This window comes from Tachyglossus aculeatus, chromosome 10, assembly GCF_015852505.1.
Source record: "Tachyglossus aculeatus isolate mTacAcu1 chromosome 10, mTacAcu1.pri, whole genome shotgun sequence".
Lineage (NCBI taxonomy): Eukaryota > Metazoa > Chordata > Mammalia > Monotremata > Tachyglossidae > Tachyglossus > Tachyglossus aculeatus.
The window spans coordinates 17931044-18199023 of NC_052075.1; the positions used below are offsets into that span (position 1 = coordinate 17931044).

The 267980-nt window shown below is 46.2% G+C and overlaps 2 protein-coding genes and 6 gene segments (V, D, J or C); 7 read left to right on the forward strand and 1 right to left on the reverse strand.

The window, feature by feature from the left end:
- Positions 1-5680, forward strand: part of CHRNA9 (cholinergic receptor nicotinic alpha 9 subunit) — a 13847-nt gene extending 8167 nt beyond the window's left edge. Inside the window, exons 4-6 of the mRNA XM_038751951.1 lie at positions 2533-2687; positions 3454-3485; positions 5114-5680. Coding sequence (XP_038607879.1) covers positions 2533-2687; positions 3454-3485; positions 5114-5646 — 720 coding nt within the window. The 3' untranslated portion in view covers positions 5647-5680. The remainder of the gene's footprint in view (positions 1-2532; positions 2688-3453; positions 3486-5113) is intronic.
- An 11534-nt stretch (positions 5681-17214) lies between these two features.
- RBM47 (RNA binding motif protein 47) lies at positions 17215-173294 on the reverse strand. 5 transcript variants are annotated; one of them, XM_038752392.1, is made up of 6 exons: positions 172918-173294; positions 71371-71486; positions 29216-30384; positions 27064-27267; positions 22813-22997; positions 17215-20005 (listed from the first exon to the last, which is right to left on the reverse strand). In XM_038752392.1, exons 3-6 carry the CDS (start codon positions 30351-30353, stop codon positions 19769-19771), a joined length of 1764 nt encoding a protein of 587 aa, XP_038608320.1. In that variant the 5' UTR covers positions 30354-30384; positions 71371-71486; positions 172918-173294; the 3' UTR covers positions 17215-19768. The 5 variants fall into 5 exon arrangements, with proteins under 5 accessions (XP_038608320.1, XP_038608316.1, XP_038608318.1 ...); XM_038752388.1 differs by having other exon boundaries at positions 27064-27270; positions 172918-173293; XM_038752390.1 differs by lacking the exon at positions 172918-173294 and adding an exon at positions 110730-110834 and having other exon boundaries at positions 27064-27270.
- A 39969-nt stretch (positions 173295-213263) lies between these two features.
- On the forward strand, positions 213264-213930 carry LOC119932813. The segment is given in 2 exon segments: positions 213264-213312; positions 213608-213930. Coding segments are annotated over 2 exon segments (372 nt in total).
- A 13704-nt stretch (positions 213931-227634) lies between these two features.
- Positions 227635-230391, forward strand: LOC119932814. The segment is given in 3 exon segments: positions 227635-227720; positions 227940-228286; positions 230251-230391. Coding segments are annotated over 3 exon segments (537 nt in total).
- A 5181-nt stretch (positions 230392-235572) lies between these two features.
- LOC119932815 lies at positions 235573-236161 on the forward strand. The segment is given in 2 exon segments: positions 235573-235621; positions 235821-236161. Coding segments are annotated over 2 exon segments (390 nt in total).
- An 11568-nt stretch (positions 236162-247729) lies between these two features.
- On the forward strand, positions 247730-248955 carry LOC119932816. The segment is given in 2 exon segments: positions 247730-247791; positions 248513-248955. Coding segments are annotated over 2 exon segments (492 nt in total).
- Positions 248956-253198: 4243 nt separating this feature from the next.
- On the forward strand, positions 253199-254995 carry LOC119932817. The segment is given in 3 exon segments: positions 253199-253247; positions 253479-253862; positions 254895-254995. Coding segments are annotated over 3 exon segments (534 nt in total).
- Positions 254996-263626: 8631 nt separating this feature from the next.
- On the forward strand, positions 263627-264501 carry LOC119932818. The segment is given in 2 exon segments: positions 263627-263701; positions 264038-264501. Coding segments are annotated over 2 exon segments (513 nt in total).
- The last annotated feature ends 3479 nt before the right edge of the window (positions 264502-267980 follow it).

The window sequence follows — 267980 nt, forward strand, 5'->3', positions numbered from 1 at the left end:
GATGATGATGGTATTTGTTAAGCATTTACTATGTGCAAAGCACTGTTCTAAGCGCTGGGGAGGTTACAGGTCCCACAGGGGGCTCACAGTTTTAATCCCCATTTTACAGATGAGGTAACTGAGGCCCAGAGAAGTTAAGTGACTTGCCCAAAGTCACACAGCTGACAGTTGGCGGAGTCAGGATTTGAACCCATGACCTCTGACTCCAAAGCCTGTGCTCTTTCCACTGAACCACACTGCTTCGCAGTGCTTCACACTGCTGATCCCCATTTTACAGAGAGAAAACAGGTGCAGAGGAAATGAAATGACTTACCCAAAGTCACCCAGCAGGCAAGTGACAGAGCTGGGATTTGAACCCAGGTCCTCTGACTTCCTGCCCTGTGCCTGGCATTTAGCAAATGCTTAAATACCACAATTATTATTATTATTACTATCCCAGCACTTAGTACAGTGCTTGGCACTAAGCGCTTAACAAATAACACGATGATAATCGTTATATGTATTTATAGGGTGTGCATGTGAGGGATTTGTCTTTTGTGAGGAGTAGTAGAAGTAATGATATTTATTAAGTGCCGAGTGAAGTGCACTGTACTAAACCATAACTCATATCTACCCCAGTTCTGAGCACACTGCTTGGCTTAATGCTTGACTCATAGTGTTTAGTTAATGCCATAATTATATTGCATGCAGAAGCAGAAGGCATGTTTTCTGTTCACAAGAAGCTTAGAACAGTGCTTTGCACATAGTAAGCGCTTAACAAATACCATCATTATTATTATAAATGCAATCAATATTATTATAATAGAATGATGGAGACAAACATACAAAATTACTTCTAAATAACGGGAATAGTAGTGTTTGGTTTGGGTGAGTATATAACGTGTGTATGTGTGAGACTGAAAATGTTTATGTGGGTGTGGTGTTTGTGGATATGAATTGAGTCCTTGAGTGTGGTTTTGTGTATTTTTGCGCCATGTGTATTGTGAGTCTCACACGGGACAGGGACTGTGTCCAACCCGATTTGCTTTCATCCATCCCAGTGCTTAGAGTGCTCATTCATTCAGTCGTATTTATTGAGCGCTTACTGTGCACAGAGCACTGTACTAAGCATTTGGGAAGTACAAGTCGGCAACATACACACGGTCCCTACCCAACAACGGGCTCGCAGTCTAGAAGGGGGAGACGGACAACGAAACGAAACATGGGGACGGGTGTCAAGTTGTCAGAATAAATAGAAATAAAGGTAGATGCGGAAAAGAGGGGCTTAAGTTTGCTCTGAATGAGAGCAGCCTGTCCTTCCTTCTTGTGCTGGCCACCTGAATGAAGTTTGTTCATTCAATCGTATTTGTTGAGCGCTTATTGCCTGCAGAGAACTATGCTGAACAGATGCCACTATTATCATTATATCTTGTGAGTGTTTGTGGGTTATGTTTTTTATGTTTTGGTGTTTGTCAATATGATGCAAATCCTGCGTGTGTTTATGTGATTTGTATATGCATTTGTGTTTCTATGTCTTGTGAGAGCTTATCTGTTTTATGTGTTTGTGAAGTGTGTGTTTCTGTTGAGCGTGTGGGATATTCGATTTTTAGGGGTAGATTTGGCTTGTGGCCCACTGGCGGGATCTGAAGAGGGAGCTTAGCTCGTTGGTTCTTATGCACACGGTGAGGCAGGGGAGAAGGCAGGGGTCTTGTGGGGAGGGGGATCTTTTTGGGGACTCTGCAAGGTAACCCACTGGCCCTGCACCAGGGGTGAAGGGGCATCTGATCGGTCAGCCCTGCGGAGCCTGCTGCCCGCACTGGGGGTTGAGTTCTGCCCAATCAATCAATTGTATTTATTGAGTGCTTACTGTGTGCAGAGCACTGTACTAAGCGCTTGGGAAGTACAAGTTGGCAACATATAGAGACAGTCCCTACCCAACAGTGGGCTCACAGTCTAGAAGGACTGTGCCCTGATACTATCCCTCCCCCTGCACATCCGCCAAGCTAGCTCTCTTCCTCCCTTCAAGGCCCTACTGAGAGCTCATCTCCTCCAGGAGGCCTTCCCACACCGAGCCCCCTCCTTCCTCTCCCCCTCCTCCCCCTCCCCATCCCCCCTGCCTTACCTCCTTCCCCTCCCCTCAGCACCTATATATATGTATATATGTTTGTACGGATTTATTACTCTATTTGTACATGTTTACTCTATTTTATTTTGTGAATATGTTTTGTTGTCTGTCTCCCCCTTCTAGACTGTGAGCCCACTGTTGGGTAGGGACCATCTCTATATGTTGCCAACTTGGACTTCCCAAGCACTTAGTCCAGCGCTCTGCACACAGTAAGTGCTCAATAAATAATAATAATGGCATTTATTAAGCACTTACTATGTGCAAAGCACTGTTCTAAGTGCTGGGGAGGTTACAAGGTTATCAGGTTGGCCCACAAGGGGCTCACAGTCTTAATCCCAATTTTACAGAATTGAATACAATTGAATGAATACCCCTCCTTCCTCTGTTCATCCTCCATTGACCCTCCATCCAACCGTTCCTTCCCCCAGGATGAAAGGAACCAGATTCTGACGGCCTACCTGTGGATTCGCCAACTGTGGCACGATGCCTATCTGTGCTGGGACCGCGAGCGGTACGACGGGCTGGACTCCATCCGGATTCCCAGCAGGCTGGTGTGGCGCCCCGACATTGTCCTATACAACAAGTGAGAACAGCCGGGCCTCTTGGGCCTGCTCCACTGCTGTACAGTCCTCCCCGTGCCATTCTAGCCTCCCCCTGCCCCACCCTGGCCTCCCCCACTGTACTGAGCTCCCTGGCCTCCTTGGTTGCCTGGACCTCCCTGCCTCCCCCAACTATCCCGGCCTCCCCGGCTTCCATGCTCTCCCAAACTTCCACAGCCTCCCGGGCCTCCATGGCCACCTCAGCCTCCCTATCTCAGCTGCTAGAGAAGCAGCGTGGCTCAGTGGAGAAGCAGCGTGGCTCAGTGGAAAAAGCCCGGGCTTTGGAGTCAGAGGTCATGGGTTCAAATCCCAACTCCGCCAATTGTCAGCTGGGTGACTTTGGGCAAACCACTTCACTTCTCTGTGCCTCCGTTACCTCATCTGGAAAATGGGGATTAAAACTGTGAGCCCCCCGTGGGACAACCTGATCACATTGTAACCTCCCCAGTGCTTAGAAAAGTGTTTTGCACATAGTAAGCGCTTAACAAATGCCATTATTATTAATCAATCAATCATATTTATTGAGCGCTTACTGTGTGCAGAGCACTGTACTAAGCGCTTGGGAAGTACAAGATGGCAACATATAGAGATGGAACCTAACCAACAGTGGGCTCACTGTCTAGAAGTGAAAATAATAATTATTATTATTATTATCTCCCCCACCACCCCAGCCTCCTCACCCCTCTGGCCTCCCCAATCTGACCACTTTCCCACCACGCCAGCCTCTCTGGCCCTCTGCCCTCCCCTCAGAGCCCAGTCTGAGCAGCTTCCCTGGAAATGTGGTCAGAGAACTGGCTGCAGACCTGACCGGGAACAAGGCCAGATATCTGGGCAGAGCCCCGGGCCAGAAACCTGACAGGAGGACATATATACCTGTATATATGTTTGTACATATTTATTACTCTATTTTACTTGTACATATCTATTCTATTTATTTTATTTTGTTAATATGTTTGGTTTTGTTCTCTGTCTCCCCCTTCTAGACTGTGAGCCCACTGTTGGGTAGGGACCGTCTCTATATGTTGCCAACTTGGACTTCCCAAGTGCTTAGTACAGTGCTCTGCACACAGTAAGCGCTCAATAAATACGATTGATTGAGGAGGAGGAGGAGGGACCAGCAGGATTGGAGGTGCCGGGAGGGCTCCCAACTGGCAGGACTCTGATCTGGGCTTCTCCCCAGGGCCCAGAGCAGCTCACCACCCAACAATTCCCAGTCTTGACGGCTGGCTGACTCATCTGGGAAGCTGCTGGGTGTGGCTGAGTCTGGAGAGAGATGAGGAGGAGGAGGATGGGGAGGAGGAGAAGCAAGAAGCAATCTTGGTAGCTGTCCTGGCCCTTCCCAGGCTGTTTGGGAGTATTGGCTACGGGTAGGTGTCCACTTGGGCCAGATCTGCTGACAGCATTCCTTCATTCAATTCCTTCATTCATTCAATCATATTTATTGAGCGCTTACTGTGTGCAGAACACTGGACTAAGCGCTTGGGAAGTACAACTTAGCAACATAATAATAATAATAATAATGATGGCATTTATTACTGCCATTATAGATATTGCAATTACTGCAATTATAGATAGGTACATAAGTGTTGAGGGGGTGAGTTGAGGGGGGATGAATAAAGGGACCACTCTAGGCCCTCTCCTCCCATTCCCATCAAGGAGGCTTCTGGGTACATGGGGAATGAGAAGCATTAATTCATTCATTCAATCGTATTTATTGAGCGCTTACTGTGTGCGGAGCACTGTACTAAGCGCTTGGGAAATACAAGTTGGCAACATATAGAGACGGTCCCTACCCAACTGTGGGCTCACAGTCTAGAAGGGGGAGGCAGAGAATCAAAACAAAACATGCTAACAAAATAAATAGAATAAATATGTAAAAATAAAATAGAGTAATAGAGAAGTAGCATTGCCTAGTGATAGGACACTGGCCTGGGACTCAGAAGAACCTGGGTTCTAATTCCTCTCCACCACTTCAATCAGTAATATTTATTGGGTGTTTACTGTGTCCAGAGCACTGTACTAAACACTTGGAAGAGTACAATATAACAGACACAATCCCTGCCCACAGAGAGCTTACAATCTATAGAGGGAGACCTGCTGCGTGGCCTTGGGCAAGTCACTTCACTTCTCTGTGACTCGGTTCCCTCGTCTGTAAAATGGGGCTTAAGACTGTGAGCCTCATGTAGGACAGAGACTGTGTCCAACCTGATTAGCTTGTATCTACCCCAGCACTTGAATATAGTAAGTGTTTAACAAATATATTAAAAAAACAAAAATGTGGGCCTGACCTGACAGTATCCATGCTCGGTCCGGCCCCTCAGCTTGCACCCGCAGAGTGGGGGAAGTGTGGCAGAGGGGAGGCGGTGAAGATTCCCAGGGGCTGATTTCAACCGGATTCCTTCTTTTCCAGGCAAGAACTATATCGCCAAGATGGCCCTGATCACGGCCTCCACAGTGCTGACCATCATGGTGATGAACATCCACTTCTGCGGGGAGGAAGCCAAGCCTGTCCCACGTTGGGTCCGGCTCGTCATCCTGGACTACATGTCCAAAATCTTGCTCGTCTATGATGTGGGGGAGAGCTGCGTGTCTCCCCAGCGAGGCAGGGCCCGGGACCACCCCCTCTGCCAGGACCTGGACTGGGGCAGACCCCCGAGAGGGGACACGGAGGTCTCCTACGACCAGGAGGAGGACAAGCTGGTGATGGCCGAGAGCGGCCTTCTGGATGACGGGCTGGCAGCAAGAGACAGGCACTGTCCCCAGTGGCACACACTGGCGAGGGACATCGAGTACATAGCCTCCTGCCTGAAGGCCCACAGGGCCCAAAGTGCCAAGGACAGCAAGTGGAAGAAGGTGGCCCGCGTGATGGACAGGTTCTTCATGTGGCTCTTCTTCTTGATGGTGTTCGGCATGAGTGTCCTGATCGTTGCCAACGCTGTGTGACCTGGGCGAGAGTTACTCATCGGACCCGGTGCTTCCAGCCTGACATTACCAGGGAGAAGGCAGGTATGCGGGGGTCCAACACAATGAAATTACTGCATTCCCAAACTGCCTGCACATCTTCCTTGGGGGAAATTGGCTCTCGGGAGGCTGGGTATTTTGGGCGATATTTTGGGGCCCATTCAAACAAGGAGAGGTTCCCCCCAGGTCGTCTTCTGTTGGGGGCATAAAGTCCTATATGGGGGCTTTGGGTACAGGGGGTGGGGAGAATGGATAAGATTTGTGTTGGATCTCATGGCTCTGATAAAGCTGCTTACCACAGGAAAGAGACCGTGTTGCAATGGTATTGGGAGAGGGAGAGGTGGAGCTGTAGAAATATAATAATACTAATAACAGTTGTGGAATATGTTAAGCATTTACTACGTACTTACTACTATACTAAGATCGGACCCAATCCGTGTCCCACGCGGGGCTCACAGTCGAAGGTTGAGGGAAAACGGAAATTGAATCCTCATTTTACAGATGAGGAAACTGAGGCGCAAAGCTGCTAAATGACTTGCCTGAGGTCACAGAGAAGGCAAGTGGGGGAGCTCAGATCGGAACTCAGGGCTGGGGCCCAAAGGGAGGGAGGGATCAGACCACAGCCCCTCTCTATGGGCTCAGCCACCAGAGGTATCCAGGAGCAGAGGGAAGGCAGAGTCTACCCTTAGCCGGAGGCAAGGGTCCGGGGGTCAGGGACGGAGCTGGGGAAAGTAAAAATGTGTTGGCAGGGAAGAAAAGAGGGTTGAGGGGAGTTTAGTTTGGTTCAAAGAAAAGGATAGTGAAACAGGGACAGGGAAGACACATACTCACCGACATACAATCTCAGCCCAAGGGCTCTCTCTCTCCCTCCCTCTCTCCCTCCCTCCCTCTCTCCCTCCCTCCCTCTCTCCCTCCCTCTCTCTTTCCCTCTCTCCCTCTCTCTTTCCCTCTCTCCCTCTCTCTTTTCCTCTCTCCCTCTCTCTTTCCCTCTCTCCCTCTCTCTTTCCCTCTCTCCCTCTCTCTTTCCCTCTCTCCCTCTCTCTTTCCCTCTCTCCCTCTCTCTTTCCCTCTCTCCCTCTCTCTTTCCCTCTCTCTTTCCCTCTCTCTTTCCCTCTCTCTTTCCCTCTCCCTCTCCCTCTCCCTCTCCCTCTCCCTCTCCCTCTCCCTCTCTCTCTCTCTCTCTCTCTCTCTCTCTCTCTCTCTCTCTCTCTCTCTCTCTTTCTTTCTTTCTTTCTTCCCCCGACCCAGACTCCCACCCCATCAGACTGTCCTTTGAGTTAGAAGATATCACTCCTGGCAGTGAGGTCTTATCAGTGTGTGAGAATATGTCTGAGATACCTAATGTGGGATCAACCCACCCTCCCGCAACAATCTTTTTTAAGGGTTTTATGGGGTTTTTTAAATTCTTTTTTATTTAATGGCATTTAAGTGCTTACTATCTTGTATCTAGCCCAGCACTTAGTACAGTGCCTGGTACATAGTAAGTGCTTAAGAAATACCATAAAAAAATAAGGTTGAGAGCAGCAGGGTCCAGCTAGGAAGTTGGCTTGGGAGGAACAGAGAGTGACCTGGAAGTGGCTCAATGTTCTTTCCCCTTATGCAGGCCGGAATCATCCCTGTGATCCGGCATTAGCCCCCTGACACTTCCCAAGGCACTGTCTCTGAACATCCCAAGTGGCTGACTCTCTGTCTTCTTCCACCCCTACTCCCCGCTCCTTCTGATAGCCCTTGGTCCCTTTGGCTAAGGAGGGCAAGCGCTTAGTACAGTGCTCTGCACACAGTAAGCACTCAATAAATATGATTGACTGATTGACAAGTCCAGCTTCAGGCCAGGGTGCCCTGGGGCCAGGAGCCAGTCGTGGGGCTGACTTCAACTGTCACAGTTCTGAAGCCCACTGTTGGGTAGGGACTGTCTCTATATGTTGCCAACTTGGACTTCCCAAGCGCTTAGTACAGTGCTCTGCACACAGTAAGCACTCAATAAATACCACTGAATGAATGAAGCCTCCGAAGGCTCAGAACATCCTCATCATAAGGAGGTTAGTCAGTCAATTGTATTTATTGAGCTCTTACTGTGTGCAGAGCTCTGTACTGAGCACTTAGGAGAGTACAATATAACAGACACTATCCCTGACCACAACGAGCTTTCAGTCTAGAGGTTAGCCAGTTGACTCCGCTGCATCGTTACGTGGCCCAGGCAGGTACCTTTGCTCTTGGAAGAGATAAAAAATAAATAAATAAACGATGGTATTTATTAAGCACTTACTATGTGCAAAGCACTGTACTAAGCGCTGGGGAGGTTACAAGGTGATCAGGTTGTCCCATGAGGGGGCTCACAGTCTTAATCCCCGTTTTACAGATGCGTTAACTGAGGCCCAGAGAAGTGAAGTGACTTGCCCAAAGTCACACAGCTGACAATTGGTGGAGCCGGGATTTGAACCCATGACCTCTGACTCCAAAGCCCGGGCTCTTTCCACTGCGCCACGCTGCTTCTCTTATGAAAACTACTTTTTTATGGTATCTGTTAAGCACTTACTATATGCCAGGCATTGTTCTGTTGAACCCATGACTCCGACTCCAAAGCCCGTGCTCTTTCCACTGAGCCACGCTGCTTCTCAGTTGGTAGAGTTGGTAGCTACGTTCTCTGCCCACAACAAGCTTACAGTCTAGAGGTCAACCTAATAATAATAATGATGGTAATAATAATTGTGGTACTTGTTAAGCACTTACTTTGTGCCAAGAACTGTTCTAAGCACTAGGGTAGACACAAGTTAATCAGGTTGGACACAGTCCCTGTCCCACATGGGGCACACAGTCTCAATCCCCATTTTTATAGATGAGGTATCTGAGGCACAGAGAAGTAAAGTGACTTGCCCAGTGTCACATAGCAGACAAGAGGTGGAGTCGGGATTGGTCGATCAGTCGATCGTATTTATTGAACGCTTACTGTGTGCAGAGCACTGTACTAAGAGCTTCGGAAAGTACAATATCACCTCTTTCCTGCTGTTAGAAACCAGGTCCTTCTGGCTCCCATGCCCAAACATTAGGCCACAATGCTTCTTCTATAATATAATTTATAGGTGTAATAGTAGTAGTAGCTGTAATACTATTAATAGAACTAGTTGTAGTAGTACAACTCGGCTCTGCCAATTGCCAGTTGTGTGACTTTGGGCAAGTCACTTAACTTCTCTGTGCCTCAGTTATCTCAGCTGTAAAATGGGGATTAAGCCTGTGAGCCCCATGTGGGACAACCTGATCACCTTGTAGCCTCCCCAGCGCTCAGAACAGTGCTTTGCACGTAGTAAGCACTTAATAAATGCCATTATTAGTAGTAGTGGTACTACCAGAGGTGAATAACTGGCCTCTGACAAACCAAATTATGAACTTCACCCTAGTTCTGACCAAAAGTAGCTCAGAGCTGGACTTCTGGGGAGGGATTCTGCTGGCACCAGGCAGCAGAACCGAGGGGAAAATCGGGGGCCTTCCTTTGCCCAGGGCCAGATCTCTGCTCTTCCCAGTAGCCCGTGGCTGGTTTCCGAGTTCCAACAGTGCTTGGCACATAATAAACGCTTAACAAAAACCATAATTATTATTGTTATTATTAAACCCACCAAGACAGCTGGATGAGAGGAGGCCCTGATTAGAAGAAGGTGTGCACTGTCACTGTTTTCAAAGGGAAGTAAGAGCCTCAGGATCAGTGAAAGAATCCTCCGCTTGCAAGCTGGAGCCAAGGCAGATCCCGGCTCCGCCACATGTCTGCTGTGCGACCTTGGGCAAGTCACTTAACTTCTCTGAGCCTCAGTTACCGCATCTGTAAAATGGGGATGAAGACTGTGAGCCCTAAGTGGGACAACTTGATCACCTTGTATCCCCCCAGCGCTTAGAACGGTGCTCTGCACATAGTAAGCGCTTAACAAATGCCATTATTATTATTATTATTATTATTATTATTATTACCTTCTACACAGCCTCAGGAGTGGCTTCTCATCTCTCATTGTCTGGCGAGGGCAACGGTGCCCCCTTTCCCAAAGTTCACCACCCCCTCCCGCAGAAAGGATTAACAGGTGCCACTTCTCTCCACGGGGCGCCAACTAACTCAGACCAAGTTACTTACAAAATGTTGAAAAACAAGCTAGGTGGGGCTGGATGGGAGCAGAGGCCACTGCAGTGAGGAGGAAGTGATTTTTCTCATGGATTGAAATGGAAAGAGGCTGAGCCTGAATCAGGCATAGATCCAGTCCCCAAGGGTGAGGAGAGGGTGGGCAGGACTCCACTGCACCATCTGCCAGTACTGAAATTCCAGGAAGATCCGTGCCTACTGCCCGGGGAGCAATGTATTTTGCTTCTGGCGTGGGAAAAATAGGAATCAAAATCAGATTTCTATGCCAGGGCCCAGAGGGCTTCTAGACTGTGAGCCCACTGTTGGGTAGGGACCGTCTCTATATGTTGCCAACTTGTACTTCCCAGGCGCTTAGTACAGTGCTCTACACACAGTAAGCGCTCAATAAATACGATTTATTGGCATAGAGGGGCAATATGGCATCATAGGATGGTCTGAGCCATTCAGTCCCCGACCAGCCAGCTAGCCAAGGACCTTACTAGCAGTCACCAGTGCCCACTGCCCCACATGCCGGACAGAGACCAAGACCCTAACGTCCAGTGAGGTAGCCCGGAGAAAGAGCCCGAGCTTTGGAGACAGAGGTCATGGGTTCAAATTCTGCCTCCGCCACTTGTCAGCTGTGTGACTTTGGGCAAGTCACTTAACTTCTCTGTGCCTCAGTTCCCTCATCTGTAATATGGGGATTAAGTCTGTGAGCTCCACGTGGGACAACTTGATTACCTTGTATTCTCCCCAGCGCTTAGAACAGTGCTTTGTGCATAGTAAGTGCTTAACAAATGCCATTATTATTATTCTTATTATTATTATGTACATGTGGACACAGACAACACCCACAGACATGCACACATAGATACAATCAATCTATACCATATGGTATTTGTTAAACACTTATGATGTGCCAAGCACTGTACTATGCACTGCGGTATATATAAGTTCATCGGGACCCAACGGGGGCTCACAATCTAAGTAGCAGGGAAAACGAGTACTGAATCTCCATTTCTCAGATGAGGGAACTGAGGCACAGGGAAGTTAACTGACTTGCCCCAGGTCACGGAGCAGGTGGCTCAGTGGAAAGAGCCTGGGCTTTGGAGTCAGAGGTCATGGGTTCAAATCCCTGCTTTGCCAATTGTCAGCTGTGTGACTTTGGGCAAGTCACTTAACTTCTCTGGGCCTCAATTACCTCATCTGTAAAATGGGGATTAAGGCTGTGAGCCCCCCATGGGACAACCTGATCACCTCGTAACCTCCCCAGTGCTTAGAACAGTGCTTTGCACATAGTAAGTGCTTAATAAATGTCATTATTATTATTATTATTATTATTATTAAGTGGCGGAGCCAGGATTAGAACCTAGGTCCTCTGACTCCCAGGACCGCTAATTCTCTGAGTATGTAGATATGGTACTCACTGAGTGCATACTACGGGCTGAGCAGTGTATTAAGTACCAGATGCTGCCCCTTCCCTCGAGGAGCTTTTAATCTGATGGGTTATACATCAGTCAAATTGCAAACAAATATAGAGTCTAGAAACAAGATTAAATAAGTAACTCCAATGGCTGTCCATCCATCTCTGCATCAGGCAGAAACTTCTATCGTCTTTAAGGCTCTCAATCAGCTCTCTTCCGCCTATTTGTCCTTACTCGTCTCCCACTACAACCTAGCAGAGGCCAATGATGTGGGGTTCAAAGAAAGGTACTTTGGGAGGGAAGATGGAAGGGGCAAAAACATCTTAATAGAGCAAGAAGGAGGCTGATTCTTCCCTGTTTCCTTGTGAGAGAGGGGAACTAGGATAAGATGAAGCCCCCAGCAGGAAAGAGTGAGGGGATGACAGTATCATCTGCAGTGAGCTGAGTCTCGGTGATGGTAAGCAGGAGCAGCCCCTGAGTTAGGAACAGGCTGAGGATGAAAGAGTTTTCCCCTGGGGGATCAAGGTTTCCCCAACCTGCATGTAAGCGGGAATTTCAGTCAACCAGTCATATTTATTGAGTGCTTACTGTGTGCAGAGCATTGTACTAAGTGCTTGGGAGAGTATAATGTGATAAGACACATTCCCTGCTCACAATGATCTTACAGTCTAGAGCGGGAGACAGACATTAATATAAACATAAAATTACAGATTTGGACATAAGTGCTGTGGGGCTGGGAAGGGCAGTGTGAATAAAGGAAGCAAGTCAGGGTGACACAGAAGGGAGTGGGAGAAGAGGAAAGGAGGGTTTAGTCAGGGAGGCCTTCCAAGAGAGTAATTGTCTGTCAGATATGAGGAGGGAGGGCATTCCAGGCCAGGGGCAGGTTGCGGGAAAGAGGCTGGTAGCGAGATAGATGAGATTGAGGTACAGTGAGTAGTTTAGCATTAGAGGAGCGATGTGTGTGGGCTGGGTTGCTGTAAGAGAGTAGTGAGGCGAGTTAGGAGGGGGCAAGGGGATTGAGGTGGAGTGGGAAAGACTGGAGATTGTGGCGTGAGGGTTGGAGAGGTGTGAACTGTAGGAGGGCATTGTTGGGGAGGGCTGGCTTGCAGTGGTGATGCGAGAGGCAGGAATGGGATGAACAAAGGGTCAGGGGGAAGTCCTGGGACCCCAACGATTGGTCCAGAGTCCCCTGGTCCTGAGAGCGTGCAGCTTCCTAGAGTTCTGAAATTCATGAACGTACAGCCCAATTCAAAAGGCCAGGAGTAACTAGTAGGGAAGAAATCCATTCCTTTGCATCATCAGCCCTAAATTGGCTTCCCCCATCCTTCTCTCAACAAGGACGTCTAATTTTAAGGAATTGTGGTCACCATTTCAGGGCATCTCTCCTGCTTACAGCTCTGAAATGTGCTTTTTCTTCTTTTTTAATGGTATTTGTTAAGTGCTTAATGTGTACCAGGCACCATACTAAGCCCTGGGGTAGATGCAAGATAATCAGGTTGGACACATTCCATGGCCCACATGGGGCTCACAGCCTTAATCACCATTTTATAGATGAAGTAACTGAGGCACAGGGAAGTAAAGTGACTTGCCCAAGGTCCTGACCATTTCTCAGAATTGAATCCAAGATATCATCTTTCCTTATTGTTCTTGGATGAACTGTTCCAGGAAACAGTCATTTATCCTGTTCAGAGACCTCACCTTCACTTTCCCGACTGAGGAATTCACACTGGTAATCTTTGCGAGGTTAACTGCAGGCTTTCTCTATTGCTTCTGCCCTAGTATTTCAGCTTCTCTGATTTCATGGCCCTGACTATTTTCCTTTCCAAACAATCAATCAATCAATGGCAGTTATTGAGTGCTTACTGTGTGCAGAGCACTGCACTAAATACTTGGGAGAGTACAATAGAGTTGATGGGCGTGATCTTTTCCTTAAAGGGTTAGAATTTAAAGGCGGGAGACAGATGTTAATATAAGTAAATTACAGATATGTAAATGTGCTTTGCAAATGCTTGGAAGGAGTACAAAAGAAGCTAGGCATACATTCCCCCCACATTGAGTTTACAATCTAATGGGGAAGACTCATAAAATGTAATTTTACATTTTGGGAGCAAGAGGAAGCATGGGAAACAGGACACATACACACCCGCTCATCAACATGTGCATATTCATATTTTAGATAAATAATAATAATAATAATAGCATTTATTAAGCACTTCCATTACTATGTGCAAAGCACTGTTCTAAGTGCTGGGGAGGTTATAAGGTGATCAGGTTGTCCCACAAGGGGCTCACAGTCTTAATCCTCATTTTACAGATGAAGGAACTGAGGCACAGAGATGTTAAGTGACTTGCCCGAAGTCACACAGCTGACAAGTGGCGGAGCCAGGATTTGAACCCATGACCTCTGAATCCAAAGGCTGTGCTCTTTCCACTGAGCCACACTCCTTTTCTAGATAAATTGGTAGACTGGAGCATGTTTGAAAGCAGAGGGTACGGGGGCCAAAAGAGTGAGAGGCTCAAGGGATTATAGACTGTAGGCTCCTTGTGGACAGGGAATGTGTCCACCAACTCTTGTATTATACTCTCCCAGGTGCTTAATCTACAGTAATGGAGTAAATACCATTGATTGATTGATTAGCTGGAGAGAGAAGTATTTGAGGGATGGCCCTTTGCCTAGAGGGAGAAGCAGACCATCTGTAACTCAAGAAAGGTTTGGGCAGTCAGATGGGGTCAAGAGATTGGAGGAGGTGGAGGGCAGGGAATGTGTCTACCAACTGTATTGTATTCTACTCGTCCAAGTGCTTAGTACAGTGCTCTGCACCCAATAAGCGTGGCTCAGTGGAAAGAGCACGAGCTTTGGAGTCAGAGGTCATGGGTTCAAATCCCAGCTCCGCCACTTGTCAGCTGTGTGACTTTGGGCAAGTCACTTAACTTCTCTGTCCCTCAGTTCCCTCATCTGTAAACTGGGGATTCATTCATTCAATCGTATTTATTGAGCGCTTACTGTGTGCAGAGCACTGTACTAAGTGCTTGGGAAGTACAAGTTGCCAACATATAGAGACAGTCCCTACCCAATAGTGGGCTCGCAGTCTAGAAGGGGGATGAAGACTGTGAGCCCCACGGAGGACAACCTGATCACCTTGTAACCTCCCCAGCGTTTAGAACAGTGCTTTGCACATGGTAAGCACTTAATAAATGCCATCATTATTATTAACAAAGAAGCAGCACTCAATAAAGCTCTCAATAGAGAAGTAATGTGGCATAGTGGATAGAGCACGGGCCTGGGAATCAGAAGGATCTAGGTTCTAATGCTGGCTTTCCCACTTGGCTGCTGTATGACCTAGGCCAACTCACTGAGGCATAGAAAAGTGAAGTGGGACATAGACTGTGTCCAATCTGATTACCTTGTATTTACTCCAGCAGTTTTACAGTGCCCGACATAATAAGTACTTAACAAATACCACGAAAAATACCAATAATTGACTGTTTAGGGATAGATAATAATAATGATGGCATTTATTAAGCGCTTACTATGTGCAAAGCACTGTTCTAAGCGCTGGGGAGGTTACAAGGTGATCAGGTTGCTCCACGGGGGGCTCACAGTCTTAATCCCCATTTTACAGTTGAGGTAGCTGAGGCACAGAGAAGTCAAGTGACTTGCCCAAAGTCACACAGCTGACAATTGGCAGAGCTGGGATTTGAACCCATGACTTCTGACTCCAAAGCCAGGGCTCTTTCCACTGAGCCAAGCTGCTTCTCCAATATGCTTCTTCTCGATAGATATGGGTGGCCTAGTGGAACGTGAGCCTAGAAGATAGAAGACCTGAGTTCTAATTCTGGTTCTGCCTGCTGTAGGAACTTGGGCAAGTCACTTCACTTCTCTACAGCTCAGTTTCTTCAACTGCAAAGTGGAGATTCAATACCCATTATCCCTCCTGCTTAGGCCGGGCGCCTTCTATGGGACAGGGACTGTGTCCAATCTACTATTTTGAAACTACGTCCACACTTAGTACAGTGCTTGGCACATTGTAAATGCTAAACAAATACCACAGTTACTATTTTTATTATTAGGTGGCATGTTGGGAGGTGATAGTAAGAATGCAGAAATTCAGAGTTGAATGGAAGGGATGGAGCTTGGGATATGAGAGGTAATGCAGCTTTAGGGGGACCATGATATGCAGGAGCCAGTGGTCAGCAGAGTGCGGGGGTCAGCAGGAGGGGATGGGGTCAGCAGGATCCAGGATCAGAAAGGGAGCCTGAAGGAGAGAGGCCTAAGAGTCACTCAGCGGGGCCGAGGGACCAGGAAGGTGATAGAAGGTGATAACCGGTAGCCAAATAGGTGGCAGGGTTGGAATAAAGTGCAGGTGAGTGGATCAGGCAGTGTGGAAGTGGCAGGGGGGTGAAGAGTTAGTTGACCCTGGCCCCTTTTCCTAGGATTTGAGAGGAGTTTGAGGAGCGACACCCAGCGAGAAAGGTTCGGAGATAGATGCTGTCCAAATGACGCCCCCCCCGCAGGTGAGTCCAAGCCAGAGGTTAACGTGGTTCGATGTCATTGAGTCGGTGACGCTGCTGGAACTGTCATCCTTGACCACCTTTCTGCTGCCCAAAATGGGCCCAGCCAAATCTACACTCTCACCCCCAGCCTTCTCTGCCCTGTCAGGGGTACAGTAGGCGGTGGCCTTATCTTATGATAGGCAATTGGGGCTGTTGGGTGGGAGGGGAGGATTCTGAGCCTAAAACTGCTTCCAAACCCTCTGGTTCGCTCCCCTAAAACTCTCCAAACAGACCTACAGGTCTTGGATAGTTACTCCCCTTGCCTCCTCAACTGCCAACCTTCTGCCCATATCCAACCCCCAGGAAGGGGCCGTTGAACCCATGCCTGCTGGCCATGGGTGCCAGCTAAGTGGCAGAGACCAGCCTCTCATCTTCCCACCATACTGACCCTCCCTCCTGCATCACTTATGCATTTGGGTCTGTACTCACCCCTCACCATCAGCTCTTATAAACATATTCTTACTTTCTCCTGCTTCTATCTGTGATTTATTTTAATATCTGTCTCCCCCCCCCCACAACTAGATTGCAAAGTCCTTTCATCAATTAATCAATGGTATTTATTGAGCGCTTACTGTGTGCTGAGCACTTTACTAAATGCTTGAGAAGCTACAAGAGGTGGTAGACGAATACCCAGTAAGGAAGACAGACATTAAAATAAGTTACACATAGGGGAAACGGCAACGTGAAAGGCTGGATACATATGTGCTGTGGGGTGAATATCAGGTCCTTAAGTGTAGTAATAATAATAATGATAGCATTTATTAAGCGCTTACTATGTGCAAGGCACTGTTCTAAGCACTAGGGAGGTTACAAGGTGATTAGGTTGTCCTACAGGGGGCTCACAGTCTTCATCCCCATTTTACAGATGAGGTAACTGAGGCCCAGAGAAGTGAAGTGACTTGCCCAAAGTCACACAGCTGACAAGTGGTGGAGCTGGGATTTGAACCCATGACCTCTGACTCCAAAGCCCGGGTTCTTTCCACTGAGCCACGCTGCTTCTCCGGATCAGATCTTGTACAGCTCTTAACACACAGGTGATGCAGAGGGGAGGGCGGGTATGGGAAATGAAGATCACTCAGGGAAGATGTGATTTTTAGAAGGGCTTTGAAGGTGAGAGTGGTGGTCTAACAGATGCGAAGGGGGAGGGAGGTCCAGGCCGGAGGGAGGACGTGGGTCAGGGTTGGCATGATAGACAAGATTGAAGTAGAGAGAGGAGATTGACATCAGGATAGTGGACTGGAAGGATTGGGTTGTATGGGACAGGGCAGGGATTGTATCAACCAACTCTACTGTAATAACTCTTCCAAGTGATTAGAACAGTGCTCTGCCCCCAATAAGCGCTCAATCAATATACTGATAGATTGTAGACCAGACCAACTCCAACCTCAACCCCACCCCCACACAAATGGGTAGGAGGGGGTTCTGGCAGCTGCCCCCTTGAGAAGGAAATGATGCACAGGACAGAGAGAGAGCGGTTTTTTGGACAATGCTTTATTTCCTACTCGCTAAGAGGAAGACCTAAATCCATTTTAAAGCTTTCCGCAGAGACAGAACCAAACTAGAGAAAAGAGAAGAGCTAGAGTATCAGCGTTTGAAAACAGGGCACACAAAAGAGTCTTTCTCGTGTGTGTGTGTACAGTTTGTTCTTAACCTAAAAAAATAAAGCGTTCACATTTCCAGTTATAACTTACCTCAGTAGTGTACATGAAATGGTTCTGAAACAACAGGGCAGGAGGGCAGGGAGGCCCTGGCCCCAGGGGAGGGAAAAGAGGAGGGTGCGGGGGGTGGGGGGTTTCCCCTTCCCCAGTGCTAGGTTAAGGTAGTTTGGCAATCGGCCAGGGCGGGATCCTGGCCTCACAGATGCTACGCCCACGTACGTACGATACAAAAAGGGCCGGGAGCATCCTGTCCAGCGGCAGCGGCTCCTCCCAGGGTCACCCTGGGAAAGGTCCAGCCCCCGGGTCCTAAGGTTGGACAGGCCGCCGCTTAACGGCTCCAGCGGTCCTTGACGGGGAAAAATGGCCACCCCCTCGTCCCCATAGCCAACACCCCAGACGTCCGAGGCCCGAACGCGAGTACCAGGGCTCGGCCCCCTCTGGAAATTAAGCACCGACTCACCGGGGATGCGTCTCCCTGGGCTTTTCCAGGAACATTGCACAACTTCTCGAGGCCACCGAAGGTTCTTGGGGTGGTGGACAAGGTATGTTTAAAGGCCTCAGAGGCTCTTAATTATCTTAAAGAACAGTTAAATAAATATTGCTTACTATATAAAAAACCCTCCCTTATAAAAGGTGAGAAGGTAAGAATTTGGGTAAGTAAATCTCTTAATTTATAATCTTTCAACAAAATCTAAAATATTTGCTAAGGACTCGACCCTGCTCTCAGTCCACATCCGCACACAGACATTCCCTTCAGCCCCCAGTTTGGGGAAGAAACCCGGGATCTGGTTAAATCCCGACGGGACCCGAAGTTGCCAGCTCAATCCCTAGGGTGCACCTCACTGTCTACACAGATTGCTTGGCCTGAGTTGGTCCAGTGGGTGAGAATCGTACATTTCACTACTCTAAACAGGCCTTGAAACAGGCCACAGAACACTGCAATCCTATTTCCCTCCTAAGAAAGCAAACCTGCTGAACCACGTCCAAATTCAATGATTTCACTTTGTGGCAAACCACATACCTTGTACTTTTAACACAGAATGCCTTAAAAAACGGTGTATTCAAAGATATTTACAAACAGGACTTCTAAAGTCTTCCCGGAAGGCAGGCTGCAGTCTACGCTCGGAGGGTATTTCCGAAGCTCCAACCCTGTAACTGCTGAGGGGATATTGCCCGAAGCCACGAGGAAGTCGGGAGGTTGACGAGGCCGCTTTTGTCATCGGACGCATCAACTACGGTCCCACTACGACTTCCACGCCCAAGTTGGTTCAGTAAGGAGGTCTTGGGGAGGGAGGTTCGTCTCTCCTGGGGGAACTCTAAACCAGTTATTTGGTCCAGGCTGGATCGGATTTACACTCTAACCCCACGAGACGCTATAGAAAGCATCATCAAATCGGTGGTGATCCTAAAGCCAACAACTCCTCTGTTATTTAAAGTAACTTACATGATACCAGAAGAGCCAAGGTGGTGCCAGGGCCAGTTTGAAGAGGGGAAAGTCCAGGGTAGGAGAAGGGGGAAGATGTGGGTCGGGGATAGTCATGGGGGGAAGAGAGGGGGAAGTTGAGGCAGGGCAGAGAGCAGGAATGGGAAGGGTAAGGGAGGGGATAGAGAGGTGATGCTCGTAGGAGCAAAGAGGTGGTTACGGACGATCGTGGGGGGTAGCTGGGGGGCAGAGCCGGGATGAGAGAGGGCAGAGCAGCATAATCCTTGAATGGGGAATAAGAGAACTATTAGTGTTCTCACTCCCAAGTAATAAAATCATTTGGATGTTTCACTTCTTTCCTGATCACTGTCAAACCAGGACAATGCCAGTCTGCCTACACTGCAGTTTGCGGCAGGACTCTTTAAAAAAAAGGACTTGAGGGCTTTTCAAAGCACAATTAGTGGTTTAAAACAAAACAAAACAAAAACCACTGAACAGATATCAAAATATATCGTTTGAACTTTCCCTATCTGCTCAGTCGTGCTTTCTAATAGAAAGTTGATGTAGTTTTAAAGGCACTGCAAAATAGAAATCTCTGGAGTGCAGAAGTTAAGAAAATAACCTTCATACCACAAATATATTGAAAATATAATTGCTAGAAAACCTATACAACCTGCTACTGCATCCCGATTTCTAGAGGTGGTAGAGTAAAACCCATGTAAGTCTCTTAGAATTGCGTGAATACAGGCCTGCCACTTTTCAAAGACTCTAAAAAAAATGAGTGAAAACTTCATATGTATAAAATATTTCAAGAGATCATCTGCTAACATTCTCCACGCTCAGGGGTTTCTATATTCACTAAGTTCCAAGAGGGCTGTTGCAGTAGAGTTGTTCTTCATAAATAGTAAAAGTTCCTTCGGGGCTCGGTTCCAGCGGGGGCCGGGCATTAGTATGTCTGGTACACGTCGTGGATGGGCACCTGGATGGTCGCCGCGGGAAACGCCTGCGACATGTAGCCGGCGTAACCCCCATACACCGCTGCCGCGTTTTTCTGCAGGGTGGCTATTGTGGCCGTGGCAGCGGCCGGGGCGGCGAATGGGACGTAACTGGCCCCGTAGATGCCAGCAGTAGGAATTCTCTGGACGTTTGGGGCCATGGTGTACACCGGGGTGATCGGACGGCCCTGAGGAACAGAAGGAAGGTTGGTGAAGACATCCCGGCCCCGGCCCAGCCCCACTCCAGCCCTAGCATCGTCCAATTCCCACTCGGTCTTGCCCTCGGTTTTAAAGCACTCAATCATCTCACCCCCTCCTTCCTCACCTTGCTACTCTCCTACTACAACCCAGTCTGCACGCTTCGGTCCTCTAATACCTTCTCACTGAAGCTCGATCTCATCTATCTCCCCGCCAACCTCTTGCCCACATCCTGCCTCTGGCCTAGAATGCCCTCCTTCCTCATATCCGACAGACAGTTACTCTCCCCGCTTCAAAGCCTTATTGAAGGCCCATCTCCTCCCCTCCCTGAGGAATCCCTCCTTTCCTTTTCTCCCACTCCCTTCTGCATCGCCTTGACTTGCTCCCTTTATTCATCCCCCTTCCCAGCCCTACGGCACTAATGTACATCTCTGTGATTTAATTTATTTATAGTGGCGTCTTGTCTCCCCCTCTAGACAGTAAGCTCAGGGTCAGTGAAGTGTCTGTTATATTGTACTCTTCCAAGTGTTTAGTACAGTGCTCTGCAAACAGTAAGTGTTCAAAAAATGTGATTGATTGATGGACTGACGCAGCCCCAGCCCCAGTCCAGACCAGTCCCAGCTCAGCCCAGTCCAGATCCAATCCAGCCCGGAGTGGGTGGGTTTGGAAATGAGTGAGTGTGACAACAGTCTGAAAGAGCAGGAGGATATGAGAATGATTGGACCTTTTAGACTGTGAGCCCACTGTTGGGTAGGGACTGTCTCTATATGTTGCCAATTTGTACTTCCCAAGCACTTAGTACAGTGCTCTTCACATAGTAAGCGCTCAATAAATACGATTGATGATGATGATGATTGGGTTTGAGCATGGGTACATGTGAGTGTGTGGCTGTATATGTATGTGAGGGATAATAATAATAATGGCATTTATTAAGCGCTTTAACCTGATCACCTTGTAACCATCCCAGCGCTTAGAACAGTGCTTTTCACATAGTTGGTGCTTAATAAATGCTGTTATTATTATTATTACTGTTCTAAGCGCTGGGGAGGTTACAAGGTGATCAAGTTGTCCCACGAGGGGCTCACAGTCTTAATCCCCATTTTACAGATGAGGGAACTGAGGTCCAGAGAAGTTAAGTGCCTTGCCCAAAGTCACATAACTGACAATTGGCGGAGCCGGGATTTGAACCCATGACCTCTGACTCCAAAGCCTGCGCTCTTTCCACTCAGACACGCTGCTTCTCTAGGGATCAGTTTGCCTTCCTTCTATCCAGCACTCAGCTGGCCTGGGGAATAACCATCATCGGTGCTCCTTATTGCCCTGCCACCTCTGTCCTTTCTACTTGCCTCATCCCCGGGCTGGGACCGGACCCTCCTGGTCCAAGCAAATATCTCCAACGACCTGCATGTTGCCAGGGAGCAGTGAATCTGTGGTGGGAACAGCATGGCTCAGGGGTGGAGCTGGGGGGGGATCAGTGTGGGGTCAGTTTGCTGCTACGGCTGCCCTAGAGAGAAACTCTCCTCTCCCCTCTCAAGTCAGTCTGGGTCAGAGAGAACCATGTGGGTGGGCAACTACAACAGAGGTAGGACTACTGGGATACTGGGAGCTGGTCTACCTCCCGGAGCACATTGTCCTCCTCCTCCTCCTGCAGATTGACAGTCACCAGGAGGCGAGGCAGGAGAAAACATGCGTGGTACGTATGTGGGTACGGCTTACGGGACTGGGGATTTGACCTCAGCAATATAGCGAGGCAATATGGACTAATGGAAAGAGCGCGTGACTGGAAGTTGGAGCTACAGATTCTAGTTCCAGCTACGCGACCTTGGGTAAGTCACTTAATCTTTCTGTGCTTCGGTTCCTCCTCTGTACAATGGGGTTAAAATACCTAATCTCCCTCCCTTTTAGACTGTGAACCCTGTGACAGCACCAACTGATTAGCTGATATCTACTCTAGTGCTTGATACAGTGTAAGCACTCTATATATTAATAATAATGATAATTTAAAAGATTATCCAAACTGTGGGTCACTTCTCCGCTCATTCATGCTTCCATGTGGCAGGAAGGAGAGGTCAGCCAACAGTTTGGGCTATTCTGGTAAAGTCCTAGGTAGGACTGAGAGAGAATATGGAATTTGGGAAAATCTGCAGTTTATCCACTAGCCACCTAGGAATCACCCCCTTCTCTCCCTGTCACAAAGGATATTTGTTCACTGTTCCCCTTATTCTTCACTGTTTTCTCTTTGGTTCCTGCTTCCCACTCTCTCTGGCCCACGAATCTCCGCTGCTCTGATCCACAAACCCACAGTAAGGAAGTTCTACATTATGATTTCGGCTGTCAAGCAATATTAATCTAAGCAATATTTAGAAAGTCCTGAATGCTGGGTGGTGCTTGCCTTCCATATTCACCCCAATCTACCTCATCTTTCCAGAGCTTTCTGGCATTCGCGTTTTACCTTTCTGTTCCTGTTGCAACGTCCACAGACGTGTGTGCCCAGAGTCCTCTGTGTCCTGCCCCCAGGCCCAGCCCGGTGTGGGAAGTTGGTAGATTTGGACCCAAGAAAGGAGAATCTTTGGGGGCAGGGATGGTGTCTACCCATGCTATCGCACTGTAATGTCCCACAGTAAATGTTCATTAAATGCCAGTCACTGAGCACTTATGGTGTGCAGAGCACTATACTAAGCTCTTGGGAAGAGTACAGCATAACAATATGACACATTCACTGCCCACAACGAGCTTACCGTCGACTGATTGATTGATTGATTGAGACCCTTCATAAGTAAACCGGCGCAAAACCCACCTGGAACGGGGGAGGTGTGGAGACGGCCGGAAGGACGGCAGCAGCGGCGGCGACAGCAGCATCGGGCTGCACGGTAATGGGGTTGAGCATGTGCTCCATGGTGTGGATTTTGCCGTCCTCCAGCATCTTGGGAGCTGGGGCCGGCTGGAACATGGAGTACTGGGCCCCGATGGCAGGAATGGCCACTAGAGAGATAGGTGCGGCAACGGAAAATAGGGTCAGTACAGTTGGTAGAGGCACGCAGACTTTCTCTACGTGTGCGAGGGTAGGGTACAGCCACGGTATTTGTTACATGCTTACGATGTGCCGAGCACTTTTCTAAGCATCGGGGTAGATGCAACGTTGTCAGATCTCATACATAGGCCTCACAGTCTTATTTCCCATTTTACAGATGAGGTAAGTGAGGAGCAGAATAATAATAATAATTATGGTGCTTGTTAAGCACTTACTATGTGCCAAGCACTGTTCTAAATGCTGCAGTTGATACAAGTTAACCAGGTGGAATACATTCCCTTGTCCTTCATGGGGCTCACACTCTTAATCCCCATTTTACAGATGAGGTAACTGAGGCCCTGAGAAGTGACTTGTCCAAGTTCACACAGCAGACATGATGATGATGATGATGGCATTTATTAAGTGCTTACTATATGTATTGCACTGTTCTAAGCACTGGGGAGGTTACAAGGTGATCAGGTTGTCCCACGGGGGCTCACATTCTTAACCCTCTTTTTACAGATGAGGTAACTGAGGCCCAGAGAAGTGACTTGCCCAAGTTCACACAGCAGACATATGGTACAGCCGGGACTAGAACCCATGACCTTTCATTCATTCATTCAATCGTATTTATTGAGCACTTACTGTGTGCAGAGCATTGTACTAAGCGCTTGGAAAGTACAAGTTGGCAACATATAGAGACAGTCCCTACCCAACAGTGGGCTCACAGTCCAGAAGGGGGAGACAGACAACAAAACAAAACATATTAACAAAATAAAATAAATTGAATATGTACAAGTAAATTAAATACAGTAATAAATATGTACAAACATACATATATACAGGTGCTGTGGGGAGGGGAAGGAGGTAAGGTGGGGGAGAGGAAGGAGGGGGCTCAGTCTAGAAGGCCTCCTGGAGGAGGTGAGCTCTCAGTAGGGCTTTGAAGGGAAGTAGGGCTTTGAAGGGAATACGATTCGTTCAATCATTTATTGAGTGCTTACTGTGTGCAGAGCACTGTACTAAGCGCTTGGGAAGTACAAGTTGGCAACAAATAGAGACGGTCCCTACCCAACAATGGGCTCACAGTCTAGAAGGGGGAGACAGACAACAAAACAAAACATGTGGACAGGTGTCAAGTCATCAGAACAAATAGAATTAAAGCCCGTGCTCTATCCACTAAGCCACGCTGCAGAAGTGAAGAGACCTGTCCAAGATCACACAGCAGACATGTGGCAGAGTCAGGATTAGAATCCAAATCCTCTCACTTCCAGGCCCGCGCTCTTTCCATTAGGTAATGCTGCTTCACAGGGTGGATATGGATCTTGTCTCCGGCCATCTCTACTGTCAGTCATTCAATCGTATTTACTGAGTACTTACTGTGCGTAGAGCATTGTAGTAAGAGCTTGAGAGAATACAATATAACAATAAACAGACACATTCCCTGCCCACACTTAGCTTACAATCTAGATGGAGAGAGTCTTGGACAAGGCTGAGGGGACCTAGTCCCCTTTCAGCCTCAAAACCAGGCATCTTGTACCTGCAGTCCGCTCGCACCCTGGCCTAACCCAATCCCCACCCCATCTATGGCTGTACCTCAGCCCGAGCCTGGCCTCACCCCCTCCATAAGACACTTTCATTCCTTCCTGTCTGTCCCTGCTCCCCCATCCAGCCTCATAGCAGACCATGACCCATTGTTCCCGGACTCTCATTAGGGTTTGGGAATCAGAGGACCTGGGTTTTAATCTTGGCTCTGCCATGTGTATGTTGAGTGACCTCGGGCAAATTCCTCGGTGTTTGTTACTTCATTTGTAAAATGGGAATTCAATCCTAATCCCTCTTAATTAGACTGTAAACCCCAGGTGGGACAGGGTCTGTGTCCAATCCGACTGGCTTGTTTGTATACCAGCACTCAGAACAGTGCTTGGCATATAGTAAGCACTTAACAAGTACTATTGTTATTTAATTCTGCCTTTTTTTAAACATATAATTATAGTAATAATAATAATGCTACTTGTTAAGCACTTACTATATGCCAGGCACTGTTCTAAGCACTGGGGTGGATACAAGCAAATAGGGTTGGACACAGTCCCTGTCCCAAGTGGGGCTACCACAGTCTCAATCCCTACTTTACAGGAGGGAACTGAGGCACAGAGAAGTAAAGTGACTAGCCCAAGGTCACACATCAGGCAAGCTGTGGAGTCAGGATTAGAACCCATGACCTTCTCATTCCCCGGCCCATGCTCTATTCACTACGCTATGCTGCTTCTCATCTCCAAGGACCCTGAGGGTAGGTCCTCTACTTAGATTAGGAGCCCCTTGAGGGTTAGGGATGGAGTCTAATTCTCACTTGTGTATCTCTCTCAGAGCTTAAAACAGTATTCTACATACTGTAAGCACTCAGTAAGTACTATTACTACTATTACAGGAAAGACCAGCTTATTGCGGGAATGAGGCTGGTGGCCTGCTCAAACACGAAACTGAATTCTGGACACTTTTGAGTAGGATCTCAGAAGGTTGAAGCGAGAGAGGAATAGAGAATGGAGAGGGACAGAGAGAGAGAGAGAGAGAGAGAGAGGAAAGGGGGAGAAGAAAGAAAGGGAGGAGGGACAGGGTATGTGCCTCACTGCCATGACAACTTCTTCTGTCTTCCAAACTGCTGCGAAAGTTATTACAGGCTCGGGATGATTTGGTAGAGCTGTGGCCAGTGCTACTTAGGCTTAGGTGATGGTGGCAGCACAGGAAGTGAGTGGTGGCAGTCGAGGCAGAAGGTGACAGTGGGAGAGGTAGAGACAGATGGTGGTGGCCCTGTCTTATACCTGGACCCATGGGGCTCAGCGGCAGGATAACGATTCCCCCATTTCTTTTCTTAAATTGTGTTCATTAAGCGCTTACGATGTGGGATAGATACAAGCTAATCAGGTTGAACACCACCCCTTTCCCACATGGGACTCATAGTCTTAATCCCCATTTTACAGATGAGGTAGCTGAGGCACAGAGAAGTTAGATGACTAGCCTAAGGTCACATGGCAGTTAAGCGGCAGAGCAGCGATTAGAACTCAGGTCCTGACCTCCAGACCTGAGCTTTCCACTGGGCCATGTTGCTTCTCCCTGCTTGTGCCCACCTAATGCAGGGAGGGAGTTGGTTCTGATGTGAGGGATTTTTTCCATCCCTCTGTCATTCTTACATCTCAGCTGCCCATTTTATTTTTTTAAAGGACTGGTGTCCTGGCAACCTTTAGATTTTGGGTACATAAGCATTTCCCAAGAGACCTAAAGTGGGCGGACTGTCCCACTGAAATCAGAATGCCCATCCACCACAGTCTGGCTCCATTCTCTGGGCCAGGCCCTGGGGTTGGGGTGGTAGATGAAGGATCTGGGGCACCAGGCTGAGAGCCAAGTCTGCCCTCGAGGTCCCAGGAAGGGCAGGGACCCAGGAAGACTTCCCTGACTAATCTCACACCTGCCCCCTTAGCCCCACGCCACCTTCTGTGGCCTCTGTGTACTTTAATATTCACCTCATCTCCAGCCCCACAGCACTTATGCACATATCCTTATCCTCTACCGCTCACCTGGTCGGTAATTTATTTAAATGTCGGTCTACCTCACTAGACCGTAGGCTCCTTGAAGGCAGGGACCGTGCATACCAAGTCTATTGTATTGTACTCTCCCAAGCACTTAATGCACTGCTCTTGCACGCAGTTAGCGCTCAAGAAGAAGCAGGATGATGTATTAGAGTCAGGTCTGGGTTCTAATCCCAGTTCCGCCACTTGTCTGCTGGTTGACCTTGTGTCTTCACTTCTCTCTCTGAACCTCAGTTTCTTCATTTATAAAATGGGGATTCAAACTCTGAGCCCCTTGTGGGACAGGGGCTGTGTACGACACTGTTTGCTTGTATCCACCCCAGTGCTTATTACAGTTCCTGGCACGTAATAAGCTCTTAACAAATACCATAAGTACCATTAATTATTATTTAATAAATACCACTGATCAGTTGATCGACTGAGCCACCCCATCGGCACCTGGTCTTCCGATACTGACCTGTCCCAGGTTTGATGGCCACGGGGTTGACGGCGGACAATTCCAAACTGGGGACCAGCTCGTAGCCTTTATCCTGCTGCTTTCCCTTCCCCTCGTGGTAGCGGCTGTAGATGCCACGTCCAGCTGAGTAGCCCCCCAGGTAGGAGCCCCTGGGGCCCGGGGCTCTGCTGCCGGCCGCTCCTCGACCTCGGCCCCGCACGCTGCCTGCTAGGAACGACAACACAAAAGGGGTGAGTGGCAGCAGAACGGATCTCCCCCCTGCTCATCCCCACCGCCCCCTCCTCCTGAACCACAGCAGACCCTGAATGGCTCCATGCCGACAATTCCCGGGACAAGTCAACCCTCCGCGCTTAGAACATAGTAAGCACTTAACAAATGCCATCATTATTACTATTCTGGGGCTTAGGCGGGGGGAGGAGGATTCGTGTTCATGTTCCTTTCTCCCTTCCCCAAAATGGGAGCCCCAGGCCCCCAGGGTGACCATGGCCTGGGTGGGGGTAATAATGGCTTTCATTCTATATGACAAGCACTGTGGTAACTGCTGAGATCCATACAAAAGAGCCGTATCGGACAAGCCTCTGACCTACATGGCACAAGCTCTCTAAGAATGAGAGAGAGCAGGTATGTTTTTCCCCATTTTTCAGAAGAGGAAACAGAGGCATAGAAGTTAAGTGACTTGCGGACCAGTGATGGAACTTGGATTAGAACCCATGTCTTGCGATTCCCAGTTATGAGTTCTTTCCATTAGCCCACACAAGTAGCAGTAACAGCAGCAGTAGTAGTAGTAATAGCACTAACAACATTTATTGACTGCCCACTCTAGGTGCTTGGGAAATACAGAATAACGAAGTAGCATATTCCCCGCACACAAGGAGCCAACACTCTGAGGGATAAATACTGCCCTTGCCCAAAGTAATAATAGCAATGATATTTATTGGAAATCAATTGGGGAAGGCCTGTGGGAGGAGGTGGGCTTTCATGGGGGCTTTGAACGTGGAGAGAGTGTGGCCTGTTTGATGCAGGAGGCTTCAGGGGGCAGAGGGAAGAGGTGGACCCATGTGATGTGGCCAACTCGTACTTCCCAAGCACTTAGTACAGTGCTCTGCACACAGTAAGCGCTAAATAAATACGATTGAATGAATGAATGTAGGATCTTCCTCCACTGCTAGACTGTAAGCACCTTGAGGGCAGGGATCACATTTACTAACTCTATTGCATCGTACCCTTCCGAATACTTCCTATAGTGCTTGTCACAAAGAAAGCACTCAATAAATAACATTGATTGATTTTTTTTTAAACCCTTTTATGTTCCAGGCACTGTACTAAGTGCTGGGGTAGATACAAGATAATCAGGCTGGACACAGCTTCTGACTCACAATATTGTACTCTCCCAAGCATTTACTACAGTGCTCTGGACACGGTAGCAGTGTGGCCTAGTGTTTACAGCAAGAGCCTGGGAATCAAAAGGACCTGGGTTCTAATCCTCACTCTGCCACTGTGTGACCTATAGGCAAGTCACTTAATTTCTCTGTGACTCAGTTACCTCTGCTGTAAAATGAGGATTAAGACTGTGAGCCCCCCGTGGGGCAACCTGATCACCTTGTACCCTCCCCAGCGCTTAGAAGAGTGCCTGGCACATAATAAGTCCTTAACAAATGCAACAGTTATTATTATTACTTTATTATACTAGTAATAGATACCCCCGACGATGAGAGGGCTCACAGTCTTAATCCCCATTTTGCAGATGAGATAACTGAGGCACAGAGAAGTTAAATGACAAGCATTTAGCTTTAATTCTATTTGTTCTGACAACTTGACACCTGTCCACATGTTCTGTTTTGTTGTCTCTCTCCCCGTTCTAGACCGTGAGCCTGTTGTTGGGTAGGGACCGTCTCTATATGTTGCCGACTTGTACTTCCCAAGCGCTTAGTACAGTGCTCTGCACACAGTAAGCGCTCAATAAATACGATTGAATGAATGAATGAAGTGGCAGAGCTGGAATTAGAACCCAGTCCTCTGTCTGCCAGGCCCTTGGTCTTTCCACGAGGCCCCGCTGCTTCTCTTGACCAGGTTGCGCACCACACCCCAGAGCTAGGGACAGACAGAAGTCCAGTCCCGCGGGGAGACGGGAAGGGGACACGGGCAAACTGACCTTTGACAAAGTAATCTCGGTTGGGCCCAACAAGGGCACTGTAGGGGTAGCCGTAGTATGCCAGGGTGTAGGGGTCACACGGGTAAACATAGTTGGGCTGCTGAGTGGTCACCTCAGAGGCGGCACCCCCTTTGGCTGCCTTCTGGTAGCGAGTATACTGCTCCTTGTCAACCGGCTTGGCCAGCGTGACCTCCAGGCAGGAGCCCTCCAGCTCGGTGCCGTTGAGGCTGTTCATGGCCCGGACGGCGTCCTCCCGGCTGACGAAGTGCACGAAGGCGTAGTCGCGGATCTTCTTGACGCGCTCCACGCAGCCGGGGTTGAACTGGCCGAAGCTCTTCTTGATGGCCTCCTCCGTCGTCTCGATCATCAGGTTCCGCACGTACAGGATCTTGACGGTCTCCATGACGTCCTCGTCCACGTCGATCTCCGGCTCGGCCCAGTCCACGGCGATCTGGTGGCCCCACAGCTGGATCCGGCCGGGCATCAGCTTCCGGCGGGCCATGGCGGCCGCCCGGTGGCTCTCGTACTCCACGAAGGCGAAGCCGCGGTTCTTCATCTTGTCCGCCGCGCTGGCGTAGACGATGACGTCCAGCACGCCCTCGGTCACCTTGGAGATCTCCTCCAGGATCTCTTCCCGCTTCTTCATCTTGGGGATGCCCCCGATGAAGAGCCTGCAGTTGTCCACGCTGCAGCACACGCCCAGCAGGCGGCCCGGCCGCACCTCGTAGTTGTTCAGCTCCCGCACGGCCCGCTTGGCTTCGTGCTTGTGCGTGTACGTGACAAAGGCGTAGCCGCGGTTCTTGCCGTCGAAGTCCATCATGAGGCGCATCTCGTAGATGCGCCCGACGGACTCGAACACGGGAACCAGCTCGTCCTCGTACACGTCCCGGGGGATCTTGCCCACGAAGACCTCGCAGCCGCGGGGCGGGTGCAGCCCCTCCCAGCCGGGGGGCGGGCCCCCGTATTTGCGCTGGCCGTTCTCCTGAAGCATGCTGTAGCCCGTGCGCTCCATGAGGGCCAGCAGGGCCGCCTCGTTCGGGGCCCCGGCCACCCCCTCGGGCACTTTGCCCGCCGCCGCCGCCGCCGCCATGCCGGAAGACTCGGTGTTCATCATCGTGGCGGAATCCTCTGCGGTCATGCTGTCCCACTCATCCACACCTCGGAGGCCCCTGGGGAGGAACAGAACAGAAAAGAACAGAACGGCCGTTGGTCACTGCTGAACCAAACCGGGCATCGCCTGCGACGGCTTCTCCCGGAGACCGGAAGCCGGGAGCAACACCAGGTGGGCCTGCGGTTGTCAGAGAGAGGCCCTTGGGCTAGCAGGAGACAGCAGGAAGTGTTTGGAAAGTGACTGTAGTGAAACTCTGCTGGACCCTCGGGACACCGGGGAGGTTACAAGGTGATCAGATTGTCCCACGGGGGGCTCACGGTCTTCATCCCCATTTTACAGATGAGGGAACTGAGGCACAGAGAAGTTAAGTGACTTTTGGTGTGTAGGGCCTTGAATTGAGTTCATATCCTGGCTCCACCACTTGTCTGCTGTGTGACCTTCAGCAAACCACTTCACCTCTCTGGGCCTCAGTTACCTCATCTATAAAATGGGTATTAAGACTGTGAAACTGTGAGACTGTGAAACAGTTACCTCATCTATAAAATGGGTATTAAGACTGTGAAACTGTGAGACTGTGAAACTGTGTGAAAGTCACACAGCTGACAGTGGGCGGAGTCGGGATTTGAACCCATGACCTCCGACTCCAAAGCCCGTGCTCTTTCCGTTAAGCCATGCTGCTTCTGTATATATGTATATCACCTGTATATATGTATATATGTTTGTACATATTTATTACTCTATTTATCTTACTTGTACATATCTATTCTATTTATTTTATTTTGTTAGTATGTTTGGTTCTGTTCTCCGTCTCCCCCTTCTAGACTGTGAGCCCGCTGTTGGGTAGGGACTGTCTCTATGTGTTGCTGACTTGTACTTCCCAAGCACTTAGTACAGTGCTCTGCGCACAGTAAGTGCTCAATAAATAAGATTGACTGATTGATTGATTGACCCCCGAGCAAAATAGAACAACTCAAGCCCCTAAACCAGCTCTCCGTCCCTCTATTTGGGCTTTAGGGCTATGAGGAGTAGGGCCGATTGGTGAGGCCTCACAGGGGGATGTGGGCTTTCCGGGCAGGGCTACTGGCAAACTGCCAAGGCCGAGCTGTTCCCTGGAAGACACGGACCAAGGCCGAGAGCTGTTGCCTGGGCCGCCATTCCCAGTTAGTGCCCCCTGGGATACCTCATCGAGGGGGTTATCTCCCAGGCAGAATTCCTGACTAGTCTCCTGATTCTGACTGAAATTCAGGACCAGACTTTGAGACAGAATTCCTGACAAGTTTCCTACCTCTGACTAGAATTCCCAACTAGCTTCCTGGTTCTGGAGAAGCAGCGAGGCCTAGCGGATAGAACATGAGCCTGGAAGTCAGATGGACCTAGGTTCTAATCCCGGCTCTGCCACTTGTCTGCTGTGTGACCTTCTCTGGGCCTCAGTTATCTCATCTGTAAAATGGGGGTTAATGCTGGGACCTCAAAGTGGGACAGGAACTGTGTCCAACTCAATTTGCTTGTTTTATCACTGTGCTTAGTACAGTGCCCGGCACATAGTAAGCACTTAACAAATGCCATTATTATCATTACTATTATTATTATTATTCTGACCAGAATTCCTGACATCTCCTGGTTTTGACTACAATTCCTGACTAGTATTCCAGGCAGAACTCCTGATTAATCTTCTAGGAAACATTTCTGACTAGCTTCCTAGTTTGACTATAATTTCTGACAGGTCTTTCAGGCAGAATTCCTGCCTTGTCAAGTTGCCCTGACTCAAATTCCTGACTAGATGAATTCCGGACTAGTATTCCAGGCAGAACTCATGATTAATCTTCTAGGAAAAATTTCTGACTAGCTTTCTAGTTTGACTATAATTTCTGACAGGTCTTTCAGACAGAATTCCCGCCTTGTCATTCATTCATTCATTCAATCGTATTTATTGAGCGCTTACTGTGTGCAGAGCACTGGACTAAGTGCTTAGCACTGTACTAAGCTCTTAGCACTGTAGTTGTCCTGACTCAAATTCCTGACTAGATGAATTCCTGACTAGTATTTCAGGCAGAACTCATGATCAATCTTCTAGGAAAAATTTCTGACTAGCTTTCTAGTTTGACTATAATTTCTGACAGGTCTTTCAGGCAGAATTCCTGACTAGTCAAGTTGTCCTGACCCAAATTCCTGACTAGACAAATTCCTGACTAGTCTCCTAGTCCTGACTAGAATTACTGACTAGTCTCATCAAAGTAGCTTTAAAGTGAGGCCTTCGCACTACGGTTCCTCACACTCCTTAACACCTACCTGTGCCCGGGCCCACGAAGCTGTGTCCACTTTCCTCTCCGCAATCCCTAGCCATTTGCACACTGACCTTTCTAAATCGAACAATTGGCCTAGTCCTCCATCGGGACCTGGTCCCGCCCTGGTTGGTGGCAAGTAGCAGCTCCAGACCCACAAACCCTGTATACCTGGATTACAATCTCAGATCTGCTCCAGAAAGGGCTGGGGCCAACATAGGCCAGGTCAGTGCTTCCTAACAAACCAGGCCTCTCAAATTCAACCTTTTCTCATGGTTTAGAAGAAAGCTTTCCAAAAGAAGTTTCAGTCCAGATCAACTTCCCCAAAGGCCTTGCCTGACTTTGAGCCAGTGTGAACAGCGGAAATCCCCCACCCTCTCTCTTTCTCTCTCTCTCTCTCTCTCTCTCTCTCATATTTGTTAAGTGCTTACTGTGCACCAGGCATTGTACTAAGTGCTGAGGTACAGGCAAGCCAAGCAGTGTGGACACAGTCCCTATCCCACATAAACTCACAGTCTTCATCCCCATTTTACAGATGAGGTAACTGAGGCCCAGAGAAGTTAAGTGACTTGCCCAAGGTCACACAGCAGACAAGTGGCATAGCGGGGATTAGAAACCAGGTCCTTCTGACACCTGGGTCCATGCATTATCCACTAGGCTATGCCACTTCTCTCTGCCTTCTGCTTTTATACAACTCGAAAACACACTGCTCTGCTCATTCAGGGGCCTCTCTGGGCTCAGCTGGTCTTTCACTCATTCATTCAATCATATTTATTGAGCACTTACTGTGTGCAGAGCACTGTACTAAGCACTTGGGAAGTACAAGTTGGCAACATATATATAATATACATGCATATACATATACATATAAGTCCCCTCCCCTAACCTGCCCTGGATCTCCTGCTGCTCAACTGGAGTGGTAGCAGAAGCTTCTGAGCCTTGGGTCCTGTAATGATGATGACGATGCCCTACTGAGAGCTCACCTCCTCCAGGAGGCCTTCCCAGACTGAGCCCACCCTTCCTCTCCCCCTCCTTCCCCTCCCCATCCTCCCCGCCTTACCTCCTTCCCCTCCCCACAGCACCTGTATATGTTTGTACATATTTATTACTCTATTTTACTTGTACATATTTATTCTACTTATTTTATTTTGTTAATATGTTTTGTTCTGTTGTCTGTCTCCCCCTTCTAGACTGTGAGCCTGCCGTTGCCAACTTGTACTTCCCAAGCGCTTAGTACAGTGCTCTGCACACAGTAAGTGCTCAATAAATACGATTGATGATAAGTACTTACTGTATACCAAGCACTGTAGTAGGCACTGGGTTAGATACCAGATACTCAGGTCCCACCAGGGGTTCGCAGTCTTAAGTAGGAGGGAGAACAGATATTGAACCCCCATTTTGTAGATGAGGGAACTGAGACACAGAAGTTAAGTAACTTTTCCAAAGTTGCAGAGCAGATAAATGGCAGCGCCAGGATTAGAATTTAGGGCCTCTGACTCTTAGGCCTGTACTTTTTCCACTAGGCAACTCTGCTTCCTGTAATTGTGGATTCAGGCAGGTAAGGTGACCCTGATGCCGAGGTTTCAGGATTCATGCCTCCTGCCAGCGTGGCTTAGTGACAAGAGCCCGGGCTTGGGAGTTGGAGGATGTGGGTTCTAATCCCTGCTCCGCCACTTGTCTGCTGGGTGACTTTGGGCAAGTCACTTAACTTCTCTGTGCCCTCAGTTACCTCACCTGGAAAATGGGGATGAAGACTGCCCCATGTGGGTCAGTTTGATTACCTTGTATCTACCCCAGCGCCTAGAATAATGCTTGGCACATAGTAAGAGCTTCACAAATACCATAAAATATTTTTAAGAGAAGCAGCATGGCTTAGTGGAAACAGCATGGACTTTGGAGTCAGAGGTCATGGGTTCAAATCCTGACTCCACCACATGTCTGCTATGTGACCTTGGGCAAGTCACTTAACTTCTCAGAGCCTCAGTTACCTCATCTGTAAAATGGGGATGATGACTGTGAGCCCCACGTAGGTCAACCTGATCACCTTGTAACCCCCCAGTGCTTACAGCAGTGCTTTGCACATAGTAAGTGCTTAACAAATGCCATTATTATTATTATTATTATTATTATTATTATCTTTCCCTTCTCCCCATCCATTATTGTCATCATCATTATCGTCACCATCATCATAATTGCAGCATTTGTTAAGCATTTCTATACGCCAACCACTGAACTAAGCTCTGGATAGGTATAAGTCAATCTGGTTGGATACAGGGCTGACTCACCTGGGGCTCACAGCCCAAGTAGGAGGGAGAATTTGCATTCAATCCAAATTTTACAGTTCAGGAAACTGAGGCACCGAGAAGTTAACTGACTTGCCAAAGATCATACAGCAGGTAAGTCAGAGCTGGGATTAGAACCCAGGTCCTCTGACTCACAGGCCTGTGCTCTTTAATCCTGGCTCCGCCACTTCTCTGCTGCTTCTTCCTCTCCCCCTCGTCCCCCTCTCCATCCCCCCGTCTTATCTCCTTCCCTTCCCCACAGCACCTGTATATATGTATATATGTTTGTACATATTTATTACTCTATTTATTTATTTTACTTGTACATATCTATTCTATTTATTTTATTTTGTTAATATGTTTGGTTTTGTTCTCTGTCTCCCCCTTCTAGACTGTGAGCCCACTGTTGGGTAGGGACTGTCTCTATATGTTGCCAACTTGTACTTCCCAAGCGCTTAGTACAGTGCTCTGCACACAGTAAGCACTCAATAAATACGATTGATTGATTGATTGATTTCCACCTCTCTCCATGGGACCTTCCAGTGGGTTGAGATTAGCAAACTCCTCAGATGACCCCTTCCCTTCCCTTTTTCGCAGGGGGGGGACAAGAACATTTCCTGATGAACCTCAAGGTCCAGGTAGATCAGAGTCCAAAATTTCAGGATTGCCATTTTAAATCAGATTATCTGGTCACTCTTCGGACTCAGGGTGCAAGAACTGGGGGCCCCAGGAGAGCCAAGGGCTTGCAGGCATGAGCAGACGAGGGGATGTGCAGGAAACAGGATCTACCCAACTCCAGCCCACCCCAGCCAACCCACCATGCGGGGGTAGGGTGTGGGGGGCAATAAATGAGGATAAGAGAAGCAGGGGAAAGCACCCCTGCCATTCTCTCTTGGGGACCCCCAGTCCCCAGGTGTGACTAGCTTTAAGTTCAGCTGGGACCTTGGTGGAGGAGAGCAGGACGGCCTCGCTGGGCTGAATGGACAGTTACGATGCTGTAACGTAGCAAATGATGGCTGGACTTTATACTTCATCTGAAAGCTCACCGGACACTTTTGGGGCATAATGATCAATCTGGTCCCATGCACCAGCAAAGATATTGGTTGTAATGGCCAGACCTGCCTAGACACGGCACACGAACAGTCCCGGATCTGCATCAGGGCCCCTAGGCACTGAGGCTCAAAGACACACAACTGCCCAGCTATTCCTTGGGCAAATCACTGCACATATGTTGACACATCACCAAGGCACCAAAGTACCAAGGCACCGAGGCATCAGCCCTCCACAAACCTGGGCACCGGACACCGCTTCTTTCGACCATCACATTGCATGGAGGCTTCCCAACTGATCCAGTGCAGGCAGGGTACTGTCTGTGAGCAAGGTCTCTGACTGACTAAAGTCTGCTTGATTTACAGCTGTCATCTGGGAGTGCTGGGCCCACCTATCCTTCTGCTGGCCTACCCTGGATGACAGGTAAACTCACTGCCATGGACAGAGTATGACCAAGGGTTTGTCCTGGAGCCCTGGTGCCAGTGGGGCAAGACAGGCCGAGGCTAATGTCGAGGGGGTTTATCGCCTTCGGCAGGGAGGGACCCCAGGCCTTTCCCTCCCTCTGCCGGGAAGAAAGCGGCCAGGGTTCGGACAGCCCAGGAATCCCGTGAAGGCGTAAGCGAGGAAATGAGCAAGTTTGACCTCATTCATTTGGGATTCCTACTAGTGAAATCTAAGCGCACCTAACTGGAGCTGTTGGAATCTGGATGAAGAAGAAGACATACGTACACATATCACCGATACACATCTATGCACACCTGTTCACATATCAACAATGCACTTTACTGCACACCTATCCTTTGGGCAAATCACTGCACATATGTTGACACATCACCAGAGCACTAGCATGCACACACACACATCAGTCTTTTGCACTTGCATGCACACACACAGTTTGTATAGCTAACTCAGCACTGCTTAAATCCTTCATTAACATTGGGGAGGGACAAATATAAAACCATGGGGCCTCTGATAAGGTTTTCTATAGTGGGAGTGGGGTGGGGAGGAATTCCAGAATCCAGCCCCTAACTCTTCCCTAAGGGAAGAGCTCTGTGTCTTGCTGGGTCAGTTAGAATGGATTATCTCACTTGGCAGGCATCACTAGTGCCCACATGAAGTACCCACTGATTCTGAAAAGAAACCCCAGCCCAGTGTGATATTTTTTTTGTGTGTGTATGTGTATGTAAATAGAAATGGTGAGCCAACCATCAGATTGGGGCTGAATCAAACAATCAATCATATTTATTGAGTGCTTACTATGTGCAGAGCACTGTATTAAGCACTTGAGAGAGTACAATACAACAGAATGAGCAGCCAAGTTCCCTGCCTATAATGAGGTTACAGTCTACAAAAAGTGGAGCTAAAGGGAAAGGGGTTTTGAAAACTGCTAGTGAGGCTTGGGGATCAGCAATTTCCTATGTTTAGAGGTCTTGGGACAAAAAAAGGAAGTGAAAAATTCAATAGGAAACTTGGTTTCAAGTGAAACATTCAAACTGAAAATGCAACAGCATTTGGGTTTGCATGCGTTAAAATGTCTATCCTTTATCGGATCCTGTTCTTAGGCTGTGAGCCTCTTGAGGGATAAGGATCCTATCTAATCATTACCCTTATATTCTTTTCTGGTGCTAATCGCAGGGTTTTGAACACAGTGAATGCTTAATAATTATCATTCCTCCTCCTCCTCACCCGATTGTGTCTGTATAAACAGCCAGCCTGTATCCCTATAGCAGACTATGTCAGTGATATGGATTGAGTCAAGGTAGCAGATTTCATCAGGGAACCTGACAGCATCAGGAATCTAGACTCTGCCGGGTATCCAGGCTGTGTTAGCATGCCTTATTAAGAATGAAAAAATAATAATTGTTGTATTTGTTAAGTGCTTACTATGTGCCAGGCACTGCTCTAAGCCCTGGCGTAGATACAAGATAATTGCATTGGGCACAGTCCCTTCCCCACGTGGGGCTCACAGTCTTAATCCCCATGTTACAGATGAAGCAACTGAGGCCCAGAGAAGTGTTGCCCAAGGTCGCACAGCAGACAAGTGGCAGAGCCAGGATTAGAACCCATATCCTTCTGACACCCAGGCCGGTGCTCTTTCCGCTAGGCTACACTGCTACCTGAATCAAAGTACTGGACCATATTCGTTGATCAGGCGGCATTATTATACTGGACTATATCACAGCTCTTGATCGTATCACTGCATCAGACTGTCCATCCATTGGCCTGGGTCAGCTTGTACCAGGCTGTATCGGCGTTCTAGTCAGGACTCGCATTCCAGTGTGAAGCAGCATACAAAATTGCCAGCATCCTAGATGGTGCCTGTGTTCCCATCTGCGCCACCATGCCGGCTATTGGGGATTCACACGGTTCTCCGTGTACCAGAATGAATCAATGCCATAGAGATGTTCCAGGTAGCCATCTGAATCACTGGACCAGGCTGAATCAGCGACCACATACCGGTCTGTAGCGGTGAACCAAAGCGAGCCCGTCTGTTTTTTTGCAAATTCTAGTTCAAATAGCTACATTCCTTCGGTCGTGGTCCGTCCCTCCCTGAACCAAGCCCTGCCTGGTGGAGGGAAAGGCACGCTATGTACCCCGGAAATTACGCTGGATTGCACAAGTGCAGGAGGCGAGTTCCTAAAACAGCCTTTGAGTTTTGATCCAAATAGAAAGAGAAAGGTCTTAATAGCTCAAACACCTCTGCGTTGCCAATATCTAGTGTCTCTGTTATCTCTACAGTGCTTCCAATGTCTAAATGTCTCTGCTGTCTTTAGAATAATAATAATAATGATAGCATTTATTAAGCACTTACTATATGCAAAGCACTGTTCTAAGCCCTGGGGAGGTTACAAGGTGATCAGTTTGTCCCACGGGGGGCTCACAGTCTTAATCCCCATTTTACAGATGAGGTAACTGAGGCGCAGAGAAGTGAAGTGACTTGCCCAAAGTCACACAGCTGACAAGTGGCGCAGCCGGGATTTGAACCCATGACCTCTGACTTCAAAGAATGTCACCAATAGGGCTGAGGTCATTGTCATCAATGGTATTTATTGAGTACTTACTATGCGTAGAGCACTGTACTGTAATCGTTAAGGAGAGTACAATACAATAAAGTTTGCAGACACTTTTTTATGGTATTTGTTAAGTGCTTACTATGTGTCAAACACTGTTGTAAGCACTGGGAAAGGTACAGTTTAATTAGTTCAGACATAGCACCTGTTCCACATGGCGCTCACGGTCTAAGTAGAGGGGAGAACAGGTACCCCATTTTACAGGTGAGGAAACTGAGGCACAGAGAAGTGAAGTAACTTGCCCAAGGTCACACAGTAAGCAATTCCTGCGATAGATACAAGCTAATCATGTTGGACACAGTCCATGTCCCACATGAGGCTCCCAACTCTTAATCCCCATCTTACAGATGAGGGAACTGAGGCACAGAGAAGTGAAGCGACTTGCCCAAGGTCACAGAGCAAACAAGTGGAGGAGCCAGGACTAAAACCCAGGTTCCTCTGTCTCCCAGGCCCATGCACTCTCTCTACTAGGCCACACTGTTTCCCTACCCACGTTTCCTGTCCACAGTGAGGTTATAGATTGGTGGTCCTGGGAGATTCTCCCCAACAATGCTGAGGTGTGATGTGATGATCTGACTTCTTGTTGGTGATGTCCCCTGTCCTTGGGGTGGGGGATAATAATAATAATGATGGCATTTGTTAAGCGCTTACTATGTGCAAAGCACCGTTCTATGTGCTGGGGAAGGCCGAGAGGAGGAGGGCAAAAGGGAAAGGCATGCTTACCCTGAACTGCCGTTGTCACCTGCAGCCTAGTTATGGCAGCTCTGATGCTGGCACAGGACCTATCAGATACCACTCATGCAGCAGTGGCTGTGGTTGTAGCTAGTGACTTTGGGCCAGAGAGAGCCCCTGGGGTTTGCATGGCTGCTGCAGCAGCTCCAAAGCCCCAATGCCCACCACATCCCAGCAGGATCCCCCAGGCTGCCTGTGGGAGACCGGAGTGGGGCCGATGTGCAGATCATCCCCGTTAACCTGATCAACTCTAGCGCTTAGAACAGTGCTCGGCACAAAACAAGTGCTTAACAAGTACCATAATTATTAATTATTATTGCATTCTGGGGCTGGGGGGAGAGATGCTTCTGGCCCAGAAAGATGACAGTGGCAGCACCTTTAGGGGCTGTGTCAATGGCTGGTGGCCATGCCAGCCGGCAGGGAGCAATCAATCGATATATTGATTGTCAAGGAATGGAGTGTTATCTTGGCTCCATTTCTGGCCCCTTTCTGGTTCTAAGGCAGGTGAGCTAAGGCTTATTTCCCTGCTCCAAAATCAGCAGGGGGTGGGAAGGAGGTTATATATGTGGACAGAGCAACATTAAGACCATGGCAGGGTGCTTTAGTTATTTCAAAAGCGTTTGATGCTATCAGTGCACCTGGGAACCGGCCACCTCTGTCCTGAGAAATTGATCAAGAGGCCAGGATTACTCCACCAAGACAGGTCCGGGTACGTCAAAATTATTTGATTCTTTCTCCATCATCGTTGAGGTGAAAATTCTAACAGGGTTCGGCTTCGGCCTGTTCCAACTAATACAAGCTGCCACACGTAAGGATGAAAAAGGGATCTGGAAGTTGGTATCAAAATGTAATTTGGGTATATGGTTTCATCTTAATAGGCTGAGAACATCATCAAACATCTTTAAATCTCTTGGACAGGAATTCCTCTATGCTAACTGTGCTCCAGCAAAATTCCACCACTAGCTGGTTGTCATGTGAATGGCAGAAGTTGTGGTAATAATAGTAGTAACAGTAATGGTGTAATAGTAATAGTACTACTACTATCGTAGTAGTAGTTTTAGTTGGATGGTAATAGTAATAGTGAAGAAAACTACGGTGATGAATCATCCTGCACCAGAGAACCCTTATACACAACCAAAAATTTTTATTGGCAATACAGAGCTAAAGTTTGCGACAGAATACTGCTACTTAGGCAGCATACAGACCAACTATGCAATGACAGACAGGGAAATAGAAATCCAGCACATCTGATCGGAAAATGTCAAGGGTGTGGCAACACCGTGGTAACAGATTCCAGACCAAACAAAAGGTTCAACAGCATTGTAGTGCTGTCCAACCTTCTCTAACTCTGTGAGACCAGAAACACACAAAGGCACCACATCTGGCTCCTTGAACAGTTCTACCAGCATCACTTACAAGCCAGACTCAAAACAAATGGCAAAACCACGATCCATGAACTTCTGTAATCTTGTCAGTCTCCTAGCATCAAAGCTATGCTACCTGAACACAAGGACATCCAAGTAGAGATGTCTTGAAGCAGAGTGGCTCAGTGGAAAGAGCACAGGCTTTGGAGTCAGAGGTCATGGGTTCAAATCCCGGCTCCACCACTTGTCAGCTGTGTGACTTTGGGAAAGTCACTTAATTTCTCTATGCCTCAGTTACCTCATCTGATAAATGGGGATTAAAACTGTGAGCCCCCCCGGGGGACAACCTGATCACCTTGTAACCTCCCCAGCACTTAGAATAGTGCTTTGCATGTAGTAAGCACTTAATAAATGCCATTATTATTATTATTATTATTATTATTGAAGGCAAGATGAAATGTGAGACTGCAGAGAGAGAGAGAGAGAGAGAGAGATCAGGGCCAGAGATGCAGATTTGGGTATCATCCGCATGGAGGTGGAAGTTGAAGCCATGGGAGCGAACAAGTTCTCCAAGGGAGTGGGTGTAGATGAAGAATAGAAGGAGATTCAGAACTGAACCTTGAGGGACCCCCGCAGTTAGGGGGTGGGAGGCAGAGGAGGAGTCAATGAAGGAAACTGGGAATGAATGGCCAGAAAGATAGGCGGAGAACTAAGAGAGTCAGTTTAGCCAAGGTTGGATAATATTTTCAGAAGGGTGTGGTCCACAGTGTCAAAAGTACCTGAGAGGTTGAGGAGGATTAGAAAGGAGTAGAGGCCATTGGATTTGGCAAGAAGGAGGTCATTGGTGACCTTAGAGAGGAAAAGCGCTCTGCACACAGTAAGCGCTCAATAAATATGAGTGAATGAATTTTCTGTGGAGTGAAGGGGACAGAAGCAAGATTGGAGGGGGTCAAGGAGAGAATTGGAAGAGAGGAATTTGAGACAGTGGGTGTAGGCAACACACTCAAGGAGTCTGGAGAGGAATGGTAGGAGGGAGATGGGGTGATAATTGGAGGGAGACATGGAATCAAGGGATGGTTTTTTAAGGACAGGGGAGAAGTGAGCACTTTTGAAAGCAGTGGGGAAGAAGCCATTGGAGAGTGAACAGTTGAAGATGGCTGTTAGGGAGGGAAGCAAGACTTTTGATAAGGTGTGAAGGAACCCAAGCAACTGCTGAAATGGAGTTGAAACTGAGAAACTGAAAGCAAGAAGAGCAGAGGAAATATTTTAGGGATACGATAAAACAAAGCTTCAGATGATATTGCAACCCAGCTGAAAACCGGGAGTCAATTGCCAAGGACAGGCCTACATGGAACACTGCCATCAAGAAAGGACTAGCTCTCTTTGGGGAAAAAGTTTCCTATGGGAAGAGAGCAAAGGAGGCAAAAAAGCAGCACCAGGCACTACAAAGATTAAATACAAGAAGGGAAAAACCTTTTTGTGGCTGGGACTATGGATCCTGCATTGGCCTTTTCAGTCACATAGGCACTTTTAAGTGAACTTCACCATCAGTGGTGTCTTCTTTCAATATGAATTTTATATAAAGTAGTAGCAGCAATGATAATTAATCAAGCCATGGTACTTACTATGTTCAGAGCACTGTACTAAGTGCTTGGGAGAGTATAATGCCATAGAATTGGTAGACATGATCCCTGCCCACAAGGAGCTTGCTGTCTAGAGAGGGGGAAAGACATTAGGGAAAATGGCAGAGTATAAGGATATGGACCTAAGTATTGTGGGGTACAGGCCCAAATGCATGGGTGATGCAGAAGGGAAGGCAAATGGGGTGTGGAAATGAGGAGTTAAGTCAGGCAAGGCCTATTGGTGGAAATGTGATCTCACTAGGGTTTTGAAGATAGGAAGAGCGGAAATATTTCAGATGTGATAGGGATGCAGTTCCAGGCCGGAAGGAGGATATGGGCAAGGGATCATCTGTGAGAGAGATGAGGCTGAGGTACAGTGAATAAGTTGGAGCTGAAGGATTGAAATGTGCAAATCAGCAAGATAAGGTAGGAGGAAGGGATCTAGTTGCTTGACTGCTTTGACACCGATAGTAAGGTGTTTTTTTTTTTATGCAGGGATGGTGAGCCCGTTGTTGTGTACGGGTTGCTGAACTGTACCTTCCAAGGGTTTGGTACAGTGCTCTGCACATAGTAAGTGCTCAATACGATTGAATAAATGAATGAATGAGGAACCACTGGAGATTTCTGAAGAGTGGGGAGAGAATATATTAATTATAAGGATACGTCCATAAGTGCTATCCCAAGCACTTAGCATAGTGCTCTGCACACAGTAAGCAATCAATAAATATGATTGATTGATCAATGCACAGATGGATGAGTAACAACTGGTGGATTTTAAGGAGAGAGGAGTTGTGGACTGAATGTTTTTTTTTAGAAAAATGGAATACGGGCTGGAGTGGAGAGAACTGGGAGGCAGGCAGGTTGGCGAGGAGACTAATCCAGTAGTCAAGGCAGGATATAGTAAGCACTTTTTTATGGTATTTGTTAAGTACTTATTAAGCACTGAGGTAGATACAAACTAATCAGATTGGACACAATCCATGTCCAACATGGGGATGACAGCCTAAATAGGAGGGAGTAGGATTTAATCCCCATTTTACAGTTGAGGAAAGTGAAGCAAAGAGAAGTTGTCAGTTGCCCAAGGTCACATAGCAAGTAATTGGCAGAGGTGGGGCTAGAACACAAGTCTTCTTACTCCCAGAGCCATGCTCTTTCCTGCAGGGCCATCCCAGTGTTTGGATTAGCATGGTAGTAATTTGGGTAGAGAGTAAGTGGCAGATTTTACAGATGTTGTAAAAATAGAACCGATAGGATTTGCTAACTGATTGAATATGTGGGTTGAATGAAAGAGAGGAGCCAAGGATAGCGTCAACGTTTTGGGCTTGTGAGACAGAGATGATTGGTGGCAGTGGTGTCTAAAATGACGGGAGAGTCTTGGGGAGGGTGGGTCAGGTGGGAAGACATTGTTAAGTTTGAGGTGTCGGTAGGACATTCAAGTAGAGATGTCCTGAAGGCAAGAGGAAATGCAGACTGCAAGAGAGAGGTCTGAGCTGTAGAAGTAGATTTCAGTTTCATCCATGTAGAGATTGAAGTTGAATCCATGGGAGCGAATAATTTATCCAAGGGAGGGGGTGTAAATGGAGAATAGAAGGGGACCAGGAACTGAGCCTTGAGGGACTCACATAGTTAGTGGTGGGAAAGAGAGGACGAGACATTGAAAAGAGACTGAAAATGATTGGCCAGAGAGATAGGAGGAGAACTGGGAGAGAACAGTGTCAGTCAAGCCAAGTTGGATAGTATTTCTAGAAGGAGGTGGTCCTACAGTATCGAAGGAAGATGAGGATGGAGTAGAGGCCAGTGGATTTGGTAAGAAGGAGGTGACTGGTGAGCGTAGAGAGGGAAGTTTTAGTGGAGGGCCAAGGGAAAGAATTTGAAGAGAGAAAGTGGAGGCAGTGGGCGTAAACATCTCATGAGGAGTTTGGAAAGGAAAGGTAGAAGGGAAACGGGATGAGAACTGGAGAATGCTGTGGAGCTAAGGGAGAGTTGTTTACAGGACAGGGGATACATAAGCAAGTTTGAAAGTAGTGGGGAAGTGGGGAAGGAGCCATTCTGTGTGTGTGTGTGTGTGTGTGTGTGTGTGTGTGTGTGTGTGTGTGTGTGTGTGTGTTTTCCTGAATAAGTTTGGCAAATTGGGCAAGTGGCCCCTCCAGTCAAAATATTGTCCATCCCTACTGGGCACTCACCAAGGGAGACTGGCAGATGATGGAATTTCATTTTAGAATTAGCATAGAAGTGCTAAGGACTGACAGCTTGAGGAAAAATAAAATTCTCCTGGGAAACCCTTCTTACCTGCCTAGGTCTCCAGCAGCTAGCCAGAACAGAATACGGTCACGATTCTGCTGCTTAGGCAGCACGTGGTTGGTGGGCAGACCTAGAGATAAAAAGCCCATTCACAAAGGCCAGCATGTCCTTTGGGAAACTGCCACATTGAGTATTATGCCATGTGGTCATCAAGACTCAGACCAGATTGGAGATCCGTAGACCTATTTTAAGGGGTCACTCTATATGGCTCCGAAACCCGGACCCACAAACGACACACATGTGACTTGAAGAGCAGTTCTATCATCACCATATATATGAGACAGGATCACAGACAAAGGGGTCTCAGTCCATCACCAATCAAGCAATATTTGCCATAGCTCCCCTTCGCTGGGTGGACCATAATATCAGCAGGATACCCAGACAGGTGCTGTGTGGGAAGCTAGAAGAAGGTGGAAAGAGAAACCAATTAAAGATGTGGTGAAGCAAACCAAGTCGCACGGGCTAGCGGTGGGAGCAAAGGACTGGGAGTTAGGAAACTGAGGTTCTAATTTTGGCTCTGCCACTTGCTGTTGTATGACTTGGGACAAGTCACTTCACTCCCCTGTGCCTCAGTTTTCTCATCTGTAAAATGGGGACTGAATACCTGCTCTCCCCTCCCCTTTAGACTGTGAGGAATTGTGTCTGATCTGTGTCTGTACATACTTGGATTGATCAATTGTATTCATTGAGCGTGTACTGTGTGCAGAGCATTGAACTAAGCACATGGGAGAGTACAATATAACAGATCTGTTAGACGCATTCTGTGCCCCCAAGGAGCTTTCAGTCTAGTGGGTAAGACAGACATTAAAATCAATGTCTGATTTACCCCAGCTCCTGGAATGTATAAGTGCTTTACAAATACTAGTTATTATTAAGATGGGACATATCCATGGAGTGAGTAGACAAACCAGCTTGGCTCGCTACCACCAATACTGGGGAGACTGGCCTGGAGTAGGGCTTTAAGATTGTGGCACTGAGAGGGAAGGCGGAAACAGCAAGCACTGAGGGTAACAAATACGAAAAAGAAGCTACAGTCACATCTTTCTATGAACGTGGTAAGGAATTGACTGTCATTCGCCTCCATACATAGCTGGAATCTCACCGTCAGTTAGCTTCATGTTCAGCTGAAGGATGGCTCTTTCTTGCTCTATAAATGTATATTGACCAAAATCTGGTTTCCTCTATGGGTTGTCCCATACTTGGAGTGGCCAGGAAAACAAAAATCAAACCAGAATACGGGCGTTCTCATTTGGAGAGTTGGTCCGCACTACGGAAAGGCCAGATGGTAGAGAACTCATCCACAGTCTGACCTTTCCACTCTGGTTTGGGGCTTTTATTACTTCTGTTTCCATTCAGTCTCGGGAACTCTTGACAAACTGATCACTGCTGGGTTCTCATTCCCCACTTCCCTCCATTTTTTTCTGCTTCCTTTTCTCAGGCTGGGAAGCCAAAGGAGAAATTTAGAGTGAACCTTGGCAGACATTTAGGTTGAGAGCACAAATAATGCTAAAGCTAAATATTGTGCTCAGTGCTGGGATAGGTGCAAGATACTCAAATTGGACACGTCCCTGTCTCATATGGTGCTCAAAGGGAGGAAGAGAGAACAGGTATTTTATCTCCATTTTACTACTAAGGAAATTGAGCTCCATAAATTAAATGACTTGACCAAGGTCACACAGTAGATCAGAAACAGAGGCGGGACTAGAATCCAAGTATCCTGATTCCCATTCCCATGCTCTTTTCACAAGTGTCTGCTGCCTCTCTCCTCTCTGTCTCTGTCTCTTCAGAGAAACATGTCATATAACGGGTCCTGCTAAAAATATTTGGGTGTAGCTATGAGAAGAAGGGATACACTTCCCTGTCTTGAGCCTGTTGTGGGTTAGATGACAGGTTTCATTCATTCAATCATATTTATTGAGCGCTTACTGTGTGCAGAGCACTGTACTAAGCGCTTGGGAAGTACAAGTCGGCAACATATAGAGACAGTCCCTACCCAACAATGGGCTCACGGTCTAGAAGGGAGAGACAGACAACAAAACATGTAGACAGGTGTCAAAACTGTCAGAATAAATAGAATTATGCACATCATTAATAAACTAGAGTAGTAAATATGTACAAGTGAAATTAATAGAGTAATAAATCTGTACAAATATATACAAGTGCTGTGGGGAGGGGAAGGAGGTAGGGCAGGGGGGCAATGGGGAGGAGGAGAGGAAAAAGGGGGCTCAGCCTGGGAAGGCCTCCTGGAGGAGGTGAGCTCTCGGTAGGGCTTTGAAGGGAGGAAGAGAGCTAGTTTGGCGGATGTGTGGAGGGAGGGCATTCCAGGCCAGGGGAAGGACGTCGTGGACCAGGGGTCGATGGTGGGACAGGCAAGAATGAGGCACAGTGAGGAGGTTAGTGGCAGAGGAGCGGAGGGTGCGGGCTGGGCTGGAGAAGGAGAGACGGGAGATGAGCACGGCCAGAGCTCTCAATTGAAGGGTTCTGCGCTAATTCTAAGGAAATAGCCAAGATGGATGAGTTGGGTTCGGACACTTGGGAATGAATGATCTTGGGGCCTAGCTGAAGTCTGGTGGGTGGGTTCTTTGTGGCCAAGATGGGAGTGAGCACTGGTTACAGAGTTTGAAACAGCCAGCCCCACCCCAACTACTGGAGCTGTTCTCTGGCCCTTTTCCACCCTGTGGTCTGGGTGTGGTAGAGGAGTGGGCAGGGCAGGAGCAAAGTCCAAGGGAGGGCCCTTTGTCAGCCATTTTGTGGTCTTTCCCTGCCACCACCTGCCCCGAGATAATCACATGTTCTCAGGGAGGTGAGGCGGGGGGAGAGGCCTTTCCCCCAGCATCCCAACATGACCCAGAACACACACACTACAGCCTCAGGACACACCAGGAATCTCGGACTCAATCCCAGAAAGAACCACCCATTCCCACCGAATCCACTTTCCCACTCTGATCGCCCTCTCCTTGGCTCCTGGCTGTGAGGGGAAATTTCTATCGATTTGGGCAAGCTGCTGAAGAGACCTATGTATCCTGGACTATGGGTTTTGGGCTCAGCCCCAACTCTGATAACACCTTCAAACTCCATGTCCAGTGCCTCAGATGGTGGGGAAAGAGGTTGGCCTCTGAGAGGGGTTGTCCACCAAAACACAGCTGAACTCTGCCTGCTCAGGGCAAGATCATGGGGGCAGGAAACCCAGGCCCGTCGAAGTTGTCAGCTTGCCTGCTTTTAGTCTTTCAGGGACTAATTCCAAAGGGAAGATCCCTAGGGGAAGCCTACAGATAGGATTTCCTCTGGACATATTACAGTCGCTTTTCTCAGGAGAATTCTGCAAGTAGATGGCTGTCAAAGCTGTCAAAGAAATTCACCTTGGCACTTGCTTCGTCCTAACTTTTGGGGACTAAGAGTCAGAATGGAAATGACCGATTCCTTCCATCAAGTGATCACATTAAGAGACAAAAAAACTGTTGACAGCCTAATTCCCTTTCTTGCCAGACAGATTCAGAGCTTTCTTTCCCATGCAGTGTTTCTATGGCGGCTAGGGGAGCCCTTATGTGCATTACTGAATGTGAACACCCCCTCCCCACTTGCCTGCAGATATGGCCTGATGCGATGATAGTTATACTCTCCCCCTACTATGTCCTCCTCACCATTTTCTCCATTCCCACCTTTCTGGAAGCTTGTAAAGCTCACCGACTCATCTAATCCAGATGTCTAGTAGCTGCAATGACTGTCTAAATCGGGGCTTTTTTTGAGCAAATTTTGTAATCCGCCACCGGAATGAAAATTCCCGCCATCTTTCCACTCAACTGGAGGCTTGTTACCTACATCCAAAGCTACTTAATGATCCTTCCAAAAAGATTTCCTCTTCAATTGCAGTCTGTGTGCAAAGGATGGCTTTATTCACACTGTCTTTAAACTAGTCAATACAGAATCAACAATTAACAACCATTCGACGCAGAGCACACAAAACGCAGAAGCTAGCACTGCTGAGGACCAATTCAGCAATGGACTAATGTGACCATGGATTCAAGATAATAATAATAATAATAATAATAATAATAATAATCACATTTATTAAGCACTTACTATATGCAAAGCACTGTTAAGGTTAAGTGCTGGGGGGATTCAAGGTGATCAGGTTGTCCCACGGGGGGGCTCACAGTCAATCCCCTAATAGCTGATTCTTCAGAACAGACAAATCATTCAACCCTTCGTTCCCATTCTCTGTCCACTCTTTTTTCTTCCAGGTCCCCTGCAGCTGATCACCTTTTCCCCATTGTGTCCTTGTGGTTTAGCAGACGGTGAAATACAGAGAAGCCCAAAGAGGTAGAAATAGACACTCTCACTCACTCAATAAATTGATGCTATTTATTGAGCGCTTACTGTGGGCAGAGAGACTGACACTGAAAAGGAAAGGGAACAATTTTTCCATAGAAAAACAAAGATCCATCTATATAAAAATTATGGTATTGGTTAAGTGCTTACTATCTGCCAAGGACTATACTAGGTGCTGTTTAGAAACAGAACAAGAGCAGCGTGGCCTAGTGGAAAGAGCATGGGCCTGGGAATCAGAGGACCTGGGTTCTAATCCCAGCTCTGCCAATTGTTTGCTGTGAGATCTTGGGAAAGTCACTTAACTTCTCTGTACCCTCATTTCCTCATTTGCAAAATAGGAATTCAATACCTGTTCTCCCTCCTATTTAGATTGTGAGTCCAATGTGCGACCTGAACTTCTCTGTACCTTCGTTTCCTCATTTGCAAAATGGGAATCCAATACCTGTTCTCCCTCCTATTTAGATTGTGAGCCCAGTGTGCGACCTGATCATCTTGTATCTACCCTGGCACTTAGTACAGTGCTTGACACACAGTAAACACTTATCAAATACCACCAATATAATTACCATTTTTATTATTATTCATAAGATTGGACACACATGGGGCTCACAGGGGATGAGAGAACAGGTGTTTAAATCATTTTACAGATGAGGAAAATGAGGTACAGAAGTTGAGTGACTTGCCCCAGGTGGCACAGCAGGAAAGTGACAGAGCAGGATTAGAACCCAGGTCTCTTGGCTCCCAGTATTGTGCTCTTGTCAACTAATAGATATTTTGCCTTTTCACCCATGTACACAGATGTGTGTGCACACACATACGTGCACACAAAAACTCACCACATACACATAAATCAATCAATTGCAGAGAAGCAGCGTGGCTGCAGGGAAGCAGTGTTGCTCAATGGAAAGAACACAGGCTTGGGAGTCAGGTCATGGGTACAAATCCTGGCTCTGCCAATTGTCAGCTGTGTGACCTTGGGCAAGTCACAACTTCTCTGTGCCTCAGTTCCCTCATCTGTAAAATGGGGATTAAGACTGTGAACCCCCCGTGGGAAAACCTGATCACCTTGTATCCTCCCCTGTGCTTAGAACAGTGCTTTGCACATAGCAAGCGCTTAACAAATGCCATCATTATTATTATTTATTGAGCGCTTACTATGTTCCCTGCCCATAACGAACATGTGAACATACACCTATATACATCACACACACACACACACTCTCTCTCTCTCTCTCTCTCTCTCTCTCTCTCTCTCTCTCACCTAAGATTTACATTTAGAGGAAAGTGGTTTTCTCACTTGACAGTCTAATCTAATCTAATTTAATGATTCTTAGGGTGAAAAGGTTCAAAATTTTTCTCCAGTTTATAAGCTATCTTTTGGGGCCCAGGGCAAGATTAAGCTGAATGTAGACTCCCACCTTCTCTGCCCTTGTCATCTTAACCTTCAGTCCCCCGCTCCCCACTATTATTATTATTACTACTAATAATATAGTAACAATGGTAATTGTCCAGCAAATTCTGGATTAAATACAGTACAATCAAAGAAGCAACATGGCCTGAGGGAAACAGCATAGACCTGGAAATCAGGAAACCTGGGTTCTAAACCCTGCTCTGCCGCCTACCTGCCGTGTGACTTTGGGCCAGTCACTTAACTTCTATGGGACTCAGTTTCCTAATCTGTAAACTAAGGATTAAATTTCCCATTTTCCCTCCCCTTTAGACTGAAAGCCCCACGTGGAACAGGGAATATGTCCAGTCTACTTACATTTATATACCCCAGAGCTTGGCACAGAGTAAGTACTTAACAAATACCACAATTCTTATTAGTATGATTGGATCAGACATAGTTCCCATCCTATGTGGAACTCACAGTCTAAGGGGAAGAACGGATATTTTATTTCCATTTTCCAGATGAGGAAACTGACTTGCCCATGTCACAGAGTAGGCAATAGGAGGAACCAGAACTAGAACCCTGGGTCTCTGGGTGTCTATCCACTAAGCTAGGTATGCTGCTCCTCACGGAAAATGTACATAAAAATTATTTGTAAAAGCCACATTTCTTTTAATGTTTTTTGTTAAGCACCTACTATGAGCCAGGCACTGTACAAAGCTCTGGGCTGGATACAAGATAATCAGGTTGGGCACAGTCCCTGTCCAACATAATAATAATAATAATAACATTTATAAAGCACTTACTATGTGCAAAGCACTGTTCTATGTGCTGGGGAGGTTACAAGGTGATCGGATTGTCCCACAGCAGGGGCTCACAGTCTTCATCCCTATTTTCCAGATGAGGTAACTGAGGCCCAGAGAAATTAAGTGACTTACCCAAAGTCAACAGCTGACAATTGGCGGAACTGGGATTTGAACCCCTGACCTCTGACTCCAAAGCCCGGGCTCTTTCCACTGAGCCACGCTGTTACACATGGACTTACAAGCCTTAACCCCCATTTTTCAGATGAGGTAACTGAGGCACAGAGAAGTGAAGTGACTTGCCCAAGGTCACACAGCAGAGACGAGGAGGGGCCGGGATGAGACTCAGGTCTTCCTGAATCCTAGACCTGTGATCTGTACAATAGGCTAGGCTGCTTTTCTTGTTCATGAAAACTTTTGAGCCATGATTAAAACCCAGAACTCCTGATTCCTACTTCTACTCATGGGGCCTGGATGCTTTTCCATCCTCAGCAGAGGATTTAAGCCCAAATTCTTGTGGGAATTCCATTTCAAGGAAGAACGAGGACACATGGCTCAAAATGAAGGCTGGCTGGCTAGCTGGCTGACTGGCTAGCTAGCTGACTGACTGGCTGTCTGTCTTATTGGTTCTCTGAATAGCTAGCTACCTGGCTGGGGAATGGCTTGGCATTTCTTTTTTTTTTAATGGTATTTGTGAAGCACTTACCGTGTGCCAGGCACTGCACTAAGCACTGGAGTAGATACAGGTTAATTGGGCTGAATGCAGTCCATATCCCACATGGGTCTCACTTGTACAGATGAGGGAACTGAGGCACAGAAGTGAAGTGACTTGCCCAAGTCATACAGCTAACAACTGGTGGAGCTGGGATTAGAACCCAGGTCCACACTCTACCCACTAGACAAGACTGTTTCTCTTGGAGATTGACTCCTTGCCCTTGACTTTCAGAGTACCAGGAATCTCCCAGAAAAGTCTAAGAACCCAGGCCCTTGAGACTGCAGCCTCCGCGCTTCCTGAGGCCAATCCCAAGTATGTTTTGCGGATTTTACAGATGAGGAAACTGAGGCACAGAACTGAAGTGACTTGCCCAAGTCATGCAGCTAACAACTGGTGGAGCTGGGATTAGAACCCAGGTCCATACTCTAACCACTAGACAAGACTGTTTCTCTTGGAAATTGACTCCTTGCCATTGATTTTCAGAGTACCGGGAATCTCCCAGAAAAGTCTAAGAACCCAGGCCTTTGAGACTGCAGCCTCCGCGCTTCCTGAGGCCAGTCCCAAATATGTTTTTCAGTTGCCTCTTGCTGAGGGTTGACAGAATCGGCCCACAGATCTTTCCCAGCCGAAGTCAGTGACCTCAACTAAGTCAATGAACCCCAAGCCGGAGTAACCTGGGGGTGGGATTATGATTTCCACCATTCCCCCAAGAGTCCAACTGCCACGGTGCTGGTGGTGGTCGTAGTGGGAGTACAGTACGTACTTCTTTCTTTGTGGATTGACTTTTGACCCCTTCTATAAAATGCACCTTGCACCAGGGAAATTTAAGGCTCCAGCTAGTTACTCATTACATCCAGCCATGAACGGCCTGCAGACTCCTAGCTGCCTGTTCCGACCGAGGTGCAGATGGGAAAAAAAGCAGTCATTAGAGCTGTGAAATTCTGTCATATCGGCAGAATTGGACTGCAACGGGCAGCAATTCATGCTTGACCTCTGATCTGTGAAGTCTGTGTGAACCTTTGACCCCTGGATTGGAATTGAGAAATAGGGTTCACTGATGCAAGGAGGAGCAGAAAGAGGAGGTGGAGGAGGAGGAGAAGGTAATTTGTTATAGGGCAAATGGCCACAAAGAGTTCACTATTCTGGGGACAGAGGAGGGAGCCCAAGAAAAAATATCTTCCCAAATCTGGGTAGGAGCCAATGTTAGCAGGCCCAGGGGCTGAGATTTGAAGACTAAACATCCCTCTTCACGGGAGGTCACAGAATTAAATCCCTCAGACCACTGGGACTCTGAGCCCTAGAACTTGAAGCTCCTGGGACTCTGAGTTCCGGGATTTAAGGCCTCTGGCACTCTGGGTCTCTGAAATCCGCAATTTAAGTCTCTTGGCTGGGACTTGGCTTTCAGCAGCATTTGTTTCTGTGTGGTTTGTGTGGCTCAGTGGAAAGAGCCCGGGCTTGGGAGTCAGAGGTCATGGGTTCGAATCCCAGCTCCGCCACGTGTCTGCTGTGTGACCTTGGGGAAGTCACTTAACTTCTCTGAGCCTCAGTTACCTCATCTGTAAAATGGGGATGAAGACTGTGAGCCCCACATGGGACAACCTGATCACCTTGTATCCCACCCAGCGCTTAGAACGGTACTTTGCACATAGTAAGCACTTAACAAATGTCATCATTATTAGAGAAGCAGCGTGGCTCGGTGGACAGAGCATGGACTTTGGAGTCAGAGGTCATGGGTTCAAATCCCAGCTCTACCAATTGTCATCTGTGTGACTTTGGGCAAGTCACTTAACTTCCCTGTGCCTCATTTCCCTCATCCGTAAAATGGGGATTAAGATTGTGAGCCCCCTGTGGGACAACCTGATCCCCTTGTAACCTCGCCAGTGCTTAGAACAGTGCTTTGCACATAGTAAGCACTTAATAAATGCCATTATTATTATTATTATTATTATTATTATTATTATTACTACAGCAGAACACGGTTCAGCCAGCAGTAGCTTACAAAGAGTTAAGGCCAGTCCCTGAAACAGGAACATGAAGCAATTCCACCTTTGATATGCTGTAGTTTTTATCCAACGCGTTATCTAATCTTGGTTATAAAGTGCAAAACCGAACAAGCCCCTTATGGGGAAAAGCAGTGAAGTGGCCCATGGGAAACTTTCTGTCTTTGAAACCAAAACTATCACCACCTCCCAACACCCCTTACTCCTCTGCCCCAGCAAACATTAGATCCGGGCCCTGTAATATCGCCAAAACTCTCAGGCTTGTTCTCAAGCCAGATCCCCGCCTGTTCTGCTACGATGAACTCGCTGGCTTGGGACGCCCTTCCAACTTACACTCTCTCCTTCTCTATCCAAACAGAAAGGAACAGCCACGAGTCCCACCCTCAAGCACTGCTAACCCAATATTACTAACAGTAGAATCGGGAGGAGGACCCACGCAGACTCTCAAGGGCAAAGACTATGTTCGAAACTACTCTGCTTCAGATTCCGACCTGGTTGCTGCGCAATAAACACTGTCGGTGGTAAAAGATTATGGCACTATACTAAGCGCTGGGGTAGGTATAAGAAAATCTGGTTGGGCACAGGTCTGTCCCACATGGGGCTCACATACTTAATCCCTATTATACAGATGAGGTCACTGAGGCACAGAGTAGTGAAGTGATTTGCCCAACGTCACATAGACAAGAGGAGGAGCCGGGATCAGAACCCAGATCCTTCTAACTCCCAGGCCACACTTTTGAATCTATCCATTAGGCCACACTGCTTCTCAAGGCTACCAACGTAGTCCGTCACAATATATCCTCCATTGGACCATCTGCTTTCTTGTGGAACGGATTAGGTTTGGAGATAAGGTTAGCCTCCCCCTCTGACATCAAACCCTCCTTGCTGGTGAAGGAAATGCACTGAAACAACCAACAGCCACACCTAATCACACAGACCCACAACCTTCTGTCCCAGTCCTAATTTTAAAATCGCAAAATTGATTCTGAACCGATAATGAACTAGCCGGGAGGGGACGGTCAACTCAAATCGGCATTTTCTTGGGCCCAAATCCTAGCAAATCCCTGATCTCTCTGGTCTCCATTTCCGGGATGTGGGGTGGGTTGGAGGGTTGAGGGTCGGGATTCTGGCCCGGAGCCTCCGGACTCTACGGGTGGAAGGGTTTTGTGTCCCGTCTGGTGGAGTTTGGGCTGGGCTGGACTGAAGTTCCCGACGTTTCCCTTCCCCGAGGTTTTTATCCTATTTAAATGGGAAAGTAAACATATTTGGTCACTGGCTCATTTACCCCATCAATCAAAAGTCCCCGGCAGAACCCAATCTTTTTCCCACAGCTCGGCTCTGCCCAGGAGCTACGGTTCCCTTACCTTTCCAGTGCCGAAATCCGGGCCCGGCCGAAAGCACCTGCGCCTTTCCTTAAAGGACTTTTCGCTTCCGTCCGAATCCCCAGGGCTGCGGGAACCGCCCCCCGGCCCCCAGCTCTCTATTGGTCTGCTGCTTGGGTCGTTTCGATTCCTGGGGAGTCACTAGCTCGGAATACCTGTAATGAGGCTCGGTGGGTGGGTCGGAGGAAGGTGGGCGGGGGCATCTCTCAGATGCTCAACAGCGGCTTGAAAATTAATGGAAACTCAGCTGGAACAAATGGCTTTCTGGAGGGCCAGGCTTCAGGGAAGAAGAATGCAAGGGGGAAAGGCTGATATTTTCTTAGGGAATGGAGGGTCTAGAGGGACTGTTTTATTTGGAGGTGCTGGGGGCCAGAGGGAGAAGATTGGGATAAGCCACAAACTGCACTTCTCAGCCAAAGGGGTTAGGAAGATACTTTGCTTCCTTAAAACTGAGGAACTGAAGCAAGGAATAAATATTACTCTATTTATTTATTTATTTTATTTGTACATATTTATTCTATTTATTTTATTTTGTTAATATTCAGTCATTCATTCAATTGTATTTATTGAGCGCTTACTGTGTGCAGAGCACTGTACTAAGCGCTTGGGAAGTACAAGCTGGCAACATAGAGAGACGGTCCCTACCCAACAGGGGGCTCACAGTCTAGAAGGGGGAGATAGAGAACAAAACAAAACATAGTAACAAAATAAAATAAATAGAATGAATATGTACAAATAAAATAAATAAATAAATAAACGGAGTAATAAATATGTACAAACATATACATATATACAGGTGCTGTGGGGAGGGGAAGGAGGTAAGGCTGGGGGGATGGAGAGGGGGAGGAGGGGGGTTTGGTTTTGTTCTCTGTCTCCCCCTTCTAGACTGTGAGCCCACTGTTGGGTAGGGACCGTCTCTATATGTTGCCAACTTGTACTTCCCAAGCACTTAGTACAGTGCTCTGCACACAGTAAGTGCTCAATAAATACGATTGAATGAATGAATGAATGAAAAGGACAAGGGTTCAGACACCTCTTGGTTCAACAAATGAATGTGGAGCTCTGCTTTACTTGGAGCTGAGGCTGGCTTAAAGTGTCACTATTACTACTAATTGTGGCATTTGTTAAGTGCCAAGTACTGTGGATGATACAATATAGGGCGCTTAGTACAGTGCTCTGCACACAGTAAGCGCTCAATAAATACGATTGATGATGATGAATAATAATGATGGCATTTATTAAGTGCTTACTATGTGCAAAGCACTGTTCTAAGCACTGGGGAGGTTACAAGGTGATCAGGTTGTCCCACGGTGTGTGTGTGGGGGGGGGTTCACAGTCTTCATCCCCATTTTAAGAATAATAATAATAATAATGATGGTGGCATTTATTAAGCGCTTACTATGTGCAAAGCACTGTTCTAAGCACTGGGGAAGTTACAAGGTGGCTGGGGAGGTTACAAGGTTACAAGCAGTGTGGCTCAGTGGAAAAGAGCACGGGCTTTGGAGTCAGAGGTCATGGGTTCAAATCCCTGCTCAGCCAATTGTCAGCTATGTGACTTTGGGCAAGTTACTTCACTTCTCTGGGCCTCAGTTACCTCATCTGTAAAATGGGGATTAAGACTCTGAGCCCCACGTGGGACAACCTGATCACCTTGTAACCTCCCCAGCACTTAGAACAGTGCTTTGCACATAGGAAGCGCTTAATAAATGCCATTATTATTATTATTAGGGTACTGCCCTAGCTGCCCTTCCCACCTTGGGAGCCGTAGGCCTTAACTTTGAGCAGCAGCAGGGTCCCTGGTCCAGACGTTTGGGGGTCCAGGCAAGGGTGGGGTGAGGCAAAGGAGGATAGGACAGTGCGACTCAATGAAAAGAGCACTGACTGGTAGCCAGGAGACCTGGGTTCTAGTCCAGGATCTAATTCTTGCCCGCTTTGTGACCTTGGGCAAGTTATTTAACTACTTTGCCTGTTTCCTCATGGGGCAAGTGGGGATAAAACACCAATTCTACTTCCCTTTTATACTGTAAACTCAATATGGCATAGGAGCTTTGCCTGATCTCTATTTATTTATTTATTTATTTTGCTTGTACATGCCTATTCTATTTATTTTATTTTGTCAATATGTTTTGTTTTGTTGTCTGTCTCCCCCTTCTAGACTGTGAGCCCACTGTTGGGTAGGGACTGTCTCTATATGTTGCCAATTTGTACTTCCCAAGCACTTAGTACAGTGCTCTGCACACAGTAAGCGTTCAATAAATATGATTGATTGATTGATTGGTTGATCTGATCATTCTGCAACTATCCCAGTGTTCTTTCTTTAATGGTATTTATCAATCCATTAATTAATTAATTAACTGTTAATTAATTATTAATCACCTGTATATATGTTTGTACATATTTATTACTCTATTCATTTATTTATTTTACTTGTACATATTTATTCTATTTATTTTATTTGGTTTATATGTTTTGTTTTGTTGTCTGTCTCCCCATTCTAGACTGTGAGCCCGCTGTTGGGTAGGGACTGTCTCTATATGTTGCCAACTTGTACTTCCCAAGTGCTCTGCACACAGTAAGCGCTCAATAAATACAACTGAATGAATGAATTAATTAATTTATCGCTTACTCTATGTCAAGTGTTGTTCTAAGCCCTGGGCTAAATAATAATAATAATGATGGTATTTGTTAAGTACTTACTATGTGCAAAGCACTGTTCTAAGCACTGGGGGGATACAAGGTGATCACATGGGGCTCACAATCTTAATCCCCATTTTACAGATGAGGGAACTGAGGATCAGAAATTTTAAGTGACCTGCCCAAAGTTACACAGCTGGGATTTGAACCCAGGACCTCTGACTCCAAAGCCCGGGCTCTTTCCACTGAGCCACGCTGCTTCTCAATACAAGTTTATTGTATTGGACAAGGTCCCTGGTTCACATGGGGCTCACATTCTAAATTGGAGGGAGGCAGATTTAATTTTTTTTCTTTTTTTGGGGCATTTGTTAAGTGCTTACTATGTGCAAAGCACTGTTCTAAGCGCTGGGGGGATACAAGGTGATCAGGTTGTCCTGCGCGGGGCTCACACTCATCATCCCCACTTTACAGATGAGGTAATTGAGGCTCCGAGAAGTTAACTGATTTGCCCAAGGTCACACAGCAGACATGTGACGGAGCAGGGATTCGAACCCACAACCTCTGACTCCAAAGCCCGGGCTCTTTCCACTGAGCCACACTGCTTCTCTATGATAACAAATGATATTTTTTAAGCACTTACTGTATGGCAGGCACTGTTCTAAGTGCTGGGGTAAGATACAAGATAAGCAGGTTGGACACAGTCCACTCCCACATGGGGCTTGCAGTCTTACTCACAGATTAAGATGAGGTAACTCAGGCACAGAGAAATGGACTTGCCCAGGGTCACACAGCAGACAAGATAGGGAGTCAGAATTAGAACCCTGGTCCTTCGGAATCCTAGGCCCATGCTCTTTTCATTAGACCACACTGCTCTTGATGATGGCATTTATTAAGCGCTTACTACGTGCAAAGCACTGTTCTAAGCGCTGGGAAGGTTACAAGGTGATCAGGTTGTCCCATGGGGGGCTCACAGTCTTCATCCCCATTTTACAGATGAGGGAACTGAGGCCCAGAGAAGTGAAGTGACTTGCCCAAAGTCACACAGCTGACAATTGGCAGAGCCGGGATTGGAACCCATGACCTCTGACTCTTTTCCACTGAGCCACGTTGCTTCTCTGATGTGTACTTAGAACAGTTTTTGACATATACTAAGTGCCTTACTAAATCTCATCATTTTTGTAATAATAATAATGATGGTATTTGTTAAGCACTTACTATATGCCACTTACTATATAATCACTGTTTATATGTATAAACATACACATGTATGTATAAACATACATACATGCTTATGTCTGCTTATGCAAACATATGTTTATGTAAACATATGTATGTTTATGTGCGTGCATATGTATAAATACCCTGTATATATGTTTGTACGTATTTATTACTCTATTTATTCTACTTGTACATATCTATTCTATTTATTTTATTTTGTTAATATGTTTTGTTTTGTTCTCTATCTCGCCCTTCTAGACTGTGAGCCCGCTGTTGGGTAGGGACCGTCTCTATATGTTGCCAACTTGGACTTCCCAAGTGCTTAGTCCAGTGCTCTGCACACAGTAAGTGCTCAATAAATATGATTGATTAATTGATTGATTGATTGATTCTAAGCGCTGGGGTAGTTATGGGATATTCAGGTTGGACACGGTCCCTGTCCCACACGAGGCTCACAGTCTTAATACCCATTCTACAGTTGAAGTAACTGAGGCATAGAAATAAAGGCTTAGAGAAGCAGCGTGGCTCAGTGGAAAGAGCCCAGGCTTTGGAGTCAGAGGTCATGGGTTCGAATCCCAGCTCTGCCCATTGTCAGCTGTGTGACTTTGGGCAAGTCACTTCACTCCTCTGTGCCTCAGTTCCCTCATCTGTAAAATGGGGATTAAGATTGTGAACCCCCTGTGGGGCAACCTGATCGCTTTGTAACCTCCCCAGCGCTTAGAACAGCGCTTTACACAGAGTAAGTGCTTAATAAATGCCATTATTATTATTATTATTATTAAGTGACTTGCCCAAAGTCATACAGCAGACAAGTGGCAGAGCCAGGATTAGAACCCAAGTCCTCTGATTCCCAAGCCCATGCTCTCGCCACTAGGCCATTGTAGGATGGGGCAAGTCATCTATCAGTTGTATTTATTGAGGGTATTCTATTTATTTTATTTTGTTAATATGTTTTGTTGTCTGTCTCCCCCTTCTAGAATGCGAACCCACTGTTGGGTAGGGACCGTCTCTATATGTTGCCAACTTGTACTTCCCAAGCGCTTAGTACAGTGCTCTGCACACAGTAAGCGCTCAATAAATACGATTGAATGAATGAATGAATGAGAGCTTACTGAAAGCAAAGCACTACACCTAGCACTTGGGAGAGTAAGACAAAAGCAAAACACACATTCTTTCACCTCATGGAACTTACCGTTTAATAGGCAGGGCTGGAGCAGGACAGGGACAAAGGGATAAAGGCAGTTCTATTTATTGAGCACAGATTTATCTAATACAAAGTACTGTATTGAGTGTTTGGGAGCATACATATGCCTTGCCCTCGGGGAGCTTGGTATCTAAAGTGTAGGGCAGAAAGAAGACAGATATGCCTGTCCTGAGAAGGAGCATGGCTCAGTGGAAAGAGCACGGACTTTGGAGTCAGAGGTCATGGGTTCAAATCCCAGCTCCGCCACTTGTCAGCTGTGTGACTTTGGGCAAGTCACTTAACTTCTCTGGGCCTCAGTTCCCTTATCTGTAAAACGGGGATTAAGAATGTGAGACCCATGTGGGACAACCTGATCACCTTGCATCCCCCCAGTGTTTAAAACAGTGCTTTGCACAATGTAAGTGTTTAACAAATACCATCATTATTATTATTTGCAGGAAATAGAAATATTTGCAGGAGTCAGAGGTCATGGGTTCAAATCCCGGCTCCGTCACGTGTCAGCTGTGTGACTTTGGGCAAGTCACTTCACTTCTCTGGGCCTCAGTTCCCTTATCTGTAAAATGGGGATTAAGACTGTGAGCCCCACGTGGGACAACCTGATCACCTTGCATCCCCCCAGCGCTTAGAACAGTGCTTTGCACAAGGTAAGTGTTTAACAAATACCATCGTTATTATCATTATTATTATTTGCAGGAAATGGGAGGTTGGAGCTGGGGCTGGGGTGGGGTGGGGGGCTATGGGGCTTAATTTGAGCCAGGGCTGGTGGGATTTAGCTCCAGCAATTGAGGGCAGAACCCTGGCACCTCTCCCAGGCAGGATTATTCCTGCCAAGGTGCAAACAGCCTTGCCCCAGTGCAGTCCTGAAAGAATAAGGGAAACTTTGCCTCATTTTCAATCTCCTAGCATCCTCTGCTGCAACACCCACTCCCCGAAGCAGAATACCAGCCACTCTTCATACCATCCTCCACCCTTGCCTGAAGGGGAGGCAATCGGAGAGGAGCTGGTGGCTCTCCCGGGACCAGATAAGAACCATAGCCAGGATCACAGGTTCAGGAGTCCTGCTGTGGGGACAATGTCAAGGGGTGGGGCTATTGCCAATAATAATGATAATAATAGTAATATGCATTTGTTTAGCGTTTACTTTGTGCCAGGCACTGTACTAAGCGCTGGGGTGGATACAAGCAAATCCAGCCGGACACAGTCCCTGTCCCACACTGGGCTCACAGTCTCAATCCCCATTTTATAGATGAAATAACTGAGGCATAGACAAGTGATGTGACTTGCTCAAGGTCACATAGCAGACAAGTGGCAGAGCCAAGATTAGAACCCACAACCTTCTAACTCCCAAGCCTGCGCACTATCCACTAGGCCACACTGCTTCTCTGCCGAGGTTGGAGTAGGAGGAAGGGGAGGAATGAGGGGGATGTCTGGAGCAAGGGAACTTAACATAGGGTGGGGGCTAGTGGCCAGTATGGAACCAAAGACTGATGAGATTCTCAGACCCAAGAAAGGGCAAAGAACAAGGAAAAGGGGTGGGACCAGGGCAGGGACTGGGTTTGCTGGAAAGGGCAGGAGCAGGAAGTTATTAAATGACAGTGGCATTTGTTAAGTGCTTACTATGTGCCAGGCACTGTGCTAAGTGCTAGGATACGTACAATAGAATCAAATCAGACACACACAATCCCTTTCCTACATGAGGCTTAGAAAAAGCCAGCATGGCCCAGGAGATACAGCAAGTCCCCCTCCCCATCCCCCCGCCTTACCTCCTTCCCCTCCACACAGCACCTGTATATATGTTTGTACAGATTTAATACTCTATTTATTTCTTTATTTTACTTGTACATATTTATTGTATTTATTTTATTTGGTTAATATGTTTTGTTTTGTTCTCTGTCTCCCCCTTCTAGACTGTGAGCCCGCTGTTGGGTAGGGACCGTCTCTACAAGTTGCCAACTTGGACTTCCCAAGCGCTTAGCTCCTTCCCCTCCCCACAGCACCTGTATATATGTTTGTACATATTTATTCCTCTATTTATTTCTTTATTTTACTTGTACATATTTATTCTATTTATTTTATTTGGTTAATATGTTCTGTTTTGTTGTCTGTCTTCCCCTTCTAGACCGTGAGCCCACTGTTGGGTAGGGACCGTCTCTACATATTGCCAACTTGGACTTCCCAAGCGCTTAGTACAGTGCTCTGCACACAGTAAGCGCTCAATAAATACGACTGAATGAATGAATGAATGATTGAATGAAAGGGAAGGGGGCCTGGGTTCTGTTCATTCTATTCCAGCTCCATTTCTTGAGCTCTATTTCTTGCTAGCTGTATGACCTTGGACAAATTGCTTAATTTCTCAGGGCCTCAGCTTCCTCATCTGTAAAATAGGGACAAGATACCTCTTTTCCTTTCCCATTAAACTCTGAGCCCCGTGTGGGATACAGGAACTGTGCCTGACCTCATTGTATCAAGCGCTTGGTACAGTGTTCTGCACACAGTAAGCGCTCAATAAATATAATCGAATGAATGGATCGTACCTACTTCAGTGCTTAGTGCAGTGCATATATTAACAATCATTGTGGTATTTGTTAGGGGTATTTGTTAGGGGGGACTGGGGTAGATACAAGATATTCATGTCCCATGTGGGGCTCACAGTCTGAATAAGAAGAAGGGCAAGCATTAAACCCCCATTAGGCAGATGAGATAACTAAGGTACCGAGAAATTAACTGACTTGCCCAAGGTCAACTTGCCCAACTGACTTGCTTGGCGGCCCCAAGGCTTAGAACCCAGATTTTCAGATTCCCAGGCCTGTGCTCTTTCTGCTAGGCCTCACTGCTTCTCAGGCACTTAACAAAAACCACAATTAAGAGCCCGGGCTTTGGAATCAGAGGTCATGGGTTCAAATCCCAGCTCCGCCACTTGTCAGCTGTGTGATTTTGGGCAAGTCACGTCACTTCTCTGGGCCTCAGTTACCTCATCTGCAAAATGAGGATGAAGACTGTGAGCCCCCCGTGGGACAACCTGATCACCCTGTAACCTCCCCAGTGCTTAGAACAGGGCTTTGCACATAGTAAGCATTTAATAAATGTCATCATTATTATTGTTAAATCCCAGCTCTGCCACTTGTCAGCTGTGTGACTTTGGGCAAATCACTTCACTTCTCTGTGTCTCAGTTACCTCATCTGTAAAATGGGGATGAAGACTGTGAGGCCCCCCATGGGACAACCTGATCACCCTGTGACCTCCCCAGAGCTTAGAACAGTGCATTGCACATAGTAAGCGCTTAATAAATGCCGTTGTTATTATTATTATGGCTAGTAAGGGATAGAGGGAGCAGATGTTACAGTGGAGGAGACTGAGGTTGAGGTAAAGTGACTTGCTCAAGGTCACACAACGACAAGAGTCAGGCTAGCTCTCTTCCTCCCTTCAAAGCCCTACTGAGAGCTCACCTCCTCCAGGAGGCATTCCCAGGATGAGCCCCCTTTTTCCTCTCCTTCTCCCCATCACCCCCCTGCCCTACCTCCTTCCCCTCCCCACAACATTTGTATATATTTGTACAGATTTATTACTCTATTTCACTTGTACATAGTTACTACTCTAGTTTATTAATGATGTGCATATAGCTATAATTCTATTTATTCTGATGGCTTTGACACCTGTCTACATGTTTTGTTGTCTGTCTCCCCCTTCTAGACTGTGAGCCATTGTTGGGTAGGGACCATCTCTATATGTTGCCGACTTGTACTTCCCAAGCGCTTAGTACAGTGGCTCTGCACACAGTAAGTGCTCAATAAATGACTGAATGAATGAATGATTAAATCCTGGATCTCCTAACTTTGAGGCTTCTGTTCTTCTCATGGGGCGACACTGTTTGACTCTACTTTTGTTTGGTTGCAAGATGCATTTCAGCTCTAGAACTCAGTGTTCCCTGGCCAAAACCTCTTTTTTGTCCCCTAGATATGGTCAGGATCATCCTATTAACTCAACCCCTCCTGGGTTTCACTTTGCTTCCTGGTGGAAACCCGACACGGATTTACATAGATTACCCAGTCCAGGATTCAGGACAATGCAAACGGTCTGTACATAACAACTGGCTTGGAGGCCCTTTAGCACTTAAGCAAAGTAAACACCACTCCTTCCCCAAACTAGAGTAGAAGGAGCCAGGTGAGACTCCCTGGACACTGCATCCGTCAAGTCAGGGGGCCTGGAAACCAGTCGGCGGGGGAAAGAGGCAGGAAGACATGTTTCCTGATGAGGATTAATGTCTGGGCCTGTATACCTATAATAATAATAATAATAATAATAATAATAATAATAATGACATTTGTTAAGCGCTTACTATGTGCAGAGCACTGTTCTAAGCACTGGAGGGGACACAAGGTGATCAAGTTGTCCCACGTGCGGCTCACAGTCTTAATCCCCATTTTACAGATGAGGTAACTGAGGCTCAGAGAAGTTAAGTGACTTGCCCAAGGTCACACAGCAGACATGTGGCAGAGTCGGGATTCAAACCCATGACCTCTGACTCCCAAAGCCCGTGCTCTTTTCAATGAGCCACGCTGCTTCTCTCTATATATGTATATATGTTTGTACGTATTTATTACTCTATTTTATTTTGTTAATATGTTTTGTTTTGTTCTCTGTCTCCCCCTTCTAGACTGTGAGCCCACTGTTGGATAGGGACCGTCTCTATATGTTGCCAACTTGTACTTCCCAAGCGCTTAGTACAGTGCTCTGCACACAGTAAGCGCTCAATAAATACGACTGAATGAATAAATGAATGAATGGGCCCGAGGAAAGCAAACACAAGGCAGCAGCTGAGGGGCCCAAATTGGCAGGCTACATCCTCCCTGGAGCTTGGGTAGCAATGATTCATGCCCTTCTGCACGCCCCAGCCTAGGTGAGAGTCCGGGCCCTTCCCAGACAGGCACCAAGGGCTGGAAAGAGTCTGGGAGGGAGGGGTTTCGGGAAGAGACGCTCACAGATGGGAAAGAAGCACCGTGTCTGGGGCATTTGTCGATGGGTTTGAAGCAAGAGAAGGGCAGGATGGGCCATTCCACTTGAATAAGCCTGGATGGGCCCCGTAGGCAGAACCGGTTCCCCTTGGTTACTAAGGCCCCATGGTAACTTCCCGCATCGGTCACCAAGGAGAGGAAGAGGAAGGACCGGAGAGACTTCCAGCCGGAGACAGTCTCCTTTGCGTTTCATCCTTCCCCTCAAGCTGGAAAGCCTGTAGGAGGCTTTGCCCCAGCTCTGCCTCAGGTCAGTATGCCAACGGGCCCCCTCCCCAAACTGTCCCGGTGAGGCGAGGCTACTCCTCAATCCACCTCTGCACCCCTCTAGGTTTGGAGCTGGGTGCAATCACAATAGCAACAGCAATATTAAATATCATCATTAATAGCATTAAAACTGGAGCAAGGAAGCCTGTGGGGTGTGGGCTGGGAAAAAAGCAATAAAGCAGAAAGTGGAGGAGGAAGAAGAAGGATGGGAGGGATGGGGATCCCCTAAGGAGAATGTAGCTGGTGGAGAGAAGACAGCGGGAGTGGTTGTGTTCAGGAAGTGGGCACTGTTCCAATGAACAGGGCTCCCCAGGAGTTTCTGCCTGTATTTTCAAATTTTATTCTTTTAATGGCATTTAAGTGCTTACTATGTTCCAGGCTCTGTACTAAGAGCTGGGGTAGATACAAACTAACCAGGTTGGACACAGTCTATGTCCCACATGGGGCTCACAGTCTCAGTATCCATATGTTGCCAACTTGTACTTCCCAAGCGCTTAGTACAGTGCTCTGCGCATAGTAAGTGCTCAATAAATATGATTGAATGAATGAATGAATCCCCATTTTATAGATGAGGTCACTGAGGCACAGAGAAGTGAAGGGACTTGCCCAAGGTCATACAGCAAATGGCTAATCCCTGGAGCCAGGATTAGAACCCAGGCTGCTGTGACTCTGAGGCCCATGTTCTGTCTACTAGGCCACAATGCTTCTCCTGCCATGGACATGACTTTTTTTCTGCATTCAAACTCTCAAATGGTACCCATTTCCTTCCATCATCATCATCAATCGTATTTATTGAGCGCTTACTGTGTGCAGAGCACTGTACTAAGCGCTTGGGAAGTACAAGTTGGCAACATATAGGGACAGAGTGAACGCCCTCTTCTTCCTACACACTTATGGCGTAGGAAGTTCCTATTTTCTCTAGTGGTTAGAAACTCGATGCTACAGTTACAGCCTAAACCATTTTCCAATCAATCAAATCAATCAATCAGTGGTATTTATTGAGCGCTTATTGGGTGCAGAGAGCTGTACTAAGTGTTTGGAAGAACACAGTACAATAAGTGGTATGCACCATCCCTCCCCTCAAGGAGTTTACAGTCTAGTGGGGGAAACAACAATCGTGTTTCTGTCAGGAAACAGAATCTAACCCTCCATGGTCAGTTTTGTTTTATTTTTTTTTAATAGCATTTGTTAAGCACTTACTATGTACCAAACACTTTTCTAAGTGCTGGGGTAGATACGAGTTGATTAGCTCGGACACAATTACAGTTCCACATGGGGCTCACAGTCTAAGTAGGAGGGAGAACAGGTATCGCCGTTTTACAGTTGAGGCAGCTGAGGCCCAGAGAAGTTAAGTGACTTTCCCAAGGTCGCAAAGCAAGCAATTGGCAGAGCCGGGATTAGAACCCGGGTCCTTCTGACTCCGAGGCCCATGCTTTCTCTACTAGGACACAGTGAAATCCAGACTAAGAATTGAGCAAAGAAGCTACCCAAGGAGCAACCCACCAGTTGCCACCAGATGCCACCATGAGAAGCAGCGTGGCTCAGTGGAAAGAGCCCGGGCTTTGGAGTCGGAAGTCTGGGTTCAAATCCCGACTCTGCCAATTGTCAGCTGTGTGACTTTGGGCAAGTCACTTAACTTCTCTGGGCCTCAGTTACCTCATCTGTAAAATGAGGATTAAGACTGTGAGCGCTTAATAAATAACATCACCATCATCATGCTGCTTTTACCCACGTTCCTCCACCCATCTCCTGAAGGACTCCCTGTCCACTGGAAACCCTCAACCCAGCTCGCATATTTCGCTCCTCTAATATCAATCAATCAATCATATTTATTGAGCACTTACTGTGTGCAGAGCACTGTACTAAGCACTTGGGAAGTACAAGTTGGCAACATATAGAGACCGTCCCTACCCAACAGTGGGCTCACAGTCTAAAAGACTCTAATACTAACCTATTTACAGTACCTTGTTCTAGCCCATCAGTCAGTCAATCAATCATATTTATTGAGTGTTTACAGTGTAAAGAGCACTGTGCTAAGCACTTGGGAGAGTACCATATTGTTATAATAATAATAATAATAATGATGGCATTTATTAAGCGCCTACTATGTGCAAAGCACTGCTCTAAGCGCTGAGGTGGTTACAAGGTGATCAGGTTGCCCCATGGGGGCGCTCACAGTCTTCATCCCCATTTGACAGATGAGGGAACTGAGGCCCAGAGAAGTGAAGTGACTTGCCCAAATAATAATAATAATAATAAGAATAATAATAATAATAATGGCATTTATTAAGTGCCTACTATGTGCGAAGCACTGTTCTAAGCGCTGGGGTGCTTACAAGGTAATCAGGTTGTCCCACGGGGGGCTCCCAGTCTTCATCCCCATTTTACAGATGAGGGAACTGAGGCGCGGAGAAGTGAAGTGACTTGCCCAAAGTCACCCAGCTGACAAGTGGCGGAGGCGGGACCTGAACCCATATTACAGACACATTCCCTGCCCACAATACACTTACAGTCTAGAGGTCTCACTTTTCCTGCCCTTCTTCCTGCCTTCATATCTGCTTACATACCCAGCAGACCAGCACTCTCCTCATCTTCAAAGCTCTACTGAAATCATATCGCCTCCAGGAAGCCTTCCTGGACTAAACTCTCTAACTCCAACCCTATTTTCTCTTCAATGCACTTAGTCCCATCTTGTAAACACTTAGGTATATACACGTCCCGCAACCCCCCTGCAGCCTGTATATTTATATCCTTATACTCAGTTGCTTCCATTACCTGAAGTGTATTTTAATGCCTTTCTCCCTTGTTAGACTATAAGCTCCTTGTGGGCCAGGACCATGTTTGTTTTGTTTTATGGTATTTGTTACGCGCGTTCTATGTGTCAAGCACTGATCTAAGTGCTGGAGTAAATGCAAGTTTCAGGTTGGACACAGTCCCTGTCCCATATGGTGTTCACAGTCTAAGTAGAAAGGCGTAGGATTTATTCCCCATTTTACAATTGAGGAAACAAGCACAGAGAAATTACGTGACTTGCCCAACGTCACACAGCAAGCAATTGGCAGAACTGGGATTAGAACCGAGATCCTCTGACTCTCAGCTCCTGTCCTTTCCACTAGACCACTGCTTCTCATCTCTACCGACTATACTGTACTCGCCCAAAGGCTAAACCCAAACCACTTCTTTCACCTCCCATGGGCAAAATCCCTTTTCAGTGGAATTCATTCATTCATTCAATCGTATTTATTGAGCGCTGTGTGCAGAGCACTGTACTAAGTGCTTGGGAAGTACAAGTTTTCAACATATAGAGACAGTACCTACCCAACAGTGGGCGAATCTACATGGGGCTGATGAGGATAAGTGTGGCCCTACTTTGCTAACCCAGGAGATTATGGTTGAGGAAATAGCAGGGCAATCCATCATGCCAACTCACCCTGACCCAGCTAGGCAGGGGCACAACACTCTCCCCTAATAATAATAATGATGATGATGGCGTTTGTTAAGTGCTTACTATGTGCAAAGCACTGTTCTAAGCGCTGGGGAGGATACAAGGTGATCAGGTTGTCCCATGTGGGGCTCACAATCTTAATCCCCATTTTACAGATGAGGTAACTGAGGCACTGAGAAGTTAAGAGACTTGCCCCAAGACACACAGCTGACAAGTGGTGGAGTCGGGATTTGAACCCATGACCTCTGACTCCAAAGCCCGGGCTCTTTCCACTGAGCCACGCTGCTTCACTCCTTCGCAGGCCCCTCTGGACACTCTAATAATAATTATGATACTTGTTAAGGGCTTACTATGTGCCAAGCACTGCCCTAAGCACTAGGGTAGTTACAAGTTAAGGAGGTTGGACACAGTCCCTGATCATCATCATCATCATCAATCGTATTTATTGAGCGCTTACTATGTGCAGAGCACTGTACTAAGCGCTTGGGAAGTACAAATTGGCAACATATAGAGACAGTCCCTACCCAACAGTGGGCTCACAGTCTAAAAGGGGGAGACAGAGAACAAAACCAAACATACTAACAAAATAAAATAAATAGAATAGATATGTACAAGTAAAATAAATAGAGTAATAAATATGTACAAACATATATACATATATACAGGTATATATGTATCCACATGGGGCTCAAAGTCTTAATCCCCATTTTACAGAGTAGGTAACTGAGGCCCAGAGAAATGAAGTGATTTGCCTAAGGTCACACAGCATACACGCGGTGGAGCCGGGAATAAAACCCAGGTCCTCTGACTCACAGGACTCTGGCCATGAGGCCAAGTTGTTTCTCCCGCTCTTCAGTGGGAGGCTGGGATCGACATGGTCAGTGGAGGTCGTTTCTGACTGGTTCCGTCTAAACCACCGGTCATGAGATGTTTGGGCTTCAAAGAGCTTTCATTCAGGGATCCAATATATAGGTAGGCCAGCACAACTGGAATTTTGGAAACATTTCATGGGTGTCCTGTGGACTCTAAGCTCCTTGTGGGCAAAGAGTATGCCCACCAACTCTGTGTTGTGTTCTCCCAAACGCTTAGTACAGTGCTCTGTGCACACTAAGTGCTCAATAAATACCATCATTCGAATGACTGAGCGTTTCTTTTAAATTAGATTGCTTTCATTTCAGCTAAGCTAATAATAATGATGGCATTTATTAAGCACTTACTACATGCAAAGCACTGTTCTAAGCGCTGGGGAGGTTACAAGGTGATCAGGTTGTCCCACGGGGGGCTCACAGTCTTAATTAAGCTAACTTGTGCTCCTTTCAGTGAAAGAAGGGGGGAAGCAGAGGTTAAGAAGTTAAATGTTCTAGCATTTGGGGCCAGTCATACCACAAGTCGCAGAATGCTGTGTGTGGCCTAAAGTGAGACTGACTTTGCTGCAGCCCACAGAGAAGCCGCAGCATTTACATTGAGTGAGAGAAGCTGGGTTATCCATCAATCAGATTTTTGGAGCACTTGCTATATTCAGTGCTTGGGAGAGTACAATATAACAGAGTTGGCAGTCCTGTTCACTGCCCACAAGGAGCTTACGGTCTACAGGGAGCTTACAGTCTGGAGAGATTAGTGCTCGGCAGGCTGGCCAGGCTAGAGGGTCAGTCTTAAATCTATTTTTTTTTAGAGTGCCTGGGTCATTCACTAGCTCAGCTAAACAAGGAGGTCTGGTCCACATTATCTCTGTGAAATTTCATCAGTGGAAGACTGGTGGATTTCAGATCACTTGTTTATGGGCTGAGGGCATCTTTTGATGCAGATTTAGAAACCATCAAAAATGTACCTGCCCTCAAATTGTGGCCCCACCTTGACCCTTCCCTCCCCAAAATACCATTCCCTCTGCAGCCACTCCCACACCCCTATCTTGAGAGTACCAAATGCCTAAATTTAAATTTCACCTTCAATTCTTGCCTCAGCCTTGGTGACAGATGTGCTGAGAGCGACGGAACGGCTGGATTAGCAGCAGCAGGAGAGCAGGAGGTGCAGCAGAGGGCCTGGATCAGTGATGTGGGGCCTGGAAAAAAGGAAGATTGGAGGGGGGGAAAAAAAAAGAAAAACATGGGTTTCCTGTTTTTTCCCCTTTCTTTTCCCTTGTGGAAAAATACATGAATTTCTTAAAAAAAAAAGTATGGAACATTTTCTGTTCCAAACAGGCTCAGGATTGGGAGATGCCTGGTGGTTGGGGGTCCCGGGGCTGATATAGGCTATGCAAATTGAAAATTTGACAGAGGCTGGTGGCAGGAATAGACATCAGGGCAGACCAGTGCACCTGGGCTTGCTTCTGAAAGACGTTGGGAGAGCGCACTACACCCAAATTTTTCCCTGACTGGCAATTCAGGGGAATTCCAAATCCCCTACTATCCCAATCTAATGACATATTAACTGTGGTATTATTTTATAGTATCTGTTAAGCATCTACTATGTGTCAAGCACTGTTCTGAGGATAAGGTGTAAGCGAGATAATCAGGTTGGAGGACCCAGCCCATGTCCCACGTGGGGCTCACAGTCTTAGTCCCCATTTTATGTTTGAGGTACAGAGAAGTTAAATGAGTTGCTCAAGGTCACACAGCAGGCAAGGGGTGGGGCCGGAATTAGAACCCAGGTCCTTCTGGGTCCTGGGCCCGTGCTCTATCCATTTGGCCACACCACTTCTCACGAAGTGCTTTGTTAAAGCATTTATTGTGGGCAGGGACTATGTCCACTAATTCTGTTGTACTTTCCCGGGCACTTAGTACATTGTTCTGCACATAGTAACCACTCAATAAATACCATTGATTGATTGATTATGTGCTAACCAATGTACTGAACACTGGGATAGATACAATCACCAACCTGACTAGATAATATCTACCCCAGCACTTGGTACAATGCCTGGCACATAGTAAGCGCGTAACAAATATCATTTTAAAAACTCAATCAATCCAACAATGGTATTTATTGAGTGATTACCTTGTGCAGGGCACTGTACTAAGTGCTTGGGAGAAAACAGCACAGTTTGTAGACATATTCCCTGACCACAACAAGCTTACAGTTTAGACACAAGATAAAAAAGTCTGATTGTCTCTGGCTCACAGTTTAAGGCAGGGGAAAGAATGGGTACTGAATCCCCATCTTACAGATGAGGAAGATGAGGCCCAGAGAAGTTAAGTGACTTGCCCAAATCCACTCAGCAGGTAAGCAGCAGGGTCAGGATTAGATCTCAGGTTCTCTGACTCCCAAGCCCTTGCACTTTTCACTAGGACACCATTAATTCATTCATTTGATTGTATTTACTGAGCACTTACTTATGCAGAGCACTGTACTGAGCACTTGGGAGAGTTCAATATGATAATAAACACATTCCCTTGCCCACACGAGTTTACAGTCTCAAGGGGGAGACAGATATTAATAAAAATAAATAAATTACAGATATGTACATAAGTCCTGTGGGTCTGGGATAGGGGGATGAATAAAGGGAGCAAGTCGGGTAATGAAGAAGGGCGTGGGACAAGAGGAAAGGAGGACTTAGTCTGGGAAGGCCTCTTGGAGGAGCTGCGTGTTCAATAAAGCTTTGAAGAGGGGGAGAGTAATTATCTTTCGGATTTGAGGAGGGAAGGCATTCCAAGCCAGAGGCAGGACATGGGTGAGAGGTAAGTGGTCAGATAGATGAGAACGAGGTACAGTGGGAAGGTTAGCGTTAGAGGAGCAAAGTGTGCGGGAGAGTAGGAGAGTAGCAAGGTGAGGTAGAAAGAGGCAGGTGACTGAGTGCTTTAAAGCCAATGGTGAGGAGTTTTTGTCTGATGCAGAGGTGGATGGGCAACCACTGGAGTTTCTTGAGCAGTGAGAACGCATGGCCTAAACGTCTTTGTAGGAAAATGACCCGGGAAGCAGAGGGAAGTATGGACTGGAGTGGGGAGAGACAGGAAGTTGGGAGGTCAGCAAGGGGGCTAATACAGGAATCAAGACAGGATAGGAGGACTGGATTAACGTGGAAGCAGTTTGGATGGAGAGAAAAGGGCAGATTTTCATGAACTTGTATAGGTGGAACCGACAGGAATTAGTGATGGATTGAAGTGTAGTCTAAAGGGTTAGAAACAGAAATGACTGCTTCCTCCAGTTTCCGAAACACATGAGACCATTTTCCAGTCTCAGGTTGTTTCCAGGGTTGGTTCAGCAAAGAGCTTGCTTCTTCCGAGTCAGCTGCCCAGTAATAATCATAATTCTAATAATAATTGTAGTATGTCTTACGCGCTTACTATGTGGCAAGCACTATACTAAGTCCTGGGCGTAGATACAAGTTAGGTCCCATGTGGGGCTCACAGTCTAAGTGAGAGGGAGAACAGGAAACTGTAACAAGTATTCAATGCTTAGAACAGTGCTTCGCACATAGTAAGCGCTTAACAAATGCTATCATTATTATTTCTTCTTGCTGGACACAGCTTGTTGACTGAATAGACCACTTCTTTTCATTTACTTTTGATTTGATGAGTTCTATTTTTTCCTGTTTCTTCTGAACTGGGAAAGAAGGGAGAGGGGATCAGGAAAAGGGAACTTAATTGGGGAAGGCCAAAGTAGAAGAGAGCCACTGATAAGTTGACCACTACTATTCATGTCCTACTCTGGCCTTGAGGAAGAATTTTGATAGCTCTCCACTTACCATAAGGAGGGAATTTTTCACACTTCAGTGAGGCAGAGGCCTTTGCAATGAGCCAAAAAGTATAGGCACAACCTTCCCACTTCTGATGAAGTCACAGTCCAAGCCATTAAAAGTGTTCAGATGATAATTAAGGTATTTGTTGAGTGCTTACTATGTGGCAGGCACTGTACTAGGCACTGGGGTGAATAAAGCAAATCAGGTTGGACACAGTCCCGAGGGGCTCACAGTCTCAGTCCCCAATTAGGTGACTTGCCCAAGGTCACACTGCAGACAAGTGGAGGAGCCAGGATTAGAACCCATGACCTTCCGACTTCCAGCTCCTTACTCTGACTACACCACGCTGCTTCACAACCTGCTAGCATTTCTGCAGAAATCTACAAGGGAGGGGGAACTTTACTCCTCAGAGGTCGACACATCCTCTTCCTCAATTTGTTTTTTAATGGTATTTGTTAAGTGCTTACTATGTGCCAGGCATTGTGCTAAGCGCTGGGTTAGAGTCAAGTTAATCAGGTTGGACACAGTCCATGTCCCACATGAGGCTCACAGTCTTTATCTCCACTATATAGAGAAGCGGAGTGACTTGCTCACAGCAGACAAGTGGCAGAGCCAGTATTAGAACCCAGGTCCTTCTGACTTGCGGGCCTCTGATCTCTCCATTAGGCCACACTGCTTCTCAATGTGTAAAATACTGAAGAGCCGCCACAGGGCTTCCAAGATGCCACTCTAAACATGATATTCATGAAAAGAGGGGGATAAACAGATTATGGACATCCCCAGGGCATCACCTTGCTTCCCTGTTTTCCATCGCTAGCAAGAAACTGGGAGAAACCTTCTGGACAGGGCTGCTGAACAAAGTAGTGTATGCTTTGTGGTACCATGTAGTATCAAAGCACACACCACTCTAAACACGATATTCACGAAAAGAGGGGGATAATTGGATTATGGAAATCCCCGGGGCATCGCCTTGCTTCCCTGTTTTCCATCGCTAGCAAGAAACTGGGAGAAACCTTCTAGACAGGCTGTTGAACAAACCTTCTAGACAGGCTGTTGTATGCTTTGTGGTGCCATGTAGTATCAAAGCACACACTAGTTGAATCCCAATAAGCCTTCTTCATCATCACTGTCAATGATATTTATTGTGCGCTTAATATGTGCAGAGCACTGTAAACTCCTCTCAGACCATAAACTGCCTGTGGGCAGAGACTGTGTCTACCAAATCTGTTGCATTGTACTCTCTCAAGCTCCTAGTACAGTGCTCAATAAATACGATTGATTGATTGATTCACTCTATTGCCAAAAACTACTGGTTTTTCCTCCACATCATTTCCCAGATCTACCCATCCTTCACTACCTAATCAGCTACTTCCTTGGTCCAAGTTTTGGTCATACAGTGGATAAACTGTTGCATTGGCCTCCTCACAGATTTCCTTTTCTCCAGCCTTTCCCCTCTCTAAATCTATATTACATGCTGCTACACAGGGCATCTTGAAGCATAATTCAGCACACAACCTGCAACTCTTCAAAAATCTCCTTTGGCTTTCCATTTTCCTCTGCATCTGGAAAAAATGCACGGTTGGCTCCAACAATTATTGAGGCTGAGGGTGGGGTGAACATCAAATTATTAGCGGGTATATATCCAAGTTAACAGGTGATGTGGAAGGATGTGGGAGCAGGGGAAATGAAGGTTTAGCTGAGGAAGGCCTCCTGAAGATATGATTTTAGGAGGGTTTTAAGGTGGGGAGAGTGGTGGTCTGTGGTATATGAATGGAGATGGGAGCTCCATTCATTCATTCATTCATTCAATAGTATTTATTGAGTGCTTACTGTGTGCAGAGCACTGTACTAAGTACTTGGGAAGTACAAGTTGGCAACATATAGAGATGGTCCCTACCCAACAGTGGGCTCACAGTCTAGAAGGGGGAGACAGAAAACAAAACAAAACATATTAACAAAATAAAATAAATAGAATAAATATGTACAAATAAATAAATAGAGTAATAAATACGTACAAATATATATATATATATATATATATATATATATATATATACAGGTGCTGTGGGGAGGGGAAGGAGGTAAGGTGGGAGGGGGATGGGGAGGGGGAGGAGGGGGAGAGGCCAGTGGGAGGATGTAGACAAGGGGTTGGCAGTGAGATAGACGAGATCATTCATTCATTCATTCATTCAATCATATTTATTGAGCGCTTACTGTGTGCAGAACACTGTACTAAGCGCTTGGGAAGTACAAGTTGGTAACATATAGAGACAGTCCCTTCCCAACAGTGTGCTCACAGTCTAGAAGGGGGAAACAGACAACAAAACAAAACTTGTGAACAGGTGTCAAGTCATCAGAATAAATAGAAGTATAGCTTGATGTACATCATTAACAAAATAAAATAAATAGAATAGCAAATGTGTACAAGTAAAATAAATAGAGTAATAAATCTGTACAAACATATATACAGGTGCTGTGGGGAGGGGACGGAGGTGGGGTGGGGGGGTGGGGACGGGGAGAGGAAGGAGGGGGCTCAGTCTGAGAAGGCCTTCTGGACAATGGAGATAGAGGTGCAGTGAGTAGGGTGGCAATAGAGGAGCAAAATATGTGGACTGGGTTGTAGCTCAAAATCAACAAGGTGAGGTAGCAGAGGGAGGGCTGACTGAGTGCTTTAAAGCTGATGGTAAAGAGTTTCTGGTTGATGCAGAGGTGAATGGGCAACCACTAGAGGTTCTTGAGGGGTGGGGAGATTTGGATTGAACATCTTTTTACCTGCATATATATATATATGTTTGTACGTATTTATTACTCTATTTATTTGTACATATTTATTCTATTTATTTTATTTTGTTAATATGTTTTGTTTCATTCTCCGTCTCCCCCTTCTAGACTGTGAGCCCACTGTTGGGTAGGGACCGTCTCTATATGTTGCCAACTTGGACTTCCCAAGCACTTAGTACAGTGCTCTGCACACAGTAAGCGCTCAATAAATATGATTGAATGAATGAATGAATGAATCTTTTTAAAAAATGATTCTCAATATCACGAATCCTTTCAAACCATCCACTATCTGTGGCATTCAATTGTCTATTTCTTCCTCCAAATGTAAATTTACATTTAATTGTTTATTCTGATTACTGCATTTGTGAATATTTTCATGTGCCCTTATAGACAGGAATGTGCTTCATTTTTGTTGTACTTTCCCGAGTGCTTAGTAGAGACGCTTCTATATGGAGAAGGCTTCTATAAAAAAGGGACTCCCTTGAAGCAATCCAACAAGCCTAGTAAGACAGGGTTCTGTAAAGGCCTCTGACAAGGTTCCACACCAAAGGATGTCAGGAAATCAATCAATCAATCAATCGTATTTATTGAGCGCTTACTATGTGCAGAGCACTGTACTAAGCGCTTGGAAAGTACAAATTGGCATCACATAGAGACAGTCCCTACCCGATAGTGGGCTCACAGTCTAAAAGGGGGAGACAGAGAACAGAACCAAACATACCAACAAAATAAAATAAGTAGGATAGAAATGTACAAGTAAAATAAATAAATAAATAAATAAACAGAGTAATAAATATGTACAACCATAACAGAGGGAAACAGAGGGACCATTGGATGGGAGGACTAGACTAAGACTAGACTAGATTGTAAGCTCGCTGTGGGCAGGGAATGTGTCTACTTTCTCTGTTATGTTGTTATATTGTACTCTCGCATGTGCTTAGAACAGTGCTCTGCACACAGTAAGTGCTCCATAAATATGATCGATTGATTAATTACACAAGACTGCTTTGTCAAGGACAAGAAATTAAGTAAAGGATAAGAAATGAGGTAGGGCTGAAAGGGCACTTTCCAAGGAGAAGTATAAAGAATGGGGCCACCAGAGATCTGTGCTAGGATTAGCTCACCTCCTCCAGGAAGCCTTCCCAGACTGAGCCCCCTTTTTCCTCTCCTCCTCCCCATCTTCCCCGCCTTACCTCCTTCCCCTCCCCAAAGCACCTGCATATATGTTTGTACAGATTTATTACTCTATTTATTTTACTTGTACATATTTACTACTCTACTTCTTTTCTTAATGATGTGCATCTAGCTTTATTTTTATTTATTCTGATGACTTGACACCTGTCCACATGTTTTGTTTTGTTGTCTGTCTCCCCCTTCTAGACTGTGAGCCTGTTATTGGGTAGGGACTGTCTCCATATGTTGCCAACTTGTACTTCCCAAGCACTTAGTACAGCACTCTGCACACAGTAAGTGCTCAATAAATATGATTGAATGAATGAATAAATACAATTGAATGAATGAATAAGCTTAACATCAAATGAACTTTGAAGTGCTGTGATGATTCTAAACTCTTCTGGTGATGTAAAACCCAGATAGGAAAGAAGATTGTGAGCTGGGCTATGGTAGAAAAGAAAGTAGATAAATTATTAGGAAGAGAACTGATTGAGTGCCTTAAGACCAATGATTAAGAATTTATGCTTATTGGGAAGAGGAATGAACAAGCACTGGGGGTTCTAGAGGGCGGGGAGATGTGTACAGAATGATGTTTTAGAAAGATGATCTGGGAAGTGGAGTGAAGCACAGACTGGAGAGGGGAGAGACTGGAGGCAAGGAGGTCCATAAGGAGGCTGATGCAATAATACCATTGATTGATGGATTGTTCAAACCAGGATACAATAAGGTCTTGGACCACCAGGAAGGGAAGAATTCTGGAAATGTTAAGGATGAACAACTGATCGGATTTGGTGACATTGAATATGGGGATTGAAAGAGAGGAGTCAAGGATAGTATCAAGATTGTTGGCATCAAAGAAGGGGAAAATTGGTGGCAGGTGTGATGAGAAAGCTAAATGGAGGAGATTTGGGAGGGAAGATGTTCGACTTGAAACATACTGAGCTTGAAGTGCTAGCCCCAAGTGGGACAACCTGATAACCTTGTATCTAACCCAGTGCTTAGAACAGTGCTTGGCACATAGTAAGAGCTTAACAAATATCATTATTATTATTATTATTATTATTATTATGTCCACTGACCCCTCGCCCACATCCTGCCTCTGGCCTGAAATGCCCTCCCTCTTCAAATGTTACAGACAATTACTCTCCCACTTCAAAGCCTTATTGAAGGCACATCTCCTCCAGGAGGCCTTCCCTGACTAAGCCCACCTTTCCTCTTCTCCTACTCCCTTCTGCATCGCCCTGACTTGCTCCCTTTGTTCTTCCCCCACTCCCAGACCCACAGCAATTACATACATATCTGTCATTTATTTATCTATATTAATGTCGGTCTCCCCCACTCTCTAGACTGTAGGCTCATTGTGAGCAGGAAATGCATCTGTTTATTGTCATATTGCACTCCCCCAGGTGCTTAGTACAGTGCTCTGCATCCAGTGTGCATAACTGAATGAATGAATGAGGCAGGAGGAAGTGCAAGATAACTTAGCCTTGCACCTAGATTTGCTCTTTTTATTCACCTCTCCCTCAGCCCCACAGCACTTATGTTCATACCTGTAATTTATTTATTTATATTATTGTCTGTCTCCCCCTCCAGACTGAAGGCTTGTTGAGGGCAGGGAACGCATCTACCAACTCTGTTGTATTGTACTCTCCCAAACACTTATTACAGTGCTCTGCACACAGTAAGCATTTAATAAATATGATCTGTTGATTGATAGGAATGAGAGATCAGGGCTAGCATGAAAGTAGTTGAAGCCATGGGAATGGATGACATACCCAAGGAAGCAAATGTACAGTGAGAAGCAAAGGGAAACTAGAGCAGAGCTTTAAGGGACACGCACAGTTAGAGGGTGGGAAATACAGGTAGAGCAGCAGGAAAAAGGGACTGAGAAGGAGCAACTGGAGAGGAAAGAGGCGAACAGGAGGGAACTGTGACAGAAAAATCATGTTTGGTAGTATTTCCAGAAGGGAGTAGTCCACAATGCCAAAACCAGCCAAGAGACATTAGATTTGATGTGGAGGAGGTGAATGGTGCTCTTGGAAGGCGCATTCCCAGTGGAGTGAAGTGGATGGAAGCAGGATTAAGGAGGGTCAAGAAGGGAGCTGGAGGAGGTGAAGTGGAGGCAGCCCTAAATGCCATATATCTAATGTGGATAACCTCTCAACTAGGCAGGAAATTGAACCTGACCAGAGACCCGATCAGATGACAAATCACTAATCAACTTTTAGGCATCCTCCCAGCCCTGGAAAGGGAATACCGGCTAAAGGGATTTCCTGTGGCTGAGTCCTGGTTGACCTGGATTCTTGCGAGTCGCAGAGAGCAAGCACCTCCTTGACTAAAGGCAGCAACACTTTGGAGTCTGGCTATGGGATGGGGGTAGTTTGCTGTTCTTCGTAACTGAACCCCTGTGGGACACCCCCTCACCTCCAGCCTTGTGAGCTGGAGGTTTTGTTCAGGGGGTCTGCAGGGCATGCCCAGTTCCCATCCCTTGGGGCAAAATGGAACCCAAGTGTGTCCAATCAATTAATCAATCAACAGTGGTATTTATTGAGTGCTTATTGTGTGCTGTACACTTGACTAAGTCCTTGGGAGAATACAATACAATCAGTAAGCATGATCCTCAGAGATGCTTACAATCAAAGAGACAGACATTAAAATAAATTACAGTTAAGGGAGGCAACTGGTGGTAAGAATGGAGTGAGTACCTAAATGCTCTGGGGATATGGACCCAGGGCATAATACATTTCTGTAATTTATTTACTGATATTAATGTCTGTCTCCCCCTCTAGACTGCTAGCTCATTGTGGGCAGGAAATGTGTCTTTACACTGTACCACCCCAAGCGCTTAGTACAGTGCTCTGCATATAGTAAGCACTCAATAAATACAATTGATTGACTAACATAGGCATAGTAAATACCACAAGTATTATTATTATGATTGTTATTATTGTTGTTATTATTGAGAATAAGAGCTACAGCAGGAAGGTATGGGAGGTGCTTTGCCTTTCTCAGTCCTCCTCTCCCTCTCCAACAACTTCCAGCACTTAGAACAGTGCTTTGCACATAGTAAGCGCTTAACAAATACATTATTATTATTATTATTTCTAGTGCTACTTCCTGGGAACAAGCTGTCTGGGGAAAGGGAGTCCATTCCCCAGCCTGAGAAAGGCCCCTGCCTGCCAAGGGCCAACACATTTCAGTTGAGCCCTGAAGCACTCTCGTCCAAAGTAGACAGCACTGACCGAATTCCAACGATGGGACATCCCTGGTCCAATCCATTTTGGAAGCCTCGTTAGCTAGTTTCCGCCCAGGAGCTATCTGGGACAAAAAAGAAAGGCCAAATGCAGCCAGGAAAGAATAGCTATTGCACAGATTCCTAGGATCCTGCAGGAATTGGTGGATTTTTCTCCAGGGCCATTAGCTAGTTTTCTGAAAACTCGTGGAGGACAAGAGAAAGCCTCGTAACTGATGGTGTTTCCTATCAGGAACAATAGGTGGGCCTCAGTTAATAATAACTGTGGTATTGTTAAGCTTTTTCTATGTGCCAACACTGTACTAAGCACTGGGGTAGACACAGATAACCAAGTAAGAGACAGGACCTGTCCCACGTGGGGCTCACAATCCAATGGGGTGGAAGAACAGGATTCTCACCTGTCCCGCCATCAACCCCTGGCTCATGTCCTTCCCCTGGCCTGGAATGCCCTCCCTCCACACATCCGCCAAGCTAGTTCTCGTCCTCCCTTCAAAGCCCTACTGAGAGCTCACCTCCTCCAGGAGGCCTTCCCACACTGAGCCCCCTTTTCCTCTCCTCCTCCCCATACCCGATGCCCTACCTCCTTCCCCTCCCCACAACACTTGTATACATATATTTGCACAGATTTATTACTCCATTTATTTTACTTGTACGCATTTACTACTCTATTTATTTTGTTAATGATGTGCATATAGCTTTAATTCTATTTGTTCTGACGATTTTGACACCTGTCTACATGCTTTGTTTCACTGTCTGTCTCCCCCTTCTAGACTGTGAGCCCGTTGTTGGGTAGGGACCGTCTCTATGTGTTGCCGACTTGCACTTCCCGAGTGCTTAGTACAGTGCTCTGCACACAGTAAGCGCTCAATAAATACGACTGAATGAATGAATGAATGAACAGGATTGAATTCCCATTTTAAAGATGAGGAAATTTGAGGCACAGATAAGTTGCGTGACCTGCTCAAGTCCACCTCAATCCTGGCATCCAACGATTGAAGGGGGGGTGAACGAGGTGAACTTGAACCTTCAGTTATTGAGGCCGGGGGCCAGGTGAAAAGTCACCCTGCAGGGCACTCCCCTTTTGTCAGAGGCCCCAGGTCTTTGACATGCTGTGATCTGACTCAGCAGCCCTGGGCCATCCAGATTTATTTTATTTATTTATAATGGCATTTATTAAGTGCTTATCTACCGCCTCTGTCCCAGAGGAGTAGGGGACCCAGCGCATGCAGGGGCTCCAGGCTCCATGGCACCAAGGTGGTTGTTGACTCTTTCCCTGAAGGACGAAGAGTAATTTCTGGCAGTACGCACAGTTGGATTAATGCAAACAATCAGGCAATCCTCCATGTCCCTCGTGGTCACGGAGAACGGTATTTTTTGACTCCTGAACTCTCTCCGAAAGGATCACATAAACATTTGCTCATTTCCGCCAAGAAGACACTAAGGAAGGATTCGGAATGAACATATTACATCCAAACAAAAGAGATTTTTCTCCTTTCTTATTATCATCATTATTATTGTATTATATATATCAAGCACTGTTCTAAGCACAGGGGTAGACACAAGTTAAGGAGGTTGGTCTCAGGTCCTGTCCCACATGAGGCTCACAGTTTACGTAGGAGGGAGAAGAGGTATTTAATCCCCATTTTACAGTTGAGGAAACTGAGGCATGGAGAAGTTAAGTGACTTGCCCAAGGTCCTTTTTCCCATTAGTATCTTACCAACTCTCCCCTCCAATTCCAGTGGACTCCAACATCTGCTTCACGTCAAGAGAGGTTCCCCATAGCAGGTTTTGGGGGCAGCTATGGGGAGGCCTTCCCATTCAGTGGGTGGTCAGATTGGACCACGGAACTGTGGCCATATTCACCAGGACAGGGAGGGTCTGGGTTGGGCAGATCAAACCAAACCCAGCCCTCTGGGCTGTTCTGGTGGAACGAAATGCTAGTCAACATTAATTCACTCATTTGATAATGTTTACTGAGTGTTTACTGTGTACAGAGCACTGTACTAAGCGCTTGGGAGAGTATAATATGGCAATAAACAGAAACATTCTCTGCCCACAATGAGAAGACTTAATTAAGTTCAGGATGATAATAGTAAAACAATAATAATAACAGTGTTTGTTAAGCACTTACTACGGGCCAAGTAATGTATTAAACACTGAAGTAAATGCAAGGTAATCAGATCCCATATGGGGATCACAATCTACATAGGAGGGAGAGCAGGTATTGAATTCCCATTTTGTAGATGAGAGAACAGAGGCACAGAGTAAAGTGACACAGCAGACGAGTGGCGGAGCTGGACTAGAACCCAGGTCCTCTGTCTCTCGGGCCAGGGTTCTTTCCATTAAGCCATGCTGCTTCTCTGTCAAAGCTGAGTGCACCCCAAATCTGCTCCTCTGGCTGAACTGTTGGCTCCAATCTTGGATAGCAGATAAAGGAGAACCTGGATGGGCTAGATCATTTCACTAGCCAATTTTTGTCCAAGCGGGTCCTTGGGTGGCTGCCTCCAGACATGCTCTCTGGCCCCTACCTACTCCTTGCTACATTTCTGCCCTTTCTTCGGCCCAACAACTTTATTTCTCCTTCCTCAATTGTATTTATTGAGCACTTGTGTGCAGACACATAGTAAATGTTTCAAACAAATAGCATTTGAGCACTTACTGTGTGCAGAGCACTATACTAAGCGCTTGGGAGGCACAAGTCGGTAACATATAGAGACAGTCCCTACCCAACAGCGGGCTCACAGTCTAGAAGGAGGAGAAATCAGTGGCTGCCTGTCAACCTGTATATATGTATATATGTTTGTATGTATTTATTACTCTATTTTATTTGTACATATTTATTCTATTTATTTTATTTGGTTAATAGGTTTTATTTTGTTGTCTGTCTCCCCCTTCTAGACTGTGAGCCCGCTGTTGGGTAGGGACTGTCTCTATGTGGTGCCAATTTGGACTTCCCAAGTGCTTAGTACAGTGCTCTGCACACAGTAACTGCTCAATAAATACAGTTGAATGAATGAATGAATAAAAAATAGCATGCTGTCAGTAGTGGACATAATGATGTAGGCACTTCTATTGAAAAACATTATGATGGTGGAATTTTTGAACCTGCTACTCCATAACCCATTCATTCCCATTGAATCAGTGGTTACTGTAATATGATTTCCCTATGCCAAGAGCTTCTTCCAGAATACAATGATTTTGCTACAGTAGAAAGGAATGTATGTTAAATAACATTTCCTCCAGCATGCCTTCCCTAACTGTTCATCTCCCTGCCCTATTTCTCTCTCTAATTCATCACCTGTACACTCGGGTCAGTAACCCCTAACCACTTTGGTATTTAGGTACATAGCTTTATACTTGGCTGCTTCCCCTACTTGAAACTTATTTTAATGTCTCTCTTCCAGGATAGATTGTAAGTTCCTTGAGGGCAGGGATCGGGGTTTCACCACTTGCCCAATATGTGACCTGTGCGACCACTTGACCAATGTGAGAAGCAGTGTGGCTTGGTGGAAAGAGCCTGGGCTTGGGACTCAAAGGACGTGGGTTCTAATTCTGGCTCCACCACTTATCTGCTGTGTGACCTTGGGCAAGCCACTTCACGCCTCTGTGCCTCAATTACCTCATCTGTAAAATGGGGATTAACACTGTGAGTCCCATGTGGGTCAACCTGATTACCTTGCATCTACCCCAGCACTTAGGACAGTGCTTGGCAAATACCATTATTATTATTATTGTTACTTAACTTCCCTGAGCTTCGATTTTCTCATCTATAAAATGGGGATTCAATACGTGTTCTCCTTCCCACTTAGACCGTGTCATTCACTCATTCATTCAATCACATTTATTGAGCACTTACTGTGTGTAGAGCACTGTACTAAGGGCTTGGGAAGTACAACGTGGTAAAGGGACTATGTCTGATCTGATTGAGTTGTATCTACCCCAGCAAGACACATAGTAAGTGCTTAACAAATACCACAATTATCCTCTAGACTGTAACCTCACTGTGGGCAGGGAACATGTCTGCCAACCCTGTTTTACTGTACTCTCCCAGGTGCTTAGTACAGGCTCTGCACACAGTAAGCACTCAATAAATACAATTGATGGATTGATTGATGTTTACTCACTTTATTGTATCTCCCAAGTGCTTAGTACACAGTATATATGTATATATACATATATATATATACATATATGTATATATGTTTGTACATATTTATTACTCTACTTATTTATTTATTTTACTTGTACATATCTATTCTATTTATTTTTGTTAATATGCTTTGTTTTGTTCTCTGTCTCCCCCTTCTAGACTGTGAGCCCACTGTTGGGTAGGGACTGTCTCTAAATGTTGCCAACTTGGACTTCCCAAGTGCTTAGTACAGTGCTCTGCACACAGTAAGTGCTCAATAAATACGATTGATTGATTGATTACAATGCTCTTCATAGAATAAGCACTCAATAAATAGCAAGATTAATTGACCGATTATATGCTTTTTATGAATGGTTTTCCTTCATTCTACAAAAGACTAGACAGTGACCCCAGTAAATGAAAACCAATATAAGTAGGAATGTGGTAGGACAATTCTTCCACCATGTACAACTGACTCAGACCAAATCTAGCTGGGACCAGACATCTGTAGGCTACCAGCTGGAAGCTGGGGCCTACAGATCTATTTCCTGACTGAAAGCTGCCTTTGGCAGCAAAGTAGAAGAAATCCCAGCATGAAGTCACGGAGTAGAAGAGAGCTGAGGAGGCCATGGGGTGTGTCTTCACTAAGAATCATTTCCATTGCCGCAGGTTTTATTCCACAGGAAATCACCTGACTGTAGGATTTAACCAGGAACAAAGGAGTCTTCTCAATCAATAATAATAATAATGATGGCATTTGTTAAGCGCTTACTATGTGCAAAGCACTGTTCTAAGCGCTGGGGAGGATACAAGGTGATCAGTTTGTCCCCCATGGGGCATCCCCATTTTACAGATGAGGTAACTGAGGCCCAGAGAAGTTAAGTGACTTGCCCAAAGTCACACAGCTGACAAGTGGCAGAGCTGGGATTTGAACCCGTGACCTCTGACTCCAAAGCCCATGCCCTTTCCACTAAGCCACGCTGCTTCTCCATTAGTATAGTATTTATTGAGCATGTACTATGTGCAGAAAACTGTACTAAATGCTTGGAAGAGTGCAATACAACAAAGTTGGTAGATATGTTCCCTGCCCACAACAAGCTCTAGATTGTAACCTCACTGTGGGGAGGGAATATGTCTGTTTACTGTTATATCTTACTCTCCCAAGTGCTTAATACAGGGCTTTGCACACAGTTAGTGCTCAATAAATACGATTGAATGAATGAATGGACTCTTATCTGCTATGCTGGTCTCTATTGGTTACCCCAGCACTTCCTATCCTCTATGGACTTTCCATTTCTCCACCTATTTACCCTTCCTTCAATATTGCCTGTGGTATCAACCCCTTAAACACTTCAAAAATCACCCCACTGGCAGCCCCACAGCACTTATGTACATATCCTTTCACTCTACCATCTCCTCTCTCTGTACTCTATTTTAATGTCTCTCTCCCGGTCTAATCAATAAGCTCCTTGTGGGCTGGGATCATGTCTACTAATTAATAATAATAATAATGATAATGATGGCATTTGTTAAACACTTACTATGTGCAGAGCACTGTTCTAAGCGCTGGCTCTATTGTATTGTCTTCTCCCAGGTACTTAGTACAATAAATAGCATCGATTCCCTCACAGATGAACTTGTTTAATAGCACGGACAAAGGAGAGATTGGGTCCACAGGGAGTCCTGCCTGTATATTTATTTTATTTTGTTAGTATGTTTGGTTTTGTTCTCTGTCTCCCCCCTTTTAGACTGTGAGCCCACTGTTGGGTAGGGACTGTCTCTATATGTTGCCAATTTGTACTTCCCAAGCGCTTAGTACAGTGCTCTGCACACAATAAGTGCTCAATAAATATGATTGATGATGATGATGGTGTATATCCTATCTCAGACAGGAGGTTTGTGGACCTGTGGAAGTGTCAGGACCACACTGCGTATTTATAGCTTCCACTGGGGTGGGGGAATCTCTCAAAACTGACAGCTAGAAGAAAGGGAAATGTATCCACCTTGCATTGCATCCTCATAGGAAATATATCCTAGCACTGGGGTAGATCCAAGTCAATCAGACGGAACACAGCCCTTGTCTCACATGGGACTCACAGTCCAAGCAGGAGGGAGAAGCGGTATTGAATCCCCATTTTATAGGTGAGATAACTGAGGCACAGAAAAGTTCAGTGATTTGCCCAAGTTCCCAGAGTAGAAAAGACAAGGAGCAGGGTTTAGAACCCAGGTCCCCGACTTCTCAGCCCATGATCTTCACAGAAGGCCATGCTTCTTCCTGATATTATACACCCTTTCTCCTCATCGGTATTTTACTGTATTCAATTTCGCAAAGTTATAAAAACACAAAAAAACACCAAATGCTGCTTCCACTGGCGGGGGAGCTCTCAAAACTGACAGCTAGAAGAAAGGGAAATGCAACCTCAGTGGGTGAGAGACAAGCAGCCTGGCCTAGTGATAAGAGCACAGTCCTGGGAGTCCAAGGACCTGGGTTCTAATTCCAGCTTTGCCAGGATTGGGCAACTCACTTGATGTCTCTGTGCCTCAGTTTCCTCATTCATAAAATGGGGATTCATTACCTGCTCTCCCTCCTAGACTGTGAGCTCCACATGGGGCAGGGACCGTATCCAATCTGATTAGCTTGTATCGAACCCAGCACTTAGTATAGTGCTTGACACATAGTATGCACTTGACAAATACCACAATTATTTTTAGGATAATCTTCCTCTGCGTCAAAAATCTCTGGTCAGACGCTGGCACATATGGTTCAGCCTATCCTTAGAGGATTGCAGCCATAGGGTGGATTGGCTCAAGGTGATATTTCTATGGCTCCATTTTTTTATGGTGTTTGTTAAGCACTTACTATGTGCCAAACACTGTTCTAAGTGCTGGGGTAGGTACAAGTTAATTGCATCAGACACAGTTCCCGTCTCACACGGGGCTCACAGTCTAAGTAGGAAGGAGAACAGATATTGACTCCCCATTTTACAGATGAGGTAACTGAGGAACTGAAAACTTAAGTGACTTGCCCAAGGTTGCACAGTAAGCAATTGGCAGAGCCAGCATTAGAATTCAGGCCTTCTGATTTCCAGACCTGTGTTCTTTACACTGCTATAATCCATATTTTTGAATAACAGGTTATACTTCTCCACAGCTGTCTGTTTAAAAAAAAAAAAGCCTGTGGCCCATAAACAGGGATTTCTGGTCATATGGCTCACTGTTGAAAAAAAATCTGGTTTTTCTACTCTAGGCCCCCACCATCCCCAGGGAGTCTGAACTTTGCTCTGAGGCTTTGAACTTTGGTTAGCAACCTGCTCTCCCCCTCTCATCTTCAGCCGACATTTCCTGTGTTCCCTCAGGTCCACGTCCTACCAGGCATGGCCACATTCAGCACCTCAAATCAAGTAACACTTGAACCGCTGCTTGCACAAAGTCACCCTCAAAAACAACCTTTTTGGAAAATAAAGCCTATCCGGTCTGCTGTTCCATAAGCATCTTGGAGGAACTTTCTCTAAGGGAGAGAAGGGTTAAGGGAATCTGATTTATACAAATCTGGGTATTTTCCAACTCCTTTTGGATTTAACCAGAAATCAAGCTGCCTGCTTATTTGTGAACTCCCTACTGAGCACTCCGACCTAGCCAGCGTGTCCATGTGGGGATTAGAACCCAGTTCCTCGGACTTGCAGGCCTGTGTAGTTGCCACTAGACCACACTGCCGCCTCCCTGGAAACTGAGTGCCCAAGAGTCCACCGGATAGAAAGCTATTGGCATTCTTCTTCCAGCCCCATCCTTCTCCCTTTCACCCTTCCCTCCAACCAAACCAGAGATCCCAGGTGGGTAACATAATCTCAAGGAAGCCGGCATGGACCCTGACAGATCGATAAGGGACAGAAACGTACACAGGCTATGAAACTAATTCTCCTTGCCCCCCTCCTACCCTCAGCACTCTCCTACTACAATCCAGCCCACACACTTTGCTCCTTTAATGCTAAACTTCTCACTGTACCTCCATCTCGTCTATCTCGCCGCCTACCTCTTGGGCACGTACTGCCTCTGACCTGAAACCCTCTCTCCTCACATCTGACAATTACTCTACTCTCCCTTCAAAGTCTTACTGAAGGCACATCTCCTCCAAGAAGCCTTCCCTGATTAGGCCCTCTTTTCCTCTTCTCCCACTCCCTTCTGTGTTGCCCTGACTTGCTCCCTTTATTTATCCCCCTCCTTCCAGCCCCACAGCACTTATGTACATATCTGTAATTTATTTATTTATACGAATATCCGTCTCTCCCTCTAGACTGTAAGCTTGTTGTGGGCAAGCTTACTCTATTTTATTTGTACATATTTATTCTATTTATTTTGTTAATATGTTTTGTTTTGTTGTCTGTTTTCCCCCTTCTAGACTGTGAGCCCACTGTTGGGTAGGGACCGTCTCTATATGTTGCCAACTTGTACTTCCCAAACGCTTAGTACAGTGCTCTGCACACAGTAAGCGCTCAATAAATATGATTGAATGAATGAATGAATGGGCAGGGAATGTGTCTGTTTATTGTTATATTGTGTTCTCCCAAGCACTTAGTACAGTGCCCTGCACATAGTAAGCACTCAATAGGATTGACTAACAATAATAATAATAATGATGACATTTGTTAAGCGCTTACTATGTGCAAAGCACTGTTCTAAGAGCTGGGGAGGTTACAAGGTGATCAGGTTGTCCCACAGAGGGCTTACAGTCTTTATCTCCATTTTACAGATGAGGTCACTGAGGCACAGAGAAGTTAAGTGACTTGCCCAAAGTCACACAGCCGACAGTTGGCGGAGCCGGAATTTGAACCCACGACCTCTGACTCCAAAGCCCGGGCTCTTTCCACTGAGCCACACTGTGTCTGGGTCCTCTGATTCCACTTTCAGAAAAATGCCAGCTACCGGCTCCCCATGTTTCCCAGGCCCCATCAGAGCTCAGGTGCCAGAGGGAGGCAAGAGTGACCTCTGTTGCTAACCTATGACTGGCCTCCTCTGTAGATGGGAAAAACAATCTCTGTTTGGTTTTCAGTCAGAGCAAGTGAGGTGCGTGCACCGATCGGTGGAAGGCTTGGTGTAAACAGCCTTGCTTTTTTCCTGTTGAATCTCACAGGGAGCAGGAGTCCTTGGCTGCCCGGTTCTGGTTCCCCAGGGGGTTCTGCTAGCTGCAGACCCCCATTGATTCACTCATTCCTTCAATCATATTTATTAAGCACTTACTGTGCCCAGAGCACTGTACTAAGCGCTTGGGTTTGGGCCCGAAAGCCGCCTCCCCTCCCTGCCACCAGTCGGGGTGAGGGAACTGAGTGAGCAGTAAGCAGTTTACTTTATGCAGAACACTGACCTAAGTGAATTATTATTATTATTATTATTGTTACTAGAGTAGCTATTTCATTGGAAATAAGCTGGCCTCGTCATCCCTCCCTGGTGATGCTGCCTAGAGATTCAGTAACTTCCATTTTCCAGGGCTCCACTCTTCCCACCTTATTTAGACTTCCCCCTTCTTTCCCTCCCCATCAGGACTTCGAAATGGTTAACATTTCACCCTGACTCCTGTGATCCATGCCCTCTTCTGCTCTACCAATCCATGTCTGAGTGATACAGTCCCTGTCACTCAGGGAGCTCGCGATCTAAGGATATAAGGAGGGAGAAGGGACTGGAAGGAAATATGAAGAGCGATGAAGTCATAAAAGAAAAAAGAACATAAGAAGCAGTGTGAAAAGCGACATGAGAAGCAGCGTGGCCTAGTAGATAGAGCCCAGGCCTGGGAATCAGAAGGGCCTGGGTTCTAATCCCGACTCCATCATTTGTCTGCTGTGTGACCCAGGGCAAATCACTTCACTTCTCTGTGTCTCAGTCACCTCATCTGTAAAACGGGGATTAAGACTGTGAGCCCCATGTAGGAAGTGGACTGTGTCCAACCTGATTAGCTTGTATCTATCCCAAGGCATAGAACAGCCGGGCAGTGGTATTTATTGAGTGCTTACTGTGTGCAGAGCAGTGTACTAAGCACTTGAGAGAATACAAAAGACACATTCTCTGCCTACAACAAACTTCAGTGTCTGGCACATAGTAAGCGCTTGATAAATATCATTAAAAACAAACAAAAAAACCCCCATAAGGACAAATGCACAAAATAAAAACAAAAATCAGTGGGGTGCTGTGGGTAGAGGAAGGTGGGAGCAGGAACTGGCAGTGATGATGGAAACTGAATTCCCTGGAACCTGGGCACTTGACATTCTCTACAGCAGGGGAATTACCAATCCCAGGATGGCTGTTCTGAGTACCCCCACTCCCTCTTCCCAATCCTCAACTTAATTCCTCTCAGCTGCCCTATATGTGCCTGAGGGATAATGAACTGTAAAGACCAATACAGGCCTGATATGTTCTCCCACCTCATGAGCACAGAAGGATACAAGCCTCAACTTACAACACTCACAGTTGAGACGGAAGGCATTTTGGCTAAATTTATACATTGTTTTAGCATTCCGATACATCTTCCGACACTTCCCCTAGTGATCAGATAACCTTGCTCTCTCCTCACCCCTTCCCAATCCCTTCCTGCTTCCTTCCCCTTTCATTGCCACGGTGGGACCATGGGGATTTGGGATAGATTTGGTGGGGATTGGTAGAGAAGAAGGGGGGCACAGATCACAGGAATCAGAGTGAAATGTGAATCTTTTCAAAGTCCTGATGGGGAGGGAAAGAAGGGGGAAGTCTAAATAAGGTGGGAAGAGTGGAGCCCTGAAAAATGGAAGTTACTGAATCTCTAGGCAGCATCACCAGCGAGGGATGACAAGGCCAGCTTATTTCCAGTGAAATAGCTACTCTAATAACAGTACTATTGATGATAATAATGGATAATTATGGTACCTGTTAAGCATGTTCTAAGCACTGGAGTGATACAAGTTAATCAGATTGGACACATTCCCTGTCCTACATGGGTTCCAGTCTAAGTAGGAGGAGGATTTGATCCCCATTTTATAGATGAGGTAACTGAGGCAGAGACAAGTTAAATGACTTGCCCAATGTCATACAGCAAACACACGGTGGAGTTGGGAATAGAATCCAGGTCCTCTGACTCCCAGGCATGTGATCTTTCCAGTAGACCAAACTGCTTCTATCATGGCTCCTCTCTGATTCATTTTGGATGCATCAAAATATAGCTGCATTATTCACTTAGAATTGATGGGGTGGGGGGTGATTTGGGTAAAAATGTGGTCTCCAACTCTGGTACAAAAACCAATCCTCTATTATACTGTTACTAACATAAAACTGGTTCTAATTTACCATGTATTGACTTAAGATTTGGGTAAAAATGTGGTCTCCAACTCTGGTACAAAAACCAATCCCCCATTATATGGTTACTAAGAAAAAACTGGTTCTAATTTACCATGTATTGACTTAAGATGCAGTTTCCAGGAAACAATTGTGTTATGTGACTATGGTTCACTGCTAGGCCGGCGCGTTTGTCTCCAGCAAAGCCTGTCTCTGTATTAAAACTTGCCTCTTGTTATGCTAGTCTTCATGAAAGCCTTTACTTGAGGACAGCAACTTCTCCCTCAAACGCTGTCCTCCAGGCGGGTCTCTCGGGGCCGAGGACTCAAAAGCCCATTGCTACTGGACTGTTGGAAATGTTTTCCCCCCACCCGGTGTCTTTAATCGTTCATTCTGCCATGCCATTTTCTGTACCCCTCCACCCTCTTTTTAAAATGATATTTCAATCAATCAATCGTATTTATTGAGCGCTTACTGTATGCAGAGCACTGTGTAAGTGCTTGGGAAGTAGAAGTCGGCAACATATAGAGACGGTCCCTACCCAACAACAGGCTCACAGTCTAGAAGGGAGAAGCGCTAGCTATGTGCCAGACTGTGTTCTAAGCACTGGGGTAGATACAAGGTAATCAGTTGGACAGAGTTCATATTCATTCCTTCATTCAATCGTATTTATTGAGCACTTACTTTTTTATTTATAATGACATTTATTAAGCCCTTACTATATGCAAAGCACTGTTCTAAGCCCTGGGGAGGTTACAAGTTGATCAGGTTGTCCCACGTGGGGCTCACAGTCTTAATCCCCATTTTACAGATGAGGTAATTGAGGCACAGACAGGTTAAGTGACTTGCCCAAAGTCACACAGCTGACAATTGGCGGAGCTGTTCTAAGAGCTTGGGAGAGTACAATAACAAGACACATTCCTTGCCCACAATGAGCTTATGAGTCATTCATTCATTCAATCGTATTTATTGAGCGCTTGTGTGCAGAGCACTGTACTAAGCACTTGGGAAGTACAAGTTGGCAACATACAGAGATGGTCCCTACCCAACAATGGGCTCACAGTCTAGAAGGGGAGTCCCACATGAGGCTCCCAGTCGTAATCCCCACTTGACAGATGAGGTAACAGGCCCAGAGAAGTGAAGTGACTTGCCCATGGTCACACAGCAGACAAGTGCAGAGCTGGGATTATAACTCAGGTCCTTCAAACTCCCAGGCCCTACCTTTGGTCACACTGCTTCTCTGCCTATTTCATACAGTAGCTGCTTGGGAATCCGTTCCCTTTCCTCACCCATCCCGCCCAGCTGAGTTGAGCTGCTGTGAACACTACCTCCATGCCCGCCAGCTGACTATATTCCAGGTCTCTGGTGTTGGCAATGTGGCCCTGGCATTTGGGGGCTTTTTGGTGGTATTTGTTAAGTACTTACTATGTGCCAAGTATTGGTCTAAACGCTGGAATAGATACAAGCTAATCAGGTTGGACGCAGCCCCTGTCCCACATGGGGCTCACAGTCTTAATCCCCACTTTACAGATGAGGTAACTAAGGCACAGAAATTGTGACTTTCATTTATTCGTTCATTCATTCAATCGTATTTACTGAGTGCTTACTGTGTGCTTAGCACTGTACTAAGTGCTTGGGAAGTACAAGTCGGCAACATATAGAGACGGTCCCTCCCCAACAACAGGCTCACAGTCTAGAAGGGGGAGACAGACAACAAAACAAAACATGTAGACAGGTGTCAAAATCGTCAAATAGAATTAAAGCTATGCCCAAGGTCACCCAGCAGAAAAATGGCAGAATGGGGATCAGAAACCAAGTCCTTCTAACTTCCAGCCCCGTGCTCTATCCACTAGGCTCTGCTACTTCTCCACAGGCCACGCTGCTTCTCCAGTGTTTTCAGTACAGTTCAGCCACGGCACTGAGGGAAACTTCATGAAGCTAGGTCTATCTCCTGTGGCAGGTTCAGAACTCACGGCCATAGGAGGTTGGATATTACACCATACCAGCTTTATAGACCTTCTACTTGGTATAAACCGAGCTGCCCTTTTATCACCCTTTTAGAGAAGCAGCGTGGCTCAGTGGAAAGAGCCCGGGCTTTGGAGTCAGAGGTGATGGGTTCAAATCCCAGCTCTGCCACTTGTCAGCTGTGTGACTTTGGGCAAGTCACTTCACTTCTCTGGGCCTCAGTTCCCCAACTGTAAAATGGGGATTATGACTGTGAGCCCCCCGTGGGACAACCTGATCACCATGTAACCTCCCCAGCGCTTAGAACAGTGCTTTGCACATAGTAAGCGCTTAATAAATGCCCATCATTATTATTATTGTCACCACACAGCCATTCTGCCTGAATCCAGCTAGCCTTTTAAATTCTGTTTTCTATTTCTACTACTAGAAATAAAATTAAATTACATCTCCTTCTAGACTGTGAGCCCACTGTTGGGTAGGGACCGTCTCTATATGTTGCCAACTTATACTTCCCAAGCGCTTAGTACAGTGCTCTGCACACTGTAAGTGCTCAATAAATATGATTGATTGATTGATTGATCTCCTCCAGGAAGTCTTCCCTGACTAACTCTCATCTCCCCACCCTATTTCTGCCCCTTGTATTGCCAAAGGTTAGGGAATCCCCTGACCCAGTATGCTCCTACTCTCTTGACAGCTTTTCCATCTGGCCCTTGTGCTTGCCCCTCCTCTCAGGCTCCTGCTGTTTTCAGGGCCAGCGGTGGGGTGTGTGTGAAGAATTCCCATTTTACAGATGAGGAAACTGAGGCGTAGAGAGGCTAAGTGACTTTCTCAAGGTCACACAGCAGACAAGGAAGAGAGTCACAGATCATCTAACCCCCAGGCCCATGCTCTTTCCACTAGGCCATGCTGCTTCTTTATGGTAAAAGCTGCCATTTCTTGTGACAGTCTGTAGCCCAACATGTTAGTTGCGTTAAAGGCCGATCGTTCCTCACTGGTTGTGGCAACTCTTGACTGATTTGGTGAAGAATCCTCAGCTCCTACCCAAGAGAGGGCATTGGCCCATCCTTCCCGCTCCTGGTTCCTGTGGCCAGAGAACCTAGCTTGGCAGCCAGATCATGAAGCTAAGTGTTAATCAGTCTCCCCTTCGCCTCAATCCATCCTTTGGAGAAACCAAAAGCCTTGTCGTTCTTTGTCAAGATACCTGAGACTCCAAACTCTCCCAGGCCCTATCGTTGATAGGATAATCCCCTCTGGATTGGTTTAGCGTGAACCCAAGGCCATTAGTGGGGTGCAGCATGTTACCTGATCTTACCCTGCTGGAGAAATTAACTGATGGATCCAAACCCACAGTCACAGGGGCAGAACCAGCACGTTGCTGTGCATAGAGTAGCAGCGGGGCTAAATGGAAAGAGCATGGGCTTGGGGGTCAGAGATCATGAGTTCAAATCCCAGCTCCGCCAACTGTCAGCTCTGTGACTTTGGGCAAGTCACTTCACTTCTCTGTGCCTCAGTTTCCTCATCTGTAAAATGAGGATTAAGACTGTGAGCCCCCCATGGGACAACCTGATCACCTTGTATCCTCCCCAGCGCTTAGAACAGTGCTTTGCACATAGTAAGTGCTTAACAAATGCCATCATTATTATTATTATTATACAGTATGTGCTCAATACTTATCTTTGATTGATCACCACCCCTGCCTTCCAGAGCCTGGACTTGGCTATATTCATAATAATAATGGTACTTATTAAATAATTGGCTATGTGCCAAGTTACTGTGCTAAATACAGGTAAAGGTGTAAAGGTACAAGATAATCCGATTGGACATAGTATCTGCCCTACCCTGGGGTCACAGTCTAAGTGGGAGGGAGAACAGGATGTGGTCCCCATTTTACAGTCATGGAAACTGAGACACGCTGTTAAGTGACTTGCCCAGGATCACATAATAATAATAATAATGGCATTTATTAAGTGCTTACTATGTGCAAAGCACTGTTCTAAGCACTGGGGAGGTTACAAGGTGATCAGGTTGTCCCACAGGGGGCTCATAGTCTTCAGCCCCATTTTGCAGATGAGGGAACTGAGGCCCAGAGAAGTGAAGTGACTTGCCCAAAGTCACACAGCTGACAAGCAGCAGAGGCAGGATTTGAACCCATGACCTCTGACTCCAAAGCCTGGGCTCTTTCTACTGAGCCACGCTGCTTCTCTTCTTCTGCTTCACATAGCGACCAAGGGGTGGAACACAACTCTGTCTCTCAACTCTGTTCTTTCCATTGGGCAATGCTTAATACCCTTTTCCATCTCCACTTTCCACTCACTACCACCTGCAGCTATTGCTTTGTCTCCATCCTTACTGCTCCTCACCAACATTGCCATTATTTTCAAAGTCACATGTCTTCTCCAGGGCTTTTTTTTGGTGGGGGGATGGTATTTGATAAGCGCTTACCATGTGCCAGGCACTGTACTAAATGCTGGGGTAGCTACAAGCTAATCAGGTTGGACACAGTCGACATCCCACACGGGGCTCACAGTATCAATCCCCATTTTACAGATAAGGTAACTGAGGCATGAGCCTTGGAGTCAGGAGGGCCTGGGTTCTAATCCCAGCTCCTCCACATATCCGCTGTGTAATTTTGGGCAAGTCACTTCACTTCTCAGTGCCCTAGTTACCCCATCTGTCAAATGAGGATGAAGACTGTCGGACCACAGAGAGGAGAGGTGAACTGCAGGTGAGTACTCAAGAGGTCAATTGTGTCAATGTGCAACCATTCTGATTAGCTTGTATCTGCCCTAGCGCTTAGTACAGTGCCTGGCACATAGTAAGCACCTAACAAACACCATTAAAAAAGGAAGTGGTCAATAAATACCTTTGAGTGATTTTTTTTATGGTATTTGTTAAGCATATGATAGCACTATTCTAAGCATTGGGGTAAATACAAATTAATCAGATTGGTTGCACGTTGACGCAATCAGCCTCTGAGTCCTTGTCCGCAGTTCACTGTGACCCCATATTCCACCATCCCTCTTGGAGTCCAGGACCAGGCTCACCTTTTCCAAGAAGCCTTGGCCCCTGCTAGTGGAGTCGGTACCACCCTGCAGGAGGGCTGATCACATGCTCAGCTCATCCTCCAGTTACAGGTGATGCTCCCTAAGGATAGGGTCAGGGATAATAATATTCATTTTGGTATTTGCAAAGCACTGACTAGGTGCTGGGCACCATACTACGCGCTGGGGTGGATATGAGAAAATCGGGTTGGACACAGTCCTTGTCCCACATGGGACTCACAGTCTTAATCCCCATTTCACATATGAGGGACCTGAGGTTAAGTGGCTTGCCCAGGGTCACACAGCAGACAAGTGGCGGAGTCAGGATTAGAACCCAGGTCCTCCCAACTCCCAGGCCCGTGCTCTATCCACAGTACCCTATGGCTTTCCCAGCACTCAGTACAGTGCTTTCCACATAGTAAGCACTTAATAGATACTATCTCTACAACTACTACTATTACAATGCCATACTGACAAATCGGGTCTCAAGTTGTAAGGCAGGTTTCTGATTGTGGATATCAAATTGAACATAATCTAGCACCCTCTAGGAGATATTAAAGCCACTTTCTCTGCTGTGTATTTTCAGAATTAATAGCTCTATGTTTGCTTCACGCTGTTATTTAACACTTCACTTCTCCGTACCTCAGTTACCTCGTCTGTAAAATGGGGACTAAGACTGTGAGCCCCATATGGGACACTGACTGTGTCCAACCTGATTCGTTCATTCATTCGATCGTATTTACTGAGTGCTTACTGTGTGCAAGGCACTGTACTAAGCTCTTGGGAGAGTACGATATAACAATAAACAGACATATTATCTTGTTATCTATACCCCAGAGCTTAGTAGGATGCCAGGCACATAGTAAGTGCTTAACAAATACCATTTAAAAATAAAATAACTGGTAACGGGGTTTCAGATCGGAACCTTCCCCATCTGCAAATTTAGGGGGGGCTGCAGGAGGGGTGTTTGCTGAAACACACAAATACTGAGGCTGAAGCAGGTGCCCAGCTGAAGGATGGACACTGACATACCTAGGCCCTCTCGGCTTGAATTTCCACGAGTGTCTGGATCCCGACTGGGCTGAGAGGTCACAGAGGGACTCAGTCCCCCAAATACTCTTTGGGAGCAGGGGACGAGAGTTCTTCCTGGAGCCGGGAGCAGGAAGCAGGAAAATCGAGACAAAGGTACCTGTTGTTCGCTTAGGCACGTTTTCCTCTAGTTTTTCTGGACTTTCCTGGTTGCCAACATACCAGTAAACGCAAGCACTCCCCGAGACTACCGGGTTGGCCCAAACTGTGCATCTGGAGTGATCTCCCCTCCGGCCTGGACGTGGCTTTCTCACTGAGCGGTCGGCATCAGATGGACACCTTTATGGCCGGTCATGGGGGTGATGTACTCCCCCTTGGTTTGGGCCCCTGGGCCTTGTCGGTATGGCTAGTTGGCAGCCTGTCGAACATGGCCCAACCAGCACCAAATTCCGGGTCGAAGGAACCAGAGACGCCAACCTGAGCTCACCTTCTCTGGACGGCTCCCCCTCCCTCTCCCTGTCGCTAATCATCGGTCTCCGCACACAGTCCGGAAATGACACGCGCTCCTCCGAAACCCCCAGGCCTCAGAAAGCCGAAACCCAGTTGAACTCGGCCTGAAAACTCACCGAGCGGCGGATTAGTATTCTCTTCTCCGGCTCCCTTCCACTTTTCTCGGGTGAAATGGAAACAAAGGTCATTCGGGGCTGGATCAGAGCTACCGGCTACCAAAGGACACTTCGAGAGGAAAACATTTTGAACGGGTTTTGTTCAGGGCCTTCCGCAGCCCCAGAATGGAACCAAAACACAATGTTCGTTCTCAAATTGAACCACGATAAATATGAAAGTAAAAACTACTACCTGCCGAGAGCCGCTGGTCTCCTTCCTTCTCCCTCTCTCTCTCTCTTGCTCTCTTTCCCTCCCAGCCCAGCCTCTCCTCCCCCACGCCCAACGGAATGCCCTTCAAAGCCATGGCTCGCTGCTTTGGGTAAATGTTTTACAAAACACTAAACAACCCCGTGTCCCACCCTTAGAGCAAACACTATTGAGGGAACACAATATAATAGTCACAAAGATATCCACCGGTCAGACTATGGGGGTAAATGTAGAAGCAGGCCAATTCCAAAACTTTCTCCTCAAAAAAAAAAAAAAAAAACCTCTCCCGTTCTATGGAGGAGAAAAAAAAACAAGCTACAGAAATGAACTTTGACCCCAGAATATTGGAACTCAAAAGTTCAATTATGATAAGCTTTTTCCTCGTTGCCTTAATGTGCAAGCAAGTCTTGACATGTCTAGCAGGAAAACTGGCTATAAGCAGCGGCTAATAAACTCAAGTTTACAAATAAATTTTCTCAGTACACGGCTCCATGACAGTTCCAAACAGAGCAATGCAAACTGCAATTGTGACACACAAATTTATCTGAAGAATTCCAACTGCTACAGGAAAATATCTATCTATCTATAGATAGATAGATAGATAGATATCAAAAGAGAATTTCTCTGAGAATTCCCTTTTTAATCAGCAAGAAAATGTTCACTTCATGTTCCAATATCCGGCAAGTCCTGCGGTTCCAAACCGACATCTAGAAACCAGAAGTGTTGCATTCCAGGCAGGTTAACAATTACACCTGGAGGGGAACAAAACTGGCCCCAACTCATGGACGGATGGACAGATGGACGGATCAGTTGCCTGAAGAGGCCATCCCAGGATTGACTGGATAAAAGGGAGGACCACTGGGAAGACAGCTTGGCCGCTCTTACCTTGGATTGGGAAAAGAGGCCTGAAAACTGAGGATGGGGACACAAAGTGCACACTTCCAGGGCCACCCCTACATTCACAGACACAAATTACATATACAGATACACATCCGTCCATGCCTCCCGCAACAAGAATGTGTGCTGCTGAGAAGCAGCATGGCCCAGTGGCAAGAACACGGGCTTGGATGTCAGAGGACGTGGGTTCTAATCCTGGCTCTGCCACTTGTCTGCTGGGTGACCTCGGGCCAGTCACTTCACTTCTCTGGGCCTCAGTACCTCATCTGTATAACGGGGATTAAGACTGTGAGCGATAGAGCACGGGCCTGGGAATCAGAATGCCTCTATATGTTGCCAACTTGTACTTCCCAAGCGCTTAGTACAGTGCTCTGCACACAGTAAGCACTCAATAAATACAATTGATTGATTGATAGATTCTAATCCTGACTCTGCCACTTGCCTGCTATGTGAAGTTGGGCAAGCCACTTCATTTCTCCGTGCCTCTGTTACCTCATCTGTAACATGGGGATTGAAATGGTGAGCTCCACGTGGCACACCGACTGTGTCCTTCCCAATTTGCTTGTAACCAGGCCAGAGCTTAGTAGAGTGGCTGGCACATAGTAAGCGCTTAACAAATGCCATAATAATAATAATAATAATTATTATTATTATTATCATTATGTGGGACAGGACTTTGTCCAAGTAATTTCCTTGTATCTACCTCAGTGCTTGGCATATAATAAGCACTTTTTTATTATTGTGTGTCTGTGTGTGTGTGTGTGTGTGTGTGTGTGTCGCTGTTTGCCCTGAAACAGGCCCTTCGTATTCTCCAGTTTGGGGCAGTGATGCACACACACCCTGCCCTCCAGCAGTTTGGCCCAGCCAACTCAGTGGTCCCACACACCAGTCAATTTTATTTATTAAGTGCTTACTGTGTGCAGAGCACTGTATTGAGCATTTGGGAGAGTACACTTTAACAATATAGCATAAGCCACATAAGCCCCATGTAGGAAAGGAGCTGTGTCAGACTTGATTATATTTTAAATGCTTAATACAGTGCCCTGCACACAGTAATAATAATGATGGCGTTTATTAAGTGCTTACTATATGCAAAGCACTGTTCTAAGCGCTGGGGAGGTTACAAGGTGATCAGGTTGTCCCACGGGGGGCTCACAGTCTTAATCCCCATTTTACAGATGAGGTAACTGAGGCACAGAGAAGTGAAGTGACTTGCCCAAAGTCACACAGCTGACAACTGGCAAAGCTGGGATTTGAATCCATGACCTCTGACTCCAAAGCCCGGGCTCTTTCCACTGAACCACGCTGCTTCTCTAAGCATTCAATAAATACCATTGATTAATAGAGCTCCTGTTGCTGGTTGTACGGGTTCTCACAAAGGCAGGAGAACAAGATAGGATTGAGGGGGGCAAAGTGCATAGCCCGTCCTCGCCCAAGGGTGACTCTTCTCTGGGATCTACAGGCCAATCAGGTTCGGGTAGCTGCTCCTTATTTTCTCCGCTCTTATTTAGTCTGGCAATTCTTGCTCAACTTTTCCAGCTCTTATTCCTCATGGCATCTGCTCACTCCACTACTGTAAACGTGGGAGTGTGCTAAGGGGAACAAAGCAGGAGAGGTGTGCCGGGAGGAGCAGACTCAGGAGGTGTCCTGGGAGGGGTGTGCTGGGAGGAATATATCCAGAGAGGTGTGTACTGGGAGGGGTATACTCAGAGAGGTAATCTGGGAATGGTGTACAGAAGGCCTGTACTGGGGGTGTACTGGGAGGGGTGTACCCAGAATGGTGTAGCAAGAGGGGTTTGCTGAGAGAGGTATACCAAGAGATGGGTACCAGGAAGGGTGTGCCAGAGGGGTGAACCAAGAGGGGTGTATACCAGGAGGAGTATTCCCAGACAGGTGTACTGGGAGGAGTGTACTGAGAGGGGCAAACCAGAATGGCTGTTCTGGGAGGGGAGTGACGGATCCGAGGCTCTCAAGCTCAAACTCTGGGTAAACTTACGTTTGCCTTACTTTAGCTTGAACCAAATCCTATAAGCACACCAGTAATAATAATAATAATAATGATGGTATTTGTTAAGCGCTTACTATGTGTGAACACTGTTCTAAGTGCTGGGGGATACAAGGTGATGAGGTTGTCCCCTGTGGGGCTCACAGTCTTAATCCCCATTTTGCAGATGAGGTAATTGAGGCACAGACCAGTTCAGTGGCTTGCCCAAGGTCACACAGCTGACAAGCGGTAGAGCAGGGATTCGAACCCATGACCTCTGACTCCCAAGCCTGAGCCCACTGTTGGGTAGGGACTGTCTATATGTTGCCAACTTGTACTTCCCAAGCGCTTAGTACAGTGCTCTGCACACAGTAAGCGCTCAATAAATATGATTGACTGATTGATTTCCACTGAGCCATGGTGCTACTCTAAGCAGCAGTACCCACCTGCTGTGGCAGAGCACTGTACTGGGCACTATATGAGGAGTACTGCTATAAATACCAGTTCTTCCTCCTACTTAGAGTATGAGCCCAATGTGGCACAGGGACTATTGTCCATCTTAATTATCTTTTACCTACCCCAGTGCTTAATATACTGTTTGGCACACATACACTTAATAAATACCACAGTTATTATTGGTAGTACTGTATTGAACTATACAGAGTACTACATTGAACACCAGCTGTGAGCAGAGCACTGTATTAGATATTTGGAAATACACAAAATAAGAAAGAGGCACAGCCTTGGCCTTCAAGAAGTCTACAATCTAGTGAGGGAGAATGCTAAATGGAGACTGTGAATATTCAATAGGAAAAAATTGAATGATAAATAAATAATAGATATAAAAGATCAGATGGTTATATGGGGGGTGTTATTTAAGATTAGACAGAGAAGGCTTCCTGGAGGAGAAATGTTATTAGAAGGGTTAGAAGGTGGGGACAAATGTCGTTTGGTGAAGTTAAGGTGGGTTTGCAGAATCTTATGGTCCTCTAGACTGTAAACTCCTTGCGGGCAGGGGACAAGCCTGTTAAACCGTACTCTCCCAACCACTTAGTACAGTGCTCTGCATGCAGTTAGCACTCGATAAATACCACTGATTGATTGATTTGGTGAAGGGCATAGATTGAATGAATGAATAAGCAGTGGTTCGGAGATGGGAGAGTTGACGGCGTTTGGGAGGAGTAAAGAGTGCGAACTGGGGTGTAGTGGGAGAAGAGAGCCAAGGGGATAGAGAGCTTTGAAGCCAATAGTAGAGGTTTCTGTTGGCTGCAGAGAAATGGAGGTTTTGAGGAGGGGAATAATGTGTTCTGAAGTGTTTTAGAAAGATAACAGAAAAAGATGTTTGTGGCATACAGTGATGAGGAGAGGCTTGAGTCAAGCAGACCAGTAAAGAGGTAAAATGGCACCATCATCTTCATGAGTACTTACTGACTACTTAATAATAATAATGATAGCATTTATTAAGCGCTTACTATATGCAAAGCACTGTTCTAAGTGCTGGGGAAGTTACAAGGTGATCAGGTTGTCCCACGGGGGGCTCACAGTCTTCATCCCCATTTTCCAGATGAGGTAACTGAGGCGCAGAGAAGTTAAGTGATTTGCCCAAAGTCACACAGCTGACAAGTGACGGAGCCGGGATTTGAACCCATGACCTCTGACTCCAAAGCCTGGGCTCTTTCCACTGAGCCATGCTGCTTCTCTACTTACTACTTACTGTGCATGGAATATGTGCTAGACTCTTGGGAGCATACAATAAAACTAAAATAAATGGTCCTGATCCTTGAGGAATTTATAATCATATGGTAGAGACAAATAGATCCATCATCCCAATACGCAGTCGGAGGACTCACAAAGCATTTGATATAGGTATTCCATTTATTTACTCATTTTTCTATACTCTTGCATTACTAATTATTTCTAGAAGCTGAGTGGCCAAGCGGAAAGAGCATGAACTTGAGAGGCAGAGGACCTAGGTTCTAAGCCTGACAATTGCCTGTTCTCTGTCTTTGGACAATTCACCTTACTTCTCTGTGCCTCAGTTTCCTCACCTATAAAATGGAAGTTCAATACCTGTTTTCCCTCTTGCTTAGACTATGAGGCCCATGTGGGACAGGAACTGTGTTGACATGATTAACTTGTATCTATCCCACTGCTTAGTACAGTGCTTGGCACATAGTAGGCCCTTAACAAATACCACAATTATTGTTACCTATAATTTTCCTCCCACAGTCATTAGATGTATACAATTAATGTTCATCTGCTTCCCCTATTGAATATAAGCTTCTTGAGGGGAGGAACCAGGTTTTATCAATCTATCAATGTTATTTATTGAGCGCTTACTTTGTGCAGAGCACTGTACTAGGTGATTGGGACAGTACAATTCAACGGAATTGGTAGACAAATTTCCTGCTCACAATGAGCTTACCGTCTAAATTAAATTTACAGATATATACATAAAGTGTCCAAAGAATATAGATCCAAGCACACAGACAACATGGAAGGAAGAGGTAATCGGGGAAAAGAGGACATAATCGGAAAAGGCCTCTTCGAAGAGATATGACCTTATTTTGACTTTTATTGTACTGTCCCAAGTTTCTAGCACAGTGGTGTTTATACAGTAAGTATGGAGCCCAGTGCTCTACCCACAATAAACACTTCAATCAGTGCTATTGAGTAAATGAATCCATGGCACAGTAATCTACAAACAACGTTCACCCGGTAAAATGCTACAGCAGAAAAGATCCAAGGCCACGCAGGCTGCCACCAAAACGAGAACTACAAATCATTAAATCAATTGATCAATCAACTGTAATTATTGTATTATTCAAAGAAGGTACGAAGCACTTGGGAAAGTACAAAAGAAACGGTAGATATGATCCCCGCCCTTAAGGAGTTTACAGTCTAGTGGGGAAGACAGACACTAAAATAAATACAGAAAGAAGGAAGATGGAGAAGGGGATATATACATGAATTAGTGCTTAAAGAGTAAGGATAGTAATTTATGCACTTAATATTCACTCCACCCTCAGCCCCACTGCACTTCTGTACACATCCTCATCTTCCACCATTTCTTTTATTTGTAATTTATTTTAGTGCCTGTCTCACCCTTGAGACTGTGAGCTCCTTAATAATAATAGTACTTGCTAAAGTCTAAATAGGAGGGATCAGGATTTCATCTCCACTTTACAGGTGAGAACCCTGAGACACAGAGAAGTTAAATGAGTTGTACCAAGTCACGCAGCAGAGAGTGATGGAAATGGAACCCAGGTCCTCTAACACCCAGGCCCATGATCTTTCCACTAGGTCATGTTTGTGAGCAGGGATCGTGCCTCCCAATTCTGTTTAAATCTCAGCTCTGCCACTTGTCTGCTGTGTGATCTTGGGCAAGTCACTTAACTTCTCTGGGCCTCAATTCCCTCATCTGCAAAATGGGGATTGAATGCCTGTTCTCCCTTCTACTTAGACTGTGAGCCCCATGTAAGACCCATTTATCTTGTATCTGCCCCAGCACTTAGTACAGTGTTTGGCCCATAGTAAGCACTGAAATTCATACATACATACAGATATACATATATCTCTCTCTCTCTCTATAGAGAGAGAGATATATGTATATCTGTATGTATGTATGGAGAGAGAGAGAGAGAGAGAGAGAAAGAGAATATTGTATTCACCCAAGCACCTATGTAGTGCTCTGCACATAGTAAGTGCTCAATAAATATCCAATGGCACTTATATAAGTCTCCCCCTCATGACTGTAAGCTCTCTGTGGGCAGGGAACATGTCTACCAACTCTGTTGTATTGTACTTTGCCAAGTGGTTAGTACAGTGCTCTGCACACAGTAAGTGCTCAATAAATACCAATGATTAACTGATATGCAGAGAAATGCTTAGGGAGATTGTATTTCACGCTACAAGTGACACAGAAATGTTGGAAAGACAGTAGGAGGAGGAGAGAAGCAGGAGAGATTGGACATTAATCAGGGAAGGACTTCTGGAGGAGATGTGATACCAGAAGAGAATTAGGGTTTGCCCAAGGCGTGGGAGTTCTAGGAAGGGTGAGAGGGTGTGAACAGGAGGTTGGAAGCAGGACAGACATAAACAAGAAACATGGAGTAGGTTAGCTGGAGAGAAGCAAAGAGGGCAAGCTGGGATGTAATGGGAGGAAAGAGTGGATAAGTAGAAGGGCGAGAGCCGATGGAATCCCTTCAAACCAAATATCTTGTTGCTTAGAGGGGCGAATAACCATTGGGGGTTTGTGAGGAGTAGGGCGATGTGTGCAGAAAACATTGAAAGAAAATGATCCAAGCAGCAGAGTTAAGGATGGAGCAGAGAGGAGGGAGACTGATGCAGAAATAATATTGCCGAATTGTACTTTCCAGGCATTTGTCACAGTGCTCTGCACACAGTAAGTGCTCAATAAATACGATTGAGTGAATGAATGAATGAAAGCCGAGATATGATAGGCAACTGGACCACATGCCTGATTTGTATTTGGAAGGGAGAGGGTGTGGTGGAATCCAGAAATAATGGTTGAGGCCAAGCCAACAAAATTTGGCAATAGGCTGAATATGAAGTTGAAAGACAGGGAGGATGCAAGGACGACGTGAAGATTTTGGTCTTCCAAGATGGGGAGGATGGTGGCGTTGTCAACCATGATGGAAGTTAGGTGAAGGAGAGGATTTGGTAGGGAAGATGAGGAGTTCAGTTTGGGACTCGTTGAGGTCGAGGCTCTGGCAAGGCATCTTTATAATGATGTCTGAGAGGCAGGAGGAAATGCGAGATTGCAGAGAAGGAAGGAGGTTGGGGCTGCTGAGGTAGATTTAGGAGTCAGTCATTTAGAAGTGACAGTTGAAGCCAAGGGCATGGATGGGCTCCCCAAGGGAGTGAGCATAAATAATAATAATGATGGCATTTGTTAAGTGCTTACTATGTGCTAAGCACTGTTCTGAGTGCTGGGGGGATACAAGGTAATCAGGTTGTCCCATGTGGGGCTTACAGTCTTCATCCCTATTTTACAGATGAGGTAACTTGCCCAAAGTCACACAGCTGACAAGTGGAGGAGCCGGGATTAGAACCCATGACCTCTGACTCCCAAACCCGGGCTCTTTCCACTGAACCATGCTGCTTCTCCTATTATAATAATGATGATGATGGTATTTGTTAAGCGCTTACTATGTGCCAAGCACTGTTCTAAGCACTGGGATAGATACAAGGTAATCAGGTTGTCCCACGTGGGGCTCAGTCTTAATCCCCATTTTACAGATGAGGTAACTGAGGCACAGAGAAGTTAAGTGACTTGCCCAAAGTCACACAGCTGACAAGTGGTGGAGCCAGGATTAATAATAATAATAATAATAATAATAATAATGTTGGTATTTGTTAAGTGCTTACTATGTGCAAAGCACTGTTCTACACGCTGGGGAGGTTACAAGGTGATCAGATTGTCCCACAGGAGGCTCACAGTCTTCATCCCTATTTTACAGATGAGGTAACTGAGGCAAAGAGAAGTGAAGTGACTTGCCCAAAGTCACACGGCTGACAATTGGCAGAGCTGGGATTCAAACCTATGACCTCCAACTTCCAAGCCTGGGCTCTCTCCACTAAGCCACACTGCTTCTCTGAAGGTTACTATCATCATCATTATGGTATTTGATAAGCACCTACTAGGTGTTAAGCACCGAGATAGATAAGATAATCAAACTGTTCTATAAGAGACTCATAGTCTAAGTAGGAGGGAGAAGGGTTGAATCCCCATTTTACAGATGACAAAACAGAGGCACAGAGAAGTGAAGAGACCAGCCCTAAGGTCCCATGGCAGGCAAACAGTAGAGCCGGGATTGGAACCCAGGTGGTCTGACTCCTCTGGCCGGTGCTCTTTTCACTAGGCTATGGTAGGAAATCCAAAACAGACCCTGGGGAAATAATAATAATAATAGCATTTATTAAGCGCTTACTATGTGCAAAGCACTGTTCTAAGTGCTGGGGAGGTTACAAAGTGATCAGGTTGTCCCACGGGGGGCTCACAGTCTTAATCCCCATTTTCCAGATGAGGTGACTGAGGCGCAGAGAAGTTAAGTGACTTGCCCAAAGTCACACCGCTGACAAGTGGCGGAACTGGGATTTGAACCCTTGACTTCCAACTCCGAAGCCCGTGCTCTTTCCACTGAGCCACGCTGCTTCTTCAGAAGCAGAGGCAATTGGCAAAAGAGGCCTGGAAGGAATCGTTCAAGGAAATTGAACAGGAATGGAAGGCTGGAGATGGTGCAGGTGCTGGAGGGTGGGTCGGTTCCCAAGCGAGTAGATGTGTTTGAAGGAGGGAAAGAGCCATTAGAGAATGAATAGATGAAGATGGAGGCCAGAGAGGGAAAAAGATTGGGCACAAATGTTTCTAGACGGTGATATGGTATGGAGTTGGAGGTACAGTTGGAGGGAGTAGATTTTGAAAACCAGGGGGAGAGATCCTCTCAAGAAATGGCTGCAAAGGGTGAATGTGGATTTGGGGGTGGACAGGAGTTGGGGAATAATTATAATAATAATCATGGCATTTGTTAGGCGCTTACTATGTGCAAAGCACTAAGCACTGGGGGTATACAAGGTGATGAGGTTGTCCCACATGGGGCTCACAGTCCTAATCTCCATTTTACAGGTGAGGGAACTGAGGCTCAGAGAAGTTAAGTGACTTGCCCAAGGGCACACAGCAGACATGTGGCAGAGCCGGGTTTAGAACCCATGACCTCTGACTCCCAAGCCCGGGCTCTTTCCACTGAGCCACACTGCTTCTCTATAATGATGGCATTTGTTAAGTGCTTACTATGTGCAAAGCACTGTTCTAAGCTTGGGGGGAGGGGGGATTCAAGGTGATCAGGTTGTCCCACGTGAGGCTCACAGTCTTAATCCCCATTTTACAGATGAGGGAACTGAGGCTCAGAGAAGTTACGTGACTTGCCCAAGGTCACACAGCAAACATGTGGCAGAGCCGAATTCGAACTCATGACTTCTGACTCTCAAGCCCGGGCGCTTTCCACTGAGCCACGGGGAAGTGAAGTGGAAGGTATATGATCCAGTACACAATACTACAGCCCTCTGAAAAGTGAAGGTGGTGCCTGGCACATAGTAAGTGCTTAAGAAATACCATTAAAAAACAGAAAAAAGCATCTCCCCTGACAAGGAGAGCATCCCGAAGTGACGAAAAAATCACCTCAGCTATTCTACCAAACTCACCCTCCACTGTTGATAATCAGGCCCTAGAAAGCAGAGAAAACCTTTTCAATATCCAAAGACACAGCGTTTGTCAAAACTCTTGAGGAAACCATCTTGGCAGACACAACCAGAAAAATGTCACAGCCTCGCAAACCAATAACCTACCCACTGAGATTAATCGGCACAGAGGGGACACCCCACCACCACCCCCGGGCTTTACTGCCTTCACAAGCTCTTCCTCCACCTCAGTTTAGAGGTAATACTAATAATGAAGAAGTGTGACCTGAGAAGACGTGAGGCCTAGTGGATAGAGCTTGGTCCTGGGAGTCAGAAGTACCTGAGTTCTAATTCTGGCTAATTCTGTGACCCTGGACAAGTTATTTCACTTCACCATGCCTCAGTTAACTCCTTTGGAAAATGGGGATTAAGGCTGTAAACCCCATGTGGGACAGGGACTGTGTCCAACCTGATTTGCTTGTATCCAACCCAGACCTTAGTACAGTGCCTGGTAAATAGTGCTTAACAAAAACCCCAATCATTATTATAATTATCTATGGGTGTGTATGAGTCAGGCTGACAATCCATGCACTCTGTGCTCAGGAAAATGCAAAAGTGCCCCTTTTATGTCCTCTTGCCACTCAGAGTGAGCTCTCTCCAGGCTCCACTGGTTAGGAAAAGCAAAATAACTCCTACTACCAAAAGGACGTGTGCTTGAACTATTTTCACAGTAGTGGTGATGGTCTGTGGTAACCATCCGCACTCTCTCTCTCCCAATCCCCTATTGTCCAGTGATCTGCATGAGAGGCAGTGGATGAACAGGTGTAATCTGCAATGTCAGTGAAGTGTCTGAGACCCCAATAGCCGCACTCACCATTGTGCCCTGATCCACTCTTGAGGATGTTAAATTATAGGTAAATCGTCAGATATCTTCCTCGTGAAAAGATTTCTGGGTGAACGCTGCACTGGAGTCCAGAATAGTCTGCAGGAATCGGGATGAGTATAACTTACCCGCGGGAAGCCTACCGATTCTCCTTCCAATCCCAGTTGTCCAGCTGGCATGGGCCCCAATGCAGATCCCTGGGGATCTGTAATGGCTGTTTCTGACTCTGTCGCTTGTCTCCTCTCTCTCGGGGTTCCTGGCTTTGGTCTGCAAGTCTGAGCACAAGGATTCAATCTGGATTAAGCCCAAAAGGCCTTCCCTGGACAAGCCCTCACTCACGCCTGCTTATTAGCCCTTCCTCCTCCATCACCAACCCACTTTGGGTCTGTACTCCTTTAAGCACTTGGATTTCCATAACGCTTATGTGTATATCCATTTGTAATTAAGTTTAATGACTGTCTCCCCTTCTAGACTTATAAACTCCTTGTGGACAGGGATTGTACCTGCCTGTTATATTATACTCTCCCAAGCTCTTAGGGCAGTGCTCTGCACATAGTAAGCACTCAATAAATACTTCTAGCTGATTGATAGATTGGATTGGCTCTTTGCAACCATACTCGTAGCAGAGAAGACTCTCATATGGTCTCTAGACTGTAAGTTCATTGTGGGAAGGGAATGTATACATGTATATATGTCTGTATATATGTTTGTACGTATTTATTACTCTATTTATTTATTTATTTTATTTGTACATATTTATTCTATTTATTTTATTTTGTTAATATGTTTTGTTTGGTTCTCTGTCTCCCCCTTCTAGACTGTGAGCCCACTACTGGGTAGGGACCGTCTTTATATGTTGCCAACTTGGACTTCCCAAGCGCTTAGTACAGTAAGCGCTCAATAAATACGATTGAATGAATGAATGAATGTGTCTACCAACTCTGTTGTATGGGACTCTCCCAAGTGCTCTACACACAGTAAACGCTCAAAAATTACTGATAATGATGATGATAATGATGATGATGATAGCTGCTCACCACTAAGTGAGATACAAATCATCTAAGCCAAATCTAGGTTGGTTCCATCCTTTTAAGTCCTGAAACTACCATTCTTGGCCTGGCCTGATGGAATCACAGCAAGGCTGGCTAATAATAGTCATAACTGTGGCATTTCTTAAGTCCTTCCTATGGGACAAGCACTGTGCTAAGCGCTGAGGTGGATGTCAGATAATCAGGTCAGGCACAGGGCTCATGATCTAAGTAAGAGGGAGAAGGGATATTGCATCTCCATCTTACAGATGAGGAAACTGAGGCACAGAAATGGTAAGTAACTTGCCCAAGCTCACACAGCTGGCAAGTGGTGGTTGAGCTGTGATTAGAACCCAGGTCCCCAGATCTGTGGTCTCCCCCACCCCCCAACCCCAGGCTCACAGTACTTAGGTACGTGTCTGTAATTTATTTATTTATCTTAATGTCCGTCTTCCCCTCTAAACTGGAAGCTTGTTGTGGGCAGGGAATGTGTCTGTTACAGGGAATGTGTCTGTGTGCTCTGCACACAGTAAGAGCTCAATAAATATGATTGACTGACAGACTTTCCACTGGGCCACACTTCTCCCAGGGCAGTCCTTGTATTTTGAACTCCTTTGGGTGAAAAATCTGGCCATCACTTTGGACGCAGGCTCAGAAATGCTCCTCCCCATCCTTTCCCCCTCTCCCTCCCCCGACAAGGCAAACTCCTCTTCCATGGGGCATCCGTCTACTCTTCGGTCGGACCCTTCCCAATGCCACGGTTTGCCTGCTGCCTGCCAACGGACACCTAGGCTTTGTTGACTCAAACCATTTCCTGCTTCCTTGTGTCAAGGGTGAGCAGAAGTGCTCGTTGGAGAAGAGAGTACTTTTGTGCAGAAACATCCGCCTCAGTGTGGTGTTCTGGGAGCCTGAGCTGTTTTCCCGCCTCCCCCGGCCCCGTTGGTTGGCTGTTATCATTCCCATCGGGCACAGAAGGGGCCCATCCCTTGGCCTCTGGCCCATCTGGCCCTGAGTTTGCCTAATCTGATGGGGTGAAGCCTGGAGGGGAAGTATTGGAGCTCCACGACCTGGGCCCTTCTGCTAGCTCAGTTTCATGTCCCTCTGGGTTCCAGGCCCTGGGGAAACCATCATCATCATCCAGCGGTTTTATCAGCCACATCTGAATACACTGATAAAACCTCACAGTCAGTAGTATCACCTTCACACACCAAGGGCAGTTCTCCCTCTCTTCACCCCCAGAAATGATGAGGGCAGGGAAAGTGGGCAATCTATCTACTTCCCCCAGAAGTCCCCCCCCAAACACACACACACATACACAAAAAGTTGGGGCTGGGATTTTTTAGTCCACTAGACTGTAATCTCATTGTGGGCAAGGAACATATCTACCAACTCTGTTATACTGTACTGTCCCAAATTCTCTGCACAATAAGTGCTCACTAAATACACTTGATTTGATTCTGTGATGTCTGACAGAACAGCTGGGTTTCAGCGAGGAAAGGCTTGGGTCCTCTAGACAGTAAGCTCATTGTGGACAGGAAATGTGTCTGCTTATTGCTATATTGTACTCTCCCAACTGCTTAGTACAGTGCTTTGCATACAGTAAATGCTCCATAAATACAATTGAATTAATTAATTAATGCTTGGGACCACCAGATTGACATGATAGACGGGCCATGTGTTTTCTTGGGAAATTGGTTGCTGGGGAGAGGCCAGGGATGGAAGGCCAATGGGAAGAGGTAATTCATTCAATCATATTTATTGAGCACTTACTGTGTGCAGAGCACTGTACTAAGCACTTGGGAAGTACAAGTTGGCATATAATAATAATGATGGCATTTATTAAGCACTTACTATGTGCAAAGCACTGGGGAGGTTACAAGGTGATCAAGTTGTCCCACGGGGGGACTCACAGTCTTAATCCCCATTTTACAGATGAGGGAACTGAGGCCCAGAGAAGTCAAGAGACTTGCCCAAAGTCACACAGCTGAAAATTGGCAGAGCCTGGATTTGAACCCACGACCTCCGACTCCAAAGCCCGGGCTCTTTCCACTGAGCCACGCTGCTTCTGGCGTATGTCAGATGGAGGGTGATGCTGCCATCCCTCGTGGTATATGTTGCCAACCTGTACTTCCCAAGCACTTAGTACAGTGCTCTGCACACAGTAAGTGCTCAATAAGTATGATTGAATGAATGCTGAAGTCGATCATCAAACAGTAAAATGGTTGACGCATCACATAAAAATAATGGTAGTTGCTAAGCGTTTCCTGCATAACAAGCACTGTGCCGAGTGCTGGAGTAGATGCAACACCATCGGTTTCAGCCACGGTCCCACATGGGGTTCACAGACTAGCGGGGGCGCGGGGAGGGGGAAAAAGCTTTGAATCCTGAGTTTCAGTTGAGAAAACGGAGACCCAGTTAAGTGACTTGCCCAAGGTTTAGATTAGAACCTAGGTCCCCTGATTCCCAGTCATGTGCTCTTTCCATTAAGCAAGCTGCTTCTCAAAAAAGCAGAAAGCCTGCAACTAGCACTTAGAACAGTGCTTTGCACATAGTAAGTGCTTAAATACCAACATTATTATTATTATTATTATTATTATTATTATTATTATAGGGTAGCCTCCATTTGAAAGGAATGACTTAAGAAGCAACACCCCACATGTTACCCGGGGTGTTCATATAAAGGGGGTGACTGTGACTTCTGGGATCTTTTTTGCTTTCCATAATATAATTTTTTGTCATGGTATTTGTTAAACACTTACTGTGTGTCAAGTACTGTTCGAGGCACTGGGTTAGATACAAGTTAATCAGGTCAGACAAAGCCCCTGTCCCATATATGTTGCCAGCTTGTACTTCCCAAGTGCTTAGTACAGTGCTCTGCACACAATAAGCACTCAATAAATACGATTGATTGATTGATTGATTGATATGGGGCTCACAATCTAAGTATGAAGGAGGACTGATAATTGAATCCCCGTTTTACAGATGAGGAAACTAAGGCACAGAAGTTGAGTGACTTTCCTAAGGTCTCCCAGCAAGCAAGTAGCAGAGCTGGGATTGGATCTCAGGTCCTCTGACTCCCAATAATAACAATAATAATTTTGGTATTTAACAATAGTAATAATAATAATAATAGCATTTGTTAAGCACTTACTATGTGCAAAGCACTGTTCTAAGTGCTGGAGGGGGATACAAGGTGATCAGATTGTCCCACATGGGGATCACAGTCTTAAACCCCATTTTACAGATGAGGTAACTGAGGCGCAGAGAAGTTAAGTGACTTGCCCAAGGTCACACATTTGTTAAGTGCTTACTATGTGCAAAGCACTGTTCTAAGTGCTGGGGAGGATGCAAGGTGATCAGGTTGTCCCACGTGGGGCTCAAAATCTTAATCCCCATTTTACAGGTGAGGGAACTGAGGCACAGAGAAGTGAAATGACTTGCCCAGAGTCACGCAGCTGACAAGTGGCAGAGCTGGGATTAGAACCCATGACCTCTGACTCCCAAGCCCAGGCTCTTTCCACTAAGCCACGCTGCTTCCCCAATCTTCCATACTCCTCCTCTCTGCTGCACAAACTGACCTCCCTCTTTCCCTTCCTCCCCAGCCTCCGCAGCTCTGCGGCTGCCATCATGGCTCAATGGAAAGAGCACGGGCTCGGGAGTCAGAGGTCATGGGTTCAAATCCTGGCTCCGCCAATTGTCAGCTCTGTGACCTTGGGCAAGTCACTTAAATTCTCTGTGCCTCAGTTCCCTCATCTGCAAAATGGGGATTAAGACTGTGAGCCCCATGTGGGACAACCTGATCACCTCGTATCCTCCCCAGGGCTTAGAACAGTGCTTTGCACACAGTAAGCACTTAACAAATGCCATTATTATTATTATTATTATGTTTTCTGCCTGTCCCCAGCCCTGGGTCCCTGGCCGCACATGCAATTTCTGTGTGTTCATTAGGCTATTAACGTGACTCAGCCTGAACAGCTAAGGTGTGGCTCTGACGCCAAGAAAGCAAGTTAGCGTGTTGCAAGTGTGAAAAAGTCCTGCTGCATCCATTTAGCACGACCTGAGAAGGTTTTCCCGGGTCTTTAGGACTTAAGGAAAGCAAGAAAAATGAACGCTCGTCCTGATGAATGGAACAACCATGTCACTGCTCCCCATGTCACTTGGGAAGCAGCGTAGTTCAGTGGAAAGAGCCCGGGCTTTGGAGTCAGAGGTCATGGGTTTAAATCCCAACTCCGTCGATTGTCAGCTGTGTGACTTTGGTCAAGTCACTTCACTTCTCTGGGCCTCAGTTCCCTCATCTGTGACTGTGAGCCCCCCGTGGGACAACCTGATCACCTTGTAACTTCCCCAGCACTTAGAACAGTGCTTTGCACATAGTAAGTACTTAATAAATACCATTATTATTATTCTGAGAGTCAGCGTGGCTCAGTGGAAAGAGCATGGGCTTTGGAGTCAGAGGTCATGGGTTCAAATCCTGGCTCCACCAATTGTCAGCTGTGTGACTCTGGGCAAGTCACTTAACTTCTCGGTGCCTCAGTTACCTCATCTGTAAAATGGGGATTAAGACTGTGAGCCCCCCGTGGGACAATCTGATCACCTTGTAACCTCCTCGGCACTTAGAATAGTGCTTTGCACATAGTAAGTGCTTAATAACTGCCATTATTATTATTATTATTATTATTACTGCAGTGTGGAGAAGCAGTGTGGATAACGGATAAAGCATGGGTCTGGGAATCAGTGTGCTCCAATGTGCTGGGCAAATCACTTCACTTTTCTGGGCCTCAGTTACCTCATCTGTAAAATGGGGATAAGACTGTGAACCCTATGTGGGACTGTGCCTAATCCAATTAACTTGTGTCTATGCCAGTGCTTAGTAGAGTGTCTGACACAAAGTAAAAGATTAACAAATGCCACAATTATTATTGTTGTTGTTTTGCGAGCTGTGCCCTGGTTGGGTGGCTTTGGAGGGGAAAGTTAATTTTCTGTGGTTCTTGGCTGGTTGGCAGAAGCCCCCCCAGCCGGGTGGTTTGGATCTCATTGAGGGGCCAGTGGTGGATGGGGCCCAGACTGACTTGTTTGGATCCTGTCCCTGCATCTAGTCCTGGAATGGGTATGGGGGAGACTCTTATTCTCTCTGGGGGAGGCACAAGCATGAAGGAGGAGTGTGATGAGAGATGGGGCAGGGGTCTGATGGGTGAAGACATCCACCTCAGGATGTGGGCACAGGGCTGCGGTGCCTGCCACTCGCCTACCTGTGACCTGGGGTATGTCATTCAAGTTCCCTGCGCCTCAGTATCCTCATCTGTAAAATGGAGATATCTGTTCTCCCTCTCCCACTTAGAGTGTGAGGCCTATGTGGGACAGGAACTCTCCTACCTGATTATCTTATTTCTACATTAGTGCTCAATTCAGTGCTTGGCACATAAGAGCTTAACAAATACCACAATTTAGCATTATGATGGTGACGAAATTAAACTGCGCTTCTTCATAATTGGCTGTTCCACAGGCTGCTTCAGCTCCCAGCCTGTTGAGACTGTGAGCCTGCTGTTGGGTAGGGACCGTCTGTATATGTTGCCAACTTGTACTTCCCAAGCGCTTAGTACAGTGCTCTGCACACAGTAAGCGCTCAATAAATATGATTGAATGAATGAATGAGAGGGATAGAATAAAATTCTGAATGTCCATGGGGAAGTAATGGTGATGGTAAAGAAATAACAATTACTAATAATTATGGTACTTGTTAAGCACTTACTATGTGCCAAACACTGCTCTAAGCACTGGGGTAGAAACAAATTAAGCAGGTTGGACATGGTCCCTGTCCCAAAAGGGGCTCACCTTCTCAATTTCCATTTTACAGATTAGGTAACTGAGGCCCAGAGAATCAATGGTATTTATTGAGCGCTTACTGTGTGCAGAGCACTGTACTAAGCACTTGGGAAGTACAAGTTGGCTACATATAGAGACAGTCCCTACCCAACAGTGGGCTCACAGTCTACTTGACCAAGTTCACACGTCAGACATGTGGCAGAGCTGGAATTAGAACCCAGGTCCTTCTGACTCCCATGCTCTATCCACTAAGACACACTGTTTCCCTAAGCACTGTGCTTCCCTAAACACTGTACTAAGCAGGTAGATACAACATAACCAAGGACCAGTTTCCTCATTTGTTAAGGCATCCTCCCCCCCCCACTGCCCCCACTCCCTCCCTCTGCCCTTCCCCCTTCCCCTCCCCACAGCACATATGTATATTTGTACATATTTATTACTCTATTTATTAATGATATGTATATATCGATAATTCTATTTATCTATTTTGATGGTATTGACACCTATTTGTTTTGTTTTGCTGTCTGTCTCCCCACTTTAGATTGTGAGCCGGTTGTTGGGTAGGGACTGTCGCTATCTGTTGCCAAATTGTACTTTCCAAGCGCTTAGTACAGGGGCAGTAAGCACTCAATAAATACGATTGAATGAATGAATGAATGAAATCAAGAGTCCCAGGCTCAGGCTGGGTGTGAGAGCAAGCTAGGCACTTACCAATGGCCCAGAAGGTTCTTCCTGGTCACATTTGTCTACGAAACACTTGGGCGCTCAAGCCTAGAAACTCAGACATGAACCGACCGTTCCTTTCCTGTTATCACAAGGTCCTTTCAGGCAAATGTCTCAAAATCTTAATGAACCGATCCTGGCAGAATGGATGTGGTATCTCAAACTCCCCTGGATCAGTCTTGTCCGGGGAGTCGGGCGGGGGGCTTCATCCCATGGGACCCGATTAACTGCCCTGCCAGGGAAACAGAACCCAGCATGATGCTCTTCCCTGCCTTAAAATGATCCCACTGTTAGAAGGAGTTGTTAATAACCAGTTAATGCTGTATCTGAATTACTCTGGAGGGATATCGCCATGGCTCTTTTGTGGCATGGCCAATGAGGAGGAGACCCTCAAAGATTTCCTCTTCGGCCCCACACAGCGGCTGTTTGGGCAGTGCCCGGGGCTTTGTGGGTGAAGAGGGCCGATGGACGCCAGCTGAGGTAGCTGGCCCTTTGGTTCCAAAGTCCGTCAGCCCCCGCATAATTAACCCAGGCCGAGTTTCTGATTAACGCACAGAGCTCGGAGGAACTGTGACCCACAGAAACTTGGCACTCGGCTTTCTTCTGGGAGTCCAACCTGTGTCACGAGTGCAGGTTTCAAGGGCATTAGAGGACTTGGGTGTTTGCTTACAGCCAATGGGGGTGGAGTGCTGCGTCACTGGACAGCTTCGGCCTGGAACTGAAAACCTGGCCTGCAGATTGGCTTGAGGAACAGGTAGATTGAAAGAGTTCCCATTTCGATCCAGAAAAGCCCCTAAATTGGTCAAGCTTTTTCCACTAGGCTCCTGAGTTCTACTGGGTGTTGTAGCTCTTACCCCGCTCACTGCAGCAGCTCCAAGGGGCCGAGGATTGTCAGGGACTGTGGGTCAGGGATTGTCTGGCAGGGACTGTTTGTGGAGGATTGTCTGTCAGGGATGGTCAGTCAGAGATTGTCTGTCAGGGATTGTCAGTTGGGGGATTGTCTGTCAGGGATTGTCAATTGGGGGATTGTCTGTTGGGTGTGTCTGTCAGGGATTGTCTGTCACAGATTGTCAGGGATTTTGCCAGGGTCAATCAATCAATCAATCAATCGCATTTATTGAGCGCTTACTGTGTGCAGAGCACTGTACTAAGCGCTTGGGAAGTACAAGTTGGCAAAATAAAGGGTCGGCAGCTGGCTCTCTGTTGGCCTGTAATGGTGGGCCCAGGAGACCTTGGTCCGGCTGCCATGCCAGGAAAGAAACCCAGGGCTCACCCTGTCATTTGCCTCCTCCTTTCCCTGTCCCTTCTTCCTCCTCCCCCAACGCCAACCACTTCACCTCGCTGGTTGGATCCAAGGGCTTGGAGGGAGGGGAGAAGGAAGCTGAAGCTCTTCATGACAAACTGGATTTTTATATTATAATGTTGGTATTTGTTAAGCGCTTACTATGTGCCAAGCACTGTTCAAAGCACTCGGGTAGATACAAGGCAATTAGGTTGTCCCACATGGGGCTCACAGCCTTAATCCCCATTTTACAGATGAGGTAGCTGAGGCACAGAGAAGTTAAGTGACTTGCCCAAAGACACACAGCTGACAAGTGGCGGAGCCGACATCAGAACCCACAGCCTTTGACTCCCAAGCCTGTGCTTTTTCCACTAAGTCACACTCTGCAGATTTCGGTTATTCATGCCCATGCGCCCAGATAATTAGGCTCTGCGGTGATTTTCAGATAAGGCAGCTAAGACACAGAGAGGGTAAGACACTTGCCTGAGGCCACACAGTAATTTAAAGGCAGAACTAGGAAACTTTAGCCTCTAGTAATAATGAAAATAATAATAATAATACTTGTTAAGCATGTACAATGAACTAAGCACTATGGTAAATATAAGATGATAAGTTTTGGACACAGCCCCTGCCCCACATGGAGCTCACAGTCTAAGTAGGAGGGAGAACAGGTAGTGGATCTACATTTTACAGGTGAGGAAACTGAGGCACAGAGAAGTTAAGCAACTTGCCCAAGGTCACACAGTGGGCAAACAGCAAATCTAGGATTAGCACTTGGGTTCTCAGGTCAGTGGTCTTACCACCAGGCTATGCTGCTTCCCAATCAACTGCCCAATTAGCTGGTAGCCTGTTGCATTTTCCCCCTGGAAGAAACCAGGAACGTGGCCTAGTGGAATTAGAGTCAGAAAACCTGGGTTCTAGTCCCAGCTCCACCACTGCCATGTGACTTTGCACAAATTGCTCAACATCTCTCTGCCTCAGTTTCCTCTTATGTAAAATGGGAATTAAATACCTATTCCCCCTTCCTCGTAGACTGAGCGCTGCATATGGGTTGGGGACGGAGTCCAATCTGATTATTTTATATCAACCATGGTGCTTGGCACATTAGGGCTTAATAAATAAACTATTATTATTATATCATTAAATCTCACTAACTTAGATTGAAGGGATGCCAGGCTGAAGTTGTAAAAACTCTGATTGTAGAAATCTTATTCATCCATCAGTCACTCGATGGTAGTTACTGAGCACTTACTGTTGCAGAGCACTCTATTAAAGGTTTGGGAGTGTATAATTCAATAGACATGATAGACATGATCTCTGCCCACAGGGAACTTGACAGTAAAATGAGCTTTAGTACTCTGTGTGTGCCAAGGGTTTCTCCAACCCTACATTAAATTTACTCTTTCACTTAGTTTCCTGGGACCTGTAGTGATCTGCTTTGAGCAGTAGGAGATTTAAGTTGTTAGTATTTACTGAGCATCTTCCATGTGCATTTCAATAATAGTAAAAACACACACTCCCCATCTGCAGGAGAAAGGGTAGTAATGACGATTTTTACTGAGCATATACTGAGCACAGTCCACTGTGTCACACTTAGAAATCAATCAGTGGTATTTATTGAGTGCTTATTTGGTGTAGAACACTGAAATAAGCACCTTTTTATGGTATTTGTTAAGTGCTTCCTATGGCCCAGGCACTGTACTAAGAGCTAGGATAGATACCAGTTAATCAGTCCCTTTCCCACATAGGGCTCACCACCTTAATCCCCATTTTACAGATGAAGTAATTGAGGCACGGAGAAATTAAGTGGCTTGCTCAACATCACACAACAGGCAAGCAGTGAACAATACAACAGAGTTGCAAGACATGTTCCTTGCCCACAAAGAGCTTAATGTCTAGAAAGCTATTAATATAAATCCATAATTTATAGAGTGCTCTGCATAGAGTGCTCAATAAATGCCAGAGTAATTACTATGCCCTTCCCCACATTATATGGATTTAACAAATACCACAATTAATAAAGAAAACTTCCAAAGATGAAGGTGAGGGTTTAAAGATTTGGGAGAGCAGATTTGGATATTTGTTCCTTTTCTGTCTTTTTAAGACACACTGACCTAATGAAAAAGCCTTGACACCATCAGATGTAATACTCCCAGACCCCACTATTTTACCCAATGCCCAACTGTTTTGCTGGAGACCACACGATCAAAAATTTGACTATTTGACTATCATCCAAAGAACTGTATTTTTTGAACACTTACTATGCTCTACGCTTGGGAAAGTACAATATAACAGAATTGGTAGAAACATTCCCTGATCTTTCAGTACACAATGAGCTTAGTGTAGTCTAGAGGGAAAGAAAGACATTAATATAATAAAATTAATTACGGACAGACATTCATTCAATCGTATTTATTGAGTGCTTACTGTGTGCAGAGCACTGTACTAAGCGCTTGAGAAGTACAAGTTGGCAACATATAGAGACGGTCCCTACCCAACAACAGGCTCACAGTCTAGAAGTGCCGTGCGGATGATGGAGGAGTGAATGAGGGTGCAGAGTGGAAGAAGAGGAAATGAGGGCTTAGAAGGTAGTCCTCTCTTGAAGATGTGCTTTTAATAAGGTTTTGAAGGTGGAGATTGATCAGCTGTCTGGTAAGAAGTAGTATTTTGGCAAAACTAAAAGGAAAAAAAAATCCAACTCCGAATTTGTCCCTCTGTCAAATTCCAAAATCCATGAGTCTCTGAGAAAATTCTGAACTTCAACAGAGTCTTGGGAAGTGGCCATTTTCATCAACAGGAAGGCAGAACCCCACCAGATCCAGTTCCAGAAATGCAGGAAAAAAATCCTGGTTTTCCTGAGATACCAAGGCTGCCCCAGTGTGGCAATCCTGAGCTACTGCGAACTCTCTTTTTTATGGTATTTGTTAAAGTGCTTACTTTGTAGTAATGATGGTATTTGCTTACTATGTGCCAAGCACTGTTCTAAGCGCTGGGGTAGATACACGGTAATCAGGTTGCCCCATGTGGGGCTCACAGTCTTAATCCCCATTTTACAGATGAGGTAATTGAGGCACAGAGAAGTAAAGTGACTTCCCCAAGGTCACACAGGAGACAAGCGGTGGGTCCGGGTTTGGAACCCAGGTCCTCTGACCCCCAGGCCCGTGATTTACCCACTAAGGTACACTGCTTTCCTCTATCAGAAGGAACCATCTTCCCTGTCTCAGACCCTGTCTCTGCCCACTTTCTCTATTCTTTCCTTATGTGGCCTTCTTCCTCTTTCTCCTACTGCACTTTGTCAAGAGCTTGTGCCTCAGCATGCTGCTAATAACAATAATAATAATAATAATAGTAATAATAATAATGGCATTTATTAAGCATTTACTATGTGCAAAGCACTGGGCACAGTTCTAAGCCCTGGAATAATGATGATGGTATTTGTTAAGCGCTTACTATGTGCCAAGCACTGTTCTAAGCGCTGAGGGGGATACAAGGTAATCAGGTTGTCCCATGTGGAGCTCACAGTCTTAATCCCCATTTTACAGATGAGGGAACTGAGGTACAGAGAAGTCAAGTGACTGGCCCAAAGTCACACAGCTGACAAGTGGCGGAGCCGGGATTAGAACCCATGACCTCTGACTCCCAAGCCCAGGCTCTTTCCAGTGAGCCACACTGCTTTAATAATAATGATAATAATAATAATAATAATGGCATTTATTAAGCGCTTATTTTGTGCAAAGCACTGTTCTAAGCGCTGGGGAGGTTACAAGATGATCAGGTTGTCCCACCGGGGGCTCACAGTCTTAATCCCCATTTTACAGATGAGGTCACTGAGGCACAGAGAATTTAAGTGACTTGCCCAAAGTCACACAGCTGACAAATGGCGGAGCCGGAATTTGAACCCATGACCTCTGATTCCAAAGTCTGAGCTCTTTCCATTGAGCCATGCTGCTTCTAAGCAGCGTATTTGTTAAGCGCTTACTATATGCTAACCACTGTTCTAGGAGCTGGGATAGATACAAGTTAGGTTGGACACAATCCCTGTCCCACACAGGGCTCACACTCTTAATCCCCATCTTACAGATGAGATAACTGAGGCCCAGAGTAGTGAAGTGACTTGTCCAAAGTCACACAGCAGACTTATGCTTAGAACAGTGCTTGGCGCATAGTAAGCGCTTAACAAATACCATCATCATTATTATTATTGTGGCGGGGCTGGAATTAGAACCATGACCTTCTGACTCCCAGATTTGTGCTCTATGCACTAAGCCATACTGCTAATAGAGTGTAGAATAATAATAATAATAATAATAATGGCATTTATTAAGCGCTTACTATGTGCAAACCACTGTTCTAAGCGCTGAAATAGGGGAGCTTGCAGAACTGAGGGAGTACATTCAGACCCAGCCGGGAACTCCCTGCCTATTCACATGCTCCAGCTGTCTCCAGTTTGCAAGCCCTCCTGAAATTCCCTCCCCCTCTGGGAAGCCTTCCCAGATTAATCTCAACAAGAGTGCATTCAGAACCTCCCTGAAACTCCCTCCCCTTTCACCCACTCCAGATTGCAGCTCTTTTCATCTTCCAAGCACTCCTGTCATTCCCTCCTCCTCTTCATCCTCCAGGGAATCTTCCCAGATTAATTTCCACTTAACGCATACCTGTATAGACCAAGCTTTACACCTGTCCACATGTTTTGTTTAGTTGTCTGTCTCCCCCCTCTAATAATAATAATAATGATAGCATTTATTAAGGGCTTACTATCTCTAAACTGTGAGCCCATTGTTGGGTAAGGACCGTCTCTATATAATAATAATAATAATAATGATGGCATTTATTAAGCGCTTACTATGTGCCAAGCACTGCTCTAAGCACTGGGGGGATACAAGGTCATGACGTTGTCCCACGTGGGGCTCACAGTCTTCGTCCCCATTTTACAGATGAGGGAACTGAGGCCCAGAGAAGTGAAGTGACTTGCCCAAAGTCACACAGCTGACAAGTGGCGGAGCCGGGATTTGAACCCATGGCCTCTGACTCCAAAGCCCGGGCTCTTTTCCTCTGAGCCACGCTGTTTCTCCAATGTTGCCAACTTGTACTTCCCAAGCGCTTAGTACAGTGCTCTGCACACAGTAAGCGCTCAATAAATACGACACACTAACATGTGTCATACCATGTGTTATACCATAGTGTCTACCACGTTAGAGAAGCAGCGTGGCTGAATGGAAAGAGCACAGGCTTGGGAGTCAGAGGTCATGGGTTCAAATCCCAGCTCCGCCACTTGTCAGCTGTATGACTTTGGGCGAGTTACTTCACTTCTCTGGGCCTCAGTTCCCTCATCTGTAAAATGGGGTTTAAGATTGTGAGCCCCACGTGGGACAACCTGATCACCTTGTATCCTCCCCAGCGCTTAGAACAGTGCCTTGCCCATAGTAAGCGCTTAACAGATGCCATTATTATTATTATTATTATTATTATTATTATTATTATTACTGGCTCTGTTGTATTGTCAGTCAGTCATATTTACTGAGCACTTACTGTTTGCAGAGCACTGTACTAAGCACTTGGGAAAGTACAATACAACAACACACACTAATATTCTTTGCCCACAATGAGGTTACAGTCTAGTGTGCTCTTCCAATCACTAGCACAGTGTTCTGCGTACAGGAAGCACCAATAAATACCGACGGTGATAATGATGAAGACGACTGACAGCTCCCCCAGGAAGCTTTCTCTCATGCCCCCACCAGCCAGCTAGACCATTTATTCATTCGTTCGTTCATTCAATCGTGCATCTCCCTGAGGTGAGATCCGTGTGTGGGCTTCCAAGTGCGGAATCTGCATGCGGGACTCCATGTGCCACTGCCTTTGCTTACTCCCAGGAGGGCTTGATTTGCCCTTGTGTCTAACATAAGATGCTCCTCAGGTTATCTTCTCCTCCATGTGTGGAGTGTCACCACTTTCTCCCTGCTCTGGACCTCGGGCACCAGGATGAACTCGATAATCCAATCAATGGATTCTCCCCCTTCTAGACTGTGAGCCCACTGCTGGGTAGGGACCGTCTCTGTATGTTGCCAACTTGTATTTCCCAAACACTTAAAACAGTGCTCTGCACACAGTAAGCGCTCAATAAATACGATTGATTGATTGATTGATTGCTCTGGACCTCGGGAGCAGGGCACCAGGATGAACTCAATAATCCAATCAATGGATTCTCCCCCTTCTAGACTGTGAGCCCACTTTTGGGTAGGGACCGCCTCTATATGTTGCCAACTTGTACTTCCCAAGTGCTTAGAACAGTGCTCTGCACACAGTAAGCGCTCAATACGATTGAATGAATGAATGAATCAATGGTATTTATTGAGCATTTACTGTGTGCAGAGCACTATACTAAGTGCTTGGGAGAGTACAGTACATCAGAGTTGGTCCTGGACAGAGTACAACTGTCCATTACAGCAACACTCCTCCTCCGGCAGTCAGCGAAGGGGCCATGCCCAGGCCTGTCTACCCAACAGCCCTCCCCACCTGCCCTCTGCCTAACTCCAGGTGCTATATGTGCTCATCCGCTCTTGCACTCACACCCCTGAGGGGCAGGGCAACACGATGCCAAGTGGGCCAGCTCAGGGGGAAATGGAGAGGTGGAGGCAGAGGCAGGGAGGACTTAGTCAATCAACCTACACTCGCACTAACTTTCTCTCTCTCTCTTTCTGACCCACGGAATCAATGGAATTTTTTAAGCGCTTACTGTATGCAGAGCTCTGAACTAAGCGCTTGGGAGAGTACGATATAACAGAGGTGGTAGAAACATTCCCTGCCCACCATTCATTCATTCATTCAATCGTATTTATTGTGCACTTACTGTGTGCAGAGCACTGTATTAAGCGCTTGGGAAGTACAAGTTGGCAACATATAGAGACGGTCCCTGCCCAACAGCGGGCTCACAGTCTAGAAATGAGCTTCCAGTCTAGAGGACCCACTAAAGTCAAGTTTTCACTGTGCCGAAACCACACGCCCGAGCCAACAATGACCACCTTATCAATCAATCTTATTTATTGAGCGCTTACTGTGTGCAGAGCACTGTGCTAAGCACTTGGGAAGTACAAGTTGGCAACATATAGAGACGGTCCCTACCCAACAGTGGGCTCACAGTCTAGAAGACTGTCTAGAGGACTTATAGCTAAGTCTGGTGATCTCTATTCTGTCCTAATCCTGCTCGACTTCTCAGCCACCTTTGACACTCTGGACCACTCTCGTCTCTATAGAATCCTATCTGATCTTTGTTTTGCCAACCTCATCCTTCCATAGTTCTCCTCTTACCTCTGATTGCTCCTTCTCCCTTTCCTTTGATAACTCTTTTGCTACCTCTCATCCCATAATCGTTGGTGACCTGGTTTGAGGTTGGGCTCCTAGCTCTCTGCCATCGCTTTATCAGGGAACACACCCATTTACAGGACCTCAGCTATCATCCTCTACGTTGATAACTCCGAAATCTAGCCTTAGCCCTGACCTCTCCCCCACTATCTGATCGCACACCTCCTCTTGCCTCCAGGATATCTCCACTTGGATGACCTGCCCGCACCTCAAACTCAACATGTCCAAAACTGAACTTCTCATCTGTCCTCCTAAACCCTCCCCTGCTGAAGCCGGCAAGCTTGACATCGATCAGTGATAGGAACTGAGCACTGAGCACTGCACTTGGAGGAGTACAACACAACAGAGTTGGTAAATACATTCTCTGCCCACAATGAGCTAACCATCTGGGATTGTCATCCTCTACTCCTGTCACTCTGCTCTCACATCTGAAATAACCTGCCACTTTTTACTCAAAAATACCTGTCCTTTCTTCCACTCAGAGCCACTCCTCTATTTCAAGCACTTGTTATATAGCAATTGGACTTTTGAATCTGTCTCCTCACTGACTCCCTGACTCCTTTCCCTCCCTATTTCAGTCCACACTACATGTTGCTGCCCAAATCATCTCTCTTCTTTTTTTCATGGTATTTGTTAAGTGCTTACTATGTTCCAGACACTGTACTAAGCCCTGGAGTAGAACCAAGATCATCAGGTTGGCCTTCCCAGACTGAGCCCCCTCCTTCCTCTCCCCCTCCTCATCCCCCCAGCCTCACCTCCTTCCCCTACCCACAGCACCTGTATATATGTTTGTACAGATTTATTACTCTATTTATTTTACTTGTACATATTTACTATTCTATTTATTTTATTTTGTGAATATGTTTTGTTTTGTTGTCTGTCTCCCCCTTCTAGACTCTGAGTCCGCTGTTGGATAGGGACCGTCTCTCTATATTGCCAACTTGTACTTCCCACGTGCTTAGTACAGTGCTCTGCACACAGTAAGCGCTCAATAAATATGATTGAATGAATGAATCAGGTTGGACACAGTCCATGTCCCACATGTGAGCCCACTGTTGGGTAGGGGCCATCTCTATATGTTGCCAACTTGTACTTCCCAAGCACTTAGTACAGTGCTCTGCACACAGTAAGCGCTCAATACATACGATTGAATGAATGAATCAATGAATGAATGGGGCACACAGTCTTAATCCCCATTTTACAGGTGAGATAACTGAAGCACAGAGAAGTAAAGTGACTTGCCCAAAGTCACACAGCAAGCAAGTGGTGGACCTTGGATTAGAATCCAGATCCTCTGACTCTCAGACTCAGGCGCTTAGTACAGTGCTCTGCACACAGTAAGCGCTCAATAAATACGATTGATTGATTGTTTCTCGTTGGCCAAACCTTCCAGAAAACGTCTCGAGCAGCTCCCTTTAACCGCCCTCCCAGCCCCACAGCATCTATGTTTATATCTGTAATTTATTTATATTAATGTCTGCCTACCCCACTAGACTGTAAGCTTGTAGTGAGAAGGGAATGTGTCTGTTTATGTTATACCGTACTCTTCCAAGTGCTTAGTTCAGTGCTCTGCACACCATAAGCGCTCAATAAATACGACTGACTGACCAGAGTTTACGTTCTTGACAACCTGGTAGCAAAGCAGTGCAGTCCCATTAGAAACTACAGCTCTTCTGAAACAATTACAATAAATCTTGTTTTTGGCATCAAATCATTCCTCCGGCCCCAGGCTCCCACAGTGTTTCTAGCACCTTTTTCTTGTAATGTGAGCCTGGTTTTCTGCAAAATTTGCCAGCCGTCTGCCGGGTCGGAACTCGTAGCCAGCAGGTTGAAGCAAACAATCCCGTCAACCCCGGAATCCTGAGCAGAGCTTCGGGAAGCTGGAGTCCCAGGGAGGGTGGGAAAGGGGCTAGGGGCCAGAGGAACTTGGGTTCAGCACCCGTTCAATATGGTGCCCACAGAGATTTGAGCTCACTTTCTTCCCTGCCTGCTGCTGGGACCTCTGTGCCCCCTCAATAAATATAGCAGGGAAAAAGAAATCATCAAAAAAAGATAATAATAATAATAATAATAGTATTGATCGTCCAACTGTCCAAAGGTCTTAAAACAAACAGACCATGCTAAAATGGGACATTCCCACCTGGTACCTAGGAAGTATCAGTAGATTGTAAGATCCCCTGGTTGACTGTAAGCTCACCGAGGGCAGGGATCATGCCAACTCTGTTGTATTGTACTTTCCCAGTTGCTTAATAATAATAATGGCATTTATTAAGTGCTTACTATGTGCAAAGCTCTGTTCTGAGCACTTAGTACAGTGCTCTGTCAACAATCAAAGGTATTTATTGAGCACTTACTGGGTGCAGAGCACTGTATTGAGCACTTGGGAGAGTACGCCATAACAGAGTGGGTAGACATGTTCTCTGCCCACAATGAGTTTACAGTCTAGAATACAGTAAGCACTCAATAAGTACTATCAATTAATTGATTGGTAAATGTTTGAGAAGCATTATCACCTAATGAAAAGAGCACAGGACAGGGAGGCAGGAAACCTGGGTTCCAATCCCGACTCTGCCACTTGTCTGCCATATGACCTTGGAAAAGTTACAAAATTCCACTTGATAATGCCCTGAAGATCAATCAATCAATCATATTTATTGAGCTCTTACTGTGTGCAGAGCATTGTACTAAGTGCTTAAGATAATGACATCAACACACTTTCCGTCCTTGTGAGCTAACAGGGCGCTCTAGACTCCTCTGCATGGCTGTCCACAGTTAATTGAAGTGGCTGCTCCTTACCTGCCCGAATTCTGGGCATTAGGAAGAGCAGAAAATAGGACACTGGGAAATCCTGACCCAATTTCCTTCACCAACCCACCCCTGACCATTCCCAACCTACAACAGCCCTGATTCCCCATATTTTCGACCCCAATCCATTCTGTTCTCAGAAATCCAGATCCAGATGGGAGGCTGGAGCTAAGGAGGGGGTGGAGTTGGGGCTGGTTCAGGGTTTCTGGGGGCCAGGGAAAGGGATGGGAGGGTCTATTTAGGAGGTTGGGATACAGTATGAGGTTCCGTGGATTCCTGGATCCCTCATGCTCCCAGACCTCTCCCCTCTCAGACAGCAGACAGGGAGAAGATGCCGGGAGCTACAATCATCTCTGGCCCTCGCCTCACCTGCTGCCCTGGCTCCGTTAAGAACCCCCTGAACCCAGCTCTTATACTAGGTTAGGTTCTTGGTGCCTGTTTCCTCAACAGTAAAATGGGAATTAAAGACCCCCATGAGGGACAGGGACTAGTACTCAGTACAGCACTTACTACAATAAGAAAAAACTTAATACATGCTATTATTGCTACTACTACTGTTCTCCCTCCTACTTAGACTGTGAGCCCCACATGGGACAGGGACTGTCCAACCTGATAACCTTGCATCTACCCCAGCCCTTAGAATAGCGCTGGATACAGAGTGAGCTTAGACAGCAAGCCCCATGAGGGACCAGAACTGTGTCCAACCTGTTTTAACAGTGCTTGACATAGAATAAGCTTAGACTTTGAGCCCCATGTTGAACCTGGGATTGACCAACCTAATTAACTTTTATCTACCCCAGCCCTTAGAATAGCGCTTGACACAGAGTAAGCATTTAAATAGCATAATAATGATAGTAATAATGACAAAAGTGGACAGGTCCCCCACCTCCAGCCCAGTACTGTCAGATCCCTTATCTTCAGGATCAAGAATTACATCTCTTCCTCAATAAAAGGCATTCATTGATTAATTGAATGATAGATTGATAATGGATTGATTGATTCCAGAGCTGGAAGGCCTCTCCTGACCCCTGGCACTGCTGCATTTTGGAGGGGAGGGAAACCAGACCCCAGCACCTCCTTCAAAGCCTTATTAAAGGAACATCTCCTCCAAGAGGCCTTCTCTAACTAAGCCTTCCTTTGCTCTTCTCCCACCTACTTCTTTGTCACCCTGACTTGCTCCCTTTATTCATCCCCCCCTTCCAGTCCCACAGCATTTACATCTATATCTATAATGTATTTATTTATATTAATATCCATCTCCCCCTCTAGAGTGTAAATTCATCATGGGCAGGAAATATGTCTGTTTATTGTTACATTCTGCTCTCCCAAGAGCTTAGTACAGTGCTCTGCACACAATAAGCACTCAGTAAATGCAACTGACTGCCTGGCTGAGCTGAAGCAGGGAGAAAGTCTGGAGCCTGGGAAAGCTGGGAGACTGGGATAAGGGTCACTGACCAGGGTTGGATGTTGGGAAGGGACAGAAGGCAGGGATCAGATCCAGGCCCAGTCTGTATCAATCATTATCCATCAGCTCCCATCCCTTCTGGGGCTGGGGCTGAAGCTAAGGGACTTGGGGACAGGGTGGGCAGAACATAAATGGGGATTTAGAGAAGCAGCTCAGTCTAGCCCGGGCCTGGAAATCAGAAGGTCATGGGTTCTAATCCTGGCTCGGCCACTTCTCTGCTGTGTGAGTCACTTCACTTCTCTGGGCCTCAGTTACCTCATCTGTAAAATGGGGATTGAGACTATGAATCCCACATGGGACAGGAACCGATTTCCTTGTATCCACCCCAGTGCTTAATACAGTGGCTGACACACAGTAAGTGCTTAACAAATACCACAATTATTATTATTATTATTTTTACTAGAGAGAACTGGGCCAAACCCCACTCTCCCCATAACCCCAGATCGTAGACTCCATATCCGCTCCTCCAGCTCAGACGAGGCTGGCCAGTTTCTCCCCGGATCTCGCCCTCGTGGAAAATTCAAGCCCTATAAAAGCAGGTCTGAGACGTGGCATAGGCTCCCTTTGGAGGTGATTAGTCAATGCTCCATGTGACTGGGTTAACAACAGGAGTTTATCCAAACAAACCTTTGTTTGCAAAAGTATGAAAGTAAGAGGATTAGGTGTGTCCACGCTGGTTAAACTAGGCAGAGCTAGGAAACAAGAGTGGTTGCTGTTCATTTAAAGATGGTTTCACTGTAGGGAGCTGAGGTGGAGTTGGTGTGGAATGGAATTAATCTGCTCAAAGAAAGGAGCTTGCTCAGGGTGGAACACTGCAGTCAGTCAGTCCTCTTTCCTTTCAGAATGAAGAGGGAAACAAGAAAACCAAGAGCTGCTGTGTGTGTGGCCAAACTTGTTCCCCACCAATTCTTTGTTTTCCTAGGGACAGGTATGTAGTACATCCATCATAGGGAAAGACATTTCACTTTCCCCTCTCTGTGGCCCACCGCAGTTCCTTAGGTCCTGACGGACTTAAAGCTCTCGGGGAAGTGGACAGACCCAGGAGGAATCCTAAAAAATAGTGGGCATATAGGGATGATGAAGACCTTGGCAACTAGCAAGGCATCACTAGGCAAGGAACGTGTCTTCTAATTCTTCCATATTGTACTCTCCCAAGTGGTCTGGACATAATAAGAGCTCAATAAATGCCATTGATTAATTGATAGCTGGGCTATAGCGTCTGGGGAGTTCATCAGCATTTCTCCTGGAAATGGGCTCCAGGGTGTTAAAAAGAGAAGCAACTAAGAAGTGTGTTATAAAGATCTGGGTTCTAATCCTGACTTGCCACTTGTCTGTTGTGTGACCTTGGGCAAGTCCCTTCACTTCTCTGTGCCTCAGTTACCTCATCTGTAAAATGGGGATTAAGACTGTGAGCCCCATGTGGGACATGGAGTGTATCCAACCTGTTAACTTGCATCTGCCCCAGAGCTTGCAACAGTGCCTGATACACAGTAAGCACTTAATAAATACCATAAAAACCCACATACCTGTGGCATGATATGCCAGTCAGCCCACCTACTCATTTACTGTTCTTGCATCAGCGGGGACACGGCTGTAAATCGAGGTTGCACAAAATGCTCATAGTCTACCAACTCTTGTGTTCTCTCCCAAGTGCTCAGTACAGTGCTCTGTACCCAGTAAGCGCTCGATAAATACCACTGATGGATTGATAATAGCCAGTTCCTGCCCCTGGGTTCTCAGACCTGAAATCTCAGCTCTGTACTTCTTGGAAGAGACCCCCCACTATCACTATCCTCCAAAGACAATGGGCTTTGGTGATCTGTCACAGCTTGCACTGGCTTCTACAGAACACCTCTCCCAGCTGCATTCAAATTCTGTGCCCTCCACCTACTCCTCTGACTCCATAATAATAATAATAATAATGGTATTTCTTAAGCGCTTAGTATGTGCAAAGCACTGTTCTATGTGCTGGGGGAATACAAGATGATCAGGTTATCCCACGTGGGGCTCACAGTCTTAATCCCTATTTTACAGATGAGGTAACTGAGGCACAGACTCATTCACTCTCTAAAAACACCATCCCCCATTGTTCTCTCCACGATTGCCACCTTCAACTACTCACTCTTCCTTTCAGCCACTGGATGCAGTACATTTTTTTTTTTTTAGTATTTGTTAAGTGATTGCTATGTGCCAGGCACTGTACAATGCGCTGGGGTAGTTACAAGATAATCAGGTTAGACACAGTCTATGTCCCACTTGGGACTCACAGACTAAATCCCCACTTTACAGATGAGGTAACTGGGGCACTGAGAAGTTAACTGACTTGCCCAAGGTCACACAGAAGGCAAGTGGCAAAACTGGGATTAGAACCCAAGTCCTCTGATTCTCAGGATGGTGCTCTATCTACTGGGCTTTGCTGCTTCTTTCTCATGGCTGTTTCTTCCCACATTGAGGCCCTACAGACCCCCATTACCACCAATCTGATCAATCAATCAGAGGTAACTTTTGAGAGCTTATTGCGTGCAGAGCACTGTACCAAGAGCTTGGGAGAGTGCAATGATATTAATAATAATAGTGGTATTTGTTAAGCGCTACGTGCCAAGCACTGAGCAACAGAATTGATAGACACATTCCCCACCCAAGGACTCTGAGCTTAGTCTTTTAGGTTGTTTATGTTTCTTTTGTGTTTCTAATGTTTTCATCCTTCCTGTTGACAAACCCTTCCCCTGACTATTCTACTGTGAGCTCCAGGGTGGCCATGGACTGTGTCTAATTCTTTCCCAAGTAATTTTTTCCCCAGCACTGACTACAGTACTTTGCACACAGTAGGTCCTTAATAAATACCATTTTAAGGCTCAGACCCAAGACTTTCCCCCAGCTAGATATTCCCCCATAGTGTCCTGATTCATTCATTCAATCGTATTTATTGAGCACTTACTGTGTGTAGAGCACCGTACTAAACGCTTGGGAAGTACAAGTCAGCAACATATAGAGATGGTCCCTACCCAACAACGGGCTCACAGTCTAGAATAGGAATGGACCCATGACAAGACTATAAGCTTCTTGCAGGCAGAACTCATATCTTCAGCTGTATTGTGTTGTACTTTCCCAAGTGCATGGTACAATGCTCTGCCCACAGTAAGAGCTCAGTAAATGCCACTGATCGATGGAGTCTTCCTCCTTTCTGTAAGTTATTTTATAACTGTCTTTACCGCTAAATTGTAAGCTGTAAATTTTCTCTTTATAGTTGTTAAAATAATAGGTAGAGAAGAGCTGAGGAAAAATCCTGACGCGCGCCCTTGGACAAAATTTATCTGCGCCTGTTTTCTCATCTGTCAAATGGCAATGAAATAGCTATTCTCCTTTCCCTTAGACTATAAGCCCCCTGTGAGACATGGTCTGTGCCCAGTGTGATTATATAGGGTCTACTCTGGCACTTAGTACAGTGCATGACACATAGTGCTTAGCAAATACCACAAGATCTTTAAGGGAAGAGATTGGGTCTTCTACCACGATTGCTCCCCAAAACAGTTAAAGAAGCAGTGTGTCCTAATGGAAAGAGTACGGGCCTGGTATTCAGAGGGAACTAGGTACTAATCCCAGCTGCACCATTAGTCTTCTGTGTGACCTTGGGCAAATCACTTCACTTCTCTGCTCCTCAATTACCTCATCTGAAAAGGGGACTAAGACTGTGAGGCCCATGTGGGACATGGACTGTGTCCAACCTGACAACCTTGTATCTACCCCTGAACAAATACCATAAAAAACAACTTAGTAGATGCTTAACAGGTGTTATTGATAACTGATAACATCAGAATCCAGCCTCCCAGCTAGATTTTAGTCAATAAAAATAAAAGCAGAAAGCTTTCAGCATGCCAGGCTGGACAGCTGTCTCAATTCTTAGGCAAATAGACATCCTGTCTCCAAGGGACACAAAGTGCTTTCTCTGGCAGCATTTCCCATGCCTCCACCACTCTTCTAAGGGCCATGAGGCTGAGCTATAGTCTCCCCATTACTTAGATGGGAAAATCAAGGTCAGGGCCATGCCTGAGTTGCCACAGAAAATTACTGTCACAGCTGAATCCACAATAGTGATCTTCCTGCCCAATATGATACTGTAACCCAATCAATCAAGGTATTTATTCGGCGCTTACTATGTGCAAAGTGCTGGGGTCATCAGTGAGTCAGTCAATCATATTTATTGAGTGCTTACTGCGTGCAGGGAACTGTACTAAGCCCTTGGGAGAGCACAATAAAAGTTAGCTGACTTGTTTCCTGCTTACAGCCTAGTGGGCACAACCCATACCTTCTAGCAATACAATATTATTAGTAGTAATGAGAATAATTTTAATTGCAACATTTGTTAAGTGCTTATTATTTGCCAAGCACTGTACTAAACGTTGGGATTTTTAGACTGTGAGCCTGCTGTTGGGTAGGGACCACCTCTATATGCTGCCAACTTGTACTTCCCAAGTGCTTAGTACAGTGCTCTGCACACAGTAAGTGCTCAATAAATACGATTGAATGAATGAATAAATGAATGAATGGGATTGACATAGGGTAATCAGGTCTGTCCCACTAAATAATCACTAATGTCTCCTTTCAAGGGCTCTCGCCTCTCTAGACTGTAAACTCCTTTTGGGCAGGGAATGTGCCTCCCAACTTTTGTTGTACTAATAATTATGGTATCTGTTAAATGCTTACAATGGGCCAGACACTGTACTAAGCTCTGGGGTGAATACAAACAAATTGGGTTGGACAAAGTCCCTGCCCCATATGGAGTTTACAATCTTCATCCCCAATTTACAGATGAGGTAACAGATGAGACAGAGAGAAGTGAAGTGAGTTGCCCAAGGGCATGCAGCAGACAAGTGGTGGAGCTGGGATTAGAATCCATGACCTTCTTACTCCCAGGCCCATGGTAAATCTACTACACCATGCTGCTCCTCAAGCACACAGTACAGTGCCCTGCTCACAGTAGATGCTCAATAAATTTCACCAATGACTATTGGTGGTTCAAGTCTCCAGGAACATCCACCTGTGCTTCAGACCCCATTCCCTCTCATCTTATCAAATCTCTCGCCCCTTCCTTCCTTCCTCCCCTCCTTAACTTCCATCTTCAACCGCTCACTCTCCACTGGTTCTTTCCCCTCTGCCTTCAAACACGCCCACGTCTCCCCCATCCTAAAAAAACCCTCTCTTGACCCCATCTCCCCTTCTAGTTATCGCCCTATCTCCCTCCTACCATTCCTTTCCAAACTCCTAGAACGAGTTGTCTACACCCACCACCTCAAATTCCTCAGCACCAACTCTCTCCTCGACCCTCTCCAGTCTGGCTTCCGTCTCCTACACTCCACCGAAACTGCCCTCTCAAAAGTCACCAGTGACCTCCTTCTTGCCAAATCCAATGGCTCCTACTCTATCCTCATCCTCCTCGACCTCTCAGCTGCCTTCGATGCTGTGAACCACCCACTTCTCCTCAACACGCTATCCAACCTTGGCTTCACAGACTCTGTCCTCTCCTGGTTTTCCTCTTATCTCTCCAGCCATTCATTCTCAGTCTTCTTTGCAGGCTCCTCCTCCCCTTCCCATCCCCTTACTGTAGGGGTTCCTCAAGGGTCAGTTCTTAGTCCCCTTCTGTTCTTTATCTACACTCACTCCCTTGGTGAACTCATTCGCTCCCACGGCTTCAACTATCATCTCTACGCTGGTGACACCCAAATCTACACCTCTGTCCCTGCTCTCTCTCCCTCCCTTCAGGCTCGGGTCTCCTCCTATCTTCAGGACATCTCCATCTGGATGTCTGCCTGCTATCTAAAACTCAGTATGTCCAAGACTGGACTCCTTATCTTCCCTCCCAAACCCTGCCCTCTCCCTGACTTTCCTGTCACTGTAGATGGCACTACCATCCCTCCCGTCTCACAAGCCTGCAACCTTGGTGTCATCCTCAACTCCTATCTCTCGTTCACCCCTCACATCCAATCCATCACCAAAACCTGCCGGTCTCACCTCCGCAACGTCACCAAGATCCACCCTTTCCTCTCCATCCATACCGCTACCTTGCTGGTTCAATCTCTCATCTTATCCCGAATGGATTACTGCATCAGCCTCCTCTTTGATCTCCCATCCTCCTGTCTCTCCCCACTTCAGTCTATACTTCATGCTGCTGCCCGGATCATCTTTGTGCAGAAACGCTCTGGGCATGTTACTCCTTTCCTCAAAAATCTCCAGTGGCTACCAGTCAACCTACACATCAAGCAAAAACTCCTCACTCTCAGCTTCAAGGCTGTCCATCACCTCGCCCCCGCCCCCACCACCTCACCTCCCTTCTCTCCTTCTACAGCTCTCCACGCACCCTCCGCTCCTCTGCCGCTAACCTCCTCACTGTACCTCGTTCTTGCCTGTCCCGCCATCGACCCCCGGCCCACGTCATCCCCCTGGCCTGGAATACCCTCCCTCCACACATCCGCCAATCTAGCTCTCTTCCTCCCTTCAAAGCCCTACTGAGAGCCCACCTCCTCCAGGAGGCCTTCCCAGACTGAGCCCCCCTTTTCCTCTCCTCCTCCCCAACGCCCCTGCCCTACCTCCTTCCCCTCCCCACAGCACTTTATATATGTCTGTACAGATTTATTGCTCTATTTATTTAACTTGTACATATTTACTATTCTATTTTATTAATGATGTGTATATAGCTATAACTCTATTCTGATCATCATCAATCGTATTTATTGAGCACTTACTATGTGCAGAGCACTATTGACACCTACTTGTTTTGTTGTTTGTCTCCCCCTTCTAGACTATGAGCCCGTTGTTGGGTAGGGACCGTCTCTATATGTTGCCAACTTGTACTTCCCAAGCGCTTAGTACAGTGCTCTGCACACAGTAAGAGCTCAATAAATACGATTGAATGAATGAATGCTTCTCTCCGGACATTCAACAGTCCTGAAGCCCTGGGTTTCTTTTCTTTCTGAGTCCCAGTGGATGAGCCCTGAGTATAGACTATGTGTGTATGTGTGTATGTGCGTATCTATATGCCTCTGTGTGAGTCTGTGATCCTGTTGACGAATGGGTCTTTCCTGTCTCTCTGTCCAGCTGTGTTTATATGAATCCATGTGCATTTTCCTCACTGTTTTCACTCACTTTGCCCCCTCCTACCTTACCTCGCTGCACACTTCTCTCCTTTAATGCCAAACTTTTCAGTGTACCGCCATCTCAACTATCTTGCAGCCTACCTCTCACCCATGTCCTGGAACGCCCTCCCTTTTCATGTCCCACTTCAAAGCCTTATTGAAGGCACAACTCCTCCCAAGAGACCTTCCCTGACTAGGGCCTCATTTTCTCTTCTCCCCCTCCCTTCTGCCTCACCCTTGCACTTGGATTTAAACCTTGATTTGCACCCTTTATTCACCCCTCCCTCAGCCTCATAGCACTTATGTAGATTCCTGTAATTTATTTATATTAATGTCTGTCTCCCCTTCTAGACTGTAAGCTTGCTGTGAGCAGGGAACATGTCTACATCTGTTATATATATTGTACAATTTCAAGCACTTAGTATGGTGCTCTGCTCACAGTAAGTGCTCAATAAATACAAGTGATTGATTGTGTTTCTTTATTAATGCGTATCTGTGAGTGAACCTCCTTTCATGATGATTTAATTGTGTTAACTGATACTGACTCTGGTATTAAACTCTGAGTCCTTCAAGGACTCCAATTGTATCAAGCACTAGTGTCAGCTGTGTGACTTCTAGACTGTGAGCCCGTTGTTGGGTAAGGACTGTATATGTTGCCAACTTGTACTTCCCAAACGCTTAGTACAGTGATCTGCACACAGTAAGGGTTCAATAAATACGATTGAATGAATGAATAAATAAATTAGAGGAGATTGTTGAGCGTAGGTTTCTGTGTCTGTGTCAGGATAAATATGTCAGTGTACTTGTGACTGTGTATATGTGTGGATGCTCCATTGTGAAGCATTTCTAACTCCCTCTCCATTCCAGAGCTTTTTCCAAGCTCCATTTCCAAGCCCAAGATGCTTACAGTCTATGTGGCGTTAGTGCGCCAACTTACGCATTCCCACCCATCTGTAAGTATTCTGTACTTAGCTTCCAAGCCTTCCAAATTTTATCCCTTATTCATCTACATATCCACATTTATTTTCTCTTCACTTTGTAAACTATTTTGCATCAGTCTCCCACACTAGACCCAACTCCTGCCCACAGCTGTCCACAACTCCTTGCATGCAGAGATGGTATATTTCTAACTCTACTGCTTAGGACAGCACTCTGGACACAAGAAGTGCTCAAAAAATACTGTCGATAGGTTGCTGGCAGCAAGCCAATCAGGCCAGACTCAGATTTGGCAGTTTCATTTACCTTCCTTAATTACCCTGCCCTTGCCCCTCCTGAGCACCATCCTCTTAAAAATCCACCCATTTCTGCACCTTGTCATTTTGAATTTGAATCCAGTTTTCCGAGATGTTTGCCACCCCACCCAATGCAGTGTCATTAGCCCATTTCACAAGCAACCTCTCTGGCGGCTTTCTCACTCCCCCCTGAGGATGCCAGCTTCATCATCTTAACAAACGAAGCAGCTTTGCCTAGTGGAAAGAGCACAGGCCTGGAGTCTGAGGACCTAGGTTCTAATCCTGACTCTGCTTATTTTTATTTTTAATGGAATTTATTAAACACTTACTATGTGCAAAGCACTGTTCTAAGTGCTAGGGAGGTTACAAGGTGATCAAGGTCCTGACTCTGGGACCTTGGGCAAATCACTTAACTTCTCTGTACCTCAGTTACCTCATCTATAAAATGAGAATTAAGACTGTGAGCCTTATGTGGGACAGGGACTGTATCCAACCTGATTATCTTGTATGTACCCTAGTGCTTAATACAGTGCTTGGCACACAGAAAGCACTAACAAATACCATTAAAAAAAATGAAGGGTGCCATTTATAGTGTCTATGTAGATATGGTTCAATACTAATGTTATAAGTTGAGGGGAAACAGTCTTTTATTAGGTTTCTCTAGATGTTCCCAAGAGTCTTGTCCAGCACTGCACACACTGTAGACCCTCAACAAATGGTTGTGAGGGTGGTGATTAACCAGTCTTTTTCTTTTTACTCTTAAAAATGCTAAGCTCACAGCCTTTAGCCATTCTCCATTCACTGGAAAAGCCAAGAACTGGAGTCGTATTTGCTACAGGTGTGTGAAGCTTGGCTCCAGCCAGATGGTTCCAGCAGAGCATCAGACATCCCCCAACATCCCATCAGATATCCTGCACTCCAGACATCCAGACACCCCTGACCCAGATAACCTGCCCCAAGATATGCCAGATACTCTGTACTGTGAGTTCCCCAAGATATACTGACACCCCACTCTCCAGTCACCACTGACACCCAGACACCAGGCCTTCAACGTAACCTGCACCCCTAAAGCTCCAAACTTCAGACCCCCTGCACCTCAAGTTCCCTGAGACATTCCAAGCACCCCACTCTCCTGACACCCTGCTCTCCAGTTACTCCAGATACCCCAACCCAATGCCCCACAGCACATCACTCCAGACAACCCAAACATTGCGCAAATCAAATTTCCAAGACACCTCAAACAGCCCACTCCCCATCACCCTGCTCCTGTTATCTCTCACACCCCAACTTCAGATACCCCACCACTCAATCACTCCAGACACCCTATAACCGAGACATCTCGGGCACCCTGCTCCCCCGTTACCTGAGACATCCCAACCCCAGATACCCCACAACAGTCATTCCATACACCCTGCACGTCCGGTTATTTTATTTTTATAATGGCATTTATTAAGCACTTACTATGTGCAAAGCACCGTTCTAAGTGCTGGGAGGTTACAGGGTGATCAGGTTGTCCCACGGGGGGCTCACAGTCTTAATCCCCATTTTACAGATGAGGTAACTGAGGCACAGAGAAGTTAAGTGACTTGCCCAAATTCACACAGCTGACAACTGGTGGAGCCAGGATTTGAACCCCTGACCTCTGACTTCAAAGCCCGTGCTCTTTTCACTGAGCCATACTGCTTCTCAAGTTCCCAAGACACCCCAAACTTCTCGGACACCCTAGGCTCCAGACACACTAAGAATGGAAGGGAGTCATGACATTTCCTAGACAATATCAAAGGGTCTCCTCATCCAGGAAATATGCTCACTTTTTACGATATTTGTTGAATGTTTCCTCTGTGCCAGGCACTGTACTAACCACTGGGGTAGATAGAACCTAAATCAGATTGCACACATTTGGGAAAGTGTTATAGGAAAACACAGGATCCCTGCCCTCAGAGAGTTAACAATCTAGTGGAAGCAGACACAAATTATTTACAAAATAGTAAACACAGGAGGAAGAATAAATATACAAAATGTAACAATGAGTGTGGAAAATTAAATGGAATAAAATGATCTTCACATGCATGAGTGTGAAAGCTTGGTCTATACAGGTAAGTGTTAAATGAAAATTAATCTGGGAAGATTTCCTGGAGGACGAAGAGGAGGAGGGAATTACAGGAGTGCTTGGAAGATGGAAAGAGTTGCAATCTGGAGCATGAGAAAAGGGAGGGAGTTCCAGGGAGGTTCTGAATGCACCCTCGTTGAAATTAATCTGGGAAGGCTTCCCAGAGGAGGAGGGAATTTCAGGAGGGCTTGTAAGCTGGAGACAGCTGGAGCACATGAATAGGCAGGGAGTTCCCGGCTGGGTCTGAATGTACTCTCTCAGGAAAGGGACTAGAAGCTGTGGTCACCAAGGACCTCCTCCTATCCCCGCTCACCACATCCCCGACCTCTTCTCTCGTTGCCTCCTCAAACCTCCTTGTCCCCCAAAAGTGCACACTGTCAGCTCACACCTAACCCACCTCCCACCCTACATCTGCTTCAAGATGTGCCCTGGGGAAGCCCCATTCAACTGTGAGAAAATTCCCCTTCCTAACCCAATGCCTGCTCCCTCTCGCCGTCCCGGAGAACTGGATCTCTCCAGATGACACCGTCTCCCCGCTGCTCTCTCCTAAAGGGGGGTCTCACCTTCTCCCACTCCCCCAGCAAACTCATAGGAAAAGGGGTGAGTGTGTCCCTGGACCACCTTCCCAAATGCCGCTTTCAATCAGTTCTCCTCATCCTACCTCACCTCACTGATTTACTACAGCCCAGCCTGCTCACTCTGCTCCTCTGGCTCCAGCTAACTCACTGTGCCCTGATTCATTCATTCATTTATTCATTCATTCAAATTTATTGAACGCTTATTGTGTGCAGAGCACTGTACTAAGCGCTTGGGAAGTACAAGTCGGCAACAAGAGACGGTCCCTACCCAACAGCGGGCTCACAGTGTAGAAGGGGGAGACAGACAACAAAACAAAACATGGAGACAGTTATCAATGATGTGCATCTAGCTTTATTTCTATTTGTTCTGACGACTTGACACCTGTCCACATGTTTTGTTTTGTTGTCTGTCTCCCCCTTCTAGACTGTGAGCCCGTTGTTGGGTAGGGACCGTCTCCATATGTTGCCAACTTGTACTTCCCAAGCGCTTAGTACAGTGCTCTACATACAATAAGCGCTCAATAAAAATGATTGATTATGTTCACATCTCCTCCAAGAGGCCTTCCTTGATTAAATCCTCTTTTCCACTCTCACTCTTCTTTCTGTGTCATCTATGCACTTGCTGAATCTGTGACCTGTGGACATTTGATATTCACCGACCCCCAACCCCATAGCACTTATGTACACATCTTTAAATTATTTATAAAGGATTTATTTATTCATGCAAATGTCTGCCTCACTCTCGATCGTAAGCTCATTATGGGCTGGAAGTGGGTCTGCTAATTCTGTTGTATTGTACACTCCCAACTGTTCAGTACAGTGCTCTGCACACAATAAGCATTCAATAAATACCAGTCTAGTCATTAGGGCACATGATGATGATGATGGTATTTGTTAAGAGCTTACTATGTGCAAAGCACTGTTCTAAGGGTTGGGGGATACAAGGTGATCAGGTTGTCCCATGTGGGGCTCACAGTCTTAATCCCCATTTTACAGATGAGGTAACTGAGGCATAGAGAAGTTAAGTGGCTTGCCCAAGGTCACACAGCTGACATCCACATGGCAGAGCCGGGATGACCTCTGACTCCCAAGCCCGGGCTCTTTCCACTAAGCCCACTGCTTCTCATGGCTTCAACTACTTCATCCTTACTTATTATAGCTTTGCCTTCCCTTCTGCATGCCTCCTCTACTTCCTCTCCCTCATCAACTTCCTTGTCCATTGTCCCCACCGGTTGTTTCAGACCTGAAATCCCCAGTGATCCCACTTCCCCTGGATCCCTCGCCAGCTTCTTCAGCAAAATCAAAACCAGCAGATCTAAGTTCTCCAGAGACTCTGCCTCATCTTCTCAGGTCCCTCCCTACATCCTCTAGACCATAAGCCCATTATGGGCAGGGAACTTGTCTGCTAATTCTCTTGTATTGTACTCTCCAAAGCAATTAGCATAGTGCTTTGAACATAGTACGCCCTCAATAAATATGATTGTTGATTGACTGATCCATTTCATCTTTTTTGGCTGTCTCTCAGTGGGGCATCACATTTTCAAAACCTACCCCCTCTACCCATGTCTCTGACCCAACCCTTTTCACATTCTTGCACTCACTCTTCTCCCCTCCCTGACTGCCTTCTTCAAGCATTCACTCACTGTCTTCCTTCATGCCTGCCTAAATCTACCCTATCTTAAAGGTCTTCTCGAGATTCCACCAAGCCAACAGATCTCCTTGCTCCCATTCATTTCCAAACTTCTCAAATTTACCCGCTGCCTCCATTTCCACTCCTTCAACTTCAGCCTTGACTCTTTACAATTCAGTTTCTACCCCCTCCATTCCACTGAAACTGCTCTCTCTCCAAGGTCACCAGTGACTTCCTTCTTGCCAAATCTGGGAGATTCCACCCTGTCCTAATCCTCGTTGATTTTTCGGCCGCCTTCAACACTGTGCACCACTGTGTTTGTTCTCCTTGAAACTCTAGCTAACCTTGATTTGTCAGGCACAGTGCTTTCCTGATCGCTTATCTCACATCTCTCCCTCCACTCTTTCTCAGTCGCTTTCGCCAGCTCTGCCTCTGCTGACTCCTTAATTATGAGAGTCCTTCAAGACCCATCCTCCAATCTCTCTCCTGTCCAATCCACACATCACTCTGCTGCCCGCATCATTTTTTCTAAAATGTCGTTGTGCATGTGTCTCTCCCACTCCTCATATATCTCCAATGGTTGTCCATCCATCCCCACATCAATCAGAAATTCCTCCCCATTGACTTTAAAACACTCAATCACCTCTTTCCCTCCTACTTATCCAGTCTCTCCTTCCTTTATGCCCCAGTTCACACTCTTCATTAATAATAGTAATAATAATAATGATAGTATTTGTTAAGTGCTTACTATGTGCAAAGCACTGTTCTAAGCACTGGGGGGATACAAGGTGATCAGGTTGTCCCTTGTGGGGCTCACAGTCTTAATCCCTATTTTACGGATGAGGGAACTGAGGGCACAGAGAAGTTAAGTGACTTGCCCAAAGTCACACAACTGACAATTAGTGGAATGGGATTTGAACCCATGACCTCTGACTCCAAAACCCGTGCTCTTTCCACTGAGCCACCCTGGTTCTCTAACATACTGTGCCTTATTCTGGTCTCTCCCATTGCTATCTTTTGTTCACATCCCCCTCCATGCCTAGAACTCTTTCCCTTTCCACTTTCAGCAACCCACCACTGTCCCCATTTTCAAAGCCCTTCCAGAATCCCATCACCCCCAGGAAACTTTCCCAATTAATCTCTAATCTTCCCCACTTTGTATCCCCACCAAATGGCATTTCAGTACTTCCTCACCACTTAAGGACTTTAATAATTTTGGCATTGGTTAAGCATTTATTATGTGCCAAGCACTGTATCAAGTGCTGGGGTAGCTACAAGATAATCAGGTCCCTTATGGGGCTCAGAGACTAAGTAGGAGGAGAACGGGTATTGAATCTCCATTCCCAGAGGAGTTAAGTGACTTAAGGGGTCACACAGCAGGTAAGAGGCAGTGCTGGGATTAGAACCCAGGTCCTCTGACACCCAGCCCTGTGCGCTTTCAATTAGGCCACATCGCTACCCCGAACAGTAAGCAAAAGAGAGCTTTTGGAAAACCATGAAGCAGTCAGAAGTTTCTGATTGATGTGACGGGAAATGTGTCAGTACTAGGTTTTCTGGAAGTGGAGATATTCTGGATACAAGTGGAAAAGTGAGATTGTAGAGGAGGCCAAAGAGAAGGTGAGAGGCCGGGACTGTTGAGACAGATTTGTAAACCTGAAGCTATGTGATTGAATGACACTTTCCAAGGGAGAGTGAGTGAGAGTGAGAGAGAGAAAAAAATTCACTGCTGAACCCTGTAGAACATCCACAGTTAAGGAGTGGAGAGGTGGGGGAAGAGAGAGGAAATGAGACAGAGAGAATGTTAGAGAGATAGGAGAATGAAGCAAGGAACATGTCAGGGAAATCAAGGGGCCAGAGTTTCTGAAAGGAGGAAATGGCCAGCAGTGTCCAGCGTAGCTGTCAAGGAGGACTAGGACAGAATTGAGTCCATTAGATTTGGCTATGAGGAGGTCACTGAAGACCTTAGAGAATGTGTCTCAATGGAATGAAAAAAGAGGGAAGCAGATTGCAGAGGAGAGGAACCGGAGGTGGTGGGGTGGGACGGGGGATGTGAGGGGGGCTGTACAACCTGTTTGAGCAGGTTGGAGACTTCCTTTTGAGAGACAGATCAGTCAATCAATCAATGGTATTTATTGAGTGGTTACTATGTGCACAGCACTGTACTAAGTGCTTGGGAGAGTACAATTTAACAGAATTGGCAGACATTTTTCCTGCCCAAAATGAGCTTGCAGTCTAGAGGGAGAGACAGATATTATAATAATATATAATTTAAAGATGTATATGTAAGTGCTGTAGGTCTAAAGAGGATAAAGAAGATAAAGCAGAAGTTGAGCTAGGAGGGGAAGACTTTGGGATGTTCACAACTGATAAATGGAGTTGGCGAGATAGGGGTTCGAGAAAGAGGCAGTGGGGAATTAGGAAGTTTGTGAGATAACAAAGTCTGAAAAAGCTGGTGGGGACTGTGGGTTTTGGAGTCAATGAGAATGGCACAGTGGTGTTTCCGATTTGTACTTCCCAAGCACTTAGTACACTGCCTGGCACACAGTAAGCGCTCAATAAATAAGACTGACTGAATGAATGAATGGAGTGGCTGAAGTGAGGGTAGGTTTGCAGCCAGTGACAGGGAATTTGAATCGGCCCACTTTTATGTATGTGTATTACCTGTACTTGCCTTCCTTTCTCATGAGACTGTAAACACCGGTAGCATAAGGGCAGTGAGAAGCAGCTTGGCTTAGCAGAAAGTGTAAGTACTTGGGAGTCAGAGGGCCTGGGTTCTAAAACAGCTCTGCCACCTGTCTAATGTGTGGCCTTAGGCAAGTCACTTAACTTCTCTGTGACTTCTTAAATTCCTCAGTGTATTAAGGCAGAGCAGGGCGGGGGTGACTGGGATCAAAGTCACTGTGCCTCTTTCTCAAACCACTACCTCGCCAACTCCATTTATCAGTCATGAACATCCCAAAGTCTTCCCCTCAGGCTTAATAATAATAATAATAATAATAATGATGGCATTTGTTAAGCACTATGTGCAAAGCACTGTTCTAAGCGCTGGGGAGGCTACAAGGTGATCAGGTTGTCCCACGGTGGGCTCACAGTCTTAATCCCCATTTTACAGATGAGGTAACTGAGGCCCAGAGAAGTGAAGTGACTTGCCCAAAGTCACACAGCTGACAATTAGCGGAGCTGGGATTTGAACCCATGACCTCTGACTCCAAAGCCCGTGCTCTTTTCCTCTGAGCCATGATGGGGTATGCTATGAGACAGTGAGTGCTATGTGGGACAGGGACTGTATCTGAGTTCAGTGCTTAGTACAGTGCTTTGCCATGGTAAGAGCTTAACAAATACCATTTTTATTTAAAGTCCCTTTTTCCCACCCCCTAGAAAACAGCCTGCACAATCCCTCAAACTCCCAGTTTGGTCCCGGGGCCTGGAGCAGCTGTGACATCTCGGGCAGTTGGAGAAGAGAGGATCGAGTCACACCCAAATCAGCTCCTTATCCCTAATTTATAGGGACCCCAATAAATTCCTGCCAGAATTGCCACTTCCACAAGTACAGGTTGAGGAATTGCCACAGAGTACAGGGTGAGGAACTGTGAGCAGGGTGGTCACCTCCCTCTGGAAAACTCACCAGCAACCTAGCGATAGCCGTGATGGCCACAGAGGTGGCAACAGATCTGACACCAGTGGCTAGAGAGGAAGGGGGCATTTTCTTGAGAAGCAAGGTGGCCTAGTGGTTAGATCATGGGTCCGGGAGTCAGAAGGACCTGGGTTCTAATCCCGCTTCTGCCACTTGCTGCTGTGTGGCCTTGGGGAAGTCGCTTCACTTCTCTGTGCCTCAGTTACCTCATCTGTAAAATGGGGATTAAGATGGTGAGCCTCAAGAGGGACAGGGACTGTGTCCAACCCAATTAGCTTGCATCCACCCCAGCGCTTAGTACAGTGTCTGGCACTCAGTAAGCACTTAATACCATTATTATTATTATTATTAGTGGGAAGAACACTGACTGGAGAATCAGGAGAAGTGGGTTCTACTTCCTGCTCCCAACACTTGCCTGCCATGTAACCTTGGGCAAGTCACCTAGCTTTTCTATGCCTCAGTTTCCTCATCAGTAAAATGGGGATTAAATACCCATTCTCTCTCCCCCTGAGAATGTAAGCTCCACGTCGGTCAGGGACTGTGACTGGACTGATTATTGGCTGTCTATCCCAGAGCTTAATACAGTATTTGGTACTTAGTAAGCACTAGACAAATGCCATTATTGTTATTGCGGCTTTCTCAACTGTTACAGTTGAGCAGCGTGAGCAGCGTGGCTCAGTGGGTAGAGCAGAGGTTTGGGAGTCAGAAGGACCCGAGTTCTTATCCTGGCCTCACCACATGTCTTGTCTATATAGCACTTGCATATATTTGTACAGATTGATTACTCTATTTTCTTCTGGACTGTGAGCCCACTGTTGGGTAGGGACCGTCTCTATATGTTGCCAACTTGTACTTCCCAAGCGCTTAGTTCAGTGCTCTGCACACAGTAAGCGCTCAATAAATATGACTGACTGATTGATTGTTACAGGGGCTATAGCTGCCTTAGAAATAGTGTAGCCTAGTGGATAGAGCAAAGGCTTAGACATTAGAGGACCTGGATTCCAATATCAGCTCCGCTACTCGTCTGCTGTGTGACCTTGAGCAAGTCGCTTAACTTCTCCATTACCTAGTTACCTCATCTGTAAAATGGAGATTAAGACTGTGAACCCCATGGACTGGGTTCATTCTGATTACCTTGAATCTAACCAAGTGCTTAGTTCAGTACCTGGGACGCGGTAAATGCTTAACAAATACCATTAAAAGAACAAACAAACCCTTCAAATATTTGTAGGTGTGAAAGTGTGAGTTTGTATGAATTAGCCTCTCTCTGTTCGCTTAGTCAATCCTGGGCAGTTTTCTCTGCTCCTGCCTGAACTTGCCACCTGCAGAAAGACCCAGTCACATACTGGATGTCGAAGTGCGGGGCTGGTGTTACACAACATGGCAAAAAGTAATAACGTGTCATGCTGTGTTCAGGTATTCGCAGCAGCCAGGTTTACGAGGGCACAGTTCATATTTCCCCTAGTACAATGTGGTCCTTCTTGATTTCTCAATTTTAAGGCTTGAATCCCATGGGATGTTTCTAGTATCTGGGCTTCTGCAGTGCCCAAAACCACTCAGCTTGGTCAGTGTAGTAGTAGCAGTAGTAGTAGCAGTAGTGGTAATAATAATGATGGTATTTGTTAAGCGCTTACTATATGCAAAGCACTGTTCTAAGTTGTAGTAATAGTTGTAATAGTATTTATTAAGTGCTTATTGTGTACCTAGTCCTGGGAAAGAATATACAGGTGAGAATCAGACGGCGTCCCTAGCCCTCAAGGGGCTCATGATCTAAGCAGGCTCACAATTTAAGAAATATGAATTGTGGTATTTGTGCCAAGCACTGGGGTAGATACAAGAGATTCAAAAGAGACACAGTCCCCATCCCGCATGAGGAGGGAGGGAGAGCAGGTGTTTTATCCCCATTTTACAGATGAGGACACTGAGACCAGAGAATAATAATAATAATAGCATTTATTAAGCGCTTACTATGTGCAAAGCACTGTTCTAAGTGCTGGGGAGGTTACCAGGTGATGAGGTTATCCCATGGGGGGCTCACAAGAGAAGTTAAGTGGCTTGCCCAAGGTCACTCAGCAGACAAGTGATGGAGCCGAAATTAGAACCCAGGTCTTCTGTGCTCTTTCCACTAATTCAGGATGACTTTACCCTTCCCCTACTGGCCCAGAGGCTGCATTGAGCATTTTCTCTCACCTTCACAAACACCTGGTGTCTCTGGCCATTCTCTAACGGGTGCAATCGCTGGACTGGGGGAGGAGAGACCTGATTCCAAACCTCTGCTCTCTGGAAATTCCTCAGTGTATTAACGCAGAGCAGAGCGGGGGTGACTGGGATCAAGAGATTAGCAGGCCTTCCACTTTAACTCCTTCTTTTCAACTGGGCAAAGAGGAAAGCGATAAAGAAGAGTTACCTGCCAACCATTCACAGGTCAATCGATCCATGGCTTTTATAATGGTATTTGTTAAATGCTTACTGTGTGCCAGACACTGTACTAAGTGCTGGGGTGGATACAAGCAAATTGGGCTGGACACAGTCCCTGTCCCACATGAGACTTAGTCTTAAACCCCATTTTCCGGATGAGGTAACTGAGGCACAGAGAAGTGAAGTGACTTCCCTAAGGCCACACAGCAGACAAGTGGCAGAGCCGGGATTAGAACACAGGTACTTCTGGTTTCCAGGCCTGTCCTCTACCTGCTATCCTGAGTGCTTACTATGTGTAGAGCACTATACTAAGTGCTTGGGAGAGAACAGTCCAATAGGGTTGACAGTTACGACAGTAGGGGGTGGAGTGTATGTGTGTCTGTGTGTCTCCTACAATCAATCAATGGTATTTATTGAGCGCTTACTATGTGAAGAACACCGTACTAATCATTTGGGAGAGTACAATACAACAGAATTAGCAGATACATTCTCTGCCCATAACAAGCTTACAGTCTACACTGACCTTTTCTGCCAACTCTCTGCTTTCAATCAATCAAATCATATTTATTGAGCACCTTCTGTATTGTGCTGTGAAGGCTGCAGCCATTCGGGGCAATTTGGAGACGTTTTATTCATTCAATTGTACATATTGAACACTTGCTGTATGCAAAGCACTATACTAAGCAGTATGAGATTGGGCTGCTTACCTGGGCAGTGAGCAGTGGCCAATATATGCTCTCAGTGACTATCCTTCCTCTAGCTACCTGTCCTTAATTCTCCTCCCCTTCTCCCAGGACCCTTTCCCTCAAGGAAGGAATGCTCCAACCCATTTTTCCTATTCCAGCTCCAGACACTGGGATAACCTGGGATGACCTGATCACCTTGTGACCTCCCCAGCGCTTAGACCAGTGCTTGGCACATAGTAAGCACTTCATAAATGCCGTTATTATTATTATTATTATTGTTGTTGTTATTATTATTATTATTCTCTGGGTCTCAGTTCCCTCATCTGTAAAATGGGGATGGAGACTGTGAGCCCCCTGTGGGATGACCCGATACCTTGTGACCTCCCCGGTGCTTAGAACAGTGCTTGGCACATAGTAAGTGCTTCATAAATGCCATTATTATTATTATTATTATTGTTATTATTATTCCCTGGGCCTCAGTAGTCATCTGTAAAATGGGGATGGAGACAGTGAGCCCCCCGTGAGATGACCCCCTGTGACCTCCCCAGTGCTTAGAACAGTGCTTGGCACATAGTAAGCACTTCATAAATATTTACTATTCTATTTTATTTTATTTTGTTAATATGTTTTGTTTTGTTGTCTGTCTCCCCCTTCTAGACTGTGAGCCCGCTGTCGGGTAGGGACCATCTCTATATGTTGCCAACTTGTACTTCCCAAGTGCTTAGTACAGTGCTCTGCACACAGTAAGTGCTCAATAAATATGCATGAATGAATAAATGAACCTCATCCCTCAGCACGTGATCTACTCCACCCCATCTTGGCCACCAAGTGATGGGTCCCTTTCAAGGCACTCTGCCATGTCTCCTTCCACCATCACCGTAAATCACTCATCCCTAATAAGACTCAGTGACCCTTCACCCCAAACTATTCATTCCTCTTTTCCTCCCCACCTATCCCTTGCACTCTCCTTCTACCACCCTTCCTACCTCCAGCCCCACTTAGATGTGATCTTGGGGACTCTCATTCCTTCTGGAATAAACTCTCCTACATCCTAGATCTATTGGTTTCTCTTCTATCAATCAATCAATCGTATTTATTGAGTGCTTACTGTGTGCAGAGCACTGTAATAAGCGCTTGAGAAGTACAAGTTGGCAACATATAGAAACAGTCCCTACCCAACAGTGGGCTCACAGTCTAAAAGGGGGAGAAAGAGAACATAACCAAACATACTAACAAAATAAAATAGAATAGATATGTACAAGCAAAATAAATAGAGTAATAAATATGTACAAACATATATACATATACACGTGCTGTGGGGAAGGGAAGGAGGTAAGATGCGGGGATGGAGAGGGGGGTGAGGGGGAGAGGAAGGAGGGGGCTCAGTCTGGAAAGGCCTCCTGGAGGAGGTGAGCTCTCAGTAGGACCTTGAATGGAGGAAGAGAGCTGTGCTTAGTTCAGTACCTGGCACATAGTAAGCGCTTAACAAATACCATAAAAAAAACAACAGTGCTGCAATTCCAATCCTGATCCATCTCACCTCCTCCAGTTTTCGCTTTGGTTAACTTCATCAGTCGTATTTATTGAGCGCTTACTGTGTGCAGAGCACTGTACTAAGTGCTTAATGATAGCATTTATTAAGCGCTTACTGTGTGCAAGGCACTGTTCTAAGCACTGGGGAGGGTACAAGGTGATCAGGTTGTCCCACAGGGGACTCACAGTGTTCATCCCCATTTTACAGATGAGGGAACTGAGGCCCAGAGAAGTGAAGTGACTTGCCCAAAGTCACACAGCTGGCAATTGACAGAGCCAGGATTTGAACCCATGACCTCTTGACTCCAAACCCCGGGCTTTTTCCACTGAGCCACGCTGCTTCTCCTGGGGTTAACTGAGAACCCCAACTCATCTCAGCTCTACTATTCATTCATTTCATTCATTCAATCATATTTATTGAGCGCTTACTGTGTGCAGAGCACTGTACTAAGCGTTTGGGAAGTACAAGTTGGCAACATATTTTCTTCGACTAGGCTGGGTTGAGTTGGGTTGGGCTGGACTGAGTTTGTTGAGCTGGGCTGGATTGAGCCGGGTAGGTTGAGTTGGACTTGGCTGGGCTGGGCTAGGTTGGGCTATGTGCTGGGCAAGCCTGGGCTGGGCTGGGCTGGGTTGGGCTAAATTGGGCTTTGTGTAGGCTTGGTTGAGCTGAGTTGGGCTGGGCACCCCAACTCAAGTCAGGTGGTTATGCTGAACACCAGCAATTGACCAAGGGCCAGCCGGCTAGACCTAAACTAGCCCTTCAGGGCAAGGAACAGTTTCCCGATTAGCCAAATGGTGCATACCCAGCCAGAAACTCCTAACTGCCCTGAAGAGACGATCAGCTGTGATGGAGGAAGCACCGAGGCAAGTGGGACAACGGCTGCTAGTGCTGATGAAGACCTTCTTCACCAATCGATCGATCAATCGTATTTATTGAGCGCTTACTGTGTGCAGAGCACTGCACTAAGCGCTTGGGAAGTACAAGTGGCAACATATAGAGACAGTCCCTACCCAACAGTGGGCTCACAGTCTAGAAGGGGGAGACAGAGAACAAAACCAAACATATTAACAAAATAAAATAAATAGATATGTACAAGTAAAATAAATAAATCAATAAATAGAGTAATGAATCTGTACAAATGATGGCGGCGGTTGTTCCGGATGGCCACCAGAATTAGTCAGACAGCACGTGACTGCCGAAAGTTTTAATAAAGTTTTATTGGTAAGGTCGAAGACCGAATAGGGGGTAACGCACTCGGCGGGCTCATTTCCTTAAGGGAAAAGGCCAATCCACTGCTGCCACTTTGCCACAACACTACGAGGTCCCCACAAATCTAAAAACTTTGGGGTTTGGCTGCACCCTGGAAGCCTGGGTATCACCCCCATTACCCATTACCACCAGATCCATGGGACTCTGAGAAGTACTATTGATTGATTGATTGATGATGGCATTTATTAAGTGCTTACTATGTGCAAAGCACCATTCTAAGTGCTGGGGAGGTTACAAGATGAGGTTGTCCCACGGGGGGCTCACAGTCTTCATCCTCATTTTACAAATGAGGGAACTGAGGCAAAGAGAAGTGAAGTGACTTGCCCAAAGTCACACAGCTGATGATTGGCAGAGCCGGGATTCGAACCCATGACCTCTGACTCCAAAGCCCGTGCTCTTTCCACCGAGCCACGCTGCTTTTCCAAGCGTTAGTACTATGTACTAATAGAAAGAGCACGGGCCTGGGACTCAGAGGACCTGGGTTCTAATCCTGGCTCTGCCATTTGTCTGCTGTGTGATTTTTAGACAAGTCATCTAACTTCTCTGTGCCTCAGTTCCCTCATCTGCAAAATGGGGCTTCGATACCTATTCTCCATCCTACTTAGACTGTTCGTTCCATGATCATTTGGTATCCACCCCGGCACTTAGTACAGTGCTTGGCACATACTAAGAACTTAACAAATACCACAGTTATTAGAAGCCTGAAACTCTATTCCTCTAGGCAGGGTGCCACATTACTCTTATTGCATTTAACACTGTCCTTGTCTTCTTTGCGGCTTGTGTTTTTAATGTTTTATCTTTTCTTGTGTCTGTCACCAAACCATTCCCCCGACACTATTCTTGGATTGTGATCCCCTTGGGGACCTAGTGAGAAGAGCACAAGGCTGGAAGTCAGGAGACATGGGTTCTAACCCCAGTACAGCCACTTGCCTGCTGTGTGAACTTGGGCAAGTCACTTAACTTCTCTGTACCTCAGTTTCCTCATTTATAAAATAGAGATTCAGTATCTGTTCTCCTTCCGCCTTAGACTGGGAGCCCCATGTGGGACAGGGACTCGGGTTCCAACTGATGATATTGTATCTACCCCAGTGCTTAGAACAGTGCTTGGCACATAGGAAGCACTTGTCAACTGCCACAGTTATTTTTATGTGAGTCCAGGTACTGGGTATTTTCCCCCAGCACTTAGTACAGTGGTTTGCACACAGTAGGTGCTTAATAAATACTACTGCTACTACTGTCCAGTTTTCATAGTCCTTAGAGAAGCAGCTTGGTCTAGTGGAAAGAGCCTGGGAATCATGACCTTGGGTATGTCACTTCTCTGTGCCTCAGTTTCCTCATCTGCATATTGGGGGCTCAAGTGGCAAGAGCCCGGGCTTGGGAATCAGAGGTCATGGGTTCTAATCCCGGAGCAGCCACTTATCACCTGTGTGACTTTAGGCAAGTTACTTCACTTCTCCTGGCCTCAGTTACCTCATCTGTAAAATGGGAACTAAGACTGTGAGCCCCATGTGGGACTGTGTCCAACCTGATTACCGCATATCGACCCTAGTGCTTAGAACAGTACTTATCACATAGTAAGCACTTAAATACCATAATTATTATGACCTATTCTCTCTCCTACTGAGACTGTGAGCACCATGTGGGACCTGATTATCTTGTATTAACCTCAGTGATTAGCACAGTGCGTGGCACCTAGTGAGTGCTTAACAAATGCCAATAATATTATCACTATTATTATTACAAAAGCATTGACATCATCAGTTTTAATCAATCAGTAGTATTTAGTGAGTGCTTCCTATGTGCTTTGAACAGTGCTTTGCACATAGTAAGAGCTTAACAAATGCCATCATTATTATTATTATGTGCAGAGCCCTGTACTAGGTGTTTGACAAAGTACAATATAATAGAATTAGCAGACACGTTCGCTGACCATAATGAGCTCACGGGCTAGCTAAGGAGACAGATGTTAATATGAATAAATTAGTCATTTATAATGTGTATTTTAAAGATATTAATAAAAACTTGGTTTTTCTATAACATTTTTATTACCAAAGCACTCTCACATTAATTCTTTTCAGCCCTCACAACACTGTGAAGTAGGGAGAGGAGGCAGGTATTATTTTTTTTCCATTTTACAGATGGGAAAACTGAGGTACAGGGTGACTCACTCCGGGTCACGTGGCAGATTAGCGGTACAGCTCAGACTCAAACCGGAGCACTACGGCTGCTAGATTGGGGCTTTGCCACTTCACCACATGGCTTCTCCCAGATGTAGACTCTCATTCATTCATTCAACCGTATTTACTGAGCGCTTACTATGTGCAGAGTACTGTACTAAGCGCTTGGGAAGTACAAGTTGGCAACATATAGAGATGGTCCCTACCCAACAGCGGGCTCACAGTCTAGAAGGGGGGCTGGATATAAGTTAATGCCCTGTCCGATCCATTGTCCATTGCCTAAGGCGTAAAGGAGGGATGCTTAGTTCAATTTATTATTTGCAGCCATGCTGGAGGATGCAACAATCAATCCATCGGTCATATATATTGAGTGTTTTCTGTGTGCAGAGCACTGAACTAAGCAACGTGGCCTAATGGATAGAGCATGGGCCTGGAGTCAGAAGTCCTGGCTCTGCCACTTGTCTGCTGCATGACCTCCTCTGTGCCTCAGTTACCTCATCTGTAAAATGGGGATTAAGACTGTGAGCCCCACGCGGGACAACCTGATCACCTTGTATCCCCCCTCACCCAGCGCTTAGAACAGTGCTTTGCATTAGTAAGCGCTTACCAAATATCATTATTATTATTATTATTTAATCCCTATTTTACAGATGAGGTAACAGACACAGAGAAGTTAAGTGACTAGAAGCTTTTACTCTAGACTGTAAGCTTGTCCTTTAGACTGTAAGCTCACTGTGGGCAGGGAATGTGTCTGTTTAATTATTATACTGTACTCTTCCAAATGCTTAGTACAGTGCTCGGCACACGGTAAGCAATCAATAAATACGACTGACTGACTTTGAAGCTATGCTCGCCTCGACACAGCCACGCTTTGTGTGACTTGTGAGAAAAATCCACGGCATATGGGGATACCCAAGCAGCTACGGGTGTGGTGAGTTGAAATTAAGAAACAGAAAGCCAAGAAATAACAAATGAAGCCTCAGACTATACTGTATTTCAGCCCCAAACTGGATAGTAAATACTGCGAGCAGACCAGCACAACACACTGCAATCAAGGAAGAGCACAATAGAATTGTGTTGACCACCTCTGTTGTACTCTCCCAAACAATTAGTACAGTGCCCTGAACAAAGTACAAACTCAGTAATTATGACTGAGTTATTGAAAAAAGGAGCCTCTTTTTACAAGCTCTGCAAGGATAGAAAAACAAGGAGGCAAAAGCCAAACCAGCATTGGTAGCTACAAATAATGAACATTTCAGTACAACAGAAGCAGTGTGGCCTAATGGATAAAGCACAGGGCTGGGAGTCAGAAGGACCTGAGTTCTAATCCTGTCTCCGCCACTTGTCTGCTGTGTAACCTTAGGCAAGTCACTTAGCTTCTCTGTGCCTAGTCACCTCATCTGTAAACTCAGGACTGGGACATGGACTTTGTTCAACCTGATTACCTTTTATCCACCCTACAGCTTAGAACAGTGTCTGGCACATAGTAAATGTATAACAAATACCATAAAAAAACCAGAAGATAGTTTTTGCGGGCGCACAGTACAAGTGGAACTGTAGGTTCTGCATGAGCCTTTCAGGAGGTCAAACGCGCGGACACGGACACACATGCAAATCTCATTATCAGGTGTCTTTTTCCAACCATGAAAGACAACTCTCTCTGTATATACTATGGAGCACTGCCCTGCACGTCTACTAGATACAGAGCACTTTACTGGGCACTGAGGAGAGTAATATGAAAGTAAAAGACACAATCTCTGTCTTTAAGGAGCAGTATTGGCGGGATGGCTAGTCACTCCCCGCTCTACATCAGACAGACCTCTGTCTCTCCTCACACTTAAATCCCTCTTAGAAATCCCTCCTCCTCCAATCTTCCCCCGTTAGTTTCTCACTTTCTCTGAACCATATCACCCTTTCAGCTAACTCCAGCACTTATGAACTTATAGCACACGTATACATGTCTGCTCAATGCATTTTTTTTTTCACTCTGGTTTTAAGTATGCTCATGTTTGTCTTTCCCATCACCGGGAAAGCCCTTTGTGGACAGGGAATTCATCAGTTCATTATTCTGTACTTTTCAAGCATCTAGTACAATGCACTACATCAAGTGGATGCTCAAGAAATGGTCCTCCTCATCTTCCTAATAATAATAACTGGCATTTATTAAACACTTACTATGTGTCAAGTATTGGGGGAGATACAAATTAATCAGGTTGGACACAGTCCCTGTCTCACATAGGGCTTCTGGTCAAAGTAGGAGAGAGTACAGATATTGAATCTCTGTTTTGCCGGTGAGGAAACTGAGGCACAGAGAAGTGAAGTGATTTGCCCAAGACCACACAGCAGGGAAGTGGCGGAACACAGGTCATCTTACTCCTAGATCACGGTGCCTAGTGGATAGAGCATGGGCTTGAGAGTCAGAAGGACCTGGGTTCTAATCCAGGCTCTGCCTCTTGTCTGCTGTAAGACCTTGGGAAAGTCACTTCACTTCTCTGTGCCTCCGTTGCCTCATCTGTAAATGGGGATTAAGACTGTGAGCCCCATGTGGGACAGGGACTGGATCCCACCAGATTTGCTTGATTCCACTCAAGCACTTAGTACCTGGCATGTAGTAAGCGCTTAACAAATACCACTACTACTATTATTATTATTATTTTCAATAGGCCACCCTGCTTCTGATAAGCGGCCCCTTTCCACTCTCTGGCCCAGTGACCAATCCATTCTGGGACAGTAGGAGAACCACTTTTCCTGCGTCTACATTAATTTTGTTTGAGCTTTAAGCCGCTGGCCAAGTTCTCTCCAGCAGGGTAACCTTTGACCTGAGTTGGCTTGCCTAGGACCTGGAGGCCCGGGCTGGGGCCCCTTTGAGGTCTCTGACTCTCAGGCTACTCTGCACACTCCACTCAGATCCACCAGTTCGGACTAATAATAATAATAATAATAATAATAATGGCATTTATTAAGCACTTACTACATGCAAAGCACTGTTCTAAGTGCTGGGAAGGTTACAAGGTGATCAGGTTGTCCCACGGGGGGCTCACAGTCTTCATCCCCATTTTACAGATGAGGGAACTGAGGCCTAGAGAAGTTAAGTGACTTGCCCAAAATCACACAGCTGACGACTGGCGGAGCCGGGATTTGAACCCATGACCTCTGACTCCTCGGTAGAGGCTCCATACCGGACAGATCTGGTTAGGTTCTGGTGCATCAGGCTGGGACCCAGGCATGGGAGACCAACAGTGGGGCAGGTGGAGCCGTTCGAGGAAGTGGAAATCAGGCTTCGGAAAAAATAAAACCCTCAGAGCAGTCAGCATTCCCTCCCCACCCAGCCCGAACCAGGAAGAGCTAGCAGAAGTTGGCATTTGGCAAAACCTCTGAGGTGGGAAGTGTAAGTGCTGAAAAAAGAAAAAAAAAAAAAAAGGACAAACTGGCTTGACAGTTACTTTCATGGCAATCGTTAATGTGAAATGAATTACAATGGAAAAAGAATCCCGAGCAGAAAAGTAACAAGAGTTCATCCCGTTTAATCAGCTCGAGGTATGCCATCTGCCGGGCTGCTTAAAAGAGTAAAGCTGAGATTCAAATCAAACCAAGATTGCAAAAGGTGGTTCTGGGATTTGGAAACAGGAAAGCCAGGGCCCGATTACGACACCATCATGTGCTGTGAGCCGAATCCTTAGTCACTCGGGCCGCGCTCTGGGGTCACATGGCCCTCGGAAAGTGAAATCACTCCAATGGGTCACGGGATCCCGGATTCGCCTTACGACGGGGCTCGCGAGTTCGGACGCCCCTGTCGCCCATGCCTGATGCCGCCATCCATGCCCAGCGCTGCCACCCGTGCCCGATTCCGTGGCCGGCCTAGTTCTGCCCACCAGCAGGAATGCTTTCTGGCCACCTCCTGCGGGATTCTGGGGTGGGGATGGAGTTTGCAGGGACAGTGCCCCGAGCGACCTGCTACCCTGGCCAACCTGCTACGTACTCAGAGGGGGCTCTGGCTAGACTTAAAGTTTGGCTACGGAATGGCCTAGTGAGTAGAGCGTGGGTTTGGGAGTCAGAAGGTCATGGGTTCTAATCCTGACTCCACCACTTGTCTGCTGTGTGACATCGGGCAAGTCACTTAACTTCTCTGAGCCTCAGTTCCCTCATCTGGAAAATGGGGATTAAGACTGTGTGCCCCATGTGGGACAGAGACTTAGTCCAACCTGAATATCTTGTATCTAACCCAGTGCTTAGAACAGTGCCCAGTGCCTCACTAGGCTACGGAATGGCCTACTGAGTAGAGCGTGGGTTTGGGAGTCAGAAGGTCATGGGTTCTAATCCTGACTCTGCCACTTGTCTGTTGTGTGACTTTGGGCAAGTCACTTAACTTCTCTGAGCCTCAGTTCCCTCATCTGGAAAATGGGGACTAAGACTGTGTGCCCCATGTGGGATAGAGACTTAGTCCAACCTGAATATCTTGTATCTAACCCAGCGCTTACAACAGTGCCCAGTGCTTTACAAATACCATAATTGTTAAATATTATTGTTATTATTCTCCCAAGCGCTAAGCAGCATGGCCTAGTGACAAGAGCATGGGATTGGGAGTCAGAGGTTTTGGGTTCTAATCCCGGCTCCGCCACTTGTCTGCTGGGTGACCTTGGGCAAGTCACTTCACTTCTCAGAGCCTCAGTGACCTCATTTGTAAAATGGGGATGAAGACTGTGAGCACCCCATGGGACAACCTTATCACCTTGTAACCTCCCCAGTGCTTAGAACAGTGATTTGCACATAGTAAGTGCTTAATAAATGCCATCATTATTATTATTATTATTCTCTGGGCCACAGTTACCTCATCTATAAAATGGGGATTAAGACTGTGAGCCCCAAATGGGGAAGCCTGATGACCTTGTATCCATCCCAGTGCTTAGAACAGTGCTTAGCACATACTAAGTGATTAACAAATACCACAATAATAATAATAATAATAATAATTAATAATAATAATAAACCCCATTTTACAGATGAGGCAACTGAGGCACAGAGAAGTGAAGTGATTTGCACAAGATCACACCGCAGATGAGTGGCAGAGCCAAGAATGGAACCCAAGTCCTCTAACGCCCAGATCAGTGCTCTTTCTACTAGGCCAATCTTAATACTATGCCTGGCACACAGTTAGCACTTGATAAATACAATTAGTAGTATTGCTTGCCCAATATTCATGGTTAAAAGAATCAACCCTCACCCCTAACTGTTCCCTCTCCACCCCTAACTTTCCCTCAAGTGACCCATTAAGTACAGGAAGCTTGTAATCATGGCCACTGGCTCCCCTTTCTGGGAGAGATTAAAGGGACAACTCCAGGTCAGCCCGCAGTAGTCATTTTCTGGACTCTTTTCCTAAGCGTTTGGGACATTTTTTCATAGAATTTTTTAAGTGCTTACTATGTGCCAGACAATATACTGAGTGCTGGGGTGGATATAAGCTAATCAAGTTGGACACAGTCCATGTCCCACATGGGGTGCACAGTCTCAATTCCCATTTTACTGAGGCCTCCAGGAGGCCTTCCCAGACTGAGCCTCCTTTTTCCTCTCCTCCTCCCCAACCCCCCCACCCCAGCCTACCTCCTTCCCCTCCCCACAGCACCTGTATATATGTTGGTACAGATTTATTACTCTATTTATTTTACTTGTACATAATTACTATTCTATTTATTTTGTTAATGATGTACATCTAGCTTTATTTCTATTTATTCTGATGACACCTGTTCACGTGTTTTGTTTTATTGTCTGTCTCCCCCTCCTACACTGTGAGCCCGTTGTTGGGTAGGGACCGTCTCTATATGTTGCCAACTTGTACTTCCCAAGTGCTTAGTACAGTGCTCTGCACACAGTAAGTGCTCAATAAATACGATTGAATGAATGAATGAATTTTACAGACGAAGTAACTGAGGACCAGAGAATTTAAGTGATCTACCCAAAGTCATCCAGCAGACAAGTGACAGAATCAGGACTAGAACCCTGGTCTATCTGACTCTCAAGTCCATGATCCATGAGTATTAACATGGATACCCAGATCCAAAGCCAGCTTGAGCATTGATGACAGCTTTTATGCTGCCCTCCCCTCTTACGCCTGCCGCTGATCGATTGGAAAGTCGATCTCTTCTTTCAGTCAATCAACAGTGTGTTTACTAAGCAATTACTGTAGCAGTATTAAAGACATTTATTGAGTTAATAACAGTAATGGTATTTATTAAGCATTTTCTATGTGCCAAGCACTGTACTAAGCTTCAGGATAGATAATAGATAATCAAGTCAGACTCGGTCCCTGTCCCACAAGGGGCTCACAATCTAATCTGGGAGGTGGGTGAGGAGAGCAGATATTTCATCCCCATTTTACAGATGATGAACCTAAGGCCCAGAGAAGTGAAGTGACTTGCCCAAGGCCTCACACCAGGTAAGCGACAAAACTGGAATTAGAAACCAGGACTTCTGGCTCCTGGGCCCACACCATTTCCATTAGGCCACAGTGCTCCTAACTGTACTAAGCATTTCGGAAAGTACAACAGAAGCATGAGACACAGTTTGCCCACATGGAGTTTACACTCTACTGGGAGAGACAGAAATAAAAATACTTACAAATGAGTTTTGTTTCATTGTCTGTCTCCCCCTTCTAGACTGTGAGCCCATTGTTGGGTAGGGACTGTCTCTATATGTTGCCAACTTGTACTTCCCATGCACTTAGTACAGTGCTCTGCACACAGTAAGCGCTCAATAAATACGATTGAATGAATGAATGAAATGAGATAATCAGAATAAGTTGACTAGACAATTGCACACATACATACAGAATTGGGGAGGGAGGACATAATAAGTATGCTAATGCTAGGGGCCAAGTCTCGAAGTTTATCGGAGGAGTTTTTGTTTGTTGGGGAGAGAAATGGGAAGTCTTCGGAGGGGCCTGAGGAGAGAGGAGACGAGATGAGTGACACTTCTAGAAGATGATCCTTGAAACTGCGTAAAGTATAGATTGGAGGGGAGAGAGACTGGAGGCAGGGAGACTGGTCAAAATGCCTAAGCAGTAGTTCAGGTGTGATAAGAAGAGAGCTTGGACCAAGGTGATAGCAATCTGGATGGCAAGGAATGGGCTGGAGGATTTGGTGATTGACCGAATATGGGAGTTGAAAGAGAGGGAGGAGTCAAGGATAATGCTAAGGTTGTGGACTTGGAAGACGGAGAAGATGGTGGTGGGGCCAAATGTATAGGAAAAGTTTGGTGGGGGAGAGGAATTGGGAGGGAAGATGAGTTGTTCAGTTTTGAACAAGTTGAGCTTGAGGTTACCAGCAGGACATCCCGATAGAGATATCCTGGAGGCAGGAGAGAGGGAAAGAAGTCAGGGCTGGAGAGGTAGATTTGGGCGTCATCAACAAAGAAGTTGTAGTTGAAGCTTTGGGAGTGGATGAGCTCCCCAAGGGAGTTTGTACAAATCGAGAAAAGTAGGGGATCCTGAACAGAGCTTGGAGTATTACCCACTGTTAGGGGATGGGAGGCAGAGAAAGAATCAGCTGAAAAAAGCAGCATGTCCTAGTGGAAAGAGCATTGGGAGTCAGGGGACCTGGGTTCTATCCCCGGTTCTTCTGCTTGCCTGCTGTGACACCTTGGGAAAACCACTTTAGTTTCGTTATGTCTTGGTTTCCTCATCTGTTAAATAGAGATTAAATACCTGCTCTTCTTTCTACTTAGACTGTGAGCCCCATGTGGGATGGGGACTATCTGACCTAATTATTTTATATGTACCCCAGCTCTTAGTCAATTAATCGTTCATGTTTAGTGAGCCCTTACTGTTTGTAGAGCACTGTACTAAGCCCTTGGGAGAGTACAATAAAACAGAACTGGTAGACATGTTCCCACAGTAAAGTGGTTGGCACATAGTAAGTGCTTAACAAATGCCGTTTAAAAAAAGAAAGAAAGAAAAGAAACACAAGAAGGATTAGTCAGAGAGGTAAGAGGAGAACCAGGAGAAAGCCTACCAGACTGAGTCTCAAGTCTATCGATTGTACGGAAGGCAGGGAATGGGGCTGAGGTTTGGGGTGTTGGGATCCCCATGACCCGGAAATAACCATACAAAAGGGCCAGCTATTTGTAGTTATTATCCAAGATGTCAGTTTCATTTCACACTCTCAAATCAAAGAGCCCTTTAGAAGGAAAAGTACAGCTACTGTACAATCCGAGCAGAAACGTTCCGTTCAAGGAATGAAGATTTGGTCAACCCGTTGTTTATCTACGCAGGGAATGAGCTCACTTGGTGTTTGGTTTTCTGAGTTTGGCAAATAGGATTGCACTCAGTTGCCTGAGGCCAGGCTTCAGGGTGCAACGCTTCACAGGGAATCAGCCAGGGACCGCCTGCTCTTTCTACCTCAACCTCCCCAAACTGGCCAGTCCTGCTCTAAGAAGGAGCAAACCCGGATTCACCTGCAGTCCCCAAAGCCCCCTTCAGAGCCGGTCCCCAGCAGCCCATTGTCCCTGTGTGGATCCGTGCTCTCCCGGTTCTCACCAGGAGCAGAATCAGTTTTGGGGTCTGGTGTTTTCCATGTGATTCGCTCATCATCGGACCCTCCTTCATGTCCTCTCTTCCCCTTCATATCCAACAGTCCACCACTTTCCTCTTCCTCATGGCCCTACTAAAATCCTACTAAAATGGAGAAGCAGCGTGGCTCAGTGGAAAGAGCCCAGGCTTGGGAGTCAGAGGTCATGGGCTCTAATCCTGGCTCTACCACATGTCTGCTGTGTGACCTTGGATAAGTCACTTAACTTCTCTGAGCCTCTGTTCCCTCATCTGTAAAATGGGGAGGAAGACTGTGAGCCCCACGTGGGACAACCTGATTACCTTGTATCCCCCGCAGTGCTTAGAACAGTACTTTGCACATAGTAAGCGCTTAATAAACGCCATCATTATAATTGAATCATATCTCCTCTAAGAGACCTTCCCTGACTAACGTCTTATTTCTCCACCTGCTCTACCCTCTTTTCTGTGATACCCATGTGGGTCTATGTATGTACTTGGGAGAAGCAGCGTGGCTCAGTGGAAACAGCACGGGCTTTGGAGTCAGAGGTCATGGGTTCAAATCCCGGCTCTGCCAAATGTCAGCTGTGTGACTTTGAGCAAGTCACTTAACTTCTCTGTGCCTCAGTTATCTCATCTGTAAAATGGGGATTAAGACTGTGAGCCCCCTGTGGGACAACCTGATCACTTTGTAACCTCCCCAGCGCTTAGAACAGTGCTTTGCACATAGTAAGCACTTAATAAATGCCATCATTACTATTATTATTATTAGCCTTATGGAAAGAGCAAGACTTTGGGAGTCAGAGGACGTAGGTTCTAATCATTCATTCAATCATATTTATTGAGTGCTTACTGTGTGCAGAGCACTGTACTAAGAGCTTGTCTCTGCCACATCTTTTGTGTGACCTTGGGAAAGTCACCTAATTCTCTGTGCCTCAGTAAAATGGGGATTAAATCCTAACTCCTTCCTACTTAAGACTGAGCCCCCTATGGAACAGGGACTACGTCCAAACTGATTAATTTATATCTACCCCAGCGCTTAGGACAGGATAGTAAGCACTAAACGAGTACCATTCTTGTACATCTGCACCCCCAGAGCACTTGGATACTCATTCCACCCTCTCTGCACTTATGTCCACATCCTTATATTCTGCTGTTCACCTATCTGTAATTCATTTTTTCATCAGTATTGTTGTACACATTGTTAGTTTGTTTGTTAGTATTGTTTGTACATATTTATTACTCTATTTTACTTGTACATATTTATTCTATTTATTTTATTTTGTTAATATGTTTTGTTTTGTTGTCTGTCTCCCCCTTCTAGACTGTGAGCCCACTGTTGGGTAGGGACCGTCTCTATATGTTGCCAACTTGTACTTCCCAAGCGCTTAGTACAGTGCTCTGCACACAGTAAGCACTTAATAAATACGATTGAATGAATGAATCAGTATCTCCAACTAGATTGTAAGCTCCTCAGGGGTAGTGATCTTGTTTACACACTCCATTATATTGTATTCTCCCAAATGTCTAATACAGTGCTTCACACCCACTAAGCACTCAATAAACAACACTGATTGATTGATGGATTTAACCAGGCTCTCAGACATCTTTCCTTGGATTAGCCCTTCTTTTTGTCCAAACTTCACTGTCCAACCTTTGCCATGGACAGCTCTGATGTATAAATGGGCAATTCACTTGACTTACCTATGCCTCAGTCTCCTCACCTGTAAAATGGGGGGTTAAAGACCTCTTTAGTGTATGAGCCCTGTGTGAGACTGTGTCTGATCTGATTATCCTATACCTACTCTAGTTCTTGGTAAAGTGCTTGGCACATAGTAAGTGCTTAATGAATGCCACAATTATTATTGTTGATATTATTTTTGTTATTATTATTATTAAAGGAGGGGCTGTGCCTCTGAATCCCTTAAAAATGTATGCTGACCACAAAGAGGCAAGTCTGAGAATTTAATTGAACTGAAGAATTATTTCTGCTTCCATTTTGATAAAGACCATAATTTCTCACGGCAAACACACTGGATTTCACGACTATCACGATGAGAACACACTAAAGTTTAAAATGGGCAATAACATGGAACGGGTCAAGGCTGGGGCCTCGGGATCTGGGTATGGGGAGATGGAGGTTGAAGGAACTGGGAGGGTTTGAGTCACTTCAGAAGAACCCTTCAGACTGCAAGAGAGTATTTTTTTTTTTTGGTTAATCACTTACTATGTGTCAAACACTGTTTAGCACTGGGGTAGGTACGATCAATTAGATCTGACACAGTTCCTGTCCCATGTGGGGCCCCCAGTTTAAGTAGGAGGGAGAACTAAATTACAGTTGAGGAAACTGAGGCACAGAGAAGTTAAGTGACTTACCCAAGTTCACACTGCAAACTATTGTATTGGCAGAGACGGGATTAGAAATCAGGTCTTCTGTCTCCCAGAACCATGTTCTTTCCACTAGGCCATGATGATTCTAAAAAGGATTGAAATCTTTTGAGCTTTTCCCGAGATGGCCAATGCCCTCCTGTGAGGTCAGAGTGTTTTCCTTCCACTCCTTGCGTTTGCAGACAGGGAGTGAATATTAGCTCCACTTTCCAGGTGAAAAATCTGGGGCAAAGAGAGATAATAATAATAATAATAACAATAATAATAATAATAATGGCATTTGTTACATGCTTACTATGTGCAAAACACTGTTCTAAGCGCTGGGGGGATACAAGGTGATCAGGTTGTCTCGCATGGGGCTCACAGTCTTAATCCCCATTTTACAGATGTGGTAACGGAGGCTCAGAGAAGTTAAGTGACTTACCCAAGGTCACACAGCAGACATGTGGCGGAGCCAGGATTAGAACCCATGACCTCTGACTCCCAAGCCTGTGCTCTTCCCACTGAGCCATACTGCTTCCCAGAATGAGATGGGAGATGGAAAAGTGTCTGCTAACTATTGCATGGTGCTTTCCCAAGCACTTAGTACAGTGCTCTGTACATAGTAAGCATTCAGTACCACTGACTGATGGCTTGATTCAAGGATTTAGGCATGGCTATACCCTAATCAGGATGAACCAGGAAAAAAGCCAGACTAGGGTTGAATGCCTTATACCTACCTCAGTGCTTAGAACTGTCCTTGGCACAAAGTAAGCACTTAACAAGTAGCGCAATTATTATTATTAGGGCACCTGCCATCAGCTCCAGAGCCACAGTAGGGACCAACATCATATTGGGTCCTGGGAAAATGGGCTGAACAGCCAAGCCTTCTCTTCCCCGTAGTCACCTCATGAGCCCCCCACCTTCCTGTTATGGCTCAGGTCCAGCCCAGAGGCCTCCATCTGAGGGACTTGAGGAAGCCCATCCAACCAGGGCATCTCTCCTCTGGTATTTGTTAGACACTGACTATGTGCCGAACACTGTGCTGAACTCTGGGGCAGATACAATACAGTCAGATTGGATATGGCCCCTGTCCCACAAAGGGCTCACAGGGGGAGGGAAAACAGATGAAGCAAAAAGTACCGAGAATTTAAGTCACTGGCCCAAGCTCACACAGCACTCAAGTGAAGGAGCTGGGAATAGAACCCAAGTCTTCTAACTCCCAGGCCTGTGCTCGTTCTACTAGGCCATTAAGTCATTGTGTTTTTTGCAACCTTTTTTAAAATTGTATTAATTGCTTACTATGTGCCAAGCAGTGTGCTAAACAGTGGGGTAGATACAAGTTAATAGTTGCACACAATCCATGTCCCACAAGGGGCTCACGGTCTTAATTCCCATTTTACCGACGAGGTAACTGAGGCACAGAGAAGTTAAAAGTCTTGCCCAAGGTCACACAGACAAGTGGTGGAGCTGGAATTGGAGTCCTTTGACTCCAGAGCCTGTGCTCTTTCCACTAGGCTATGCTGCTCTGCTCACCTCTGCACTCTTCCCTGAAAAGTTAAGAATTTAAAATAGCGTAGGTGAACCAAGTGAGGAAAGAACCCGAACAGAGATTCACCTGATAAATGGGGACAGAGCAGGCCACTGAGTGGCAACTAATATGAAGTGGTGCTCTAAGGTGCTTCTGAACCTCCAGAGCCTGCCTATCAGCCCTGCACAAAGCCGACATTGTCTTGGAGACTCAAGACTGAGACGGTGGGCCTAATCTTGGCAAAGACTTGGTGTACCCAGAACCGTGACATTAAAAAATTGCAACAGAAAGAAATACAATTTGAGGCACCTCATTGTCCCAAATGAGGAACAGGGGTTGGTTTAGCTCCCTAAGAAAGCTCAGGGCCATCTTCAGGCCCAGAAAAATTTCACTTGGGGGGAGAAATCCATGTAACAATCTCACATGGTCAGTAGAATTGGCTGAGAAAATCACAATTGAATATCGGAGGGTTTTATTGTTTGCCAAAAATAATTTGCTTCCCAACCTCAGCCCGTGGGAGGTGAAAATTGCTACCTTATTTCTCCAGGTTGTGTTTCCACGGCAGTAGTGTTGCCTGGTACAGCTGAATCTGATTAATACACACATGGAGGCAGATGGAGACTTTCTTAGGGAAACAAAAGTAGTAAACTGAGGCAGTGGAGTGAGATGCTGCAAATCCCAATGAATCTGGGATGGAATTAGTTCTCGGTCCTCTCTTCAGACTATGCCTCCAAAATGGCACTCCACAAGGTACTGTGTTTACTTTTCTATTTAAACAATGCTTCGATTGTGAACCCCTTACACAAAAGCAGCACAGTGACTGGAAACTATGGGTAGGGAAGTCATGAAGGGCCCAAAGAAAGAGATCAATACAGCACAGACATATTAAGAACATTTCCTTCAGAAGTTAGGGTGGACAATGTTTGAGTAACAACATTAAGCAACGACGGCTTTACACTATCCACCAAGCAAGAATTCATCTCCTCACGTCCATAGGCTGGAGTTTAGTGAAATAAGGGCAAGGGGAAAGAGGAAGAGATTGAGGAGTGGGGGATGGAAAGATGAGGAGGAGGAGGAAGAGGAGGAGGAGGAGAAGGAGTGTGGGAAAAGGTGAGTCCGATTATTATATCTGGAACTGATTCCAGTTTAGAACAGAATGGGTCAGTCACACAGCAAGGCCACTAAATGTGTTTATGGCGCAGTGATTTGTGGATTACATATATTTCCCCAGTACAATCTCACAATGACAATCCCTCAGAACGTCCTCCAGACATGCTATTTGGCACCCTGTGAAAATCAGCTGACCTTTGCCATGAACGTTTAATTTTTTGGAGTGGCTTTTCTGAACAGGTGATTGCTTAGGGTGACAAATACAACTCCATTACTAACCAGGAAATCTTGTCCCAGGAAATCTTGTCACGAGATCCTGAACAAGGAGAAAACAAATCCCTGCTTGAACAAACTGAGATTGCCAACTATCATCTTCTGCTAAGAATTATGCCGCAACCAACCCAGCTGGTAGTCTCTTAGTGAGGTAGAACTAGGCTAACAGTTCACCGTGGGCGTGAATCAAAGCAAAGAACTCTGGCCCTGGCTTTTGCTGTGAACCCCAAACTCAGTTTCTGCTCACCAAAGTTCTCACTGGGGAAGCAGACCCTGGAGAGATGTCAGTGAGATCCACGGCAGAGTGTTACCACTTTGGGGGAAACCAAGACAGACTGCCATTTCCACCCCACAGCAGCCAAGCTCAGTTCTTGAGTTTTCCATTTCCAAAGAACAAATTCAACTGCTCTCGCCCCTTGCTCCACTTTGCTACATTCTTCCTCAAGGCTACTCAAAACCCAGCAAACCACAGGGACGTGTGCATTTTAGGTTTTTTTTTCCAGTTTATTCTTATTCAAGGTGTAAAACCTGAGAAAACATAGTAATAATAATAATGATATTTGTCAAGCAGTTACTATGTGCTGGGCACTGTATTAAGCACTAGGGTAAATACAAGATAATCGAGTTGGACACAATCCCGGTCCCACACAGCGCTCCCAATCCCAATCCCCATTTTACAGATGAGGTGAGGCATAGAGAAGTGAAGCAACTTGCCCAAGGTCACACAGCAGACATGCTAATACAGTAGCAATGCAACTCCAATCCTGTCTCAGCAACATGTCTGCTCTATGACCTCGAGCATGTCACTTAACTTCTCTATCTCAGTCCTTTTCTGTAAAATGGGGATTAAATATATATTCTTCCTGCTACCTAAACTAAGACCCCCACACTGGGCTCCAATTGTATCGACTCCAGCACTTAGTAATGTGCTGGGTATATAGTGTCTAAAATACCATTGTTGTTATTGTTATTATTATTATTATTCAGTGATCATGAAAAGAAACCCACAGCACGTCCAGTTTCTCCCTTCCCTTCATTCATAATGTTACCAGCTGCCCTGAGCAGCATTCTGAGAATGGGTAGGTCTCATTTTATAGCACTAATCAATCAATCAAGTAATGATATTTGTTGAGCACTTCTTGTCTGCAATGGGCTGGTTTAAACACTTGGGAGAATACAACAGAGTGGGCAGACATGATTCCTGCCCTCGAGGAACTTTCAGTCTAGTCTAAAAATAGGTATGGGACTTCCCAGAAGTGTAGTTGAGGGGCCGATTAAATAGTAACCCCAAAACCATTACGGGACAAGCCCTGTACACCTACAGCTCTTCTTCCCACTCACTCATTATTAAGCGCTTAGTACAGTGCTCTGCACACAGGAAGCGCTCAATGAATACCACTGATTTATTAGCCAACATTTCTGGAGGTCCTTTTTTTTTAAATCAAATTAAATCCAAATGAAATCCCAGACTGTAATGGTTCGGAAAGGAACAGAACTGGAAAAATGGCTACTGACTTCTAACAGCTGGTTTCTGGAATCCTGGTATAACGTCCGGCAGAGGACTGGGTATTTTTGTAATGTTTCCTCAAACTCTCAAATCATCTCCCCACCCTGGGGTGGGGGAAAGAGAGAGTTTATGCGTGTAGGGCTGTGGGGGTGGGTGAGGGTTGAAGGGTAGAGTAGATAAGAGAGAAAGAATGCAGAAATAAAAGTGTCTGCCCCGCCTTGTCTCTCATATGGGCAGGAGACGTGTCTGCTAATTCTGCTGTATTGGACTATCCCGAGCGCGTAGCACAGTGCTCTGCACATAATAAGCGCTCAATAAATAAGAGTGATTGATTGACTGATTATTTCACTTTCAGAGTCCGCTTTCATTGCTGCTACAGTTTCTGACCGTCAACCTCTGTAGTAAGTTGAACAAGAATCTTTATTCTATCTGGAAGTCCAAGTTGTCTTTCGTTTCTCCTCTACCAGGCTCTGCTTAATACCACAGATGACTTTTCACCTCTCTGATCTGGCACCTGTAGCTCCCTCAGTGGACTTCATTAAGTTGCTTTCCCTCTGGCAGGCCTCCGAAAAGTGTAACAATTTACCGCATATTTGTTGGGACTGCCTCCAGAAAGCTTTTAAAATCATGTGCCCTCAGCATACTCGTTAAGACTGCACTGTCCATCTACATGATTGCTTCACGAAACAGAGTAAAGAAGGGAAGAAGCACCCTGGCCTAGCGGATAAAGCACGGGCCCGTGAGTCAGAAGGACCTGGGTTCTAATCCTGACCCTGCCACTTGTCTGCTATGTGACCTTGGGCAAATCACATCACTTCTCTGGGCCTCAGTTACCTCACCTGTCAAAGGGGAATTAAGGCTGTGAGCCCCATGTGGGATATGGACTTTGCCCATCCTAATTAGCTCGTATCTACCCAGCGCTTAGTATATTGTCTGGCACATAATACACACCTAAACATAACGACCCCACTATTAAGAGTCAAGGTTTCCTGAGCGTTCTCTCATTTGTAATGAGAACTGTGATATTAGGATCATTTAAGCTGATTGGGGAAGGGGGTAAATAATAATTATGGTATTTGTTAAGTGCTTACTATGTGTCAAGCACTGTTCTAAGCGCCGGGGTAAATACAAGGTAATCAGATTGTCCCACGTGGGGCTTGCAGTCTCAATCCCCATTTTACAGATGAGGTAACTGAGGCACAGAGAAGTTAAGTGATTTACCCAAGGTCACACAATATTCACTCATTCATTCAATCGTATTTATTGAGCGCTTACTGTGTGCAGAGCACTGTACTAAGCGCTTGGTAAGTATAAATCGGCAACATATAGAGACGGTCCCTACCCAACAACGGGCTCACAGTCTAGAAGAGGGAAACAGACAACAAAACATGTAGACAAGATTTGTCATCTGCCATAAATTCTTCCCCTTTGCCTGTTCCAGCCAGAAGGAAAGGCACTTTTAGCTGAAGAACGGTCCATTTGTCCCTAAATAATAGTAACAATGATAGTATTTGTTAAGCGCTTACTATGTGCAAAGCATTGTTCTAAACGCTGGGGTGATACAAGGTGATCAGGTTGTCCCACGTGGGGCTCACAATCTTAATCCCCATGGATGTGGTAACTAAGGCACAGGGAAGTTAAGTGACTTGCCCAAAGTCACACAGCTGATAAGTGACGGAGCCGGGATTAGAACCCATGACCTCTGACTCCCAAGCCCGGGCTCTTTCCACTGAGCCACTCCTAAAACCAGAACAACTTCGACCGCTCTCTCGCACGCGGGGCTCCAATAGTTGAGCGTTTTAAAGGCAACTTTTGCGTCTTAAATGTTCCTTGAATTTCAAGCTCATCTTTTTGCCAGCCCCGTCTTTTCCAAACTTTAAACCAGCTGATTCCCCCCTCCCCACACACCGTCCCACAACGCCCCTCCCCCGCGTCAACGCTGGAAAGGATTAATCAACCCAATAACATCAGTTGGCTAATTGAATCAGCCCCGCTTTTACGAATGTAGAAACTTGCTGAAGTTTGGCGGGGAGGGGGAGGATTTGGGGGTGAAGGAAAAGGGCGAACGAAGGGCAAAGAGCGAGCCACCCACCCTGGCCCACCTACCTGCGGGGTCTTTGGATCTTCACCGACCGCATCCACTGCGAAGCTTTCCCCAGGAGGAAAACTATCGCATCTTCTTCTCCCTTTCTCTTGGGGAAACCAAAACCGGGAGCGTCCGACTACTCCCTACCACGCTGATTAAAGCCACGGCTGTCTTTAAACTTCAGTTCCTCCCTCGATGATCGCTCCTTTAGGTTTTCTGTAACCCTGGGCCTTCAGTGTCCTTGGAGAGGGGTCTTGCGATTTCAAGGCGGCCCTGAACTCGTTTGCACCCCTGGTCCAGGGCGGAAAAACTCCCGATGAGGAGGAAATCAGAAAAACTGGTCCCTGATGAGGAGGAAATCAGAAAAGCTGTGCCACTTCCCAGGCCTGACTTTCGGGCTTCCCCCTTCCCGGTTTCTCCCACCCCTTTTTTCCTCTCTCCCCACCCCACACTGGAGGAGACCTCGGGGGCATGGGCCTAAAACCGCGACGGTTGAAGGCAAATGTGAAGCCTCATCTCCGTGGTTCCACCCGCCCCGCCCCTTCCCCTCCTTCCCCCCTCCCCGTTCACCTCTCCACGGTAGCAAGGGTGTCTCAGCCCTCAAACTCACCAAACCAGATCTCTACTCCCAACCCTGGCAACTTCCCGCAAATCTGAACTGAAATTTTATCCTGTTCGCTGATCCTTGGCTGGCCCAAGGCCAGGGCAGCATTCCTGCTGGTAGGAGAGCAGATACCTTTGCAGACGCGAAAACCAGTGAAAGCAGCAGGCCGGAGGGAGTGGGAGGGGTAATAATAATAATGATGGTATTTGTGAAGCGCTTACTATGTGCAAAACACTGTTCTAAGAGCTGGGGTTGATACAATATAATCAGGTTGTCCCACGTGGGGCTCACCGTCTTCATCCCCGTTTTACAGATGAGGGAACTGAGGCCCAGAGAAGTTAAGTGATTTGCCCAAAGTCACACAGCTGATAAGTGGCGGAGTCGGGATTAGAACCCATGACCTCTGACTCCCAAGCCCCGGCTCTTTCCACCGAGCCACGCTGCTTCTGGAGGGGGTGGGAAGGGTGGGTGTCTAGGGAGTGGAGAGAATGCAGGGTGGGGGTGAAGGGGGTGGAGAGGGAGAAAGGATGGCGGGGAGTGATGGAGTTTACTTGTACTGATGTCTGTCGCCCCCCCTCTAGACTGTGAGCTTGTTGTGGGCAGGGATTGGCTGTCTTTATTGTTGTATTGTACTTTCCCAAGCGCTTAGTAATAATAATGGTATTTTTTAAGCACTTAACTATGTGCCAGGCACTGTACTAAGCGCTGGGGTTGTTACAAGCAAATCAGGTTGGACACAGTCCCTGTCCCACGTGGGGCTCACAGTCTCAATCCCCATCTTACAGATGAGGTAACTGAGGACCAGAGAAGTGAAGTGACTTGCCCAAGGTCACACGGCAGACAAGTGGCCATGCCGGGATTAGAACCCATGACCTTCTGACTCTCAGGTCCGTGCTCTATCCACTCCGCCATGCTGCTTCTTAGTACAACAATGCCCTGCACACAGTAGGCACCCAATAAATACTATTGAATGAATGATGGGGGTGAAGGGGTGGAGGTGGGGTTTAGGGGGTAGAGGGGGGACAGGGATGGAGGGAGGCCTGGAGGGGGTGGAGGAGGCGGGCCCAGTTCTCGGGAGGGAAGTGGGTTCCACCCGGATCCAGCAGGTTTCCTGATATTTTTCTCTTAAGAAGCGAAACCGGCCTGCGAAGCTGTCCAAGGAATGGGGGGCGATGGGGTCGCTTGGGGGCTGCTCCGGTGTCGTTGCTGACCTCCAGGCGGGGATGGGGGTGGTGATGGTGGTCCTGGTGAGGGGGTCAGGGGTCAGATGGGCAGTCCTGGGGGCCAGCACTGGGTCGGACAGGCCGGTCCAGTCCGGCCTGGTCCGGCCTGCGGGCCTGGCGTCAGCATGCTTTGACCTCCGGCGTCATTCTGGTCTCCAGAAGGGGAACCGAGAGCCCGGAGAAGGAAGCCCGGTCACCAGTCTCTCAGGATCCCCCACCCATCCCCACCCAATCCGGGTTCTGTAGCTGCTCTCCCTCCCCCCTCCCCAAATAATAATAATTATGGTATTTGTTAAGCACTTACCAAGTGCCATGGCATTTATTAAGTGCTTACTATGTGCAAGGCACTGTTCTAAGCACTGGGGAGGTTACAAGGTGATCAGGTTGTCCCATGGGGGGCTCACAGTCTTAATCCCCATTTTACAGATGAGGTAAGTGACTCACCCAAAGTCACACAGCTGACAATTGGCGGAGCCAGGATTTGAACCCATGACCTCTGACTCCAAAGCCTGTGCTTTTTCCACTGAGCCATGCAGCTTCTCCCACAAACAAGCAAATCTGTCCCACCTGGGGCTCACAGTCTTAATCCCCATTTTACAGATGAGGGAATTGAGGCACAGAGAAGTAAAGGGACTTGCCCAAGGTGATGATGATGGGATTTGTTAAGCACTTACTATGTGCAAAGCACTGTTTGAAGCACTGGGGAGGATACAAGATGATCAGGTTGTCCCACGAGGGGCTCAGTTTTAATCCCTATTTTACAGATGAGGGAACTGAGACACAGAGAAGTAAAGGGACTTGCCTGAGGTCACACAGCAGACAAGTGATGGAGCCGGGATTAGAACCCATGACCTTCTGTCTTCCAGGCCATGCTGTTTCCCAGATAATAATAATAATAATGATGATGGCGCTTAGAACGGTGCTTTGCACATAGTAAGCACTTAACAAATACCATCATCATCATTTGTTAAGTGCTTACTATGTGCCAAGCACTGTTTTAAGCACTGGCACTGTTCTAAACGGGAGCTGGATAGCTCATCCCGGGGAATCTGTCCATTCTCCACTAAACCCGGCCTGTAGACAAGGCTCCTTCGGGCTGGTGACTAACTCCAGAGGAAGAGGAAGCCCACAGTTTAAGAGCCTAAAAAGGATTGTGATTTCTGTGGGGGGTGGGAACCAGAACTCTTCTCTCGAGGATCATTAGCTGTAATAATAATGGCATTTGTTAAGTGCTTATTATGTGCCAAGCACTGTTTTTAGCGCTGAGGTAGATACAAGGCAATCAGGTTGTCCCACATGGGGCTCACAGTCTTAATCCCCATTTTGCAGGTGGGGTAACTGAGGCACAGAGAAGTTAAGTGACTTGACTAAAGTCACAGCTGATGAGTGGCAGAGGCGGGATTAGAACCCATGACCTCTGACTCCCGAGCCCGTGCTGGGCTTTTAGTGGTTGATGAGGGAAGCTAATTCTGCTGGTGATGTTCTTCAGTGTCCCGGGCTCACAAGTGGGTTCGGAGAATCTGGGGTGCAAACAGGGTCAGGCACTGACTTTGGGGCTTCCCCTGGAAATGTTTGCAGGGTGTCATCCCAAGGGAAGGGAAGCGGAGTCAATCAGTAGTATTTACTGGACGCTTCTGTGCCCAAAGCAGCATATTAAGCACTAGGGACAGAAAAGTTCAATCCTTTTTATTCATTCATTCATTCAGTCGTATTTATTGAGCGCTTACTGTGTGCAGAGCACTGTACTAAGTGCCTGGGAAGTACAAGTTGGCAACAAATATAGAGTTTTTATTATGTGCTTACTGTGTGCAGAGTACTGTACGAAGCGCTTGGGAGAGTACCCTGCCTGCAACGAGTTTACAGTCTAGAAGGAGAGTCAGACATAAATATAAAGAAATAAATTACAGTGATGGGCAGGAGTGTTTTAGACTGTGAGCCCACTGTTGGGTAGGGACTGTCTCTATGTGATGCCAATTTGTACTTCCCAAGCGCTTAGTACAGTGCTCTGCACATAGTAAGCGCTCAATAAATACGATTGATTGATTGATTGTTGTGGGGATAGTTGGTAGGCTCCAGGATCTTATATGCTAGCAGAGGTCAGCTCGGGACACTTGTTACAGAAAAGGACCCCCCTCCCTGCCAGCCTTCAGGACGCCTCACCCTTGGGCTCCAATTTTGATTTCCACTCGCCCCCCACGACTTCCCCGAATTCATTTCTTGCCAGCCAAAGGAAGAGACAAGAATAGAGGGTCATGCTGGAGGCCCTCAGGGTACATTGCAATTACCAACTTGTTTCCAACTTGTACTTCCCAAGCACCTAGTACAGTGCTCTGCACACAGTAAGCGCTCAATAAATACGATTGAATGAATGAATTACCCCAGCGCTCAGCACAGGGCTTGGAACATGGTAAGCATTTAACAATCAATCGTATTTATTGAGCACTTACTGTGTGCAGAGCACTGTACTAAGCGCTTGGGAAGTACAAGTCGGCAACACATAGAGACAGTCCCTACCCAACAGTGGGCTCACAGTCTAGAAGGGGGAGACAGCAAAACCAAACATACTAACAAAATAAAATAAATAGAATAGATATGTACATGTAAGATAAATAAATAGAGTAATAAATATGTACAAACATATATACAGGAACAAGCATAGATACATATATGCTTACATATATGTATGTTTTTATATACATATATACATTAACAAGCACTACAATTATTATCATTAGCGGACCATCAGTCCAGTGAGCCGCAGCCCTGCTACGGACCCCTTCCCAAAGGGGGAGAAGCTAATGCTTTCATTCATTCAATCGTATTTATTGAGCGCTTACTGTGTGCAGAGCACTGTACTAAGCGCTTGGGAAGTCCAAGTTGGCAACATATAGAGACGGTCCCTACCCAACAGTGGGCTACCAGTCTAGAAGGGGAAGACAGAGAACAAAACATATTAACAAAATAAAATAAATAGAATATGTACAAGTAAAATAGAGTAATAAATACGTAAAAACATATATACAGGTATATGTATATGTACATCTAATGCTTAGAATCACTCCCTCCCTTCTGGCTCCCCGTTTACTGTGAAGACTCTCTGGGCGGTAGGGTTTGGGTTTTGTTTCTCAAAGGATCTGAGAAGTTTTCCCCGGAGCAAGAGCTAATTTCCAAACAAAAGATATGTTAATCTCAGGGTCCTGCCAGGAAAGTTATTTGCAATATGCAAGCCCCGGGCTCCTGACAGTTTGAGGCGGGAAAGGAGCGGGAACGCGTCCTCGGGCTAGTCCGGCCACTGGAGAAAGAACCAATATTGGTTCAGGAACCGGGGCCGGTCTTGGGATCAGAGCGGTTTCATTAGAAAGCAAGCAGGAAGTTGAAGGTTTTTTTTTCTTTTTTTCCCTAACTGGCTGGTCATGGTTCTGATGAAACAGTCCGGGATATTGGAAATCCCCATGGGGACTGGAGCCCATGATGTATTTATATATACATGTCTTTATTAAGCAGAGAAGAATGGCCTAGTGGATAGAGTATGGGGTTGGGAGTCAGAATTGGGTTGTAATCCCGGCTCCATCACTTTTCTGTTGTGTGTCATATCTATTCTATTTATTTTATTTTGTTAGTATGTTTGGTTTTGTTCTCTGTCTCCCCCTTTTAGACTGTGAGCCCACTGTTGGGTAGGGACTGTCTCTATATGTTGCCAATTTGTACTTCCCAAGTGCTTAGTACAGTGCCCTGCACATAGTAAGCGCTCAATAAATACGATTGATGATGATGATGACAAGTCACTTGTCTGTGCCTCAGTTAGCTAATCCCAGAGCTTGGAACAGTACTTTGCACACAGTAATAATAATAATAATTGAATTTGTTAAGGGCTTACTATGTGCAAAACACTGTTCTAAGCGCTGGGGAGATACAAGGTGATCAGGTTGTCCCATGGGGGAGCTCACAGTCTTCACCCCCATTTTACAGATGAGGTCACTGAGGCCCAGAGAAGTTAAGTTACTTGCCCAAAGTCACACAGCTGACAAGTGGCAGAGCCGGGGTTTGAACCCATGACCTCTGACTCCAAAGCCCGTGCTCTTTCCACTGAGCCAGCACTTAGTAATAATAATAATAGTAATAATAATGGTATTTGTTAAGCGCTTACTATGAGCAAAGCACTGTTCTAAGCGCTGGGGAGATACAAGGTGATCAGGTTGTCCCACGGGGGGCTCACAGTCTTAATCTCCATTTTACAGATGAGGGAACTGAGGCCCAGAGAAGTTAAGTGACTTGCCCAAAGTCACACAGCTGACAAGTGGCAGAGCCGGGATTTGAACCCATGACCTCTGACTCCAAAGCCTGTGCTCCTTCCACTGAGGCACGCTGCTTCTCTAAGCAGTGCTTAGAGTAAGCGCTTAATAAATAGTAAGCGCTTAATAAATGCCATCATCATTATTATTATTATTATTATCCATAAAAGGAGGATTAGGACTATGAACCCTATGTGGTTCAGGGACCGTGTCCAACCTGATTAGGTTGTATCTCTTCCACGTAGCAGTGTGGCTTGGTGGAAAGAGCCCAGGTTTGGGAGTCAGAGGTCATGGGTTATAATTTGGGCTCTGCCACATGTCTGCTGTGTGACCTCGGGCAAGTCACCTAACTTCTTTGAGCCTCAGTTACCTCATCTGTAAAATGGGGATTAAGACTGTGAGCCCCACATGGGACAATGCGATCATCTTGTATCCCCCCAGCGCTTAGAACAGTGCTTTGAACATAGTAAGCACCTAACAAATGCCATTATTATTATTATAAGCCAAACACTAAGCACTGAGGTCGATACAAAATAATCAGGTCTCACAGCTGGGTCACAGTCTTAAGAGGAGAGAGAACAGCTCTTGAATCCCCAGGTTGCTGATGAGGGAACTGAGGCACAGATTCATTCATTCGTTTCTGTTGAGTGCTTATTATGTGCAGAGCACTGTACTAAGCGTGGCTCAATGGAAAGAACACGGGTTTGGGAGTCAGAGGCCATGGGTTCAAATCCCAGCTCTGCCAATTGTCAGCTGTGTGACTTTGGGCAAGTCACTTGACTTCTCTGTGCCTCACTGCATCTGTAAAATGGGGATTAAGACTGTGAGCCCCCTCTTGGGACAACCTGATCACCTTGTTACCTCCCCAGAGCTTAGAACAGTGTTTTGCACATAATAAGCGCTTAACAAAAGCCATTATTATTATTACAATATAACAGACATATTCCCTGCCCATAACGAGCTTACAGTCTAGGGAAGACAGACATTAATATAAATAATGACGCTAGACTGTGAGCCTGCTGTTGGGTTGGGACCGTCTCTATATTTTGCCAACTCGTACTTCCCAAGCGCTTAGTACAGTGTTCTGCACACAGTAAGCGCTCAATAAATACGATTGAATGAGTGAATGAATAAGCGCGGGACGGGGAGGGGATGAATAAAGAGAGAAGTCAGGGCATTGCAGAAGGAAGTGGAAGGAAAAGAGGGCTTAGTCAGGGAAGGCCTCTTGGAGGAGATGTGCCTTCAATAAGGCTTAGAAGGGGTGGAGGGGAGTAATTATCTGTTGGATATGAAAAAGGCGGGTGAGAGATGGACGAGACGAAAGTACAGTGAGTTGATTGGCATTAGAGGAGCCAAATATTCGTGCTCTGTTGTGGTAGGAGAGAAGCGAGATGAGGTGGGGTTGTGTGGGGGCACGTAATTGAGTGTTTTATTCATTGAGCATTTACTATGTGCAGAAGAAGCGCTTGGAGAGTACAATGGAAAGTGTGGTCCCAGCCCTTAAGAGACATTACAATCCAAGGGGAAACAGACTAACAAGATTTATTGACAAACAGTGGCAGCGGGAGAGAGAACAATACAGCAACTGTTGATCAAGGTCAAGATCAATAGATTACCAACTCCTTGAGGTCAGCGGCTCTGCTTTGTCTTTTGTTTCTGGAGTACTCTTCCCAAGAGATTAGCCCGTGGTGCTCCGCCCACAGCAGGAACTAAATAAATACATTAAGTGAAAAAGTGTAGATTAACATGAATGGAGGTAAACAGTAACTGCGAGGATGAGCTGGAAGGCGATGAAGCTCGGAGCCAGTCAATGGGTGGACTGAAAAGGTGATATGCAGACCTGGGAGAGTTGAATCAATCAATCAATGGTATCTATTGAATGCTTACTGTGTGCCAAGCACAGTTTTAATAATATGATGGTATTTGTTAAGCGCTTACTATGTGCCAAGCACTGTTCTAGGCACAGGGATAGAACCAAGGCGATCAGGTTGTCCCACGTGGGGCTCACAGCCTTCATCCCCATTTTACAGATGAGGTAATTGAGGCACAGAAAAGTTAAGCGACTTGCCCAAAGTCACACAGCTGACAAGTGGTGGAGTCAGAATTAGAACCCATGACCTCTGACTCCCAAGCCTGTGCTCTTTCCACTAAGTCATGCTGCTTACTCGGGAGAATACAATAGAACCCATAGATATGTTCCCTGCCCACAAAGAGTTTACAGTCTATTGGAGGAGACAGACAGTAAAATAAATTTCAGAGAGGGGAAGCAACAGACTATTAAGATTATTTTATGGTATTTAAGTGCTTACTATGTGCCAGGCACTGTACTAAGCACTGGGGTAGATACAAGCTAATCAGGTTAAATGTCCCACGTGGGACAAGCAGTCATAATCTCCATTTTAGGTAACTGAGGCACAGAGAAGTGAATTGATTTGCCCAAGGTCACACAGCAGACAAATGGTGGAACTGGGATTAGAACTCAGGTCCTTCTGACTCACAGGCCTGTGCTGTAGCCACTAGGCCATGCTGCTTCTCTGTGTACATATTAAAGGGCTGTGGGACTGGGGATGGGGTGATTATTAAAGTGCTTAATAATTGCAGACCCAAGTACATAGGTGCAGCAGAAGGGAGGATAGAGTGGGGATATGAGGAGTTATTCCTGGAGGAAATATGATTTTACTAGGGCTTTGAAGGTGAGGAGTGGGGTGGTCTGCATGAATGACTAGAAGAAGTATTGGAGCAGGGTTTTAATAATAATAATAATGGCATTTATTAAGCGCTTACTATGTGCAAAGCACTGTTCTAAGCACTGTAGAGGTTACAAGGTGATCAGGTTGTCCCGTGGGGGGGCTCACAATCTTAATCCCCATTTTACAGATGAGGGAACTGAGGCATGGAGAAGTGAAGTGACTTGCCCAAAGTCACACAGCTGACAATTGGCAGAGCCGGGATTTGAACCCATGACCTCTGACTCCAAAGCCCGGGCTCTTTCCACTGAGCCACGCTGCTTCCCGTTTTAGCACAGGAATGTCAGGGAATAGCTCCAAGAAGAAACCAAAGGGTCTTAGGTGCTCCTAGGAGGCAGGAAGGAAAGATCTGAACCCAGTGGGAGATCTAGCCCAAGAGATGAAGCCGGAAGAGAGTATCACAGAAAGAAAGGAATTTCCTGAGGCCCGAACTCCTGGGTTCTGACACCCCCACTGACAAGAGGTCTGGCTGTGGGGTTGACATTGGGAGCAGCAGCTGTGGCAGGGGTGAGGCTAGAGGAACGGAGGCTGCTGCCGCCATCACAGATGTCGGGATGATGGGAGGGTCAAGGGTGAAAGAGCTGAGGGGTCGAGAAGCTGGGGGCTGCTGAGGATGAGTTCATTGATTCATTCATTCAGTCGTATTTATTGAGCTCTTACTGCAGGTAGAGCACTATATTAAGCACTCAGGAGAGTGCTAAATAACAATGAACAGACACATTCCCTGTCCACAACGAGTTTGCAATCTAGAGAGGAGACAGACACTAATATAAATACATAAATGACAGATGTGTCCATAACTTCCATGAGGCATAAATGACAGATATGTCCATAACTTCAGTGGGGCTGAGGGTGGGGATAAATAGAGCAAGTCAGGAGGCCCAGAGGGGAGTGGGAGAAGAGGAAGGGAGGGCTTAGTCAGGGAAGGCCTCTCGGAGATGTGTCTTCAAAAATGCTTTGAAGGGGTGGAAAGTAATTGCATTTGGATCTGGGAAATTTGGGTATTTGCTATTCTCCCCATTCTCAGCCCCACAACACTTGTGTGCATATCTTTAAATTATACGTTATTTACTTTAATCTCTGTCTTTCCATCTAGATTGTAAACTTGTGGGCAGAGAGCTGATCTGTCAACTCTGTTGTACTCTCCCAAGCACTTAGTACAATCCTCTGCATATAGTAAATGCTCAATAAATATCATCAGTGGTGACAATGATGATATAATAATAATAATACTGATGGTATTTGTTAAGTGCTTACTATGTACAAAGCGCTGTTCTAAGCGCTGGGGAGGTTACAAGGTGATCAGGTGATCACGGGGGCTCACAGTTTTAATCCCCATTTTACAGATGCGATAACTGAGGCACAAAGAAGTTAAGTGACTTGCCCAAAGTCACACAGCTGACAGTTGGCGGAGCAGGAATTTGAACCCATGACCTCTGACTCCAAAGCTCGGGCTCTTTCCCCTGAGCCATGCTAGCTCTCTTCCTCCCTTCAAGGCCCTACTGAGAGCTCACCTCCTCCAGGAGGCCTTCCCAGACTGAGCCCCCTCCTTTCTCTCCCTCTCCATCCCCCCCAGGTCTTACCTCCTTCCCTTCCCCACAACACCTGTATATATGTATATATGTTTGTACATATTCATTACTCTATTTTACTTGTACTTATCTATTGTATTTATTTTATTTTGTTAATATGTTTGGTTTTGTTCTCTGTCTCCCCCTTCTAGACTGTGAGCCCACTGTTGGGTAGGGACTGTCTCTGTATGTTGCCAATTTGTACTTCCCAAGCGCTTAGTACAGTGCTCTGCACACAGTAAGTGCTCAATAAATACAATTGATTGATTGATTCTCATGATAGATATCATAGATAGATATCTATGTATATCTATCTATATAGATATCATGATTTAGATGTAGATATCATCTACAGATATCACTGTAATCTGGGGATCCTGATAGACTTCTCAGAGCAGCCAAACCTATTCAGTATTGTCAAAGCCCAGGTTTGCTGATAAAGTCAAATCCTTTTCAAGATTGAAGAACGCTGCATGCAGATCTTGACATTGTGTCCCACATTTCTCCTGGACACTCAGTTCTGCCACTGTGTGAGTTTTCACTACGTGTTTTGTCTAGAACGTGATTAAGGGATTAAGGAATGTTCTTCTGACGATGAGAGCCTGTATGGGCTTGGTGTCTCCCATTATCGTAGAAACTGCTTGGGTACTTATGCAATGTGACTTTTCCTATAATAATAGTGGCATTTGTTAAGCGCTTACTATGTTCAAAGCACTGTTCTAAGCGCTGGGCTATACCATCATCATCATCCTAAATACAAGGTTCTCAAGAATGCCACCCTTGTATGATAAGAGAATGCGTGTATTTGATGTGCAGCCCAGGCTGGGTGTACTCTACCCTGTGGTCTGCACTCATGTGGCAATTCTAGGGACAAATGCCCCTAGAAGTTCATCCAAGGAGACCCTAATTTGATCTTAACAATTATTATTATTATTGTTGTATTTTTAAAGCACTTACTATGTGCTAAGCACTGTTCTAAGCAATGGGGTAAGTACAAGATATTCAGGTTGGAGACAGTCCCTCGTCCCAAATGGGGCTCACAGTCTAAGTAGAGGTAGTAGGATTTTTTTTAATGGCATTTGTTAAAGTCCTATTATGTGCCAGGAACTTCTAAGCCCTGGGAAAGATGCAAGCTAATCAGGTTGGACACAGTCCATGTCCCACCAGGGCTCACAGTCTTAATCCCCATTTTACAGATGAGGTAGCTGAGGCACAGAGAAGTGAAGTGACGTGACTTGTCCAAGGTCATACAGCAGAAAAGTGGCAGAGCCAGAATTAGAACCCAGGTCCTCCAGCTCCTAGTAATAATAATAATGGCATTTGTTAAGCACTTACTATGGGCAAAGCACTGTTCTAAGTGCTGGGGTAATAATAATAATGATGGCATTTATCAAACGCTTACTATGTGCAAAGCACTGTTCTAAGCGTAGATACAAGGTTATCAGGGTGTCCCACTTAGGGCTCACAGGCTTCATCCAAAATTTTGCAGTCGAGGGAACTAAGGTCCAGGGAAGTGAAGTGACTTTCCCAAAGTCACACAGCTGACAACTGGCAGAAGCAGGATTAGAACCCACAACCTCTGACTCCCAAGCCCAAGTTCTTTCCACTAAGCCATGCTGCTCCTAGGCCCATGTTCTTTCATCAGACTTTCTACCCTCTCTAGACTAATTTCCTTTTGGTTAGAGAATATATCTACCAACTCTGTTGTACTGTACTCTCCCAAATGCTTAGTACAGTACTCTACACAGTAAGTGCTCAACAAATATGATTTATTGATTGCTAGGCTACAGTGGTTCCCCATCATTCTTTCTTCTTTTAAAAAAAAATAAGTGCTTACTGTCTGTCAAGGACTGTTCTAAGCAGTGTAGATAAAAGTTGATCAGGTTGGATACAGTCCCTGTCCCACATGCAACTCACAGTCTAAGTAGGAGGGAGAATAGGTATTGAAGCCCCATTTTGCAGTTGAGGAAACTGAGGGAAAGAGAAGTTAAGTGACTTGCCTAAGATCACACAGCAGGCAACTGACAGAGCTGGGTTTAGAATAAATACGATTGAATGAACGAATGAACCCAGGGGCTCTGTCCCCCTGACTCTGCTTTATCCATTAGGGGTGGAGTCACCTCTACTTAGAGAAGCAGCGTGGCTCAATGGAAAGAGCCCGGGCTTGGGAGTCAGAGGTCATGGGTTCGAAATCCGGCTCCACCACTTGTCAGCTGTGTGACTTTGGGCAAGTCACTTAACTTCTCTGGGCCTATTTGTAAAATGGAGATGAAGACTGCGAGCCCCACGTGGGACAACCTTGATTACCTTGTATCCCCCCCAGCACTTAGAACAGTGCTTGGCACATAGTAAGCGCTTAACAAATACCAACATTACTATTATTATTACTCTTCGGTGGTGTTGGGGCACTGGCTGTATGTCTCCAAATACCTTCTTTAGAGGTGCCTAGAAATCCTTGCTTTGGTTTCTTTGGTTCAGTTTCAGTCTGTACAGCCTTGTATCTCTTCAACCTTGGCAGCAAGCCACTGAGCTGGTTTGCATTCCACGATGAAGGCTCCGATAAGCATCCCTCCTGTCAGGGTTGTGAGGATCTGCAAGGGGTTTCGCTGCAAGTATCTCTTTGATACCAGGGCCGTCGTCACCAAACCAGTTCTGGGGTTTCCTTCTGGAAGCCTCCACAATCTTAAGGTCCTACTAGAGTCTCTCCCAAAGGGACACATTGGTCACTGGTCACATCGGGAGAGGCAGATTGGATTTCTTTTTTTTAAGGGGGCTGCTTTGATGTTGCCACAAAATTCTCTGTGTTGCTCCATTCTCAAGATGTTTGAGTAATTTGGAGGGCATTTTGCAAGACACTGGCTTTATTGTCAGTGACAATGGAAATGAATCAGGAGATGATTGTCTATAGGTTGGACTGAGTAGCTAGTTTGAGGGGAGAGAGTCCCTGAGCTGGCAGCTCGGTGGAGTAGCTACTTTGAGGTTTCTGCTAGCTCTGCAATTAGCTAATTGTTTAATTAACCAATCAATCAATAGTATTTATTGTGGGCCGGCTGAGTGCAGAGCCCTATTCTAAATCCTTGAGAGAGTACAGTAGCTGTAGAAATTCTAATGAGTTTCAAGGTAGAGAAGCAGGATGGCCTAGTGGGGCCTGAGAGTCAGAAGGTCATGGGTTCTAATTCCGCCTGACTCTGCCACTTGTCTGCTGTGTGATCTCGGGCAAATCACTTCTCTGTGCCTCAGTTCCCTCATCTGGAAAATGGGGATTAGGACTGTGAGCCCTAGGTGGGACAGGGACTGTGTCCAATCCAGTTATCTTGTTTCTACCCCAGCGTTTATGAGAAGCAGCATGGCATAGTGGATAGAGCGTTGGCCTGCGAGGCCAAAGGTCATGGGTTCTAATCCCTGTTCCACCACTTCTCTGCTGTGTGACCTTGGGCAATCACTTCACTTCTCTGTGCCTTAGTAACCTTGGGGTAGATACAAAGCTAATCAGGTTGGACACAGTCCATTTCCCTCATGGAGCCCTTAAACCCAATTTTACAGATGAGGTAATTGAAGCACAGAGAAGTTAAGTGTTTTGCCCAAAGGTCACACAGCAGAGTGTGGCAGAGTCAGTTTTAGAACCCAGGTCCTTCTGACTTCTTAAAGGCAAGGATCCAATCTATCAACTCTCTTGTTTTGTACTTGCTTGAGCACTTAGTTCAATAATAATAAGGATGGTATTTGTTAAGCGCTTACTATGTGCAAAGCACTGTTCTATGCGCTGGGGGGATACAAGGTGATCAGGTTGTCCCACATGGGGCTCACAGTTTTAATCCCCATTTTGCAGATGGGGTAACTGAGGCACAGAGAAGTGAAGTGACTTACCCAAAGTCACACAGCTGACAAGTGGCAGAGCAGGGATTAGAACCCATGACCTCTGACTCCCAAGCCTGGGCTCTTTCCACTGAGCCATGCTGCTTCTCTTGTAGAATATATATACTCTTGTAGAGTATAGTGCTCTACACACTGTAAGCATTTAGTAAATACCATTGATTGATTGATTGATTACTACTACCGCCAACACCTAGAGCACACAGATCGCTTTGATTGCTTGATGTGGAATTGATTCCCTGGTCAATCAATCAATCAATCAATCAGTCATATTTATCGGGCACTTGGGAGAGTACAATATAACAGACACATTCCCTGCCCTCACCTAGTTTGCAGCCTAGAGGGAATTTACAGTCTACAAATCAAATGTTTGTGCATTGGGTTCACCTGCTTTCCCTCCTTAGAGTTTAAACTTCTCCAATGCAGAAATTGCTCCCTTCTAGATTGTGAGCCTGTTGTTCGGTAGGGACCATATCTATACGTTGCTGACTTGTACTTCCCAAGTGCTTAGTACAGTACTCTGCACACAGTAAGTGCTCAATAAATACTATTGAATGAATGAATGAGTCACAGGTTTCATTCTTGGGTAATCCCTCTCTGTGTTCCCAACAAAAGTAGGTGCTTAATAATCTATATATTTATATATGTATCTATATGGAGAGATAGTAGAAGTACAAGACATCACCCCATTGTAAATCGTGTTTACTGAGCCCTTACTGTGCGCTGAGCCCTGCACTAAGCATTTGGGAGAGTATGGCAATATAAAAGACACATTCCCTGCCCACAACGAACTTACAGCCTAGAGGAAGAGACAGACATTAATATAAATAAGTTACAGATACATATCTATAATGACCACGTCCATTTTTTAAATGTAGAGTTTAATATAAAAATGAGGTAATTAAATGTTTCATGTTTAATGTTTAAATGTTAAATCACTTGGATAACCCCAGTCTTTTGTTTGTATGATTTTCCTACCTAAACGTTTGAGGTCTCCAACCTCATTAGGGGAAACAGCGTGGCTCAGTGGAAAAAGCATGGGCTTTGGAGTCAGAGTTCAGGGGTTCAAATCCCGGCTCTGCCAATTGTCAGATGTGTGACTTTGGGAAAGTCACTTAACTTCTCTATGCCTCAGTTACTTCATCTGGAAAATGGGGATTAAGACTATGAGCCCCCCGTGGGACAACCTGATCACCTTGTAACCTCCCCAGTGCTTAGAACAGTGCTTTATACATAGTAAGCGCGTAATAAATGCCACCATTATTTTTATTATTATTTCAAAAAATGAATGCACTCTGTATTTTTCCAAGAAGTTCTACGTGGTCCAGACTTGGTAACCTGGGACAAACCAGTTCTGTGGGTAGAAAGAGCAGGGACTCAGGCACTGCTGAGTCCAAAGAGCAGACAGCGCTGCAGGAGGAAATACAGCAGGTATAATAGGTTAGGGAGAAAGCCCTACTGGCATCAACCTCAGGAAATCTCAGGAAATACGTTTTACAGATGAGGAAATAAGGCACAGAAAAGTTAAGTGACTCTCCCAGTGTCACACAGCGGGCAAAATAATGATGGTATTTGTTAAGCACTTACTATGTGCATAGCACTGTTACTGTGAGCCCACTGTTGGGTAGGGACCGTCTCTATATGTTGCCAACTTGTACTTCCCAAGCGCTTAGTACAGTGCTTTGCACACAGTAAGCGCTCAATAAATACGATTGAATGAATGAATGAAGCGCTGGGGAGGTTACAAAGTGATCAGGTTGTCCCACATGGGGCTCACAGTCTTAATCCCATTTTACAGATGAGGGAACTGAGACTCAGAGAAGTTAAGTGACTTGCCCAAAGTCGAGATTTGAGCCTAGATTTGAACCCATGACCTCTGACTCCAAAGCCCAGGCTCTTTCCACTGAGCCACGCTGCTTCTCCAAGGCAGAACTGGGATTACAACCCAGATCTCCTTACTCTTTCCACTAGGCCATGCAACTGCTTGTAGTGGCAGCGGAGGGTAAATTTTGGGAAACCCATTCTGGAAGCAAAAAGCAAAGTGTGAACCAGAGGAAGGGGAAATTCTCCTGTCTTCCCATAATTTCAGAAAGCCAGGAGCTCTCAGAGCATTTAAGAGATGGTGAGGGAACAGTGGATGAGTGGCTCTTTTCAGTAGGAAATTAACATATCAAAGGCTTTTGTCCCGACTCAATTAGCCAGCTGGGGCAATAGATAAATGAGCTAAATTGGCTGGGGCAAAGACCAAGGGAAATAATAACAGCAACAACAACAACAATTCATTCAATCGTATTTATTGAGTGCTTACTGTCTGCAGAGCACTGTACTAAGCGCTTGGGAAGTACAAGTTGGCAACATATAGAGACTGTCCCTTCCCAACAACTGGCTCCCAGTCTAGAAATACTAGACTGTAAATTATTCCACAATACTACTACTACCACTAATTATCATTATTGTGGACAGGGAACAGTTCTACAAACTCTGCTACATTGTACAAACACTTTTTTAAGATGGTATGTAAGTGCTGATTATGTGTCAAGCATTGTTCTAAGCTCTGAGGTAGATACAAGTTTATCAGGTTGGAGACAGTCCCTGTCAGTCAATCAATCAATCATATTTATTGAGCACTGACTGCGTGCAGAGCACTGTACTAAGCACTTGGGAAGTACAAGTTGGCAACACATAGAGACGGTCCCTACCCAACAGTGGGCTTACAGTCTAGAAGGGGGAGACAGAGAACAAAACAAAACATATTAACAAAATAAAATAGAATAGATATGTACAAGTAAAATAAATAAATAAATAAATAGAGTAATAAATACATACAAACATATATACATATATACAGGAGCTGTGTCCCACCTTGGGCTCACAGTATAAGTAGAGGGAGTAGGATTTAATCCCCATTTTACAGTTGAAGAAATTGAGGCACAGAGAACTAAAGTGACTTGCCTAAGGTCACATAACAAGCAAATGGCATAGCGGGAATTAAAACCCAGGTCCTCTGATACCCAGGCCTATGGTCTTTCTCTTAAGCATGCTGCTTCCCCAGAAAGTGTTCAATAAATATGATCTATTAATTAAGCACATATAAGTGCTTACTAGGTGCCAAGCACTGTGCTATAAGCACTGGAGTCGAAACAAGATAATCAGATCAGACACAGTCCCTATTCTACTCAGGGCTCACAGTGAAAGAGGGAAAACATGCATTCATTCAATCGTATTTATTGAGTGCTTACTGCAGAGCACTGTACTAAGCACTTGGGAAGTACAAGCTGGCAACATATAGAGACGGTCCCTACCCAACAACGGGCTCACAGTTTAGAAGCAGATAACGTTATCATCATTTTGCAGATGAGGAAACTGGGACACAGTAAAATGACTTGCCCAGGTCATGTAGCAGGTAAATGGTAGAATGCTGGGGTTTTGAACCAGGGTCTTTTGATGCTTGTACTGGGCACTTCAGAGAAGCAGCATGGTCTAGAGGAAAGTGCACAGGCCTGCAATTCAGGAAAACCAGGCTCTAATCCAGGCTCTGTCACTTTGCCTCCTGTGAGATCTTGGGCAACTTGCTTAACTTCTCCAGGCCTCGTTTTTCTTATCTGCAAAAGAGGATTAAATGCCTGCTCTAACTGCTTAGATTTTGAGCTCCATGTGGGACAGGGTCTGGACCCGATCAGTTTACATTATTTTTATCAGAGGGCTTAGCATATAGTAAGTTCTTAATGAACTCCACAGTTATAACTCTTTCCACTAGGCTGCCTTCCAAAGACATATGTATCTCTTGAGATACAAACCCTTAGAGGAGGTTAAGTCGATGCTTTGTGGGCCTGGCTAAAGGAGCACAATAATAGAGGGTTGAGGGGTCAAGGTCTACCAGGGATCAGTTAGGAAAAAAAGACTTTCTGGAAACAGGAGGGAGGAAATAGAAACCTCCTGGCGTTCAGAGTGAAAACCAGCTGCCTTCAACACTGTGGACCACCCGCTTCCTCCTTGAAATATTATCCAACCTTGGCTTCAGTGACACAGGTTTTCCTCCTGTCTCTCTGACTGCTCTTTCTCAGTCTCTTTTGTAGGTTCTTCCTCTGCCTCCCACCCTCTGACAGTGGGGAATCCCTCAAGACTCAGGTCTGTGTCCCCTTCTATTCTCCATCTACACTCACTCCCTTGAACAACTCATTCGCTGTGTGACTTTGGGCAAGTCATTTGACTGCTCTGTGCTTCAGTTACCTCATCTGTAAAATGGGGATTAAGACTGTGAGCCCCCCGTGGGACAACCTGATCACCTTGTAACCTCCCTAGCACTTAGAACAGTGCTTTGCACATAGTAAGTGTTTAATAAATGCCATTATTATTATTATTATTCATTCCCATAGCTTCAACTAGAGCACTTAGAACAGTGCTCTGCACACAGTAAGCTCTCAATAAATACGATTGAATGAATGAATCTCCTCATGGATGATTCTCAGATCTACCTCTCCAACACCAACCTCTCTCCTCCTCAGTCTCACATTTCCTCCTGCCTTCAGGACATTTCTACCTCTAAGCACTCAATAAATATCGTTGCTTGATTTGATTGAACAGTACTATTTATTGGGTACTCACTGTGCAATAAGCACCGTACTAAGCCCTCGAGTGGGTACGATATAGCAGGTAGCTATGATCCCAGCCCTTTAGGGGCTTGAACCTCCCTGTTCACAATCCTTGTTGCAGCTCTGTGCTGGACTGCTTTTGCACACAAATTTGCAACTCTTCAAGGTGAGTGTCCCTGAAGTTACCATGATAGATGGACTGCATCTGCTAATTCTGTTGAATTGTACTCTCCCAAGCACCTGATAGGGATCTTAGGTATCACAGATGGGACCATATTTATTAAGTGCTTACTGAATGCAGAGCACTGTACTAAGCGCTTGGGAAAGTGCAATGCAACAATAAAGAGTGACAATCCCTGCCCACAAAGAGCTCCCGGTCTAGAAGTGGGGAGATAGACAACAATACAAATAAACAGACATCAATACAAGTAAATAAAATTACAGATATATACTTAATTGCTGTGGGGTTGGAAGAGGGGGGAGGAGCAAAGGGAACAAGTTAGGGCGATGCAGAAGGGAGTGGGAGATGAGGAAAAGTGGGGCTTAGTCTGGGAAGGCCTCTTGGAGGAGATGTACCTTCAGTAAGGTTTTGAAAGGAGAGAGAATAATTGTCTGGCAGATTTAAGGAGGGAGGATGTTCCAGGCCAGAGGTAGACGTGGGCCAGGGGTCTGCGGCGAGACAGGCGAGATTGAGGCACAGTTAGAAGGTTAGCACCAGAGGAGTGAAGTGTGCGGGCTGGGTTGTAGAAGGAGAGAAGCGAGGTGAGGTAGGAGAGGGCAAGTGATGGAGTGCTTAAAAGCCAATGGTGAGGAGTTTTTGTTTGATATTGGGGTGGATAGGCAACCACTGGTGATTTCTAAGAAGAGAGGGGGATGACATGTCCTGAATGTTTCTTTAGAAAAGGAGGTCAGCAAGGATGCTGCTGCAGTAATCTAGGCAGGATAGAATGAGTGATTGTATTTGTAGTAGCAGTTTGGATCGAGAGGAAAGGGTGGATTTTAGTGATGTAAAGGTGAGACCATCAGGATTTGGTGATCGATTGAATTTGTGGCTTGAAGGAGAGAGTCAAGGATAATGCTAAGGTTATGGGCTTGTGAGATGGGAAGGATGGTGGTGACGTCTATGGTGACGGGAAAGTCTGGGAGAGGACAGATTTTGACGGGAAAGTCCGGGAGAGGACAGGGTTTGGCTGGGAAGATAAGGAGCTCTGTTTTGGATATGTTAAGCTTGAGGCCCCCCACCCCCAGATTGTAAACTTGTTGTGTTGTGGGCAGGGAATGTGTCTGTTTATTGTTGTATTGTACTCCCCCAAGTGCTTAGTACAGTGCTCTGCACACAGTGAGCACTCAGTAAAGACAATTCAATGAATGTATGAGTGACATTAAAGGGGCAGGCGAGCATAGATTTTTTTTTCCCTCTACCACCCGTATGTCCATCATCCACTGATTCATTGGAAGGCTCTGCCCCTTTTTGACCTCTGAGGTAAGATTGCTGAACTCCAGGGAACAATTTGCTGAGCACTGAGGCCCAATCCCAGGAAGAACGGGTGAATTCCAAATCTTTTAGCATCATTTTTATCAGATTAAAATATTGAAGTCTCTGCTTTGCAAAAGTTTCCTGGGTTCTTACCCTTCCTCTTTTTTCAAGACATTCATTTTTTCCAGGACCTTATATAAAAAATCAGCATTCATACTGCCATGTGATGGGGGGGTGGAGGGGAAGGAGGAGAGGCAGGAATCATTTTTGTTAGCTGTGGTTTTCCCAGTTGTCATAAGAGGCTTGGTAGAGAGCCGTAAACTGAGAAGGGTGAAGAGTTGCTGCTTCAATAGTGCTCAATCTTCCCAAAGATTGTGTTCTGTCTTAAAGTGGTAATAAAAGACTTGTGTATGACAAACTTAATACTTCCTTTTCAGAAAAAAAAGTTGAAAGTCCTGTAGAACTGGGTTGGCTTTGCCCGAGGTGTTTCTGTATTTATATTCTCTGTTGGTCCTGACCAAAATCAGGAAGTATGAAAAATGTTTTTAAAAATTGAACCAACTCTATTAATCCCTAGCAGGGAGCATGGTTATGAATTTAGACACTATTAACCAGGAACTCTAATTTAGACATCTGTCCCTCTCTGTCTCCCATAGTCATTGGCCATAATTGTCTGAAGCACAGAGGATGCCACCTAAACCAGTGAGATTTTGTTTTCAGGCTTGGTTCCTGATTGGCTTTAGAGCCTGTTGATTGATAGCTGCTGCTTAGGTGTGGCATCTCTTCCCTCTTTAGTAAAGAAAATGTAGCTAAACTCAAGCATGATTGTTCTATTTTTGCTCCATTCAGAATGTAGCTTTTTTATTTCTCTGAGATTCTATAACAAAGATCAGAGGGATAATCATTAGGGAATTACGTTTCAAGGTAAGAACTGCTGTCCCTTTATGGGGAAAAAAAGGATATATATGTGTTAATTTATGAGTTCCAAAATAACTATTGATGGTAAGATTTTATCACAATGCAGATATGACTGATAAGACCAATATGTTAATAATAATAATGATGGCATTTATTAAGGGCTTACTATGTGCAAAGCACTGTTCTAAGTGCTGGGGAGGTTACAAGGTAATCAGGTTGTTCCCCGGGTGCACTCACAGTCTTAATCCCCATTTTACAGATGAGGTAACAAGCACAGAGAAACTAAGTGATTTGCCCAAAGTCACACAGCTGACAATTGGCAGAGCCAGAATTTGAACCCATGACCTCTGACTCCAAAGCCCGTGCTCTTTTCCACTGAGCCATGCTGCTTCTCATTTACACATTTACATATTACAAAAGAATATGTACTTACTACTGAATATAACTTACTGTCTTTCAAATCCTAAGCCTGTTAGAGAATCAGTCATTGCCAACTTGCCATATGTTGCCAACTTGTACTTCCCAAGTGCTTAGCACAGTGCTCTGCACACAGTAAGTGCTCAACAAAAACGATTGAATGAATTGAATGAATGCTCTATAAAATGGTGCTATGGTGCTATGATACATTTACCCCCCCAAAATTGAGGGGCAGATAAAGCAGAGGAGGAGGTAGGTCTAAAACCATTTGCTAAAGAATCATCTCTTTCTAGTCACACTTATTTTAGAAGGTGGTACTCTAAACCAAAACAAAAAAAAATGTACAAAGTCAGGCAAGATAAACCAAACCAAGTTAATGATAATCACTTACCCATAGTTGCACTTTTGCCCGTGCTACCGCAGTGCCTGGCTCCATTTTCATTTCTCTCTCTTGGTTTCGCAATCTTTTTGACAGTTACCCCATTTCTAATTTTTGAAGAAGAGACAGGACTGCTTTCTACCAGCCATTTCTATACCACATTGTTGGAGGGGTTGATAACAATAATTATGGAATTTATTAAACGTTTAGTATGTGCTCAATGCTGGGATCCAGATTGATTTCCACTTGATTTCCACACATACCTGTATAGACCAAGCTTTACACCTGTCCATATGTTTTGTTTTGTTGTCTGTCTCCCTCTCTAGACTGCGAGCCCATTGTTGGGTAGGGACCATCTCTATATGTTGCCAACTTGTACTTCCCAAGAGCTTAGTACAGTGCTCTGCACACAGTAAGCGCTCAATAAATACGACTGAATGAATGGATACAAGGTAATCAGATTGGACACAGTCCCTTTCCCACATGAGGCTGACAGTCTAAAAAGGAGGGAGAAGATAGTCTTAAAGGGAGGTAGAATGGTGTTTTATCTCCATTTTATGGATCAGGAAAGTGGGGCAAGGAGAGGTCAAGTGATTTGCCCAAGATCACACAGCAGATAAAAGGCAGAGCCGGGACTAGAACTCAGGTTTCCTGAAACCCAGACCCTGTGCTCTTCCCACTAGGCTTCCACTGATACATTGTGTCTTCAGAGAATTTAATCTTTTCATACTTACCACAATGATGTATGTGATAGTTAACACAAGTATTGCAAGTAGGAAACAATGGTGGAATAGCTCTAAAAGCCAAGTACGATGTCTGTAAAAGGTCCATGTCTCACAGCTAGAAAAACTTTTCATTCATTCATTCAATCATTCAATCGCATTTATTGAGCGTTCACTGTGTGCAAAGCACTGTACTAAGCGCTTAGGAAGTACAAGTTGGCAACATATAGAGATGGTCCCTACCCAACAGCAGGCTCACAGTCTAGAAGGGGGAGACAGACAACAAAACAAATTAACAAAATAAAATAAATAGAATAAATATGTACAAGTAAAATGAATAGAGTAATAAATATGTACAAACATATATACAGGTGCTGTGGGGAGGGGAAGGAGGTAAGGCAGGGGGATGGGGAGGGGGAGAGGAAGGAGGGGGCTCAGTCCGGGAAAGCCTCCTGGAGGAGGTGAGCTCTCAGTAGGGTTTTGAAGAGAGGAAGGGAAATTGGTGGATAGCTCTAGTTCAACTTGAGCCTTGATATGTTTTCATCATGATCTGACCCGTCTCCCAAAAGACATTATAGCCTTCTAGATTCAAGTTTCTACCTCTTTGTTCTTATGATTGCATTATAATGTGCTGATGTGGTAGCACAATTTGGTGATACCATTCAACTCCGTCACCAATGGAGTCCCCTGGCTGTGTATAGGGTTTTCCTGATGTGAGCTGGTACAATAATCTTGGTCTTACTCAAACTCACTGAAGAAGACTAATAGTCTTCCCAGCTTGTGTAACCCTGCCACCCACCCTAATCCCCATCTGTCTCCTCATTTATTTAATTGTTTACTTTGTTTTTATCATTTGTAGCTATGCTCTTTACTCATTCCCCTTTGGTTCCTTTGGAAATCTGCATCTCTCCCCATTAAATTGTAAATTTCTCAAGTGCGGGGACCAGTGAGGGTTTTTTTTTTTTCTGTTGAATGTTTGCAAGAACCTAATTCAGTGATCTACATCTAATAGATGCTAATGAATGCTGTTGGTGTTGATGATGGCAATGATAATGAGGATTGTAGTCTGCCAGCACGTTGTAGATAGGGAACATGTCACTCTGTCATATTGTGCTCTCCCAAGCATTTAGTACAATTGGTGCTCCATAAATACGATTGATTGATTGAGTATAATTGTCCAACCATAATTCATTCATTCATTCAATCGTATTTATTGAGCGCTTACTGTGTGCAGAGCATTCATTCATTCATTCAATCATATTTATTGAGCGCTTACTGTGTGCAGAGCACTGTACTAAGCGCTTGGGAAGTACAAGTTGGCAACATATAGAGATGGTCCCTACCCAACAGTGGGCTGTTTTGCCAATTTTGAGGAGCTGTTCATCAATATGAGAGAGAGAGAGTGTGTGTGTTTTTAGAGATCAGCTGATGGTTGCAGATGCCCGCATTCTGCAAATCGTTAATGTTTCTCTGAGGATCAGAATCTTTGAACATGGGCTGGGTCCAACCTGATTAGCTTGTATCGACCCCAGCGTTTAGTACAGTGCCTGGCACATACGAAGTGCTTAACAAATACCGTCTGAAGAAATCTTATTCAGAAACAAACTTTCAGATTTCTTGTCGCATTCTTGAACATGACAGTTTAAAGATTTGATCCAGTGCACAACTGTTTTATGATGTGGTTGTTGGGGGACAGGCTAAACTTCTCAGGGAAACAGTTTTGGTAGTTACCAGAGCCAGGTCTACTGATGGGCTCAAAATCTTTGAAAAGGCTGAATAGCATCTGGAGAGATCTTGATTATCCCTATTTTATTCCTGTACTTAACATGCAGCTAAGATTATGTCTGCTGCCCCCATGTGTCCAAGGGCCGTGAATCTGAAAATTCATGTATCGATGTTCAGCAATAGCAGGAGTAATAATAATAATAATAATAATAAAGTAATCGTGGTATTTGTTAAGCACTTACTATGTGCCAGGCACTGTACTAAGCCCTGGGGTAAATACAGGATAATTGGGTTGGATACAGTCCTTGTTCCACACAGGCTCCCAGCCTCCATTCCCATTATAGATGAGATACCTGAGGCACTGAGAAGTTAAGTGACTTGCCCAAGGTCACACAGCAGACAGGTGGTGGAGCTGGGGTTGGAACCAAGTCCTTCTGATTCCCAGGCCTGTATTCTATCCACTTGGACACACTTGAAGTGGTGTCAACTGATCAATCAATCAAGCAATGCTGTTTATTGAGCACTTACTGTAATAATAATAATGATGGCATTTATTAAGTGCTTACTATGTGCGAAGCACTTTTCTAAGCGCTGAAGCACTGTATTGTATGCAGAGCACTGATTGCACCAAACACTTGGGAGTGTACACTATAATAGGGTCTGTAGGCGTGATCCCTGCCCACGAGGAGCTTACAGTCTAGAGAGGAAGTAGTAGCAGCGTGGCTCAATGGAAAGAGCACAGGCTTTGGAGTCAGAGGTCATGGGTTCAAATCCTGACTCTGCCAATTGTCGCTGTGTGACTTTGGGCAAGTCACTTAACTTCTCTGTGCCTTAGTTCCCTCATCTGTAAGATGGGGATTAAGACTGTGAGCCCCCCATGGGACAACCTGATCACCTTGTAACCTTCCCAGTGCTTAGAACAGTGTTTTGCACATAGTAAGCGCTTAATAAGCACCATTATTATTATTAGTAGTAGCAGTAGTAGTAGCATTTATGAAGCACATACAGTGTGCAGATCACTGAACTAATTGCTGGGAAAAAATATAGAGGTGAGAATTAGGCCAGAACCCTGGCCCTCCAGGGGCTCACAATCTAAAAATAAGGTAACCACAATAGGAAAGATGAAATAATATAAACTCGAAAACAATAAAAAATGCCAAGTTGACAGTTCCACCAGTCTGGTGGAAAAGGAGGCACCATCCACCACCCGGTCTCCCACTCTCCGGCCCCTATTCACTGATTGTCAGCGTGGCTCAGTGGCAAGAGCATGGGCTTTGGAGTCAGAGGTCGTGGGTTTGAATTCTGGCTCTGCCACATGCCTGCTGTGTGACCTTCGGCAAGTCACTTCACTTCTCTGAGCCTCAGTTACCTCATCTGTAAAATGGGGATTAAGACTGTTAGCCCTGCGTGGGACAACCTGATCACCTTGTATCCCCCCAGCGCTTAGAACAGTGCTTTGCACATAGTAAGCACTTAACAAATGCCGCCATCATCATCATCATTGTCCACAGCAGTGTGGGAGCCAGGCCTCCGTCCTACTACTGGGGAAGATCTGGAACTCTGCTCAGGTGGGAACCGTTACAAAAAAATGGGAGCATCGGAGGTGAAAGGCCATTCTGGGGATCCCAAAGCCCTCCCAGATCCCGGAGATAATGAGTCAGACTCCATGGTCCCCGATCTAGGAAAGCTTTATTAGATGCTCACGCCAGGTGCCCGCAGTCACCCCAACCCATGCTGGCATCGCCCCCATGAGCTCCAGTCTCCCTTTGGCTTCCCCCATCTACTTATCGGGACTCTGCCAGCCCCTCCTCCAGCGGGAGCCACTTCACCTGTCATTTGTGTCCTCTCTGGTGTTCTGCACACACATGTTGTGCGGCAAACCCCTCTCAGCCACAGTTCTCTCCTTGTGGCTTAGTAGTTTTGAGCCTCGCTCTCTTCTTCCTGACCAGAACTCCCTCCCTGTTCCTATATCCAAACCACCACCTATCCCATCTGCAAATCCTTACTGAAATCACATCTAGACATTGTGCATTTAGCTTTAATTCTATTTATTCTGACGACTTGACACCTGTCCGTGTGATTTGTTTTGTTGTCTGTCTCCCCCTTCTAGACTGTGAGCCCGTTGTTGGGTAGGGACCGTCTCTATATGTTGCCAACTTGTACTTCCCAAGCGCTTAGTACAGTGCTCTGCACACAGTAAATGCTCAATAAATATGACTGAATGAATGAACAAATCTAGACTGTATGCTTGTTGTGGGCAGGGATTGTATCTGTTTATTGTTATATTGTACTCTCCCAAGCACTTAGTACAGTGCTCTGCACATAGTAAGTGCTCAATAAATACGATTTACTGTCATCTTATCCAAGAAGGCTTCCCTGACTCACCCCCATTTCCTCACCCAATTCTATCTCTCTTTGCTTTGGGTTGGAATGCCTTAGGCATTTTGATATTCACCCTACCCCCAGCCCCTGGACATTTGTGTACATATCCTCATATTCTGTTCCTTCCCCTATCAGTAATTTATTTTAATTAGACTGCAAACTCCTCATGGCTGAGGATCTTGTCTACCAATTCTATTATACTCTCACAAGCATTTAGCATAGCTCTCCACACACAGTAAGTACTTTATAATTACCATATGTACTTATTGTATGTATGTATGTATATGTATATAAATATATATCTATTAGTGCTTAATAATATACATGTGTATGTATTAGTGCTTAATAAATTCCTTTATATATTAGTTTGTGTACATATACTATACACAGGTGTATTATATTGGTATTTAGTAAGCATTTAATAGGTGCCAAGCACTGTATTAAGCACTGCCATGGATACATCATCATCATCAATCGTATTTATTGAGCGCTTACTATGTGCAGAGCACTTGGGAAGTACAAATTGGCAACATATAGAGACAGTCCCTACCCAACAGTGGGCTCACAGTCTAAAAGGGGGGATACAAGTTAATAAGGTCGGATTCAGTCCTTGTCCCACGTGGGGCTCACAGTCTCAGTAGTAGGGAGAACAGGTTTTGAATCCCCATTTACAGTTGAGGAAACTGAGGCACATAGAAGTTAAGTAACTTACCCAGGAGGCAAGTGGCGGAGCCGGATTAGAACCCAGGTGCTCTGATTCCTAAACCCATGTTTTGTCCACTAGACCATGCTGCTTCCCACTGTATTAGAAACACCTCCAGCTCCGTTCTGCTTGGGTAGAATTTCCCTTTTCCCTTTTTTCTTCTGAACCTTAAACTAAGCTAAAAAAAAAACTTGTGGACAGCGTGGCCGAGTGGAAAGAGCGTAGTTCAGGCCCTGACCTGCTCTACGTGACCTTGTTATCAGCAGATGGGGCAGGGGTGGTCAGGGAGGACTGATGCAGTAGAGATAGCAGTGCCAGCAGCAATGGCTATTGCTACAAACAAGGTTCAACCCTCCCTAAAAGATCCCCCAAAACTTGAATTCCCAGCAGGTGGAGGGGAGAACTAGGAAGACACAGGAAGCAGTGTGGCCTAGTGGAAAGAGAATGAGCCTAGGACCCATGGGCCTAGAATGGGAGGACCTGGGTTCTAACCCTGGCTCCACCACTTGTTGGATGTGTGACCTTGGGCAAGTCACTTAACTTCTCTGTGCTTCAGTTCCCTCACCTGCAAAATGGGGATTTAATACCTGTTCTTCCCCCTTCTTAGACTGGGAGCCCCAGGTGGGACCTGATCATCTTGTATCTACCCCAGCGCTTAATAGAGAAGCAGCGTGGCTTAGCGGAAAGAGCCCCAGCTTGGGAGTCAGAGGTCGTGGGTTCTAATCCCCGCTCCGCCATTTGTCAGTTGTGTGACTTGGGCAAGTCACTTCACATCTCTGCGCCTCAGTCACCTCGTCAGTAAAATGGGGATGAAGACTGTGAGCCCCATGTGGGACAATCTAATTACCTTGTATCTACCCCAGTGCTTAGAACAGTGCTTGGCACATAGTAAGCGCTTAACAAATGCCATTATTATTATTATTTGAGAAGCAGCTTGGTTCAGTGGAAAGAACCCAGGTTTGGGAGTCAGGGGTCATGGGTTCTAATCCTGGCTTCGCCATTTGTCAGCTGTGTGACTTTTGGCAAGTGACTTAACTTCTCTGGGCCTCAGGGACCTCATCTGTAAAATGGGGATTAAGACTGTGAGCACCATGTGGGACAACCTGATTACCTTGTATCCCCCCAAGTGCTTAGAACAGTGCTTGACATGTAGTAAGCACTTAATAAAAGCCATCATTATTATTATTAATAAAGTGCTTGGCACATAGTAAGCGCTTAACAAATGCCACAATTATTAATATGGAGAAGGAGGGAGCCTAGTTTGGGGTGTAGGAGGGCCAGAAAGCTTCTAGGAACAGGCAAGGGAAAAGGACAAAGGGAGGGATTTTCCATGTAATTTTTCCTTACTTGTCTGGCCTGATCATCAGGTCTGGTCTGGCTCTGGAATGGAACCTAATGAACTGAATGCAAGTCTATGGGAAAAAGTGCTGCAAGTTTCAGGCATTGATGATTCAACCCCATTTCCAAGGAACATAAACCAGTTGTGCCGTGAGGTAGGTCTGCATTCCTTGAAACCTGAAATTAAAGACAATCCCTACCTGCAAGGAGCAGAGAAGCAGCGTGGCTCAGTGGAAAGAGCACGGGCTTGGGAGTCAGAGGTCATGGGTTCTAATCCCGGATCCGACAGTTGTCAGCTGTGTGACTTTGGGCAAGTCACTTAACTTCTCTGGGCCTCAATTACCTCGTTTGTAAAACGGGGATTAAGAATGTGAGCCCCACGTGGGACAACCTGATTACCCTGTATCTTCCCCAGCACTTAGTACAGTGCTTGGCACATAGTAAGCGCTTAACAAATGCCATCATTATTATAATCTAAGAGGAAAAGACAAACCCAGAAAAAGCAAGTCAGGTGTCAAAGATACCATGTCACTCTTTGAACAAATGTGTCCCAGCAAAAAGATTCAGAGAAAATCACCTTGAGAAAATCTCCCAAATTCTAAAGGGTATGGCATTTCAGCTCCTCCTTACCAGTGAACCTAATAGTAATTGTGGTATTTGTTAAGCACTTACTATGGATTAAGCACTGTTCTAAATACAGGATAATCAGGTTCACACAGTCCCTGTCCCACATGGGGCTCACTGTCTAAGAGGGAGGGAGATCAGGTATTGAATTTCCATTCTGTAGATGAGGAAACTGAGACATAGAGAAGTTAAGTGACATGTCACACAGTAAGGCCTTATTGAAGGCTCATCTTCTCCAAGAGGCCTTCCCCGATTAGGCCCTCATTTTCTCTTCCACTCCCTTTTGCATCACCTGTATGCTTGGATTTGCATCCTTTACTCATCTCTCCCTCAGTATCGCATTCATTCAATCGTATTTATTGAGCGCTTACGGTGTGCCGAGCACTGTACTAAGTGCTTGGAAAATACAATTAGGCAACAAATAGAGACAATCCCTACCCAACAACGGGCTCACAGACTAGAAGGCACTTTATATACATCTCCGTAATTTATTTAATTATGTTAATGTCCGTTTCCCTCTGTAGGCTGTAAGCTCACTGTGGGTAGTGATTCTGCCCACCAACTCTGTTATATTGTACTCTCCCAAACTCTTAGTATGGTGCTCTGCACCCAGTAAGTGCTCAATAAATGATTGATTGACAGCAGGTAAATGGCTGAACTGGAATTATGACAAGGTCTTTTGACTCCCAGGCTGGTGCTCTTTCCAATAATAATATTATTATATATTATTATTATACAATATAATAATTATATTATTATTATTATTATGGTACTTGTTAAGTGCTTACTATGTGCCAAACACCATTCTAAAGTGCTGAGGTAGATGATAATAATGATAATAATGATGGCGTTTATTAAGCACTTACGATGTGCAAAGCACTGTTCTAAGCACTGGGGAGGTTACAAGGTGATCAGGTTGTCCCATGGGGGGCTCACAGTCTTAATCCCCATTTTACGGATGAGGTAACTGAGGCACAGAGAAGTGAAGTGACTTGCCCAAAGTCACACAGCTGACAATTGGCGGAGCCGGGATTTGAACCCATCACCTCTGACTCCAAAGCTCGTGCTCTTTCCACTGAGCTACGCTGCTTCTCTGATACAAGTTAATCAGCTTGGACACAGTCCCTGTCCCATATAGGGCTCACTGTCTTAATCCCCATTTTATAGATGAGGTAAGTGAGGCCCAGAAAAGAGAAATGACTTGCCTAAGATCACACAGCAGATATGTGGTGGAGCCAGGAATAGAACCCAGGTCTTTCTGACTCCTGGGCCCGTAATCTATTCAAAAACCTGTGCTGCTTTTCCCCTTTAGTGGTCTCTAGTGCCAATTCCACTCGTGGGGAGGGGGAGAAGAAAAGGGCTGTATCTATACAGAAGAGTGGGGTGGGTGGTGGTCATGGCATTCCAGTCCTCAAGCCCCTAAATAACCCAGACCTCTACATTGTAAACTCGTTGTGTGCCAGGAATGTGTCTGTTTATTGTTATATTGTACTCTCCCAAGTGCGTAGTACAATGCTTCGCACACAGTAAGCACTCAATAGATATGATCGAAGTGACTGACAGGCCTGGGGGCAGGGGCTCATACTTCTCTGGCTCATGCTTTTCTCTCTCCTTATCCCTCTTTCAGCCGGTGGTCTCGATGCACCGAAAATAATTCTCAAACTTGGACCCGAAGGGGAGGGACCTGGATGGAGGCCGATTTTCCGATCTGTGTCTTCGCTGAACTCAGGGTCCTCAGGAGCAACTTTTCTGATCCTGCCACTTTTCAAACTGAGCCTGGGAATGTGCCCTCTCTCCCAGCTCAGGGCCCTTTGGGGGTTCTCACTCCGCAGTATCCTTGTATGAGCCTCCAATCCTGGGAGCTGGCCCAGGTTGCATTCCCAACTCTGTGCCCCCTGGAGCCCCTCTTGAAGAATCAGGTTTAAAGCTACTTGTAGAGGAATCCAACCAAGTTCTAACCAGCAGCCTTTCCGTGAGTGTAAGTTTTGTGGGGTAGTTACTGACTGAGAAAGTCAGGGCCTTACCTTTTTGCATTTGTTCTTTACTTTAGAAGAGGATAATGCTTCCTTTGTCTGACGCCTTTAGTGCAGGAAAACTATTAAATGATTTACACATTCTTTGCAGCATTATACACATATGCTCCTGAATAAAGGCCATATGCTTAGCCCTGTCAATTACAGGAATTATTAAATAAAGTGCACATAATGCTGTCCAATCACTATTTACCAGGAACTCCCATTTCTAGCTCCAGTCTTTGCTCTCCTAATTCTTCTCTTCTAAGGAAGGCATTACATGAAAGACACGTTTCGTCTAATGGATCTGCATGGGACTGTGCTGGGACTGGTTAGTTCTACTTTCTACCCTCTGGATGGGAGGCTGAAAAAATAATTCTGTATTTATCTGGGTCTTGCTCATCATCGTCATCAGTGGAATTTATTAAGCACTTATTCTCTGCAAAGAACTGTACTAAGAGCTTGGGACAGTACAACAGAGTTGGTAGGCACATTCCCCCTGTAGAATGTAAGGTCCCCCTCTAGACTGTAAGCTCATTTTGGGCAGGGAATATGTCCGTTATATTGTTGTACTGTACTCCCCCAAGAGTTTAGTACAGTGCTCTGCACACAGTAAGTGCTCAATAAATACAATTGACTGACTGACATTCTCTGCCTAAATTGAGTTTACAGTCTAGAGTGGTAGTTCTGTTGTACAGCTATGAATTTTTGGATCAAGACAAATTGGGAACTTTCTCAGGCTTTGTTGGACCTAAGATGAAGTTGGCATCGACACTCATCTGTTGCAACCATCAGAGAGGTCAAAGAATTTGCAAAGATTGAATTTATCGCCGTGACTTCTGGGTAGCGAGATCCCTTCAACCAAAATACCTTTTTTTTAATAGCATTTGTTAAGTGCTACTATGTGACATTCATAGGCTTCCATGATTGCAAAATGCCTCAAGCTTTTGAATAAATAGCGCACAAAGTAATAATAAAAATTATGGCATTGTTAAGTGTTTACTAAGTGTCCAGCCCAATTCTAAGGTCTGGGGTAGATGCATGTTACTCAGGTTGGACAAAGACTCTTTCCCACATGGGGCTTCCAGTCTGAGCAAATAACAGATAGTAGTAGCAGCAGGCAGACAATAAAGGACAACAGCAGACCAGAGTGGAACAGCAAGAAAAATTATTTAAAATGAGTCCAATAAATCAATTGAGTTTGTGAAAAACAATTGACTCTTGAAAAGAAGAGGAAACTGGTCCAACCCCTATTATATGTCCGGTACATTCTGGCTGACATTTTCAGTTGGGAGAAACCTGGGTATCTTCCAAACTCCGACAATTTCAGAATGGAAAAACAGAATCGATGGCTATCTCATTTTTCTAACTCTGAGAAACGGACAATGATTCTTTATCCAAATACCTCATTGCATTTAAGGAAGTCGTTCACTAAACAACTGCAGAATTCTGCCTGATTAGAGCCACTTACACCACAGAGCTATTTCCTTTCCCAAATACGACGTGTCGTATGATTCAAAGAAATGATGAGTCAGTTCAAGCCGATCTATCCTCTTAACCCGGAAGCCCAGAGATTTAGCTGCTGAATGGGCGTTGGGCCAGGGTGATCCCACACTGAGGGGGTGTTTTCTGAGTTCCTCAGAGAAAGATTGTCTTGTGACTATCAGGAAGACTGTTTCTGAAAGAAACATCTCCTGTTCCCCCTCTAGACTGTAATCTCCCCTCCTAAACTCTAAGCTTCTGGTGGGCAGGGAACATGTTTTCCAACTCTGTTATAATTATACTCTCCCAAGCGCTGTCTGAAGGCAGGGAACGTGACTACCAACTCTGTCATACTGAACTCTTTCAAGCTCTTAGTACAGGGCTCTGCACACAGTAAGTGCTCAATAAATATGACTGATTGATTGATTGCTCTGTACGTAGTAAGCGCTCAATAATTAATGATTAGGCTCCAGTGGTTGTTAAGCAAACGGTCTGCCACGTGAATTTCTGCCACGAGATGATCCTGGATCCTCTTTACTTTGTTTCCTGGGTAATCCAGGGAAGCAGCCAATCTGGGAACACCACCTTCAGGACCATTGCTGGGCCTTTCAGCAGTCTGAGGAAGGCCCAGTTGTGGCTATCAATTAATCACTGGCATTTAATGAGCATTTACTGTGTAGAACACTGTACTGAGTACTCTAACAGAGTTGGTAGATGCGATCCCTGGGGAAACAGCATGACCTAGTGGATAGAGCACAGACATCTGGATTAGAAGGATCTGGGTTCTAATTCCAGTTCTGCCACATGTCTGCTGTGTGACCTTGGGCAAGTTATTAGAGAAGCAGTGTGGCTCAGTGGAAAGAGCACGGGCTTGGGAGTCAGAGGTCATGGGTTCGAATCCTGGCTCTGCCTCTTGTCAGCTGTGTGACCCTGGGTGAGCCACTTCACTTCTCTGGGCCTCAGTTACCTCATCTGTAAAATGGGGACTGTGAGCCCCACGTGGGACAACCCGATCACCTTGCATCACCTGATCACCCAACTTGTACTTCCCAAGTGCTTAGTACAGTGCTCTGCACACAGTAAGCGCTCAATAAATATGATTGATTGCATCCCCGCCCAGCACTTAGAACAGTGCTTCGCACATTGTAAGCGCTTAACAAATATAATCATTATTATTATTATTATTTCACCCCTCTGTGTCTCAGTTCCCTCATCTATAAAATGGAGATTAAGACTGTGAGTCCCATGTAGGACAGGGACTGTGTTCAACCTGATTAGCTTGTATCTACCCCAGCACCTAGAACAGTGTTTATCACATAGTAAGCTCTTAATAAATACCATTATCAGCATCGTCATCTAATCATCATCTTCATCAAGGAGCTTGGCTGCTGAAAGGAGTTGGGGCAGAACAACAATATCAATTAGTCAATCAGAAGTATTTACTGGGCACCTCCATTGGGTAGAGCACTATACTAATCCCTTAGGAGAGTACGAAACCAGAGGAATCATGGATTAAGTGAAAGAGTACCAGACAGTCAGGAAACCAGAGTTCTAGTGACCTCAGCCATTGGTCTGCTGTTTAACCTGAGACAAGTCACTCAACTTCTCTGTGCCCCAGTTTCCTTATCAGTAAAATGAGGATAAAATACCTGTTTTCCATACCTCTTAGTCAATAGTATTTATTGAGCGCTTACTGTGTGTAGAGCACTGGAATAAGCACTTGGAAGAGTACAGTATAACAATATGACAGATACATTCCCTGCCCACAGCGAGCTTACAGGCTAGAGGGAGAGACAGACATTAATATAAATAAATAAATTACAGATATGTACACAAGTGGTGTGGGGCTGAGAGGGAGGATGAGTAAAGGGAGCAAGTCAGGAGATGCAGAAGAGAGTGGAAGAAAAGGAAAAGAGGGCTTAGTTAGTGCCTCTTGGAGGCCTCTTAGACTATGAATCTTGTATGTAACAGGGACACTGATTTGATAGTCTCGAACCTACTCCAGTGCTTAGCACAGTGCTTGGCATGTAATAGATGCTTAACAAATGCAGTCATCATGACTTGCACAGCACCTAGGTATGTGGGTACTCACTGCCAACTCCCCTGTACCTGCAACCCATAGCATGTAAGCATGCATTCTTATTCTTTATTGCTCCCTCCTACCTGTAATTTATTTCAAATATCTGTCTCTCCTGCTAGATGGTAAACTCCTTAAAGACAGGGATCACAGTTTCTTATTCTTTAGTAATTGCCCAAGAGCTTAGAACAGCATTTGTACAATAGTATTATTACCATTACTAATAGTAAAAGTGTTAAGTGCTTACTATGTGCCAAGCACTGTACTAAACCCTGGGGTAGATACAAGATAATCAGGTCCCACATGGGGCTCACAGACTAAGTAGGAGGGAGAACAGGTATTGAACCCCCGTTTTACAGAAAAGGGAATGGAGACACAGAGAAGTGACTTGCTCAAGGTCATACAGCATGTAAGCAGCAGAGCTGGAATGAAAACACAGGTCCTCTGCTCTTTAATGATGGCATTTATTAAGCGCTTACTATGTGCAAAGCACTGTTCTAAGCGCTGGGGAGGTTACAAGGTGACCAGGTTGTCCCACAGGGGTCTCACAGTCTTAATCCCCCTTTGACAGATGAGGGAACTGAGGCACAGTGAAGTGACTTGCCTAAAGTCACACAGCTGACAGTTGGTGGAGCTGGGATTTGAACCCATGAACTCTGACTCCAAAGCCCATGCTCTTTCCACGGAGCCATGCTGCTTTTCACTAGGCCAAGCTCCTTCCCAGTAAGTATTCAATAAATACTATGGAATGATTGATTGAAATGTATGTAACTGACCAGCCATGGTCTACTGGTGAGTTGAGTTTAGATTGGGTCAGGCAGGCAAACTGAGAAACTGTTTAAGGGTAACCTAACCCTAAGTCTAACCATAACCTTATTCCTAACCCTAACCCTAAAAAAAACCCCAACCCAACCCCCAACCTCAATTTTAATCTTAGCCAACTCTAAGCCTAACTTTAAACCTTTCCTTTAATGGAGGCCTAAAAACCCCCTAAACCTTAAACATAATCCTAACCTCCTTTCTGAGCCCTAAAACCAACACAAACCCTAACATGGATGCTAAATTTAACCCTAATCAAAACCCAAATCCTAACATTAAAATTAACCCTAAACCTAGCCTTAACATACCCTCAATGCTAATATTGAACATACTCTAAGTCTAACTCAAACCCTTACTGTTACCATTATTACTAACCCATAATTTCTACTATATCCTTAAACCCAACCCTAATCCTATCACTTACCCCTTCCCGAAATTTAATTCTAACCCAAACCCTAATGATAATTTTTCCCCTTACCCTAAACCTAAACTTTATCCCAACTCTAACACTAATGCAAACCCTAACTACAAATCTGATGCTAACCCTGACCTTTTCCTATCCATAACCCTATTCCTAGTCTAACCCTAACTCTAACAGTAACCCTAACCCTGATGCTATTTCTAACTCTAACCCTAATTCAAAACACAAACCAATTCCTAACCCTCCTATTCCTAACCCTCGCTCCAAATCAAACTTCAACTACAATTCTAGCCCTGACCCTAATAGCACGCTTTTCCCTAGGCCCAACCTTAACTCTCATCCTCACCAACCTTAACCCTAGCCCTAAACCTTTCCCTAACCCGAGCCCTCAGCCAAATACGAATCTAAACCTAAACCCTAACCAAGCCCTAAAGTCAATACTAACTTGAACCCCAGTCTTAAACCTATCTACCAGCATGCTTGGCACAGAGTAAACACTTCATAAATACCAACCTTATTACTTGGAGCCAAAACACAAGGGTAGGGGTAGGCTGATTGAGGAATAAGGTTAAATCCTCCAGGAATTACCCGTTCATGCCAGCAGAATGCATTTGCTTGTGTTTTACTGCTCGTTAAGATGAAGAAGATATATATTTCATGATATGATCTTTAAAGAGAGCTAAAGGAGGGGCTTTGGGGGAAGCAGGATAAACAGCCAATTGGGGTGACGGTTGAATGTTGCATGATGGACAAGGGAAGAGCATCCTCTGCTCACTCCCCTCTGTGTTTATTTGTTCACTCACCACTTACAGGGAGTGGGGAGAGGGCGAGGGGGCTCCTCTAACCCCAGGGAAGTGAAATCAGCTTTGCCTCTGACCCACAACAACACTATTACCCACGAGGTGGCATTACAGTCTCAGGGAAGGCTCCCTCCAACCCACTCCCTAATAATAATTGCAGTAATAATAATCATGATGGCATTTGTTAAGCGCTTGCTATGCGCCAAGCACTGTTCTAAGCGCTGAGGGGGATACAAGGTGATCAGGTTGTCCCACGTGGGGCTTACAGTCTTAATCCCCATTTTACAGATGAGGTAACTGAGGCACAGAGAAGTTAAGTGACTTGCCCAAAGTCACACAGCTGATCAGTGGCGGAGCGGAATTAGAACCCAGGACCTCTGACTCCCAAATTACAATACACATTGTAATTCTGTCCGCAACTAGAATCTGTCATTTTGTACTCTCCCAAATGCTTAGTACAGTGCTTTGCACATAGTAAGCACTCAATAAATACCATTGATTGATGATGATAGACAAAGCAGCGTGTCTCAGTGGAAAGAGCCCGGGCTTTGGAGTCAGAGGTCATGGATTCAAATCCCTGCTCCGCCACTCGTCAGCTGTGTGACTTTGGGCAAGTCACTTCACTTCTCTGTGCCTCAGTTCCCTTATCTGTAAAATGGGGGTTAAGACTGTGAGCCCCCCGTGGCACAACCTGATCACCTTGTAACCTCCCCGGCGCTTAGAACAGTGCTTTGCACATAGTAAGTGCTTAATAAATACCATTATTATTATTATTATTATTATTATTATAGACAGCCCAGATTCATTCCTTCATTCATTCAATTATATTTATCGAGTGCTTACTATCAATCAATCAATCAATCAATCGTATTTATTGAGGGCTTACTGTGTGCAGAGCACTGTACTAAGTGCTTGGGACGTACAAGTTGGCAACATATAGAGACAGTCCCTACCCAACAGTGGGCTCACAGTCTAGAAGGAGGAGACAGAGAACAAAACCAAACATATTAACAAAATAAAATAAATAGAATAGATATGTACAAGTAAAATAAATAGAGTAATAAATACATAATAAATACTATGTGCTTACTATGTTCAATACAACATTAAACAGACACGTTCCCTGCTCACCATGAGCTTACATTCTGGAGGTGGGGAGACAGATATTAATATAAATAAATAAATTAATTACAGATATGTACATAAATGCTGTTGGGCAGGGAAGAACAAAGGGAGCAAGCCAGTGTACCACTCACCTGTGACTTCAAAGAACAAACCCGGGCAATTCTTTCAGTTCAGAGCGGGACAGGTCCCCAGACTCCTCATACAGGATGGAAAAGCCCACGTCTCAGGGGCTCCGGATTGGTTCAGGGGTAGTTTCGGTGGGATTGACCTCACTCTCTCTTCCCTTGGGAGTTGGAGGGAAGGTGAAGGCGAGTGTCACTCTCACAGTCTGCTGCATGGTGACACAGATTAATACAAAAACCTCCCCCGCAACCGTAGGAACCAGACAGTGAGATTCCTCGCTTCCAGCAGCTGTGAGGCTAATTCTGAAGCAGTGGGACAGTTTGACCGTGGCTGAGGGCACTACGAAGGAGAGAACTGAGCAATTACCTGGGAAATTATCTGGGCGATGACACCTAATAAGACCGTTTCAATGGAGGAAACTGTTTTTTTTTCCAAAAAGGCAAGGGTGTTTTTTTACTCTCTAATTTGTTTGTTTGGCCTTAGTTAGCCAGAAAAATCCATCCACTCTCCATTTCATTTTCTGTTGGACTGTACTCTCCCAAGCACATAATAAAGTGCTGTGCACATAGGAAGAGCTCAATAAATGCCACTGACTGATTGATTGATCTGCAGTCTAAGTAGGAGGGAGAGCAGGTATTGATTCCCCATTTTGTAGATGAGGGACTTAATAATAATAATAATAATAATGACATTTATTAAGCGCTTATTATGTGCAAAGCACTGTTCTAAGCGCTGGGGAGGTTACAAGGTGATCAGGTTGGGCTCACAGGGGGGCTCACAGTCTTAATCCCCATTTTACAGATGAGGTCACTGAGGCAGAGAGAAGTGAAGTGACTTGCCCAAATTCACACAGCTGACAATTGGTGGAGCTGGGATTTGAACCCATGACCTCTGCCTCCAAAGCCCGTGCTCTTTTCACTGAGCCACGCTGACTTAAGACACAGAGAAGTGAAGTGACTTGCCCAAAGCCACACAGCAGACAAATGGCGGAGCCAGAATGAGAACCCAGGTCCTGATTCTCAGGCCCGTGCTCTTTCCACTAGGTCACACTGCTTCTCTGTACTAAATGTTTGGGAGAGTACAATATAACCGAGTTGGTAGACATGTTCCCTGCCCAGAAGGAGCTTACAGTCTAGATGACTGGTCCCAAACTTCCTTTCACCTATGAACTGTTCAATATGAACTTTCTTTTCACCACCATACTATAAGGATGGCCAACCAGGGCAAAGTTCAAACTTAAGCACTTAATATTCAGCCTATCCTCAGCCCCACAGCACTTAAATTCAGATCCAAAATTTATTTTAATGTCTGTCTCCCCTTCTAGACTGCAAGCTCCTTGTAGGCAGGGAACACACCTACCATCTCCATTCATTCATTCAATCATATTTATTGAGTGCTTACTGTGTGCAGAGCACTGTACTAAGCACTTGGGAAGTACAAGTTGGCAACATATAGAGACGGCCCCTACCCAACAGTGGGCTCACAGTCTAGAAGGGGGAGACAGACAACAAAACAAAACATATTAACAAAATAAAATAAATAGAATAGCAAATATGTACAAGTAAAATAGAGTAATAAATCTGTACAAACATATATAAAGGTGCTGTGGTGAGGGGAAGGAGGTAGGGCGGGGGGGGGGGATAGGGAGGGGGAGAGGAATGGGGGAGCTCAGTCTGGGCCCCCCCCCCAGACTATTGTAACGTACTATTGTATTGTACTTTCCCAAACACTTGGTACAGTGCTCTGCACACAGTAAGTCCTCAATAAGTACCATTGATTTGCATCCCTAGAACCCCAGTGAAGCCAATCTGCAGTCATCTTTTTTGTATAATCCCACCCCCCCGGACTGGCCAGGTGCTTTTAAAGGCCCAGAGTTCCCCTATCCAGTCCATGGAACAGGACAAACAGGGAGCCACCAACATGGCTTCCTCAAAACACATCCTTTGGATTCTCCTTTTCTGGGTGACAGGTAGGCCCGCCAGTCAACGGGAGGAATATGACTGTTGAATTAATTAAGAGTCCCATCATAAGGCGTTGGTGAGGATTCGGTGAGAGAGGGGTAGTTCTCACCGACATGCCAGTTGGGTTTCTCTCCAATCAGGGCCTGCAATATTCATTCAATCGTATTTATGGAGCGCTTACTGTGTGCAGAGCACTGTACGAAGCGCTTGGGAAGTACAGGTTGGCAACATATAGAGACGGTCCCTACTCAACAGTGGGCTCACAGTTTATATTCCATCTGTGTTTCTCTTTCTTTGAACTAGATGCCCACGGGGACATTACGATAACTCAGACTCCGGAGTTCCTCTCTGTGTCTCCCGGGGAGAAAGCCGTTATCCAGTGCAAAGCCAGTCAGGGTATTGGTAAGGAAATCAGCTGGTACCAACAGAAACCCGGACAACGGATCAAGCTCCTTATCTACGCCGCTTCCACTCTGGCCTCCGGAGTCCCCCCTCGGTTCAGCGGCAGCGGCTCAGGAAGTGACTATACGCTCACCATCAGCGGTGTGGAGGCGGAGGATGCTGCAGACTATTACTGTATGCATGATTATAGTACTCCGCGCACAGTGTTACAGACCCATACATAAACTCCCCTGCTTTCTGTACTGATGTGCTGGGCTGTTGCCCTTTGAAGACGAGGCAGGAAAACAGTCTTAGTTAATACCTGACTTGAAGTCCGACCCCCTCTCTGCCCTGGATTGGCAGTGGAGTGTCAGAGGAGTCTGCACCAGGCTGAAATGGGGGAGGATAAATGCCCTCCCTTGAAGCAGCATGGCTCAGTGGAAAGAGCACGGGCTTTGGAGTCAGAGGTCATGGGTTCAAATCCCAGCTCCGCCGTCAGCTGTGTGACTTTGGGCAAGTCGCTTCACTTCTCTGGGCCTCAGTTACCTCATCTGGAAAATGGGGATTAAAACTGTGAGCCCCCCGTGGGACAACCTGATCACCTTGTAACCTCCCCAGTGCTTAGAACAGTGCTTTGCACATAATAAGAGCTTAACAAACACCATCATTATTAAGTGCTTAGTACAGTGCTCTACACATAGTAAGCGCTCAATAAATACGATTGAATGAATACTTGGGATTTGCAGTTTTTATCACCCCTCCTTTAGCTCCACAGCACCCCTCTAGATGGTAAGCTTGTCCCTGTAGACTGTAAACACACTGTGGTCAGGGAATGATGATGATGACGATGGTATTTGTTACATGCTTACTATGTGTCAAGCACTTTTCTAAGTGCTGAGGCAGAACAACCTAATCAGGTCGGATATAGGGAAGTATTTGTGAGCTAGAGATGATGGATGGGTTTAAATCATTTGGGGTGCTGGGAGTTCATCAGGAAAAACTCATTAAAATTGGTAGGGTGTCAGGAGGGCTTTGAATATGGGGATGGCTGTGGTCTATTTGATTTCAACTGGGAGGGTGATCTATGCTGGGGGAGCAGTGTGAACAAGGGGACAGAGAGACCTGAGCTGAAAACAGGGTAGAGTTCAAAAGTTATTTTGGAGGAATGAAGAGAGCAAATTGAGGAACAGTGGGTGAAGAAATAGGATAGGGTGAGTTAGAGAGTGGTTTGAAGCCAATTGGGAAGAGTATTTATTTGATAAAGAAGGACACGAAGAGCCACTGGAGAGTTTTGAAGAGTGGAGAGATGAGGACCGAACAACATTCTAAGATGATAGTATGATAAGCACTTAACAAATACCATAACTATTGTTATTAAAGGAGGTTCTTGGCAGAAAATCTTTTCTCCCCTGGTCAGGCAATTAGCTGTTCTCCTAGATCTATTAGCAAGTATTTATTAAAAATATTATTAGTATTAATAAGTATTATTAGAAGTAAGTAGCATAGATTGGAGGCAGGAAGATCAGCAAGGAGACGGGTACAAAATTATTATTAGGGTATTTGCTAGGTGCTTACTATGTGTCAAGCGCATTTCTAAACCCTGAGGTAAAGTTAATCAAGTTGAACCCAGCCTTTGTCTACATGGGACTCACAGTCTAAGCAGGAGAAGAATCCCCATTTTAGAGTTGAGTAACCTGAGGCACGCGGAAGTGAAGTGACTTGTCCAAGGTCACACAGCAGGCTTGTGACAAGCCGGGATTAGAATCCAGGTCCTTTGACCCCCAGGCCTCCCAGGAATCTTCCATTAGGGCACACTGCTTCTCCACTATGACCAGAGCTTTCATTCATTCATTCAATCGTATTTGTTGAGCGCTTACTGTGTGCGGAGCACTGTACTAAGTGCTTGGAAAGTACAATTAGACAACAGAGACAATCCCTACCCAACAACAGGCTCACAGTCTAGAAGCGGGGAGACAGACAACAAAACAATACAAGTAGAGAGGCAGGAATAGCAGAGCTTGTTTCATGCTGGTAGCTGTTTGGGTGGAGAGGCAAGGAGGGACCTCTGAGATGGTGTATAGCTAGAAAGCAGTAAAGGAACAAACCCCTATAAAGTAGTTCACCCTAACATGCAATTGATAAATTAATATATTTGTTTCCAGATCCCTAATAGATCTATGAGCCCAGCTAATTGCCTGACCAGGGAGAAAAGATTTTCCACCAAGAATCTCCTTAAATCACAATAATTATGGTATTTAATAATAATAATGGCATTTATTAAGTGCTTACTATGTGCAAAGCACTGTTCTAAGCACTGGAAAGTGCTTACTATGTGCCAGGCACTGGGTGGGTACATGCAAATCAGACTGTCCCATATGGGGCTCACAGTCTCAACCCCCACTTTACAGATGAGGTAACTGAGGCCCAAAGAAGTGAAGTGACTTGCTCCAAGTCACACAGCAGACAAGTGGTGGAGCTGGAATTAGAACCCATGACCTCCTGACTCTCAGGCTCATACTTTATCCGCTATGCCATGCTGCTTCTCACATTCTCACATCCTTTTAGACTGTGAGCCCACTGTTGGGTAGGGACTGTCTCTATATGTTGCCAACTTGTACTTCCCAAGCGCTTAGTACAGTGCTCTGCACACAGTAAGCGCTCAATAAATATGATTGATTGATTGATTGATTCTTCTCGCATCCTTTCTCATTAGATTCTATCTTGCTCATCATTGCCTTCTCTGTCCCCCTCCTTTCTCTACTCAATTATTATTACGGTATTTGTTAGGCACTTAATTAATGATGGCATTTATTAAGCGCATACTATGTGCAAAGCACTGTTCTAAGCGCTAGGAAGGTTACAAGGTGATCAGGTTGTCCCACAGGGGGCTCACAGTCTTCATCCCCATTTTACAGATGAAGGAACTGAGGCTCAGAGAAGTTAAGTGACTTGCCCAAAGTCACACAGCTGACATTTGGCAGAGCCGGGATTTGAACCCATGACCTCTGACTCCAAAGCCCGGGCTCTTCTGCAGTGAGCCACGCTGCTTCTCTTCTACTTACTATGACCAAGCACTGTTTTATGTGCTGGGGTAGAATAAGGTTTATCAAGTCCCAAGTCTCCTTTCATATCTGCTTCCCTTCTCCATCTTTCTTCTTGTAATCTGTCCTTCTCTTTCTCCTACTCCTTTTTCTCCTCTTCTTCCTCCTCTTCCTCTTCATCCTCTTCTCCTCTTCTTCCTTCTCCGTCTCCTCCTCCTCTACTTCTCTTTCTCCTCTCTTCTTCTCCTTCTTTCTTCTCTTCCTCCTCTCCATCCTCCCCCTCTTCTTACTCCTCTCCATCCTCCCCCTCTTCTTCCTCTTCTATTCTTTTTCTCTTCCTGCCCTCCTCATCTCCTCCTCTCTCATTTTCTTCTTCTCTCCTCTTCCACTTCTCCTCCTCCTCTTCCTCCCATTATGGTCTTCAGCTGGCTGCCTTCATTCCTGCCCATGGGAGCATATAGAAGGACAGACCCTTCCCCAGATTTCCACTGTCTCCATTTCTAGCCAGACAGCTTTAAAAGAAACCTTGAAGGACCAGACACCCTTACAGCCAATGCGAGCATCACTTTCTCCTTCTCTGAAAAGGGAAGTAGGAGACACAGAGAGCAACAGGTTTTCCAGTTGACCACAACCGTTCTCTGCAAACCCAGCTCTATAGACCCCTGTCTCCTCAGATTTGCATGGGTTCCACTGCTGGTTTTTTTTTTTTTGCATATTGGTATTATCTATTATATTAATTCACCCAAGTGTTAGTACAGTGCTCTGCACACAGTAAGCACTTTATTGATTTTATTTTATTTTACGGTATTTGCTGAGCACTTACTATCTGCCAGGCACTGTATTAAGAACTGGGGTAGATACCAGATAATCAGGTTGGACACAGTCCATGTCCCACATGGGGCTCACAATCTTAATCCTCACTTTACAGATGAGGTAACTGAGGCACAGAGAAGTTAAGTGACTTGCCTAAGGTCACAAAGCAGACAAATGGTGAAACTGGGATTAAAACCCAGGTCCTTCTGACTCCCAAGCCTGTGCTGTATCCACTAGGCCACACTGCTTCAGTGGTTCTTTTCTACCTCTCTCCTTCCTCTACCCTGAATATAGGACATGGACATTTGTAAAGGAATTTGGTATTAGTCTTGCTATTGAGTCTAGGATGGGTCTAGAGGCCCTCATTCCAGAATTTCATCCAGAAGTTTCTGCTAAGTGAGATATTCTGGAAATGAGCTCCAGGGAATTGTGTGGGACCATTTTATTGGAGATGGTGCTGCCTTTAGAATCTGTATCCTTTGCCCCACCCCACCAGATCCCTAATCTCAGTCAAGGTTTGGACATTTTGAACCACCCACTGGGTTCTCCAGACACTAGGAGGTTCCCATCAGTAAGTCGAGAGTTGGGAGCAAACTCTCACTGAGCACATCATCCTCTTTTACAGTTCAATTGAACACACCCTTATGATCTGAAAGAAGGAGTGCAGCTTCCTAACCACTGGCAATCTGTGTCTGTCAGTAGATTGCTCACATGGAGAATCTGGTACAGTGGAAAGAACCCGGGCTTTGGAGTCAGAGGTCATGGGTTCAAATTCCGGCGCCGCCGCTTGTCAGCTGTGTGACTTTGGGCAAGTCACGTAACTTCTCTGGGCCTCAGTTACCTCATCTGTAAAATGGGGATTAAGACTGTGAGCCCCACGTGTATCCTCCCCAGCGCTTAGAACAGTGCTTTGCACATAGTAAGTGCTTAACAAATGCCATTATTATTATTATTATTGTTATTATTATTCCAGGAACTCTCTCGCCCACTAAATGGCAGTGGAATTTCAGTACAAAACAATCGTCCAGGATGAAGTGGGGATTTAGGCTTGGGTTTTGGCCCATTTCCCGGCAATCCCTATTTCGTTCTCTGACCCTGGAAGAGGCAATAGTAACGAGGAACTACTGAGCCTGCTTAGGCAATAGTGGTTGGGGACTATTCAAAAACTCAGTAGTTTTAATTAGTAAATGAAATAATCTACTGGCAGCTGGAAAACGGCTCTATGGCCATTTCAGGACAGTAAGCTTGTTGTGGGCATGGACCATGCCTACCAACTCTTATATTGTACTCTCCTAAGCACTTAGTACAGTGTTCTTCACACAGTAAGCACTCAATATGATTGATTGATGGCTCCAGGACCACTGTAATTGGGGTCATGGAAGTGGAGTGTTTGGCAGCAAACGGAATGGGAATTACAGTCTCCCACACTGTTGCCCCATTGATTGCAGGCCAACATGTCACAGAACAACCCCAGGCCCAAAATGGCTGTGCCAAAGCCATCCCACAACCTCACTTCCATATACACATTCCTGAAATGGGAGCAGAAGACAATTCCCAGCAGGGAGTGATACGCTTACTAGCACCATCCTCTGATGGCCGGAACTCGTACCTACTGAACAAAAATCTAAGGGGTCTGTCCGGAGCCAGATGCCCATCCATATTGTTCAACTAAAGGACACTCTCTTCCCCCCTTCAGAGCTTTCTTTAATTCTTTAATTCTTCCCTCATTATGTTCACATCATTGCTTCCTCTCTCCGCCTTGCTCATAATTCAACACAATAAATAACCTCATCCCTTTACAGCAAGTGTGTTTGGAAATATTCCGTAGCTCTCTGGTTTCATTTGACATCTGCACAAAAAGAGACTTCCCTTTTCTCAGAAAGTGTGAGTGTAGGGAAAAGCTCCCAGGGACCCTAGAGCAATGTCCAGGAGTCATTCATCCCTTATCCGGTCAGGGGTTCTGATGAGTGTGATGTTTCTGCAGTGAACCATCCCCAATGTCCCCAGGTCTGGGGACTCCAGAATGGCTTTGGATGAGGGGGACGGGACTCCTTGACACAGCACAACTCTTGACGCTCCGCTCTTCCACTCAGAGAAGCAGCGTGGCTTAGTGGGAAAAGCACGAGTTTGGGAGTCACAGGTCGTGGGTTCTAATTCCAACTCCACCACTTGTCAGCTGTGTGACTTTGGGCAAGTCACTTAACTTCTCTGTGCCTCAGTTACCTCATCTATAAAATATGGATTAAGACTTCGAGCCCCAAGTGGGGGACAACCTGATTACCTTGAATCTACCCCAGTGCTTAGAACAGTGCTTGGCACACAGTCAGTACTTAATACCATCATCATCATCATCATCATCATCTGAGATCCCATCAGACAGAGACAACTGGAATCGGAATGTCTGACCAGTTCCACAGGAGTCTAAGAGCAGACACGACTCAAGGAAACTTCCCTCTTCCCCTTATTTACATAGGTTTTCTCAGAGCAAGGGAATCTCTTCTCCTTGATTCCTCAAGGCCCTGATGGATAAATAAATGTAATTAATTGACTATGTCTCCTGTGTTCCAGCCTCAGTCTAGATCCCTACATGGCACCCATCACTAACAGCTAACACTCAAACCAAAATAGTGTCTGAAGCAGGAGCTGAATGGGGTCTGTGGAGCTGAGGTCACTTTATCCCCGCCCCCTGGGCTGAGGCCCCAAGAAGGGAAATATCAGCCTGTCCCCTCGTTTCCCTATCAGTCCCCAGAGACCCGGCCCAGATGCTCAGCCCTATATAACCGTCTTCCCATCCTCAGCGGCCACACTCTGGGGTCTGAGCTCTGGGCCTGCAGCTCTCGACCAAGGGGTGGCAACATGGTCTCCAGGGCTCAGCTCCTCTGTCTCCTGCTACTCTGGGCCCATGGTAAGACATGGCAGAGAGGAGAAGGCTTTGTAATGGTTGTCTCTTTTGAAAAATGAAAAACTTTATGGGTTTTTTGTCAAAATGTCATTTTATACAGAGTTTAACGCATTGTGTGCAGCCTTAAGGAGAGTGGATCAGAACAGTTTGAATGAAGGGATCCCACATAAGGCATTGCTGGTTTTTTGTGATGGATTGTTTCGGACCCTTTATTTTCATTTCCTCTCTAGAATTCACAGGGGCTGTGGAAGTGACTCAGTCTCCAGAATTTGTGACGAAGTCTCCAGGAGGCACCATCACCATCAACTGCAAAATCAGTGCTAGTACTTCCTACGTTGGCTGGTACCAACAGAAACCCGGACAAGCTCCCAAACTCCTTATCTACAGCATTTCCAAGCGTCCCTCTGGGATCCCTGACCGGTTCAGCGGCAGTGGGTCTGGGACTGACTTCACCTTCACCATCAGCAGAGTGGAAGTCGATGATGCTGCAGATTATTACTGTCAGTACCATGGTAGTACCCCTTCCACAGTGCTCCAGCCCCATACAAAAACCTTTCAGGCTCATTTGATTTCAAGTGGTGCAGCTGCTTCCTGCCCAGACAGTGCAGACACTGTGTTTTAAGTGAAAGTAGATGTCTCCTCTTATGGATTTATTCAGGCACTAGGGGGACCACTGACAGCCCTCACTGTCACCAGAATAAAAAACTCACATGTTGTAATATGCTTTAAGTTCCAAGATGATGATGATGGTATTTGTTAAGCGCTTACTATGTGCCAGGCACTGAACTAAGTGCTGGGGTGGATGCAAGTAAATCAAGCTGGACACAGTCCCTGTCCCATGTGGAGCTCACAGTCTCAATCCCCATTTCCCAGATGAGGTAACTGAGGCAAAGAGAAGTGATAAGTGGCAGAGCCGATATGAAACATAACTGTTGTTCACCACCACCACCATCAAGTGACAATGATCCAGGGTCCTTGTAAGAGAACCCACCCAAATCTGCAACCTCCCACTCCTGTAGCAAGCAGCAGCAGCAACTGCAATACGACATAATCAGACCAGGCAAGGTGTAGTCATGGAGAAGGATGAGCAAAAGAGTAGGAGGATGAGGCCACTGAGGGATATTGTGAAATCTGCACAAGGACAATTACATGACATTGCACATGTAACACTGGGCATGTTTTGTGGAAATACTCTGAGTTTTGATGGGTGTTTTTCTGGGGGGATCCCCAGCCACCCTACCTGATCCAGAAACATTACATTCCCTTCCTGGGTCCATGTTGATTCCAGTGACCCCTTAAACCACACAACTAGGTGGCAGAGGCCTTGACAGGGGAAAACTCAATGCTCATATAAAAGCTCCTGATTCCCATCTGGTACCAGAAAGGGCACAGACTGGCTGGAAACCAGACTCCAGAATAAAACTGTGACTGTAGCTCCTCAGAAATAGGGGGTCTGTCTGAACTGGGTTAGGCGTTCGTAGGGGACTGATGTATCAAGTAATATGATTGATTGTTTCACAGACTGGGGTCTTTTATGTTCAAGCCTCAGGCAGATGCCATGGTCATTCTGGTCCACATCTATCTCACCATGGATCCCTTTCCCTTATTTTCTTGTCTGGAACTCCCTCTCTCTTCCTATCCAACAGACCATCATTCTCCCCACCTTCAAAGTCTTATTAAAATCACACCTCCTCCCAGATGACTTCCTAATAAAGCCTTCTTTTCCCTTACTCTCTCTCCCTTCTGCATTGCCCTTGCAATTGCAGCTGTATCCTTTAAGCTTTTGACATTCAGCCCCACAGTACTTATCTATAAACCTGTCATATATTTTAATGTCCGTCTCCCCTTCTAGACCGTAAACTCCTTGTGTTCAGTGCCTGGAACATAGTAAGCACTTAAATACTATTAAAAATAAATAAATATAAAAACGAATGAATAGCATTGATCGACTGCTTGTTTGATCTCTGCTCCACAAGCCACAATGAGTGAGAGCTCAGCTTTATTGCGGAGTTGGGCTCTCCCTTCCCAAATGCAGTCACTCACCTCCTGGATTATGAGGGGATCATTTTGGACAGTCTCCTTCTTAACCTCCCTTCCCTGCTGTCTCCTCTCTTTCTCCCCCCACCTCCCTCTCATCTTTGTGCTTTCTCCCCATTGGCCAACCCCCCATGTTGAGCACTGGGGTCTCTCCACCCACCTCCCCATGTATGTCCCCAGCCTCCTCTATGACAACACCCTCACACAGTGACCCCAGCTTCAGCCAGCCTCCTGTCACTCTCCAGTCTCCATTTCTTGACACAACCACCCCTTTCTCCCAGCATTAGGTTACCACTGGCAACCTTCAGTTTACTGGCTTTTCCCCCCTCCCACTCCATCTCCACATGACCTATCATCCACATCCCCATGATGCACCTTACCCCATTCACGTACCAGAATTTTAAACTTTTCTTTTTGGTCACGTGTCTTTTTTTTTTCCAAAATGGTATATGTTAAGTGCTTACTATGTGCATGGCACTGCACTAAGCACTACGGTAAATACAACCAGGACACAGTCCATATCCCTTGTGGGGCTCTCAGTCTTAATCCCCATTTGGCAGCAATGACACGGTAGCGAGTCGAGGGCAGAGACTCAAGTTTACTGAGTGGAAGAAGGCAATGGTAAACCACTGCCATATTTTTACCAAGAAAACTCTATGGATACACTACCAGAACGATTGTAGGTGGAGTGTTCTGGGAGAGAAGGGTCCAGGGAATTGCTATGGGTCTGAGACAACTCAAGACAAGACAAACTGAGGTGCAAAGAAATAAAGTGACTTGCCCAAGGCCACACAGCAGTCAGGTGGCAGAGCTGACCCCCAGGCCCATGCTCTAACCACTAGACCACACTGTTTTTCCTGTTGGAGGAGTCCTCAGGACTGGATGGGTTTGGGTTACCAAAATTTCCCCTCATCCCTAATGAACCATAAACCAGCTCCAATCCCCTGGGGGCAGGCAGACAGGCTGGTAGGGAAGGGCAGGATGGGAAGGGAGGTTGCAGAGTTTGGCATATGGGTGGAGAGGAGGGGGTCGATTCAGAATTCTGTTTGGGGCATTTTAGAGTTGAGGAGAAGGGCAGGTCTACAAATCCCCCTTTCTCAAATCCTCAGGCTCTTTGACCTTGACTTTGGCTCCGGCAGCTGGCCAAGACCTTTATAGTAGCCTTGCCTACTGTGCAAACCCCTTTGGTTTGCCCAAAGCCAGATGCCTATCCACATTGCTCACCAAAAGTACCTTCTCTTCCCCCATTCAAAGGTTTCTTTATTATTCCCTTACTATGTTCAGATCATGTCTTCCTCTCCCTACTTTGCTCATGACACAACACAGTAAACAATCCCATCCCTTTACACAAAATGTGTTTGGAAATATTTTGTGCGACACCTGCACAAAAAGGGACTTCCCTTCTCTCACAAAGTGTGAACTTAAGAAAGGCTCCCAGAGACTCCAGAGCAGAGTCTGGAAGTCATTCATCCCTTTTCTGGTCAGGGGCTCTTATGGGTGTAAATGTTTCTGCAATGAACCAACGCTCGTGTCCCCAGATCTGGGGACTCTAAGAGGGCTTGGGGTGAGAGGGAAGGGGCCCTTGACCTGGCACAACTCTCAACCATTCTGTTATCAGGACCCATCAGACAGGGAAACCTGGAAATGGAACAACTGAGTGGTTCCACAGGAGGCAGCATCACCATCAACCGCAAAATCAGTTCTAGTACTTCCTATGTTGCCTGGTACCAACAGAAATCCAGACAAGCTCCAAAGCTCCTTATCTACAGCATTTCCAACTGCCCCTCTGGGATCCCGGACTGGTTCAGTGGCAGTAGGTCTGGGACTGACTTCACTTTCACCATCAGCAGAGTGGAAGTCGATGATGCTGCAGACTATTACTGTCAGCAGTATGGTAGTACCCCTCCCATGGTGCTCCAGCCCTGTACAAAAACCTCTCACGGTCATTTGATTTCAAGTGGTACAGATGCTTCCTTCCCAGACAGTGCAGGCACTGTGTTTTAAGTAGATGTTTCCTCTTAAAGAGTTTATGCAGGCACTAAGGGGACCATTGTCAGCCCTCACTGACACCAGGATAGAAAACTCTGAACCTCATGAAATCTGCACAAGGACAGGCATGTGATATCACACATGGAATAATCACAATAATCATCATAATAATACTTATTATTATGGTATTTGTTTAGTGCTTACTGTGTGCCGAATACTGTTCCTGTTCTAAGTACTGGAATAGATAGGAGGTAATCAGGTTGTCCCCTATGGAGCTCAAGGTCTTAATCCCCATTTTACAGATGAGTTAGCTGAGGCACAGAGAAGCTAAATGGCTTGCCCAAGGTCACACAGCAGACAAGTGGCAGAGCCAGGATTAGATCCCACGTGTTCTGACCCCCAAGCCCATGTTCTTTCCACTAAGCCATGCCGCTTTGCATGTAGTGTCATGTGATGTCAGAGGTGTCATTTTGTGGAAAGACCTCTGAGTTTTGATGAGTGTTTCTCTGGGGGGGACCCCTGGCCTCCCAAACTGCTCCAAAGTCATTGCATTCCTCTCCTGACTCCAGAGATCCCTTAAACTACATAGCTAGGTGGCAGGATCCTCGACAGGGGAAAACAATGCTGAAAACTAGAAAAACCACATATAAAAGCATGTGATTCCCAACTTCTGCTGGAAAGGGCATAGGCCAGCTGGAAACCAGGCTGTCCAGAATACAACTGCAACTGTAGCTCCTTAGGAATAGGGGGCTGTCCCAAGGTGACCCTGGGATACCGACCATCTCAAGGTCAAATGTTATCTTGTGACTGCCTGAGCCAGCAGGCGAAACTTGGAAGTGAGGGTGGTATACCCCCCACCACATCCAAAACTGCTAGACTGACAGTCCAAGCCAGGGATACAGAAGGTGTCCCTCACCCCCTTGCCGATCAAATTAGTATGGAGGAGAGGGGAGGGCAGAGATTGGATAAACTGAGGCCAGAAGCTGAAATGGCTTAGGAGCACAGGTGATAAATACCTGCAGCCTCCAACCTTCTGTGCAGAGGAACGAGACTTGCAGCAGATGGCTGCAGGGTGCCTCTGTCCAGAGCAAGAGAAGCCCGCTCTGCCTGCACCAAATGAGGAGCCATGGGATGGGGGAGTGTCCCATCCTGCTGGATGCCCGTGGGGCTGAAAGCCAGGTGCTTCACCACGGGTATGTAACACATGAATGGATTCCTCCCAAGTGGAAAATACTCGTGGGTGGGAGCCAGGGGCTTCCCCATGGGTAACTCAAGTGGATTCCTCCCGAGTGGGAAGTGCACATGGGTGAGAGCTAGCCACCCCACCACATGCAAATGAACTGTAAGGGAATTCTGCCTGGGTGGGACCTGGGTGTCTTGCCATGTGCGAGTAATGTATAACTGTGTTCCTCCTGTTAGGGAAGCTCTAATATAACTAGTTGCATTCTTCCCGAAAGGGAAGTTCAATTCACTGTGCCTAAACAATTACATAATTCAATTTGTCTTGCGGAATAGATTTTGTATAAAACTCAGGCTTTCCATCTGCAGCCTCCCTCTCTCTCTCTCTAGTGTGCTGATTCCCGAACGAACCAGTCCCCGGGCGACGGGTGACAGGGGCCCATCTGAACTGGGTTTGGGGTTGGTAGGGGGCTGATGAATCAATAAATATGATTGATATGTTATATGTCCTCTATGTTCCAGCCTCAGGCAGTTGTTATGGCCATTATGTTCCTTGTCTATCTTTCAAGTCATCCCTTTCCCATGTCCCCTGGCCTGGAACTCTCTCTCTCTTCATATCCAACAGACCATCATTCTCCCCACTTTCAAAACCTTATTAAAATCACACCTCCTCCAAGAGCCCTTCCTAATAAAGCCTTCTTTTTCCCTACTCCCTCTCCCTTCTGCATTACCCTTGCAAGTGGAGCTGAACCCTTAAGCCCTTGATATTCACCCTACCCTCAGCCCCACAGTACTTACCTACATACCTGTAATTTAGTCTGTCTCTCCTTCTAGACCGTAAGCTCCTTGTGTTCAGTGCCTGGCATGCTGAAGGCACTTAAATACCATTGAAAATAAATCAATAAATATATAAATGAATGAATAGCATTGATTGATTGCTTGTTTGATTTCTGCTCCCCAAGCCACAGCGAGTCACAGAGTTCAGCTTCCTGTTGGGGAGTTGGGGCTCTCCCTCCCCAAATGCAGTGACTTGCCTCCTGAATTATGAGGGGGTCGGTATGGATAGTCTCCTCCTCAACCTCCCATTCCTCCTCTCTCCTCTCTTTCTCCCTCCACCAGAGCCAGACATCCATCCACATTTGTTCTCCCAAAGGGCCCACTCTTCTCCCAATCAGAGCTTTCTTTAATTTTTCCTTTACTATGTTCAGACCATTGCTTCCTCTCTCTACTTTGCTTATGATCCAGTACAATAAACAACCCCATCCATTTAAAAAAAGTACATTGAGAAATATTATTTAGCTCTCTGTTGAGACCTGTACAAATGGACTTCCCTTCTCCAATAGAATATGAATTACAGGGCAAGGCTCCCAGAGGTCCCAGAGCAGAGGCCAGAAGTCACCATCCCTCCTCCTATTAGGGGCTCTTATGAGTGTAATATTCCTGTAGTGAACCATCCCAGGTGTGACCAGATCTGGGGACATCAAGAAGGCTTGGAGCAAGAGGAAAGAGGCCCCCTTGACCCAGCAAGACTCTCAAACTTTCTGCTTTCAGGACCCATCAGGCAGAGACATCTGGAATTGGAATGTCTGAGCGGTTCCCAAGGCGTCTAAGGACTTCTCTCAACTCCTTCAGGGTGTAGTCCTTCTGGGTGTCCTAGGATCAAGAAGATCCCCTTTTCTGGATAACCCAAAGGCCTGAGAGATAAATGAATATGAATGATGTCTCCTAATGTTTCAGTCTCAATCTATATCCCTGCATCTCCCCCAACACTGAAAACAAACACTCAAACTCCTATGGTGTCTGAGGCAGGAGGTGGTTGGGGTCTGAGGAGCTGAGGTCCCTCTATCCCCGCCCCCTGGGCTGAGGCCCTGAAAAAGGAAATGTCAGCCCATCTCTTCATTTGCCTATTGCTCCCCAGAGACCCGGCTCAGCCGCTCAACCTGATATAACCATCTCCCCGTCCCCCTTGGCCACACTCTGGGCTCTGAGGTCTGGGTCTGCAGTTCTCGACCTAGAGGTGGCAACATGGTCTCCAGGGCGCAACTCCTCTGCCTCCTGCTGCTCTGTGCCCGCGGTAAGACACAGAAGGTGACGAAATGGGTTTGGGTCTTTTGAAAATTGAAAAATGTTATGGTGTTTTTGTCAAAATGGTACTGTATTTAGAACTTAGACCGGTCTTTGGAGCCTTAACAAGAATAGACCTGAACAGTCTGAATGAAAGGATGCCTCAGTTAGGACCGTGGCTTTTCTCTAATGGATTATTTCAGATCGTTTATTTTCATTTCCTCTCTAGAATCCATGGGGAACGTGGTGGTGACTCAGTCTCCAGAATTCGTGACGGAGTCTCCAGGAGGCAGCGTCACTATCAACTGCAAACTCAGTTCTAGTAGTTCCTATGTTGCCTGGTACCAACAGAAACCCGGACAAACTCCAAAACTCCTTATCTATGATACCTCTAAGCGTCCCTCTGGGGTCCCTGACCGGTTCAGTGGCAGTGGGTCTGGGACTGACTTCACCTTCACCATCAGCAGAGTGGAAGTCGATGATGCTGCAGATTATTACTGTCAGAAATCTTGGGGTAGCCCTCCCACAATGCTCCAGCCCTGCACAAAAACCTCCCTGAACCATTTGATTTCTAGTGTAGCAGCTGCTTCCTGCCCAGAGTCACTGAAATAATAAAAGTGCTGGGCTTTAAGTGAAGGTAGATGTTTACTTGTACTGTTTTGACTAGGTACTACGGAGCTCACTAATAACTCTCTCCAGTGCCAGGACAGAAAACTCACCTGATGTCACATATCTATGTCCTGATGTCACACAACTTATGTTAGAAATGAAGCGTAACTCGTGATGACATTGGCCCTGCATCTCCATCATACCGAGGCCCTTTAAGAGACGCCACCCAGAGCCACAGATCCCTCCCCCAGCACAGTCACCCAACACCTCACCCATCGGACCTAGGGTCCAGAATCAATGCCAGTTACTGGGTCCAGGGGAATGTCATGGCTATTTACCACTGGCGCACACTCAGTTTCCCTTGGCCCACAGAGCAGACCAGGCCTACGGACAAATCACTGTTCCTCAAGTCTCTCTTTTATGCCCTCCAACTTCCCTCCCTCTTCTCCAGTTCCATACATGAAGGGTGGCCTCTCTGGCTCTGATGTCATTTCCTGTTTGATTAGGGTGATGTAACATATTTAGAAGTGTGCCCCAATATTTGGGGGTGTTCAAGGGTCACATTTAGAGGGGTCAGGGATGATGTCATTTAACTCCGCTGGCCCCTCCTCCGGGAGGATTTTGCACAGTTCTTTCAGAAGGTCACGGTCAGCTGAAGACTTCTGTGCTTGGAAAAACTCTATGTCTGACCATCCAAAGATGGGAGGAGCCTCTTGTCTTTCTGCTTCTCTTGAACTGCTGTTTCTCAACTCTAGCAGGGAGTTTCCTTTGGCTCGTTTGGGACTGTGGCCTTAACTATTGTCTTCATGATGACTGGATCATCCTGCCTTTTCTGGTCCTCAATTCATTTTACTCCAAAGATACTCCCCTCTTCTTCTGCAATCAATCAATCAATGAATCATATTTATTGAGTCCTTACTGTGTGCAGAGCACTGCACTTAGCACTTGGGAGAGTGAGAAGCAGCGTGGCTTAGTGGAAAGAGCCGGGGCTTGGGAGTCAGAGGTCATGGGTTCTAGTCCCGGATCCTCCACCTATCAGCTGTGTGACTTTTGGCAAGTCACTTAACTTCTCTGTGCCACAGTTACCTCATCTGTAAAATGGGGATTAAGACTGTGAGCCCCATGTGGGACAACCTGAATATCTTGGGGGTGCTTGGCACATAGTAAGCGCTTTACAAATACCATTATTATTATTAGCACAACATTATAACAGATTTGATAGACACATTTCCTGCCCACAGCAAGCTTGCAGTCTAGGGGAGCAGTTGTCTCTGAAATAGCTGTCCCACTTGTCTGCCCTACTCATCTTTTCTAATTTTCCCCCAGAGATTTTTGCATGCCCCCAAACTTTATATATCAACCACCTCAACCATAATGTGATGTTGTCATGATGATGTGTGTCCACTTAATGAGGGCAATAGCACCTGCAGACTCATCAACATGGACAGGGTGTCAAGAACTTTGTTGGCACAGCCCTATAGACAAGAAGGGTAGCCTTAGCCAGTCAAACCTGCTTCTGGGAAGTGGAAAGGCCGCAGGGGGTGGTATGTGGAGACAAAACAGCAGCTCTTCTCCTTTCACTTCTTTCACTTTAGTATGGCAGGAGGTTAAGGATTCTCAGTTGGCCTGAGGAACTGTGTGGTTTCCTTTGTCCAAACCGGGTGTGATGGGCAGGGGGGAACTACTTTCAACCCCTGCTCAATGGCACATGGGATTGAATTGTCCCCTTTCCCAGGAACCACACAGACCAGATGCCCTGTCCACACTTCATATCCTTTGCTGTCATCAGCATGCCATGGGAGCACAGAGTGAAGCCAGGCAAACTATAGCCAGGAAGGAGGATGAGCAAGAAGAAGATAAGGAGGAAGCCACGGATTGATTGATTGAAAGAGGGAGGAGGGATTTTCCTCCAGAGCTGATTCCCATGGCAGGACAAAGTCTTGCAGGGGACATTTGTGGATTGTGGGAGTGGGGAGCAGATCGAGGAGCATAAGCCTGGTTACGAGATCTCTTCCCTGGAGTTGACCCTCGTGGCAGGGGGACAGAGTCTCTGGCACGAGATTTACCCCTGAGCTCACCCCCATCTGGACTGCCTCAGACATCCTGAATAGAGAGGAAGCAGAGGACACACCTAAGCATCCCTATCCTGGGTTCTTGGGAGGGATCATGAGCTCCTAGAGTGTTCCCCTAGGTATCCCCTGGGCCTCACTGCCTTGACTACTCTGGGGAACAGAGAGAAGCCTCGGGAGGGTTTGTGTGGGTAGAAGGGGACACAAGTGCGGGTCCACAGGAGCTGACTGGGGAGTGAACCAGAAAGTGGCGTCAACTTGAGTTATATGACTGACAGATGTAAATCAAAGAGGATGTGGCACTATGTTGACCAATTCAACCCCTTCTTACTGGGGATTGGAAGATCTGATAGGACACCCACATGCATTCATAAGCAATCAATCTATCAATGGTGTTTACTGAGTGCTTACTGGGTAAAGAGCACTGTACTAAACACTTGGGAGAGTACAGTATCATGGAGTTGGTAGATGCATTTTTTAAAAATGGTATTTGTTGAGCACTTACTATGTGCCAGGCAGTCAGTCAGTCAGTCAATCAATAAATATCAAGAGCACTCTTGGGAGAGCACAATATAACAATATAACATATACATTCCCTGCCCTTATTGAGTTTACATTCTAGAAGTAGTGTACTAAGCACAGGGGTAGATACAAGCTAATCAGTTTGGATATAGTCCTTGTCCCACATGGGACTCACAACCTTAATCTCTATTTTACAGATAAGGAAACTGGGGCACAGAAAAGTGAAGTGACTTGTCCAAGGTCACACAGCAGACAAGTGGTGGAGCCAAGATTAGAACCCAAGTCACTGAGATCTCCCACAGCAGAAGCTGTTTCCATGTGCAGCTGCAGAATTCTGCACTAGGAATGGTTGCATGGTTGCAGATACCCTCCCCTGGATGGTATTGGCCCCGATCACTAGCCAAGTGTCTGGGCATCAGTCTGATTTATTGTGGCTGGGCCCCAAGGCCAATCTGTTCCTGTTTCCAGGGAGAAACCTGAGTTCAGTGCAGAAGCAAGGAGACAAACAGATTGTGGCCACACAGGGATGGCAGTGTGACCTGGGAGCCATGTAAACCAGAGCTGACAGGGTAGGAATTGCAGGACATAACACCTCAGCCACGACAACACAACCTGGATCCTCATGTCTCCTCCTAAACCAACAGCAAATACTCAGACCCCTGTGTTGTCTGGGGTAGGAGCTGATTGGGGTCTGCAGAGCTGAGGCCCTTTATCCCCCACATCCAGGCTTGAGGCCTCGAGCAGGGAAATGCCAGCCTATCCCCTCATTTGCCTATCACTCCCCAGAGACCCGGCCCAGATGTTCAGGCCAATATAACCATCCTCCCGTCCCCCGCGGCCTCAATCTGGGCTCTGAGCTCTCCACCTAGCGACGGCAACATGGTCTCCAGGGCTCAGCTCCTCTGTCTCCTGCTGCTCTGGGCCCAAGGTAAGACACAACATTCGCAGCAATGAGCTTAAAGTGATCATTTTCCAGTTTGTTAAGGGTGTTAATTGAACTAAGAATTTATTTTAGAGAAAAGTTGAGTAACTTTGGCCTTTACTGAGTATAACTAAATGATATGATGTAGTTCAATTGATACTTGATGGTCACTAATACTTTTTTTTGCATTATTTTATCTATTCTCTAGAATCCACTGGGGACATTGTACTCACTCAGTCTCCAGACTTCCTGACAGCCAACCCAGGAGACCAAGTCAAAATCAACTGCAAAGCCAGTTCCAGTGTTAGCAACAATATGGCCTGGTACCAGCAGAAACTGGGACAACCTCCCAAGCTCCTCATCAAGTATGGAAACAACCGTCCGTCTGGGGTCCCAGACCGGTTCAGCAGCAGTGGATCAGGAACCGACATCACTTTCACCATCAGCAGGGTAGAAGCCGATGATGGCGGAGATTATTACTGTCAGCAGTATAACAGTTACCCTCACACGGTGCTCCAGCCACATACAAAAACCTCCCTGGGCTATTAGGCTTCAGGGACTGCAGCTGCTTCCTGCCCAGGGTCAGTGTGTGGGAGCAGGTGCCAGGCTGCCATGGGGCCATGCGGGCGGGTCGTCTGTGCCCCCAGGAGCTCAGAGAACTGGGTGAAGGGCAGGGGCAGCTTCCAGCCTAGTATAGCTTCCTTCCAGTGAAGAGCTATCACTCTCAGGGAGTTATCCTGGTTCAGACACGTTACCCAATAGATCCCATGTTCAGGGTTTGAAGTGGGAGGAGAAGGGGAGAGGGAGAGCCTTTCTCCTCACATTATGGATGGTACCAGTCAGTCCGCTTTATTTATTGGACACTTACGGTGTGCAGAGCACTATACTAAGCACTTGGGAGAGTACAATATAACAATGAACAGACACATTCCCTGTCCACAATGAGCTGGCAGAGGCTTGGGATGTATCACACCTTCCCCATTTTACTCTTGGTTCTTCCATCCATATGGTCTTCTCCTTGAAACCTCACAGACTCTGGACTCTCCATGTCCAGTGTAGCTCCACACCCCTCCACATCCCTCTGGCCAGTGGACCCCTCTACATTAGAACTGGGAGTTTGGCTTCCTGTCCAACTCTGTACTTCTTCAAGACAGAGACTATCCCTCATGTTTAAGTGTGTCCCCTGTAGCTATTCAATTGTAATCCCCCCGCCAGTGACTGCTCGCTTAACCTTGAAAGAAAACTGGAGAGCTAACTGTTGCTTTCTCAAAGACAATCCTATTGAGTCTAAGCTTTCCTCTGCAGCAGACCCTCCATTCTCCCTCGTGATTTTTCAAATAAACACCGTCAGAGCGGGGAGCAGGCTGCATGCACCAAGCCATGTGGGAGAAGACAATTCAGGTTATTCAAACACTCATCCTCTGGCCACTCTCTGACTGCTTTGCAGATTCTCTGGCCAAGCGAGGATCCCCATGTTGCTGAGTCAATTTAGAGGGGTCAATAGACTCTAAACTTCTTGAGGGTAGGAATAATGTCCACTCAATCTATTGGACCTGGCGAAGAGTTCAGTGCAGTGTTCAATAAAAACCATGGATTGATTGACTTGTTAATGTGTCATGTCACTGGGAATGGATCTGGCCAGCCTTACGTAGGTCAGGTAGATGGAGATCGTTTACCACACCCGGCTCCATTGTTCTCCTGCTGCTTTGGGTCTCATGTAGGAAAAGAATCAGAAGCAGCTGCTTCCAGGGTCCAGCAACTGAAAACAACTGACTTTCTTTGGTACCTTTCTCCCCTAGACTATAAGCCCTTTGTGTGCAGGAAACATGTCTATTAACTCCATTATATTACTTTCTCCCACGCGCTTAGTACAGTGCATTACATACAGTGAGTGCTCAATAAATTCCTTTGATTGATGGATGGAATGATTTGATCTGCCTATTTAACTTGAGGTCCTTTAAGGCTTCTCAGTACTCAAAGTAGCCTTATGTTCTAAATGAGTGTGTAGAACACAAATATTTTACTGGATTGTGTCCTTATTGTATATAAAGCCGTGGTCTCTATGGGAGAACCATACACTTCCACACCTACAGTAACTGAGTTTGTGAATATGTGCATGTTTGGTGTGTGGTGTATGTGTGTATGTGTGTGCACATGCTTACATCAGGTCTGTGTGGTGTCTCACTCTGTCACAGTCCATATGGCTTTTGGCCTCTTCATCCCTTTAAATTTTTCTGCCTCCATTTCCTGTTCTTTCCTCCCCTTATTCCTGACTCCCTCTTCCTTATTCTCCTCACCCCACTTGTACAGACCATTGCACTGCTGAAGGATCAGGTCTTACAGCTCACCACACTTAGCCTGATCACTCTGTGCTGCTGATGCCCTCCCTCACCCCCAGGCAGCCCCTCTCTGCCCCTTCCTCCTCCTCCTCCTTCCTTTCTCAGTCAGTTAAGAGTCTGGGTCCCTTGGGTGCATCTATGTCTGGCTATCCCGTGTACCCTGGTCCCTGGGACACCCACAGAGTAGAGAGCAGCTCCTCTCTCCCAGGGCTGGGATCAGTTCACTGCAGGGGGACAGGACAGATTGGCAGTAAGGGGGTGTGCGGGAGAATAGGCAGGTGAGGAGGTTGTGGTCAGATAGAGGGATTTTAAACTCGGTGAGGGTAGAGATTGTTCAGAGACTAGAGATGATGGGATCGAGTATGTGTCCAAGTTGGTGAGTGGGCGAGGTCGGATGGAGCAGGAAGTCAGTGGAGTTGAGAATGATAGAAAGTGGGCAGAGGAAGGGTCATCAGGAACATGCATATGGGTATTGAAGTCTCGAAGGATCAATGTAGGGATGGAGAAAGAGAGAAGAACCAACACCCACTCAAAGGGATTGTAGGCGCTCCTGCAGAGATTGGAATCCATAGTTTTCTCTCCATCATCAGAGGGTGCCACTGCTGCAGATCTGGTCAAAGGGTTTCTCTACTAGGGTGTGGATGGGGGCCGATGGCTCCGTTCTTACACCCACGATCCCCTGCTCATAAGATCTGGAAGAGGTCCCCTTGACCTAGCATAGCACTCAACCCCTCTGTTGTCAGGACTAATCCGACAGAGACACCTGGAATCAGAAAATCTGAGCACTTTCCTAGGAGTCTAAGGACAGACAGGGCACATTCATTCATTCAATTGTATTTATTGAGTGCTTACTGTGTGCAGAGCACTGTACTAAATGCTTAGGAAGTACAATCAATTGTATTTATTGAGCGCTTACTGTGTACAGAGCACTGTACTAAGTGCTTAGGAAGTACAAGTTGGCAACATATAGAGGCAGTCCCTACCCAACAATGGGAAGGAGCCTTCTCTCAGATCCCTCTGGGTGTTAACCTCATGAGTGCCCTGAGATGGGATGATCCCCTTTTCTGGATTCCCCAAAGTCTAGAGGGGTAAATAGACACGAATGGTGTCTCCTAATATTCCGGTCTCAGTCCTGACCCCATCGTCTCCCCAGTAAGCACTCAAACTGCTGCGGTGTCTGGGGCAGGAACTGATCTGGGTCTGATGAGCAGAGGGTTTTTATCCCCGCACTCTGGGCTGAAGCCCCAGGAAGGGAAATGCCAACCCATCTCCTCATTTCCCTATCGCTCCCCAGAGCCCTGGCCCAGAAGCTCAGCCTGATATAACGGTCTCCACATTCCCCACGGCCACACTCTGCTCTCTGAGCTCTGGGTCTGTAGCTCTCGACCCAGTGGCAGCAACATGGTCCCAAGTGCTCAGCTTCTCTGCCTCCTACTGCTCTGGGCCCACGGTAAGACATGCCACTGAGGGTAACAAGCTTAGAGAAATCCTTTTCCAGTCTGTTAAAGGGTGTTAATTGAACCAATAATATATTTTACAGAAAAGTTCAGTAACTTTGGTCTTTACTGAGTGTAACTAAATGATCTGATGTAATATATTTGGTAATTATCACAAATCATTTTTTTTGTATTATTTAATCTCTTTTCTAGAATCCTTTGGGGATATTGTGCTCACTCAATCTCCAGACTTCCTGACAGCCACTCCAGGAGACCAAGTCAAAATCAACTGTAAAGCCAGTTCCAGTGTTAGCAATGATATGGCCTGGTACCAGCAGAAACCGGGACAACCTCCCAAGCTCCTCATCAACTATGGAAACAACCGTCCGTCTGGGGTCCCAGACCGGTTCAGCAGCAGTGGATCAGGAACTGACCTCACTTTCACCATCAGCAGGGTAGAAGCCGATGATGATGGAGATTATTACTGTCAGCAGCATAACAGCTACCCTCGCACGGTGCTCCAGCCACATACAAAAACCTCCCTGGGTTATTAGGCTTCAGGGGCTGCAGCTGCTTCCTGCCCAGAGTCATAGTGTGGGAGCAGGTGCCAGGCTACTGTGGGGCCATCAAGGTGGGTCATCTGTGCCCCCAGGAGTTCAGGGCACTGGGTGAAGGGCAGGACAGCTTCCAGCTTGGCACAACTGCCTCCCAGCCCAAAACCACCACACTCAGGGAGTAGTTCTAGCTCAGACACACAGGCCAATGGATCCCACGCTCAGGATATGAGGTGGGAGAGGAGTGGGAGAATCTGTGCTTTTCCTCTCATTATGGCTGATACCACTGAGCAGCATAATGAGAAAAGTCACAGGGGAAGGTCCCTGCTAGCTCTCTCCAGAGGCTGGCAGAGGCTTGGGGGCTGTCACACCTTCCCCATCTCCCTTCTGAGTCCTGCCATCTTCACAGTCGCCTCCGTGAAACCTCACAGACCCAGGACTCTCCACATTCCCCGCGGCCACACTCTGCACTCTTGGGTCTGTAGCTCTCGACCAAGTGGCAGCAACATGGTCTCAAGGGCTCAGCTCCTCTGCCTCCTACTGCTCTGGGCCCATGGTAAGACATGCCACTGAGGGTAATGAGCTTAGAGAAATCCTTTTCCAGTCTGTTAACCGAACCAATAATGTATTTTCCATGTTCAACATTTCAGCTCAAGTTCCAGCCGTGACCACCTACAGTGGAGCTGGTGGTTTGGCTTCCTGTCCAAGGGTGTACTCCTTCAAGACAGAGACTATTCCTCACTTTAAAGTATGTTCTTAGAAACTATTTGACTATAATCCCCACTAGTGACTGCTCACTTAACCCTTCATTCAATTGTATTTATTGAGCACTAACTGTGTGCAAAGCACTGTACTAAGCACTTAAAGCAGATAGGAGGGCTAACTGATGTTTTCTCAAGGCCAATCCTAACTGCTCAAGCTTTCCTCTACAGGGGACCCTCCAGTCTTTCCAGTGATTTTCCTCTACCTGCTTTCCGAATAATTTGCATATACTAAGAAACTATCCCCACAGCTCTGAGTCAGTATAAAGGAACCACTAGACTCTATACTCCTTGAAAGCAGGAATTATATCTACCAACTCTATTGTAGTGTACTTTGCCAAGAGTACGTGTACGTGTTCAATTAAAACCATGGATTGATTGACTTGTTGAAGTGTCCTGTCACTGGGGATGGGATTGGTCATCCTTGTGCAGATTAGATGGATGGAGATAATTTACCCCTCCCAGATCCATTGACTCCTGCTGATTTGGGTCACAGGGAGGAAAAGTAGCAGGAACAGCTACTTCCAGAGTCCAGCAACAAAAAACAAGTAACTTTCCTTAGCCCTTTTCTCCTCTAGACTGTAAGCTCTTTGTGTGCAGGGAACGTGTCTATAGTAACTCTGCTATAATGTACTCTTCCAAGCACTTGATACCGTGCTTTGCAAACAGTGAGTGCTCAATAAGTTCCATTGATTGACTGATTGATGGATTGACTGAATTGGTCTGCCTATGTAACGAACTCCCTTTAGCCTTCAAATAGCCTTATGTCCTAAATGAGTGTGTAGAGCACATGCATTTCACTGGATTGTGCCTTTGTTATATATGAAACTGTGATCCCTGCCCTCAAGAAACTTCCAGGTCAGAGAGAAAAATACAATTCCACAACTACAGAAACCGTGAGTTTGGGAATGTGTGTTTGTGTGTGTTTACATCAGCTCTGCCTTGTTTCTCACTCTCAGTCGCTGTCTGTGTTGCTTTTGGTCTCTTCAACCCGTTAATTTTTCTGCCTCCCTTTCCTGTCCTTTCCTCCACTTATTCCTGACTCCCTCTTCCTTATTCTCCCACCCTATGTGTACCATTCCACCATGGGCTCAGCCCTGAAGGCCCAGGTCTTACAGTTAGAGAAGCAGCAGGGCTCAGTGGCAAGAGCCCGGGCTTTGGAGTCAGAGGTCATGAGTTCAAATCCCGGCTCTGCCAAGTGTCAGCTGTGTGACTTTGGGCAAGTCACTTAACTTCTCTGTGCCTCAGTTACCTCATCTGTAATAATAATAATAATAATAATAATAATAATAATAATAGCATTTATTAAGCACTTACTATGTACAAAACACTGTTCTAAGCACTGGGGGGGGATACAAGATGTATCCCATATGGAGCTCACAGTTTTTTCAGCACTTAGAACAGTGCTTTGCACATAGTAAGTGCTTAATAAATGCCAACATTATTAACATTATTCTTACAGTTCGTCACATATAGTTGATGCCCTCCACCGCCCCCAGAAAGCCACTCTCTGCCCCACTCTGCTCCTTCCTCATCCTCCTCCTTCCTTTCTCAGCCAGCTCGGTAGCCGGGCCCCTCTGGTTTATCTGTGTCTGACTCTATGGGGCACAGAGATCCCTGTGAATCTCACAGAGCAGAGAGGGCAGCTACTCCTTTCCAGGGCTGTGGTCATTCCCTCCCTTCTAGACTGTGAGCCCACTTTTGGATAGGGACCGTCTTTATATGTTGCCAACTTGTACTTCCCAAGCGCTGAGCACAGTGGTCTGCCCACAGTAAGCGCTCAATAAGTATGATTGAATGAATGAATGAATTCTGCAGACTATTTCTGTGGGCAAGCTACAGATTGGTCTCCAACAAAGTTCAGTTCAAAAAACTTCCCTAACTCAGGTGGCTCAAGCGAACAGCCAAGTCTAGTGAAGCAGCATGGCCTAGTGGATAAAGAATGGATCAGGGACTCAGAAGGATCCCAGCTCTGCCACTTGTCTTCTGTATGAACTTGGGCAAGTCACTTAAGTTCTCTGGGCTTCAGTTACCTCATCTGTAAAATAGGGACTCAAACTGTGGGCCCTATGTGCGACATAGACTGTGTCCAACCTGACTAGCTTGTATCTATCCCAGCACTATGTACAATGCCTGGAACATAATAAGTGCCTCATAAATACCATAAACACACACACACAAAACAAACAAAAAACCCAGCTGCTTCCCACAGAGCTGCTTCCCAAATGTCACTGTCAGAGCCACTGCTGCTAATTACACAAATGCAGTCTCCCTCCATTTAATCTCTTCCTCTTCTATCTGGTAGCATACAGAGAGAGCACAGTACTGGACGTTTGGCAGAGGACAACAAAGGTATATTCTATAACAGGCCTGTTCAATCCCTGTTTACAGTCATTCTGGAAATGGACCTATTCTCCCTGAGAATGTGGGCACTCAGGTCTTTCTGGCTGTGGTGCTAAGACATTTTTGGACAGGTCTCTGCCCTCAGGGAGGAGTATGGAGAGAGAAGGAGAGTTCTGTGGAGTTCCTGGTCCACAGGCATCTCAGTCCTGAATCCCATCTGATGGCCCTGCCCATGGCGCCTTCCATATCTCTGCTCCCCAATCCTCACTCCCTGCTACAGTGTGGCAGTGTGTCAACTACCTTTCAGGGATATGGGCCTTTTCCTGCCCAAACAGTCATTCGCTTCCTGGATTTTGAGGGGATCAGAATGGGTGGCCTCTTCTTTACCCTCGCTTCCCTCCCAACTCCTCTCTTTCTCCTTCCATCCCCGCCCCCCATCTTTGGGCCTTTTCCCCATTGGCCACCCCCCTCTGTTGAGTCCCGTGGTTCTCTTGATCCCCCATCCCGTATATGTTCCCAGCCCACTCTGTAACCACAGCCTCCCACAACGACCCCAGCTTCAGCCAACCTCCCTTTACTCTCCAGACTCCACTTCTTGACACAATAATAATAATAATGGCACTTATGAAGTGCTTACTATGTGCAAAGCACTGTTCTAAGTGCTGGGGAGATTACAAGGTGATCAGGTTGTCCCACATGGGGCTCACAGTCTTCATCCTCATTTTACAAATGAGGAAATTGAGGCACTGAGAAGTGAAGTGACTTGCCCAAGATCACACAGCTGACAAGTGGCGTAGCTAGGATTTGAACTCATGACCTCTGACTCAAAGCCCAGGCTCTTTCCACTGAGCCACACTGCTTCTCCTTTCTCCCAACCTTGCACACAAGAACATTTCCAGCTCGCTGTTTGCAGTCCTCACTTGAGTGGGTTTTTTCCCTGTCCCACCAGACAGGGAATTGATTAATTGATTGATTAATTGATTAATTCCAAATAATTGATCTTCCACCCACACAAGCTCTGCTACCCGCCCACCACTGACATACCACTTTTTCAAAACTTTTCTTTTTGGTCACAGGGCTTCCCCTGTTGGAAGAGTCCTCAGGACTGGGTGGGTTTAGGGAGGGGGGCAAAGTTTCCCTTGATTTTTATCCCCAGAACTCCTTTTTCCTGCAGGCAGTCAGGCTACAGGTATGCTAGTGCAGGGTGGGAGGGAAGATTGCAGAGTTTGGCTCAGGTACAGAGAGGATGGGTGGGGTTCAGAACTCAGTTTGGGGTAATTTAGAGTTGGGGAGAAGGACTATTCTCCAGATCCCCCCTATCAGTCCCACTCTCTTTGACCTTGTCATTGGTTGGGGCAGTTCAGACCTGCTGGCTACCAGTACCCCCTTGTAGCCACAGCCACTCTGGCCCTGCCTATTCTAAAACCCCCAACCTTGTATCATCAGTGGTATTTATTGAGCACTTACTGTGCATAGAGCAGGGTCTTACTCCCTTCTGCGATGACCCTGATCAGGTCTCTTTATTCATTCCCCCAGCACTTATGTACATAGCTGTAATTTTTTAAATTTATATTAATATCTGTCTCCCCCACTAGACTGTGAGCTCGTTGTGGGCAGGGAATGTGTCTATTTATTGCTATTTTGTACTCTCCCAAACAGTACAGTGCTCTGCACACAGTAAGAGCTCAATAAATATGACTGAATGAATAGTAAGTGCTAAACAAATACCATAAAAAGGGGGCTCTGATAGGTGTAATGCCCCTAGAGTGAACCATCCCCAGTGTGATCAACTCTGGGGACTTCAAGAGGACGCAACCCAGAACAATTCTACGGTCAGGACTGATCAGACAAACACCTGGAATCAGAAAGTCTGCACAATTATCTGGGTTCCCCAAGCTTGGATCACCTCAGGTAATGTTATATCCTGCATGGCCACTGGAATGACCAGAGAAGCAGTGTGGCTTTGTGGAAAAAGCACGGCTGGGAAGTCAGAGGTCGTGGGTTCTAATCCTGGCTCTGTAATTTGTCAGCTGTGTGACTTCGGGCAGTTCTTTCATAAGGCCATGGTCAGTTCAGCTAACACGACCTCTGTGCTTGAAGAAACTCCCTAACTGTCCAGGGAGTGGGAGGACCCCTCCTGCCTTCTGCAACTTAGCTTAACTTTGGGCAAGTCACTTAATTTCATTGTGCCTCAGTTGCCTCATCTGGAAAATGTGGATTAAGAATGTGAGCCCCATCTGGGACAATCTGATAACCTTTTATCTCCCCCAGTTCTTAAAACAATGCTTGGCACTTAAGTGCTTAACAAATACCATTATTATTATTAAGTGTGGATGTGTTGAATTGAATACACCAGAGGGCAATGCAGCACCACTAGCAGGAGAAAGCGCACATTGTACTGGATGTTCAGCACAGATGACTTACCAAGAGTAACTTCACTCACAAGACCTGAGCAGCCAAATCAGAACCAGCTTTTAACTCGATTCCTTCTGAAAGTCCCTCCCTTTCCTTAAACCACTTTACATATTCCCCTTCCACTTTCCGGGCCCTGCAGCTCAGAGCCTGTATAAATATAACTTTCGCTGGGGACGTTACTGATCAGCCTCGGGCAGGTCAGACGGATCAAGATGGTGTCCTTGTCCCAGCTTTTCGGGCTCCTGCTGCTCTGGATCTCAGGTAGGAGAAGAAACAGGAGAAACCACAGCTGGAGTCCAGTGTCTCTTTAGGGAATTTTACATGTCATAAATGTGTAATTCTTCTGTATTTCTTAATGTTAAGAATTTCTAGCTGAAAAATCATGTTGGGATGGCACATTGTACCTGTCCTAGTTCTGTGCTCTGGGAAGCAACATTCCCAGCGTCCCAAGAGCAGAGACTGCTTCCGCTCCACAAGGATTCCGTCCCCTCGGGCCTGCATTCCAAGACGGAAGCTGAGTGGGTGCTCAGGACCTGGAGCAGGTGGAAGATGAAAGTGATGATGACCTTAACATGGTAGTTTTTGCTTTTTTACAAATACAGGCTCCAGTGGGGCTAAAGTGCTGACTCAGTCTCCGGACTCCCAATCTGTGTCTCCAGGAGACAAATTCACCGTCAACTGTAAGAGCAGTGAGACTCTTACACATAGTGATGGCAACAACTATTTAAGCTGGTTTCAGCAGAAACCTGGACATCCCCCCAAGCTCCTCATTTACAAAGCCTCCACCAGGGTCTCCGGGGTCCCGGCCCGGTTCAGCGGCAGTGGGGCTGGGACGGATTTCACTCTCACCATCAGCAGTGTGGAAGCTGACGATGCTGCTGACTATTACTGTGGACAATCTCTATGGGCTCCTCCCACAGTGCTCCAGCCCCATGCAAAAACATCCCCTACCTCGCTGAACTGTGATGCTCAACTGCCCCAGCTGCTCTCCCTCCCCCTGCTGCTGCTATGGGGCTGCTCAGACACAGTGTCTCGCCCGATGGAGGTAAAGCATTTGCAGACTTGTGGTGAAGAGGCCAGAGTGGTAGTTTTGGATATTGAAATTCCCTACTTCTCTTCAAGTAGAAACCTTCAAGGATTCTCAACCCCCCATCCTCTCAGAGCACAATATATTGTGTTGTCTTTGAGTCCGAGTGGTCATGGCTGGCATGTGACCAAAATCAACACAACCACCTGCCCCACACTTTGCACATTTACTGGAAGAAGAGAATCTTTCCTGGCCCCTTCTCAGATGAAGTGGAAAGATCAGGGGGTGGATGGACAGGAAACGTGAGTTCTAGTACTGGCCTTACCACTTCCCTGCTGGGTGAATTTGGTTCATCACAACCTCCCTGGGCCTCATCTCCCTCATCTGTAAAATGGACACAAAAAACCTGTTCTCCTTCTTAGGCTGTGAGACCTGCTGGGGACAGGCTCTGTGTCCTGATCTGATTATCTTGCATGTATGTCAGTGCTTAATAAGAATAGTAAGTACCAAGCTGAGCTGGCACAACCAGGAGACTCCCAAGCTGATGAGAGTTGCTGCTCCTGCCACCAGTGCCATTCTTAGGACTGTGAAAGAGAAGGGAGGGAACTGGAGAGCTTCCATTACTGCTGCCCTAAATAAAAAATGAATCCCCTGGAGCTGGGGCTCCCCAATTTGCAGATAAAACTGGCCAGGGTGAAGAAGCAGTGAATGCTCTTTCTATTTAAAAACCAATGAAAAATAAATTCCCTGTGCTGGTGAGCCCCATCTTAACCCCTCCCCTCCACCCACTCCTGCCTCCTCCATGTCATCTTCTGAAGCTCTACACCTCTCCTAGCCTCCTCCATGTCATCCTCGATGGCTGTGCACCCTGAACAGCCTCCTCCCTGTCATTCTCCACGGTGCTGCACCCCAAGCAGCCATCTCCAAGGCATCCTCTTTGGCCTGCACCCCGAGCATCTCCTTCCATGTCACTCTCCACAGCCCTGCACCCTCTCCCCGCCTCCTCTGTGGCCCTGTTCTCCAAGCAGCTTGTGTGACTGCAGGCAGCCCCAGATGTGGAGGGACATTTGGAGAGCCCAGCTTCTACCCCTCCTGTCTCCTTCTACCTCCTCTCTGTCTCCCTCTGGGGCTCTGCACTCCAACTCCAAACCCCTCCTGTAGCTGGGGCAGTAGGGCTGAGGGCAGAAAGGGTACCGATTTGATTTTCCAGAAATATTCTCTCCATCCCTAATATAATTTTAATAAAGTTTCAGATCATGTTGTGAGGAAGGTCCTGGATCCAAATCTGTTCCCGCAGCAGAAACAATGGTGATGGGGATGGAAACCAATACAAGAACAAGGCTCAAGTCGGTAGCAGCCAATCAAAAAAGGTGGCTCATAGCTGCTGTTTCATAAATTAATCCATTCGATTGATTGACGAAAGAGGAGATGGGGCTTCAGGGCTACTGTAACTCAATTAGATGTAGTTCAAGCAGTCCGACCCTCTGTGGTGTCACAGCAAGGCTCAGTGGAAAGAGCCCGGGCTTGGGAGTCAGAGGTCATGGGTTCAAATCCCGACTCTGCTACATGTCTGCTGTGTGGCCTTGGGCAAGTCACTTAACTTCTCTGAGCCTCAGTTACCTCATCTGTAAAATGGGGATTAAGACTGTGAGCCCCACGTGGGACAACCTGATCACCTTATACCCCCCCTCAGCGCTTAGAACAGTACTTTGCACACAGTAAGGCTTAACAAATGCCATTATTACTATTATTATTATTACCCACTGTAAACACTGGACGGCAATGCAGGACCACTAGTCGGAGAATTGTCATGCTGCACAATGTACTGAATGCTCAGCACAGATGACTTACCAAGAGTGACTTCACTCACAAGGTCCTAGCAGCCAAATCAGAACCAGCTTTTAACTTGATTCCACCTGCAAGTCCTTCCCTTTCACTAAACTGCTTTACATAGTCACCTTCCACTCTCTGGGCCCGGCAGCTCAGAGCCTGTAAAAATGTAACTTTGGCTGGGGATGGACTGGTCAGCCTTGAGTAGGTCAGGTGGATCGAGATGGTGTCCTTGTCCCAGCTCCTCGGGTTCCTGTTGCTCTGGGTCTCAGGTAAGTAAAGGAACAGAAGGAGCGGCTGCCAGAATCCACTGTAACATCCTTTGTCTCTTTCTGGGTTTTATCCTTTCTCAATTGAGTTTCACTTTGGAGCTAAGAAAGACCTAGTTTGTGGTCTGTATTTTTTAGGATTTTTTTTTTTTTACTCTTCAAAGAGAAGTTCTTTACTCTCTGGGACGACAGACTGACAATCTTCATGATTCCTTGTTCAGGGATGCAAAGGGAACAGGAAGGGAGAAAATCAGGAGATGGGTTAAGTTGGGCAAAGACCAGAAGGGTTGGAGAAGAAGCAGGGAAAATGGAGTGTGGGGACAGGAACTGAAAGGAGCAATGACGATGAATGGTGACAGCCACCCTAACCCATATTCTCTTAGCTCTTGTTACATGACAAGGATGACATAATCATCCTAACAAATTTCATTTTTTCCATTTAAAATTCAGGCTGCACTGGAATCAAAGTGCTGACTTAGTCTCCAGGCTCCCTGTCAGCATCTCCAGGAGAGAGAGTCAACATCAGCTGCAAATCCAGTGAGACTCTTACTGGCAGTGGCAGAAAGAACTAGTTAAACTACTAGCAAAAACCTGGCCAAGTCCCTAAGATAACTGTTAAGCTTGTATCCACCCTGCAACCTGGGTTCCCAGCCTGGTTCAGTGGCAGCAAGTCTGGGACAGATTTCACTCTGACCATCAGCAGTGTGGAAACTGACTTTGCTGCAGACTATTACTGCGGCCAGAATTCATGGATGTCTTGCACAGTGCCCCAACCCCATATAAAAACCCTCCCCAGCTGGCAGATTGGTGATGTTCATCTGTCCCTGCAGCTGCTGTGGGGCTTCTTAGATGGAATGCGTCTCGGAAATTCCCAGTCCTTAAATTCAGTACATAGCATTGTGTTTTCTGTCCTCCACCCTTTTCATGACTTCCATCCCTTCAAAACACTTTCAATTCCACCCTTCTTCTCATCTGGCAGGTGTTTCCTTAAGTTGCTGGAGTTAATAAAACAGACCCACCTAAAAACATTCAGGATTTTCCTTATCCAAGGTCCCCAGTATTGAATCAATGGTATTTATTGAGCATTTACTGAGAGCAGAGGGAGAGTACATTATAACCAAACTGGTAAACCTACCCACATGGAGCTTACAGTGTAGAAAGTAGGAGCCTACCATCTAGGGGGGACTGGTTTGTCAGGTCGATTTTGTTTACATGAAATGGGCCCTGAGTGTATGTACCTCAGGGGGAGTTAAGCATTTATAAATATCAATAATATTCACTGACCTCCTGTTGCATACAGAGTACCCTGGGGAGAGTACAATAGAGTTAGTAGACCTGATCCTTGCCCTCAAGGAGTTTATAATCTAGTTTGGGAGGGAGAGCCTAAAACCATTTACTCTTAGGAGGAAGAGGGAAACAGGGATATGTAATTTTGTGAACAAGTTAGTGTTTAATCAATCAATCAATCAATTGTATTTATTGAGTGCTTACTATGTGCAGAGCACTGTACTAAGCGCTTGGGAAGTACAAATTGGCAACACATAGAGGCAGTCCCTACCCAACAGTGGGCTCACAGTCTAAAAGGTGTCTAAAAGGTCTAAAAGGTCTAAAAGTTGTTGTTTAACTAACAATCAATGGCATTTATGGAGCACCTATGTGCAGAGCACTGTATTTAGTGATTGGAAGAGTACAATACAATAGAATCATCAGACAAAAAGTAAAATAACATAAGAGTGAGTGTTAGCGGTGTGCAGGAGTGTCACACGTGTTGTATTTGTTAAGCACTTATTAAGTACCAAGCACTGTTCTAAGAGCTGGAGTAGATTCAAGTAAGCAGGTTGGACACATGGTACTCACACTCTTAATCCCCATTTGACAGATGAGGTAACTGAGGCCCAGAGAAGTTAAGTGACTTGCCCAAGGTCACAACAGACATGGGGTGGGGCCAGAATTAGAACCCATGTCCTTCTGACTCCCAGGCTTATGCTCTATCCACTAATCCACATTTGTAGCTGAGGCACAGAGAAGTTAAATAACTTGGCCAAGCAAGTGGCAGCAAAGTGGGAGAGTCGCTATTAGAACCCAGGTCCTTGTGACTCCCAGATTCATCCATAAACTAGCCCATGTTACTTCTCCCCCACACGGAACATATCTGTACATATCTGTAATTTATTTATTTATATACCTCTACCTTTCGACTGTAAGCTCACTGAGGACAGGGAACATGTCTACCAATTCTACTGTATTGTACTCTCCCAAGTACTTAGTACAGTGCTCAATGCACAGTAAATACCACTGATTGATTTTGGACCATGATTTATCACTTTATTGGGTGTGTCTTCCGGTGGACATTGACTCTGCTTAAGAACAGAAGGCAGAGCAGGGGTGGAATCAGAGAGAGAGGGTCTTTTTCACCTGTAAACTTGTTGTGGGCAGGGAATGTGTCTACCAACTCTGTTCTATTGTGCTCTTCCAGGCACCCAAAAGGCACTCAATAAATATCACGATTGATTGATTAGTGCCAGAGTTGGCTGAAGCAATGATGCCTCAGCGTTTCCAAACAGGGCTGAAAAGGCCCAAAATGAGAGTCTCTGATCTATTAGCTCTTAGAAGCCTACCTATTCCCAGTCCTCACATCTCTTAAAATCCCCGGCCCCTTTCTGTCCCTGCACTTGAGATAAATTGGAACCTTGGCAGATTAGTGAGTTTCTTGTACACATAGAGTCCATAAGGTTTAAGTGGACAGAAAAAGTGAGGGCTGAAAGTGTGAGCCAGGGCAGACAGCTCTGACCTTTAACACAATCCCTCAGAAACGTTTACTCTGGTTGATTTGCATACAAACCCACAGACAGGGGCCTTGCCGCCCAGATCCAGTATAAATGTGACTGTCATCAGGGACGAGACTGGTCAGTCTTGGGCAGGTGAGACTGATAGAGATGGTGTCCCCATCCCAGCTCCTCGGGCTCCTGCTGCTCTGGATCTCAGGTAGGAAAAGGAACAGGAGAAGCCACTGCTGGAATCCAACATAATGTCCATTGGGCCATGCTGCTTCCCTCTATGAGAGCATGGCACATCCTGAAGCACTTGGTTTTCATTCTTCGAGAACTTGCAGACATTTGACCTGATAGCCCTGTCAAGACTAATATAGAGATCTTAGCAAACCGTCAGGGAAAATCCATTCAATTATGGAAAGTGAAACCCAGATATTCCCTGATGGTTTGCTAAGATCTCTATATTAGTCTTGACTGGGCTATCAGGTCAAATGTCTGCAAGTTCTCGAAGAATGAAAACCAAGTGCTTCAGGAGGTGCCATGTTCTCATAGAGGGAAGCAGCATGGCCCAGTGGAAACAGTAAGCGCCTGGAAGTCAGAAGGACTTGGGAACTGGTCCCGGCTCCACCGCTTGTCTGCTGGGTGACCTTGGGCAAGTCACTTAACTTCTCTGGGCCTCAGTTACCTCATCTGTAAAACGGGGATTAAGACTGTGAGCCCCATGTGTGACAGGGACTGTCCAACAGAGTTCACGTGTATCCATGCCAGATCTTAGTACAGTGCCTAGCTCATAGTAAGTGCTTAACAAATGCCACAATTATTATTATTATTATTATAGGGAACAATAATATCAGCTCATGTTGGACTTGGGCCGGGGGCAGGGTGGGGGGGCGAAGTGGTGCCAGTGATTTATATTTTTACACGTGCAAATTCAGTCTCCAGGGGAGACAAAGTGCTGACCCAGACGCCAGACTCCTTGACTGTGCCCCTGGGAGAGACAGTCACCATCAACTGCAAAGCCAGTGAAACCATCACCAACAGCAAAGGTGAAAATTGGCTCCGGTGGTTCCAGCAGAAACCCGGACAGTCTCCCAGGCAGCTCATCTACAAAGTCTCCACCCTGATGCCCGGGGTCCCGGCCCGCTTCAGTGGCAGTGGGTCTAAGACAGATTTCACTCTGACCATCACTGGTGTGGAAGCCAATGATGCTGCAGACTATTTCTGTGGACAGTCTGGGTGGTTCCCTTCCACAGTGCTCCAGCCCCATACAAAAACCTCCCCCGGCTGGCTGATCGGTGATGCTTGGCTGTCCCAGCTGCTCTCTCTCTCCCTGCAGCTGCTGAGGGGCTGCTCAGACACAGCGTCTCACGCTCTCTGATGATGAAGTGTTGGCAGGCTCACGGGGAAGGGGCTGGACTGGCAGCTCAGGAGTCTGAAACGTCCTGTTACCCTGGGTGGAGATGGCAATACTGAGGGTATTAAAGCCAGCTCTGGACTCATGGGAGAAGCTGGTGGGATACAGACTCTTCCTTCCCTACTTTATATGGAACCCCTCCCCAGGCTGCTTCTATGGTCAGAAATGAGGATACTGTAGGATACAGGTGGAGCTAGAAGGCTCTTGACTCTTTTCCCTCCTATTAATTCATAGTATGTTTGAAGTATTTACTCTATGCAGAACACTGTACCAAGCACTTGGAAGGAAAGACTACAGACATTACTAGAGAAGGTACCTCCCTGCAAAAAGCTCACAATTTAGTGGTTTGTAACTTACCCTGAGCTTCCTCCAACCCCCATTCGACTGCCCCATGGAGCCCACGGGACATGATATTAATTCAACTAATGCTGTGTTCCTAGTTGGCAAACAGAAGGGAAAAATAGGGTCTTGGCTGTCAGACAGCTTACAGTCAAACGGGACAACAAGCAAACATCAATTGAGATACTTATGCTGTGTAGTTGGAAAAACTTGAGCAAACCTGATTAGAAAAAGAAACAACAAAGAACTAATTCCACCACTGAGGTTTTCATTGGCATTGGTTCGGTTCTCTTTTTCCCATAGTGTTAAGCATTTCCTCTAGGACAATTCTAGAATGCTCATGCCATGTCCAATGTAATGATAATGATAATTGTGCTATTTGTTAAGCACATAGTATATTCATTCATTCAATCGCACTTATTGAGAGCTTACTGTACTGGGTGTTTGGGAAGTACAAGTCGGCAACACATAGAGACGGTGCCTACCCAAAAATGGGCTCACAGTTTAGTATTTGTCCGGTACCGTACTAAACTCTGAGGTGGATACATGGGCTCATGGTCTTAATCTCCATTTTACAGATGAGGGATGAGGCCCAGAGAAGTGAAGTGAATTGCCCAAGGTCACACAGCAGACAAGTGGCATAGCAGGGACTAGAACCCAGGTCCTTCTGACTCCCAGATCCAAACTCTATCCACTAGGCCAAACTGATTTGGGAGATTATCTTCTGGAAATGATTTTCCCAGGACTGGACCAGATTGCTGGTGGAGCCAACCTCAAACATTTAGCTGCTGGAGGCACAGGTGGATTTACTGCCTCCTCCGGTTCCATGAGGCTCCATCCGATCCCACCAAGCGTACACTCTCTGTGTCCTGGTTGATGCCACCATGTAACCCTGAATATGGGCCGCATTCCATACAGCCTCATCATGTTACACTGTTTACACAAGCAAAGTAACATGATGAGATCACACAAAAGCCTTTAGGGGCCTCCATATGCAGAGCATTTCTAGGGTTAGGGAGATAGAAGTGGCACGGTTGTTCCCCTTTGCCCAAAGCAATTGCTCTTCCTTCCATTGAGCACATTAGCACCAGTTCTGGGGCCCCGTTAAATGTATCACTACTACTGCCCCATTGCTTCCCCCTGATCGTGTTCCCCGGATTATTTGTTTAACTTGCTTGTCACCTGGAATCATCCCATTTTCCCGGGGAAAGAAGCATTAATAGCAGAAGCAGCAGGAGAGTGGCTACTATTTGCTGAGCCCCTACTATGTGCAGAGAGCTCTCGGAATAGTACAATAGCAGCAAGATACATGTTCTGTGACCACAGGTAATGTAACATCAACTGGGTGAGGACAACAATGGGATGTGGAGGGTAACCCTAAGCTTGGATTCACCCCTAATTTCACTTTACACTGGAGGGTGGCAAGGAACCACTAAATATCTTGGGAAAAGAAGAGATCAAAGTTCTCTGAGAAGCAGGAAACTGGACGTGATACAAGCGATAGAGAAGTCACATTTAAAACGGTTCCCAGTGACAGGTTATGTGGGGTTATCCCTATCCTAGATAACCGGAGTTGTGTTAAAGTCTTACCTGAAATTGAGCTACCCGAGACTGTATCCCCCAGAACTGGTCTATCCCAGGGTATATCAACACTGTCCCTCTGATGCTAGTGCTTTGAATTAATGGATTAGAAACTGCTGTGTATTGGTCCAGCACTCAGGGCTGAGGGACAGTAGATGGAGGAGGAGGAAGAAATGCTCAAGCGCTTAGTACAGTGCTCTGCACACAGTAAGCACTCAATACGATTGATAGAAATGAGAAATGCCATCAGATGTCAGACCAATGTCCTGCACTGAACTAGGGCCCACATCAGTCCAGGTGATCGTGGGGGCTTGGGGCATCGATGACCCCAGAAAGGCAGTGCTGCCTGTCCAGTACCACCTGCTCATCAAGCCCCAGGGGGCCCCAGCCAGTCTGTTCCCTGTTTCCGTTGTGGGTAAACTGGAAGCTTATAGTGGAACCTGGGGATTCACAAATCGCTGACCACACAGGGACAACAGTGGGACCCAGGAGTAGCAGAGATCAGAGCTGACAGGGACAAGATTGTAGGATATAATGTCAGGGTCACAAAAATCCAGCCCTGATCACAGTGCTGGACAGGGACCCAAATACCTTAGACCCCCAATTCCCCCTACCCATAGATACACAATCCCACTTTATTTACACTGAGATACTAGGTAAGATGTACCTGGTTACACAGATTTGCCGATCAGGTTTGGATCAGCAGGGACAGGAGAAGAAAGGAGAAATCCTTGATGCTACCATTCACACCCACCAATGGCTGCCAGATCCTCTCATTGTTCCTGCAGCTACTCCTGCACCCAGCACTGAGCTCCCACCTTCCTAACAACTACAGGTCCCTCTGTCCTTCCCTCTGATGTAGCTGAGACCCAAAACTACCCCACCATGTAGTGCCCAGTGTAGTGCCCATGGAGTGGGGGTCAAGGGACAAGTTGCCCTTCAGGTCAGAGCTGGTCTGGGGTTGGACAGACTTTTTCCTTCTCAGGCCTCCATCCTGAACCTGCAGAGGGTTCTCCAGTGTCAGTGAAGCACTTAGACAGCCTTGTGTTCTCATTCGTTCATTCAATTGTATTTATTGAGTGTTTACTGTGTGCAGAGCACTGTACTAAGCACTTGGAAAGTACAATTTGGCAGCAGATACAATCCCTTTCCAACAACAGGCTCTCAGTTTCCCCTATCCTTGGCAAGAAATATTATTTTCTTATGTTCACCCAAAATTGTAGTAATGCAAGGGATGGAGCTTGGAGGTTCTTCTTATATTTCCCTCCCTATCCTGAGCATCTGTCCACTGCCACTCACCTCATTGGTCCTTGTCTTTAACATAAAGACCCTTGCTCACTTTACTGGGAGAGAGATGAAGCAGAGGGAGCAGTAGAGGTAATGAAGATTTCTTCCTCTCCTGGACCAGCAGGACTTGGCTCTCCTTAGCCAGGGGGAAGTAGCTGGCCCACCCGGACCCCAGATCCTCCCTTTCCCGGATCCCACTCAGAGGGTTTGTAGCAGCAGCTGCAGAGGATGAAGTCGGAGGTCATTCACTTTACAGATATTGACTCACTTCAGGAAGAGCCGTTGCCTCAGTGCTCCTCCGCCATAGCTCATTTCTGGACAACAGTGATGTTTGGACAGAACAGCCCGTCCTCCCCTCAGGGCACACACAGTTTGCTTGGGAGATACAGCAGAATCACAAAACAGGTTCACTACCCACAAGAAGTTTAAACCCTAATGGGGGAGACAGACATAGAAATGTGAATTATACATTCTAGACTGTAAGACCGGTTGGGCAGGGATTGTCTCTCTATTGCTGAATTGTACTTTCCAAGTGCTTAGTACAGTGCTCTGCACACAGCAAGTGCTCAATAAATATCACTGAATGAAGGAAAGTCCAGAGTATAGGTGTCTATAAATTGACCATATATGAGTGGAAATAGCAGCTAAAAGTTGATCAGTGGCCAGGATGGATGAGGATGGGGTAGCAGCACGTGAGAGAGTAGATAACCACTGACATAGTATTCCCCTATGTCTGTCTTCACAAACACCAGAATTGGTCAACTTCTAAAGGTCTCAGGCAGGCGTTGATAGGAGTTTGCTGAGCCGAGAGATCTTTATCTCCGCCCCACTCGGGATGATGCCCCGAGAAGAGAAATATCAGCTTATCCCCTTATTTCCCTATTGCTCCCCAGAGGCCAGGCCCAGCTGCTCAGCCCAATATAACCATCTCCTCGTCCCCGGTGGGCACACTCTGGGCTCCGAGCTCTGGGTCTGCAGCTCTCGACCTAGAGGCGGCAACATGGTCTCCAGGGCTCAGCTCCTCTGCCTTCTGCTGCTCTGGGTCCGTGGTAAGATACAACAGAGAGGCAGTGAGTTTGGAATGATTGTCTCTTGTGAGAAAGAAAAATGCTTATGGGTTGTTTTTTTTGTCAAAGTGGTATTGTATTTAGAGTTTAGAGCAGTCTGTGAAGCCTTAACAAGAATGGATCTAAACAGTTTGAATGAAAGGATCCCAAAGTTGGGAATCACCACTATTCTCTAATTGATTGTTTCAGACTTTATTTTCATTTTCTCTCTAGAATCCGCAGGGGCCATGGAGGTGACTCAGTCTCCAGAATTCGTGACAGAGTCTCCAGGAGGCAGTGTCACCATCAACTGCAGACTCAGTTCTAGTGGTTCCTATGTTGCCTGGTACCAACAGAAACCCAAACAAGCTCCAAAGCTCCTTATCTATGAGATCTCTAAGCGTCCCTCTGGGGTCTCTGACCGGTTCAGCGGCAGTGGGTCTGGGACTGCCTTCTCTTTCACCATCAGCAGGGTGGAAACTGATGATACTGCAGACTATTACTGTCAGTACCATAGTGGTACACCTCCCACAGTGCTTCAGCCCCATACAAAAACTTCCCTGGGCCCTTTGGCTTCTAGAGGAGCAGCTGCTTCTTGGCCAAAGTCACTGACCCAGTGCAAGCGCTGTGTTTCAAGAGAAAGTGGATGTTCATTCATTCAATCATATTTAGTAAAATAAAATTTTATTTTATTAAATTTTACTAAATAGGAATTTTTTTATTTTACTGTGTGCAGAGCACTGTACTAAGCGCTTGGGAAGTCCAAGTTGGCAACATATAGAGATGGTCCCTACCCAACAGTGGGCTCACAGTCTAGAAGGATGTTTCCTCTTATGGGTTTATCTGGGCACTACAGGGACCACTGACAACCCTCACTGATTCCAGAATAGAAAATTCACCTGACATAACATTCTTGGATCCTGTTACAATTCTGTGCCCAGAAAGCCTATAACCTTATCTATGCATGCTTTCATCCATCCCTACACCCATCCACCCACCTAACCATCAACTTATCCTTCCATCCAACCACTGTGAGCTACAGAAGGTAGGGTGCATATGTCAGGCTTCTCTTGAGTTCTCCCAAGAGCTTAGTACAGTACATTCAGCAGAAGCTCAATACATTCTTTGATGACTGATTTCTTTCCTGGCAGTAGAGCATCATAAAAATGAATAGTCTCTTTCTCCTTGGGGCTCCATCGGGCTCCACCCTGGGCTCAGTGTTTTGTTCCCTCACTGAGGCTCATGGGGAAATGGGCTTTCTCAGTTGGGAACAGACAGGGTGGGTAGGGCTATTGAGGGAGGGGGATGACTGATCTCATATCTCCTGTCTACTCCTCGGGAACTTCCCTGCTAGAGCCTGTGGGCTTGGTAAAGGTGAGGGAGCTCAAAAGAGGGCAAGGGGTTGAGCTTGGCATGCTTTGCCTTCCTTTGGACTGGGATTGCCACTGCCCCTGGAACTTGAGGTTGGTGGGTATAAGGGAGGGGAAGGGGGAGCAGCTTCAGGGAATGGACCCTCAGCTACCTGGAGGGTTTGCCCTGCCTTACGGTGACTACCAGGAAACAATGAACAGTGCTTTGCACATAGTAATCACTTAACAAATACCATTAAAAAAAATCCCACCAGCATGTGGACCCCTGTTGGGCTTTCAGGTGGAGGGAATATCCAGCCAGACATTTTAGGAAGGGAGAGAGGACAGGAGAATGCCAGATCCAAACTGCTCAAGGAACCAGAAGGGGAAATTGCTGCCTGAGGTTCACATGCCCCATAAATCCCTCTGCTGACTTCTTCCCAGCAGACCTTACAATGGAGCCCTTACGCCCAGGTCTTTTCCCACAGAAACTTAGTAGGAGACTTGTGTTGTCTGGCACGAGCTGAACTTAAAATAGCTCTGGGGTTTCTTCTGTACTCTCCAGCCCCTCCTCGTTAACCAAATTCTTCTCTAGAAGTGTCTTCTCTTGTCACCAGGGGAGTGTTGGAAATTCTGTGTAAAACTGGTTTCCCTTAGAGAGGGATTTCATTTTACAAAAGTTTCACCCGGGAAATTATCTGAGTTTCCCAAGCCTGGACCACCATGGGCAAAGTCACATCCTGCAGGGCCAGTGAAGTGTGGTTATGTTGAATTGTAATCACCAGAGGGCAAAACAGGACCATTAGCAGGACACGAGTCAAGGTGCACAGTGTACTGGATGTTCAGCCCAGATGACTTACTTGCCAAGAGAGTAACTTCACTCACAAGATCTGAGCAGCCAATTCAGAAATGGTTTTTAACTCGATTCCTCCTGCAAGTCCCTCCCTTTCCTTAAAACACTTAACATATTCACCTTCCACTTTCTGGGCCCCACAGCTCAGAGCCTATATAAATGTAACCAGCTGAGGACAGAATCGGTCAGCCTCGGGCAGGTCAGATGGATCGAGATGGTGTCCCTGTCCCCATTCCTCGGGCTCCTGTTGTTCTGGATCTAAGGTAGGGGAAGGAACAGGAGAAAGCAGAGCTGGAATCCAGTGTCTCTTTAGGGGATTTTACATCTCATAAATGTGTAATTCTTCTGCATTTTTGTAAAGTTACAAATTCCTAGCAGAAAAATCATGTTGGATTGGCACACCTCTCACTGTCCTAGTTTTGTGCTCTGGGAACTAAAATTCCCAGCATCACAAGGGCAGAGACTGCTTCTGGTCCACAAGAGTCCTGTCCCCTTGGGTCTGCATTCCAAGATGGAAGCTGAGTGGGTGCTCAGGGCCTGGAACAGATGGAAGATGGTGGTGAAGATGACATGAACATGTTTATTTCTGTGTTTTTTCAAATGCAGTCTCCAGTGGGGATAAAGTGCTGACTCAGGCTCCAGACTCCCAGTCTGTGTCTCCAGGAGACAAATTCACCATCAACTGTAAGAGCAGTGAGACACACACAGTGATGGCAACAACTATTTAAACTGGTTCCAACAGAAGCCTGGACATCCCCCCAAGCTCCTCATTTACACAGCCTCCACCCTGGTCTCTGGGATCCCGGCCCATTTCAGTGGCAGCGGGGCTGGGACGGATTTCACTCTGACCATCAGTGGTGTGGAAGCTGACGATGCTGCAGACTATTACTGTGGTCAAGCTAAATGGTTACCTCCCACAGTGCTCCAGCCCGGTACAAAAACCTCCTCCTGCTGCCTGATTGGTGACACTTGACTGTCCCAGCTGCTTTCCCTTCCCCTGCAGCTGCTAAGATGTAACGTTTCCCCATCTGTCATGGCAGAGGGTTTTGCAGGCTCGTGGGGAATGGGCCCAACTGACAGTTTTGGATATTGAAGTTCTCTGCTACTCTTCATGTAGAAACCTTCCAGACACCCCCCAACCTTCATCCGTTTAGAGGAGCCATAAATTCTGTTGTCTTTTGGTCCAAATTGCTGACAAAATGATTATTTTCTGTTTTGTGAGAACTTCATTGATCTCCTAGTACACCTCAGCCCACACATTCTGCTTCTCCAGTGCTACTCACTGTGTCCCGATCTCATCTATCTTGCCACTGATCCCTTTCCTACGTTCTCCACTTAACCTGGAATTCCCTCCCCCTCCATATACACCATCACTTTCCCCACCTTTAAAGCATGACTGGTGTCACATCTCCTGCAAGAGACTTTCCCCATTTGAGCCCTCTTTTCCTCAGCTCGCTCTCCCTTTTGCAGTGTCTTTGCACTTGGATCTCTGACCTTCGGACATTTGACATCCACCCCACAGGACTGAAGTATGTGTTTTAAAATTACATATGAGTTATTTATGCATTTATATTAGTATCTGTCAACCCCTTCATTATGGGCAGGGATCATGGTTGCTAATTCTATTGTATTGTACTCTCCTAAGCATTTAGTACAATATTCTGCACATAGTGCTCAATAGAATTGATTATTAATAATAATAATAGTATCTGTTAAGCGCTTACTATGTGCCAAACACTGTTCTAAGATCTAAGGTAGATAAAGGTAATGAGGTTGTCCCAAATGGGGCTCACAGTCTTAATCCTCATTTTACAGTTGAGGTAACTGAGGCACAGAGGAGTTAAGCAACTTGCCCAAAGTCACACAGCTGATAAGTGGTGGAGCAGGATTAGAACCCACAACCTGTGACTCCCAAGCCTGTGCTCTTGCTGTGCCCAACATAACACACATTCTAGGAGCAGGGAACCCTTTCTAGCTCCTTCAAAAATGAAACAGAAAGAGCTGGGGGCTGGGCAAGGCACTTCACTCTCTGCGCCTCAGTTATCTCATCTGTTAAAAGGGGATTAATACTGTGAGCCTAATGTGGGACATGGGATGTGCCCAACCTGATTAGCCTGCATAATAGTAATAATAGTATTTAAGTGCTTACTATGTGCCAAACACTGTTCTAAGCACTGATCTCTTCTACTACAGCCCAGCCCACCCATTCCTCTCCTCTAGCACCAGCTAGTGTTGTGACCTCATCTGTCTTGCCGCCAGCCCCTTTCCCAACCTCTCCCTAGCCTGGAACTCCTTTTCCCTCCATATATGCCAGACAACACTCTCTCCACCTTCAAAGCATTATTAAGTTCACATCTCCTCCAAGAGGCTGTCCCCAATTAAGCCCTCTTTTCCCCAGCTTGCACTCCCATCTGCATCAACTATACACTTCAATCTGTGACCTTTGGACAAACAATATTTTCTCTTCCCCCCCAGCAGATGCAGAACACTCTCCTGAGATCTTGAGATGGTACAATAGCAGCGAGATACCTGATCCCTTACCAGTAGGAATGTAAAATCCATTAGGTGAGGACAACAGTCAGCTAGTCCATCATATTTCCTAAGCACTGTTTGTGGAGACTGTAATTAACACTTGGGAGAGTATGAAATAATATAACAGACACATTCCCTGCCAACAAGTTCACTGTTAAGAGGGGTAGACAAACATTAATATAAATAAAAAATTATTATTATGTACTTAAGTGCTGTGGGTCTGAGTTGGGTGGGGGGGGTGAGTAACAGAAGCAAGTCAGGGTGACACAGAAAAGGGTGGGAGAAGAGGAAAGGAAGGTTTAGTCAGAGACGGCCTCTTGGAGGAGCGATGCTTTCAGTAAGGTGTTCATTCATTCAATCACTTACTGAGTGCTTACTGTGTGCAGAGCACTGTACTAAGCACTTGGAAAGTACAATACAGCAATAGAGACAATCCCTGCTCAGTGGGCTTACTCCCCTCTAGACTTAGACAGGTGAAGACAGACATCAAAACAAGTAAACAGGCATCAATATAAATAGAATTGTAAATCTACACATAAGTGCTTTGGGGTGGTGAGTTGTGGGGGGAGAGCAAAGGGAGGGAGTAAAGATGAGGCAGAAGGGAGGGGGAGCTGAGGAAAAGGGGGCTTATCTGGGAAGGCTTTGAAGTTTGGGAGAGTAATTGTTGGATATTAAAGGGGAGGGCATTCCAGGATGTGGGCAGTGAGATAGACAAGGTCAATGACCAATGAGAAGGTTAGCATTAGGAGCAAATTGTGTCAGCTGGGTTGTATTAGGAGTGTAGTGAGGTGAGGTAGGAGTAAGCAACATGATTGAGTGCTTTAAAGCTAATGGGGAGGAGTTTTTCTTTAATACAGAGGTGGATGGGCCACCCCTGGAGCTTCTTGAGGAGTGGGGAAACATGGCATGATTGTTTTTGGAGAAAAATGATGCAGGCAGCAAAGTGAAGTAAAGATTGGAGTGAGGAGAGACAGGCATTAGGGAGGTCAGCAAGGAGCTGATACAATAATCAAGTTGGAATAGGACAAGTGATTGGATTAATGTGGTAGCAGTTTGGGTGGAGAGTTGGGGTGTAGACTTGGAATGTGGAGGGGAACCCCAGTCTTGGTTTTCCCCCTAATTTCATTTTACACTGGTAGTTGGCAAGGAACCACTAAAAGGCTTGGGGGGCGGGGGAGAGATTGAAATTCTCTAAGAAGCGGGAAACATCACAATTACAAGTGACCAAGAAATCAGGTATGAAACTGTTCCCGGTGGCAAGTTCAGTGGGATTCCCACCTTAGGTAACCAGAGCTATGTTAAAGTCTTATGTGAAAGTGTGCTATTTGAGACTATCTCCCAGAACTGGACCATCCCAGGGTATGTCTACAATGTCCCTCTGAAGCTAGTGTTTTGGACTACTGGATTGAAAACTGCTGTGTGGTGGTCAAGCATTCAGGGCTGAGGGGAGGTAGAAGGAGGAGGAGGATATGAGAAATAGCATCAGGATGTCCTGCACTGAACAAGGGCCCACAGCAGTCCAGGTAACCATGGGGACTTTGGGGCCTCGGTGACCCAGAACATCAGTACTGCCTGCCGAGTCCCACCTGCTCATCCAGCCCCAGGGGACCACAGCCAGGCTGTTCCCTGTTTCCAGTGTTGGTGCCAAGCTTAGAGCACAACCCGAGTATTCACAAATCACTGACCATACAGGGATAAGTGTGATCCAGAAACCTGAGCCGATGAGGATAAGGTCACTGGTACGATGTTGTGTCCATGAAATTCGAGTCCAGATCAACCTGTTCTTCCCTGCACCAATAGCAAACACTCAAACCCCTGAATGGTTCTGGGACAGGAGATAATGGAGGTCTGTGGAGCAGCAGGTCCTTTATCCCCACCCCCCGGGCTCAGGCCACAAGAAGGGAGATGTCAGTCCATCCCCTTATTTCCCTATTGCTCCCCAGAGACCCAGCCCAGCCGCTCAGCCCAATATAACCGTCTCCCCATCCCCTGCAATCACTCTGGGCTCTCAGTCTTGGTTGAAAACTGCAGTGACAGCAACATGGTCTCTAGGACTCAACTCTTCTGCCTCCTGCTGCTCTGGGCCTGTGGTAAAACACAAGAGAGAGGAGCTGGGTTTGGACTATTCTATTGCTGACTAGATCAAAAGTATCATTAACCTCCCTTTTAATCTAAAATTTGCTTTTAAAATTCCATAGGATCTATGGAGCCTTAAAGCAGTTAACATAACCAAGGGACTGCATAAGGAAGAGTTTCCATAATTTTTTTCTCTTCTAGAATCCACAGAGAGCATTGTGGTGACACAGACTCCAGATTTCTTGACGGCGTCTCCCTGAAAGAGAGCTGCTATCAACTGCAAAACCAGTTCCAATGCCTACAATGCTATATAGCCTGGTACAAACAAACCTGGACAAGTTCCAAAGCTCCATATCTATGCTGCTTCCAACCACCCCTCTACTATCCCTTTCTGGTTCAATGGCAACGGGTCTGGGACTCATTACGCTTTCACCATCAGCAGAGTGGAAGTCAACGATGCTGCAGACTATTACTGTCAATGCAATAGTACTAAATATCCCACAGTGTTCAACCCAATAAAAAAGCCTCCCCATGTCACTTGGTTTCTAGAGGAGCAGCTGCTTCCTGCCCAGCGTCACTGACACAATGCAGGTGCTGTGCTTTAAGAGAAAGTGGATGTTTCATCTTATGGGTTTCTTCAGACACAAGAGGGACAATTGAGAGCCACCACAGATTCCAGACTAGAAAACTCACCTGACATAATACACTTTGTGTCCAGCATAAAGTGACCACCTCCCTCAAGGGACAATGAACTAGAGTTCATGTAAGAGACTCCAGACTATGCCATAACTCCCTCCCCCAGTATCACAGCACAGTTGCCTGTCACAAGGCACCCCCTTGTACCAACCAGAACTTTCCTGGACCAGGGGAGGCTCAGCAACACATAGTAGAGTTCAAACCACATCATTGATTACCAAGGTTACTGTGGAAAGCTTTTTACTTAGTTTTACCAGCATGCAAGGGAGTGACACATACACATAGCTTCACTCACCCCACCAAGCATCCAAAACCAGGCTGGTCAAGGGAGCCCATTCTGCCAATGCTTCTTCTTTCTGCTTCCAAGTGCTGTGGCCTTCTACTGCTTCAATACTTACCTCTCTACCCACCTCCAGGTGCCCCCTCACAATTCAAAGCAACCGCCTCTTATCTGCCTTAGGCATCACAGCTGTGGCTCTACGTGGCAGTCATTAATTGGTCCCGGCCTGTTACAGGGATAGAAAGCCCCACCTCCCTCCAGGCTCCATCCCCACACACCAGAAATCACCTGCCTCAAGTAGAACCCATGGCTAGTCTCTTCCTTGTTGTTATTCATGGGATCACAAACAGTCACTAAAAAGGCAGCTTATTGTGGTCTGAACCCATAGGTAAAAAGGGTTGGAAACAAGGCCAGTTTTAAAGGGAGCATCAATGCTTTTCCACACTGGCTGCTTTTTCCCTCAACCCACAGAGCAGAGCAAGGCCATGGACAAATCAACTGTTCCCCAAGCCCCACTTTTACCTCCTCCAACATCCCAGCTGCATTCCTGGTTCCATTCATTCAATCGTATTTATTAATAATAATAATAAAAATGATGGCATTTGTTAAGCACTTACTATGTGCAAAGCACTATTCTAAGTGCTGGGGGGATACAAGGTGATCAGGTTGTCCCACATCAGGCTCACAGTCTTCATCCCCATTTTACAGATGAGGGAACTGAGGCTCAGAGAAGTTAAGTGACTTGCCCATGGTCACACAGCAGACATGTGGTGGAGCCGGGATTAGAACCCCTGACCTCTGACTCCCAAGCCCGTGCTCTTTCCACTGAGATTGGATGCTTACTGTGTGCAGGGCACTGTACTAAGCGCTTGGAAAGTACAATGTGGGAACAGATAAGAGATAATCCCTTTCCAACAACGGGCTCACAGTCTAGAAGGGGAAGACAGACAACAAAACAAAACAAATAGACAGGAATCAATAGCATCAAAATAAATAAATAGAATTATAGATATATACACATCATTAATAAAATAAATAGGATAATAAATATGTGCATATATTCACAAGTGCTGTGGGGTCGGGAGGTGGGTAGAGCAGAAGGAGGGAGTAGGGGCTATGGGGAGGGGACTAGGAGCAGAGGAAAAGGGGGACTCAGTCATGTAACTAGTTACCATTCCATCACTGACAGCAGATCTTACCAGCTCTGACATCAATTCTTGGTTACTATGGGGCATTTCTCTATGTTCTGAAGTGTGTCCCAGTATTTGGGGTGGGCAGGGTTCCAAGAGTCACACGTAGAAAGGTCAGGGATATTGTCACTTCCCCCATCCCAACACCCCCAGCTGGATTTTGCACAGTGCTTTCAGAAGGTCACGGTCAGTTCAGCTGGCATGACTTCTCTGCTTGGAGAAACTTTGTATCTGACTGTCCAGGGATGGGGAGGGGCCCTCCTGCCTTCTGCTTCTCTGGAACTGCTGCTCTCCATCATTGGCAAGGAATACCCTTTGGCCCCTTTGGAACTGTGACCTCAAGATGCTTGAATCAATCTGCCTTTTCGGTTCCTCAATTTATTTTACCCTGAAGTTAATCCCCTCTTTTTCCCTTGCTACTTGCACTAGCTGCCACACTCAATCTTCCTGCTCTTCTTTTCTTTTTTTCCTCCCAGAGATTTTTGTGTGCCTCAAATCCTTGTATATCAACCAACAACAAGTGCGATGTAATCATGGACCATCAACATCCTCTTCCTGTGCTTCTGGCTTCCTGGGCCTCCTGGACTTCACAAACCCACCATAGTCTGGAACATGCACCCAGACAGCTTAAGAAGGGAGAGGGGAATACAGGAGCATGTCTGCTGCTTCTCAGGGGTCCTGACCTCTGGGTGGGGAGGTATGATGGTCCAACCAAACTGCTCAGGGAACCAGTAGGGAAAATTGCTGCCCGAGGTTGATATGTCCTGTAAATCCCTCTGTTGACTTGTTCCCAGCAGACCTTACGATGGAGCCCTCACCCTCAGGTCCTTTCCCACAGCACCTAAGAGATTTGTGTTGTCTGTCCCTGGCTGAACTTAAAATAGCTCTGAAGTTTTTTCCACACTTTTCAGCCCCTCCTCTACATCCCAAATCTCCTCTATAAACATCTGTGCGCCAGTCACCCGGGTAGTGTTGGAAATTCTATGTAGAATTACTTTCCCATCAGGAGGAGTTTTCTTTCCCATTGGAAAGAGTTTTATTTTATTAAAGTATCACCTGAGCAGATATCTGAGTTCTCTAAGCCTGCACTACCTTGGGAAATGTTAACATCCTGCAGGACCAATGAAGTGTGGTTGTGTTGAACTGTAAGCAGAAGAGGGCAATGCAGGACCGCACAGTAGAGAATGATCACTGTACAGTGCACTGGATGCTCAGCACAGATGACTTACCAAGACTAACTTCATTCACAAGGTCTGAGCAGCCAAATCAGAACTGGCTTTTAACTCAGTTCCTCCTGCAAGTCCCTCCCTTTCCTTAAACTGCTTTACATATTCACCTTCCACTTTCCGGGCCTGGCAGCTCAGAGTCTGTATAAATGTACCTTTTGCTGGGGACAGGACTGGTGAGTCTCAGGAAGGTCAGACAGATCAAGATGGTGTCCCCGTCCCAGCTCTTCTGGCTCCTGCTGCTCCAGATCTCAGGTAGGAGAAGAAACAGGAGAAAGCGCAGCTGGAATCTGGTCTCTTTAGTGGATTTTACATTTCATAAATATGTCATTCGTCTGTCTTGCTGTAATGTTAAGAATTTTTAGCTGGAAAATCATGTTGGGATGGCACACTTGTATCTGTGTTAGTTTCGTGCTCTGAGAACCAAAATTCCTAGTATCCCAAGAGCAGAGACTGCTTCTGTTCCCAAGGGTTCAGTCCTCTTGGTCCTGCATTACAAGATGGAAGCTGAGTCTCAGGACCTGGAACAGATGGAAGATGAAAGCGATGATGAAATTTAACATGTTAGTTTTTGTGTTTTTTCAAATGCAGGCTCCAGTGGGGATAAAGTGCTGACTCAGTCTCCGGACTCCCAGTCTGTGTCTCCAGGAGACAAATTCACCATCAACTGTAAGAGCAGTGAGACTCTCACACACAGTAATGGCAACAACGATTTAAACTGGTTCCAACAGAAACCTGGACATCCCCCCAAACTCCTCATTTACATAGCCTCCACCCGGGTCTCCGGGATCCCGGCCCGGTTCATCGGCAGCGGGGCTGGGACAGATTTCACTCTGACCATCAATGGTGTGGAAGCCGATGATGCTGCAGACTATTACTGTGGCCAAGCTACATGGGTACCTCACACAGTGCTTCAGCTCTGTACAAAAACCTCCTCCTGCTGGCTGACTGATGATGCTGGGCTGTCCCAGCTGCTCCCTGTCCCCCAGCAGCTGCTGTGGGGCTGCTCAGACAGCGTCTCTCACTCTGTGGAGGCGAAGCCAATGCAGGCTTGAGGGGAAGAGGCCAGACTGGCTGTTTTGGGTATTGAAATTCTTTACCCCAATGGGCACAGATGACAAGGAGATTACATCCTGTTGTGTGACTGGGCTTAACACAACCACCTGTCCCACATTGTGCGCACCCCCCAGGAGCAGAGAACCTTTCTTAGACCCTTCTCAAATGAAGTGGAAAGAGCAGGGAATGGGGGTCAGGAGACCAGAGTTCTAGTAATGGTTCCACCACTTGCCTGCTGGGTAGCCTTTGTTCAATACTTAATCTGCTTCTTCCCTTGTTTCTCTAATCTGTAAAATGGGCATAAAATATCTGTTCTCCCTCTTAGAGTGTGAGACCTGTAGGGGACAGGTTCTGTGTCCTGATATGACTATCTTGCATGTATACTAGTGCTTAGTCAGTGTAGGAAGTGACTGTCTGGGCTGGAATAGTTAGGGGTCCCTCACCCTGACAAGAAGAGAGGCTGCTCCTGCCCCCATAATCTCCACTCTCAGGACTGCGAAAGGAAGAGAGGGAGCGGGAGAGCTGCCATTACTGCTCCCTTGAATAAAAAATGAATCTCCTGATGTGGGAAGCTCTCTCATTTCTGGATATAACTGGCTGGGTTGAGGTAGAGGTGGACATCCCTTCTATTTAAAAACAAATAAAAAATAAATCCCTCTATGATGGTGAGCTAGGTCTCAACCCCTTCCTCCCTGCTCGCTCCCTGCCTCCTCCTTGTAATCCTCCGTGACCCTGCACCTCTCCCAGCCTCCTCTATGTCATCCTCCTCAGCCCTGCACCCGGAGTAGCTGGCATGGCTGCAGGAGGTCCCAGCTCTTATGGGACATTTGGAGAGCCCAGCTTCTACTGCTTCTGGTCTCTCCTTCGGCCTCCTCTTTGTTTTCCTCCGTGCCTCTGTTCTCCAACTCCAAACCCCTCCCGTGTCTGGGGCAGTGAGGTCGGGGGCAGGAAAGGGTACTGATTTTAATTTTTCAGAAACATTCCCATCCTCTCTCCATCCCTAATAAAATTTTTAATAAAGTTTCAGATCCTGTTGGCAGGAAGGCCCCAGCTCCAAACCATTCGTGCAGGGAGAATAATGGAGCTGGGGACAGAAACCAGTATAAAAAATCATGGCTCATAGCCATACCATAAATTAATTCCTTCGATTGATGGAAGGAAGAGGAGATGGGGCGCCGGGGCCACTGCAATCCAATCAGATGTACTTCATGTCTGACCCCTGAGGTGTACCGCTGTAAACACTTGAAAGCAATGCAAGACCACTAGCCAGAGAATGGCCACTGTAGCCACGGTGCACAGTGCACTGGATGCTCAGCACTGATTACTTACCAAGAGTACTTTCACTCACATGGTCTGAGCAGCCAAATCAGAACCGGCTTTTAACTCTATTCCTCCAACAAGTCCCTCCCTTTTGTCTAAACTGCTTTACATATTCACCTTCCACTTTCTGGGCCCTGCAGCTCAGAGGCTGTATAAATGTAACTTTCTCTGGAGACAGAACTGGTCAGCCTCAGGTAGGTCAGACGGATCGAGATGGTGTCCCCGTCCCAGCTCCTTGGGCTCCTGATGCTCTGGGTCTCAGGTAGGAAAAGGAATGGAGAAGCTGCTGCCAGAATCCAGTGCAATGTCCTTCATCTCTCTCTGGGTTTTATCTTTTCTCAATTGAGTTTCACTTTTGAGTTTAGAAAGACCTATCTGAAACAGACTGGCAGTGTCAGGTTCATCTTTATTTATTCTGACTTTTTACTATTCAAAGAGAAGTTCTTTGGTCTCTGGGGCACAGGCTGACAATCTCCCAAGTCCGTGGATTTGACTGCCCAGTGGGAGGCAGAGGTGGACTTTCTTTTTATTTAAAAATAAATAAACTCCACAATTTCAGCCCCCCTCCACACACACAACTGCCCTATGCTATTCTCCGTCGCCTGTGTCCCAAGCAGCACACTCCTTGTCACACTCCACGGCCCTGCGCCCTGAGCAGCCGGTGTGGCTGTAAGTAGCCCCAGCCCGGGTGGGACATTCCCCCTCTGTCTCCCCTCTGTCCTCTTCTAGGGCTCTGTGCTCCAACTCCAAACCCCTTCTCTAGCTGGGGCAGTAGGACTGAGGGCAGGATGCCTGTACGCATTTACTATTCTATTTATTTTATTTTGTTAATATGTTTTGTTGTCTGTCTCTCCCTTCTAGACTGTGAGCCCACTGTTGGGTAGGGACCATCTCTTTATGTTGCCAACTTGTACTTCCCAAGTGCTTAGTACAGTGCTCTGCACACAGTAAGCGCTCAATAAATACGACTGAATGAATGAAAGGGTACTCATTTTGATTTTTCAAAAACATTCCCTCCAACTCCCCATTCATCTGAGGTCGAAGTCTCAGATTCTGTTGGCAGGATCAGTGGAGCTGGAGACTGAAACCAATAAAAGAAGCGGCTCATGTCAGCAGTAGTCAATCAAAAGAGGTGAAGGGCAGGGGTAACTTCTAGCCTGGCATAGCTTTCTCCTAGTACACAACCACCACTCTGAGGGAGTAGTCCTGGCTTAGATGCACAGGCCAATGGATCCCACACTCAGGGGAGGTGGAAGGGGGAGGGAAGTGGATGAATCTGTGCCTTTCTCCTAACATTATGGCCGATACCCTGAGGGATCCTTGGGGAAGGTACCCAGACCTGGCAGTGGCTTGGGTTCTGTCACCCCTGCCCCATCTCACTCCTGGGTCCTGCCATACACATGGTCTCTTCCATGAAACCTCAGAGACCCCGGACTTTCCGTGTCCAACATTTCAGTTTCATTTCCAGCCTTCCCAGTTGCTTTCTTCCCCTTGCTCCAGACACCCTTCTCCTTATTCTCCCACCCCACTTGTGAGTACCACTGCAACTGGCTCAGCCCTGAAAGCCCAGGTCTTAAAATTCACCGCACACAGCCTGTTCGCTCTCTGCTGCTGATAACCGCCCCCCAAAAAGCCGCTCTCTGCCCTACACTTCCCCTTTCTCATCCTCCTCCTTCCTTTCTTAGCCAGTTCAGAGTCTGGACCCCTTGGATGCATCTGTGCCTGGCTCTCCTGGGGACATGGGTAACTTTGACTCCCAAAGAGCAGAGAGCATCTCCTGTCTTCCAGGGCTGGGATCAGTTTTCTGTGGGGAAACAGGACAGATTGGCAATAAGGGGGTGTGTAGGAGGAAAGGCAGGTGAGAAGGTTGTGAGGGATTTCAAACTTGGTGAGGGTAGAAATTGAACAGTGACTAGAAATGATGAGATCAATTGTGTGTCCAAGTTGGTGAGTGGGCAAGGTTGGGTGGAGCAGGTGGTCAGAGGAATTGAGAAGTGATAGAAAGTGCGTGGCAGAAAGGTCATCAGGAACAATGAAATGGATACAGAAGTCCCCAAGGATCCATGTAGGGATGAAAAAAGAGATAAGGATCAATACCTTCGATTGCAGGTGCTCCTGCAGAGATTGGAATCCAGACTTCTCTCCATCATCAGAAAGT

Coding starts and splice junctions, on each gene's coding strand:
- RBM47 (XM_038752388.1), bottom strand. CDS start 30,353: ATGACCGCAGAGGATTCCGCCACGATGATGAACACCGAGTCTTCCGGC. Junction 22,998..27,063: donor GGCCATCAAACCTGGGACAG/GTCAGTATCGGA, acceptor CTATCTCTCTAG/TGGCCATTCCTGCCATCGGG. Junction 20,006..22,812: donor CCACACCTCCCCCGTTCCAG/GTGGGTTTTGCG, acceptor TCTGTTCCTCAG/GGCCGTCCGATCACCCCGGT.